We start from the raw sequence: 288,358 nt of genomic DNA, 5'->3' as shown, positions 1-288,358 counted from the left end.
AATCAAAACAAAATATTTAAAAAATTATAAATTTGTAGCATCTATTCCCTTCTTTAAGAACATAAGAATTGCCGCTGCTGGGTCTGACCAGTGGTCCATCATGCCCAGCAGTTCGCTCACATGGCGGCCCTTAGGTCAAAGACCAGTGCCCTAACTGAGACTAGCCTTACCTGCGTACGTTCCAGTTCAGCAGGAACTTGTCTAACTTTGTCTTGAATCCCTGGAGGGTGTTTTCCCCTATAACAGCCTCCGGAAGAGCGTTCCAGTTTTCTACCACTCTCTGAGTGAAGAACTTCCTAACGTTTGTACAAAATCTATCGCCTTTTAACTTTAGAGAGTGTCCTCTTGTTCTCTCTACCTTGGAGAGGGTGAATAACCTGTCTTTATCTACTAAGTCTATTCCCTTCATTATCTTGAATGTTTCTATCATGTCCCCTCTAAGTCTTCTATTTTCAAGGGAGAAGAGGCCCAGTTTCGCTCTTCTCTGGACCCTTTCGAGTAGTACTGTGTCTTTAAGTTAGTACGGTGACCAGTGCTGGATGCAGTATTCTAGATGAGTTTTTAGTGCAATACCAGTGTTTTTTATTTTTGTCTAATTCCAACCTTCCTTAGGTAATAATAGAGATAAATATGGTTGGATATCCAAAGAGTAAATGAATTCCTCTAAAACACCTCAGCCCCACCACTCCACCGCTATGTTCACTTCAAAACAGCGGGAGATTTATGTGGTAGCTCATCATCGGTATTTTTTCTATCTTAATGCTGTGATAGTTTTAAACAATTTTTTCATTTTTTTATCCTTATAATATCTTTTTTCATATATATTATCTTTTTTATAAAACAAATTATGGGTATACTTAGCTCTTAACCCACACAGCTGGACCTGGGAGCCAGACCCGACATGTTTCGTACAAACGTACTGTCTCAAGGGTCTCCCGAGGCCGCCGTTGTCATCCGACTCACAATCAAAACTTTTCTGTTTTAGAGGAATTCATTTACTCTTTGGATATCCAACCATATTTATCTCTTGTATTCTAGATGAGGGCATACCATGGCCCAGTACAGCAGCATGATAACCTTCTCCAATCTGTTCGTGATCCCCTTCTTAATCATTCCTAGCATTCTGTTCACCCTTTATGCCGCCGCCTACAAAGTTCTCAATCAGGCAAATAAACCCCCTCCCTTTTACTAAACCGCGATAACGTTTTTTTAGCGCAGGGAACTGCGCTGAATGCCCTGCGCTGCTCTCGATGGTCATAGGTTCCATGTGCTAAAAACCACTTTTGCGGTTTAGTAAAAGGGGGCCAAAGTGCAAAATATAGACAGCAGATATAAATTCTCAAAATGGACACATTTTGATCACTAAATTGAAAATAAAATCATTTTTCCTACCTTTGTTGTCTGGTGATTTCATGAGTCTCTGGTTGCACTTTCTTCTTCTGACTGTGCATCCAATATTTCTTCCCTTCTTTCAGCCTTCTGTATGCTTCCTCTCTTCCAGACCTCATTCCCTCCCCCAACTTTTTCTTCCTCTATCCTTGCCCTCCTCCCCTTTCTTTCTGTCTGTCTTTCTCTCTCCATATCCCCTCTCTGTCTGTCTCCCTGTCTGTCTTTCTGTCTCCCTGCCCCCCCCCCCCCTTTCTTTCTTTCTCCCTGCCACCGGGGAACAGGCCGTCGCCGTAATGAGGACGCTGAAGCGCTGGGACAACCAACCTTCCCCACCCAACATCAATTCTAACGTCGGAGAGGAAGTTCCAGGCTGGCCAGGCAGCAATTGGCTGGCCCGGAACTTCCTCTCCGACATCAGAATTGACATCGGATGAGGAAGGTTGGTCGGCCTGGCGCTTCAGCATCCTCTTTACAGGGTCAGGAAGCAGGTAGAACGGAAGGCAACGTAAGTCTATCATGGAGCCCAGGATGGGCTCCGTGATCGACTTGCATTGCCTTCGCGATTGACCTTTTGGGCACCCCTGCAATAGAGTGTTCCTTGTATGTTCAGTTAACACTGGTGCGCTACTGCATAGACCCTAAGGTTGGGAACTTACAGCACATGTGCAAGTCCATGTATGCATGTGTTTGTGCTTATGTAAATTAGTGGCATAGTTGCAGAGGGGAGTCTGGGGCCCATTCCCCCTATAAAGTTAGCTCAACCTATGGGCCAGGTGAAGCCCTGGCCCAGGGCACTGGAGATAAAGAGTGCCAAAATTCCATTCCAGTCTATTTTCAGACTTCTAAAGGGCTAGATGTCAAACTGAGAATTTGGCACCCTTTATCAGCAGTGCCTTGAGCCAATGCCTTACTTGGCCTAACAGGAGGGGGAGATTTGAGAGCGAGGCAAATATTGGAAGGGTGGGGGTAGGAGATGCCAAAGCAAAGGTTGGCTCAGGGCTCAAACCCAAACCTCTCCACCCCCCATATTTCTGTACCATCTAGCAGCAGACCTGAAGCTCCTGGGCTGGCTGTTGCTGGATGTGCTTGGGGATCTCCATCAGCTCACTTGGTTGGGGATTGTGAGGAGGAAGCAGAGAGCATGGCAACATTTTTGTGCCCCTCTCCCCCACTTTGAAAGTCAGCTATGCAATACACAAAGTGAGTCCAGGAGACGCTTTAGAGCAGTGGTCTCAAACTCGCAGCCCGCCAGGTCCTATTTTGAGGCCCTCGGTATGTTTATCATAATCAAGTTTCAAGTTTATTAGGTGACTTGATTAATCGCTTAATCAAACATTCTAAGCAATGTACACTATAAAATTTACAATTATTAGAAAACAATACAATACATACAAATACTTAAATAATGGTAAATTGCTCTTAATTTTAACATTACTAAACATAGGGTAAGGAGGGATGAAATACAATTCATAAAGTAAAGAAGAAACATTGAGGGAAAATACAAAAGGGAAATAGGTAACACAGGTATAACAAAGTAAAATATAATACTCCAATAATAAAATTATGTTGTAAAGGCATCTTTAAAAAGGAAGGTTTTTAAGTCGGTTTTAAATTTTCCAAACTCTTTCTCCTCCCGTAAAAAAATAGGGAGGGCGTTCCAAGTCTGCGGTGCTGTACATGAAAAAATAATTTGTCTCCGTATTAATAATTTTTAATGAAGGAATAGATAGCAGATTTTGTTCGCTAGATCGTAGAATTCTCTTTGCAGAATATGGAATAAGTAACCTAAATAAAAATGCAGGGGTCTTATTGTTTAGAGTTTTAAAAATAATCACAAAAGTAAAATGAAACAGTTTGTTGCTCATATGTCTCTTTAGCTATAAATGACAAGATTATTATTAAGACTTAGCCAAAAGGAAAGAGTTTTGCCTCATTTCTTTCATAAGACATTAACTCTTTTTTTTTTCTGAGGCCTTCCAAGTACCTGCAAATCCCAAATGTGGCCCTGCGAAGGGTTTGACAAACTCAACCGGGTCCAAATGAGCCGCGAGGCAAAGCGGCTGAAACAGGCGCTCAGCCTCCGCCGCCGCCTCCTCCTCCCCCCGGGGTTGTGTTGGGGGGTTTTCCTCTCGCCCACCCCCTTCCCCGGCATCGCTCCCTCCCCGTCAGCCCCGAAGCGTCCAGCGGTTCACCCGAGCGGCCGGGGACCTTCCTGCTGGCGCGCGCTCCCCTCTGACGCAACTTCCTGTTTCCGGCGGCAGCTCGCGGGCTGCCTGGATGAATCGCCGGCGCCGTCAAAGACCTAGTTAAAGGGTAGGGTGGGGGAGGGGAACGTGCTGGACCGGGGGAGGGGAAGGAGAGCGCTATAATCCCTAAATGCTTATGGCTTGGCATCGTGCAGCCAGAGATGCGGTGCTTAGGAATGGGGGGGGGGGGGGGGGCTGACATTTGCCTGTGCGTGGTGGGACTTTCCTCATTCTTCATCCACCTTTGCTTGTGACACAGAGTCGTTATTTTGATGCCACAACTCTGCACTGCCCTGGGGCGGGGGAGGAGCCTGTCAGAATTCGATCGTCAGCTCTTTGGAGCAGGGACCGTCTCTTGCATCTTTAACGATAAGTAGTAGTACTGTAGTTAGTGCCCGGGGGACTGAGTTCAACGTTCGCTGTAGCTCCCCCCCCCTCCTCCTCCTCCTTCTGACCCTCACTTAACCCTCCACCCACCCCGGGTACCAGATAAGTACCGAGATTTCATTTGCAAATGCTTTGATTGTAGCCACAGACAAGTGGGCTCTCGAATCGTACCCCATTTCCATGTACTTTCTGCCTCTCTTATGCTCTTTTTAGCCATTCTCTGGTATTTCTCCCCCCACCTTAGTCTGAAGGTTCTTTCCGGGGCCATCTAATGTTCCTCCTAGGGCTGTACTGAGTGTTCAGATTTGATTCGATTCACCTCCAAATAGTGTCCCAAATACATTATTAGTATTCAGCCAAAGAGTGATTTAAATTTGAATACGAATAATCCTCTCTATCATGCTAAATCCGACTGAAATAAACACACTTGATCTATGATTTCACATTGTTTATCTTTATTATTTGTTTTGTTAAAGCTCTGTCCTTTTTCATTGTTCACATTTAGCCAAATCGTAAAATATATTATTCTATACATTTATTTCTTTAGCACTCCTCTAAGTCTTTTAAGACTATTTTTATGCTACTTATGCCTACATCAACTTCACCATACCAAAGATTTTACCAGAAATCCAGCTCCAACTTTCACCTGTTTCTCTAACTTTATGTCCTTGGATGCTCCATCAGCATCTCATATTTAACATGGCAAAGATGAACCAGCTAATCTGTCAGCCTGAATCCACTTTTTCTTGTCCCTATTTTCTGCCTCTATGAACAGCACAGCACGTTTGCCCTCTTTTTCTCCTCCATGCACCTCTAAAACACTGCTAAAAGTTGTCTTTTTCTTTTTATCACTGTTTCACAAGTGTTTTATTCTTTCTATGGGTTCCTTTTACTAAACAGCAGTAGAGGTTTCTACAGCAGGCCAGCGAATTAAATGCTGTGACGCTCATAGGAATTCTGTGAGTATTGGGGCATTAAACTCGCAGACCCACACCTCTACTACTGTTTAGTAAAACCCAGTATGTTAGCAAAATGTTCATTTTGCTTTGCCTGCTGCAAACTGCTCTTCATGGTTTTTCCACTGAACCATCATTCTCTACAGTTTAGTCAAAGTTCAACTACATGATACTTCTTTTCTCAGGCCACTATGAATCTATAATCTTTTTTCCTCAAGATGGTACCTTGTTTCCTCATCTGCTTCTACATACAATTCAAGCTTGTTATGCAAAAGTAAAAGGTAATGGATTTGATATACTGTCTTTCTGTAGTACAACCAAAGTGGTTTACAGAGTATATTCAGGTACTTTCTCTGTCCCTGTTTGGCTTACAGTCAGGTACGTTACTTCTACAGCTCCTTGCAACCTTACCTCTCACTCTTTATACCGTCCTAGGTGGATTTCCATTTATCAAGCAATTTATTCTTTATAAGGGCCTTTTTCTGTTTTTAATTCTTGGCTCTAGCTTTCCTGTTAGTATGCCTGGAATAGACTTTTTGAGTCAATTATGTTTCATCTCTAGTTTCCGTATTCCAGTTTAGTCTGATTACCTACCTTTTATTCTTTGTAACCCAGCGGAAGATGAAAAGAATTGTACATAAGGGACTGAGAATGTGTGGGGGCAAGATAACTCTTCAAAAAAATGTAATTGCGCTGGATCAATTTTAGGCTAAGGGAAAAAAGGTGAAAAGCATTGTTTTAAAATGGGCCAGATTAGACTGAGGATTCTACATAAATATCCCCCCCCCCCCAATAAATGGCCCAAAGCATTTCTGTGGGAGAAACAATTCCGGTTTCTGCGGCATAGAAACTTAATCACAATGAAATGTAGCAGAGAATTCCTCCTTTCAAACTGTCTTTCGTCTCTCTTCTACTCTCCTTCCCATCTTTCACCTCCTACATTGGCCTTTCCTGAGTGCCTTTCCAGCTGCCCAACCCCATGACTCATTAGAGAGGGCTTCCTTTCTGCCCTGCTTTCCCCTATCCTTGATCCCTAAGTCTGTCTCTTTTTTTGCTACAATTCCTCTTTTATTTGCCTCTTGCTCTTCCCCCAGAACCCCTTCTTGAATGTCATTCCTCTTCCCATTTCTTTTTGCCCTCTCCCCCAGGAACTTCTTCATTAGCGCTTTCCCTTCTGCCTTCTCCATGGCTCTTTCCTAAGTGCTGATAGTCCTTGGCCACTTATCTTCCTTCTTGCCCTCAATCCCCACATGGCTACTTCTGTTCTCCCTCAGGGCTTATTCCTAAGCACCTGTCCTTTCCCCTCTACAAACTTTTCTCCAGTTCTCTGCTCCCTTCATTTAGCCCATGGCCCTTTCCTTAATTCTTTCCTTTCCCTGTCTTCTAACCTCTTGTTTCCTTTCCTGTCTTCTCCCCTACCATGACCATAAGTGCAACCTTTCGACCTCGTCAGATAAACAGGGTAGCCAGAACCCATGCAGCAGCATCTAGAAATGCACATCCTGAGATGCAGTGGGTAATTCCTTTCAAGAAACAGTGCTGTCAACAGGAATTGCAGTTCCACAGGATTGCAGGCTAATTTTAAGAGGGAAATTACTTGAGGAGTTCTGTTACATCTCAATCTGTTGCCTTTAGAACTCTCACAAAAGAACAGGGGAAACAAAACTCAAAAGAGCAAAACCAAAGTGGAATTGTCCGATCAGAATGGTGCACAAAAAAGTGTCTTTCAACTCATCTGATAAATCCAAATGCCTTTATTCATCCAAAGTTCCGTGAATTCATACAATGACTCAATGACTCGACATGTACATGTTTCGGCCTACCCGGCCTGCATTAGGAGTCTTAGGAGTCTTTGGGTGTGCAATGAAGTGACCGAGATCATGTACAAATCAACCTAAACGTTGCTTCTGCACGAATCTTTTGAAGCACTGCAAAACGCAGAGATGAATAAAGGCATTTGGGTTTATCAGATGAGCTGAAAGACACTTTTTTTGTGCACCATTCTGATCGGACAATTCCACTTTGGTTTTGCGCCTTTAGAACTCTCACCATAGCCCCTGGCTGTTAGAACCAGTTCTCAGGACCTGCCAGTTAAGTTTTCAGGATTTTATATAATGGGCCAATTTTTTTAAATTGCCCACAGTGCTGCAGAGTCTGTGGATGCTTTTATATCCAGAGTTTGTGCACCAATTTTCCAAAGTGAAGGAATGCAAGGATTTTCAGGTTTTCTTTTACTTCTTCTGTGGATACTTTGTCCATGAAAATTACACATAATGGATTTGAAAATGCTGTCCTCAGACCCAAATCTCCCACGAGCAACATCACATAATGTGGCTAAAAGCATGCTGGTCATGGAACCCCCCCTCCCCCCGTGTACATTTAGCTGGGCAATTTTTTGACAACAATTTCACCATGGTAAATATTTTCCTCTATTGGGAAAAACTCTCCTTATGTACCTTAGGGCTCCTTTTACTAAGCTGTGCTAGCGATTTGCAGCATGTGCTAGACGCTAGTGCCTCCATTGAGCTGGCGTTAGTTTTTCCGTGTAGCGCAGGGGCAGCCCTTAGTATTTCTCTAACTCACCTCTGCCTTGATGTACTGTTCTGCAATATTGAGATCCTCTGTTCCAATCAGATCAAAATAATCTTTGTTAGAATTCTAATACATTTTTAACAGATGAGTAAGATATTTGCCACTTTTTTCTGTAGCTGTTATTTGAGAAAGGTATGCTGACCTGAGACAAATGATAGAGAACAGTTAGTTTAAAAGGACAGAAAAGTGAAAAAATGGTACCCAGGAAGCTTGCCTATATCTGCCCCATGTTTGAAAATGACTTATTCTTTGTTGCTTAGTTAATGGTAGTGAATTTCCTCCTAGATTCCTTCAGACTCCCAAAAGGATCAGTCACTGAAATGCTTCTCTCTGCAGCTTTACTATGGATCCTGGTAGCTGCCATAGTCAGCGGCACACTTCAGACGAGTTGCGAAAGCAGAAACGTAAAGAGCTAGACGCAAGGCGTGGTAAGTGCCGAATCCGAATTGGAGCTCACCTAGATCAGTGGTGTGAATTAAAGGAGAAGCTGGGATTCTCATTGCACTCGCAGTTGGCAAAGTTCCTTCTGGACAGGTATGTACCTCACCACCATCTCTAACTCTCTAATGTGCACCTCAACCCTCTAGTTTCAATATGGAGGCAGTTGCAGTATTTTGGTTGCAGGCCTGTAGATGTGGAATTCCATGCCACAAGAGTTGCGAGCTGAAGTTACCGTATATACTCGAATATGAATCGAGATTTTTTTTTTTTTTTCATACATTTATTTATTTGTTACAACTCATAACAAGTTCAAGCAAAATCATAAAAGAACATCCAGGAAAAATAAAAACAAACCAATTCTTCAATTCTAGTCCACATTGTTGGGGCTATTTAGTTCCATAGAAGGCTTAAGAAAAATCTTAAGAAACTACATTTACTTCAACAAACAGGCTATATCTCTATCACTTGTTTCCAACCTCTGTATTAATTTCTAAAACATTATCAAGTAAAGGTTTATCTTGAAGAAAAATTTCCAACTGAGATGGATCTACAAATACAAACTTATTATTTCCATAAGACATTAAACATTTGCATGGGAATATAAGAAAAAAAGTAGCTCTCACAGCCAAGACCTTAGTCTTAAGCTGTAGAAACAGTCTCCTCCTAAATTGTGTTTGGAAATATCTGGAAAATATACTGAGATTTTTGGGCCAAAAAACTGCCTAAAGATGGGGGTCTCGGTTTATATTTGAGCTAACCCCATCCCGTACCCACCGTGGGCCTTCCCAGTACTGAAGTGGTATAGAGAGCCAGAGCTGCCATCAATCCCTCCTTTCCGACGACTTTGTGCAACTGGCCTGCTCTTCCTGCAGGTCTACCTTAGGTTCCTGGTGGTCCAGTGGTGAGGCGGGGCAAGAGCAATCTCTTTATGCTCCTGCCTGGCAGTCTCCATAGTGAAAAAAATAACTGCCGTGAGATCCTACGGAAAACTTTGTGAGACTGGAGTACTGGAGGCCAACAATGGGTCCAGGAAGGTGGGCAGACTGATGACTGTGCCTCTGGACTCCAGGGCAGTACTGCAGGCCTACGGTGGGTCTGGGAGGGGGAGCCGTTCTGGGAAGTGGGGGGGGTGTGGATTGACTGGCTGTTTGGTTGCAGAGCTGGTAGACAGGACACCAGGGAAGAGAGGAGGAGTCATTTCTGATTACTTAATAATCCATTACTTGATAATCTATTGGTTTGTGTTTGAAACAAACTTTTTTCCTCCATTTGGGGGGGGGGAAATGGTACCTCAGTTTATATTCGGATTGGTTTATATTCAAGTATATATGTTAATTTGCTTAGATTTAGGAAGTTGTGGGAGAAATATTTGTTCTTAATTACCTTTGGTTGGAACTCTAGATTTTTATCCTGTTCTATTCTTTTATTGGCTGCATTTTTTTTTTATTATTATTTGTTTTGTTTTCGTTATCAAAAGTTTGGTGGACTGTTTATTTATTTATTTCCAGCACTTGATACACTGCAAAATGTCTCTCCATAGTGAGTATGTAATATATTTTACAAAAAATAAAGATACGCACCAAATGTTGTGGCTTTATTCTCTGTTTGTAATGATAGATTATGACCCATTCCTGTTTTTCACTGTAGCGCTTGTCCAAGTTTAAGGACAGAGACAGACTCTGAACATCTGTCTTCCTACTTGAACACGTTTTGATATTTGGGTCTGTTGATGGTTAAGGAGGTCTGGAGGCCTATAATAGTAGCACTGTAATGCTCATCTTTCTCAGCTCTTGGAATGTATACTTTTTAATACTTCTTAGAGATTACCTTTTGGGCATGGAGGAGTTTTCTTTTTCTTTCATTCAAATTTTTGTGCATTACAGATGAAAGGCTAGGAGCAGGACCACAGAAAGCACACATGGAAATGGAAATAAGGTAGACTTCAAGTGATTTTCAGAAGACTGTTCAGGAGCAGCTCACTAAGTTACAAGTAGACGAAGTGAAGCTGGATGGGAAACATTCAAGAGTGAGAAATGAACTTAGGGAAGTTCTGGTGGCCCTGTTTTCTGACCATTTCAGTGCTTCTTTAGAGTTTGAAATGGTTCCGGAGGACCGGAGAAGAGCAGATATTGGCCCTTTCCAAAGTGAAAGTAAGAAGGAGGTTGAGAACTACAGGTGTGGATGGAGAAACTGGATAGACCATGTAGTCTTTATCTGCACCATTTTTTCTATTTTTATGAGACAAGCTTACAGATCCAAAGCTACATTAGAGTGTAGGAATAATAGCTTATTCTGCACTGCTACCAATTTTGAATATCAGTTTTAATCTCCTATAATACTCTTTGCTATTCTTTTCTCTCAGTAATTTATGCTGCATTGTTGCTTCTTCCTCTATTCCTAGATATTTACTGAATGTAGACATTCTTGTTCAAGTTCCTTTATGTCATAGTGATAGGAAGATGTTTCCATTTTGCTCAAATTTTCCTCTGAGGAAAGTTGTGTTGGCACATTTATTGAATCCAATCCCAGTTTCCAACTCTTCTGTTGTTTAGGCCATTCCATAGCTTTCATGTTTCCTTTTCCCAAGTTCTGCTGTATGCTAGGTAGCCATTCTGGGTGTGATATTCAAAACATTTTAAATGGCCAGGAAAAGATAGTACTGAAGAGGAACCTGACAGCACTACTCAGTAGAAAGTCAAATTCGGTCTTGGAGGCTATCTTGGTGACCACTGAGGTCATTCCATTCTGGCATCTCTGGGCCGGATAGTGAATCGACTTGTGGGTCATCTTGTTCCTACTTAAATCCTGGAGTATCTGAGGGTCTGTTTTGTCTTGGCCCGGGAGGGTTGGTTTCTCTTCTAGAGGACCAAACGGACAAGCTACAAGCCCAAATGTTCAAGCCATGCAATCCTGGTGGCACTTTCCCAGCCATTTTCTTCTGGAATCACAAGAGTAGGTGGTGATAACTACCAATGCGATTCTCCTTGGGTGGGAAGCCCATTACCTGGGTCAGGTGGTGCAAGTGACTTTGTCTACCTTTTGGTGGCTTTCTGATCCATGAACCACTTGGAACCTCTAGCGGTACATTTGACCATGCTGGAGTTCTTTCCCCTGTTTTGAGGAAGCCTGTTCAGGTGATATAGGCAATAAGCAAGGCAGCATGAGAAGTCAGGTGGTGATCCTCTGCTATTGGGCAGAGGTACATCTGCAAGTTCTTTCATCAGTTCATGTGGTGGGCAAGGACAACATTTAGGCAGACTTTCTCAGTACTTCATTTTGGATCCAAGGGAGTGGGAACTGGGGCTGGAGGCCTTTTATCTATTTCAGGTTGGGGGAGGGGCCCAGTATTCAACCTTATGGCAATGAACACCAATGCCAAGGTATAGCATTTTTTCATCTGTAGAAAGGAGACCTTTTATGGGATAGATGTCCTAGTGTAGCTCTGGCCACTGGAAAAGTCTCTTTATGATTTTCTGCCTATCGTCCTTGATAGGCTGGTTCTTGTACAGGATTGCGTGACATCCTCACCTAGAGGCTCTGGATTGGCCTTGTCAACCAAGGTACGCAGACCTAGTGTGGCTGTTGGTGGCTGATCCGCTTCCCTTGCCCAGAAACTGCAGCTTCCTATGACAGAGACCAGTAGAAATGGAAGACCTGGATCCCTTCTGACTTATGGTTTGGTCCTTGAGAGGAGGTGCTTAGCAAGGCAAGGTATTTTGCCTATTATTTCTACATTGCTCCAGTACCACAAGTCCTTTCCTGTGTGAAAGGGGTGAAATTACTCAGACTGCCTAGACATCTGGTGGTGCCTCCTTGGGATCTCAATTTCACATTTCACAGGGCCTCAAATAGGATTTGTTGTTGTTAGGAATGGAGGTTCCAAGTAGGAGAGTTGGATGCCTTCTGGGAAGAGGGCAATGATGGGGTGGGGGAGGGGGAGAGATAGGTACTGCAGGATCAGGAATGGGAGCAATGATTTCAAAAAGCTGCTTCCATGGAAATTTGTGTGTTTTGGTGGTGGGGGTGGGGGGGTTGTGCATTTGTTTTCCTCACGTGTAAATTTTTGAAATCGCTGCTTCTGATGGTCGTGAGGAATCATCAATATGCAGCCCTGCACCTGTTTTATAAAAGAATTCTGGATGTTTGAGTTCCCTTTTCATGTCCTTTCTAAGATGGGATCCACATTTGCTAAATAGAAGTTACAATCAAGTTTTGGGGTTTTTGTTATTTTTTAATTATTTAGTGAAAATATATAAATACAAAAAAAATGGCCAAGATCTGGAGACCTGGAGAAAGTTGAGCGCAGAGGGAATTGTCTTAGCGTAGTTGCCAACATTTGTATCAGAGAACAGTTGATATTTATTTTTCTGGACCTCATAATGGCTCTTCTCTGCATATCGTGTGTGACTTTCAGTATTTGTGATTTATCCCCTTGGATTCAGCATTGTAGTTAATGTGATAATGATGCCAGTCTGGTATAGATCTTATCCTACAGCATCAGATTTTTTGGAGGAGGCAATAGTTGGTGTTTCTCCCTAGAGCCCCTTCTCTGATTTTTCTACTATATACCTAATTGCTTTGTCTCTGTCTATTTTATTTGTTTTATTTATTATGTGAACTGACTTGTATTGATGCAAAAATGGTATATCAACCTCAATAAACTAAATTCTAATATACAGTAATTTCTGCAAATTAACAAGTACTTAAAGCCAAACAGAATTATCTGTAATATGTAATTTCACCTAAATCTCTCTCATTGTCTCCACAGGTACAGCTCTTCAGCTGGAATCACATATACAGGTAACTTACGAGTCGGTATTGATTATGTAATTGCATTATTCTTTTGATTGAGTGAATTGAGATCAGCTGGCTTATGCTAATTCTCTTTTTGGTATCTCTACATGGAAATCCAGAGGAAGGCAAAAAAATATATTTTGCGGTTCAGTGTATACTTAATGCAATTGTATGAATTTTTATGATACACTTGTTGTTATATGAAAAATGAATAAAAATAATTAAAAAAGAGGTAAATAATGAAGTATCTCAGGGATCTGTGTTAGGCCCAATGTGTAACTTATTCATTAATGATCTGGAAAATAGAACAACAGATTTGCAGTTGATATTTAAACCATTCAAAGTAGTTCAAACCCAAGCAAACTGTTAGAAGGACTCTAACACTCTTTATTAGAGAAAACTGAACAAAAACAAAAGTCCTGGATAGTCCCAGAGGTAGAAGAACCGCAGGGTTGAGAGAGAGAGAGGTTTTCTTCCTTCTCTTTAAATTTCTATCTTTATCTTTCTATGTAGGCCTTCTCATTCATGTTTTGAAATTTGCTCTTGAATTTGTACAGTCAAAGCTTGGTTTGCTAGCATAATTCGTTTTTAAACCATGCATGTAATCCAAAGCACTCGTATATCAAAGCGAATTTCCCCATAGGAAATAATGGAAACTCAGACGATTCGTTCCACAACCCCAAAACTTTAATACAAAGTACTATACGTACTTGTATTGCAAGACCTCGCTCGTTTAGAACAGTCACTACATTCCTGCAGCATCAGAGAGAGAAGAACCATTGGCTGAGTTGTGATGATCTAATGCGTGTATAGTGTATGTACTCGTATTGCAAGACTTTGCTTGTTTAGAACAGTCACTACACTCCCGCAGCGTCAGAGAGAGAAGAACCATTGGCTGAGTTGTGATGATGTGGCACGTATATAGTGTATGTACTCGTATTGCAAGACATTGTTTGTATATCAAGTTAAAATTTAATCAAATGTTTTGCTTGTCTTGCAAACCAAGTTACTTGCAATCCAAGGTTTTACTTTTTTGTTTCCATCTCATTTCAGAACACCTGGATACAGGTCTGTGTGTTTCTAGTGATGCCTTGCAACAGCTTGCTGTCCTCTGCCATGATCACAGCCAGGAGTGTGGGTTCATTCCAAACCTGATCCAGACAATGTCTGTCGGAGATAAGAGAGAGGCTGACACTCTGCTCTGGGAATGCCTGGCTGGACATTCCTTCTCCTGGTCTTTTTCACTTCAGAGGGATCTGGACGAGGTTTCCTCATCCCATCTGAGAGAGACAGAAACTGCTAAGAGAACAGGAAGTGACATCAGTGCTGCACATTTAAAACATCCATGTTCCTCACAATCCTTACCAGGACAGTGTACAAACACAAAGCAGAAGGAAGGCATGCAAGGGACCTGGAATGACAAAAAGAAAAGAGAAGGCGATATTAATCAAATAGGCAACGGTGCAATCAGAGAGATTGCCTGTACGTCAGAAGTTTTTGCGAAGGGTCCAAGAGAGACGGTGTGCAAGAAGGTTATTGATGGAGCTGGTATAAGGCGGTCTAAGGCGAGGGAAGAATCGGATTCATCTAGCGTGGTACCACTCACAGATTGTAGGCGCTCTCTAAGGAGAGTGCCAGCTAAGCTTAAAAGAGCTGCCCAAAGTACCCCAGATGTGCGTGTGGCAATAAAACAGACGAAGGTGCCTTTGCAGAACTCCAGATGGATGCCAGATTCTGGCAATAAGCCTGTTTGCACAGAGCTATCAAAAGAAGGTGGTTTGCAGAGCAGTCTGAATGTGGAAATCGCAGCCGAGAAAATGGTCCCAGGGATCACAAATATTAATGCTGAAGAGCAAATAAGATCAGAAGTAATGGAAACTGATGACCAGGAGCAAGCAGGGCCAGCGGTCAACAAGAATGATGAGGCACGAGAAGCAGTAAGGACTGAAGAGAGTAATAGTGAAAATCAAGCAGAACCTGCAAATACAGAGACTGAGGAAGGTGAGTGTTTTTTCAAATGAACATCATTTAAAAAAATGGATGATCTTCAGAACTAAGTTTTCGTACTTGTAACGCAGTGTTTCTCAACTCGGCCGATATTCAAATGAGGAAATGAGGAAAATAATTATGTAACAATCATTTTAAATGAGGAAAAATTTTTTTTAACAATCTACACAGATTTCAGGGCTACTTTGCTTTTGAAAATTATTTTTCTAAAGCTACTCACACATGATTGCACCAGCTAGTTTGTATAAAGTTGGAATATATATATCTGTTCATTTTCAAAGCAGATGGACATCATAAAATGCCTAAAAAAAGGTCCATCTGCTAAAAATGTTCAAATTCTGATTTTGGAAAGTCTGAATTTGGATGTTTCACACGGTAGTTTTTCCAGATAGCAAGAGGGCATGTTTTGGGCAAGATTTAAGAGAGGTCCCAGAAGTAGGACGTTCAACAAGGATTTTCAAATGGGAAGAAACATCCATGTCTAAAAAAAGGACTTTTTCTTCTAGACCTGTTTCAATCACGTCCAAGTTACAAAAAGTTGCCCTAATTGAGCAGCTAATTGGAGGGATTAAGGTTTGACCATTCATGACTCTCCCAGTGGTTGCTGTCACTCTCCCCCCTCCCCTGAAAGTGAAATTGGAAAGAAAAACCAGGCTGTATGCCAGCTGCAGGTATAGTGGCCATTCTGAACAAAGCAACAAACAGGTTAGACAAGTAGCCTAGTGATTAGAGCGGTGTATTTTGAATCAAGGGACTCAAGTTCAAGTTCCACTTAAGCTCTTTGGAGGTTTATGTTTATTTGGGGGGGGGAAGGGAGGAGTTATAATACTGAGCCTTTCAGAAGCAGATCCTGGAGGGATCACAATTACCAACAAGGCGTTACAGTGGTGTTTAAACCTGTCCCTTGGTTTACTTTTCACTGCACTAACTACTACACTACTATTCTGTTCTGCAGAGATGTCTTTGTGGCCATATTTTGAAAATGGGGGAGAGTGTGGCGCAGTGGTTAAAGCCCCAAACACCTTTCAAATATTGTATGTAAAGTACAAAAGTACCAAAAATAGAAGATACCTTGTTTAAGAGTGGAAACCAACAATATTCAATCCACAGAGATAACCAATCTCAAGTGTCTGCAGTCAGACCTCGGAGCAAATCATGAGGAAAAACGTTTTTTATCTCAATTTTTATCACGATTTTATCAAGTGCTATATATTACATTACATTACATTAATGGCTTATATTCCACCTGTACCTTGCAGTTCTAAGCGGATTACATCAAAAAGATAACTGGACATTTCCAGGAAGAGAAATACAATTAAAGACGTTGGACCTAATACATCAAAAAGATAGCTGGACTTTTCCAGGAAGAGGAATACAATTAAAGGCGTAAGGTCTAAAACAATTTTGAAGTGAGGATGCTAAGAGGGGGCGAGAGGGGAAAAGGAAGGGGTTAGGACATTTGGGTGAAGTTCTTGAATAGTAGGGTCTTGATTTCTTTGCGGAAAGCCTTGAGGTCAGCTGAAGCTGTCAGTAGGTTGGTGATGGTGGGGTCCAATTTAGCTGCATGTGTTGCTAGTAAGTTGTCGTACATCTTTTTGCGTTTAGTTCCTTTAAAAGGGGGGTAAGAGAAAGGGGATTGGGTTCTCCTCTATATTCTACCACAAATATGAATATATAGCACTTGATAAAATCGTGATAAAAATTGAGATAAAAAACGATCAATGATAGTCTGCGCTAAGGTTTTTCCTCATGATTTGCTCCGAGGTCTGACTGCAGACACTTGAGATTGGTTATCGCAGTGGTTAAAGCTACAGCCTCAGCACCCTGAGGTTGTGGGTTCAAACCCACGCTGCTCCTTGTGACCCTGGGCAAGTCACTTAATCCCCCCATTGCCCCAGGTACATTAGACAGATTGTGAGCCCGCCAGGACAGACAGGGGAAAATGCTTGAATACCTGAATAAACTCATGTAAACCATTCTGAGCTCCTCTGGGAGATCAGTATAAAAAAATGAATAAATAGTATGAAAAGTTTCTGGTAAGCAGAGCTGATACTGTGATGTCACAATGCCTCATTCCTCCAATAAGAGCCAACCTCATCAGTGATGTCACAATGGCTTGATTGTCCTTTACTCGGCTCATTTCTAATACATTTTGATTTCCAGAGTGGCGCAATGGTTAAAGCTACAGCCTCAGCACCCTGAGGTTGTGGGTTCAAATCCCACGCTGCTCTTTGTGATCCTGGGCAAGTCACTTAATCCCCCCATTGCCTCAGGTACATTAGACAGATTGTGAGCCCGCCGGGACAGACAGGGGAAAATGTAAACCGTTCTGAGCTCCCCTGGGAGAATGGTATAGAAAATTGAATGAATAAATAAATAAAAATGATACCATTCATGTCCTGGTTTTTTGATGCTCAAAAGTGGGACGTTTCACTTTGGAAAATGGCTATTCATTTTTGACGTTTTCAGTCTAAAATTGTCCATCTCACAGCCAGCATCAAATAGGAAATTTAGCCACTTTTTTCCTGTTTGATTACGGCTTTGAGATGGACGGGGTTTTTGGATATTATGAGCTGGATAGCCATTTTCAAAAAAAATTCTCCTCGTATTCACATGCTTTAGAAAATCCAAAAGTATGTGGATAAATTCAAACTGCTCCCCCAACCCTGTGAATACCTCTACAACCTGCAGGTAAAAGTACATGGAAAACAGCATTATGCTGAATCGTTACTTCAATGTCAATGTTACCTTTGAAAATTATCTTCCCTATTTGAGGAATATCATCAGCGTTTGGGATAGGGTGCCCACAAAACCACTCCTTGATTTTAAATGGTTACAAAATCAAAACTTATTGGAATATGTTTATAAATAAGATGACTATCAAATAGACAAAACCCAGAAACTAGAACAACCCAATAATTGAAAAATATATAGTTCTAAAGAGTAACGCCTGGGCTGGACGTTTCTTGTATTCATCTTTACAAGTGGAGGCTCCTGAAGGATTTACGTTCCGAAACTGAAGCCGAGTTGAACCATCAGTGATTATTTGCACTTGAAACGAATCAACTCTTTTGAAGTGTCTCTGGGAGTTTCTTGGAGATTTTGGGTCTCCGTACTGAGATAAGTTCCTTTTCAAATTATTTTTTGTCAAGGCTGTGCAGTCTTGTGTCTTTCAAATTGTGTTTGCGCATAACTTTTGCATTTATATGGGTTTTTTTTGTTAATTATCAAGCGTGTTTGCACTATTCACTTTAATTGCACACAAGAAGGCTCTATGATGGTGTGGTATACTGAGCTGTGTCTCGTACACGGGTTGAAGTATTAAATGTTTTACGTTTACCTGACTTATCAATCCACACTGAGGTCTTCTCACTAAATTTATTAATATCATTTGGTTCAAGTGTATGCGCTTCACAATTTGCTAATCAGTTCAAATACAAGTCCCAAAAAGCACGGTTAGCAAGATCTTACACAGTCGCTTGCACTTTCACCCTTATAAGCTGTAATTGGTGCAGAAGTTTCAACCTTCAGATAATGCAACATGTCAAAATGACCAGGTGTTCCTCAAGTGGCTCCCGAGATCACCGGACATTACTGTTTGTGTCTTTTTCCTTTGGGGGCACGTGAAAGACAGAGTGTACGTACCTCCATTACCTGCAACTATGGATGATCTGTAGGAACACATCACTGAAGCTATAAACGTGATCACGCCGGATAGGCTTCGGAGAGTCTGGTCCGAACTCGATTATCACATTGATGTTTGCTGAGTAACAAGTGGGGTGCACTTCGAGTCGATGTAATCAACAGATTCCATATGAAACTTTATAGTTGATGAAACTGTAGCCTCAAAGGTGAAAGAATATTCCAATCAATTTTGGTTTTGTAACCATTTAAAATCAAGGAGTGTTTTTGTGGGCACCCTGTATAGCAGTGGTCTCAAACTCAAGCCCTTTGCAGGGCCACATACTTGGAGGGCTGCAGAACAAATAGTTAATGTCTTATTAAAGAAATGACAATTTTGCATGAAATCTTTCCTTTTGGCTAAGTCTTAATAATAGTATTGTAATTTATAGCTACAGAGACATATGATCAAGAAACTGTTTGTTTTATTTTACTTTTGTGATTATGATAAACATACCGAGGGCCTCAATATAGTACCCTGGCGGCCCGCAGGTTTGAGACCACTGCTGTATAGCAAAAAAAAAAACAAAAACCCAACAACTCAATGAACAGGGCCTTGTCTTTATTGACCCAACATGAACCATGTTGGGTCACACAATGCCTGCATCAGGTGTCGGCCAATGATCAAAAATGCGATTTACCAAACTTCAGTGATCAGAATCAGTCCTAAAGCCGGAGCACCGAGAGCAATCTCTAAGTCCTGTGTTACTTCAGCAGAACAGCTGGATCAGATGCTAAAAATCCCTCAGGGATACAAGTAAACACCTATGTAACCTGGTCTTTGGTGATTGGAATGGCCTTATTGAGTAACCACTGTTTTTCTTGTGCTAGGATCATGTCCCGAGGCTGTCACTGATTTATGCGTTGATGATGGCATTAAAAAGTAAGTCCCTACTTTTTACCTGATGAAGAGAGAATGATCAGACCTTTGATATGAACTTACCATATATACTCAAATATAAATCGACCCGAATATAAATTGAGGTAACCTTTTTACCCCCAAAACAGGAAAACAGGTTGACTCGAATATAAACCAGGGGGCTTTAATATTCGTGTATTTCCTTGCCTTGCCCTGCCCTGCCAGGCTCTGCACCTTGTTGCCCCTCCCTCACTGCTCTGCATCCAGCCCCCTCACTCACTTACTCCCTCCCCTGCCCCTCCAGTCTCTGCACTCAACTCCCCTCCTTCCCTGCTAGGTTCTGTTCCTTTTCCTCCCTCCTACCCGATGCCTTGCAGGTCTCCACCGGGCCTACTGTGAGACCTGATGGTCCAGCAGTGTCCGCAGCAGGAGTGATCCCATCCTGCCTCCTGTCCCAACCGATTCTAATTATTATTATCTCCCTCCCACCTCTCTCATGCACCTTAAGTATCCCTGGTGGTCCAGCGGTGAATCGCAGCAGGAGCGACCTTCCTTTGCTCCTGCCCATGCAAAACCGCTGGTGAATTGGCTGCCGCGAGTTCTCGCGGCCACAGCAGGCGCCTATAAAATGTGCGCCAGTCTCGGACAGGCACCGCTTTTAGAATCACGGTGAGCAGGGATAGGCAGAGCATATCCTAGGCACCGGAAATGTAGGCCATGAACCAGGCAGCATCCATTTTCTTTTATTTAACAGTATCTTCCCTCTATCCCTAATACCCTCCAATGTTCAGCATTTCTTCTCTCTGTGTCCTTACCCTCCCTTCCAAGTCCAGAGTGGCTCCTCTGTATCTCTATCTTCTCCAAGTCCAGCACTACCCTTTTGTAACCCTATCCCTATGCTCTGTCGTGCCCAGGATATCCCTTCTATGTCCTGTCCCTTCCTGTGTCTTGCTTTTCCCCTCTCTTTGCCTTCCCTGCACATCTCTTTCAGCATCTTTCCCAAGTAGTCCATCAGCTCCATCCATCTCCTCTCTACCCTCCTTCCACCAACCAGCAAACTCCTCTCCATCCATGGGCCCAGTATGTCTTCCCCCCTCTTCTCTCCATCCACAGGGAGGCATCTTTTTCTCCCCTCTTTCTCTTTCTTCTGTCCCTCTAGCATTTCTCCCTCTTTTTTCCCTCCTCCCATAGTCTCATCTCTCTCCACCGTGATCCCTGTCTCAGCATTTTCCTGTCTCTCCCCAATCCTCCAGCATCACTCTTGTCATCCTTCTCTCTGCAGGTCCAGTATCTCTCTTGCGTCTCCCCCTGAGAGTCCAGCATCTAGTCCAGTATCTCTTCTGCCCCTTTCACATCTCCCACCCCCTAGCCCCCTCCCTCCTAAAGATTCTGCACTTTTCCTAAACCTTCTTCTCCTTCTTTCCCGTGAAATCACTTTTTCTGTTCCTTCCTCTACCCCGCAATGGGTCCAGCAGCTTTCCCTGACCTCCCCCTCCCTCTCACAATCCTTCAAACCTGTCTTTTGTCAGCTGCTGTAGCAATAAAGACACACTGTCTGCAACTCACCCTGAAGTCTTCCCTTTTCCCAGTCCTACCACCTCTAATGCAACTTCCTGTTTGCACATGGGCGGGACTAGGCAAAGGAAAGCATTCAAGGCAAGCTACAGACAGCATGACTTAATTACTGCTGCAGCTGGTGAGGAAAATACGTTTGAAGGACCATGAGAGGGAGAACTGGGAAAGGTGTAGGACCTGTAAAGAGAAGTGGGGGGACCCTGAGCAGGGAGGAGGAGCAGGAAAGGCACTAAACTTCCGAGGAGGTGGGGACAGTAGAGCTTCTGGACTCGGAAGCGTAAGTGCGAGGAAGGGACAGGAGTGTTGCTGCACCTGCCAGAAGAAAAGAGAAGCACGAGACACCACTTCAAAGTTTATTAAACAAATTTAAAAGTGAAAAAACCCCCCAACAGATTGTCATTAGCTCACCTGCCCGCCCTCTTCACCCTACCCACAGGCCCTGCTCTACACCTTGAGTTCTCAAGCAAGGTCCTTGGCATCACTATCGACTCCTCCCTTTCCCTCAACGATCACCTGAATCAAGTGCTTTATCATTACGCATTCTTACACTTGAATAGTCGGATGACACGGGCGGTCATGGGAGACCCTTGATAAAGCACTTTTTAGTGCGAAACATGGCATGTCGGGTTTGACTCCCGGACGTTGGCTCAGCAGTAAAAAAAAGCTAAGTACATTAGTATAGTAAAATATTTATTTAGAAATTAAGAAAGTTTTTTAAAAAACAAGCCAATTTCATTAAAATAGTAGTACAATCAGCCAATGATGAGCTCTCCCGTAATTCTTCCCGCAATGGTCAATTAACATAGCGGCGGAGTGGTGGGGCTGAGGCTATTGCTTAAGATACAGCTTGGGTCTTGGATTTATACCAATCTGATAGTCGGCAGGATAGTGATCTTGGAGTGCCTTGGCTGGAAAACAAAAATGAATGTCCTTCAGTGGCCATGTTCAAATCAAGACCTAAATCCAACAGAAAATTTCTGGGGTCAAGGGGTGTGAAAGCTTATGCACTTGAGGCTTTGGTTTCTTCTTACCCCCTCCCCCCTTTTATGAAGCCACGTTATCCTTTTTTTTTTATCATCGGCCACAACAGTAAAAGCTCCAATGCTCATAGACTTCCTAGGAGCGTCAGAGCTAATACCGCCGCCAATAAAAAAAGCCTAACGTGGCTTCATAAAAGGGGGGGGTTAATTTTTTGAATATTTCTACAATTGCTCTTTCATTGAAAATGTTGAGTATGTCGTGTAGATCAATGAAATGAATTTTTGAATGTATACGTCTCCCTCCATATTCGCGGGGCTTAGGGGCAGATCAGACCCGCGAATACGGACAAATTGCGAATAACTTCAAGGCAACAGTGCGTCCCCCCCTCCCCCAAGCTTTGTCCCTTACGGTCTGCTTCAAAGCGCAAGCTCCTCTGTCACCATGCGCCTTTTCAAAAGACGTCTGCAGCCATCAGAGCGATAGCGAGGGGTGGTTCCACATTCTCCCTTCCGGTCGTTGTTGAGTGCAGGCGCTAGGAGGGAGAGGAGGGTAAACTGTGGTTCGTTGTCCTTAGCAACAAGGTAAGAAAGACATACTGTAAGTGAAACTTCACGGGGAAAAGTGCCCACTCGGCAATGCTGAAGAAGGTGCTGGGATGACGTAATGGAAGGCCAGCATGCTAAAAACCGTGAATAATCGAAATCGCGAGTGCTGAAACCGCGAATATGGAGGGAGGGCTGTATTTTGTAGACTATAGTATGTGAAAAATGTACACAAATTTAAAGACTTTTGCAAGGCATAGTAACTTGCCAGTACTGGGCAGACGCACAGTCTGTGTCCGTATAAGGCTGTTTGGCTGAGGAGGGCTTCGACAGCTGGGATGGTTTAGATGGGCTGGAATGAGCTTTGATGGAGACTTCCGTAGATGGAACCTAAGCACAGTACCGGGCAGAGCTTGGGATCTGGCCCAGAAATAGCTAAGAAGAAGGAAAATTTAAATTAAATCAGTAATTTAAAGAGAGGGTAAGGTTGGGCAGACTGGATGGACTGTTCGTGTCTTTATCTGCTGTCATCTACTATGTTACTATGCTTTTTGTCTTTTCTCCCAAATATTTCTCTGGTCTCTCACAGTAGGAAAACATGCTTCAAACAGAATGATGAGGATATTGCACAGATTGGGAAAAAGAGAATTCGGTAAGTACATCAAGCATCTCAATATCAGTCAGCAAAACTGAAAACAATAATTAAATAGCTGGATGAATGTATGCTTTCCAGAGATAAAATCAGGTGCAGTATCTGTGAGAGTAAGGAATTGGGCAGGGAATTCAAGACTTCACTGTAGAGAGAGGCAGAGGAAAGAGTGGAGTTGATGTGGTTTTGGAATACATTGCTGAATAGTTTTTTTTTTATTAGGTTATACATAAAGAATAATAATGTGTTCCAAATTGAAAAAATAAGTGTACAGTACTCCCCTGAAATTCACAGGGGTTCCTTTCCAGGAACCCCCGTGAATTTCGAAAAACCGCAAATGCGGTTTTTCACCTGTCAAAAGGCAGGGGATGGCAGCTGGAGCGCCGGCGGGTGAAGAAAATCACTCGTGGTCTGCTCCGACCGCTTCTTCCTGTAGTAAAGTCAGGTTACACCAATCAGAAGCTGCTTTGACACACAGGAAGAGGTGGTCGGAGCAGACCGCGAATGAGCGAGTCCACGATTCACGAACCGCGAATTTGCGGGGGAACATTGTACTGTTAGCAGAAGATCACAGAATGTGCAGACACAAAATCAAACTAGAAATTTTAACATAACATAAAAAGTGCTTCTGCTGGGTCAGACCAGAGGTCCATCGTGCCCAGCAGTCCGCTTGCGCGGTGGCCCAACAGGTCCAGGACCTGTGCAGTAATCCTCTATCTATACCCCTCTATCCCCTTTTCCTTCAGAAAATTGTCCAATCCCTTCTTAAACCCTAATACCGTACTCTGTCCTATCACACCCTGTGGTAGCGCATTCCAGGTGTCCACCACCCGTTGGGTGAAGAAAATCTTCCTAGCATTTGTTTTGAAACTGTCCCCTTTCAACTTTTCCGAATGCCCTCTCGTTCTCGAAAGTTTGAAGAAAGTTTTTGAAAGTTTGAAGAATCTGTCCCTCTCCACTTTCTCTATGCCCTTCATGATCTTGTAAGTCTCTATCATATCCCCTCTAATTCTCCTCTTCTCCAGGGAAAAGAGCCCCAGTTTCTCCAGTCTTCTCCATACCTTTTATCAAACGTGTTGCTCTCCTCTGAACCCTCTCGAGTATCGCCAACAGTTGCTTTCACATAAATGAAATCTCTTGAGGCTGAGTAACATTGCTCAGAGTTAGAAAGTAAAATGATTTTCAGTTGATCTCTCTCAATATTAGAAAGATATTTAATTTTTCATCCACATGGATAATACAATATAAATGTTGCTCCTAAAGCAAACCCTTTAGACCTAAAATTGGCATCTGCAGGATTGAGTTTTAAAGGAAACTTTCTAATAATATAACCTAAAACTTTCTGATTCAAGTGCCATAGTAACCAGTAAAGTTGCTTTTGTCAACAGATTAAAGCAATAATTCAACAGAAAGATCATCAGACAATGTATTTGACTGTTACCTTGAAATGAAGATTCTAAGTCTAACACTCTTCTCTCTAACATTATTGTCTTTACTAGACAAATAGTAAGCAGATGATGTTGGAGGACGGAAAAACTCTGGCTATCCAGTCTTTTGCACTGAATATTAGTGCTGCCCGATTCAGGAAAAATGATTTCGATTCAAATCAGCCTATTGAATCGATGATTCGATTCGATTTTCCTGCACAATTGGATGTTTTTTTCAAACATCGTGGTGGGTTTATTTTATAGCCTCTTCACCGCCTTTGCCCTCTCCTTCCCACACTGATCCTGTGATGTAAACAAAATAAACAAACAAAAAAGACTTTTCCTCTCTCTGTTAAATCCTAGCTCATGTTTGTGGTCTAACGCCAGCTCTAGAAGGATACACATTTCAAATCTGACATATTGTAATCACAAAACAGAAAATAAAATTATTTTTCCTACCTTTTGTCTGGTCATTTTTCAAATCATGTTGGTCCCATGTTGGTCTGGTTGTCTTCTGATCAGGCTCTCCTTTCTTCCTTCTCCATGCTAACCATCCATCTTCCATATCTGTCCTCCCCTTCTGTTTCCCTTTCCTCCCCCGGAGGTATGGCATCTTTCCTTTTGTTCATCTCCATCCCCCCCGCAGCTGCAGCAATGGACCCCACCATCCACAGATCCACCATATCTCCTTTTCTCAACTACCCTTTCATCCAGCATCTCTCTCCTGTGTCCCTGTCCCTATTCTCCTCTCCAGTACTGTTCCCCTTTTGTTCCTGTTCCTGTGCTCCCTCCATGCCCAGCATCTTATCTCTCCCCATATCCAGCTTCTTCTTTCTCTCTTCCTTACCTCCTGTATCCCCTTCCCCAGGTACAGGCTTTCTCCTACTATCTCTCTTGCACCCTGCCCACCTAATTTGGAGCAGTATCTGTCCCTCTTCTACCCTTCCCCTTGTGGTCTTGCATTTCTCTCTCCCTCTCTCCATTAGTCCAGCACCTCTCCTCTGCTTTCTTCCCCCTCTTTTTGGTTTGGTCTCTCTCTTCCCTTCACTTCACAGGTCTGGCATCTCTCCTCCCCTCTCTTACTCCTTCCTCCTCCTCCCTCTGCACAGGTCTGCCTCCCCGCCGAAGGCCTGCTTTCCCCGCCACAAAGGCACTCTTCCTCCTCCTCCCCGCCATGAAGGCCTGCTCCCCCGCAAACCTGCATGTTCCCCCAGCTTCCCCACTCTTACTTTAAGCAGCTAATGCAGCAGCCTGTAGGATCGCTGGTGCTATAGCGATCCCTACAGCTGCGTCAGCTGGCAGTTCTGGAAGGAAGCAGCGGGAACCAGGCCAGCCTTGGATGCGAACAGAAGTAAAAATGAAAAGGTACATGCGGGGGGCGGCAGGGAGGAGGAAGAGGGCCAGGGCCTGCTTGTCGCCTGCCAGCCAGCTGAGGGCACCGCTTCCAGTGAGAGAGGGCAGCTGCATTAAAAATAGGTAACCGGGGGGGGGGGGGAGGGGGCTTTGGGTATTTGCTCCATAAGACGCACCCTAATTTCTACCCACTTTTGGGGTGAGGAAAAAGTGCGTCTAATGGAGCAAAAAATACAGTAACGGTGTTCTTGGGTTCCACGGATGATGTCACCCACATGTGCAAATATATACCTGCTGTCCTCTGAGAACATCTGCTACAAGTAAGTATTTTTGCTGTATTTGCAGTATCTATTGTTCTAAAGCTCACTCTTTCCCTCTTCTGTCTTGTGTCTCTGCAGGAGGACAGCAAAGCGCGAAATTCTTTTATGTGACTTTGGAGGGTGCAGTAAAATCTTCTCTAATCGTCAGTACCTGAATGTAAGTGTATTATCCAGAATAGGGTAAAAGACTCTAGGATAGAGGAGAGCAAATAGATTGCCCTATGTAATGAGTGGCTCAGCTGTTTGGGGAGGCTAAAGTGGGGTGGGGTGGGGCTAGGATGGGATCTGAGGCATGATGGAATAGATTTTTTCATGCTACATGTCTAGAAAACTGAAATAACAATCAAATAATGGAATCCAAAACAGTTTCAAACATGAGCTGTGAAGATCTCTACACCGTCAGAAAAACAATGTCCAGACTTAACCTACTTGCTTACCATCACTTGTTTCAACTGAATGTATCACCACTTCACCCAATGTAAACTTAAATGATTCATTGTATATTTTTTAAGAAAATTGACTCACAAATTTATGTGAGTAATTAAATATAAGGTGCTAAGCAAACTCATGACAATCTGCAACCAAACAGTTCATTCTTAATGGAAGCATTGTTTCAACAGAGGCGTTGTGATTTTTGAAACAAGTCAGCAATTGGGTATATCTCGACCTTATAACTTGGAGGACTATTATGGGTGCATCCTTACATCAGAAACTGTTGCACCACCAAAGAGAACTACAGTGTTCCCCCACAAATTCACGATTCGCGGACTCAGTTATTTGCGGTATTTTCTGACTGCCTCTTCCGGTCAGAAAATACATGAAATGAGTCTGCGAATCAGCCTTCTGCACAGCTGATTCGTCCTCCTCTCCCCCCCCCCCCCCCCCCCGGTCAGCCAATCAGCCTTCTGCATAGCTAATTCCTCCTCCTCTCTCCCCCCCTTCCCGGTCAGCCAATCAGCGTTCTGCACAGCCGATTCCTTCTCTCCACCCCGGTCAGCCAATCCTCTCCCCCAGGTCAGCCTTCTGCACAGCCGATTCCTCCTCATCTCTTCCCCCCCCCCCCCCCCCCGGAGCATACCAGATTTGATTTACTGCACCTGCCGGCGTCCCAGCTGCCCTCTCATGGTTTTTCAAAATACACGGATGTTTCTAGAACGAAATCAATGAATGAATTTAGGGGGAGTACTGTACTGCTTTTGATCGATGAATCGTTGTTTTGAGTACCCTTCTTGTAAAGAGCAGCTTACTTATTATGTTTTACGTTTTAAATGTATTTTATACCCTATTCTTTGTAAAATGCATGGTATATATAGTATTTTGGTATAACAATTTTCAAGCACAGCTCTATGAATATCTTCATCCTCAAGGGAACATGCTCTGCATGGCCATGGATAAGCGAAAATGGGTTATTTTGCGTGAATAAACTAATCCATGAATACAGGACACCAGGATAGTGAGAATTCCACTGTATATTTAAAGTTTTCAGGTCTCCATTGCTACCGTTCAATAAAATTGCTTCCTTGGACCATAGTTTGTACTATTTAGTCTTTTTTCTGGTCTGCTCACTTTTAAAATGTTTTAAATATCAGGATCCCAATGGTTAGACCAAGGTTTCCCAAGTCAGTCCCCTTGCCAGTCAGGTTTTCAGGATATCCACAGTGAATATGCATGAAAGAAATGTGCATATAATAGAGGCAGTATCTGCAAATAGCATAACATCATTCTTTATTTATATACCGTGCCAATGCCTTTCGGTTCAAGGCGGTGTACAAAAGAATATAAGGGGAAATTAATAACATAGAAATTGGTTAAACCATGTGGAAGTACGGCACGTAGAACAGCCCTAACTGTCCCAGATAGGGATCACAATCTTTGCTAAGGTACCTGGAAAGTAATGATGAGAAATATGTATAATATTAAGATCAAATTGAGAAAGAGAGTTAGAACGTAAAAGAATGAAATAAAAATAAAACTGTTCTCATTAATCTGTCAAATCAATCGCATTTTAGTGTGGGCCATAAATACAATTGTAAATATGAAATATAAAATAAAATAAATAATAACAAAAACAAATGTAAGAAGAAGAAAAGAAATAAAACAGGTGGAAAAAATAAATACCTGAGAGGAAAGAGGGATAATAGATTAACACAGAGGAAAGTAATGCAAAACTTCAACATAAATTAACAAATATATTATATAAACTCAAAAATAAAATATAGTTTAGACAAGGAGCAAAAGTAAAGACTTAGGGCTCCTTTTACTAAGGTGCGCTAGCGTTTTTTCGCACGCAGGAAATTACCGCGTGCTACGCTTCTAGAACTAACCCCAGCTCAATGCTGGCGTTAAGGTGTAGCGCGCGCTATTCCACGTGTTAAATCCCTAATGCGGCTTAGTAAAAGGAGCCCTTAGTTTAGTCCAGAAGAGAGACAATCATCCAATCTCCGAAGACGGGAGATCAGGCCAGCCAAAGATGATCTCCTGATGCCAAGCCATAGACTCCAGTGAACCGTCTTCGCTCCCACCGGACAGAATGGCGCACATCGGACTCCATGGGCTCAAGTTGACATAAGAGGGCGTCGTGTCAAAATTGCTGTCGCCGATGGAAGAACAGCCGCTCCAACAGAGCAGATTAGCTGGGGTGTCTGCCACCTCATTTAAGGCTCCATCCGGCGGTTCTTCACCACCGGGCAGGGAGTGAATCCAGCGGCCATCATCCCGATCCCTGTCAAACCACACCATCATGCAGAGATAGAGAGAATCTGAGCACAGCAGGAGAGGAAAGCTGAAAGGTCTCTCCGATCGCTGCAGAGTCCTCCAACCCAGAGGGCTGGATCTGCGGCAGAATGCCTACTCCCTCTATGGCAGGTAAAGTGTCATCAAGGGCTGCCTCCTCCGTCGTCGCACATCCTCTACATCTTTCACAATGCACCGCGCTCACCCTGGCAAACAGCACGAAGAGAATATCGATCTCCCTGCTTTCCATCGCCATGGCACACCACCAAACACCAGAAGACGGATGAGAAAAATCACCCAACAAAAGTAGGTAGAATGCCGATAAAGCCGTTAGGCCTTAGAACGAAGGGTTACACCCGGTGGAATAAGAAAAATTAAAACACTGTTACGGCTAAAAAGAAAAAAAATACAAATCGTACTAGAAATAAAAGGAAAAGTTAAGGATTAAAAGTTAGTAAAATTTGGGTTTATTATGGTTATATTCTTTAAAGGACTGGTGGGTGGGTGGGAGGGGTTATAATTTTTACATTAATGGATTATATGTATAAGAATGTCAAGAGTTGTATATCTTATTAGTAATGTAATGTTATAATATTAATCACTTGTTTGTCAGTTTTAAAATGAATAAAGAATTATCAAAAAAAAAAAGTTAGTAAAAGATCTCTGCCTTGACTCCAGCCCCAAATTGCTTAGTACATGCCAGATAGTGCTGGAGCTTTTGCCCTTATGAGTTGCATTTATCCAGGTAGAAACAGCTCCTTCTGCATAAGTACCATTGAATATCAGTCCATTAGATCCTAGGCGTATGCCAGATTTGCGTTTGCTTTAATCTGCTTATCTTTATCATGTCTATCGTCATTTTCTGAGGATGAATGTTTGATTCCCTCTTTTTTTTTTTTTTTGTATCTATAAAATAAAATTCTCTGGAAAAAAAAAAAAAGACATCATTCTGATGTCACAGTAGAATGGGGGAAGGGGGGCAAGTTGAATTGTGATAATGAGTATACAAGGTGCCCACAAAAACACTCCTTGATTTTAAATGGTTACAAAATCAAAAAAACTTATTGGAATATGTTTACAACATAAGAATTGCCGCTGCAGGGTCAGACCAATGGTCCATCGTGCCCAGCAGTCCGCTCACGCAGCAGCCCCCAGGTCAAAGACCAGAGCCCAGCCCTACCTGCATACGTTCTAGTTCAGCAGGAACTTGTCTAACTTTGTCTTGAATCCCTGGAGGGTGTTTTCCCCTATAACAGCCTCCGGAAGAGCGCTCCAGATTTCTACCACTCTCTGGGTGAAGAAGAACTTCCTTACGTTTGTATGGAATCTATCCCCTTTTAACTTTAGAGAGTGCCCTCTCATTCTCTCTACCTTGGAGAGGTGAACAATCTGTCTTTATCTACTAAGTCTATTCCCTTCATTATCTTGAATGTTTCGATCATGTCCCCTCTCAGTCTCCTCTTTTCAAGGGAGAAGAAGCCCAGTTTCTCTAACCTCTCACCCTCCAGCCCCTTAACCATTTTAGTCGCTCTTTGGACCCTTTCGAGTAGTACCGTGTCCTTCTTCATGTACGGCGACCAGTGCTGGACGCAGTATTCCAGGTGACAGCAAATACAAGTCCCAAAAAGCATGGTTAGCAAGATCTTACACAATCTCTTGTACTTTCACTCTTATAAGCTGCAATTGGTACAGAAGGTACAACCTCCAGACAATGCAACGTGACAAAATGGCCACATGTTCAAGTGGCTCCCGAGATCACCGGACATTACTGTTTGTGACTTTTTTCTTTGGGGGTACGTGAAAGACAGAGTGTACGTACCTATGGATTATCTGCAGGAACGCATCACTGAAGCTATAAATGTGATCACGCCGGATATGCTTCGGAGAGTCTGGTCTGAGCTCGATTATCACATTGATGTTTGCCGAGTAACAGGTGGGGCGCACGTCGAATGTATGTAATCATCAGATACCATATGAAATTATGAGTTGACGAAACTGTAGCCTCAAAGGTGAAAGAATATTCCAATAAATGTTGGTTTTATAACCATTTAAAATCAAGGAGTGTTTTTGTGGGCACCCTGTACATGCACTGTACAGTGTTCTCCCGGTGGTTCGCGGTCCCGGTCATTCGCGGTATTTTCTGACCACAAACTGCCAACAAGGAGAGGGCAGCCGGAGCGCCGCGAGTGCAGGAAATCACTCGCGGTATGCTCCGGCCGCCTCTTCCTGCACTAAGTTGGGCCTTAGCCAATCAGGAGCTGTGTGTCAAAGCAGCTCCTAATTGGATAAGGCCCGACTTAGTGCAGGAAGAGACAGTCGGAGCGTACCGTGAGTGATTTCCTGCACTCATGGCGTTCTGGCTGCTGCCCTCTCCCGCCGCCTTCTTAAGGCTCCCCCATGAAAAACCGTATTCGCGAGGGTTCCTGGAACAGAACCCTTGCGAATCTCGGGGGAGTACTGTATTTGTATCCTGTGACTCTGGATCAACCTGACTACTTGTTTAAATCATTAAAACCTTCAAAATGTTACATTTTTTTATAGTCATGATATGGCCTTACTCATATCTTTAAGAGTAGGTAACTCTAGTTGGACTCGTTCTCTGGAAAAGCCTATGAGGCATGTTTCTATGAGGCATTTTAGCTAAACTAAAGTACCGTTTTTGCCTTGGCATCTGCAGCACCACAAGAAGTATCAGCACGAACAACAGAAAACCTTCACATGCTCTGAGCCCAGCTGTGGGAAATCCTTCAACTTCAAAAAGCACCTGAAGGAGCATGAGAAGCGTCATAGCGGTAAGATACTGTGACTACAGTTACCGGTATGTTCTTTGATGGGTTGAAACAATAACGATGGGGAAGTAAAGAACATTGTTAAAAGAGGCAGAGATTTCCTATTGACCATACTAGGAGAGCTGCCCCTCTGTGGCAGTGATAAAGTTGCTCATACTGATTTCGAGGTTGAAATTCTAATACCAGTCAAAGAAGGCTCGCAATCCCACAGCATAATTTAGAGCAGTGGTTCCCAACCCTGTCCTGGAGGACCACCAGGCCAATCGGGTTTTCAGGCTAGCCCTAATGAATATGCATGAAGCAAATTTGCATGCCTATCACTTCCATCATATGCAAATCTCTCTCATGCATATTCATTAGGGCTAGCCTGAAAACCCGATTGGCCTGGTGGTCCTCCAGGACAGGGTTGGGCATCACTGATGTAGAGAGCAGTTTACTATATCCTAGCTCAGGGGTAGGCCATTCCAGTCCTCAAGAGCCAGAGCCAGGTCAGGTTTTCAGGATATCCACAATGAATATGTATGAGATGGATTTGCATGCTCTGCCTCCTTGAGAGACATCCTAAAGCCCATTTTACTGTAATTCTTCACCATATTCTCAACCAACTTTATGTAGTTGTGATTGCCCAGGAAACCTCGAACCACTGCAACAAAGATGTTCCAAGCCATTTTCTCCTTCCTAATTAGCTTCTTGGGAAGTTCCTTGCACTCCAGGATCATCTTTATCTGTGGTCCGACAAAGACACCAGCTTTGACATTTGCCTCAGACATATTTGGGAAGATGTCTTGAAGGTACATGAAGGCTCCCAACTCCTTATCTAGAGCTCTGACAAATCGTTTCATAAGGCCCAGTTTGATGTGGAGTGGTGGCATCAGCACCTTCCACAGGTCCACCAGTGGCACACATAACAAAGTGCATATGCCAGATGTTTGTGCCTTAGTAAAAGGGCCCCTAAGTTTACTCAGCTTGGAATCAATCTGGAATATTCTGAAAAAAAAAAAAAAAAAGGAAATATCAATGTCCTGGTCACAAAAGAAAAATTTGAGGGAAATGATAGCTATTTTCGGAATACTTTTGTGACATAGGCAATTTAAAAGGAACACTTATTATCCAGGAACAAAAAATTAAATAAATATAGTGTAATACAATTTAGAGCGATTGACATCTTTTACAGTTTTTGCTTCTGAGAGTTCTGGGAAATGAATGTCCAGTATTAGACATTAAACATTTATTTTAAACCCTGGTAGCAGTGTTTAAAAAATCCACATATTTTCAGCCCTGCTATCCAGACAGACGGTGCTGCTGAATATATTTGGATTGCATCTCTCACATTCATTATACAGGCAGTGGCAACAGCCACTCGTATCCACATAACTGAGCAGTGTTAATTTAAACCAGTGGTCTCAAACTCAAACCCTTTGCAGGGCCACATTTTGGATCTGTAGGTACTTGGAGGGTCTCAGAAAAAAAATAGTTAATATCTTATTAAAGAAATGACAATTTTGCATGAGGTAAAACTCTTTATAGTTTATAAATCTTTCTTTTTGGCTAAGTCTTAATAATAATATTGACATTTATAGCTAAAGAGACACGTGATCAAGAAACTTGTTTTACGTTTGTGATTATGATAAATAGTACCTGGCGGGCTGCAAGTTTGAGACCACTGATTTAAATAGATAGTGGCTGAGTGTTATCGGAAAGACTTGCCTTAACTCCTACAGGTCACTTCATCCAAATAGTGCCAGGGTGGTCAGGGAAGGTTTTCAGCACCACTTTCCATATAGTACTGCTGAAAGTTCACAGAGAGAGGACTTATCCCTATAGCAGACCCCGTTGTACAAATAAGTCTTTTTTTATATATATATATCTGGCCTAATATTTTTTATTTTTCTTATATAACCTTTTTTGTGTTGCCGGCTAATAACTGTTCAAATGAAATTATATATTCAGCAGATGGAGATAGAAAATACTAAACTGAGATGCACCTTATAAGCCTTCCAGGCCCGGCCTCTCTTTAGTATTTCCTTTCTTCTCATTGCCCCAGTTCCCTGTGCCGGCTCTGTGCTGCTGGTTGTCGGATAACTTGAAAGTTCCTTAAAGTCTCCTCTTTGCCCTGCGAGTCTCCCCTCCACTCTGTTGAATTGTTATATTCAGAAAGCACATATGACAGGAAAGCAACTTTATTTTCTCATCCCTTTACTCCCTACAGATAAGCGTGATTTCATTTGTGAGTTCTGTGCCCGAGCCTTCCGCACCAGCAGTAACTTAATTATCCACAGGCGAATTCACACAGGAGAGAAACCCCTACAGTAAGTATTTCGTTCATTATATTGTTTCCAAAAGTGGCCAATACAGGTGACAAGTATCTGGTGGAATCCCAAATAGTAGCACAATTGCAATAATGTAATAACAAAAAAAGTATTTTACTTAAAAAAAAAAAAATCTGAGCATTTCATTTATTGAGTCAGTATTCAAAGATTTTAGGAAACAATTTTCAGATATTTTTTTTTATTATAACCTCTCAGCTTCTTGTGAACCTGTAACAATTGTTAGCAGGCCTATAACCTATAGCAGTAAATCATTTCTCCTGACAACTGCCTCAGCTATCTGGATATAATAACGAGGGTTCTCTGGTTTTCACTTTACTTTGCAGTTCAACATTTTTAGTTGCAGACTGAAAACAAGCCCCTACAGGAAAATGTGTGAAACTCTCTCACAAAAGTCTGGATTAAAGCAACAGAAAGTTATATCTACAGTAATTCTAAAGTAACAAGATAACGGTTCATAGGCAACGGAGCGAAAGACAAAAGCGCGCACCGCCCTAAATTACAGTTTTTAGGGGCTTTGATGAGGGGTTTTGTTGGGGAACCCCCCCCCAGTTTACTTAATAGACATCGCGCCGGCGTTATGGGGGGGTTTGGGGGGTTGTAACCCTCCACATTTTACTGTAAACTGAACTTTTTCCCTAAAAACAGGGAAAAAGTGAAGTTTTCAGTAAAATGTGGGGGGTTAGAACCCCCCACAATGCAGCGCGATGTCTATTAAGTAAAGTGGGGGGTTTCCCCCCATACCTCTCCCCCCCCCCCCGTCGGAGCGCTAAAAACAGTAATTTAGAGTGGCATGGCCTTTGTCCCGGCGCGCTTTTGACCTGACACCCAAGATAATATATACCTTACACCTGCCTCTTTCAGACCTAAAGAAAATTTCAATTATTCAAATGATGCTGTTTGATTTTTTTTTAAATGCTAACCACAGTGTTCATATATATTCAGAGCTGACTGGCACAAGCTCTATGGATGGCAACAATATTCAGCTACTGTCTGGGATATGAATAGGTGTGTGGTTCAAGTATGGCAGCTTTTTTGCTGTCCTAAATTAAAATGCACAGCTATCTAGCAGATATCATCACTACTACTACGACTTACATAGCGCTGAAAGGCGTATGCAGCACCGTACATTTTGACATTTACAGACAGTCCCTGCTCAGAAGAGCTTACAATCTATATCACCAACTATCTGTGGAGTTTGGCATAATACCTGCACTCCGCCCTGGCACTATCCAGAGAGTTTGAGGGTGATTTGTAATAATTTTTGAATAGCACGATCTGGATAGGTCCACTGAACATTTATAGGGCCTTTCCCTGGATAGTGGTTTCCAGTATCTGCATATGTGCTTTTGAATATCGGTCCAAGTGTTTTTTGTTTTTTTGACTAGGTTCAATTTAGTCCATCTGTACTATACTTCAGAGAATTTGTTCTAGTTTATTCTTCTCTCGGTTTCATCATTCAATGTGATTTTTGTTTTCCAGTACGCATTCTTTTATAAATGTCATGGAGTGTATGAAATATGTGTATTTAATCTCCCTCGCTCTTTGCTTCAGGTGTGAGATATGTGGTTTCACGTGTCGTCAGAAGGCTTCTTTAAATTGGCACATGAAGAAACATGACGTTGACTCCCTCTACCAGTTCTCCTGCGATATATGCGGCAAGAAGTTTGAGAAGAAAGACAATGTTTTAGCCCATAGAACCAAGAAACACGCCAGGAGTGCTGGGGACACGGCTCTGTCCCAAGACAGTCGCGAGGCACCGCCACCTATGGAAACCACAACAGTAGCGATTGCATCTGAAGCAAGGACTTCACAGCAGATGTAGAAGTTGGGTTGAATTTGGGAATAAAAAAATGCCGAACTTTGTCACGTTCAGAGGGGAGAGAATACGGCCCAAGTACAGCAGTTAACGACATACCCCTTTATCAGGAGCTTTTTCATCCCATATACTGTTTATGTTGATAAAATATTTGATATACTCCCTTTCTGTGGCTCAGCCAAAGCCAGTAAGTCATCATTATGTTTTACAAACTTTTCTGTTTCCGACACAGGAATGGAGATGTTTCAGAGCCAGGTAATGGATGTGTTCTATCTCTGAATGAGAAGAAATACTTGGGAAGACTCCGGTTAATGGGTTGCATGTGTCATAAGGACCATCTTAGGACAGAAAGTACCATTGTATGGAATTGACCATACAGTGATAACATAAGAATTGCCGCTGCTGGGTCAGACCAGTGGTCCATTGTGCCCAGAAGTCCGCTCACGTGGCGGCCCTCTGGTCAAAAACCAGTGCCCTAACTGAGACTAACCCTACCTGTGTAACACTGAAGATTCCATCCCCCCCCCAAACTCTGATCTACAGCCTCGGCACCCTGAGGTTGTGGGTTCAAATCCCGCACTGCTCCTTGTGACCCTGGGCAAGTCACTTAATCCCCATTATCCCAGGTACATTAGTTAGAGTGGGAGCCCACAGGGACAGTTAGGGAATGATTGAGTACCTGAATAATTAGTAATCCGCATAGAATTGTAAGATATGCGGAATATAAAAACAGCATACATTTTCCCTCTGATCTGGTGAGATATCAATTAATGCTGCTGGGTTTATTCTTTCCTGAATAATGCCGATGGCCTCGCTCTCTCCAGTAGCTGGCCAGATGCTAAATAATGCTAAGGGTCCAGTTCTTCCGGAGCTGGTACGGTTCTGATAAAGATGACGGTCCAGCTGTCCCCCAAGGCTGATATCAACACTGAGGATCCCACGCTATTAAGAACAAACTTTTGTTACATGAAAAGAATGTAGAACTGCATTCAAAGGAACCTTCATTTCAGATTTGAGGCTCATTTGTAATAAACTGTGTTTTTCAGTAGACTCGGTTATCAAATTTATTTTATAAATGTTCTGATAGCAACACAGAGGAAGAGAAGCTTTTCTAGATATTGGCCAGATATAGGTTTTGAGCAACAAAATGCAAAAACAACTTGTAAGTCGCCTGTTGAAATAGCAGATCTTTTACCGATGGAATTAATTTTTGTGCGTATTTCAGTAAGTTAAAAAAAACTCAGAAATGTGATAATGCTTGTGTGGAGACAGCTATGTAAATTATCCTCTTTTTCTAATTTTTAATTGAAATTTTAAAGAATTAGACCAGCAATCATGTTAGACTCAGTGAGATAACACAGAAAAACAATCAGATTATTGAACAAGATTCATAAAAAAAAAAAAAATCTTCATAATGATGGCAGATAAAGGCCACATGTCCCATCCGCAGCATCCACTATCATCTCTCCCTATGAGATCCTGCATGCTTGTTCTATGCTTTCTTGAATTCAGACACAGTTTTTGTCTCCACCGCCTCTACCAAGAGTCTATTCAATGCATCTACCACCCTTTTATGTAAAAAAGTATTTTTTTTAGGTTACTCCTGAGCCGATCACCTCTTAACTTCATCCTATGCCCTCTCATTCCAGAGTTTCCTTTCAAATGAAAGACTTGACTCATGCGCATTTACATTACGTAGGTATTTAAACGTCTCTATCATATCTCCCCTCTCTCGTGTTTCTTCCAGAGTGAGATCTTTAAGTCTGTCCCCATACACCTTATGATGAAGACCAAACACCATTTTAGTAGTCTTCCTCTGGACCGACTCCATCCTTTTTATATCTTTTTGAAGGTGTGGCCTCCAGAATTGTACACAATATTCTAAATGAGGTCTCACCAGAGTCTTATACAGGGGCATCAATATCTCCTTTTTCCTACTGGCCATACCTCTCCTTATGCAACCTAGCATCCTTCTAGCTTTCGTCGTCACCTTTTCAACCTGTTTGGCCACCTTAAGATCATCACATACAATCACATCCAAGTCACAATCTTCTGTCGTGCACATAAGTTCTTCACCCCCTAAACTGTACCTTTCCTTCAGGTTGTTGCAGCCCAAATGCATGACCTTGCATTTCTTAACATTAAATTTTAGCTGCCAAATTTCAGACCATTTTTCATCTTCACTAGGTATTTCTTCGTGTTATTCACACCATCCGGGGTTTCTACTCTATTGCAGATACACAAAGGTATCATACACAAAGAGGCAAATATCGTTTATAAAAATGTTAAAAAGTACAGGCCCAAGAACAGAACTTTGAGGCACACCACTGGTAACATCCCTTCCCTCAGAGCGATCTCCATTGACCACTATCCTCTGTCGTCTTCCACTTAACCAGTTCCTGGCTCAGCCCGTCACTTTGGGGCCCATCCCAAGAGCACTGTTTATTTATTAGATGTCTGTGTGAAACACTGTCAAAGGCTTTGCTAAAATCTAAATGTACCACATCGAGCACACTCCCTCTACCCAATTCTCTAGTCACCCACTCAAAGAAATTTATCAGATTTGTCTGACAAGATCTACCTTTAGTGACTCCATGTTGCCTCTAGTAAGTAATCCATCAGATTCCAGAAACAACAATTCTCTGTTCTAAAAGCGTTTCCATTAATTTGTTTACCACTGACATCAGACTTACTGGCAGATTCCCTAAGTCTTCCTTCCACTTTTGTGTAGAGGGACTACATTCGCCCTTCTCCAGTCTAGTAATTAATTGTATGTTTTGGTATTCTTGGTATAGCGCTTCAATTAGGGTTTCCACGTACTCTTTCTTACAATCGCTATATAACACATATGCATGCCTAAGGTATTCTGCATCCCTTGCAGTTTTCAAAATGAGGTCGAGACCAGAGGAGACAGATTGGCATTGGAAATGCAGAGCAATCATGGCCATCACAGGTTGTCCACTCCAGAGCTGAATGGTTTCCAGAAGTAACTGTGTCTATGATGAGCTTCAAGAGCCAGGCAAAGAGGAGGATTTGCCAGGAAGAGGAAAACCCAAGGGTACAACTCCATTCCAATACTGTTGATACCAACTCTGAGGAGCCCTTTCCGGAAATGGCTATTATTTCAAGTGGTACAGAGGCTCTGAAAAGAAATAAAAACCCACAGTGAAGATTCCCTGGTCCGTTGTACTTAACCACTACTTGAATAAAACAATCGGCTCTATTCAGGATGAAGCAGGAATTCAGTAGATCCTGCAGACTTTCATAACACTGATGGAGCATTTTCTGTAGTGGCTATTTCCACATGAGTCTTTGCTTCCTTCGTTTCCCTGTGTACTTGTCCTCCTTTTTTCTGTCCATCTTCTGCCACTCTTAAGGCTGCCTAGAACAGGATAAGAGATGAGAGGTTTGTTTTCCAGACTTTACTCAGACAAGATTTTTGCATTTGTGCTTCATAAGTAAGAAATCACCAAGACCAGATGGCATTTACTCAAGATTTCTAAAAGAACTTAATTCTGAAACTACAGACCTACTTCTATAAAATAAGCTGAACACAACACAAATCGGGAATGCGTTAGCACATTTTCCTTAAATGTGAGCAACAGAACCACGTCAAGGTCCATTCCCATGTCTGTCGGCATTCATACACATTCATACCTGGAGGCACCTATTCTCCTTCCTCTGCCTTACTTGGCTAGAAGAAAAAACAGTGGCACTGAAAGTGCCTTCTATACTGAGACACCACTGTGGGAGAAGCAGGTGTCTTCACTCTTTTACACACACTTGCACACTCACATGCACACACTTTCATACTCAGTCATACAAACAGGCATACTCTAGAGGTGTATTGAGGCCAGCAGGGCCGAAATACAGCTCCAGGTTTATAAAATATGATAAAAGCAAAATAAAGGTGATTTTTCAAAGTAGTGCTCAATGAACATGGATGCTAAAGCTCAAGCTGTATTTTCCCTACTCACGAGATCATGAAGCAATGGGCCAGAAATTGCCTGATGATGTCACAAGCAGGGAAAACACAGCCTGAGCTTTACCATCAATCTTCAATATGCAGCCACTGGAAGGCCAAAAAAGAATATTTGCAACCTTTGGAAAGAACATGGATGCTAAAGCTCTTTTTCAAAATTATTTATTTGAAAATATTGTACAAGTAATACACTTGTTCCATGGAAAGCGAAAAGAAATAAATCACAGGAAAACATACGAATCAAAAAACATCAATTGTTTCTTCTTAGACCCCATAACTTAGGGCTCCTTGTACAAAGGTGCACTAGTGTTTTTAGCGTGTGCAAAACCGCGCGATAGATGAAATTCCTAACGCAATCTCTATGGAGGCGTTAGCGTCTAGCGCACACACTACTCCGCGTGATAATGTCCTAGCACACCTTAGTAAAAGGAGCCCATAGTTAAGGGGGAGCAGCCATAAGAACCACTTGGAACCTAATTTATCTAATAAACATAATATTTGTAGATAAGCTGGTCTGGAACGTAAAAGATATATTTCACTCCAGCATATCTAGTGAAACATTTGCACGGGTATGCAAGCAGGAATGTGGCACCGAAATCCTTGGTCTCTTGCCTCATGGCCAGAAAGAGTTTCTTCGTTCCTGCGTCTCCTTATTGACATCAGGGTATATCCAAACCCGTTGCCCCAAAAAAGGGGTCTGAGCATTTTGAAAGTAAAATTTCATCACAGCATTTAAGTTCTGTTGAAAAACAAAAGAAATAAGCAAAGTAGCTCTCTTCTCAATAATACACACTGTTTCCTCAAGTAGAGCTGATACATTCTCCAAGTCCATAGAAACTTGTTTCTGAGATTCTTGATTTGCTACTCCTGATTCACCCCCTGATTTTTTAACAGCAGTAGATTTTATTTATCGGAGGAATAAGTTCACAGGCGAATTTCAGGACTTGTATCAAATATTTCCAAAACAATTCCACAGAATAAATATCCGATGATCTTGGAAAGTTCAAAATGCTTAAGTTAAGTCTTCTATTAAAATTTTCCAACTGTTCTATTTTTCTATGAACAGACACTTTATCCTTAATTATTTTCAGTTACTGATTTTAAAGTAATAATTTCTTGATTAACCATTGCAAACTTTACTTCATTATCTCACCTAATTTCTTCAATAGTTTTTGCAAGTCTACTTTTCCTACCAGAGTGGAGGTTTCTTCAACAGATTTCGGTACCGTTCCATCCAGTCTTTGGAGAATTCTCCAGACATCCGTCAGGATTACCTCCGAGAGGGTTTGCGGCCAAGTCCTGAGCCGCCGACACCAACAAGTCCTGCATCCTGGATTGTAGAGGATTTCTGGGCGAACTCAAGAGTAGTTTGGTGCAAAGGTGTTAAGTCCAACGGCGAGGATCCGATTCGAACTGCACCTTTGCATTTGGAATGTGGAATCTTAGAAAAAAAAAACCCAAGCAGCGTTCTTGGTTCCAGCATAGCCAGTCAAGCCGACATTTTGCCCACTGAGGCTAAAGTTCAAGCTGCATTTTCCCTGCTCACGAGATCATGAAGCAATGGGCCAGAAATTGCCTGATGATGTCACAAGAAGGAAAACCACTACCTGAACTTTGTCATTCATCTTCAATAAGCAGCTACTGGAAGGGTAAAAAAAAAAATATTTGCACCCTTGGCTCCTTTGGAAATAACATGGATGCTGAAGCTCAAGCTGTATTTTCCCTGCTCATGAAATCATGAAGCAATGGGCCAGAAATTGCCTGATGATGTCACAAGAAGAAAAACCACAACCTGAACTTTGCCATTCATCTTCAATAGGCAGCCACTGGAAGGGTAAAAGAAAATATCTGTACCTTTGGTTCCTTTGGATAGAACATGGATGCTGAAGCTCAAGCTGTATTTTCCCTGCTCATGAGATCATGAAACAATGGGCCAGAAATTGCCTGATGATGTCACAAAAAGGAAAACCACAACCTGAACTTTGCCATTCATCTTCAATAAGCAGCCACTGGAAAGATAAAAATAAAAAATATTTGCACCCTTGGCTCCTTTGGAAAGAACACGGATGCTAAAGCTCAAGATGTATTTTCCCTGCTCATGAGATCATGAAGCAATAGGTCAGAAATTGCCTGATGATGTCACAAGCAGGGAAGACACAACCTGAATTTTCCCATCCATCTTCTATAAGCAACCACTGGAAGGGTAAAAACAAAACAAGATATTTGCACCCTTGGCTCCTTTGGAAAGAACATGGAGACTAAAGCTCAAGTTGTATTTTCCCTGCTCATGAGATCATGTAGCAATGGGCCAGAAATTGCCTGATGATGTCACAAGAAGGAAAACCACAACCTGAACTTTGCCATTCATCTTCAATAGGCAGCCACTGGAAGGGTGAAAGCAAATATCTGTACCTTTGGTTCCTTTGGATAGAACATGGATGCTGAAGCTCAAGTTGAAATTTCCCTGCTCATGAGATCATGAAGCAATGGGCCAGAAATTGCCTGATGATGTCACAAGAAGGAAAACCACTACCTGAACTTTGCCATTCATCTTCAATAAGCAGCTACTGGAAGTGTAAAAAAAAAATATTTGCACCCTGGCTCCTTTGGAAAGAGCATGGATGCTAAAGCAGAAGCTGTATTTTCGCTGCTCATGAGATCATGAAGCAATAGGCCAGAAATTGCATGATGATGTCACAAGAAGGAACACCACAACCTGAACTTTGCCATTCATCTTCAATAAGCAGCCACTGGAAAGATAAAAATAAAAAATATTTGCACCCTTGGTTCCTTTGGAAAGAACACGGATGCTAAAGCTCAAGATGTATTTTCCCTGCTCATGAGATCATGAAGCAATAGGTCAGAAATTGCCTGATGATGTCACAAGCAGGGAAGACACAACCTGAATTTTCCCATCCATCTTCTATAAGCAACCACTGGAAGGGTAAAAACAAAACAATATTTGCACCCTTGGCTCCTTTGGAAAGAACATGGAGACTAAAGCTCAAGCTGTATTTTCCCTGCTCATGAGATCATGAAGCAATAGGCCAGAAATTGCCTGATGATGTCACAAGAAGGAAAACCACAACCTCAACTTTGCCATTCATCTTCAATAATCATGCACTGGAAAGATAAAAATAAAAAATATTTGCACCCTTGGCTCCTTTGGAAATAACATGGATGCTGAAGCTCAAGCTGTATTTTCCCTGCTCATGAAATCATGAAGCAATGGGCCAGAAATTGCCTGATGATGTCACAAGAAGAAAAACCACAACCTGAACTTTGCCATTCATCTTCAATAGGCAGCCACTGGAAGGGTAAAAGAAAATATCTGTACCTTTGGTTCCTTTGGATAGAACATGGATGCTGAAGCTCAAGCTGTATTTTCCTTGCTCATGAGATCATGAAACAATGGGCCAGAAATTACCTGATGATGTCACAAAAAGGAAAACCACAACCTGAACTTTGCCATTCATCTTCAATAAGCAGCCACTGGAAAGATAAAAAAAAAAAATATTTGCACCCTTGGTTCCTTTGGAAAGAACACGGATGCTAAAGCTCAAGATGTATTTTCCCTGCTCATGAGATCATGAAGCAATAGGTCAGAAATTGCCTGATGATGTCACAAGCAGGGAAGACACAACCTGAATTTTCCCATCCATCTTCTATAAGCAACCACTGGAAGGGTAAAAACAAAACAAGATATTTGCACCCTTGGCTCCTTTGGAAAGAACATGGAGACTAAAGCTCAAGTTGTATTTTCCCTGCTCATGAGATCATGTAGCAATGGGCCAGAAATTGCCTGATGATGTCACAAGAAGGAAAACCACAACCTGAACTTTGCCATTCATCTTCAATAGGCAGCCACTGGAAGGGTAAAAGAAAATATCTGTACCTTTGGTTCCTTTGGATAGAACATGGATGCTGAAGCTCAAGCTGTATTTTCCCTGCTCATGAGATCATGAAACAATGGGCCAGAAATTGCCTGATGATGTCACAAGAAGGAAAACCATTACCTGAACTTTGCCATTCATCTTCAATAAGCAGCCACTGGAAGGGAAAAATAAAAAATATTTGCATCTTTTGCTCCTTGGATAGAACATGGATGCTAAAGCTCAAGTTGTATTTTCCCTGCTCATGAGATCATGAAGCAATGGGCCAGAAATTGCCTGATGATGTCACAAGAAGGAAAACCACTACCTGAACTTTGCCATTCATCTTCAATAAGCAGCTACTGGAAGGGTAAAAAAAAAAATATTTGCACCCTGGCTCCTTTGGAAAGAGCATGGATGCTAAAGCAGAAGCTGTATTTTCGCTGCTCATGAGATCATAAAGCAATAGGCCAGAAATTGCCTGATGATGTCACAAGAAGGAAAACCACAACCTGAACTTTGCCATTCATCTTCAATAAGCAGCCACTGGAAGGGTAAAAGAAAATATTTGCACCCTTGACTCCTTTGGAAAGAGCAATGATGCTAAATCGGAAGCTGTATTTTCCATGCTCATGAGATCATGAAGCAATAGGCCAGAAATTGCATGATGATGTCACAAGAAGGAAAACCACAACCTGAACTTTGCCATTCATCTTCAATAAGCAGCCACTGGGAGGGTAAAAGAAAATATTTGTATCTTTGGTTCCTTTGAAAGAACACGGATGCTAAAGCTCAAGCTGTATTTTCCATGCTCATGAGATCATGAAGCAATAGGTCAGAAATTGCCTGATGATGTCACAAACAGGGAAGACACAACCTGAATTTTCCCATCCATCTTCTATAAGCAACCACTGGAAGGGTAAAAACAAAACAATATTTGCACCCTTGGCTCCTTTGGAAAGAGCATGGATGCTAAAGCAGAAGCTGTATTTTCGCTGCTCATGAGATCATGAAGCAATGGGCTAGAAATTGCCTGATGATGTCACAAGAAGGAAAACCACAACCTGAACTTTGCCATTCATCTTTAATAAGCAGCCACTGGAAGGGTAAAAGAAAATATTTGCACCCTTGACTCCTTTGGAAAGAGCAATGATGCTAAATCGGAAGCTGTATTTTCCATGCTCATGAGATCATGAAGCAATAGGCCAGAAATTGCCTGATGATGTCACAAGAAGAAAAACCACAACCTGAACTTTGCCATTCATCTTCAATAGGCAGCCACTGGAAGGGTAAAATAAAATATCTGTATCTTTGGTTCCTTTGGATAGAACATGGATGCTGAAGCTCAAGCTGTATTTTCCCTGCTCATGAGATCATGAAACAATGGGCCAGAAATTGCCTGATGATGTCACAAAAAGGAAAACCACAACCTGAACTTTGCCATTCATCTTCAATAATCATGCACTGGAAAGATAAAAATAAAAAATATTTGCACCCTTGGCTCCTTTGGAAAGAACACGGATGCTAAAGCTCAAGATGTATTTTCCCTGCTCATGAGATCATGAAGCAATAGGTCAGAAATTGCCTGATGATGTCACAAGCAGGGAAGACACAACCTGAATTTTCCCATCCATCTTCTATAAGCAACCACTGGAAGGGTAAAAACAAAACAAGATATTTGCACCCTTGGCTCCTTTGGAAAGAACATGGAGACTAAAGCTCAAGTTGTATTTTCCCTGCTCATGAGATCATGTAGCAATGGGCCAGAAATTGCCTGATGATGTCACAAGAAGGAAAACCACAACCTGAACTTTGCCATTCATCTTCAATAGGCAGCCACTGGAAGGGTAAAAGAAAATATCTGTACCTTTGGTTCCTTTGGATAGAACATGGATGCTGAAGCTCAAGTTGAAATTTCCCTGCTCATGAGATCATGAAGCAATGGGCCAGAAATTGCCTGATGATGTCACAAGAAGGAAAACCACTACCTGAACTTTGCCATTCATCTTCAATATTTGCACCCTGGCTCCTTTGGAAAGAGCATGGATGCTAAAGCAGAAGCTGTATTTTCGCTGCTCATGAGATCATGAAGCAATAGGCCAGAAATTGCATGATGATGTCACAAGAAGGAACACCACAACCTGAACTTTGCCATTCATCTTCAATAAGCAGCCACTGGGAGGGTAAAAGAAAATATTTGTATCTTTGGTTCCTTTGAAAGAACACGGATGCTAAAGCTCAAGCTGTATTTTCCATGCTCATGAGATCATGAAGCAATAGGCCAGAAATTGCCTGATGATGTCACAAGAAGGAAAACCACAACCTCAACTTTGCCATTCATCTTCAATAATCATGCACTGGAAAGATAAAAATAAAAAATATTTGCACCCTTGGCTCCTTTGGAAATAACATGGATGCTGAAGCTCAAGCTGTATTTTCCCTGCTCATGAAATCATGAAGCAATGGGCCAGAAATTGCCTGATGATGTCACAAGAAGAAAAACCACAACCTGAACTTTGCCATTCATCTTCAATAGGCAGCCACTGGAAGGGTAAAAGAAAATATCTGTACCTTTGGTTCCTTTGGATAGAACATGGATGCTGAAGCTCAAGCTGTATTTTCCTTGCTCATGAGATCATGAAACAATGGGCCAGAAATTACCTGATGATGTCACAAAAAGGAAAACCACAACCTGAACTTTGCCATTCATCTTCAATAAGCAGCCACTGGAAAGATAAAAATAAAAAATATTTGCACCCTTGGTTCCTTTGGAAAGAACACGGATGCTAAAGCTCAAGATGTATTTTCCCTGCTCATGAGATCATGAAGCAATAGGTCAGAAATTGCCTGATGATGTCACAAGCAGGGAAGACACAACCTGAATTTTCCCATCCATCTTCTATAAGCAACCACTGGAAGGGTAAAAACAAAACAAGATATTTGCACCCTTGGCTCCTTTGGAAAGAACATGGAGACTAAAGCTCAAGTTGTATTTTCCCTGCTCATGAGATCATGTAGCAATGGGCCAGAAATTGCCTGATGATGTCACAAGAAGGAAAACCACAACCTGAACTTTGCCATTCATCTTCAATAGGCAGCCACTGGAAGGGTAAAAGAAAATATCTGTACCTTTGGTTCCTTTGGATAGAACATGGATGCTGAAGCTCAAGCTGTATTTTCCCTGCTCATGAGATCATGAAACAATGGGCCAGAAATTGCCTGATGATGTCACAAGAAGGAAAACCATTACCTGAACTTTGCCATTCATCTTCAATAAGCAGCCACTGGAAGGGAAAAATAAAAAATATTTGCATCTTTTGCTCCTTGGATAGAACATGGATGCTAAAGCTCAAGTTGTATTTTCCCTGCTCATGAGATCATGAAGCAATGGGCCAGAAATTGCCTGATGATGTCACAAGAAGGAAAACCACTACCTGAACTTTGCCATTCATCTTCAATAAGCAGCTACTGGAAGGGTAAAAAAAAAAATATTTGCACCCTGGCTCCTTTGGAAAGAGCATGGATGCTAAAGCAGAAGCTGTATTTTCGCTGCTCATGAGATCATAAAGCAATAGGCCAGAAATTGCCTGATGATGTCACAAGAAGGAAAACCACAACCTGAACTTTGCCATTCATCTTCAATAAGCAGCCACTGGAAGGGTAAAAGAAAATATTTGCACCCTTGACTCCTTTGGAAAGAGCAATGATGCTAAATCGGAAGCTGTATTTTCCATGCTCATGAGATCATGAAGCAATAGGCCAGAAATTGCATGATGATGTCACAAGAAGGAAAACCACAACCTGAACTTTGCCATTCATCTTCAATAAGCAGCCACTGGGAGGGTAAAAGAAAATATTTGTATCTTTGGTTCCTTTGAAAGAACACGGATGCTAAAGCTCAAGCTGTATTTTCCATGCTCATGAGATCATGAAGCAATAGTCCAGAAATTGCCTGATGATGTCACAAGAAGGAAAACCACAACCTCAACTTTGCCATTCATCTTCAATAATCATGCACTGGAAAGATAAAAATAAAAAATATTTGCACCCTTGGCTCCTTTGGAAATAACATGGATGCTGAAGCTCAAGCTGTATTTTCCCTGCTCATGAAATCATGAAGCAATGGGCCAGAAATTGCCTGATGATGTCACAAGAAGAAAAACCACAACCTGAACTTTGCCATTCATCTTCAATAGGCAGCCACTGGAAGGGTAAAAGAAAATATCTGTACCTTTGGTTCCTTTGGATAGAACATGGATGCTGAAGCTCAAGCTGTATTTTCCTTGCTCATGAGATCATGAAACAATGGGCCAGAAATTACCTGATGATGTCACAAAAAGGAAAACCACAACCTGAACTTTGCCATTCATCTTCAATAAGCAGCCACTGGAAAGATAAAAATAAAAAATATTTGCACCCTTGGTTCCTTTGGAAAGAACACGGATGCTAAAGCTCAAGATGTATTTTCCCTGCTCATGAGATCATGAAGCAATAGGTCAGAAATTGCCTGATGATGTCACAAGCAGGGAAGACACAACCTGAATTTTCCCATCCATCTTCTATAAGCAACCACTGGAAGGGTAAAAACAAAACAAGATATTTGCACCCTTGGCTCCTTTGGAAAGAACATGGAGACTAAAGCTCAAGTTGTATTTTCCCTGCTCATGAGATCATGTAGCAATGGGCCAGAAATTACCTGATGATGTCACAAGAAGGAAAACCACAACCTGAACTTTGCCATTCATCTTCAATAGGCAGCCACTGGAAGGGTAAAAGAAAATATCTGTACCTTTGGTTCCTTTGGATAGAACATGGATGCTGAAGCTCAAGCTGTATTTTCCCTGCTCATGAGATCATGAAACAATGGGCCAGAAATTGCCTGATGATGTCACAAGAAGGAAAACCATTACCTGAACTTTGCCATTCATCTTCAATAAGCAGCCACTGGAAGGGAAAAATAAAAAAATATTTGCTCCTGTAGTTTCTGCAACATGGATGCTGAAGGTCATTTTGCTGTGAAGTTTTAGCTGTAGAATTAATAGATGCAGAGTCCGTCCATAGAACTGTGTAGGGGAACATTTCAGCACAGCAAAACGTGTAATTTAGTTATAGACCTATCCATGAAATGGAATTTATGTAAATTATACCCTTTTTCCTCTATAGAGGGAGGCACTAATACCTAGCAGATATGCAACTGTACTTGTATATATAGAAAGCATTTGTGTTTGATCTAAGGTTAATGTCAATGGTTTTTCAATACTTAATTGGATCTTCTTAGCAGTTATCGGTGCAACAGATAAACCTGAAACCTGCTACAGTTACTGCAATTATTAACACAAAAAATTAAGCCAAAGTGATTAACAATAAAAGCAAAGGTGTCATTTCAAAAATAAATATGCACATACTAGGAAAAGCCATAAAAACAAAACAAACAACAGGCACAGATTGACTAGAGAGGAAGGGACAATTTACAATATATTATGTGGGAAATGGGGAGGAAAACAACAAAAGGTAAGGAGAAAAATAAAATATTATCCAAAGCAAATCAAAAGCCAATTTAAAATAATAAACCTTTAGTTGTGAGTTAAATTTTTTGAATGATTTTTCAGCCCTTAAATATAATGGAAGAGAATTCCACAAATTAGGGGCGATTAACGAGAAACTAGAGTCCCAAAAACATTTGCCTGAAAGAGGGGACGGTCAATACATTTTGGTGAGAAGAGTGAAGATTCCTTTGAGGTGAGTAAGGAATCAATTAACGCCAAAGAAGAAGGAACAATCTGAAAAGAGAGGACATTGTACTTAAAAGGAATTCTATAAGCAACTGGAAGTATATGTTCAGACTTAAGTGAAGGAGGAATATGATCATATTTGGATCGACAATAAAGCTGAAGACGACGAAGCTGATATTGAGGAAGACCAATTAATCAGTATCTTGGTGCGTTAATCTTTATCAATATAGTGGTAAATCCCTCATTCTAAATAAAGTATCAAGACTTACTGTAGTGTAATAGTTATCCTGCTAATCACCAAATCTACTGATTTGACTTTAAATGTATTAATTCCCTGGTGAGTTCTCTACAGAAACAGTAATAAGCCAAATAGATCAGTAGAGAATATTGAAGTGTAGAAAAGAAAAGGTTAACAAAATTGGGCTGTAATTAAAGTACAGACAAACTCTGCTAATAATCATCCTGACGAATGAAACTGCCTAGATTTAAATAATTAAATCTGGTACTTTACCTGGATCCTCATTAGTCTTGTTCTTCCACCAGCACGGCAGTGTATTAGTTAATCCTCTTTAGTATAATGGTAAGTATCACACTTTAAATGAAGTACCCAGTGTTTCCATAGTTTGCTTATTTATTTCTCACCTGCCCTTATCCAGGGCGAGTTACATATTAACTTACAAAATAAGACATTAACATTTGCCATACAAATCAATACATAATAAATACACTTGAACAAATTACATACTTACATATTAAATCAAATTGCAAATGACATACACGTCGCATCAACGAGGAATATCATTTAAGGCAGAAACAGGCGAAACCCTAACATACATCAAAATATAAAATTCCATAAGGCGTAGAAGCCTCAATGACAGATATCATTATGTCAGAAGAAACAGACCAGACCATCGAACACCTCCGTGACCAGCACTCAATCTTCATCACTCCTTCTCCCTCAGCCAAACTCAGATCCTATATTTCATCTTACAGAACAGGTGTCATTTCAGCATTTTCCTAGTTCTGTAAATTTTGCTGTTGGCGAATGTATCCTGGAAGGTTGTTCCAGTCAAAGACACTGTTTCTGGAAGAGGAAAGCCTTCAGTCCCGCACAGATGAAACAGACAGATCACAATGCTCAATTGAGTGAAGCATCGAGCCAGCTCACGTGGCAATTTGCTCTGGACTAGGTGTTTAGGGGCCAACTTCTGTAAGCACATGAAAACATTTACCAAAAGCTTGTAACGTATCTTGCCCCTTATTTTCAACCAATACAACCTAATAAAATATTCCGTTACATGTTCACGTCTGTCCAATTTAAATAGAGAGCGTACCACTGAATTCTGGGCCACCTGAAGCACACCCAAAACTGATTCTGGTACTCTTAAGAGCACCAAACAAAACCATCGACTGCAACACCATCCTAAACAATGAGACCTCCAAATAAAGTCTAAGACCATTGACTAACCGAAGATGAAAATACACTTTCCGACCTACTGCAAGCACCTGCCCTCTCATAGTGAGTCCTGAGTCCAAAAGCACTCCGAGATACTTCACGGTTATCACATTCTACAATCAATCGAAAGATATAAATTGAAATCAAGCACTTACCTGGCTCCTGATGCAAAAAATGACCTGGAAACCTTCTGCTCTTCCACCAGTATTCGGATGCTATGGTTTATTCTTCTTAGCAGAGTGGTAAATATTCCACTCCAGATTGAGTGCCAAATTCCACAGTGTAGTGGTTAGCACTCTGGACAATGAATCTGATGATATAAGCTCACATCATTTAACACTTACCTGGCTGTTCTGCTGGAATAATCATTAGTACAGTGGTAAGTATCTTACTCTAAAACAAATCCCTGCTAGTCTAATGGCTAGGATTCAACCCAGAATCAGTTAATGGCCAGTGAAACCTGGTTTGAAAGGAAATCTAAATTTGTTATGATGAAGTACATCTCAAAGAGCCATTAGCTGAAAATTGAAGACTAGAGGGTAGAATGTAAAGTTAGAGATTGTAAGGTCAATAAGCCTTTTTGTTATTAAAGTAAATAAAAATATGACTATGGAACGGATAACACATCTAACTACTAGGGATCGGAAGATTCTAGGTTCAACTCCTGCCCGACTGATGCTTTCTTTTACTTTAATATACTCTAAGATCCTTGAAATAGAAGATAGTAAAGTAAAAGATTTTAATACATTTATATACTATCACTCTATAACTTGCAGCGCTTACAAAAACTACATACATACAGCAGCGTAACTAGGGAGGATGGTGCCCGGGGCAGTGCAAGAAGCTATTTATGCACCTGCCCCCACGTACGTGAGCAGCATCTTCCACCTGCTGCTGGAGCCGGCCTCAGCTCCCTTCTGATCTCACCTCCTAGTTCCGTGCCCAGGAAATGATGTCAGAAAGGGGCCGAGGCTGGCGCGAGCAGCAACTGGAAGATGCTACTTGAACACCTGTCCCCACGGTGGGACAGGATCCCAGCTAGGCCTACTTGCCCCTGTGAATCCCTGTCCCAGAGCTGAATGAAAGGCAGCTCTCAGTACCTCCCAGAAATTGCACACTGAGACTTCTCCGTTGTAACACAAAACACTTTAATGAAAAACCCAAAATCTCCAATAGGATGGTCAGCATAGCACAAGCAAATAAGGATTCTTGAATCATCCACTTATTCCTTATTGAAAAAAAAAAATAAAGTTTCAACAGTTCCACACACTTAAGCTTTAAGTCCAATGTTCATCTTTAGCTCCAGGTAAGTCTCTTGAGTTCAAACTCAGCACACAATCTCTTGAATACAAAAATAAACTTCCAAATACAACCAGTGCAATGGATTGAGTCCAATGTTAAGAAAAATCAACCAAAACTTTTCTTCTGGCCCAACAAGAACAGTTCATTCCACAGTTCCTAACAATCCAGACCAACACTTGTCTCTTCAAGGCATAAACTCTGGCTCTGTTCCCCAAACAGGCTGGGAGGAGATAGGCTTGTACACCACTGGTGTTGCCACCCTCATCCAAAAGACAGGCACAGGTTTTATACTTCACCTCCACAGCACAACTCAGAGCAGTGCACGGCTGCTCCAAAAAACAAAAACCCAAAATGCAGCTTCTGCTTCACAGTTCCTTGGATGGCTGGTTACACCCCACAATATAACCAGCACGAACACTTAGCCAGTCTTGAATATAAATATCAAAATGAAAACTTCAGTGAACAATAAATTGTCTGGGTTTGCAGCCTACTCACAGACCATTTGTTCCTCACTAATATCAGGAAAAGCTAAGTCCTGGTAATCCATTGGATAGTCCTCTTGCTGGGTTTCTGTAGCTGGTTCAGCAAGGCTTTCAGCTAGTTCCTCTATCTCCCAGTCAGTAGTCTCCATGGGGGAATTGGCTTGTGCTGGCTCATGCTCAGCTAGAAGGACTGGCCTCCTTCCCAGCCTACGGTCAGCTGCTTATTCCAACTGTCTTCTTCCTCTGTCTGAAGATGGAAGCTCAGGAAATGGAAACCTCAGCAATTGACTGTGCATTGGCAGTCATCTTTTGTTGTGTTCTCCACATCGGATCTTCCAGATTGGGAAATCGACTCCACAATATCAACATCTTATTAACAACCAGACCCTTGAGAAAAGCTTTGTTAGCCGAAATACAGCCCATGTCGGGTCCGTTAGTTTCTCATACAGTTGATGTGGATATACATTTTTTAGCATTGGCTGAAGATATTTTGAAGAAATAAAGGAAAGTCAAGAACATTGTGTTTCGTCCAGTTTCTTTCTTTGCTGGATTGATCCTTTTTCTGTGGAACACTGGGTCTTCTTGTTTTGCTTTTCACATCCTCAGCACCCAGCCACGCCCCGTCCTAGCAGGGACAGGCAAGTTCTTGAAGGGCCCTGCACTCTGACTGTCAGCCTGAGCTCTAGACATTCTTAAAGGGGCAGGCTCCTGCCTAAAGCTGTGCACAGGATTTTTATAAACTGCAGGATATTTCACAGACCTGCTGACAGGGTTTCTAATGGGGCTTACAGGATTTTTCTCCCTGTTTCTTGCAGGGCTAGCGGGATTCCTGTCACACCACGTACCTCTTGAAGGATTCGCCTATGTGACCCTGCATCATTCACCTGCTGCTGGAGCCGGCCTCAGCTCCCTTCTGATCTCACCTCCTAGTTCCGTGCCCAGGAAATGATGTCAGAAAGGGGCCGAGGCTGGTGCAAGCAGCAAATAGAAGATGCTATTTGAGCGCCTATCCCCACGTACCTCTTGAAAGATTCGCCTGCGTAAGCAGCATCATCCACCTGCTGCTGGAGCCTGCCTCAGCTCCCTTCTGATCTCACCTCCTAGTTCCGTGCCCAGGAAATGATGTCAGAAAGGGGCCGAGGCTGGCGCAAGTATCAAGTGGAAAATGCTACTTGAACGCCTAACCCACGTACATCTTGAAAGATTCGCCTGTGTGAGCAGAAGCATCCACCTGCTGCTCGCGCCAGCCTCAGCTCCCTTCTGATCTCACCTCCTAGTTCCGTGCCCAGGAAATGATGTCAGAAAGGGGCCGAGGTTGGCGCAAGAAGCACGTAGAAGATGCTAATCACGCCAGCATCCCCTTGAAGATGGCATTCGGGGCGGTCCACTCCCCCTTACTATGCCACTGCATATATAATTAAAACTATTACAAAGATGATAGGGACTTGCATGGCCAAAGAATCGTCAGTTCAGGTTGGATTTTTTGTGATATTTGAGTTGGTTTTTTTCAGTTATTTCACATATCCATTTGAAGTATTTTTATGTACTTTTTAATGAATGCAAATTGATTGTTCATGCAATGATTTATAGATTTATGTGTGTGTCATTTATTGAATTCCTAAAAGTGTTAAGGTTCCCAAATGAACTGAATGTACTCCAAGAAATGCACATCCCCAGAAGCTGCAAGTAGAAGAAAAAGTGTGAGGGTGAATCAAAAATTAAAGGCAATTGTTAAGTTACACGATAACCAGAATAGAGCAGGTGAAATGCATCATATGTACTTGTACATTGACTTTTGGATAGTTCGTCCACACATAGTGCAGCACTCAGCCTTTAATCATATGGCAGCCATGAGGTCAGAAACATGGACGCTCCGTTGTAAGATTGTACCAACGAAGAACAATCTGCAGTAGTGTGCTTTCTCTGGGCAGAGGGAGTGAAACCTGTGGAAATTCACCTTCTAATATTGACAGTATGGACATATGAAAGGTTTATGAGGGGGTAAAAAAGGTTTAAAGCGAGAAGAACAGGTGTAACCCAAGAAGGTCGTTCTGGTCACCCATCAACATAGCGCATGCAATAAAACATTAACAGGCTGCAAATTTGGATATCAGTTATGAATCTGCATGATGATTTGAGAAACAGGAAAGTCTGCCCATGATGGGTTCCCAAACAGATTACTGATCTGTAAAGCAACATTGTGTGGAGTTTGTGACCCAGTTCCTGAGATAGTATGAAGAAGATTTGAGTATATTGGAGAGAATTGTCACCGGCAATGAGACATGAGTGCATCACTGTGACCCGGAGTGCAAAAGACAAAGCAACCGAAAAACATCTCTGCAGAAATGCAGAAGCTAGTTGAACGATACAATTGCATGGGGACTATGTGGGAGAGTGATATGTTCAATTGTTCACAGTTACTTTTATTAAAACCGTTAAATATATTTTGCCTTTACTTTTTGATTTATCCTCACACTTAATATGATCATAGAAGCAGATGATAGAGCTAAGAGGAAGGCCAAAGAAGGTGTTCCAAGACTCAGAGATGAAGGAGAATGTGCAGAGCTTGAGGAGGAAAAATTTGTATGATTTAAAGATTAAATCCTGATTCGCTAAATTGGTATCTACAGGGTTGCTTGGTGAAGCTGTTTCTACTTGTGGGGAGTTGTTGTGTGGCAGATGGGCAAGTCTATGCATAAAGGAACCAGGAGTAGAATGATGTAGAGGAATATCTGGACAACTACCTTGATGAGGCTTCCATTTCTCATGAATTTCTATGAGTTGAGGACGGCTTCTGTTGGTTGTGAGTTATTTGAGGAACTGCGCAAAGAAGAACACTTGTCTTGTGCCTTAGGTGACATGCCGAGTGATGGCACACCTCTAGGAGAACTGCCTTACATGGTGGCACGTAGTGGGGGACACAAGGGGGGTTAGATTTACTCTCCTATGTCTGCTCTAACTGCTCCGTTCCACCGATGTAGATAAATCACACTGGGGCAGCTCCCGAAGGCAGTGGATAAAGGATAGAAGGGCTTCTCCTTCAGCTCTGACGTTATGAGGGAATAAGGGGAAAGCAAAGTTTTCAAAGTCCTACCTTTGGTGGGTGGTCTTTCCACCATTTGCCATTCCATTCACTCTGAAAAGTGCAGTCTGGATGAATAAAAATTAAAGCAACTATAAAACCTATATTGAGGACCAGGGTTCACAAACTAAAATATTGTGAAATAAACAAACATCAAACTTGACCCCTAGGACCCGAGGAAAAAGTGCAAATTACATTAAAATCACAAATTACAGGAGGTTTTCTTGACCAACGATTAACTTGAAGTTGGGTTTTGATTTTTCATGGGTGTAGCCTCTCCCATTCTGAGGTCTTTTTTCCTCCTTGTAGGTTTTGAAAGTTGGGTCATGTTTGATGTTTGAATAAAAACGAAACCTTTTACTTTGACTTATATCTTTCAAAGTTTCTTATTTAACCTTCTCATTCAAAATTTATTGATTGATTTGGTTAGTTTTATCTCCCGTCTTCCCCAACGAGCTCAGAACAAGTAAATTCTGTTCTACTACCCCTCCTCATTCACATGGCTTTTTTATTTCTTTTTTACTATCCTTTCACTCTAAGACTTCTTCATCTCAGTTTGTTTCTATCTGACCATCATCTAATAACATTCACAGTCCATCAGGACCACACATAGCGTGCATGAAGTATGTCTCCCCTGCTTCTTTGCTGGGCCATTGTATAGGATTACTTGCTCTTTTGCATCTTGTGCTGCTGTTTGTCTAATTTTCAGCTTCCTTTTGCTTTCTTATATTCCTGTATGCCTTGCATTTCTCTTTATGGACAGTTGCAAGTGTGAGCACTGCTTCAATTTCCCTTTTAAGCTAAAGACTTGAAGACCCATTTTAGACGGAACTTAGGAAGTGGAATTGACACGTCTAGGTGTGGACTTGTACAATTTCTGTAGTATTTTAGAAAAGGTTCTTCCAACGTAGCAGCCTTGTGATTCACAAAGTTGGTTTGCAGAAACAAAAAAAAACGAATCACACATTTTTCCTGGGAGCATCCATATCGCATTATACATTACAAAGGAAACTCGGTAGCTTAAACATGTAAGTGGTGACATATATAATATGGTATTTTTCACAACCTACACATGTGAATGCTCTTAATTCACCACAGGGGCTACAATATTTGATTGATTTCAGTCTGGAGGGGGGGGGGGTGGAATTAAACAATGAGTTTTACTTAAGGAGGATATATCCCTTAATCCCTCTGTAGAGGGCTGACCTAAATGGGCACTTTTAAAAAACATTCAAGTGCCTGGAAACATCAGTAATTACCCAGGTTGATATATATGTATTTCCTTTCTGAAATGAGGATTGTGTGTGGACATTTTGGTTCTGCCCAATCCCCACCCAAACCACATCCGTTTGCAATGTACATGTAGTAAATATTTACACATATGGGTAATTCCATGTCATCTGGTCTAGTTTCAAGGAGGGACCCCACTCAACATCTTCCACGGAAGTGGCCTAAATAAAGGGGCCCCTAATTTTGGGACCTAGTTGAGACCATGTCCCCAGACTCTGGATATCTTCATTAGAGATGGTCGTAGGGAGCTTTGGACCACTTGACGTGGAATGACCATATGTGACCTGCTGAGAGGAAAGGTGGGATATGTCGCTTATTTAGAGGGATAAATCTGCAATGTTAGCCTCAGGTATGGACAAATTATGTCTTTTAACATATTTATCAATAAAAAAGTAATGAAGTACCTTTAAGGCACTTGTGGGTTTTTTAGGCTGTAGAACATGAAATACATCTTAGTTGTGGAAAAAACTTGCATTACAGTACACCAAACTTTCAAAATGTAAGCGGCCCAAATTTACCCCTCCAAACTTTTATAGCCTTTATCTCTGTTATTTGTAACCTCACTTCTGGTCACTTTTACCAGTTTGCTAAAATCAGGCTTTAAATTGCGAATAGGACTTCTAAAATATGGGCCTAGGAGTTGTTTAAACTTTATTGCTTATGAAATGTTAAGTGCTATTAAACCTTACCTTTAAACTGCACTTTGGTTTGTGTTCATCTGTAGCTCCTTACGTCCCAGTCAGGGTTCCCTGGCGTGCCACGCCTTTTGTCTGCCATGTTTTGGGGTGCAACCACCAGTGCTGGTGCTGCTTTATCCCTCTCCTGGTGTTTCTCCAAGACTGGCACCTCTTTGTAGCTCTCGTAGTGACTTGGAGACTTCATGTCAGTGTTGAGGCCCTTTGACCCTCTTTTGCTGCTGTGAGGTCGTCATGGAATACTATTGCCTCTGTGGCCGATGCCTGCTAACAAGTTAAGAAAATTCAGTAGAAATGGATGGAAAGTCCTACCGTTAGGGTGAACAATTGCTTCCCTCATTGATTTTAATGGACCCTGAATGAAATGAAGGAAGCAAAGTTTTCCAAATCTAAAATCGCATCACAAGACTGATTGACACAAATAGAAACTAAACCATACATTTTTCCTGTGCACATCTCAATCAATTATCTATAATGCTACCGGGCATACACAGGGCTGTACACCACACATGAATGAAACTTGAAAAAGCGTACAATCTAGTTATGACTGACAAACTGGACAAAAAAGGTGCATCTATACACAGTGCTCAGGTGGGGAATAACAGGGGAAATGATAAGACAGATGAGGGCGTTTAGCAGGTGGGTTGGAGTTGGGAATTGAAAGCAGCTTCAAAGAATTGGGATTTCAGCATGGATCTGAATACTGCCAGAGATGGAGCTTGATGTACCGAGTCAGGCAGTTTGTTCCAGGCATACGATGTAGCACAGTAGAAGGGACAAAGTCAGGAGTTGGCCATAGAGAAGGCTACAGATAAGAGAGACTTAACCAATGAGTGGAGTTCCTGGGGAGGAGTATAGGGAGAGATGAGAGAGGAGAGATATTGAGGAGTTGTGAATATACTTGTATATGCGGAAACGGATAGGCAGCCAATGAAGTGACTTGAGGAGAGGGCTAGTGTGGACATGGCAACATTGGCCTAGTATATGGCATGCAGCAGAGGTCTGAACAGATTGAAGGGGAGAGAGATGGTTTAGCAGAAGACCTGTGAAAAGCAGGTTGCAATAGGATACCATCTCATCTCATCAAATCTTAAATGGGAACAGCATTTAAATACAGGTGCAAGATCCTTTATCCGAAATTCCAAAAACTGAAATATGCCTGGTTGCAAGGACTTTGGGTAAGGGTTCTTGTACCAGGTACCATCGATGGTCACTGAGGCAGTAGGGCTCTCATGTCTCCCTGTTAAAGGAGCACATTCCTCTGGCTTCAAGAGGTGTTCTGGTGTCTCCCCTAGGCTCACTCTTAAAGAGTGAGGGGAAAGCCTGATTTTGTTTCACTTTTTTCTACCTCCACAGTGGGTCCAAGGCCTTTCCCTTCCACTGCGGAGTGGAAATCGGGTCCCTGCCACATTTCCCCAATGAAGGTCCAGTGCACAACAACCCTAGAAGGCAGCAGTCACTGGCAATGGTTCCTGCTATGCCACTTCTGGCCGGGAGACAATCTGTGGCCACCTGGTTGACACTGTCAGTAGTATATGCTTGTCTCAAAGATTAAGCCATGCATTTGTAGGTACACAAAGCCAGTACCACACACACAGCAACTGTGCCCATTAAAAAAAAGAAAAAGTTTCCTGCCCCACATAGCTGAGTGGTGGGAGGCTGCTTTGGGCTCCCAAAAGAGAACCTCCAGATCCATCCACCTGTGGAAGCCCTCTCCTGGACCCAAACCCACCCCTCTTTCAACAGCCTCCCTACTGAACCCATTCCCCTCCCCGTGATAGCCCTTTTCTAGGCCTACCCATTGGTGGGTGGTGGCTACCGCAGCATCCTCACATGCTCCTGCGCATGTCCAATTCCAGGTCAAAATGGCCTCTGGGACTTCCGACATCAGTCTCGTAAGACTGCCATTGCAGGTCCCATCAGAAATTTTGAGACTGGAACCAGCATGGGTAAAAACAATCCCAAAGGGCTACCCAAAAAGTACAATTCATAAACATACCATTCAGTAAATTATAAAATAAAAAGTTAAATTGCAATACTTCAACAAAGGCTTTAGTATAGTGAAGCAATTTTTTTTATATTTAGAAGAAGTAAATAAACACACACATAAGATAAGAAAGTAGGGACCCTCAGGAAGATCTCGAGATTTCCTTTTAACTAGAGAAAAACTGCTCCATGAAGAGACAAAGTTAAGTACATCTATATTTAGGTTATGCTGCATTTTGGAGCCGTTTTCCTATTATATATTGATCCATAATCCCCACATTCTTGTTGCAGTCTTTATCCCAGTTCTCAACATTGAACGTACACTTTGAAACTTGCCTCTTTCAGCGGTTAGCATTTCGCAAAGATTTAAAAATTCTATCTGTGCCTATCTCTGAAAATGGCTCCTCTCAATATGACTAAAATTATGCACATTTTGGAAAAAAATTATACTTTTAGTTGCATTTAGAGGGAAAATTTTCAGACAACCAATCATCAACAGAGAACAAGTACAGATGTATAATGGGGAAAAAACCTTCATCCCCAAGCACGTGGTTTTAAAAACTGCCTCCTCTATATTCTTAGGATTGTTCCACTGTGTAAGAACTGGAAAACTCTTACCTTCATCAGCTGCCTCTGCCACAGCCATTTCTTGTCACAAAGGTTTCAGCGCCTACTGGCAGCAATACACCAGAACTGATACTGCAGACATTAAATAGGGTCCCCACTGGCTCCAGGATGGTCCTTCTCTCTTTGGGGGATCAGAGAATAAATAAAGCCAGCTGGTGCCACAGTGCCATTGTCCCCCAGTTGGTCCAACTCAGAAATAAGTGACTGACACTGTGTGTGATTTCTGGTCTCCAAGCAACAACCTCTGTCATAAAGGACAGGATTGATCAGGGACACCAACTCCCTCACTATGACATCGTCACATAGAAACCTTTAAAAAATACATATGCGCATCGTTTGGTTTTTTTTTTTTATGCATGGTAACAGCAAAACAAAGGGCTGAATTAACATAAATTAAAAACTTCTGATCAATAGAGTCAATTGGAAATTTTTAGACCATGGTTAATCTCTATTTTGCACATCTTTCAAATCCATTCATAATACGAAGTAGATTAAAGGGGCTCATTGTCAAAAAAAGAGGCAGAGAGGTGTTTTTCTCACCAAACCCTTCCAATGTTTTATATTTGAAACCCATTTTCTGGACAGATTCTATGCTGTTCTTCTGCAGTGCGTCTAAATATCAAGGCGTGGTTTGGGTGGGACTAAGAAGGACTTATGATTTGGACTTTTTCTGCAATAATTAAACATTTTAGAATATGTCTGAGCACAGTTTGGTCATTTGGGGCTAGATCGGTTTTAATAACGGAAACGTACTGACCAGATAACCACTGGAGGGATGTAACCATGATCCCCCTACCACACACTCTCCCATTGGTCACTGATCTCCTCCTCCAATTTCCAGGATTTTGGAACAACATTGGTTGAGAGACTTTGTGTGATAATTTTAAGGAGGAAAGGACCAAATAAAATGGAAGGTGGAATAATCTCTGTGGGATTATTAGAGGTATTCATAGATTGAGATCCTACAGTCTGCCCCAGTATGACAACTCTTATGTTCTTGGTAGAATAAGCATTAGTGAACAGAAAAGTCTTTAGCGTGGCCTTAAATTTTTCAAAAGATCTCACCATCCTTAAATCAATAGGAAAAGAACAAGCCTATAAAGAGCTTTGGGCAAATGAAATCAAAGCAAAATTATAACCTATAACCATCAAACAAAAACAGGCAAGGCTCAGTGTCTCAAAGGAATCCTATTGTGATTTGGGGAGGTCAAATATCTTTTTGCATATGTAGTCAATGGCCATTCCGTTTGTGTTTGTTGTGGTCATATCCATATTTTGCAAGCATGAGACTTCTATGTAGACATCCCAGCTTGGTTTTTTACCAACACGAGGCATGTTCTGATTCTAAGGACTGACTTTTCATAGACTCAGTGGCCAGTTGCAAAGGGGGTGGCTATTATGGAGACAAGTCCCTCAGTGCTCACCTTACCCCTTAAGGGGCACACGGCACATTAGTACAGCTAGAAAAATGCACTGCCAGGAAGCAATATCCAGGACTGGTGGTAGACATGCTGGAGATCAGGACAAAAACTAGGGGGAGGGGGCAAAGATCACCAGCAAGCTAAACCTTGTTCAACTTCAGGCAGGCATGGAGACCCATGACAATTTCCCTGCTTGCACCCCCTACCCCCCATAACTTAGCAATACCACAGTATGAGGGTGGTTTGAAAAGTTTGGTAAAAAAGCAAGTTAAACAACGCAGTCTCCATTATGGGCTTAAAACATGGAGGGCCCTAATCAAAACATATGTCTCTAAGTTCAATTTGGACGTAAGGCGCGAGTTGTCCAAAGTTGGCAGTGGGAAAATGTCCATTCTCAAAAAGTATGTCTAAATTTATTTATTTTTCTTCAAAAATCATCTATCTGGACGTCTAGGCGTTTGATCGTCCAGACTGCGATTCCCCCCCCCCTCCCCACATACGGGGCATGTGTACCACATTCTCACCCAAGAATTTGTCCAACTTCCAAACGCCCAGAACAAGACCATTTGGACATGGGAGGGGCCAGCATTGTGATGGAGTGGCCACCCAGACGTGGCAACAGAGCAGTGGGGTACCTTAGAGGGCACTGCTGTGAACGTCACAAAAAAGGTGCCACATAAACATTTCACCAGAACTCCCTTATAGGTTATGGTGTGCCCCTCAAAACACCCCTAAAACCCACAATACCCACCTATCTATAACCCCAATAGCTCTTATGGCTTCAGGTGGCACCTATGTGGCAGTACAGTAGGGTTTGGGGGGGTTTTGGTGGGTGCACATGTTCCACCATAAATATAGTGGTTAGAGTGGCTTATGGGACTGGGTCCTCCTTTATATGGTTCATTAGCCCACTCCCAGGCTATTTATGAGACCTGTGTAGGCTTTCCTATGCTAGGTGCTCATGTTCCAGAGACAGGTATGTACGTTTTTATTCCGATCTTTGTGGGGGGGGTGAGGGGATCAATGAACACTGAAGGAGTGTCTCTGCAGTGATTATCTGGTCATTTTGGATATCTTTTGGGCATTTATATCTGTTTTTACATCATCTAAGTCACAACGTATAAGTTCCGTCCAGAAAGTTTTATAAAAGCTTCGATTGTCTCTGCAGGATGACTAAGTCTAGGTCAGCCCACATCCCACCCTAACCACTCCTCCAGCTACGCCCCTTTTAGCTCTGGGCATACAGTGGCATTCAGAGGCCTAAAAAAGTCCCTGGATATGTCCAAAAGATAGGTCTGATTATTGGCACTTGGACGACCTGTCTTTTGCGTCGTCCATGTGCCAACTTGGGCGGGTTTTTAGACGTCTTTACGTTTTGATTATGAGCTCCTTAGTCCAGCAAATGTCCAGGTTTTTTTTTCGTAAGCTATTTTTCCTACGATACGAAAAAACTGGAAACTCGCTGGACTAAGAGTTCCTTTTACTAAGCCGCGTTAGGGCTTTAACACGCGGAATAGCGTATGCTACACTGCCGTGCGCGCTAGATCTTAGCATTGAGCTGGCGTTAGTTCTAGAAGCGTAGCGCGCGGTAATTTCCTGAGTGCACTAAAAACGCTAGCGCACCTTAGTAAAAGGAGCCCTAAGTGTATAGCTCTCGATAGAGCAGGGGTGTCAAAGTCCCTCCTCGAGGGCCGGAATCCAGTCGGGTTTTCTGGATTTCCCCAATGAATATGCATTGAAGGCAGTGCATGCAAATAGATCTCATGCAGATTCATTGGGGAAATCCTGAAAACCCGACTGGATTCTGGCCCTCGAGGACCGACTTTGACACCTGTGCGATAGAGACTACATTGTTTAACTCAGTGATTCCCAACCCTGTCCTGGAGGAACACCAGGCCAATCGGGTTTTCAGGCTAGCCCTAATGAATATGCATGAGAGAGATTTGCATATGATGGAAGTGATAGGCATGCAAATTTGCTTCATGCATATTCATTAGGGCTAGCCTGAAAACCCGATTGGCCTGGTGTTCCTCCAGGACAGGGTTGGGAACCACTGGTTTAACTTGCTTTTTTACTAAACATTTCAAACCACCCTCATATTGTGATCTACAGGGTATTTCTCCGCTCACTAAATCACTTTACCTGTTCTACAAACAGCTGAGTTATGATGACAGATTTGGGAAGTAATGCATTATTAACATGGTTAGGGTGGCTTCCAGTACACTTGGATTGGATTCTCAGCCTTCCTTAGTTTTCCTTGTATTCTTTTTCACTTGGAAATGTTGATCATGTGCATGACATACAAATCAAGTGTTTTGATTGGTTTAAGCTTGTCTCTTTCTGCCAATAGTGAGAAGGAATGCTACTACTTATCATTTCTATAGCACTGCCTTTGGGGGTTTAGCTTTTTTTTTTTTTTCCAAAGCAGCTCTGTATTAATCTGCAGCACAATTAAGAGGCTTTTTGTGCAGGAGAAGTTTTCACTCAGCTGTTGTCTAAGGCGAAGTGCGGTAGGTCTGTGGACTTTGATTTCTAAACTGCTTAAATCCTTGAGGCAGAAAAGTGCTGACTTTCTGAAACAGTTGTTATGCAGTGTGGGTGCATGTGTTTTCTTTATGCTTGAAAAAAATAGTCACTTTGCAAAATCATTCATGTAATGGTGATTATTCAAACTGAAAATGAAAAACTGGTGTTGCTTCTCTGGGTAGAAAAAAAATTCCCATGAATCTGTTACCCCAAAAGAGGCATATTGAACATTGTCTCTTAAGATTTAAGAGATGGGAAGGCAGTTAATGACTACATAAGAACACAAAATCTTCTAAACTGGGTCAGAACAAAGGTATTATCAAACCCAGCGTATTTTTCAGATAGTGGTCATTGTAGGTCATTCTGCAGGAAGTCCCCTCCCCTTTTGCTGGCATCATTGTCCTCTGCCAAGCCCACCCACAGAAGAATAGAACTGCATCATAGGGGGGCGGGACTTTACAGAGAAGGGTGAAAGAGCATGGGGATTCCCCACTGAAAGACAGCCTGCTGCTGTCATTAAAAAAGAGCTTTCCATTCTTAAGGTGGTCTGCCCTACACCCCAAAGATCCTGAGAATCCTGCAAATCCTGTTTTTTTTACCATGTTCCCACACATATCTAGCACAGGGGTGGGGAACTCCTGTCCTCGAGGGCCGTAATCCAGTCGGGTTTTCAGGATTTCAACAATGAATATGCATGAGGTCTATTTGCATGCACTGCTTTCAATGCATATTCATTGGGGAAATCCTGAAAACCCGACTGGATAACGGCCCTCGAGGACTGGAGTGCCCCACCCCTGATCTAGCAAGATACCAAGAAGTAGAGCAGTGGTCTCAAACTCAAACCCCTTTGCAGGACCACATTTTGGAATTGTAGGTACTTGGAGGGCCTCAGAAAAAATAGTTAATGTCTTATGAAAAAATGACAATTTTGCATGAGGTAAAACTCTTTATAATTTATAAATCTTTCCTTTTAGCTAAATCTTAATAATAATATTGTAATTTATAGCTAAAGAGACATAGGATCAAGAAACTGTTTTATTTTACTTTTGTGATTATGATAAACATACCGAGAGTCGGGCCGCGAGTTTGAGACCACTGAAGTAGAGCAAAGCTGCGCTATCACTGCTCACGTCCAGAGAAAAGCAGCCGGTTTTCCAAGGCTACCTGCACACTGAGGGCTCCTTTTACTAAGTTGGGCTAGCGGTTTTAGCGGGTGCTGGAATGCCACGCGCGCTAGATGCTAACGCTTCCATTGAGCTGGCGTTAGTTTATCCGCATAGCGCGGGGGTTAGCGTGCGTTAAAAACGCTACCGCAGCTTCGTAAAAGGAGCCCTAAGGGTTTATGAACTTTTATTCCAAGAACTTCTCTAACCCTTTTTAAATGCTTTTGTAACCTTGTAGCCCGTTCTGAGCTTCTCCTGGGAGGATGGGATATAAAACAAAAGAAATAAATCCTGCTACATTATCTTGACCACATCTTTCTGCAAGAAATTCCACCCTTACTTTAATTTAACCAGGTAATAATATCAGGACTGACCAAGTTGAATGCAGCTGAGAAATATAACTGCTTTACAAATGTGTGCTGTCCTCTGCCTAATACTAATTTCTGATCATGATGATAATGCCACTAATACTGTCTCTTTGCTAAATGTAAATTAAAAACCTAATTGTATTAGGTCCAGTATTTGATAATATAAAATGAAGCAACTTAATTTTTTTTATTTTCAGTTCAAAACTTTATTGAATTTTATGATAATACAAACAGCAAAACAGCACAATGTGAACATGCTTCAAGAAGCATAAAAATACTGAGAAAAAGAAAACAACGCTCGTCTGGTATATCAAATCACATAATAAAGAAAAGGTTGTGCTCATAAGAGGCGGAAGGGGAAGTGCAATACAGCAAGTTGAAGGATATGGTGCAGGGGAAGTGAATCTGCTTGAGTATCTGATTGTAAACCGCTTAGATAACTTTGATAGGCGGTATATAAACACCTAAAAAAAAAAAAAAAAAAAAATAGTATGGAGGAAGGCAAGTATACCATGTTCAGATAGGAACAATGCATAACCTAGGAAATACATCATAATATGAAACCTTGTAGGTAAATAGGACAAATAATCAAAGAATCCTTTTTAATGACGCCTTCACAATTTAACTCCAAGATTTTTCTCTCAACAAATTTTTAAAATAAATAAAAAAAAAAGTCTCAGAATTAATCTTTTCTTCTTTAAATAATCTAATATTTAATCATCTTCATTTTTATCCCTTCCCTAAGTGTTTTCCTTTTTTGTCTCTCACTTTTATATTATAAATTGTAATTTCTTCCCCTACCTATCCCTATGTTTCCAGTTCTTGTCAAAATTGTTTTTGGCCCGTTAGTCTCTATTTATTTTAATATTTCTTTTATATTGTAATTTTAATTACTTGTACATCGCTTTGAATAACGACAAAGCGATTAATCAAATACATATTAAACTTGAAACTTGAAGTCAATTAGTCATAAGCAGGTAAGCATATCCTGAACCACTTTAATAGCGTCCCATAAATCCATCATGAATGGAGCTTCTGGCTTATCCGATTTCTCTGATGCCGCCGATTTCGCCGGTGATTGAGGCTCGGGCTTGTGTCTTTTGCCAGTTTGGGCTGTAGCCATTGTTTATGGAGTCGATTAAGCAGAGTTAAAGATTCGATGTCAGGTGAAATGCAGCAGAGGAGGAAGAAGAAGAGTAAGGGCTGCCAGAGCTGAGTGTTCAAGCGACCATCTTAGTTGGGCTCCATAGCGCCCCCTACTGTTAACAACTTAATTTTTTAAATTTTCTGTGCCGTTCTCCCAGGGGAGCTCAGAACGGTTTTGCATGAATTCATTCAGGTATTCAAGCATTTTTCCCTGTCTGTCCCGGTGGGCTCACACTCTCACCTAATGTACCTGGGGCAATGGGGGGATTAAGTGACTTGCCCAGGGTCACAAGGACCAGCGTGGGTTTGAACCCACAACCTCAGGGTGCTGAGGCTGTAGCTTTAACCACTGCGCCACACGTTCTATGTGATCCAAATTCTCTTGAAATTGAATAGTCTCCATCGTCTCTAAGGTCACTGGTATGTTAATGCAAATGAACACAAAGGTTTGGTATCAATAGAGTGGCTGAAGTGTATCCAATAATCAAACCCCAAGAAGTGCAGGAACAGTGGTGGTCAGCAGCCCCAGTGTGGGCCTGTTCAGTCTTCTAGTGCCAGAAACACTTTACTGCCTCACTGAGATTGGCACCCCACCCCACAGTTACAACAGATGTTGCTAATTGGGATGTCTTTATTAGCAGGGGCAGAGGAAAAATGGAGAGAACCTGGAAAATGCATGTAAAGACTGAGCTTGGAAGAAGAGACCGAACTGAAAAGTATGGGTATCAGAAACTTCTGGAAACATGTAAATAACGTATTTGCTCTTGTAGTAGTAGCGTTTCTGGGGGAGGGGAGGACAACAGAGATCTAAGTATGGCGGCAGCAAGCCATGGGGCGCCACTTTACACGGGACGTAGAGATCAGAAATGAGACGTCCAGATTGGGATGAGCTGAAATCCCAGGGGCAGTTTAGAAAACGATGGCAGAGCCTTTTGTTAAAATACCTTCATGTGGTGTTGCTGGCATGTGCAGCGCGAGAAATTGCTAGGCAAGTGTTTCAACAATTTTTATAGATGACAGTACAGTAACCCCTCCGAATCCGTGGCTTCTGTACCCGCGGATTCAGTTATTCGTGGTTTGTTTGATTTTAAACAAAACTCTGCATTGGACCTTCCCCAGACCTTACCTGGTGGTCTAGCAGCAACGCGGGGCAGGATCGATCATCCTACTCTGCTTCCCTGTGCAGAGCCGTCATCAAAATGGCTGCCGTGAATTCCCGCTGTAGTATTGCTATTTTCTATTTCTTTGACTTCTGATCCTAGAAAGGTATTACATATTTTTATTTTAATCAGGTACTTTAGCTAGATGGTGAGCCTTTGGGACAGATAGGGAAGTTTTTCTCAAGTACCTAATTTCATTTTAGTTTGATACATTGTAAACCGCTTAGGTCAGTAAAATGCAGGAGTGGTATATCAAATCTTAAATAAATATAAACTACAACGGGAATTCATGGTAGCCATTATGATGATGGCTCTGCACGGGGCAGGAGCGTAGGACGATTGATCCCGCCCCGCTTCGCCGCTAGACCACCAGATAAGGTCTGGGGAAGGTCCGGGACGCAGGGTGGGTCAGAGCCGGCCCTGAAAGTTATCTGTGATTTTTCAATATTCGCAGGCCGGCTCTGCCCCTAACCCCTCCGAATATTGAGGGTCTGCTGTACTTCAAACCGCAAAAAAAAAAAAAAAGTACAGTGTACATCTCTTGTCATCCAATTTTATACAATAAACCACTTTCCCCCCCCTCACAGCAGTTCCAACATGACTATAGTCCACAGCATAACTAAAACAGAACAAGCAGAATGGCTTCAAATAGTATTTATATAGTGCAGAAACATGAAAAAAGAGCTGCGTTTCAAACTATAATAAATCAATCTGCTATAGACTAAATGTATGCAATTCTTTTCTGGGCCTATCACCAGTGGTGTAGTGAGGGTGAGAGGCGCCAGGTAGCACCCCGTGCGTGCGCCCCCGCTTCCCCTGTACCTCTAGTTAGTCACCACCGCAAGCAATAACTTCAACGTGCACCTCGCAACCTCGGCTCTCCCTCTAACGTCACGTCCTACGTGCGGCACCCAGAAGTCAACGGGAGCCGACACGAGGAGCACGTTGACGTTGATGCTCATGGCAGTGAGCAACTAGAGGTATGGGGGAAGGGGCGCACATGTAGTGGGAAGAGATGGGGGGAGGGGACAGAGGAGGTGGGGTGCCGGCACCCCCATAATGATAGTGTACCAAGGCGGACTGCCCCCCCCCTTACTATTACTATTTATTATTTCTATAGCGCTAAAAGGCGTACGCAGCATTGTACATTCTAGCACACAATAGACAGTCCCTGCTCAGAAGAGCTTACAATCTAACCCTAACCCTCACCCTCCACCATCTAAACTATCCCTCCTCACCGCTACCCAGAGAGAAGACCAAAAATCTCCCTCCAACAAGCTCAGGATAAACAGCATAAGACAGAGTCTGAATGACCCAAACCACATACAACAAAACCAAGTAAACCTCCTAACTTTGCAGCATTGAACTCCTTCCCTCCCCCCTCCCCCAACAATAAAAGAGCTCAAGCAGCAATGACAGATGACACAAATAGAGATCCCACCAAAAGCAATGCCTGGGCATTTACACTAAAAATGGAGAGGGGGTACATGGAAGCAGGTCATTTCAGGTAGTCACCCCCAGCAAAAGCAAAGGTGCTATAGCAGTGAAAAAAATTATTTAAACAATCAACTTCGTAATGTACTTCTTAATAATACAGAAGATGGGGAGACTAAGTAAAAAAAAAAAAAATACAAAACCCAAAAACATACAAAAGATGAGACTGCCATAAAAATGTAGCTGGAAAGCCATGACCACAGAAGCTCACAGTCTAAGAAACAAATTTCATGATTTGCAAATCTTAATGTTAGCAATAATATTTAAGTCTGCCTCTGTCATGGATAAATTGGTCCAATATTGCCCATGAATGTGGTGGAACTATAATCGGGCTATAATCTATTTAAGAAGGATGGACACGATCAAAAAGGTGGAGGTTATAGCTCGGTATGTGAGACACATTATTAAAAAAATTTGAAGTCAGGGGGCCTAGGGAAAGGAAGAAGCAATACGGATCGCCTTGAAAAAAAGATGATGAAACCTCTGTCAACAGACACAGACCACCTGACAAAGATCTGATCGTAGATGTCCCAAAACTGGGAAAGGGGAGATGCTGCTGTAGGTAGATTTCTTTTCAACCTGCTAGATGCAGATTGGAAAATCCCATCCACTGAATCTGAAAAAAAGAGAAGAGATTGTGGATGTCTTTCACACTATTCCTTTTTAAAGGTTTTTGAATTTGCGAGATTAGAGTGAGTGATGGAGCGTAGGAGTAGAGAATGACACGGACTATGTTTTGCCAAAGCTGTTTCAAGGAAGTTCCTCTTAATCTGACCGGTTAATCTTAATCTGACCGGTTCCATTATTCCCGCATCTCAATACCAAATCAAGTGGGAATAATGGAACCGGAAGATTAAGGGGAACTTCCTTGAAACAGCTTTGGCGAAACATAGTCCTATGTCAGAACATGATCCTCTAGCCATATTGATACTAAGATGAGTACTAATTTAAAATAATAATAATAATAATTTATTAAGAGATTAGAAAATATATTGATAATTATAAGACCGATGATGATTTTGGTGCAAGTAGTCTGTGTGTGAAAGTGAAATACGCACAGCGGCACCGCCGAGGTCTATGAGTGATTTACTTAAGGTACTGTGATTCAAAGAGTGTATTGTTGATATAGACCTTAAGAAAGCTGTATGAGAAGTATAGTGCCTGAAATATAAGTGACTTATGCATACTTTCCAAGTGCTTATTCTCATCTCTGTTTTCTTTACCTAGATCCGCTTTCCATTCTTTGAAAGCTTTCCTTTTAAGCTCTAATCACCTTTCATGTCTTGCTTTAGTAATGTTGATAGTCCTTTTATTTTTCTGTGACTTTTTCTAATGCAAGGAATACATCTACTGTACAGAATGGAGGGGCAGCCTGAGAACCAGGGGAACCGAAGTACAAAACAAAAGCACCTGCATATAATATGTGAATCACTTTGATTGTAAACACAGAAAAGCAATATATCAAATCTCATCCCCTTGCTGTAGTCTGGGCTTCCAAAATGGCCATCTTAAACTGTTCTCACCTTGTGTAAAAACATTTTAAATATTTTCTTAATGCTCTCGTTCAATTATTCAGAGCCCATCTTATTTTTCATACAGATACTAAACTTGTGGAGAGACTGGATCTGCAGACATTTCTGGCAGACAAACTGAAGTTGGAAAACATCAAAACAGAGTCTAGGTAGGTAAAGTAGATAAGTGTATTTCTTATTTGATATACAACCCATCAACACAGCCATCTGAGCAGTTCACAATGTATTGGTAGTATTTTCCCTATCTGTCCCTGAGGGCTCACAATCTAACCAAGGAACTTTAAAGAGGATAATCTTATAACATAGCATATTTATAAAGTGCAGATTTGTAAAGGCACTGGCGTAGTAAAGGAATGCGGGGGGTGCAGTCCACCCCGGGTGTGGTCTTCCTAAGGGCGCGGTAGCACCCCTCCTCCTCACCCCCCCCCTCCCGCTCGATCCTCTCCTGGCCACGTGCGCCCCTTGCCTTCCCCTGTACCTTTGTTGCCCTCTCTGATATCACTTCCGGGACCCATGCCTAGGAAGGGACATCAGAGGGAGCACCAAAAAACTGTGAGGGAAGGCAAGGGGGGCCCCCATGCAGCAGGGGAGGGGCACTACCGCCCCAGGTGCACCTCACCCTTATTACGCCACTGAAAGCAATTGCTGATCATGAGCCAATCACGTGACAGTGCCATTTAAAGAATTGTAACTTTGGTAAAGGTAGGCATCAGAGATGTAGGCCAGGGTTTTCAGGGCCTATATTTCTGGCGCCTACCTTTGACATGAATGGTGCCAAATGACACTTCCAGCGATAGACACGCCTACAGTGGTGCTAGGTGCTGTAAAGCACTTACAGTGTCGCAATTCAAGCACCGTTTTTTTAGGCGTCTTGAAAATCTGTTTAAAACTTCATTTAAATGGGGGGGTTTTCACTTACCGGTGCCTAAAAAATCTGCACCATTTATAGCAGGGGTGTCCTCGATGGCCGCAATCCAGTCAGGTTTTCAGGATTTCCCCAATGAATATGCAAGAGATCTATTAGCATACAAATAGATCTCAGGCATATTCATTGGGGAAATCCTGAAAACCCGACTGGATTGCGGCCCTCAAGGAGGGACTTTGACACCCCTGATTTTTGACACCCTTGATTTATAGCATATGGGTCCTGAAATATTTCTTGTAGCCCACACAAGCTCTTGCACAAATCTATATCTGCTCCAAAGCAGGTCCAACTGTTTATATGTGTAATGTGCACCTGCACACTGCAATGGGGGTGTCTGTCTGTCCAACCTTGTGGTAACACCGCCATTTCCTGAATTCTTTCTGGTCTTTCATAGGCTTTAGTGTGCAGGGGTAGGGAACTCCGGTCCTCGAGAGCCGTATTCCAGTCGGGTTTTCAGGATTTCCCCAATGAATATGCATTGAAAGCAGTGCATGCAAATAGATCTCATGCCTATTCATTGGGGAAATCCTGAAAACCCGACTGGAATACGGCTCTCGAGGACCGGAGTTCCCTACCTCTGCTTTAGTGAGTAGTCTCTCCCCATCTCAGCCCACCCCCCCCCTACACACACACATACAATGATTGTGAGTCCTCTCTTTCACGTTGATGCAGTTCATTTGACATCCCCTTAAAATGTTCACTTATTGAGCCCTTCCTTAGAGTTCCCTCAGTCCATCAAAAACCACAGTTCCGTGGCCTCAATGGTCCTCCATATGAGACTTCTAAGTTCTTCCCTCTTAGGATTTTTGACAGCATCGTTGAATGGTTACTGTTTCAGCAAGTCGGTGTCTATTTACAAGTAGTTTCATTCGAATGTCTTTTACCAAATGAAAATGAATTATTACGTGGAAACGTCAAATTTTTTTCACAAACAGACGCAAAGCAATCGTAGGCGCCTTGTATTAGAGGCTTGGGGAGAACAGTAATCACAACCTAGGGTTACCATATTTGCTAAGTCATAGTAACATAGTAAATGACGGCAGATAAAGACCTGAACGGTCCATCTAATCTGCCCATTATTGATAATCATTTTTTAAAAACATGATTTGATTAACATATCTCTTTTTTTGATACTTGTAGGCCATAAACTGTAAAGTCTGGTATTGTCCTAGGTTCCAAATGCTGAAGTTATTGTCCAAGCTCACTCCAGCCTGTCCAACCATCCCATTGTTTGCAGGGTATCTACCGTAAAGTGGCCAGCAACATGTTCCATATTAGTGGAGTTCCCATTGATGCTCACCCTATACCGAATCACCATATACATCCTTTTTTTCCCAATTAGAGAGGGAAAAAAAAAAAGGATAGCTGCTTGAAGTCTTTGTGGGAAGGTGGCTTTATCGCTTTTCTCCTAAATGCTGCAGTTCAGGGATATTCAAAGGGATTTTCAGAGTTGGGGATGAAGATTCTTAGGAGGTAATGTATTTTGAAAAAAGTTGCCATTGCTTAATTTTATTTTCTGATAGAAATGAGCTTTGAAGTATTATATATTGGAGAATGACACGGAGACAAATTTTTCGCCATCCCCGCGGGAACTCATTTTCCCGTCCCGGCGAGTTCTTTTCCTGTCCCTGCCCCATTCCTGCAAGCTCTGTCCTCATCTGCACAAGCCTCAAAACACTTTAAAATCATAAGTGTTCGAGGCTTGTGCGGTTAAGGCAGAGCTTACAGGAACGGGACAGCGACAAAACTTGTGGGGATGGGATGGAGAAATTGAGTTCCTATGGGGACAAATTTGTCCCTGTGTCATTCTCCATTATATATGAATGTAATTAAACAAAAACATTCTATAATCTCTGTGAGTTTTTGCACAGGTAAATATTTCTTTTTAACAGGCTCCCTGTTGCCTCCGCAGTGCTTCTCCACCCCTGGAAAGAAGGCCGCTGAATGCTGCCGCCCTGCACATTCAGTATGAGTTGGAGTTAGCAGAGCTGCGTAAGGCTCAGACAGAGGTGAGCTTGGAGATGAATCTTCTTTTCTCTGACATTTTTGCGAAGTAACGCCAACACTAAAAGCTCTCTTGTTTCCATTGATGAAGCTATCTCAGATTGTGCTTGATCTAAACAAAACTCTCCAGCTAAAGGAAACTGAAATACAGGAATATCAAGCCAGGTGAGAATCAGGTGGTTGTTTTTTTTGTCTGGTTTCATGCTCTGATATTTTTTAAATAATACACTCAATTGTTCTAATGATTTAAAGTAATGTCTAGGCTATACTTCTGGGCTACATCCTGGACTTTAGAAAAATCCCAGTATTTGTATTTATATCTTTTTGTTGTACATAGATCTTTTTTGACGTATTAAACAAATCAGATATATTTTTCAAACTTAAACTTGCAAGTCTATAAATTGACACCTGATTTTAGGCTAAACAGCCTATCCACATTAGTGATGAACTAGCTGGTCAGTTCAGGATTACTGTATGAGCTCTTAGGCCCAGATTCTGGAAACAGCAGGTCGATCATGTGTAGGCTCCATTACCAGAATCACGGCTTATGTCAAACTTAAGCGCTGTTAATGTAGGCCAAGGTTTTAAAGGCCTACGTTACTGATGCTTAAGTTTGATTGAAAATCACGCTGTGAATGGGCCGAGCGGTCATTGCCCTTCACCTCCTTGCCTCCAGGCTCTTCTGGCATTCCTCCATACTGTTCTTACACCTCTGTTCATCACCACATAACATCACCACATAACTTTCCTGGTCTCTCGGGCCTCCAAAGATCATTCCAGCTATTGCCGCTCCCTCTAGTCGCCACCAGTCACTCACTCTGGTCACCTCCGAACATTCTGATAGCCAGTCCCTCCGGGCCCTACTGGTCACTCTAGTTACTGGCCTCTCGGGTCCCCACCAGTCCTGGGCACCACCGGTCGCTCTGGTTGCTAGCCTCTTGGCTCCAGCCAGTCACTCTAATTCCTCCGCTGGTCACTACCAGTCTTTCCCTGATACACTGGTCTCTCCACAAATCCTCTGGTCGCTCTCCGATGACTCCCCTGGTCCTTCAAGCATTCCACTAAGGACTCTCCCTGGTCCCTCAAGCACTCTCTCTCTCTGAGCACTCTCCAGGGCACTCAAAATGCCCTCCCCTAGTCATCGAGGACAGTCCCTCCAAGCTCTACCAGGTAGATTCTCATTCTAAGCTACCACTAGTCTCTCTGGTTGCTGGCCTCTCAGTACCCCTCTCTCTGAGGACTTTCCAGGTCCCTCAGATGTGCTCTCTCTGGGCCTTCTACTGGTCATCAAGCTTGAGGGCTCTCCAGTCCCTCCAAGCTCTACCAGGTAGGCGATTCAGGTCTCTCTCTCTCTCTCCCATGCACCGTCTCCGCCCCCACCAGTATTGGGCTTACCGGGCATTAGGTCAAACGCCCAGCTCCTGAAGAAGCTCCTGATTTCTGCACCCAATCTCACTCAGGGTGAATAGACAGCTCCCAGCGGTCTTTGCAAGATCTTAGGCAAATTAGCATTTTCAACTGCTCAGGCTCCTTCTGCTGGCCCTGGGAGAGGAACTTCACCCTGTCACACATGCCTAAGGTCATTTTTGGCCATAACTGTTTCCAGAAATCACCTTAGGCACCATAACGTAGCTGCGATTCTGATACCTACCAAAGTAGGCGTTTGCTGGCACCTACTATTTTTTAATGGAATTTTAATTAGTTTTTAAACAGCACAGTCAATGACTGCACTGATTACCGCCTCCTAATTTAATTGTTTTATAGTGCCTACTACCGCCTTATGGCACCGTTTTAAGAATCTGGGCCTACAAAATGGGAGGTGATGAGTGCTCATGCAGTAATATTTATTTTTTTATTAGCCAGACATTAATGGCAATATTAGTGCATGGCAGTTAATATAAAAAATTGGCCATTTTACAGCTGCAGTAGAAATGGCATTGGCGCATGGGGAAAACCTGCACAACATGCGAGGCTACTTTTTTGCCACAACTTAATGAAAGGGCCCCTTAATTTTTCTGCTATAGTCTTGGCCTTCCTGTTTTTGCTTGTTTCATTGTGTTTTTCCGAGATAACTCTGCAAATGCTGGAATGCTCTTAGCTTTCATCACCTGATAAGATATAGTTGTGTCAGCTCTGCATTGCCTAACAGACAGATACCAATTGAACTCTTCTATCAGTCGGGGTGTACAGATTGAAGCCAGAAATCTAGTGGACCAGAATGCACAAAGGCATTCCTTAATGCCCAAGACATAAAGGAGAAGATATTTAAAGAGAAAGGACATAGAGAACTAAAGCTCTGCCTGTTAAACTGTGCAGACAAACAAAGGAGCTGGGCAGAAAAATGTGATCACCAAAGACGGCTAAAGGAGAGGCAAGGGTTACGAGATGTCTGGGAAAAAACAGACATGCCTTCTTTTTAGAGGACTGTCTGGGAGGTTTTTTTTAAATGGGGAGACTGTCCAGGTTTAGCCGGTTCTCCTTATCTCCTCCCTGGGCCCGGCCGCTGTATTTTAATCTTTGGGCAGCTGTCAGCAGTAACAAGGTGAGCTTGCTGCTGCTGGCCTATTCTGGAAGCTGCCTCTCTGCAGCGACTTCTGTTCCTGTGTAGGCAGGACCTGCAGAGAGGTGGCTTCTGGGGCAGACCAGCGGCAGCAAGCTCACCTCATTGCTGCTTCTGGCTGCCTGAAAATTAAATTACTATAGTCAGGTCCAGGGAGGAGGTAGGTGGGGGGGGGGGGGGGTTGAGAGCTAGAGAGGTCATGAGGGGAAGCAGCATTGGAAGGGGGGGGGGCTGGAGAAACAGCATGGAAGGAGGGCTGGAGAAGCATTATGAAAAAGAGTGCTGGGAAAAAAAAGCATGGAGTTGGGTAGTGCTGGATGGGAGGGGAAGACAGAAACAGCAGGAGAGAAGGTTGGAAGGAGAGGGGCACCTGCAAGGGGGTTGTTGGGGGTTGGAAGGAGAGAGAAAGAAAGAAAGAAGCGCCTACAGGAGAGGGGGGGGGTTGGAAGGAGAGAGAGAGAGAGAGAGAAGCACCTTTTGGGGAAGGGGGGTTGTGAGAAGGGAGGGAGAGAGAGAGAGAGAATCACAAAGGCTACATAGGATGGGAAGGGGAACCAAGGAAATGGGTGGAGTGTGGGTAGAGTCATGGGTCCTTTTCTTTTTTTTTGTCTTCACAAATATGGTAACACTAGGAGAGGCAGACACCAACAATGAGAAGCTGCAAGACAAGACATGTTTTCCCCAATTCTGGAAGCCTCTACAGCAAACAAGACACATAAGAATTAACAACAGGGAACAGAAGACTAAGACAATCGGGTACCCTGAGGAACGTATAGTTCAATTGTTCTGGATTAGCAAACACTTAGAGCCTGAAGCATGCACAGGGAGAGAGTCAGTTGGATATCTATTAAGAATACAGTGGTTTAGGAGTAACAGTCTGAATGCTAGCTTGGTCTGAGGAGTCAGGTGTAGAGGTCTGCACGGGAATCCCCCCTAACCCATGGGACTCCCACGGGGATCCCCCTCTGGCCCACAGGACTCCCATAGGGATGGAAGGCTTTGGAAGCAGGGTTCATCCATATAATATAAAGGACACCTCAGCCTTAGTAAAAGAGGGGGTTTATAAGTTAATTACCTGAACAGAAAACAAAAAAAGGGTTTCACCAAAGAGATTCCACAAGGAAAACAGCAGCACAAACACAAAAGAAACTGTGGAATTGATGATCCTGTCAGAAGTAATTGCTGCTTTTTATGGGGACGGGTGGGGATGGAGGTAATTCCTTGCGGGGATGGGTGGGGACGGAGAGGATCCTGGCGGGGACAGGTGGAGACGGAGAGGATCCGGGCGGGAACGGAGAGGATTCTGGCGGGAATGGGTGGGATTTCTGTCCCTGCGCAACTCTCTAGTCAGGTGTAGGTTTTTATTGCTTTCCTAAAGCTCAAAAGTCCATTAAGGGATTTGATGTTAGGAGGTAGCTGGTACCCGTACTTCGGTAAGAAATGAGAGTATGACTTTTGTCTGGCACTTTCTGTTTGGAGGCTCCGACCAGGGGGATTTGAAGATGCGATTTCTCCTGGGAGCAGAGAGGTCTGTTTGGGACATAAGGCAGGAATTTGGCTGATATATAGGTGGCTGATATATAGGTGTCGTGTAAGGACTTGAACGCAAGTACTAAGCTTTTGAAGATGCAACGTTTGGCTACGGGGAGCCAGCAGGCTGACACTAGCACTTGGGATACTGAATCGCGGGCGCGTAGGTTCCCCCTTGGCCGTCCCTCTGATCACCATGGCATTGTCCTGTTAATGCTGGGAGATATTCAGTAGTACTGCCTGGTTATTCCCTGTCAGGTGCTCAAATATGTTGATCATCGGTCCCTTCCAGGTTTTCCAGGAGGGCTTTGAAATCTGTCTCTTGCTATAGTGCCCCCTCCCACCCTTGTCAATCCATACAGAAATACCTCATAAACGCTAGAGAATGACACGGGGACAAATTTTTTCCCCGTCCCCGCAAGTTCTTTTCCGGTCCCTGCTCCATTCCTGCAAGCTCCGTCCTCTATCTGCACAAGCCTCACACACTTTAATATCATAAGTAGCAACATTCTAGAGCTCCGATTGTGATGTCATAATGCCTCATAAGTAGCAACATTCTAGAGCTCCGATTGTGATGTCATAATGCCTCATTCCACCAATGCCTAAGCTCCGTCCTCATCTGCACAAGCCTCAAACGCTTTAAAATCCTAAGTAGCAGCATTCTAGAGCTCAGATTGTGATGTCATAATGCTTCATTCCACCAATGCCTAAGCTCCGTCCTCATCTGCACAAGCCTCAAATGCTTTAAAATCATGTGTTCGAAGCTTGTGAGGTTAAGGCAGAGCTTACAGGAAAGGGGATGGGGAAATTGAGTTCCTGTGGAGACGGTGAAAAATTTGTCCCCATGTCATTCTCTAATAAATACCCTCAGTCTCTTCCATAAAAAGTGTGGTATCTAGTTCATTCCTATATGTGCTTGTGCCAGTCATCTGGTGGTTTTTATTTACTATGGCCATGCAATAACAGTACTAAAGTGGTTACCAAATCCAGATTCTTAACAAGCATCTCTGTCCCAGAGAAATACAGTTGCCATGCTAAAAAAAAATTTTTAAAAAATGTCTAGAATCTCCAGCTCTGCGCAAGAAATCCGTTTCCTGGTGAAGAGATGTTCAGAGCACGAGAGCTCCCTGGATGAGCTGGAGCAAAGCCATCAGGTATTGGGAGATGAGCATGATATCCTACAGCTGATAAATAGATCTCTGGAGGAGCAACTGCAAAAGACTGAAAACGAGAACCAGAAACTTGTAGCACGCTGGATGGAGGAGAAAGCTCTGGAAGCAGACAGAGTGAATTGCAACATTGAACAAGAGGAAAGGTAAGAAACAGACATGAAAGTCAAAAAATAAACCTATAGTACCCTAAACTCTTATCACACTAGTCTAGTAGGTCTTGTTAAGTAACATTGTTCTTGTTAAAATTAAAACAGGAGGTATGAGTATTTTAAAAGGGATAGAAATGTGTATGAAAGAAGAAAAGACATGGCGAGTTTCACCAAGCCAAGCCTCCTGTCTCCCACAGTGGTCAGACAAAACAACAAGGCAAATGGTTTGCAATATCCAATGTGGAAAACAAAGAAGAGCAGACCAGTCTTACAGGATAGTAAACTTGTATTCACTAACTATGCTCTAAGGCAGGGGTGTCCAACCTTTTGGCTTCCCTGGGCCGCATTAACCGAAAAGTTCTGCCGGTCCACGGGTGTAAAAAAGGTTGAAAAACACCGATTTAGATGTTCAGAGTTGGTGTTTTAAAAGCAAATAAAGGCCAAAAAAGGTACCCAAACTGACCAGATAACCACTGGAAAGATAAAAGTATAGACCCCCATACTTTCCCAGTGTACATTGTCCCCATCCCCCCCAAAAAAAAGATGTAAATGACAGTACATACCTGTCTCTAGAATAGAGAATTGCGCGGGGACAGAAATCCCACCCATCCCCGCCCGTATCCTCTCCGTCTCCCCGTCCCCGCCAGGATCCTCTCTGTCCCCACCCATCCCCGCAAGGAATTACCTCCATCCCCATAAAAAGTAGCAATTATTTCTGACAGGATCATCATTTCCACAGTTTCTTTTGTGTTTGCGCTGCTGTTTTCCTTGTGGAATCTCTTTGGTGGAACCCTTTTTTTGTTTTGTTCAGGTAATTAACTTATAAACCCCCTCTTTTACTAAGGCTGACGTGTCCATTATATTATATGGAAGAACCCTGCTTCCAAAGCCTTCCATCCCCGTGGGAGTCCCGTTGGCTAGAGGGGGGTCCCCGTGGGAGTCCTGTGGGCCAGAGGGGGGGCCCTGTAGGAGTCCCGTGGGTTAGGGGGGGTATTCCCGTGGGACCCCTGCGGGATTCCTGTGATCTCCGTTCCCGTGCAGACCTCTACTCTAGAACAGCAGCATCTGGTAAGGGAAATCCTAGTACAGCAGCACACCGATATCTTAAGTAGCTTGGTTGGTGAATAGTGAACCATGGAGAGGAGGACCCAGGCCCGTAAGCTACTCTAACCACTACATTTATAGTAGAAAGTGTGAGGTCACCAAAACTTACTGTACTGTTATATCGATGACACCTGCAGCTATAAGGGCTATTGGGGTGGTAGGTGGGTATGGTAGGTTTTGTGGGTGTTTTTGGAGGGCTCACCATACACTAAAAAGGGGGTTCTGAAATATGTATCTGCCACTCTTTATGTGAATTTTACAACAGTGCATCACTGCCCTGTTGGGATGTTGGGTGACCAGTCCATTAAGATGCTGGTCCCTCCCACATCCAAATGGGCTTGATTTGGACTTTTGAGCCTAGACGTTTTTGAAAATGTCCAAAAGAGTTAGACGTCCTAAGGGCCAAGATGTCCAAATAGGTCATTTAAAAAAAAAAAAAAAAAATGGACATGTAGTGGTTTTGAAAATGGGTGTTTCCATGCCCTGACTTATGGACACCTTGTAAGAAATGTCCGATGTCAGACTTAGATGCACTAATCGAAAATACCCCTCTACATGAAACAAATTTTTGGCCTGCATACATCTCATTTTTTCTGCTGTCACGGGATATTTAAAGAATCACTAAAACATTTCTTATAGGGAATCCTCTAAGCACCTGCTTTTGTTGCTTTTGAAGGCAACATACTAGGTTCGATACACTTGAGCCAGTCTAGTCTGATAGTTGAATTTCCCACCTTCTTATGTTCTTCCTTTTTTCCTGCTTTTTCACAGATTCCTCAGACTAATAGTGAAGCTGAAACGGAAACTGGTGCTTCTGAGAGAAAGATCTTCTGACAAATTACAGGTGTGACTTCATCTCTTCTCTAGACAGAGGTTACTTCATGTATCTCCGGTTCAACCAGAACATATGCATTGATATGATACATTCTGTAGAATTATCAGTAAACACATAGTTGTCAAATTATGGCTCTTCGCCTATCTTCCTTGCAACTGACATCTTCAAACTCATGGGGTTCCCAGCTGAATGGGGACATGATTTGGGATCTGTTCCCCTTGTGAAGATCCTACTGCTGGAGCCTGAATATGAAGGAGTGGAAGCCTTGGAGGGACCTCTGCAAGGAGGATTGTTTAAGAAGAGTTTCCTAGGCTAAGGAGAGGTTCTTGTGAGGAAGAAGGAGTTGATACTCCTTGGGGAAGGGGTAGAAAGGGGATGAGGTTTTGTGCAGTAGATTTGGAGAAAGAAGAAATACCCCCTACTACCTGCTAATGATAAAAGGTCTATTAGCAGAGGGGTTACATAGTAACACAGTATATGACGTCAAAAGTCTGCAAGGTCAATCTAATTCTGCTCATTAAGGTGGCCAGAGCTGCACCTGCAACTCTGTGCATATTACACTTCATCGAGATCATGAAGAGGGCAGTCACACAAAGAATGGAAGTGGTTTTATAGTTTTGGTTGCAGTATAATCACATTCATAAGAACATAAGAAATGCCTTCACCGGATCAGACCTTAGGTCCATCTAGACCGGCGACCCGCACACGCGGAGGCTAAGCTAGGTGTTCCTTGATGAAGACCTTGTTAACCCGTATCCCTCATTGTGATTTGCAAGAAGGTGTGCATCCAATTTACCTTTCCAAAACTTAATTAAACCTGCGATCCTCTTCTCCTTTAAGACCTACTCATAGCAGGCATGAATGTGATGCAAAAACACAGAAGTCTGCCTAGTACTGGTCTTCCCAATCTCTGGAGTTGCTATCAAAGCCCACTCCTGTTCATCCAAATGTTTTTCCTCAATTGGGACGTGGTTTCTACCTAGCACGATTGCTATACTGTGGCAAAAAAATGAACAGGGTTGATCATCAGAATGGTATAAACAAATAGGAAAAACTCCTGCCTGGTTAAACCTAACAGAGCTGGTCATTCCTAAATGTTCAGTAGCACCTAATCAGAGAGTGCCTCTGAATATTCTTTCTGACCGACAAAGTGCTAACTGGATAGGTTAGGGGCAGAGTGTGGACAGAGCCACTTAACCATTAGTGGCAATATTCAATCCAAAAACCAGTTGAGTGAATAGAGTTAAGGATGGGCTGGAGAGGGCTTCAATGGCTGGGAGGGTGTAGATAATAATAATAATTTTATTCTTATATACCGCCAAAGCCGTGGTAGTTCGAGGCGGTTTACAATATAGAAGAGCTGGACAAACAGCGAATACAGGTACAATGTAAGATCATCAAAATACAGGAGAGCATGATACAGAGGTGAGGCATAAGAGATTTTGGGAACAATTTGGTTAGGGTTGGAGAGGAGAGGCTTGAGAGGACTTGGTTACAAATTGGTTAAACAAGTTTGTTTTTACAAGTTTTCTGAAACTTAGATAGGATGAGGAATGTGTGATAATGTTACCCAGCCAATCGTTTAGTTGGCCTGCTTTTGTAACAGCAGGCCTTTAGTGTTAGGTGGTTAAATAGGTGTAGTCTGCCTGTGGGTCTGGATGGATATTCTAAGTTGAAATGGGGAACCAAGTATAGATGGGCTGGAGTAGGTTTTGACGGAGATTTCGGCATTTGGAACCCAAGCGCAGTACAGGGTAGCGCTTTAGATTTTGCCCAGAAATAGCTAAGAAGAAAAAATTTAAATTGAATCAGGTTGGGCAGACTGGATGGACCATTCGGGTCTTTATCTGCCGTCATCTACTATGTTACTATGTTAATGTTATTTACCAATCTAACCACACGCCAGTCTGAGTACCAGCTGCAGTGGCATAGCTATAGATAGGCCCATCAAAAACGTTCGCCTTGCTCTGTTCTCTGCCACCCTCAGATCTAGCAGCTCCCTCTCCGATCTACCGCTGATGTACCTCGACATTTTTGCTGGTGCTGGTGCAGCTGCGACTCACCTCCGCTGTCTTTGTTGGCCCCACCCTCACTGGTATCACTTCCTGTTCCTTTCTGGCTGGATGCAGTAAAGAGAAGCCTGCAAACTCTGGCAAAGCTGCTCGGATAGACCGGCAGGGGGAAAGTTGCTGAGCCACAGGCAAGTGGCAAATGCTAGATTCCATCGTAACTGTGGGCTCACCCAAAATGATAGGTCTGGTTACAATGGTATAGTGAGGGTGGCATCCTCCCACCCTCTTTATCGCCCCCTGCTACCCCAAACTTCATTGGCGCAAGCAGCATCTCCAACCTGCTGCCCGCGCTAGCTTCAGCTCTCCTTCTGATATCAAGCAGAGCCGAGGCTGGCGCAAACAGCATGAGGCAGGGAAGGATTGGGGGAGTGAAGAGGTGCCAGCACTACCAAGACAGTGCCCAGTGAAGTCTGCCTCCCCTCCCCCTCCCTTTACTTCGCCACTGATCAGCTGGTACATAGATTAGCATCTGGGTTGCCTCACTGACCTGAATATCCGGTGCCAGAAGACAGACATGCCCCGGTATTAAATATCCAGGGTTGCTTACTGCTTACAAATCTTTGTAGAGCATGCAAGGCTCCAAGCTTTGACTATTTGGGTCTTGGTGATACCCACAAAATTAGCCAGGCACTGGCCTATATTATGACTGGTGCTAAATTAACTATCTGCGTCTTAACTTTACGCGGTTGCTTAGCTGGTTAACAGACAGGAAATTGCCACCAGCTAAGTAAGCACTCTGCCCACTTCCTACCCCTGGCCTAACCTAACAAGGTAGAAGATGGCCAGTTAGTGACGAAATTTGGCAGCTCTAACCAGTTAAATGCTGCTGCATATGAGATGCCGAGTTGCTCAGCGAGGTTGTACTGGGCAGAAGTGTCTCCTGCCCAGTTAAAACCTTTTGAAAATCAAGTGGATACTGACTTGCAGATGAAACTTCTTTTAGTTTGAGATTTATATAGTAATATTATTTATAATTTTCAGTATTTTTGTTCTTAATCACCCTTTCTGTAAACTTTTGTAATCCACTTTGAATCCAGTAGGAGATAGGGCTGATATATGACACCTTTAGCATTAGTATAATCCCACTCTTAATTTTCTGTGTATAGTAATAAGAGATTGACTAGACCCATATCCTATGGCTATCACTATATTAAAGAAAAAGGTATTATGAACCCACAATTATTTAGTGTATGGTGACATCTAGTGGCTGGAAACTCATACCTAGAGCATAAATGACGATTTATTTATTTCTCTCTCCCCTCTTACCTCTCTTTACAGTCGCCTTGAGCCTGTATAGGTATGAGCAAATTACAAATAGAAGATTAGATTAGATTTAGCAACTGGTCTTTATGAAGAGATTCACCCAAAGCTGTGCAGAGCAGGTACATAGGTATAAAGGACTGTTTGAAAATTGCCCAGCCTGTTGTGTGGTAAAAGTGCACAGCTGGGGTCACTCAGAGAAGAGTTAAGCGCTGGAATATGTTGCTATGTGTTAAGAGTGGTTAATGTAGCTGGTTTTAAAAAAAGTGTGGACAAGTTCCTGTAGGAAAAAACCATGGTCCTGATTCCAAATAAACTGTCAGTGTATCCTTGCAGGGACAGTTTTGGCATCATTGTAGCATGCAATCTTTGGAATTCATAAGCACTTTGTAGTTGTCTTTGATATTTGCACCTTGTAACATTAGCTTGATGTAGTGCAAACGCAGATAGAATGAGTGCCTGAAGCACCAACAGTTATATACCTCTCAATGAAGTTACAGAGTAATACTTTCAAAACCAATAGGAGGAAATATATTTTTTTACTCAGAATAGTTAAGCACTGAAATGTGATGCCAGATGTGACTGGTTTTAAAAAAGGTTTGGACAAGTTCCTGGAGGAAAAGTCCATAGTCTGCTGTTGAGATAGACTTGGGAGAAGCCACTGCTTGTGCTGGATCGGTGACATTGAATGCTGCTACGCTTTGGGTTTTTGCCAGGTACTTGTGACTTGGATTAGCCTCCGTGAAGTTGGGATACTGGGCTAGATGGACCATAGGTCTGATCCAGTAAGCCTATTTCACTTGCAACATTATCATGTGCACTGTTGCCATGGGATTTTCCTCCTTCAGTTTCTCTAAAACCACTGAATGTGAATTGCAAACTAAGGAACCACACATTTATTTATTTCTGGCACAATTCACCATCCGTCTGAGGCGTTCAGTAGTGCAATGACCAAAGTCATCATCTTGAACTCTCATTCTGAACTTGCTCGGATGAGCAAGGTCTTTATAGACGGGGTATACCCAAACCCACCGGGTACAAAGAGAGGCCACCACCACAACCTTAGAGAAGGTCCAAAATGCCTTGGCCGGGCCAAAGCGAATTGCTGAATTGAAAATAGGTGCCCAACAGGAAGAACCAGAGGAAATGCTTGTGCAGTTACAGAATGGAATTATGCACACAAGCCTCTGCAAGGTACAAGGGGAGAAACATGTCATAACCACTGTGGTTTCCATGCAAAAAAGAGGTACTTATAAGGGCTAAATTGACTCTCGAGGTCTAGAATCGGGCAGGAGCAGCCTGAGACCATGTACTAAATAGAGTACTAGCCTTCCCCTTTCTCAGGAGGGGACCAGCTCCACAACACCTAGCATGAAAATGGTGGCTTGGATCACCTCCCTCTTTGTAGGGGACCAGCAAGTGGAAACTAAGAAAGTATCAGGTAGAGAATGACACGGTGACAAAATTCATCACCGTTCCCGTCCCTGCGGATAACCGCGGGAAACCATCTTCATGTCATTCTTTAAGGAGAGAGGGAAGAATCAGAGTATGAATGGCCACAACCACTGACCCGCAAGCTTTGCTTTGAAGAATGCTGGTGTAAAAGGACTGAGGTCGAAATAGACACTAGAAAATGACATGGGATTATTTCCCGCGGTTATCCTGCGGGAACGGTGACAAATTTTGTCACCGTGTTATAGTATCAGGGCTTCAATGGCTGGGAGGGTGGAGATGGGCTGGAGTGAGTTTTGACGGAGATTTCGGCAGTTGGACCCCAAGCACAGATTCTTGGCCAGAAATAGGCTGGGCAGACCGGATGGACCATTCGTGTCTTTCTTATCTGCCGTCATCTACTGTTACTTTTGTGATTATGCGAAACATGCTCAGGCCCTCAAAGAAGCTGCTTTAGGACGTTATAGTCAAAGTGGTTAAAAACCCCCAAATGACAAAAGCTGCAGGAGCCCAGCAGCCGCTCTCGTCTCTGCGCCCTTTCCACCCGCCGTCCAGTTTGCTTCGCGCTCTCTCCGGACGCCCTGCCCTCCTCTGACATCACTTCCTCCCGCCCTCCTCTGACGCCACTTCCGGAGGGAAAGCCGAGGAGGAGGGGGAAATCGGAGGGGGCCGGTGGCGGGCGACCTCAGGCATGACTTTGAAGGTAGGCTGACTGGGGGGGTGTCGGATCGCGCGGGAAAGAGGGCAGACCGAGGGGGAGGGGGCAGGAGGCTTTCTCTCCCTCCCCCCCCGGCCCGGTCCGCTGCTATCCCCTAAGGGGCCCAGGGTTGAAAGCTGGCCTTCAGACAGTGGAGGGGGGGGGGGGGTTAAGGTAATGGCCGCTCCCCGAATACGTGTACTTTCTCTCATGGGTGACACCCTTCGCAGCTTGCACGCGCACAACGTATGCTGGCTTGGCTTTAAAAGGAAGGTCTAAGAGGCTGCCACTGGGTTGGTTAGGTTGTCATGGGCTGCTTTAAAGTTTAAACATTAAAAAAAAAATGCATTTGACGTTTTGCTATTTTCCCTGGCTCTTTTCTTTCAAATTAACGATTTATATTGAATTCTAAAGATTTTGTAGTGCTGTAAAACAGAATTTTAAGTATTTTTTTTTAAATTTCCCTCACAACTCATCTTCTAGGCAGGGGTAGGGAACTCAGTCCTGGAGAGCTGTATTCCAGTTGGATTTTCAGGCTTCCCTATGAATATGCATGAGATCTATTTGCATGCACTGTTTTCAATGCATATTCATTGGGGAAAGCCTGAAAACCCGACTGGCATAAGGCTCTCCAGGACCGGAGTTCCCTACCCCTGTTCTAAGGCAAGTCATCAACTGGCAATTCCTGCTCACTGCAGATTCTGCCTTGGAGGTCTAGTACAGTGGTTCCCAACCCTGTCCTGGTGGACCACCAGGCCAATCGGGTTTTCAAGCTAGCCCTAGTAAATATGCATGAGAGAGATTTGCATATAATGGAAGTGACAGGCAAGCAAATCTGCTCCATGCATATTCATTAGGGCTATCCTGAAAACCCGATTGGCCTGGTGGTCCACCAGGATAGGGTTGGGAATTACTGGTCTAGTACACACCACTTGCTCATGCTCATCCAAGGTTGGCAGAGTTAAGGTTGCTTATTGGGCCCAGTTTTGTTTTACTCCATGCGTGCCCAATTTTTTGTATTTTAGGCTTGGTGCTTACTTAGTTATACCATGTATGGCCTGCCAAAAGGTGTCCCTTGCCCTATTTAAAAGGATAGCAGGCCCCACATCTCACTGGGTGACAATGCTGAGCAACTGGTGATCGCTATCATATATTATTCAAAGGCCCCTATAGCTGGAAAAAATATCTTCCTAGATAAAGAAAATAAAGGACTTATCTCAAAGTTACAGTATATAATGTCTTAATAGATTAGGGTCCAATCCAGCAATTTAAGTATCAGATTTTTTTTTAGATACAGTTCCAAGAGCAGATTCCTTTTAAATTGGATCTACATGTCTAAACTTGCTACATCTTTAAATCTGGTTGCAGTTCAAACTAAGGGCCCCTTTTATAAAATTGCAGTAGCGATTCCCCCAGTGCAAATGCACCAAAGCCCATTCAGTTTCTATGGACTTCAATGCATCTACCACAGGAAACTCGCTACCATGGCTTTGTAAAATAAAAGGGCCCTAAAAATTTAATGAAATATTTATTTTATCTTACTTGGTCCCATAAATAGGATCATAATTCTCCTCTTTGCTAAGTTTGTGTATATAATACAATGTTTGCCATGCTATGTTTGTCATAAAGGGCTCATCATGCTATGTCACACCATACCATGTTTTGTCATGTTACATTTTTACCATGCTTTATGAGGTATGTAAACTTGTAACCCCTTTCGGAGCTCTTCTGGGAAGATGGGACATAAAACCAAATAAATAAAATTGTGAACAATCAGGAGATTTTGATCATGTAGAATTGTCCTAAGATTAAATTATTTTGGAAATAAATTCAAATAAATATTTTCATTTATTTGAATTTTTTTTTTTTTTTTTTTTAGCCCATCCTCCCCAAGGAGCTCAGAACCGGTTACAATAATATTCATCTCCTATTACTATATGAAGCATTGTTGTTGGGAAGAGAAAATTATAGGGGAGTTAAAGAGCACATGCTTATATTTAAGTATTTGACATTGTTTATTAGCTTCAAGTTGTGTTGTAGCCAAAAGATGGAAAAGTAAATCTTCTTTCATAGATGAATGGCAATGTAACCACTCTGAAATTTATATAATGGAATAAAATCATAATCAAATGAGAGAGAAATTCTGTTCTATACGGCTATCCTATGAAAAATACTTGGGGAAAATGAGCATTTGATATCTGACCTTGTTTAGAAATACAGTACAGTAACTGTCCAACTCATAAGCATATTAACATTTATTTCAAGTTTGAGTAGCAAAAAAATATTAAACTGGCTTCGCATGAAGAAACAGATGTAACACAAAACAAGGCTAAGAAAGCAATTAGAACATTAGGAATTATCAGGAAAGGAATGGAAAATAAGGATGAAAATGTTATAATGCCCTTGTATCACTCTATGGTATGGTCACGCCTCGAATACTGTGTGCAATTCTGGTTGCCGTATCTCAAAAATGATATAGTGGAATTAGAAAAGGTTCAGAGAAGGGCGTTGAAAATGATAAAAGAAATGGGATGACTCATATTAAGATATGAAGAAAGAATAAAAGCGGCTTGAGCTCTTCAGCTATGGAGAAGAGATGACTCGGAGGTGATATGATAGAGGTCTATAAAATGCTGAGTGGAGTGGAAAGGGTAGCTGTAAATTGTTTGTTTACTATTTACAAAAATACTTGGACTAGATGGCATGCGATGAAGCTACTAAGTAATAGATTTTAAACAAACCAGAGAAAATATTTGTGCACACAATGTGTGATTAAACTCTGGAATTTGTTGCTGGAAAAATGTGGTGAAATCGGTTAGCTTAGCAGTGTTTAAAAAAAGGTTTGGATAATTTCCTAAAAGAGAAATCCATAGGCCATTATTGAGATGGCTTGAGGAAATCCACTGCTTATTCCTAGGATAAGCAGCATAAAATCTGTTTTACTACTTAGGATGTAGCTAGGTACTTGAGATCTTGGTTGGCCACTGTTGAAAATATTTATATATTATACATTTAATGTGTCGGTGCCAAAATCCCCATATGACATATAATACCTAAGGCGAGCCCTTCCCTGCACTTTTGTGTCTTTCAAGTAACGAGGGACCTTTGGGGCTTTTCTTCTAGTTTATTGGGCTGCCCCCATGGAGTTGCCAGAGTGGCAGTGCACCTTTTGTTTCTCGGCCGATCATGTATCTACATGTAGTACCAGAAAATCTTTATTTAAAGAGAGTGGCAACACTGGTTCTCCTGACTTTATAACTCAGAAGAACGATTGGATCAATTATGCAACGAGACCTTATTAAAATGGAACTCCATAGTATGTCTTTGGTAGAGTATGTTAAAACATCACTTCATACCCTGAGAATTAAGAATACAAAAAACCTCCTGGGATGTTAATAATCAGGAACAGTTTTTGTATAAATGGGCTGCAATATTTATTTATTTAAAGAAATTTATAAACCGCTTAAAACTAAATGGTTTACATGGTTTACAAACACAATGTTAAAATGACGACAAAATATAAGCAACTACATGATAAAATAATCATATAATAAAAAGAAATACATAGCTCATAGATAATTCTATCATAGATATCAATTTTAGCTGAAATAACTAAAAAAAAAAAGGCATCAACGAATAGCTGCATCTTTAGTAATTTTCTGAACCTACCTATCACAACAGTTTCGTATCTAGACCCACTAAGGAGTTCCATAACTTAAGCCCCGCACATTGGACCTCATGGTGCTGCTGTCCAATACTATGCAGAAAGAATCTACAGAGATTAAATCCAGAGCTGATCCATTATATTAAACAATTAGTTTAGATATGAGTTTCTCTAAACCATGTTTGGATAATTTGCCACAAATTCAACAGTCACTAGAAGTACACCAGAGTAAAATTAAACAAGGTCAATAAATTTCATCGAGACTCTAATGACTATGCCATAGGTAAGGTATATGGTTGGATGCAAAAATGAGATATCAGCATAACAGGAGCTCCGGAGTCTCAGCCTCCTCTTACCTGTAGCATGACAAGGCATTTTGGAGCAAGACCATAGGAAGGTGTGTGAAAATGACAGCTGAGGCTGCTGGCCATGTGTATTATATTATATTAGGGGTTAGATCAGTGGTTCCCAAACCTGTCCTGGGGGACCGGTATAATGGAAGTGACAGGTATGCAAATCTCTCTCATGCATATTCATTAGGGATATCTTGAAAACCTGACTGGCTGGGGGTCCCCCAGGACACGGTTTGGGAACCACTGGGTTAGATGGTCATGAGCCGAAACAGAAGCAAGCAAGATACGGGCCTCTTCGCTGTTAAATGACATTAATGAAACTGCATAAATGACATTTTGAAGACAATTATATTGCTACAGATTTAGTTTAGACTATTTAATAATAATATAACAGTTTATATACCGCAGGACTGTGAAGTTCTATGCGGTTTACAATAATTAAAAGATGCTACAAATTGAGTGGATTTAACAAAGTTAGAAACTAGTGATTAACAGCTCTAGGGATCAGTTATTGTGGGATGAGGTTAGTTGCCCAAGTACTTTAGGAACAGATATGTTTTAAGGCGTTTCCTAAATTCCCCATAAGTAGTAGACGTAAGCAATTGTTCTAGATCTTTACTCCATCATGCTGCCTGATGTGAGAGGAGATGTTGATGATGTCTTTTAAATTTGTATGTTCAGATAAATATGACTTGGGGGTCCTTTAATCGAGCCGCGGTAGGGGTTTAACGCGTGTAAGCAGTTTGTGAAGCTAGATTTAGATTCAGCATCCCACACTCCATAATAAAGTGTTTCCTTAGAGTTCTTCGTATCTGTTCCCCTTCACTCTATTCAAGAGCTTCCCCTCAATTGAAAGAGGCCCACCTCATGTGCATTTGTAGACATTTAAAGACCTCCATGGCATATACCGCACTAGATTTCTATCATTGTCCTACTAGGTTAGCCATATTTGTATACTACGGGTTTCCTTTTATCAGGCTGGTAATAGCGCACGTTAAACCGCCGGCCACGCTAGCCACTAACGCCTGCCTTGAGCAGGCGGTAGATTTTTTGGCCAGCGCAGGGTTAGCGCGTGATGAAAACTCAAGCGGCTTGATAAAAGGAGCCCTATGTTTGCCAGGCTATGTTTATATCTATAACTACTGTATATAGTTTTTTATAAATATATATATTTTTATATATATATACATGATATAATGTCTGCCATGCTACACTTATGTATATATATAATACTATGTTTGCCATGCTTATAATACTATGTTTATCATGCTAAGCTGCCATCCTTTGTTTTGTCATGCCTCGTCATGCTGTGTCACACTGTGCCATGTTTGCCATGTTATATTTTCCCATGCTTTATGTATGTAAACTTGTAACCCATTCTGAGTTCTCCTGGGAGGACGGGATATAAAACCAACCAACCAAATAGATAAGTTTGTACCTGATTGTAAAAACTGCTTAGATAACCTTGATAGGCGGTATATAATAACCTAATAAACTTGAACTTGAAACTTGATTTGATTTGGATTTATTTACTGTCCCTTGAAGAAATTCGCCCAAGGTGGTGCACCACAAGAAGAGGTAGACCAAAGACAATTTTAACAGAAATATATTTAAATAATAGTTTTCCTTAGCAAAGCAGCAGATGAATCCAGAGACAAGTGGGAATAGCTCACATCGACCAGCAGGTGGAGATAGAGAAACTGATTAACAGTTGGCTTTATAGCCTGGTATTCCTCCTGTCCATTCAGTTTTGCTCTATCTCCCAGCAGGGGTTGGAAGCTATTCCAAATAGCTCCTGGATTCTGGCTGTGGCTGGAATTTCGAATTCTCCTGTTGAGGTTTCTCTTCAGTGAACTCATAATTGATTCTATTTCTTCCTGTTGAGATTTTTTCTCTTCAGTGAGACAGGGGTGTCCGGCTGTACGGTGCCGGCTTTAGAGGTTACACTTGGGCCCTCCCTTGTCCCTGCCTCACCCTCCCTCCTCTGATAGAGGGTCTATCTGGGTCTCTCCGTTTTTTCTTCTTTCTCTTAAAAAATAAAAAAAATAAAAAAAATAAAAAAAAAAACACAAGAAAAGAGATCTGCGGTGGCTTTCCATGCTTCAGTACTCTCAGGGGTGCTCAAGCTGTTCCTGCTGAGGTCTGGCAACCTTGTCTGCTGGGTTGTGAGTATGGCAATGGCAGGGTAATAATTTCTGGTTGTTGGTTGTCTCCTTTATTTACAGCCGCTGAGCTTTGGTGAGTGGTTCGTTGGTGCGGCTCATCTCTTGGTTTTTTGCCTATGTTTGAGTGCACTGAACCCCTGCGTTGGGCTCAGTTGGAGTAGCTGCTGCCTTCCCGCGCACTAGGAGACGCATGGTGGTTTCCTGTGTGGGCGGGGGGTGGGGGGAGTGCCCTCGCATATACACCATGGTTTGCTGAGGCTACCCGTCGATCGGGCAGGGGCGCGCGGCTGTGGTCAGGGTTCTAAAGGGTTGAAAGCCCGGGCCTTTTCCATGGACTGTTAGGGTCACATGGGTGCTCCGATGCTGGCAGACGCGCTGATGGCGTTCTCGTGGTCTGTTCGGCGGGTTTTTTTGTGGTTTCTCTCTTCGCCTTCCCTTGGCTCTCGGGGTTTCCCTCCCAGTTGCAAGAGGCCGGCAAAACGGGGCCGAACGTTGTTTGTCTGGCCGGTGGAGCAAGTCACATGGTGGCTTCAGTTTTCCGCTTGCCGCGGCGGTGGTTTGCTTCTTCGACTGAGAGGCCGTGGTCTTTTCTAGAGCAAATGACTGACGGCTCCTGCACTGGGGGGGAGGGGGAGGGCGCCGCGGCGTTCAGTAGTTCTCTGGGAGCCGGCTGAGTTGGGCTCATCCGTCGCTACGCTGCGGCGGGGTAAGTTGCGGGCGGTTTTACCGGCCTGCATGTTTTTTTTGGGGGGGGCCCAGGGTGGGGGCTCTGATTTGTAGAACAGGCTCATAGCCTAATGGTTAGTACAGCAATCCTGAGAGCCATAGGAAGCCAAGTTCAATGCTAGCTGCAGCTTCCTTTGACTCTGGGCAAGTCTCCATTGCCCCAGGTACAAAATACATAACTGTATATAATATGTAAACTGCTGTAATTGCAACCACAGAAAGACAACTCTAGCACAGCCATAGTCTGTTCACCACCATATGAGAGCTACTAATACCAAGCGTGCTATGACACTGCTTTAAATCTGAGTTGTGGCTTTTCCGGTTAGAGCAGCTGCCTCGTCTCCCTGAGGGTATGAGTTCAGTTTACCCATTGCAGCTTCGGGTGCATCGGGACTTGTTAATTAACCAGAAAAAGCTGTTAAATCCATTTATATGGAATTGGAATATGTTCAACACCTTACGAAGTTTTGCCGCGCTTGCGTTATACCCTAGGGGACTCTCTGCAGCCCCGTTTGCTTGCGGTTTTGACTCTATACTTCTCCCGATTTCGGCTGCCCTCCGTACTGAGTTGGATGAAGCCGTGTCACACTGTGTTGGGTTCAGGTGCAGGAGAGTGTCCAGATTTTTCGCTTTGACTATCTCTCGAAGTCTCCCATGGGTGACACTGTGTAATTTGGCAATTTTTTACATTGATACTGCCCTGACTGTGTCTGGGGACGCCATTTCCGATTTCCTTCGAGCATACCTCTCTTTTTCTGTAGAGCGTTCCTAGGACTACGTCCAGGGTGTCCCATCGTTGGCCTTCCCTGGGCCACTTTAAACTACACGCCCGCTGGCAGCTCTTTCAGCTGTCTCACGGACAGGATTCGGTCATATGGGCAGGTTACAACGCATTTGTCTAATTCCTGTTAAATTGCTATGGTTGTTCTGAGGGCGGTAGATGCAGCATCTTGATTGCATCTCTTGCGTATTCCCTCTATGGGCATCCGGCTTGTCGCTCCCGTTCCATAGAGTTAATCCTGTTTTCATGGGTTACTTTACGAACCTTGAATATTTTTCTAAGAGAATTTAATTTCTTCTTCCTGTTCCTGCAGTGATCGTACTGCTGTTTACTGGCCTCTTGCGCTTCATCTGAAGGGGTCTTGACTTCTCCATGGCCTCATACAGCTTTCACTTGAGGGAGTAGTCACTATGCTATCGGATCAGGGAGAGGTGAGGTTGGTTCCTTTTGCATTCTCCCTCAGGTTTCAGTTAATTCTTGGAGTCTCTCTGTTTGCTGTTTTCCTTGCACGGGGTTGTGGTCTTCAGGACGGTGCTTGTAGTTCTTGGGGTACCACTGAATGTATGGGGGGCCAAGACTGGGGCATTGGGCAGGCCCATTCTAACCGATCAAGAGCCTTCTCTGCATCTAAGGACACAGAGAAGGACGGGTCATGTAAGTCCTTTGTTAGATATAACATGTGAAAAGCCTATCTAGTATTATTGGAAGAGTGCCTCTGAGCAACAAAAACCATTTGATGCATACCAATTATATAAAGAAGTGCCTTTGCCACACATAAGGCCATGAGATTAGCAGGCTGCATCCCATTCTGTGGCTTAGTTCTCGGGGTCACACATTTCTGCTCGCATCATGGAAGAGGATCTTCATAGTCTCGTTGGACTTGGACTCGGCACTAGGTTGGCCTGCCTCCCTTGGAGTGGCGCTTTTGGATTTGGCGCATACCCTGAAATTCACAGGCATTTTAGAATCTGTGAACGTTTGACAATTGTTGCGCTGCCAGGAGATACATCCAGATTACTGACTCACTAGGAGCTTCGGCTCGCTTTCCCTTCGGCTGCTTCAGCTGTCGTTTTAGTGTCAGTGGTTCCCAGTATCTCAGGACTACATTTATTAGTATGATCCTAATGCACCGCTATGAGTGATTTGATGGCTCAGTGTGATTTCTCTTTTCGAGACATGACTCGGTCTTTACTGGACTTGCTCATGTCCACTGACCTTTCTAGGCGGTCGGTTTGGGGGGGGGCTCGCTGGCTTCCTTCCTCAGATCCTGATGTCTGGTCTTCAGGGGCACCTCTGTCCCTTGGACATTCTTCTGCTCTTGAGCATGGTCAGGCTGCCTGTCTGGAGCTGCTAATTATTCTTCTGGAATGCCACTGAGGTTCCTTTTGGTCAGTATGAGGATGGGAGTGTTTCTCTACAGCTTGGGCAGTAGGTGTTGTTTTCGGTTGGAAGGTGAAGTTATTCTGCTTCACTGGGTGTACGCTCATCTTCATCTTCTGTTGGTAAATCCTTTTATGGATCAGGATATGAGTTTAGACAGACTTGATCTTCACGGACTCTCAGCATGGCACATTTATCGTCTGTTTCATTTTCTGCAGCCTGGATATTGAGAATTGTGGCTCGGGCGTTCTAACTCTTTTTATAAACATGAGATCTCCTGAGCCTGTCCTCATGGCTCGTCTCTCAATTCTAGACTTCCTAGCTTTCTCAGCGGGCCTAGGAAGTGTGCGTTAGAGGGGGTTGCTGTGTGGAGACTTTTTCGCCTCTGCATTCTCCTTTTCAGTGTTTTCCGCTGGCTGATGTCAGCTTGGTTCTGACATCTCGAGCTCACTTTCCGAGCACTGTATTTGCGGAAGCTCTGGCTTGGCGGCGCCGTCCTTCCTTACGGTATTGATGGGTTTCTCGCCAGCCGGATGACGAAGTTCCTGGTATCTCGGGCTTGGCTCGCCTAGGGTCCGATATCCTGGAATTTTTTTATGTACCTCCTTAGTTATTACGACCCTTGCTTTTTGGAGAGGTCGTGACTGACGTGTAAAAGTGGTGAAAAGCAGATTTTTTCTTCTTTAGTCCAGGTGTTAAGGAAGTCTTCTCCTGTGGCTTCTGCTTCCGTTTGGATGTTTTTCCCTTTCTGGGGTACTTCTTAGCGTCTGCACCACGCCAGAATTCCTTTTTGGGCACGAGTGTATGGCCGAGCGCTTAGCGTGTAATTTCCTTTTACTTCTAGGGCCAGGCTTGGCTTGTTACATAAGCTTGTTACGTGGGCTCGGTATTTTGCTCATCGCGTAATGTCAGCTTCATTTCATCCTGGTCTTTTGGCTCGCCGAGGGGCTGTGCCGTTGCTCATGTTGCTTCTCGTAGCCATGGTTTCAGCTCTGCAGTTTTCTTTTTGGGTGCAGGCTGTTTTCGGCGGGGATTCCTATTTCTGATTTCCGTTATATAGGGTGTCAGTTCGGATGGTACCACTATTCCTTCTGTAGGGGAGTCATCCTTTCTTTCTGTCACACTTAGTTTTCCTTCCCACTTCCTAGGAGGTAACCTGGGGAGCAGTGTTATTCTTCACTGCATTTTTTGATCAGTAAGTAGCTTTCTCCAAGGGCTCGGTTTCTGATAACTTTTAGTTATCTATTTCTCCTTTTTTGTAGTATTCCAGGGACGCCATTCATATGTATGGCGACATCCGCAGCCTCCATCACGCTATGGGTACAGAAGGACATTCTTTATGCCTGCTGGCTGGCAGGGAAGCGGTTGGCGAAAGATCTGCATGTCCATTCCGCTGGAGCAAGGTCTACCTCTTCAGCTTGGCCCGGAGGTTTTTATCTTGGGGGAGATTTGTCTCACGACTATTTGGTCTACCGAACGTGCTTTCTCTACGCATTGCTGCTTGGATGTGGGGGCGCCTGCAATAGTGGCATTTTGGGCTTCGGTTGTTGCGGAGGCGGCGTTTGCTTCCCACCCGGATTAAGGTTTGCTTTGCTACATCCCACTTGTCTCTGGATTCATCTGCTGCTTTGCTAAGGAAGGTAAAATTATGTTCTCACCTGTTAATTTTCTTTCCTTTAGAAGCAGCAGATGAATCCAGAGCCCCACCCCCTTCTGTGGCTATCTGTCTGTGTCTTATGTGGCATTTTCAGTTCGGTTCTTGTTGGTTGTTAGATTTGTGAATTTATGGTTTAGCATTCGCTACTGGAAAGAAGTTTTTTTGATGCTCATTATCCTATCTCGGGATGCTTGGGCAAGGAGCATAACTGAATGGACAGGAGGAATACCATGGCTATAAAGCCAACTGTTAATCAGTTTCTCTATCTCCACCTGCTGGTCGATGTGAGCTATTCCCACTTGTCTCTGGATTCATCTGCTGCTTCTAAAGGAAAGAAAATTAACAGGTGAGAACATAATTTTACCATACATTAAGGCAGTGTTTTTCAACCGCTGTTCCGCGGCACACTAGTGTGCCGCGAGATGTTGCCTGGTGTGCCGCAGGGCCGCCGGGCCCGGAGCTGACAGGGGGCCCGAGAGCAGGGGCGCCAGTAGCTCGCCAAGTGCAAAGTGAGTCGATCACCCAGGACTCACTTTGTCTTGGCGTATCTAATCTATCGGACCTATCAGTCTTCCTCTCCCCGACGTCAATTCTGCAGTCGGAGAGGAAGTTCGGGCCAGCCAATCGCTGCCTTGCTGGGCGGAACTTCCTCTCCGATTGTAGAATTGACGTCAGGGAGAGCATGCGTCGGCGTCGGCTTTGGGGCCTGTTATCCATTGGTGGGTCCTGTTCCCCGATGGCAGCGGCAGTGGCAGTGGCTTGGGGAACGGCAGGGAGAAAGAAAGAAAGGGGGCAGGCAGGGAAACAGAAGGAAAGAAGAGTAAACAGAAAAAAAGAAAGAAAGGTCAGGGAGAGAGGAAGAAAAAGTTGGGGGAGGGAATGAGGTGTGGAGGAGAGAAAGCATACAGGCTGATAGAAGGGAAGAAAGATTGGATGCACAGTCAGAAGAAGAAAGTGCAACCAGAAATCACCAGACAAGGTAGGAAAAATGATTTTATTTTAAATTTAGCAAAGTGGAGGCAGTATTACCACAGTTTTCAAAGGAATTTGCCCAAATAACTTAATAGTTAACTGGGTAAATTCCCAGAGATGAAAACTTCCCTTCACTTACTATGCACAGTTCTGAATTTATATCTGCTGTCTATATTTTACAATATGGTCCCCTTTTACTAAACCGCAATAGTGGTTTTTAGCGCAGGGAGCCTATGAGCGTCAAGAGCAGTGCTGGGCATTCAGCGCAGCTCCCTGCGCTAAAAACTGCTATTGTGGTTTAATAAAAAGGATGGAGGGTATATTTGTCTGTTTATTGTATGCTATAAAAACCAAATACAGAGAGAGACTGAGAGCTGTTGACGAAGAGCTACGTGTGTGTCTTTCTTCGATTCCAGCCAGAATATCAGCTTTGTGTTCAGCCAAACAGGGCCCAGGTTTCGCACTGAATAAAGTATTTTATAATTTTTATTTCGTAATAAAGTAATTATAAAATACTTTCTTTGTGTTTTATTTGATTCCTATTCAAGAGAATTACTTTATATATAGTCAATATAGGCAGAGAGTTAAATTTTTTAACATTTTCTAATGGGTGCCTCGTGATTTTTCATGAAACAAGTGTGCCTTTGCCCAAAAAAGGTTGAAAAACACTGCATTAAGGCATGGTATGCTACTTATAATGTCATCACAATCCAAAAGGGTGCAAGCACAACTTTAACATATAAAATAATATAGATTAACAGGAGTTAAATAATAATAATAAAGGGACTAACTTGAAGGAAATTGCATGTGAAGTCATACAGGGACGTGAACATGATCTCAGCTAGGCCAGGACTGCAGCTGGTGTTTCCTTGTGTGTGACTAGCTAGAGAGTAGCTTCTTCTGTTAAAGGCTTGGGGAAACCTTCTCCCACATTTCTTCCAAATTATATATATTGCGATCTTTAAGTCTGTCCCCATACACTTTTCGATGAAGATCACTGCCCATTTTAGTAGCCAACCTCTTTATGTACTCGATCCTGTTTATATCTTTTGGAAGGTGTGGCCTAAAAATGCAGGTCCCGGTTTATATTCGGGCGAGTGTTCCCCTCCCAGGATTATTGCAGGCCGCTGCCAGGCTCTGCACTATGTCTCCCCTCCCTGCCCTGTCCTTGTACCTCCTCGGCTGATCCCTGGTGGTCCAGAGATGCAGCGGGCAGGAGTGAGCTTTCCGTGCTCCTGCCCCGCTGCTAACCCGGTAGTGGCTGCCACGAGATTGGGTTTCTTCAGCCGCTGAGCGGCACTGAGCAGGAACGTGCTTTGGCACTGCTGCTCGGCACTGAGTGGCTTCCTGACTGGCTCCCGCAAATTCTCGGTGCTGCTCAGTGGCTGAAGAAACCCAATCTCATGGGAGCCAGTCAAGAAGCCGCTCAGCGCTGAGCAGCAGTGCCAAAGCACGCACTTGCTCGGTGTTGCTCAGCTGAAGAAACCCAATCTCGTGGCAGGTACCACCAACCGGGTTAGCAGCGGGGCAGGAGCGTGGGAAGCTCGCTCCTGCCCACTTCACCTCTGGACCACCAGGGATCAGCAGGGGAGGTACGAGGACAGGACAGAGTGCAGAGCCTGACAGGGGAGGGAGGGGGGCTGGATGCAGAGCCTGACAGGGGTTAGGAAGGAAGGGGGGCTGTGTGCAGAGCCTGGCAGGGCACTTGTATATTAACCCACCCGACTTATATTGACCATTTTTCCTCCTTTGGCCGGAAATGGGGGTCTCGACTTATATTCAAATCGACTTATATTCAAGTATATACAGTAATAAATAAGAAAACTGCACAAACACAGTGAGCTTCAAAATCATTATCGATATATCAACCAGTCATTATTACTTCCTAAGAAATTTTTGAAACAGATAAGTCTTCAGTAACTTTGTAAAATGAAAATATAAAACAAGAGTTAAGTATTGATGGGTGAATAGAGTATGTTGGCATTTGTGCATTGTTAGAGCTGTGCACTGGAGCCTGTTTTATAAAACAGGCTTAAAATTTTTGCACTTCTCATAGGTGTTTTTATATATAGGGCTAGATTCACTAAGAGCATGGATTGGATCCAATCCATGTCCGGGAGGCTGAGTCACGAATCGCCCTCATGCAATTGAGGGCGATTGGAATCACGCCCCCAACAGCCTGTCTAGATTGCTCTATAGCGATCCCAACGCATGCGCAGACCATCTGTAGATGGTCTGCGCATGTGCTGGCCTCCGAGCCTGGAAGAGATTTTTTTTTAATTTTTTTTTTTTAACTGTTTTAACATTTTTGCGAGCCTGTGGTTTTAACCCGCTTTAAGCCCGCGGGTTAAAACCAGAGGCTTGCACTGTGGGGAAGGGTGGGGAAGGCGAGAGAGTCGGGGCAGATGGGAGTTTGGGGCAGGCGGGAGATTAACATAGAAACATAGAATATGACGGCAGAAAAGGGCTATAGCCCATCAAGTCTGCCCACTCTAATGACCCACCCCCCTGACTTTACTTCCTTAGAGATCCCACGGGAATGTCCCATTTGCTCTTAAAATCTGACACACTGCTGGCCTCAATCACCTGCAGAGGTAGACTGTTCCAATGATCAACCACCCCTTTCTGTGAAGAAGTATTTCCTGGAATCACCACGAAATTGGTGCTGAAAGCAGGAGTTCGGGGCAGAAGGCAGGCAGTCGGAAAGGACCTAAGCGACTGGTCCTCAGCAGTCGCTGGTTTGTGATCGGCCAGCCCAGTTGGTGTTGCATGGTTTTTGTTTGTGAATCACTGCCTGCCATCATTTGAATGCCATTCCCCCCCCTCGTTTGTATGCACGGATCGGAGGATAATCGGGACACAGGTTAGTGAATCGGGTCGGAGGCAAATTGGGTCGCAAACGGATCGGTACACAATCAGTTTGCTTAGCGAATCTAGCCCATAATCAGGCCCATTGTGACTGAGCAGCTGACAGCTCCAGAGGTGAAAGGTATTCTGTGTTTCTTTTAATAATGAACATTGGACAGCAGTATTTTCTTTTTTCTGTTGAATATTCCTATTGGTTAGCGCCCCTTGATGAATTCCTCCCTTAGTGTGTTTATTTATCTTTCTATATTTTTATAGTAGCACTTTTTAGTGCAGTTTTTCTAAGGCTTATATTTTTGCATTTATATTTAATAGGTTTGGTTTTTTTTTATTCAAGACTTTTTGTATGACCTTTTTTATTAAAAGAAGTGTACTACTGTATATAATATAGGCTTATTTAGGTACTGTACTGTGGCGACCTGTGATCTGAAATAACTTTTTATTATTTTTTATTTCTGAAATTATTTCTTTTTTTATATATATATATATATATTTAGATTTTTATTCATTTTAACAACAAATTTTTCAAGTATCCAACTTGTTCTGGTAATACAGAGAAAATAAACATAATATAAAAAGCAAAGGGAGTAAACAAATCCCATCATATAAACAAATGTTATCTCTTCCTTAGACCTCAAAACAAACAGCTAGAGGGGAATATAACATGATAAGGAGATCTCCTATTAAGAAATGTTAACCATGAGAAATAAGCTTAACGGGTTACATTTCATCTATCTTTCTTTCAATCATCCCTTAATTTCCTGGGCAAGCTTCTTAGTATCCAAAAATTCCTTAAGCTGTTCTGGAGCAAAAAAAGACATATTTTATACCAACATATTTAACTAAACATTTGCATGGATAGCTCAACAAAAAAGTAGCTCCCAATGCCTTAACTTCTTGTCTCGTATTCAGGAACAATTTCCTGCGTTCTTGGGTGGATTTAGTCGCATCAGGAAAGACCCAAATTCTCTGTCCAAAAAATACAGCTTGGGAAAACCGAAAATACATTCGCATTATAGAATTCAAATCAAATGATACAAGAAGAGTAGTGCGGGATTGAATTTCCAAGGATTTTTCCAGCAAATCAGATAGGTTATTCAAATCAGGAATTTGTATATTTTCAGCTTCAGGGAGTTTTGCTAGCTTCTTTTTCTCTGGAAGGTAATAGATACGATTTATGGGCGGCAAAGCTTCAGATGGTAATGTTAGAATTTCAGTCATATATTTTTTAAACATATCGCCCAGTGTCATCCTTGTTGCTTTAGGAAAATTGAGAAACCGCAAATTTAGCCTTCTGTTATAATTCTCAATCTGTTCGATTTTCCTTAATGTATAAAGTTTGTCCTTTGCCATATTCCCAGTTAATTGTTGAAGGGAAGATACTTCTTTGTTAATCAAATCAATTTTATCAGTTGTATCTTTCTTTACAAATTCTAAAGATTTTGTTAAGTCATCGATTTTACTCGCATCTATTGTAAATTCAGAAGAAGATTTGGTCACAGCAGCTTCCAGCCTTTGTAGCATATACCAGATGCCGTCCAGGGTTACCACCGCAGGAGGGGAGGGGAGAAGCCTCTCACCCTCTCCATGAATGACTCGGGGCTCAGTGACAGGCAGCAGTCGGCTCTCTCTGCGCGCGTCTGCAACAATCCGCCCAGGATTGGAGATGCCACGATGTCGCTGAAGTCTGACGCTGGTCATGGTGGAGGCAGGATGAACAGAGGAGACGGAAATACCTCGGGCCCAGAGGTTCCGGAGGCTCCTTCCTCCGAGACCAAAGCAGGCGGCTCCACTCCGCTAACAGATGGGGTGCTTGTCGTGAAAGAGTCCATGTTCAACTGTCCCGGCGTAGAGAGATTCGGCCGGACAGAAGTCTTCCTTTTCGAATGAGGTATAGAACGCCAATAACAGCAAGCAGTTCTATAGAAGAAACAGGGAGGTAAGAGTGTGACGCTCACGGCAGCATCTAACCCGCCGCCATCTTGGTTCCCCTCTTCTGATCGGCAGGCGTATAATTAGACGATTTCGAAAGGGAAAAAAATTTGGACATATTTTTTAAAAAATGTGTCCTACTTAGACGAAAACAGACTTAGACATTCCTTTCGATTATGCCATCATGATCTCTTCCAAATGGATGTAAAAGTTTCCTAATCCTACTGCAAAAACATATTTCACCACTTGAATCTGCATAACAGTTTTTATCCAAAAATGTTTGAAAATTTTTTTTCTCATATAGCATCCCAAAGAAACCACACAAGTGTATTTATACGTGGTACCAATGAAGGAAAGAAACATCAGAATTTGAATTGGAACGGGATCATGGAGCCTCTTATAGCACACAGCTATTCCAGTACCCACTTCACCGATCTCAAGAAGATATACAATTCTCCCTCCGTATTCGCAGTTTCGGTACTCGCGGTTTCACATATTCGCGATTTTTTTGTCGGCTGACTCCGCCCCTAAAATTACATCATGATTAAAGTTCCTTTACTTTTGCTGTATTGTAAAAAAAAGTATAACGCTTACCAACATTCACTCTGCTTCCATGCGTTTTCCTACAAAATCGAAGTTTCAAAACTTTCACCCTGAAAATCACTGGTTCACAGCGTGCACAGTGAAAAACGCTGCTTCCCAGCATCCATAGAGTGAAATGCTGCTTCCCAGCATGCATGGAGAAAATCGTTTGCCTGCTTAAAGCTTTCTGAATCGCTGCTTGCATGCTTAAAGCTCTAAAAGCTGCCAAAAGCATTCTGAATTTGCGGTTTTAATAACAAAAACGCTGTCTTTTACAAACAAACGTGAATAACGTATACAATAGTTATTCGCGTTTTTTCCATATTTGCGAATACGGAGGGAGAAGTGTAATCATTTGTTTCTCCCCCCCCCACCCTCCTTAATCTGTTGAATACCTTAATAAAAGCAATATTGGAGTTTTAACTCAATCATAATCAACTTCAAAAGATAACAACATGTGAAACTCTACTTAACTGTCCGTTAAGACTGCAGTGCTGTACGAATTACACTCCCGACGCCTGGGACAGCTACTATACTGACCCTCCATCCACCTACCTTGAGGGATTCACTAGCACACACGTTTGTAAGACGGTATCTCGCTGAAAAGAAATTTCACTTCCAAACACTGCCACAAGGCTGCATAAAAACTGTTTTGCAGGTTTAAGTGATGAAATGGTTTTGTAGTAGGATTGGGAGACTTTTACATCCATTTGGAAGAGAGATAGTGTTTTGATGCTACCCTTTATTCTTTGATGGCAGGAGGATGTGGGTATTCCTCAGATAAAGGTATGGGGGGTGGTGGGGGATCTTGGGGTGTCGGGGGGGGGGGCGTTCAGAGTATCAGGGGGATCTTGGATTGTCAGGGATGGAGTCGGGGAGTGTTTGGGGGCTTCGGAGGAGGGCGGGGCCAGTGGCAGAAGGAAGTGGGCATCCCTCCTGCCGGGGATTGTCTCGGGGTGGCGGCAGGAGGAATTGGGCACTTCACCTGCCGCAGACATTTGGGGAGGGGCTTTGGGAGTTCTAGCAGGAGGGAGTGGGCATCCCTCCTGCCAGCTGACTTCGCAAGGGAGATGGGTGCCCTGCTTCGGCCGCTAAACTGATCACAGCAGGGAGATTCCCTTGCCGCGATAGGCTCAGCGGCCACATCTATTTGACATGTAGACCAGGGCCGCCTAAGGCCACTTCCGGGTGAAACCACGCTGCCTAGCCTTGGGTGAATTTCCTGGTCTTGCAAAAACTCCTACAATGTAGGATGCCTGCCTTGGGGGATTTTTTTAATGTGCAGCCCAATTGTCTGATTAGACAGCAGTAGGATGCCAACCGCTGCCTACAATCAGGACGCTGTTTATAGAATTTGCCCCTAAACGCACAGTAATAATGTTAGGAATTTATGAATATTGGCTTATGGCCATTAATGCAAAAAATAGAAAATATGGGGTTTTATGGCCAGGGTAAAACTGGCCTTAGCATATGGGAAAGACTCGTATAAGAGTGAACTAAAACCTATTTTTACTGCAGCTTTAAAGGAACTCTTAGTGAGTTATGTTACTTTTATGTTTATAATGAATTGTTTTGTGTTGCAAAGTGAATTTTAGTTTGTGTAATTTATTATAAAGCGCTTTAATGCTATGTTGTGAAAAGTGACATATACATTAAATAAATCTAATCATATCCATTATTGACAGTTTTTTTTTTTATTTTTGACTTGAGAAAACTGCAGCCAAAAACTTCATACAGCGCCAAAACATTATGTTTCTGTGCAGAATTTTATTTAAACTGTATTCATTTTTTTTTATCCACAGAAAATATATTCGGAGGGTATAACATATCTGTCTTCAGAAGAAGCACTGACCTAAAGCAAGTGCTTTCAAGCAGACTTGTTACCAGAACCACACAATAATTATATATGGTTCTTGGCAGGAGGATTTTAGCCCTTTATGAAGGAGTATGTGGGCGGAACAGGTCTCATTTTTGGCATTCCAGTCCTTACCTCTTGTTGTAAAGCTGCAAGTCTGGACCTCTGGCTTTGGAGCTGCCCAGCAACTTCAGAGGGGACCACCACACCCATGAGCCAGGCCACAAATTCTAGCCCAAATCTAGGTGACAGCGAGGTGCTTGGTGCAGTGATGGCACAAGATGACAACTGTCTTAATCAGGTTCCACCTGCTTTTTACCATGGTGCCAACCAGGAGCTAGACCTGTCTTCTAAAATATACAAAAGGGAAATCGGAGGCCATTATACGGTACTAAGTGATACTAAACTGAGTGTGTGCCCAGAAGTGCAGCCTTATTTTAGAGAGAGTAAACCAGCATCGGAAGTACCAACTTTGAAGGGAGGCCGAGAAAATTGTGAAGAATCGGAGGAAGAGGAGGATGTTACTTTTAAAAGAGAGCAGATTATAGTGGAGGTAAATCTTAATAATCAAACGCTAAATGTCTCCAAAGGGGAGAAAGGTGTCCCCTCCCAGGCAAAGGATAGCACTGTCCGAAAGAGCAGCAACGAGGAAGGGGGGAACAGTGGCAGTGATGGTGAGAAAAATAAGAAGCAGACGGAGGACAAAAAAGTAGAGGTCAATATTACCCAGAGGAGAACAAGGAGAATGACGGCAGCTGCAGCTATGTCCCCTGTTCCTAGGGGCACCAGGAGCCAGAAAAATAGCGCCGAGCTCCCTCCAAGGAAGAAAAATACCGTGAAGGAAACTAAAACTCCCATGCCGAAACTTAAGTGTGAGGAGAAAGAGACTCTGACATGTGAGAAGTGCCCTCGCGTATTCAACACACGGTGGTATTTGGAAAAGCACATGAATGTGACACATCGGCGCATGCAGATCTGTGACAAATGCGGCAAGAAATTTGTATTGGAGAGTGAGCTGGCTCTACACCAACAAACAGATTGTGAAAAAAGTATTCAGGTAGGTGACTTTTGTACAGCTTTCCAAATACAGATCAGGGTCCATCAAATTTATTTATCACACTTGATATACCACTATAGTCCCACACAAGGGCATCAAAGCTGTTTATACATACTGTAGTAGTATTATGAGTCCCGCTGCAGTTAAAAGCTGTCGTCAAAATTTCAGTGTTTTACTCATCAGCTTTAAAATTTTGCACGTGTCTAATTTTAGTTTTTGTGCATGTAGAATCAGCTGCTAGCACATCATCTTGCCTTATATTCCTAATTTTCATAGTGCCAGTTTATTGGAGGCTACTGTAGGGAGCAGCCCATGCAGAAAGTAATTGCGGGCTTTTGTCGCAGGATTCCCATGAGCTGAACTTGGGGGTCGTATTCACTGAGGGCCGGATTCTGTAGCTGGTGGCTGTCGATTCTGTTGGTGGCTGCCGATCATGCGTCGATCACACAACAGCGCCAGTTACAGAATTGCGCTTAAAATCAGCCAAGGTAGGCGGCTGAAATGTAGGCCCGGAAAACCCGGGCCTCCATTTCAGCCACCTATCAATGCTGCCGTGGGATGCTAAAGTCAGACCGCAGCAGCCATCAACTGATCGCAGCACCCTGCCTCGAGGTTGTTTTTTTAAAACACCTACTGCTCCTTACAGTCGGGTTTATAGAATCAGCCCCTGTGTGTGTATGTCTGGCTTACTCCTCCCACATTTGCCTCATAAAGTTTGCATTCAGTTAGCTTCTTGGAAGTCACTGTATTAAACTCGTGGCAGAAGCCTTGTGCTCGGACAATTGTACACAGCTGTACCATGAGCTTTTCTGCATTGGCCTCAGAGTGTTAAAGAGTAGCACTGTACTGTATTTAAAATAATTTTTAGAAACACTGACTTAATTCTCTCTCTGTGTGCATGACCATCATTCTACACATTTAACCCAAAGCTGCTCAGCAAACATTAACTCTGCTTGGGAGGGGAGGTTGGAAACTTTCACAAAGAAACACAGATTGTACCTCTATTACATTACATTACATTGGTGTCTTCTATCCCGCCAATATCTTTCAGTTCTAGGCGGTTTACACCAAGAGTTGGCCTGGGCATTCCCAGGGAGATTACATGTGCTTTTCTCTTTCTCATCCCCTGCTGATAAAGTTAAGTTCCTTTATATCTGTCCTAAGTGTTCTTGAATTGTGCCTTTGGTACTATATAGAAGGGTTGCAGTTGCAAGATGGGCCTTGTTTTAAAAGCTCATTTTAGAAAGCTATATGAAATTTGCACATGTAAGTAGATATTTTAAAGAAAACTATTTACACGTGTAGATTTGCAGCATGCACAGTTTTTAAAGGGACATGTTTGGGGGGCAGGCCAGGATTTGTCAACTTCAGGAAAGCAATAAAAGCATACTTTTTCACCCAGCTTCCCTGCCTGTGATCAAAGGAATACAAAGAAATGTGCATTGGTACTAGGCCCCCTGTATGTGTCATTGTAAGTATGGCAAATTTAACCTGTAAACCGCTAAAAGGCATTTCCCACACAGGAAAGCTAGGGACCTCCCTCCACTTCAAAATCACTGAGCTCTGGAACAACCTTACCTCCCCTCTTCGGAACTTGAGCTCTCTCCAAGTTTTCCACAAACATCTGAAAACCTGGCTTTTCTCAAAAAATGTAAGTCTCCCTCCAACTTAGGAATCAAGCAAACTCTTATATTTTGGCATCCCAAGTCCTCTAAATTTTCTTCACACTTCTACCTCTAACCCTCTGTTGTAGTTCCTTCCTATTTCTCCTACTGTAAACCGCGTTGAGCTCTACGAACGTGGAGATGATGCGGTATACAAACCTAAGGATTAGATTAGATTAGATATTATGTATATTGGTATTAGACGGACAAACCAGGAGTAAGACCCCTCGTATGTGTTGTTAGGATAAAAACTTGTATCGTAAAAATTGTACTGAATCTGTCACATTGTAACCTGTTAACTGTAACTGTACATTCTGCATGTTTAAACTGTTTAAATTGTGAGCTCTTTGGGGAAAATGGGAAAGAAAATGAATTAAATAAAATTTATTTCCAATTTGACTAAAGCAATACTTAAAAAAAATAAACCTGGGTATTTGCATGATTCCACTGTGCCAAATATTTTAATTTATTTTAATTTCATATATACCACCTGCAAGCCCAAAAGCTATTGAAGCAGCGTGCATTCGTGCATGTTAGTTATTTTTCTGTTCCTGGAGAGCCTACAATCTACGGCGGGCTTTTATAAAAGTGGCGAACCTTCTATAGAAATAGAATGAGCAACTTGGCATTTAGCATGCGCTTTCTGGCAGTGCACCTTTGTAAAAGGACCCTTAAGTTTGTACCCAAGGCAACGGAGTGTTAAATCCGTTGTTTAATTTCCTTTGGGATTCTGGTATAAGCAGGACTTGCAGGCTATGCAACTTTAAATAAAATGCCATTGGGTGTAACTCCTGATAGTGAAATTACAATAGGTCCGAATTAGAGCCTTTTTCTGTGATGACATTATGGACTTTTTAAAGCCTAGAATGCATGCATGGAGGAACATTTTTGATAGGATGTCTAAGTCCTACTTTGGTTGCTTCCACAAGGACGTTTAAAAGTTGGGTTGGAAAAATGACAATTTTCAAAAATGGCTCTTCTAGACGTTTTGACCCTTAGAATGTGTATCTTTTTGGGCCATTTTCAAAGATCAAAAACATCCAAATGCAAAACGTCCAAAACAGGCTCATTTGGACTTGGGAAGGGCCAGCATTTTAATGGATTGACCCACACAGATATGCCAAAAGGGCAGTGGGGTACCTTAGGGGGCACTTTTGTGAACTTCACATAAAGGGTGCCAGGTACACATTTCACAATAACCCCTCCAAAACTCACCCAAAACCTACTATACCTACCTGTCTACCAACCCAGTAGCCCTTATGGTTCCAGAGGTGATCCGGGAAATTATAGACTGGTGAGTCTCACATTGGTGCCAGGTAAAATAATACAGACTATTATAAAGAACAAAATGACAGAACATATATGTAAGCGTGGATTAATGAAAGAAAGCCAACATGGATTTAGTAAAGGAAGATACTATCCTGGAAGCCCAGACTAGACATATTCCATGTGTTAAAGGAAGGAAGACCAAACAGCAGCCAGCGTGGTTAACGAGTGAGGTGAAGGAAGTTATTAGAGCTAAAAGAGAATCCTTCAGAAAGTGGAAGAAGGATCCGACTGAAAATGATTGTAAATAGCACAAGGAATGTCACGTCAAATGCAAGGCGCTAATAAGGAAGATAAAGAGAGACCTTGAAAAGATCACGCTGGAAGCAAAAACACAGTAAAAACTTTTTTAGGTATATTAAAAGCAAGAACCCGGGTTGAGAATCAGTTAGACCGCTAGACGACTGAGGGATAAAAAGGGACTCTCAGGGAATACAAGGCCATAGCAGAGATATTAAATGAATTCTTTGCATCGATCTTCACCGAGGAAGACGTGGGGGAGTTACCACTGCCATAAATGGTATTCAGTTCTGATGAAGTCAACAAGCAAAAAAGAAAACCCAACGAGTCCATAGTGAAAATGGTGAAGGCCAAAAATCATCATCACCCCAATCCAAAAAGACCCAAAAGGTCCACCAGATCAACCATCCAACTTCAGACCTATTGCCTCAATACCACTATATGTCAAAATCACAGAAGGCCTAGTAGCCAAACTCCTCACCAACTATCTGGATGACCATAACCTACTCCATCCTAAGCACAGGAAAAAAAATACTTCTCATACAACTGGACCTAACTGCAGCATTCGATCTAGTAGACCGCAATATTCTTCTGCAAATATTAGATACAATAGGTATCTCAGACAAAGTATACTCTTGGTTTGAAGGTTTCCTAAAATCCAGAACCTACAGTGTAAAATCTAATAAAGAAAAATCAAAACCATGGTCAAACCCCTGCGGAGTACCACAGGGATCCCCACTATCCCCTACCCTCTTCAACCTATACACTGCCTCTCTCGGAACACATCTGGACAATATGGGCATAACCACCTACAGTTACGCAGATGACATTACCATTCTATTACCATATGACCAATCAACGTCCTCCCTGACCAAAACACTACAACTAACACTAGACTCCATTACGACCTGGATGAAAGATCACAAACTTAAACTGAATCCAGATAAAACCAAATTCATTCTCTTCGAAAATGACAAAATCCAAACCATAGCCAACCTAGAACTCAACTCAATCAACTACCCCATCCACACCACCATAAAACTACTAGGAATAACCATAGACAGATGCTGTACCATGCAACCGCAAATAAACAACACAATACAGAAATCCTTCGCTATCATGAGAAACCTCAGACAAATTCGGAAATTCTTTGAAAGAACACAATTCCAGCTTATAGTACAATCCCTAATCCTAGGACTACTAGACTATTGCAACATCCTCTACCTCCCATGCCCAACCTTTATGACCAAACAACTACAAACAATCCAAAATACAGCTTTAAGACTCATCTACTCATTGAGAAAACATGACCATATCACAGAAGCCTACATCAACTCACATTGGCTACCAATCCAAGAAAGAATACAATTCAAATTCTACTGCATGTTATTTAAAACTCTTAACGGAGACAGCCCGTCTTACCTGAACAACCGCCTCATCCCAGCATCCACAACCAGACATAGAAAAACACACTCCCCATTCATTCCCCCCCCCCCGACCAAAGAAGTAAAACGATCAAAACTACACGACGGCCTCCTGGCCACTCAAACAGCAAGACTGGACGGCCAGATCTCCAACCTTCTGGTGTCCACCCCAGACTACAGGACATTCAGAAAAAAACTAAAAACCATACTCTTCAAGAAATTCCTGAAACAGCCCTAACCTCACGCTCTCTCAACAACACTAATAATAGACAAAGGATCTACCCTTTACTTTCATAGCAAGGACAATTGTAGTTTATAAATCTTCTGTTAAACCTCCCTGTTCTTAACTACCAAAGAAATGTCAAAAGATCTACTCTCTACCACTCTAGCAATTCTATTGTTATCTCATTGTAACCCTGTTTATAAATCTTTTGTAAGCCGCCTTGAACCGCAAGGTAATGGCGGAATAGAAATCCCTAATGTAATGTAATGTAAAACTGTGGAAAATAGGTACGTGATGCAGGCCTTTATTCAATCAGTATGTCAAACATTAGCTTAAATCATAAATAGGGACCCGATATGGTCCACGTTTCGACTAAAACATCTTCATCAGGGTCCAAGGCAATAGAACCAAAGATGAATACAAAACACATATACAATAAGTTCATTGATTATTCTTCTGTATGGTCTTTTCTCAGCCTGAATGTGTGTTGTTGGTGACGCATGCAGAACAAGCCTTTAGTTAAAAAAGGACTCTCTTTGCATTCTTCAAAGCTCACACTATTAGTGTTTGGCTGCCTACATCATCAACATTACACATTCATACTGATTGAATAAAGGCCTGCATCACGTACATCTTTTCTGCAGTTTCCTCTTTGTCCTTGGCATTCAATTCTGATGAATTAGAGCAGGGGTGTCAAATGTCGGTCCTCAAGGGCTAATAGATCTCATGCATATTCATTGGGGAAATCCTGAAAACCCGACTGGATTGCGGCCCTCGAGGACCGACATTTGACACCCCTGAATTAGAGAAACAATTGAATACGAGGTCCCAGGTATCTCCTCTTCCAGCTGCAACTGTTGAAAGAAAAGTGTGAAGAGGTAAGGAAGATAGTCATGTCTACAGTGAGAAGATTAGCTTGGTATGGAAACAGCAAGTCTGTTCTGCAAGCTGTGTTGTGTAGTGAAGAGGAGAGATGAGATGCAGTGGAGAAGATAATGAAGATCAAAGGTGAAGGAGATGAGAAGACACAGCTTGGAAACAGCAGGGTGAAACCCAGGAAAACACCATCCATCAACACTGAGGCAACTACACTCGCTCAATTACTTGACTGGAGCTTTGGAGTCTGAGCCTCTTTCTGAGCAAGCTCAGGTTGGTTCCAGACTGGCCATCACACATCCAGTCCATAAAAAGATGTATAAAAATGACAACAGAGGCTGCTGGTTATGTATACAGTCAGGAGAGGAGGGAATATTATATTAGGGGTCAGATGGTCAGCAGGGAGCTCATAAGATTTTGATAATGACATTAGATTAGAATTTAATCAGGATTTCTTAATCACACTTATCCAGTCAGGTTCTAGGCAATTTACAAGCTATGAGGCCCATGCAGCAACATAGGGAAGTAGTTACATCACATTGTAGTGGAAGGTTACAAGAGGGGGAAAAATTACAACTGTATAAATGACATTTTAAAGACAATTATGTGACTACAGATGTAGTTCATATTACTGTATTTATACGCTCAAATATGACTTAATTTCTCCATATTTTAATTGTAATTTGATGTAGATAAGACTTATATTAAACAGTTTCTGAAGACAGCTTTAGATTCAACATGCAACTTCATAATTTGAACACTAGTAGTTTGTAAAGTTTGAAAAAATCTAATCTGGTATTTCTGAGTTGTGACCTACAATGTTTTGAGTTGCACAATGAATATACTATGGTTAGGGTAATAGAGAAGAGAATGGAGGTTCTTTGATTGTACTGGCAGAGCTTTTGAGTAGAGGGTGCGATTTAGTGATATTAATTATTTTGAGTTAGTTGTCTACGATGTGTATGCTTTCAAAGAAGAGTGTTTGAATTGTTTTCAGAATCTGTTATAGAATGTTTCCATCTTGATGTCGGTCAGGAGATTATGTTCCAGGTCTTGGTGCTAAGATATGTGAAAAGCGAGTCAAATACGTTTGTATTTATCCCCTTTGGGAGACGGGAGTAGCAGTTGAAGTGATATCAGTTTTCTGGTTGATGTAGAGCAGGAGTTGACAAATAAATTTATGAGTGGTTCAGCAGTTTTTGCAGATAGGGTTTGAAACATTATGCATGATAGTTTGAAGGCGATGCGAGTTTTGACAGCCAGCCAGTGTAAGTTCTTTTAGTAGGGTGAGACGGAGTCAAATTTTTTTAGTTTGAATAATAATAATCTACTCCTAAAATGGACACACCCTAATATACCAAGGCAAATTAAATGTTTCTTTGTTTTTCACATTTTAAAAGGGCTATGGAGTCTGTGATCCAGGATAAGTCTTTATTCCATAAAAATGGCATTTTTTGAACATTAAAATCAGAAATCTAATACACTAAAAACCTGTTTGAAGTATAAAAGTGACTTTATTCTTACCCATTTTCTTTTATTAAAAAGTAGATTATTTTCCTCTTAAATGAAGAGTAAATTCTAATTTTTTAATGATCTGAAGAAAGAAGTGGAGTTGAAAGCAAATTATTGACAAGGGGGCCAAAATTTTGCATCTGGTGCATGTCCTGCATATTCATGGGAACCTGAATGAGAAAACTTGAAGGAAGCCAGAATTACGTGGAAAACATCAACAGTTACTCGAAAAATACATTTTAAGAGCAACCAAGAAAACAAAAAGGGAATCTAAGGCAAAGCTGCCAAAAATAGGAAGAAGATGAGCTGGAGATTGGAGAAGCAAATCGGAGCTTAGGACAAATTGCAAGCTACAGGGAACAGCTTATAGTGAGATGTCGGACCATAACAGATTTAGGAAGAAATCAGAGCAAATTCTGACCAAAGAAAGCAGGATTTCTACATCCATTGTGGACAAATTGTATCAAGTGGAAGCATAAAGAAATTAAGGCCGACTTTAGCTCAAGTGATAGACAAAGTCCTAATAGCTCAGGGTGAGCTAGAGTAGAAGAATTGGTAGTGGAGGATGGAGACGGAGAACGTCATGAAACAGGAGCTACAAGTAGCAAAAAAAGGAAAGAAACTGAAGGAAGTAGAAAAACAGATTTAGTTTTAGCTTCACTTTTTTGGTCAAATCACAGGAATTAGAGTAGGGAAGGAAGTGCTAAGATTCTGTTGTGCCAGCAAGAAAGTTGGCTTTTAATGCTCTGCTCAATCAAGGATGGCTCCAGTAGGAGACCTGCTCTTTTTTTAACCCTCAGCCCCTGTTACTGATAGAGTTTCTACAGTATCTGGGCGTATGATGGCCTGCTGGTTAAGTGCCTTAGTTCTGAGTCTGAGCCCGATACATAAGTTGCGTTTGTTTATGTAATTCATATTTGTTTAATTTTTTATAAATGCCCTGTAAGCCGGAAAGCTATTAAAGAGGTATACATTTAGATAAAGTAGGCATTTTTTCTCTTCCTGGAGGACTCACAATCACAATCTTTCTACCTGAGGCAAAGGAGGTTTAAGTGACTTGCACCAGATCACAAAGAGCGGCAGTGGGATTTGAACCGGGCTGCACTCCTCCACGCCACCTTGTATTGTGAATTGTGGGTGTCAGCTATTGTGTGAGACCAGGATGCTTAGTTTAAGGAACTGAGCATGCAAAAAAGTACTTTGCAAATTACTACTGAAAATATACTTCAACTAACCTGAAGTGCTACTCGGAAATTAAAATAATATATAGAAATAAAACAAAAAGAATAAAGCTAATCCAACGATGCACTAACCCTCCCTTTTACAAAACCATAGCGCGGTTTTAAGCGCCAGCCGCGGTGGTAACAGCTATGACACTCATCGAATTCCTATGAGCATCTGAGCTGTTACCACCGTGGCCGGCGCTAAAAACCGCGCTACGGTTTTGTAAAAGGGGGTTAAGTTAGTCTTATTTATTCCTTTTCTTTTATTTCTATATGTTGCTGTAAAAAGTGGATTATCACAGCTGTCGTATCACTCAGAAATTCAAGTCAAACATTCTTTTGTAGAGTGGTTCCATTAAGTGATTATTTTTCACTTGTCCCCTTGTTTTGTTCCTACAGTGTGTTTCCTGTAATAAATCTTTTAAGAAGCTTTGGTCTCTTCATGAACATATAAAGATTGTCCATGGATATGCAGAAAAGAAATTCTCTTGTGAGATTTGTGAAAAGAAGTTTTACACAATGGCACATGTTCGAAAACATATGGTTGGTGAGTTTTTCCTGTCGTCTTTTTTATGGTATGCCATAGGCAGGAAATTGATGTATTAAAATAGCCCAATGTTATTTATGACGTTGTCTATGTAATATACACCATCAATCCACAACGGCATATAATAAACTTCAAAGTGCCTAATTTCTAAGTGATCTTTTTTTCAGATAATACCTTTCTAAGTACCTCTATGGTCTTCAGTTCCAGCCAACCACTAGCCAAATTATTTGAAGGCTTGTTTCTCTTTCTGGCTTTTATTCGTCATCAGACCTTGGTTTTTTTAAAAGTGCTTGTGCTCTATATTCTATGCTTTGTGCAAATCGATAAACTTTTATTATACAACTTTAAAACTTTTGTACTTAACTTTAGCTATTTCTTCATTCTTTTTTTAAACCTCGGGAAGGACCTTAAGGTTCAACCAGTTTCGCCCAAAGGCTTTTTCAAGAACGGGACCCTCCTTTTGTTTTGCTCCACAGCATCCTAGGCAGGAAATCGTCATCTTACAGTAGATGTCCATGCAAATAATATGGTGATGTCAGATTTATAATCTTCATAAACAATCTCACTAGATAAACACAGTAATTTTTTTTTGTTGGACCATCAGAGGTGAAAAATCTTTCACTGAGGATTTCATACCAAGGGCTCCTTTTACTAAGCTGCGATAGCATTTTTAGCGCGTGCAGAATTTCCCCGCGCGCTAAACCCGCACTACGCGGCTAGAACTAACGCCAGCTCAATGCTGGCGTTAGCGTCTAGTGCGCGGGGCAATTTAGCTATCGCAGCTTAGTAAAAGGAGCCCCATGTTTGTCTCAAGTCCAAAGGAGTAGAGGCGTGGCCTAGGAGTAAGAGCAGCTGCCACAGTATCCTGACGTTGTGAATTCAGTTCCCATTGCAGCTCCTTGTGAGTCTGGGCTAGTCACTTTTGTTGCAGATACACAGGAGTCCGTACCATTTCCCGCGAACTGCAGAAGGGTATCACTTTAAGAACTTCTCCCCTTCTGTAACGGAGCACAGCACACTCCTCATTTATTCCTTCTGCAAGCGAACTCAGAAGGTGTGTCTATACTAAAGCTCGATGCCCAGCAGTGCTCTGTCATGTACGGCACTAATGCACAGATAAACTTTTTCCCTGCTCATCTGGAGCCGGCTGCCTGAGATCTTCGCTTTCGAGCTGGAGTCAGTGGCACTGGAGCCGCGGTGGTGGCGTGGCAGGACCATGGTCATCCGCCTCCCATTGAGAGCAGTACGGCCCGGCGCTGGATTGTCTACCTCTGTCGAAGAGCTTGAGCAAGCGCTTCCGATTCTCCCTGATGATTCTTTTTTTTTTTTTTGTAATAATTTTTATTGAGAAAGCAGTCAAAGACAAACAACAAGGCCCAAACTGAGGACCAAAATACTAGTACAGAAGAAAAGTAAATCGCTGGTAAATACAAAGCCGTACAACAGGAGAGATGCAATCGAAACAATCGCAAGGAAGAAATACAAAATCAGCTAGAGAGATAAGGAGAACCCTGCCAATTCGGGTTCAGGTATGTGCACCAAAAGACCCTCCTAAAGATACCAAAGACTGCAAAATCATTTTTCAAAAGTAACAATCCCTCTCGCAACCATCCCCCACTCATCCAGCAAACAAAAGCATCCCTCTCAAGCAATCCATACAAGCCACACCAGTCATACACCAAGCACACCTCAAACAAACAACAAGCATCCGGTTTCGAGAGTCACCGACCAGACCTGCGGGGCGAAATCCCATGAAGGTATGCCTCCAAATCCAAAAAGGGGACCAGATCAAGGCAAGGAAGCAGGTACTGCAGAGTCAGACGCAACCCGAAACGCCTTCCATAAGGAAACATACAGTTTTTTATCACTACTAGTAGGGGCTGCATAGGTCTGAAGTTCAAATGTAGCTAGTTCCCGCATTTTGTTGAGCCACTGACTAAAGGAAGCCGGCGCCACCTCCACCCAATGTAAAAGCAGAATCTTTTTCACCACCAGGAGTGCAGTATATAAAAACTTCTGGGATGGTGGGGAAAACCCCGCAGCAGACACCTCCCCCATGTCTCCCAGGAGTAAGAGGCCATAAGATCTGGGTACCGTCCGGTCAAGAAGGCCATCAAGAAAAGGGAGAACCTGGAGCCACAGAACCGAATGGGGACACTCCAAAAACATATGTACTAGTGTGCCCGTCGCCCTCCGACAATGAGAGCAAGTAGCATCGATCCACAATCCCATAGCCTGCCCTCTAGCCCTAGAAACATAAGCCCGATGCAAGATCCTATATTGCATCTCCCGGAGGTCCATAGAGCTCGTGAATTGAATAAGGTTAGTAAAAAGGGCCAAAAATTGGGTCTCATTATATTCAAGGGCCAGATCACGAGTCCATTGGGCCGAAACCCTATGCAGATAAGAGGTGGGAAGAGCAGTTTTTAAGAGCCTATACCAGGTAGCTAGGGTATTTACGTGAGAAGGGAAGAGGGCCAAACAGGCGTCCAATTTGCCAAAAGCCCACTGCTCACCCCACTTTCGTGTTAGGGAAAAATAGTAGTGTCTGGCTTGCAAATAAGCCCAAAAATGCGAGGCCGGAAGGTCCCAACGGGACTGTAGTTGTTGAAAAGTGGGGAAAGTCCCCTCACCCTCAGCAGAGAGATGCCGCACGTGCTTGGGTATTAACTGTAGGTGAAGCTAGAGAGCACATTGAAGTCCCAGAAAAATTCTGGATTGGATTCCTTCTGCATATGGCACGCGGCCATTAGCATACTACCCACTTGTCTAGAATGTATCCCCTATTTACTGAAAAAGAGTTTACCAAGGTAAGTACATAATCTCTCTTTATTCAAAGAATCATAAAAATTTAAAGTGTAAAGGGGTATTGTACATAAACACTACTTGACTGATCTTATTTCAGTGACAAGTGATAAGTATAATTATTTTCCCCAAATAAAGTGTCAAAGCAGTGAAACATAATTGTGATCTTAAAATCAAGTTCTGATGTTAACATTTCATCATCCACAATACCTTTGTCAAGGGAACTAGTGAGTTATGAGTCGATCAGCAGTTTTGTTTTGTTTTTTCTAAAGTTTTGAAAACCTGGGAACACACAGTACTTAGGGGAAAATGAAATAAACAGTCTGCACCAAAATTGTAAGAAATGTGCTACTATTTCAAGCAGATGGGCAGACTAGATGGGCCATTTGGCTTTTATCTACTGTCATGTTTCTATGTTTCTAAGCATGGCCACACCAAACTTCAGAACACCATGGAACAGGAGCAGATGTACAAGATGGAAATTTAAATCAAAACAGATCATGTTCTCAACATACAGTCAATTTCATTACTTATGCCAAAAAGAGCAATGGTATTCAAACAATAAAACCATCGTTATTTATGTCAAAGCAGAGCATTGAAGTCAACCTTTCCCTGCTTCCAATACAATGAAATGTAGATCCTTAAATGTTTAGCAGTAAGAAACCAAGGGCACTTTTATTCTTCCTTTATGAGTGCAACTTTTATTTTTGACCAAATGTGTCCATGCAGAGCATCTTTTCTCAAAGATGGACATCATGAAAGGACAAAAAAAACCCCAACTCAAATAAATAACCCTGCAGATAGTAGAAACCTTCACTAATGTATGTCGACCATTCACAGTAAACATTGTATTAGTGAAAGGCTGAGGACAAACAGTTCATTGGCCACTTGGGCGTTGCCATGTCTGTTTTAAAATATCTAGAATTTGCAGCGCCTCTTCTTTTTGCTCATTAAAGAGCTCAAATTTAAAATATATTTGAGATATATTTTGGTTTACTCTATTTTGTCATCAACTGTCTACTGAGTCAACCATATGGCCAGTGTGGTGGTTGTTCACTGTTTTGGATCAACCTGAAGTTTCCAAGCAGGGATGTGGTAGGAGTATGTGATTTCAGCACCCTTCTGCTTCATTGTGAACAATGGATTTATCATTTGAGTACCATTGCTCTTTTTGGCTTAAATGATTGGTCTGTCTGTTGAGAACTTGATCTTTTTTTGATTGGAGGTCTGAATGATTTAATTTCCATCTCGTATGCATATTCCATTTTCATGGTGTTGTTGAAATTTGGTGCAGCCTTGATTGAAATGGTAGCTGATTTCTTGCAATTTTGATGCAGACTGTTTATTTCATTTTTTTTTCTTCTAATTATTTTTTGTGTGTTCCCAGGTTTTCATAACTCTGTTAAAGAACTCTTGATGGACTCTTAGCCACAAGTTCCCCAGACAAAGTCATTGTGGATGCCAAAATGCTAACGTCGAGACTTGGTTTATTTCAAGAACTCAGATAAGTGTACGTGATTATATTTCATTGTTTTGACACTTACAGTATTTGGGGTAAGGAGGCAATACTATAAAGGGGCACCCAGATGTAGGCATCTGAAATCAGTACAGGGAGCACCTACTCTTTAACAGCATCTGGGCACCTATATTCCATTATAGAAACTAGTGTAAACCCACATTCATGCGCTTAAAATGTAGTAGGCATGCCGACTTATGGCAAGCGTAAATGGGTGTGTCAAAGCATGGCAAGTAGTGTGCACAGTAATGTGTGAGAAACACATCCAGGCTGTGCCCACTCAGAGGCCCCCTTACATTATGCCACTTATGCATCCCTTTAAGGAATAGTGCCTACGGTAAATGCACATTTGAATGGCACTTTTCTCATGTTTACATATGGAAATGATTATACATACTACTTGACCAAATGGTTTTTAAGCATGCCCTTTAGACTCTAAATTGGGTATGATCTTTTGAATAATATTTGTGTTTTTTGCTAGTTACATGAATGATTTGCTTTTAGATCATATTTAATCGTTATGATATTTTGATTTGATATACTATACCTGTTCAATAGGCTGTATGCATAGTATATCATTTCAATAGACATATGTTAAACTTAGCATGTCTATCAATTTAATTTTAATTTAATTTAATTCTTATATACCGCTAATAACCGTGAGGTTTCTAAGCGGTTTACAATACAGAATACATTGAAGATAGAATAAAATAAAAATTATTAAAAGTTAGGTACTTGGAAATTCCCTAACTGTCCCGAAGGCTCACAATCTTGCTAAAGTACCTGAGGAATAATTAATGAATAGTAAACAAATGTAATGTAAAAGATAGAAATAGAGATAGAGATAGAGACGAGAATATAAATATTCTAACAAGAATTCAGTAAGTATATTAAATTAGGAATTAAATAGTAAAGATAGAAATAAAAATGATACAGATACAAATTAAAAATAAAAATAAAAATATATATAAGATAAATAAATTCCAATCCCTTTTAAATTTCCAATATGTGATCTTTCCTGGAAGAATTTCTCTTTCTTTGTCTCCTCCCTCTCTTATTGAGGACTACATTTAAAAAAGTATGGGTTACTTCTTTTTTGTTATATTATATTGATCCAATAGGAAAATGGATTTATTTTTGTATTACCTTTTTGAATTATCATGATCACTAATAGGAATATTGGATGTATTAATATCGTATGTTGCCTGTTAAGCACAATTGTTGTTTATTTTAAAAAATCCAAATAAAGAATTAAAAAAAATAAAATAAAAAAAAATAAATTCCAATCAGCCAATATGATCTAATGAGAATGATCATAAAGATTTCATAACAATAATTAAAATGGTAAAGATAAAAATAAAGCAGAGATAAAGACAAGAATCAACATCCCAATATGAAATTAGTGAATAAATTAAATTAGGATTAAAAAACAAATAAATGTATAAAAATTAAATAAGTTCCAGTCAGGCACTAGGACATGTCATGAAGTGACTCCTTGAGTCCAGAAGTGTTACGCTCAGTCACCAAACAGTATTTCAGCCATAAGGATGTATTAAAAGAGTGTCAAAGCAAACTAGATATTTGGCTCAGATGACCTCTGCAACAGCCGGACCATCGCCACTTTCATCTCGATGCATCAGCTGTTTAAACGGCCACTGCCAACTGCCACCATCATCGGGTCCAACGGCTGCTTCTAACGATCTTCCAAAGGATCCCTCCAACGCACCAGCGACTTTCCAGGCAGGCCAAACCGCTCCTTCAGATGTACATCCTGGGATCTCCCTGGGGCTGTCCTCTCCTCAGAAGCACCGCCCCCGATCTCACTCGACGCGCCGTCCTCCTCCCACCATTACGGCTTCAAAGCAGAGAAGCGGGAGAAACGCAGCTGTCGGCATGCAGATGACAAAGGAGCCAAAATCAGACATCTCACTCCCTCAAAGAAGGACGAGGACCCAGTCCAGCACCTCCTAGTCGCAATCAAGGAACACGCTGAGCAACAACAAGAAGCCACCTCAAACCACTGAACCGTACAAACTGACAAACCGGAAAATCAAATAAGTGAGTCAAAATAAACTTAAACAGCAGTGGAGGTCACGGATGAAAGAAACAGAGATCAAAACAAAACCAGTAAATTGTAAAATCAAAATAAAAACCAAATAAGGCAAAATACAAACAAAAACAAAAATAGGGTGAGGGAGACAGCCCAGTTGATGACCTATCTGGCCGCCATCTTGTTAGAAATCAAATATGGGACCATCATGCCACTTTTCAGTCCCATCAAACGTTCATACTACATTGGTTACTTCTATTGTTCAATGCAATGTGTTAAAATCAGCTGGCTGGTGTGTGGAAAGCTCCCTCTCATTCTGAGCCTTGCTCTCCCTCTATTGCACAATAGAAGTAACCAATGTAGTATGAACGTTTGATGGGACTGAAAAGTGGCATGATGGTCCCATATTTGATCTCCTAGCGGCACCACCTTGCAGGAGACAAAGGGCACTGAGCACTTTGCACAATAATTTATTTCATTTTTATTGTTTAAGTTGTTTATTTATCATAACAAAAGGCTGATGTATCGATAAACATATTTTGATTACGAGCATATTAGAAATTATATATACTCCTATTGGTATTGTGTAAACTTAGCATGTCTACATAGAATGTCTAGTAATGAGACAGTATGGATTATAGTTGTCAAGTATGTACTTGTTAACTACAGATACTACAACAATGACCATTGGTTCAACCTAAATAGTACCCAGGACAGTGTCCCCAATGCATACCGTTTCAATTTTTATTTATTTAGTTAGTTAGTTTTATAGTCTGTACTCCCGAGGAACCCAGAACAGGTTACAAGGATACATACACAGAAGTCAACAGGATCCACAACACAAATGTTACAGATAATTTAAGACTGATATCAATAACACACATGCTAAGGAGAAACTAAGAACATGTATGCTATAGTAAATCTAAGAACACACATACTATATATAGACTCTAAGAATGGTACCAGCGTGGCTGCGGTAGATGAGAGAACAAGTATGGTTGACAGAAAGTCTCGGGTGTTACGGGTGCGCCATGTCTTGGTCGGTTAAAGTTTGAGAACAGGAGCATGGTGGTTCGTGAATAGTAGTGTCTTCACTGCCTTTCCAGAAGGGCAGTAGATTGTCAGTTGCCCTGATGGCAGGGAGGAATTGGTTTCATAGTTTAGGCATGCTGTAGGAGTAGGATCGCTTCCGGGCCATTTCCAGGTGTAGGTAATTTTCAGGAGGGTTACACAACCTGAGTTCAAGTTAAGATCGGAGGGGCTGCCGAGAGTGGTAGATTGGAAGTTTCCTCACTATGTAGTTGGGGATCATGCCGTGGAGACGCTTAAAGGCTAACATTAGTTGTTTGAAGATGGTGCGCATATGTATTGGAAGCCAATGGGCCTGATTCAATGGGAGTGAGACATGGTCGAAGGGCTGAGGTTTTTTAGTAGTCTCACCATTGCATTTTGGACTCTCTGTAGCCAATGTTGCTCCTTAGCCTGTAGACCAGTGTATAAGCCATTGCAGTAGTCCAAGCGGGACAGTACAAAGGCATATAACAGCTGGATGAAGTCATTGTCGTAGAATTAGCGTCAGATGGGCTTAAGTTGTCATAGGTAGTAGAAGGAGGTGGATACTACTTTGGAAATGTGTGCTGATATTCAAGCTGGCATCCAATGTGATGCCCAAGCTGGACACTTGGTCTTTGGGTTCCAAAATGGTGTTGTCCCAGGAGATGTATGAGCAAAAGGCGAGGCAAGGCTCTTGACAAATCCATCATAGTTCAGTCTTAGATGGGTTCAGTTGGAGCTTGTTGGCTGTCATCCATGCTTTAATATCCTCAAAGCAGGTCTGCAAAGTCTCAAGTTGTGTAACCCGTGCCGCACCCAGTGGGATGTAGAGTTGTATATCATCCATGAAGGAATGGATGTGAATTCTGTGTCTCTTTGCAATGTTGAGGGCTGGTCTGATGTAGATGCTGAATAATAGTGGGGACAGTAGCGCTCCTTGGGGTACTCCTTTAATGCAAGGCTTGAAGATCAGTGATTGTGCCCCTTCATACTCTGATTCTTCTCTTTCTCCTTAAAGAGTGACATGAGGATGGTTTCCCGTGGTTTTCTGTGGGGACGGGAATGGTGATGAATTCTGTCACCACGTGATTTTCTAGCTCAGCTTCATTTGCATTTTTTTTGCTCCTCCTCCCTTACCTCTGGGCTGTCCTTCAATTTCTCAGTTGTCTTCCTACAAGTGAGACAGTAGGAGCTTGCCTTTTCTGCTCGTGTTTATTTTAATTTTAAACTCAGTCTTTTTTGCATCTCTTCATAGGTGTTTCTAATGATGAACACTGGCCTTTAAAGCTATGGGGCAAGTGGTCAACCAACTGATTGAAACTTCAGGCCCTCTTCCTGGTGCTCCAGGAGTTAGGAACACCTTACAGAACAAAGCAGTTCAAATTTTCTCGGACAAAACGACGGCAGTGGCCTATATCAGTCGCTAAGGGGGCACCAAAAGTACCTCTCTATGCTTGGAAACCCAAAGGCTGTTTCGATGGGTGGAGGCCTATCTTCTGGTTCTCTCAGTGGTGCATGTGGCAGGAGTGGAAATGTGCAAGAGAATTTCCTCAGCTGGAAGACCCTGGATCCTGGGGAAGAATCCTTGTAAATATCTCAAACACAACCCCACACAGAACAAACGAACCTGCTCAGCAACTCTACAAGGCTTAAACATACATATACCCAACCATCCACAGCAGGAGAAACACGCAATCAAACAGAAAAAACAAAAAAAGAAGTGGAGAAAAAGCCTCAGTTCAGCTTCATTTGGCAAAAAACTCCACTTCACATACACTCCTACACAAACAAACCGGTAGGGTGAAGAAAGCACTGTAATAGCTTGCAAAGTCAATGTTCAAAAGCACCAGGGGTACATAACCCCACACGTGAAAAAAATGTGGCAACAGGGCCCAAAGGCACAGTGATCCGAAATCATAGCATTAGGCCAAAAAAACCACTTAGCTGCCAAAGTCCATCAGATATGTCGCAATCCATCAGATATGTCTCAACCCAACGGGGAATCTCCTGTTTCGCCAGTTCTTGCTGCGTCAGGGGTATCCACACGGCTTCATCTGCCAGTCCACGGATCCTTCGGTGCTCCTCTAGTACACCCACCACGTCATGAATCACAAAAAGGTGCAGGAAAAACAGTAAAGCACACACGCTGAAAAAGCAGCACAAACTCCTCCCCTTGCTAACATCCACCAATCCAGTAACCTTCAGGACCCAAAGAAAGCCGCCCACTCAATCCGGGCATTCAATCCATCAGGCTGCACCGATTTTAACAGATAGATCCACCTTTGCTCCTTCTGCCACAGGAGACGTCTCCAGTTACCACAGCGAGTGGAATAAACCACCTGCTCAATCACAGTACATTGTAAAGATCCAAAATCATGACAGAACTCCAGACAGTGTGCTACCAGAGGCTCCTCTATACGCCGAGTGTTCAAGCAAGATCTATGCTCAATCAATCTGATCTTCAGCTGTCGATATGTGTGTCCCACGTAGCACACTGTCTGGAGTTCTGTCATGATTTTGGATCTTTACAATGTACTGTGATTGAGCTCATACAGTCCTGACGGGCAGTATATCAAATTTTCATTGAACTTGAAACATGAACTTGAATGTCTTATATTGATACACGTGTCACGTTAAGATAAAAACTTGTATTGAAAAATCTTGCACTGTAACTATGACTAATTTAACCTGTAAACTGTATATTATGGATATTGGTATTAGATCCCTAGTATGTGTCAGGATAAAAATTTGTACCTTAAAAACTTGTACTGTAACTATGAAAATAAACAAAAAACACGCTAGTGTAATTGCGGTAACTTCTTAAAAGTCCTCTTGAAACTCCATATTCCTTATACTTTAATCAGTGGATAGATTGTGCTCAGAGACATGGAGGAAAAAGGGGACAGAAAGCCCCCCAAAAAACCTCACCACCCAATCATTGCAAAACTTCCACCTTAGCACACTTTTATATGTGCATGACTTGAAAGATTGTGTTATTAAAAAGCACTATCTTTTATGTATAATTCTTTGGCCTCGACGTGCCACGTTTCAAAATTTCTTCAGGAAGCCAAATGGTTAACAGCGAAAGACTCTTAAGTCTTCCAAAATGGGTGTCAGTCTCCACTTTAGCTTGCAATTCAGCTTTCAGTGAACTTCCGATATCTGCTGGCAACTATGGCAAATTGTAACCTGTTCCTCTATCTCTATTTTTCACTTCTTTGTTATTCTCCAGGTACTTTAGTTAGATTGTGAGCCTTCGGGACAGTAAGGGAATTTCTAAGTACCTATCTTACTTTTTAATTTTAATTGTTACTGGTTACTTTACCCTGGTTAATCAGACTCTGCATTTTCGCTGTAAATGTACAGTCTCTTCTCCTGTAAACCGCTCTGAACTGTTTTGTGGTATTGCGGTATACAAAAATAAAGTTATTATTATTATTATTAACTGTATATTGTGTATGTTGACCTGTAACCCATCCTGGGCTCTTTGGGGAGGATGGGATAGAAAACAAAATAAATAAAAACAGAGACTTTTATAGTCAGAATGCAAGCAGATAATAAAGAAAACACGGATCATCAGAGTTATGATGTGCCAGCTTCAACTCTTGCCACCCTATTGGGTAAACTGGATGGAGCATGCAAGTCTTCATCTGCTGACATTTCCTGTGTTACACATATAGAACACAGATATACAGAGACTCTTAAATAAAATTAGACATCTGTCCACAGATACACAAAGTAAACACAGACTCACACAAATCAAGAGACATACTTCCAACGAAAATCTAGCAATACACACAAAGGGAGTTCCATAGCACTTAATGCATTAATATCTTGTTATGGATTGCAGAGGGTTTCTAAGATTGTAACATAACATAAGTCTTTATTTATATTGTACATTTTTTTTCATTATTATTTTTTTGTCTTTTGTTTAGGATTTAGCTCACACCATTCTCGGTAGTAGTTCAAGGCAAGTTATATTCAGATAGAGTAGGTATTCCCTGTCCAAAGTTTGGTATTTTACAATAAATTTAACCCCTGTTATAAAGAGCTTACAAGTAAACATTTCTTGGCAGAGGCAGGATTTAAACCCAGGCCTTCTGGTTTCCTATCGGTTATTCTGACCTCTAGAGTGCTTCCTTTCTCCCATACTAACTGTATAGGTCCCAGAGAAAACTGAAGTTTTTACTAGTCGATAACTACCTAGAATAGCAACCAAATAAAATGTAGTTTATAGAACGAGGTACAAGATTTATTTCATGCCAAAAAAGTTTATTTTCTGATTTCCTGCTTGTTAACAGTTTCTATATGATGGCGGTTCTGAGTTGAATGTATTATGTTGCAGCACATACAAAGGACATGCCATTTACATGTGAAACCTGTGGAAAATCATTCAAACGCAGCATGTCGCTGAAGGTGCATTCCCTGCAACATTCTGGAGAGAAGCCATTCAGATGTGAGGTGAGAAGCCATATGTGGTGGTGACTTTTGCAGTCACAGTGAGTAGAGCACATGATATTTTTTTACACTAGATCATATGTGTTATGTTGGAGCTCATTAATTTTACAGAGGCACCTTAGAAAAGTATTTTGTTAAGCCATTGTAAAGATAATGCAAAATCACCTTAGAAATGCTCTGAAGCCCTCTCAAGAAAGCCTGATATAAAATCAATTGGAAGAGGGATAGACAAAATATCTTCTCCTCACCAAGGACTCTCTCCTTTGACCTGTCTTGAGATATGAGCTGCATAAATAACTGTTTCTCTAACCCTCATCAAACCCTATCTCCTCTTCTCATATTTTTGTACTTGGTCTTATGGCCTTACCTGCATCCTCACCAAACCATCTAATAAGAGCAGACATACTGGGTCAGGCCAATGGTCCATCTAGCCCAGTTTAAATCCAGGTCACAGTACCTGGCAGAAACCCAAATAGTAGCAACATTCCATGTTACCTATCAAGGGCAAGCAGTGGCTTTCTCCCACATCTGTCTCAATAGCACACTATGAACTTTTTCTCCAGAAACTTGTCCAAACCTTTTTTAAACCTAGCTATGCTAACCACTGTAACTATATGATTTGGATTATTCTTCCTCTGTGTTTCATTTTGTAAGTCCACATTAAAAACATAATATAAAGATTTCCATACTGGATCAGACCAAAGGTCCATCAAGTCCAGTATCCTGTGGCCAACCCAGGTCCTAAATACCTAGCAAGAGTAAAACAGACTTTATGCTACTTATGTTCTTATCCTAGGAATAAGCAGTGGATCTCAATAATGGCCTATGGACTTCTCTTTTAGGAAATTAGAAGTAGAAGGGACGCTGGGAAGCAGTGATCACTCTATGATCCGTTTCAACCTGGACACAGGGGCAAAACATCGATCCAGAACGACGGCCACGACACTGAACTTCCGAAAAGGGAATTACGAAGGAATGAGACTCATGGTGGGGAAGAAGATAAGCACTGTAAAAACACTAGAGCAAGCATGGTCCCTTTTTAAGGATACAGTCACCGAGGCACAAAATCTATATATACCGCATATCAACAAGGGATCCAAGAGGAAAAAGAACAAGGAACTGGCCTGGCTCACTGTAGCGGTGAAGAGGGCGATCAGAGACAAGAAGACTTTGTTTAAGGAATGGAAAAGGTCAAAAACAGATGAAAACTGGAAAAAGAACAAACATCAAAGCAGGTGCCATAAGGCGGTAAGAGGGGCCAAAAGAGACTACAAGGAAAAAATAGCCAAGGAGGCAAAAAACTTCAAGCCGTTCTTTCGATATGTTAAGGGGAAACCTACCCGCGAAGGAAGCGGTGGGGCCGTTGGATGACCATGGAATAAAGGGAGTGCTAAAGGAGGACAAAGCCATCGCTGACAAACTGAACACATTTTTTGTGTCTGTATTTACCAAAGAGGATATATACAACATATCGGAAGCCGACAGGCTATACTCAGGAAACGAAGATGGGAAACTGACAGGGTTGACGGTTAGTCTAGAAGAGGTATGCAGGCAGATTGATAGGCTTAAAAATGATAAATCCCCAGGACCAGATGGCATCCATCCGAGGGTAATCAAGGAACTGAAAGGGGCTATAACTGAACTTCTTCAACTAATAGCCAATCTGTCAATCAAATCAGGAAGGATTCTGGAAGACTGGAAAGTGGCGAATGTTATGCCGATTTTCAAGAAAGGTTCGATGGGGAGATCTGGGAAACTACAGACTGGTGAGTTTGACCTCGGTACCGGGAAAGAAGGTAGAGGTGCTGATAAAGGACCGCATCATTGATCACCTTGACGGACACAATATAATGAGGACCAGCCAGCATGGCTTCAGCAAAGGAAGATCTTGCTTGAAGAACTTGCTGCACTTCTTTGCGGGAATAAACAGGCAGATAGACAAGGGTGACCCGGTCGACATCGTATATCTGGATTTTCAGAAGGTGTTCGACAAATTGCGAGCCATAGAATCGAGGGTGAAATACCTACATGGATTAAAAACTGGCTGGCGGATAGGAAACAGAGAGTGGGGGGTAAATGGACAATACTCAGACTGGAAAAGCATCACGAGTGGGGTGCCGCAGGGTTCGGTGCTTGGACCCGTGCTCTTCAACATATTTATAAACGACCTGAAAATTGGTACAACGAGTGAGGTGATTAAATTTGCAGACGATACGAAGTTATTCAGAGTAGTAAAGACACAGGAGGATTACGAAGACCTGCAAAGGGACATAAACACGCTCGAGAAATGGGTTGCGACATGGCAAATGAGGTTTAACGTGGATAAGTGTAAGGTGATGCATGTTGATAACAAAAATCTTATACACGAATACAGGTATAGTACTTGGAGAGACCCTCCAGGGTCGACAAGTCAATGAAGCCGTATGCTCAATGTGCGGTGGCGGCAAAAAGGGTGAACAGAATGCTAGGAATGATTAAGAAGGGGATCACAAACAGATCAGAGAAGGTTATCATGCCGCAGTACCGGGCCATGGTAAGCCCTCACCTGGAATATTGCGTCTAGCACTGGTCGCCATACATAAAGAAGGACAAGGTAATACTCGAAAGGGCCCAGAGAAGAGCGATTAAAATGTTTAAGAGGCTGGAGGAGTTGCTGTACAGTGAGAGATTAGAGAAACTGGGCCTCTTCTCCTTTGAAAAGAGGAGACTGTGAAGGGGACATGATCGAAACATTCAAGATAATGAAAGGAATAGACTTAGTAGATAAAAGACAGGTTGTTCACTCTCTCCAAGGTAGAGAGAACGAGAGGGCACTCTCTGAAGTGAAAAGGGGATCGATTCCGTACAAACGTAAGGAAGTTCTTCTTCACCCAGAGAATGGTAAAAACTGGAATGCTCTTACGGAGGCTGTTATAGGGGAAAACACCCTCCAGGGATTCAAGTTAGACAAGTTCCTGCTGAACCAGAACGTACGCAGATAAGTTTAGTCTCAGTTAGGGTACTGGTCTTTGACCTAAGGGCCGCCGCGTGAGCAGACTGCTGGGCCCGATGGACCACTGGTCTGACCCAGCAGCGGCAATTCTTATGTTCTAACCCCTTCTAAGCTAACTTGATTTCAGAATTTAATTACATGTTGGGTGAAGAAATATTTTTCTCTGGTTTCTTTTAAATCTACTACTTAGTAGCTTCATCGCATGCCCCTAGTCCTAGTATTTTTGGAAAGAGTAAACAAGCGATTCACATCTACCCTTTCCACTCCACTCACAAAAATTATCCATAGTACCTGAAAATTAGAGGGTGGCCAGTTTTAACGCTGATTTTTTAAAAGGATTCCAGGGGTAATCTTGGAAATTACAGACTGGTAAGCCTGACTTCAGTGCTGGGAAAGATAATGGAAACTATTATAAAGAATAAAATTATGGAACATGTAAACAAACATGGTTTTTTGTCATGGGTTTGGCCAAGGGAAGTCTTACCTCACCAATTTGCTTCATTTCTTTGAAGGTATAAATAAACGTGGATAAAGTTGAGCCAGTTAATGTAGTGAAAATACTAAAACGTCATGGGATAGGAGGCAATGTTCCATTGTGGATTTGGAATTGGTTATTGAATAAAAAAAATAGAGGTAGTGTTAAATGGTCATTTTTCTCAGTGGAGTAGGGTGAATAGTGAAAGGCCGTAAGGATCTGTACTAGGGCCTAGATTCACTTAACTCACCTTTCCGATCTGAACCGTGAGAGATCCGTGGCCGAGTCTTACTGGGCGACTGATTCACTAAAAGTCCTCATGCAAATTATTTGATCGGAGGCACATCCCACACCGACTGCATGGATTGCTGCAGAACAATCCAGATGCATGCACAGACCGCACAAGCGAGGTCAAAACAAAGGGGGGATTACAGAAAATGCTGCAGCCAGCTAGAACAGAACATGCATTTAACCCATGGGTTAAAACCACGGGCTCGCATTGCAGGGACAGGTCGGCAGAGAGCAGGACAATTGGCAAGGACGTGAGCGACCGGTCCTCAGCCGTCGCTTCTTTTTGGATTGGCCAGCCCAATCGGTGTTCCCTCTTCTGTTTAGTGAATCGTTGCTGGGTGGGAGGTGGATCGGCCAGGAGGTTAGTGAATCAGGTCGGGGTCGGAGAAGGCTCGCAAAGCTTAGTGAATCTAGTCCTAGGACTGGTGCTATTTAACGCATTTATAAATGATCTGGAAATCAGAATGTAGAGTGAAGTGATTAAATTTGCAGATGACACAAAGCGATTCAGAGTAGTTAGCATAACTGTGAAAAATTGCAGGAAGACCTTAGGAAATTAGAAAACGGGGGATCCAAATAGCAGATTAACTTTAATGTGAAGAAATACAAAGTGATGCACCTTTTGGAAGAATAATCCAAATTATAATTGTCAGATGCTAGGGTCCAACTTAGGAGTCTGTACCTAGTTATGGCTATTCTTGTGTTCTTATGCCAGATAGGAGCATGGAAAGGAACATTTTCATTAGCAAATGATTAGCCTTTGACCGTAGACTGTTTATAGGTCCTTTGCATTGAGAAGCAAACATAAAATAGCTTAAATATACCCAAGAAATTTGAATGGATATTTGCTAGTTTTTGCATTTCTACTCTGTTAGCAGCTTTAAATAACTAAACAACTTATGAATACTAAGATTAAAACAGGAGTCCAGCAGCATCTAGTTTTTCCGTTAAATGCCACATGTATGATTTTTTTTGCAGTTTATGAGAGGTCTTATGTGTACACTTATTACAAAGGCATTGGAGTCCAAACACTGGAGCTAAAGTAGCAGACTGGGAGGACCTCAAGTATATAAAGAGATATACAGGCAGTCCCTGGGTTAAGAGCAAGTTACGTTTTTAAAGCTGTTCTTAAGTCGGATTTGTATGTAACTCAGAACTTGTAGATTTTAAGATTCTTGCTGCTTACTTCTGCTCCCAGCTGACAAAAGGGCCACCTGTCCCTACCAATGTTCCCTCTAAGGTACAGAATGCACAACCACCATTGTGCCCATGCATCATTCCTGAATCTGCTACAGGAGACGTGTAGGAAGGAATCTATACCACTGGAAATATGCTCAGTGAAATCAAATGAAACTGCAACCCCGTTCTTAAGTATGAGTCGAATTTAAGTCGGGTGTCTGTAACTTGGGGACTGCCTGTATAGCAAAGACCTTCAGGCATGTTGTAGAAAAGTCCAACTTTTAGTTTGAGAGCTGCTGTGCCATCTTGAAGGAGAAAGGACACCTGGAAGTAGAGTTTCACCATGATATGACGGTGGGTAATCTTGTAGCCAGGACCTGTATCCAGTAATACAATATTCTCTCACGATGAGGATATGTCTCCAGGAAAGAGTATGAAGCAGAAAAAGGTTCAGATGACCATTATAACACACACTTCAGTTATAGGAATGTATGTGGCTAGGTGGTTGGGGCATGAGGATCACTTGGCAATGAAGTCACTGCCAAATTTGTCTGCCTGATGTGAAGGTAGCAGACCTCATGTTTCACCTAGATAAGATTTTAGAAAGTACTGGGGAGGAGCCAGCCATTATTGATACCAACAACATAGAAAAGTATGGGAGGGAAGTTCTAGAAACCAAATCTAGATTCTTAGGTAGAAAGTTGAAATCCAGAGCCTCAAGGACAGTATGCTAAGTTTCACATTCAGGACCAAAAAGGTAGGTTTGAAGTTTGCAGTAATCACCTCTGACCAGTAGATGTCAGTAATAGGACAAAGACCTATAAATAATGGTTCTAGCTCTGGAAAACAAAATATGTCTTATAAGTGACCTAGAGTTCAAAAATCCCTCTTATTACATGTTGTTGTCAACTTACGACCTATGTGACCGAGTTTACAGTGCGTTTCTCCAGCCCATACTAATTACTGTTTTTACCCCATCCCGCCTACCTTTTCATTGGTGGTCCAGCGGTGTATCCTGCCTGAGCCCCTCCTGCCGATGTCGGAAGCCAGCAGCACACCCGGGCTGGGTTGGCATGCGCAGGAACGATCTTTTAGAACTCCCGACCCGTGCCACTGACTGCCACACTGCCGTAAGTTCTCACGGGACTTGTGGTTCTCGCGGCACTGCCACACTGTGGCGAGAACCACAAATCCCGTGAGAACTTACAGCAGTGTGTCAGTCAGCGGTGCAGGGTGGGGCGGGAGTTCTAAAAGCTCGCTCCTGCGCGTGCAGGCCCGGGTGTGCTGCTGGCTTCCGACATCGGCAGGAGGGGCTCAGGCAGGATACACCGCTGGACCACCAATGAAAAGGTAGGCGGGATGGGTAAAAACCGTAATTAGTATGGGCTGGAAAAACACATTGTAATGTCATCGGCATAGCTGTAGGAGGTTATGCCTTGTTTGTCCAGGTGAGAGCTGAGGGAGGCTGTATAGAGATTGAAGAGAGTCGGGGATAGAGGGGATCCTTGGGGAATTTCGCAGGGGTTTGTCCAAGGTTCAGATTTTTGTTTGTCTGATTTTACTCTATAGGTTCTTGATTTAAGGAATCCTTCAAACCATGTGTATACTTTATCTGTGATACCTATTGTATCCAGGATTTGTAGTAGAATGTTATGGTCCACCAAGTCAATGCAGCGGTAAGGTCTAGTTGTATGAGCATCATTTTTTTTCCTGTGCTGAGATGTTGTCTGGCTGTGTCCAGGAGGGATCCTAGTAGTGTTTCCGTGCTGAAGTTGTTTCTGAAGCTGGATTGTGTGGGATGGAGTATGTTACGGTTTTCTAGGTAATTGGAGAGGAATTTGGCAACTAGTCCTTCTATTATTTTGACGTAAAGTGGAATAGAGGCAATAGGTCTGTAGTTGGTTGTTTGGTCTATCGGTCCTTTGGGGTCTTTGAGGATCGGGGTGATGATGATTTCGCTGAGGTTGGAAGGGTAGTGGCCGTTTATTAGCGAGATTTGTATCCAGTTTAGAAGAAGAGCGTGGAATTTTGTGCTGGATGTTTTTAGGAGATACAGGTTGCTTAATTGTGCCATCCTCATTCTTGCCAGTGTGTGCTTTTCTCTTATTCCCTGTTCTGGGTTGTGTCAACAGAATGCTAGGAATGATAAAGAAGGGGATCACGAACAGATCGGAGAAGGTTATCATGCCGCTGTACCTGGCCATGGTGCGCCCTCACCTGGAGTACTGTGAGTTTGACCTCGGTACCAGGAAAGATGGTAAAGTCACTGATAAAGGACAGCATCATTGATCACCTTGACGGACATGGGCTGATGAGGACCAGTCAGCACGGTTTTAGCAAAGGTAGATCGTATTTGACGAACTTACTGCACTTCTTTGAGGGAGTAAACAGACAGATATACAAGGGTGATCCGGTCGACATTGTATATCTGGATTTTCAGAAGGCGTTCGACAAGGTTCTGCATGAACGACTACTTTGGAAAATTGCAAGCCATGGAATTGAGGGTGAAATACTCACGTGGATTAAAAACTGGCTGGAGCATAGGAAACAGAGAGTGGGGGTAAATGGACAATACTCGGACTGGAAGAGCGTCACCAGTGGGGTGCCGCAGGGCTCGGTGCTTGGAACCGTGCTCTTTAACATCTTTATAAATGATCTGGACATAGGTACAACGAGCGAGGTGATTAAATTTGTGGATGATATGAAGTTATTCAGAGTAGTAAAGACGCAGGGGGATTGCGAAGATCTGCAACGTGACATAATCAAACTCGAGGAATGGGCATCGACATGGCAGATGAGGGTCAATGTGGATAAGTATAAAGTGATGCATGTCGGTAACAAAAATCTCATGCACAAATACAGGATGTCCGGGGCGGTACTTGGAGAGACCTCCAAGGAAAGGGACTTGGGAGTTCTGATCGACAAGTCGATGAAGCCGTCCACACAATGTGCGGCGGCAGCAAAAAGGGCAAACAGAATGCTAGGAATGATAAAGAAGGGGATCACGAACAGATCGGAGAAGGTTATCATGCCGCTGTACCGGGCCATGGTACGCCCTCACCTGGAGTACGGCGTCCAGCACTGGTCGCCGTACCTGAAGAAGGACACGGTACTACTCGAAAGGGTCTAGAGAAGAGCGACTAAGACGGTTAAGGGGCTGGAGGAGCTGCTGTACAGCGAAAGATTAGAGAAACTGGGCCTCTTCTCTCTTCAACAGAGGAGATTGAGAGGGGACATGATCGAAACATTCAAAGTACTGAAGGGGATAGACTTAGTAGATAAGGACAGGTTGTTCACCCTCTCCAAGGTAGGGAGAACAAGAGGGCACTCTCTAAAGTTGAAAGGGGATAGATTCCGTACAAACGTAAGGAAGTTCTTCACCCAGAGAGTGGTGGAAAGCTGGAACGCCCTTCCAGAGGCTGTTATAGGGGAAAACACCCTCCAAGGATTCAAGACAAAGTTAGACAAGTTTCTGTTGAACAAGAACGTGCGCTGGTAGGGCTAGTCTCAGTTCGGGTGCTGGTCTTAGACCAGAGGGCCGCCGTGTGAGCGGACTGCTGGACATGATGGACCACTGGTCTGACTCAGCACTGGCAATTCTTCTTTTTTTTTTTTTTTAATTTATTTATAAATTTGCTCATTATTTAACAAGCATATCATCTTGTACAGAAAGTGCAATTAAGAAAACATAATATTTAAGTTTACTTTCAATCCAGAAGATAAACCAAACTGTAAAGAAAAGGAAAATATTTCTCAACTTAATCACACACTTGGGATCCAAGACTTGAGAATAGGAATATAAAATAAGATATAACTACCAAACCAAATCACATTATCTGTTGCTGAAAGAGAGCTAAATTGTTACTTGGACACAGATGTTTCTCCATTTTCAAGGCGCTTCATAGAAAGGAAAGCCGCCAGATGAGCTGGTTCAAAAAATACATATTTTAAAGTACGATATCTGATTACACATTTACAAGGGTATCTAAGAAAAAAGCAACCCCCTATCTGATAAACTGGTTCAAACAGTATCCTAGACTTAATATTTTTGGGGATTTATTTTCCTACTAGGGAGGATAATTGAAGAAATGTATAGATACCACATTCGGCCTGCTTAGAAGGTAAAATGTGTTTTCCTTATACTAAATTGATTTTGGTAAAGGAAAGGTACTTCCGGCCAGATAATGTGGACTAGATCGTTGAATGATTTTATTCTCCTCTTTGTAATGTTTATATTGATAGTTGTAATTGGATATTCCTGAGTTTGTTATATAATTTGTAACGAATGAATGAATGAATGAATAAATAAATAAAAGGAAAAGGGGAGGAAAAGAAACAGAAGGAGGGGGGTTGCTTCTTAAAAGCTGTTCACTTTCATCATTGATCTGGGGAGGAGTGGTAGGAATATTCTTCTCTCATATTAGATATGCGTCCCGGAATAAGAATGTTTTGAGTTTGCTCTTAAATTTGTCGAGGGATTCTTCTGATCGATTGTCAGGTGGGAGAGAATTCCAGAGTGTAGATCATCTCCTCGAGTAGATCATTTCCTTGAGTACCTTTTACAAGCCCGTGTTATCTTTAAATTGGGATGCTTATGTTACAAAGTTACATTTGGATTAGCCCCATTATACTTAGTCGATGGATTTCTCTTAGCTTCCTATAAGAATAGTAGAAAGTCACATGCCCTTTTTGTTTTCCCATCAGTCAAGGGATGCAAAAGTGAAAATTATCTTGAACACTTAATCATATCAAGCAGCTTATTGTGATAGAGATTTTTGACATCTATTGCTTACAGCTGGTTCTTATGAACAATGTAGAAAACAACTGAAAACCTTCCTCTTTTCAAAATTCTTGATCTAATAGTCTTTACTGTATTATTTTAATAAGCTTTTGTAAACCGCATTGAACTTATGGTTATGCGGTCTAGAAACCCGGTGTTATGTTATGTTATAACAGATGCTAATGATTGGCTGCCACAAGTTCTCGCAGGCCTCATGAGAACTCGCGGCAGCCAATCACTAGCGGCTTTTTATGGGGCAGGAGCATGAGAAAGACATGGGAGAAGCCACTGCTTTCCCTGGATCAGTAGCATGGAATATTGCTACTCCTTGGGTTGTGGCCACTAGTGGCCTGGATTGGCCACTGTGAAAACGGGATACTGGGCTTGATGGACCATTGGTCTGATCCAGTAAGGCTATTCTTATGTTCTTAAGGCCATTCCTACTCCGGTTCACCGCTGGACCACCGGGAATGGTAAAAGGTATGTGTAGGAGGGAGGTAAAAGGAAGGCACAGTTGGCCGGGACAGAAGGCATCACTCCTGTCCCAGCCCACCGTTTGACCACCGGGGATTTTAAAGGTAGGCGGGAGGGTGGGTAAACGTTTTTCGAGTTGGTCAGGACAGGAGGTGAGAGGGATTCCTCATGTCCTGGCCCACCAGGTCTTGTGGCAGGCCCTGCAAGGCATCTGGAGGGAGGGAGAGGGTACAGGGCAGGGAGGGGGGCTGGGTGCAGAGCCTAATAGGGCAGGAAGGGAGGGGGGGACCCCGGTGCAGAGCCAGATAGGGAAGGGGGATAAGTGCAGAGCCTGCCTGAAATTGAATGTGAATTTGGATTCAAATGGCATTGAATTTAAATACAAATTTACTGTGGCTATAGTATTCTTAGAACCTTCCAAAATCGCATACAGCAAACAACAAATACAGAAGGTCTCAAAACTTTTCAATATAAGCTTTTTCAGCTAGACATAAGTTCATATCTCATGGACCTCAGTAGTACCAACTACATGCTATTATACTTTAAAGCATGCAGAATCATTGGCACCCCTGATCGTCATTGGTCCCATGTAAATTTAGTCATTTTTAAGATAATTTTGTTTTAGGTTTATATTATATTAGAAAGCATATAACTTATCTTTAGCTACGCGGGTGGGGGTACGCACTCCGACGTAGACTACGTTTCGCCCTTTCGGGCTGTATCAAGGAATCCCCCTGCAAGATATTAAAAATGTAATTGTAATATCATTCTACTATAATAAATTACACTTCAATAGTTAAACTATGTTAAAACTATGTTAAAACTATTGAAGTGTAATTTATTATAGTAGAATGATATTACAATTACATTTTTAATATCTTGCAGGGGGATTCCTTGATACAGCCCGAAAGGGCGAAACGTAGTCTACGTCGGAGTGCGTACCCCCACCCGCGTAGCTAAAGATAAGTTATATGCTTTCTAATATAATATAAACCTAAAACAAAATTATCTTAAAAATGACTAAATTTACATGGGACCAATGACGATCAGGGGTGCCAATGATTCTGCATGCTTTAAAGTATAATAGCATGTAGTTGGTACTACTGAGGTCCATGAGATATGAACTTATGTCTAGCTGAAAAAGCTTATATTTGAAAAGTTTTGAGACCTTCTGTATTTGTTGTTTGCTGTATTGAATTTAAATATGCATTTAATTTTTTGTACTCTTTTATATTATTTATTTCACTTCATTGCTATAGCATAAATCAGTCACAATGGTACCTTTGAAAATGGTATAAACAAAAATCAAAAGAATCCATTGACACAAAAACAATGTTATCAGCCTGTCTGAAAAATGGACAGATTACATAAGCATTGCTTTAACTGGGACAGAGCAAAGGTCCCTCAAGTACAGTAGCTAATCCAGGTCACAAGTACCTGGCAGGATTCCAAGAGTGTAAAACAGTTTTTATACTGATTATCCTAGAAATAAGCAGTGGCTTTTTCCCAAGTCCATTTTTAATAATGGCTTATGGAAACTATTCACAATAAAAAGATGTGCATAATTCAATCTATGACAGGAAAATAAAAATACAAGAAGAATTCAAAAAGATGTTCATGAACAAAATGAAACATGAAAAAATGGATAATGTGAAAGATAAATTGTTAGTAATGGACATATTAGTGATTATGCCATAAATAACTGTTAAAGGTAAACAAATTACAAATAAAGATATGTCAGTTACAATATTTTGCAAAAAGTGTTAAAAGTAACTCTTTTAAACACAAAGTATTACATATTCTCATGTGGTCACTGAAGTATTAAACACATCACAAAGAACGATGTTGACACAAGCATAATGCTAAGAGAAGTCACCATGGAATATCCTTATCGCCTAAACTAGGAAATCATGAGTGAGTCATTCAGTAATATAAACAGAACCCTCTGTAAATGAAAAGGAAATTTATGAATACAAAATAGGCCTGCTTGTATTGATGCAGCAAGCTCCTCTCCAGGGAAAAATGTAGATTAAATTCTGTGAACAAAAGGCAGAATTAGTAATTATTATTAAACATTAGTGGAGCCGCACACTGCACGGGAGAAGGCACTGGCAAACCGCTCCTATACTCTGCCGTGAATCATCACAGGATGGATTCCTCACTGTGCGTGTTGCCGTGATGTAGCCGACTTGGTTGCATGATCCGTCCATCCATTAACCGATTTGTAACCAAGAACTCTTAAAGCCTTATCTCTGTATTCTACTTACATGTTCTCGATGTCCCTACATTGTGTCTATTATTCTGACTTTCTCCCTTTCTCTGATTCCTCTAACCTACCTACATGTATTCGACTTTCATTGTAATTATTTTGCTGATTGTCCAGCTCTTTTTATTGTAAACCGCCTAGAACTACTATGGCTTTGACAGTATATAAGAATAAAATTATTATTTTTATTAAATATTAGACTGTGGATCCTTAATTTCTTGTAGTTCTATGGCTGTAAGGCAGGGCTGCCCAAGTCCGGTCCTCAAGATTTTCAGGCCAGGTTTTCAGGATATCCACAATGAATATGCATGAGAGAGATTTGCCTACACTGCCTTCTTGGTATGCAAATCTCTCTTCTCATGCATATTCATTGAGGATATCCACAATGAATATGCATGAGAGAGATTTGCCTACACTGCCTTCTTGGTATGCAAATTTCTCTCTCATGCATATTCATTGAGGATATCCACAATGAATATGCATGAGAGAGATTTGCCTACACTGCCTTCTTGGTATGCAAATCTCTCTCTCATGCATATTCATTAGGATATCCACAATGAATATGCATGAGAGATTTGCCTACACTGCCTTCTTGGTAAGCAAATCTCTCTCTCATGCATATTCATTGAGGATATCCACAATGAATATGCATGAGAGAGATTTGCCTACACTGCCTTCTTGGTATGCAAATCTCTCTTCTCATGCATATTCATTGAGGATATCCACAATGAATATGCATGAGAGAGATTTGCCTACACTGCCTTCTTGGTATGCAAATTTCTCTCTCATGCATATTCATTGAGGATATCCACAATGAATATGCATGAGAGAGATTTGCCTACACTGCCTTCTTGGTATGCAAATCTCTCTCATGCATATTCATTGTGGATATCCTGAAAACCTGGCCTGCCAGTAGATCTCGAGGACCGGACTTGGGCAACCCTGCAGTAAGGCATGATATAGTGTAGAAATCTGATGCCTCTCGTATGCTGCTATTACAAACAGAATGGTCCAGAAGCTACCTAGGAGTTCCTAATCCACATGCATGATAATGGTAGCCTATAGTTAGTACCTCCTTCTGGCTGACTGATACTTAAGGATGTGGAAATCTTTGTTGTCCAAGAGGTAGTGCAGTTCTTGGGTAAAATTAAATCTTCTTCATATCATCTCATGCACTGGGTCACTACCTTCACACACTGTTGCTTGTTCAGATCAGTAAGCTTTTGGGAACCCATCGTGCACAGACATTCCTCTATCCCAAGTCGTCATGCATTATAGCAAATGCAGAACCATAGCTGATATCCAGATTTGCAGCCAATTGAGACACCGTTATCCGTCAGTCAATGTGCTCTTGTGTGTGCAGTGTTGATGGGCAAACAGAACGACCTTCGGCGGTTACACCTGTCTTTTCTGCTTTAAACCCTTTTTACCCACTCATAAACCTTTCATTGCTTCATGGTGCTATGTCCATATTGAGTCAATATATGACGGTGAATTTCACTCCCTCTGCTGAAGGGGATAGACTTAGTAAATAAGGACAGGTTGTTCACCCTCTCCAAGGTAGGGAGACCGAGAGGGCACTCTTTAAAATTGAAAGGGGATAGATTCCGTATGAACGTGCGGAAGTTCTTCTGGTGTCAGGTCAAAAGCGCGCCGGGACATTGAGTGCAACGCGGAGCCGAAGAAAATGACTGTTTTAAAGGGCTCCGACAGAGGGTGTGGGGGATCGCGCCACGTTGTGGGGGGTTTGGGGGGGTTGTAACCCCCCCACATTTTACTGAAAACTTCACTTTTTCCCTAAAAAACAGGGAAACAGTTAAGTTTCCAGTATAATGAGGGGGGTTACAACCCCCCACAACGCCGCCGCGATCTGTATTAAGTAAAGTGGGGGAGTTACCCAACAAAACCCCCCATCGGAGCCCCTAAAAACACTCTTTTTCTTCGGCGCACACTTCCGTCTTGCGCTCAGTTGTCGGCGCGCACTTTTTTCTTCGGCGGTTTTGTCTATGAACCGTTCTTCTTCACCCAGAGAGTGGTAGAGAACTGGAATGCTCTTCCGGAGTCTGTCATAGGGGAAAACATCCTCCAGGGATTCAAGACAAAGTTAGACAAGTTCCTGCTGAACAGGAACGTACACAGGTAGGGCTTGTCTCAGTTAGGGCGCTGGTCTTTGACCAGAGGGCCGCCGCGTGCTGCTGGGCATGATGGACCAGTAGCGGCAATTCTTATGTTCTTAAAGAAAGTGCACTAATGCATGTTCTTCAATGGTGCAGTCTTGCAATGGAGCATCCATGTTTCTGACCTCATGGCTGCCACACAACTAAAAGGCCAAGCACTGCATTGTGAGTGGATGAACTATCCAACAGGCAATGTACAAGTATATATGTTGCATTTCGTTAGCTCTGTTTCGATTATCGCGTAATTTAACAACTGCCTTTAATTTTTAATTCACCTTCATTCTTGTGCATTGCCACATATCCAAATTAGGCACAAGGTATTGGTGTGGGTTGTCATGATGGCATGTTCACACAGGCATACAAATTCTTATTCCAACTCCCCAATTTAATTACCCGTTTTAATTCGTAAACATTTTCAGGCAAAATAAATGGTAAATTCAGAATAAATGCAAACGCCCTACAGTGCAGATTTACATCCAAAGGAATAGCTGAGCCTAGATGAAAAGCAAATTGATTTGAAGAGGCTCAAGTGATTTTAATCAATTTGTCAAAAGCTTCGTTATTGACATCTGGTGATACTAAATAAGTGACTTACTGACATCTCATCAGATTAACCTTTTAGATTATTACGTTCAACAACTTTAAATAAGTTGGACGTGCCATCTTTTCATTCAGCGTGACTAGATGAATATAGGAATTCAATCTTCTATATCAAAGGTCCCCAATTACGGCATGCTCTTTCAGATGACATGCAGCTGTTACAGAATCTGAAGGGAATTTAAGGCTGTATTAAAAGACCATTTTATTTAAAGAGGCTTACGGAATTTAATATAGGATAGAAAATGATGGAACAGTATCCCAGTATTATGGGGTATTCATGAAGGCTACGGAAATAACAGAGGCAATTTTCCTCTTAGAATCTAATGATTGAAAACGAGATACAAAGACAAATATTATTGCGTTAATCATTTTACTGTTTGCTATGTTTTTATAAATTGTGAATGTGACTTTGTAATCCACCTAAAATTCAATCTATGACAGGAAATAAATAAATCTAATTCACTCAACAGGTCATTGGCATGTTCTTTCACAAATTGCATAAAGGTGTGTTTTTCATTTGATAAATCTTTAACGATAGTGAAATCATAAGTATTCTGAGTAATTTGATAGGCACGTAAATTGCAGTGGTGATGATGCCATGTAAGTCTTTCCTTGGGAGATCAGTTGCTCCTGCTATACCTGCATCCAGTATTTAATATATTTCATATCTACCTCTAGATTGATTTATTTTATTTTTTATACCGTTCTCCCAGGAGAGCTAAGAATGGGTTTATTCAGGTACTCAAGCATTTTTCCATGTCTGTCCTGGTGGGTTCACAATTTACCTAATGTACCTGGGGCAATGGGGGGATTAAGTGACTTGCCCAGGGTCACAAGGAGCTGCATGGGTTTGAACCCACAACCCCAGGGTGCTGAGGCTGTAGCTTTAACCGCTGTGCCGCACTCTCCCCCTTTTAAGTTCTGGATTGATAAAGTATTTGCGACTGACCCAGCTGAGCTAAACAGTGACCCTAGTGCAATGAACAGAAGTGCCCTGTGGCAAATCCTACAAAGCATTTGGACCTTGTGCTCCTGTTCTGCATGAGCTCTATCATGATATTTTCCACATTGGCTGTAGGGTATTTGAAATGGTCCCTCACCCACCACTATCTAATAGAGGTAAACCTATTAGTATTATTAAAATGCTTCAAAATAATATGTGAGTTTAAGGACATAAAAACCTGTGTGACTCTCTGAGACTGAGAGATAAGAAATCCAGGCATCTCTTGCAGCACAACTTCAGATGGAGGACCAGGTACAACCAGCTCCAGAGTACGGGAAAAGGACATTTCTCTGGGTAAGTGAACATTATTTTGCTCTGTGCTCTGATGATTTAAAAGATTGCAATAAAATGCTATCTACCTCAGCATCACTAAAATTTGTCTCCAAAGATTACAGCTAATTCAAAATACTGCTGCGAAGCTGATCTTTGGAAAAAAGCAAATTTGACCATGCTCCTTTGCTTCCGGTTTATGTTAGGGTTCAATTTAAAAGTGCTTGCATTGCTTTTAAAATTCTACACTGTATTTTTATTCCCCTCATTCCTTTATTATGGAATATTTATAGATTTTCCTTTGCAGGAGGCACCCAACAATTAAAACGCTCCCTTCCTTCTAGAAAAGGGATTAAAGGAATTAAGATCTTCAGCCAGTCCTTGGTCTTTAAAATTTCTCAACTCTGGAATGATCTCCCCTTTAGTCTGAGGAGCTCCAGTTCGTTTCAGTCTTACCGTAAATCTTTAAAAACTACTCTATTCGCTAAACATTTTGAAAGTTAATTCCCTTGAAAGTTTATATTCTTTTCAATTTCTATTTATCATTGTAAATTTTTCTTAGTTTCTAAACTGTTGTAAACCGAGTCGAGCTTTCTTTGAATGATGACTCGGTATATAAAGTCAAGCTTTAGTTAGTTAGTTAGGTTCATTGATAAAAGACAGTTTGAATTAGAAAGGAGACAACTTTATTTATTAACTAGTTTCCATATCTAAAAGTTGAACTTTTTGCCAGAGGTAGAAAGTTAATTGAAACAGCATTAACAAACAGCCTCTAGAGCAGGGGTAGGGAACTGTAGGGAACTCCGGTCCTCGAGAGCCATATTCCAGTCAGGATTTCCCCAATGAATATGCATGCACTGCTTTCCATGCATATTCATTGGGGAAATCCTGAAAACCCGACTGGAATACGGCTCTCAAGGACCGGAGTTCCCTACCCCTGCAAGAAGGCAAAGCAGGGCCTAGATCAGTCTTCATTCCCACTCCCACCCACTCCTAGCACATCTCTTCATTTATAGTCTTAATTTATAGTCAATTATTATAATTAGGATAACAAGAAAGGAGTTTTCATTACAGAGTTTTAATTACATTTCATTACTTGCTGAGAAGCAAACACTAAATAAAACACACAGTATACCATATAATCTTAAGGCTCTTTATATTGGTCTAATATCCCTAGTACCTTAAGTTTTAATTAATTAAACAACCTGGTAATACTAGGATGCAGACAGCAGTCGGCACGAGGGGTGCTGTCCAGTCTCTTGCAATAAGTGTCGCATGTAAAATTATCTCCCAGTTAGCAAGAGGTTATGGAAGTGATTCTATAAATGGCGCTTAACTTGTAGGCACTGGTCAGTACAGATGTCAACCATAAAGCACTGTTTATAGAATCAGGCCTAGCAGCGCCTAAGCAGGCTTAGGTGTTCTAGTGGTAGGTGCCGTTACATTAGGCCAGGGTTTTCCTGGCCTAATATACTGGCGCCTAACACAGACGCTTAGAGGGGCATAATCAAAATAAACGTCTGTCCATTTTGGGCCTAGGGCGCTAGTTGCTCAAAGTCGGCAGCGTCCAAAATCCATTCTCGAAAAATATGTCCAAAACGCCTAGAACAAGACCTTTTGGACGTGGGAGGGGCCAGCAAAGTGATGGACTGGCCACCCAGCAATGGTGACAGAGTAGTGACTTCGCAAAAAGGGTGCCACTGTCACAAGGTTTACTTATCAGATTGTCTCAAGGTTAGGTCATGTTGTTCTACATTTACATACTTTCATCTCATAGTTTTCCATACAGATGACACGGCACAACTCATTTACCTACACTGCCACATGTCACGCTTTCTAATCACTCCCTTCCTACACATTGGTTTTCCTCCCATTCATGCCCTAATTCTGCACATGAGGATACAATTTTTCACTGATGTTCTCTTATGTCATCTTGCCGTCATGACACGACACTTTTGCCATTCTTTGATCAGTCTTATGTCTGGTTTTCCCGCAACGTCTTCCAGTCGAATCAGAGTATGCTAGTTTGATAAGTCATCTGCTTGGGCTTTTTAAATTCAAATATGAATTTCATAGTATGATCACCTTACACCACATTGGGAAATCACCTCCACGATTATTATCATTTACTTTTCATTCCCATCACGTTTATATGACACTGTAATTACAAAATTGGCTTAGGAGGTTTTGTTTTCATATGGTACACACAGTATTGCTATTTTCCTTTTTTCCTCGGCAATAGCAGTTTCTTGTATTTATATTTTCACGTATAACGTAATGCATTGGTTTCACAGCTTCCTCACGAATACTGTTTTAATGATTCCTCACGTATACCGCCTCATTTTTGGTCCGTTTTTCCCTCCTGCCGGGTTGTTCTTACATCACTATTTCTCATTATTATTATTTTTTGCAGTGCACAGTATTGTATTGCGGGTTTGGCAAGTTTGAAGTTTTGTGGTTTATAGCAGTAACTTCTACGATTTCCCATTTCTTTCCTCACAGCTATTATTATACCACATTGTTTTGGTGCAATTATTTTGGTCTAATTCTTTTTTTTCTTTTTCTACTGCCTCTCCTGTGTGGTTTGCACTTTACTTTCCTCTTAATTATGCCTTATTCATCACATCGGACTTAAACCGGTCAGCGCTTATACACTCATAGCAGAATGGTTCTGTTTCTCCTGTCCGTCACGTTTAAGCTTTTATGGGTATAATTTGAGGGTCTCTCCTTTTATCTACTTAGTTTTTCTTATCTTTCCTCCTTTTTTTTTATAAGAACATAAGAACATAAGCAGTGCCTCCGCCGGGTCAGACCATAGGTCCATCATGCCCAGCAGTCCGCTCCCGCGGCGGCCCAAACAGGTCACCTGTCTGAATCATCAGAAGGGGCCCCCTTGCCACCCTGGTTTCCCATTGAAGTCCTATCTTCCCATCGAAGTCCTAACCCTCCGGTTTTGCACATGCACGACCTGGTCGGGTTTCTATACTTATTTCCTGGATACTTCTCTCAGTATCCCACGATCCCTTTATCCCTCAGGAATCCGTCCAATCCCTGTTTGAATTATTTTTATTTTCATTCATCATTATTAATTTATGTTTTTCTTCATTCATTTATTATTTCATTTACTCTCCATTTATTATTTTTTATTTTATTGTCTTAGGACCCCGGAAGAAGGTGGTTTCACAACCGAAACACGATCCGTGTCGAGTCTATACCACAATTCATATACAGTGTTCTTTTGTATTATTGAACAATTTATTTTGTCAATTTCTGCACCTTATTCAAATAAAAGTTCTTATCAAGACCACATAAACACCTCACCAGAACTCCCTTGCAGGTCCCTGGTCTTCAAAACCCTCTTTATTCTTAACAGTTGATAAAAACCATATGCAAAGCAGTCATAATCCATCATTGCCCCAGGTACATTAGATAGATTGTGAGCCCGCCGGGACAAATATGGAAAAATGCTTGAGTACCTGAATAAATTAATGTAAACCATTCTGAGCTCCCTTGGGAGAACGGTATAGAAAATCGAATAGATAAAAACATGGCAATTCATGTAGCAAAATATGGACTTGACACGGACCGTGTTTCGGCTAAGTTGCCTGCATGAGGAGTCGCAAAATGGCACATTTGTATAATCTAGTTTTCATACTCGCGGATTTGGATCTCAATGCTGGTTTGTTATTTATCATTTTGGGACTCCTGGTGCAGGCAATTTAGCCAAAACACGGTCTGTGTCGAGTTCATGTTTTCCTACATGAATTGCCATGTTTTTATGATTAATCATGACTACTTTCCATATGTTTTTTTATCAATTGTTACTAATAAAGAGGGTTTTGAAGATCAGGCACGCTCTGCTCTTTTCCTTTAAGAATCTACGAAGGAAAAGAGCAGAGAGTGCCTAGTCTTTACTTCTCCATATAGAGGGGAACTTCCTCCTTCCCACCGGGGGTGGGGGGTGGCAAAAGCAAGATGAAGTCCAATTCCCTTGAGTTCAGAAACAGTATATCATTCCTCCCGGGGAAAACTATACCAGAGCTCTGCCTATTGGCCTTTTCCTCACCTGGGGGTGGAGGAGAATTGTGAGGGGCTGTGGAGTATATAGAATGGACTGGATCAGAAGCAAGAGGGCCGACCGAACCTCAAGCCGTGGACTGTTACTTCCTAGACAGTCAATAAAAAGAAAGTTTATAAGCACAATATAGCCTGTTGCACAATATATATTGTAAGAATTAGAAGGATATGTTGTAAGAATTAGGAGAAACAGCAGCAACCCAATCGGTGACCACAGTGACTAATAAACTGCTGTGTGAGGGGTGAGGAGAAAGGGGAAGTTTGGGGTGGGAAGGTGGTATTGCTGGTAGACTACACAGACTGCTTATGAATCATTAGTGGAATACAAGGACTGCTTATGAATTATAATCTGTGCTAGGATTGTTATGAATTGCTAGAGGAATGCAATAACTGCTTATGAAGTACAATCCTTGCTGGGGGATTCCAAAGCAGTGGCGTACCAAGCATATGTGACACCCGGGGCCCATCATTTTTTGACACCCCCTCATCTATATGAAAAATATGATTTTTAGTAACAATCCACATATCGTACAAGAGTATACCTAGGAAAAGGCAGCATCTTAAACACTGCAGTGAGCACTAGAACATCAACACATACATTGTAAAACTAAACAAACCAGATCTTGCACAGTCAATTGATCCTGTACAGTCAATGCCAACTGAAAACTATGTCCTTTTCATACACACAGAACAGAAATATACCCTCATCCAATATGGTATAATCACAAACTAAAAATAGAAATATGTAGATAAAAGTTAAACTGAACCACCAAGAAACCAGACTCTGCATACAATGCAACACCACAGAAACATTGACACATGTCCCCTAATACTGTGCAAAATATAAAGCTAGTAGATGTAAATAGAAATAAAACAAATAATGAGAAATAAGAAAGTAAAGCAACAAAAAAATATTTCTACCTTTTGTCATTTCTACTTTAATCATCTTCTCTTCGCTTTCTTCTTTCTATACAGCATTTGTCCTCTCTTCCTTCCGTGCAACATCTGCACCCCCCTTTGCCCCTTTCACCCAGCTTCTGCCCTCTCTCTCTACCCCCTTCAATCCACTGTCCACTCTCTCTTCCATATGGCATCTTCCCTCTTTCTATGTTCCTTCAATATCCTGTGCCCCTTCTCTCCTTTGTATATGATTCATTTCAGCTTCACCTCCTCTCCATTTTTCTATCTCCACCCCCTTCCCTATGGTTTGGCATCTCTCTCTCTCTTCTCCTTTCCACGCCACACCATGGTCTGGCATCTCTCTCCTCTCCTTCCAACTCCCCCTCTCCTCCATTATCTGACATCTCCTCTTCTTCCTTTCTCTCCCTCCCTTCTTCTTTCCTTTCCCCTGGTCTTGCATCTGTCTCCTTCCCTCCCCTCCCATGCCCTGGCATCTCTCCCTCCCCTGCCATGGTCTGGTATCTCCTTTCCCTCCTTCCCATGGACTTGACATCTCTGGTTCCTCTCCCATGGCTTCCTTCTCCCTCCTTCTCTCTCTCCCCAATTGGGTGCTACAGCAACATTTCTCTCTCCCCCTTTCCTTCCCTGTGCAGCAGCAGCATTTCTCCCCCCACCACTTCCCTGTGCAGCAGCAGCATTTCCCTAACCCCCTCCCTTCCCTGTGCAGCAGCAACAGCGTTTCTGGCCGGTTCCTTGCTGCGGCCGGTTTTCAATTCAAAGCCATGGGTGTTGACATCTCGCGTGATTCGCGGTAGCATCGGAAGCCTTCTCTCTGACATCAGAGGGAATGCTTACGACGCAGCCGCGGATCACATGAGGAGCCGACGGCTGCGGCTTTAAACGGAAAAACCACTGCTGCAGGGGAGCTGGCCAGAAGCTAAACATCCGCCGGAGGGAGCACAAGTTGGGCCGCAGACGCCTCTGAGTTAACGTTTACTGCCGCTGCTGCTGGTTAAGGAAGGCAGCAGAGGCAGAATAGGGAGGGAGGCCAGCTGTGCTCCCTCTTGGGGCATGCACTCGGGACGGAAGCCCCCCCCACCCCTTGGTACGCCACTGTTCCAAAGGATTGTTTATGAACTCCTAGGGGGAATACAATAACTGTTTAGGAATTACAATACTTGCTAAAGCATTTATTCTCAAGTTGGTCCTGGTCAGGTTTTCAGGATTTCCACAATGAATAGGCATGAGATTGGTATGCATACATTGTCTCCATTGTATGCAAATCTTTTCCATGCATATTCATTGTGGATTTCCTGAAAACCTGACTGGCAAGAGGGAACTCCAGGACCAATTTAAGAAATACTGCTAGAGGATTCCCATGTTTGTTTCTGGATTATAATACTTGCTGGTGGATTACTGAACTCAGAGAAGAAGTGTGTTGGAATCGTCTTTAATCAGCAGGAAAATTTAAAAGCAGAAGCCCAGACCAGCTGAATTTAGAGCCTTGGAATAGACTCCCCTTTGTGGAAATAGGTATCAAGGAGGATGTTGCAAGCTGGAGGAGGAGCTGCTATCCTGAGGGATTTTACAGCTCACAGACACAAACCAGGCCACCACACCTTGCTATAGGCTAAGGGTGCCCATTCCCATTAACACCTTTGCACCTATGGGATGTGAATAGACCCTGAAGATAACATTTCACACTGACGAGACAAGCAAAGGCAAACATATTTTCCTTGGTTCCTATTTATTTTTCCAGTTAATACATTTTGAACATTTGTCTTTCTGTTCACATCCAAGAAAAGGGGCTTACCAAATCAACTGACCTCCTTCATTCGAGATTTATTTGTTCTCTGACTAGATCATCAGCTTGGTTGCCACTGATGCTCACCTCCTGAGGTTAAGTAAACCAGTTATTTTATGGGTGTGTTCAGCTGACTTGACAGATTCCTGGTTGTTTCTCCTGGAAGCACTCATTCCAAATGGCAGGAATACCTCACCTATGAGATGGGAATAGAAAGGGTTAAGCTATTTTATTTCAGTGATGGGTTTATGCAAGATGCCGACAGTCATCTCGGAACTTTCCCTGTTTTTCTGCATGATTTCTCTGATGCGCTTAATCTTCTGTGCTGACTTTTCTTTGAGCGATCCGTTGCCTGGAACTGAAAAGGCTGATCAGTTTTGCTGTGAACTTTGTACTGATATCTGGTAGGTTTGGGTTTCTGCTTCCTCCTTCTGAGTGGGGAAGCACAATTATTGAGAGAACTTGGGAAACACAGTTAATGTTCTGTTTGCATTACTGGTACCTGTGAGTAATGGGCAAAAATAAGACTTTTACCCTCTCATTAAATGAATTATGCTGACATCTGATTCCAGAATGCTTTTGTACAAGGGATTCAGCGTCTAGTCCCTGTGATGCTTTTATTATTGATCTCTGTTGATTAGACATTGCACCACAAGAACTATCTTCTGTAACTTTCAAATACCGTGTTTCCCCGAAAATAAGACACTGTCATATTAATTTTGGGCCCAAAAAAGACACTAGGTCTTATTTTCGGGGAGGTCTTATTTTTTTCACGTATAATGATTCTCTTCCTCCCTCTCCTCAGTTCTCCATCCCAGTTCTTCCTATTTCCTTTCTCTTCCTCACATGTGCAGCAGAACCCTTGCAGCCTATATCCCTCTCTCCCATCCCCCCCTACCGCCACCACGCACCCCCCTCTCCCTGTTGACCCTTTCATCTCTGCCACCCATCCGAACCCCGACCACGAGACCGAAATACAGTACCTTATAACAACCTGCATCGTTGGCAGCACAGGCCCCATCACGGCTTTCTCACGCCCGGGCGTTCCTCTGCCATGTTGCTGATGACATCATAAGCAACACAGCAGAGGAACGCCGGGCATGACAAAGCCGCAATGGGGCCTGTGCTGCCGACAATGTGGTTTGTTATAAGGTACTGTATTTCGGTCTCATGGTCGGGGTTCGGATGAGTGGCAGAGATGAAAGGGTTGCGGGGGGAGCACTGCTGCCGCTGGTGACAACTAGGGCTTATTTTTGGGGGTAGGGCTTATATTAAGACCTACTCCAAAAATCATGCTAGGGCTTATTTTTGGGGTAGGTCTTATTTTCGGGGAAACACGATATTTAGGCAAAAACAAGTGCTTTCTAAGGCCTCCTCATTCACTGAATCATGCTGTCTTATGATCTTGGTGTGTTTGTGTGGAGAAATCAGCAGCATGTATTATTTTTACATCTGAGGGCAAAACTGTGATATATAGAGATATATTTTTGTTCTGATTCACTTTTGGTTTCAGAGATTGTGGGCAGAGAAAGAAAATCTGGGGTTAACAGTGCACAATTAGTTTCCTGATCTGAAGAGCTGTCACTTTGATCAGATACTGAACAAAAAGATTGTTCCTCTTCCTCTTTTATTTCCACGCTCTGGAGCGGCTCTCTGATTAAATAAGGAGCTTTCTCCACTATCCACTGAAATATGAGGGGCTGCCATAGTTACTTCATATTCTGGCCGCAAGCTCATGGCTCACAGTTAGGTACTAGTCCCTGAGATGTAATCCAGACAGGAATTTTGCACAAGCCTGATCATATAATTTTCACCATATACTTTAAGTATTTAGTGGGTTGTCTGACTATAAGCATGTCTGTGTAAAACTTCAAATAAACTAATTAATAGGGAAATAAATATCAATATCCTGTGATGACGATCTTGTACAATTTAAATGATCACAGCTCTAATAAATTTATAAACCACATCCTAAAATCCTTTTCAAATTAAAGTGAAGTGCTCAGACCTTATAACCAGTGCTTTAGTGTTGTCACTAAAATGAGGTTAACAAGGGGACCTTCATCGCCTTCACTGTCCCCTGGTAAGGTGGTTAGGGGACAGTGAAGGTGATGAAGGTCCCCTTGTTAACCTCATTTTAGTGACAACACTAAAGCACTGGTTATAAGGTCTGAGCACTTCACTTTAATTTGAAAAGGATTTTAGGATGTGGTTTATAAATTTATTAGAGCTGTGATCATTTAAATTGTGTAAAACTTCAAGACCTGATCTATTAATTCTCCTTTCTTGATTGACAGTTTATTTCTTAGCCTGAAAAACATGTTTCTCTACAACTGGGATAAATTGCTGTCTTGAGAATATTGGGTTGGTAATGAGTTACTATCCATGGAGAAGGTGAGGTTAATCCTCTTTTTTCCATAGTTACGAGATCTAGGAATACCCTGGGCAATTCTATAAATGACGCCTTAATCGCGGCCGCCTAGCAATGCTTAAGTTTGGGATCCGCACCAAACTTAATTTTTTAATTGGATTAATTGTTGTGGTCATTGACCACGCCAGTTTTCAGACAATCAAAAAAAAAAAAAAAGAAATTAAGCAATTTAAGAATTCAACGCCAAACCTTTAGTACGCCTAAGTGGAGGCACCGTCCCAACGCCTAGGGACGCCTAACAATGCCTATGTTAAAAAGTAGGTGTGGTTATGGGTAGAGAATAGGAATGGTTGAGTTAGGTGTCATTATGCGTACGACATAGGCACCTCTGAAATTAGGCGAGTGAAAAGCTGGCCTAATAGAGTGGTGTCTGTGTCTTGGACGCCTAGCAATGCCCAAATGATACTCAAGGCCCCCACTTACCTCGGCTTCAGAAAATCACTCAAAATTTACCTATTCAGCAAACAAGACCCCTAATGGTCCCCCCCCCCCCCCCGCTTACATTAACACTTCGCCCCCCTGCTCTTCTCCTCCCCCACGATAGCTTCTCTCTTCCCTATCTTCCACAATCTCCCTTCATCCTCTGTCAAGTTCGGTTAAAATTTATTATATATCTGATAAATTGTTGTAAATCTGCTTGTCAATGCGGATCCTAATCTAACTGATGTAAACCGCCTAGAACTCGCCGGGTATGGCGGTATATAAGAATAAAATTATTATTATTATTATTATATCCGTTTAGTTGCTGCTAGGTGTGATTCTATAAATGGCATTGATTTTTTTGATTGGCAACCGCACCGACCAGCATCTACTTGGCGCCATTTATAGAATCTGGCCCACAGTGTCTGCTTGCATTTAAGCTTAAGCAAAGCCATCTGCAGCTCAAAGCAATACTGTGGAGATAATATTAGACTGCAATCTGATGGAATTTGTTAATTGCAGTGTGCAGCACACATAAAACAAGGAATAACATGGCTGTACAAGTCATTCAAAGATAAGTGTGGGCAAAGGTATTTAAAACAGTGGCACAGTCTGTGTTTCAGCTTTACAACTCAAACTGTGTATAAAAGTACCAGAAGAAAAAAAGAGAGAGAACTTCTCTTCATCCCATTCCTAGCCAAAGGCTCTCTGACTACAATTACTGATAAATGTCTATGCCAAGATTTTCTCTTATGGAACAGCACAAACAGAGGAGAAGGCTTAATTAGCACACAGAAATCACTCCCAAACTGTGCCAGAGTAATGGCACAGTCTATATGGTAAGGAGAACCTGTAAACATGCTGTGGTTCATCCAGTATTAAAGAAATCACTTTTAAATCCCTCTCAACTAAAGCTGTCCGATTCAGAAAAATTTTTCGATTCGATTTGGTCTATTGAATTGATTTTTCAATTTGATTCCCAATCACATGGGGATTATTTTGTTTGTTTTTTTCAAACGTCCTGGTGGGTTTATTTTGTAGCCTCTTCACCTATCCCCACCCACCCCTTTGCCTTCTCCCACCCCACGCCAGCGCTAGGGTGTAAACAAAATAAACAAAAAAAGATGTTTCCTCTCTGTTTGGTCCTAATTCTTGCTCAATGTCTAACATCAGCTCTGGCAGGATACAGATTTCAAATCTGACATGTTGTAATCGCAAAATAGAAAATAGCATTATTTTTTCTACCTTTTGTTGTCTGGTCATTTTATTATTCAAATCATGTTGGTCCCAGCCTCTGTCTTCTGTTAACTCGTTTGCCAGGGTCTCCTACCCATTTAATGTTTTCTTCTTTCTCTGTGCTCACTATCCATCTTCCATCTCTGTACCTTCCCTTCTACTGCCATATCCAGCATTTCTGTTTCGTTCCCACTGTCTATCATCTGTCTCTCTCACTCACCCACCTTCCTTGTGCCATGGGTCAAACCGTTCTATTCCCCTCCATTCAACATCTATCTCTTCTCCCCCCCCCCCCCCCCCATTATCATGGGCAACATTTCTTTCTTCCCATGCACCATCTCTTCTTGCCCTCCACTCTATGTCCAACATTTCTCCCTCTCTCTTCTCCATGCATGTCTTCCTCCCCTCCACCATATGTAAGATTTCTACCTCTGTTGCATCTCTCCCTTCCTCTCTCCACTCCCCTGTGCAACAGCTTTCCTTCCCTCTGATCAGCTTTCCATCCGTCTGAGCAGCATCTCTCCATCCCTCCCATCTCCCTGAGCAGCAGCTTTCCATTCCTCCTGTTCCCCTGTACAGCAGCTCCAGACCAAACTCTCCCTTTCAAACCTCCTAAAGCAGCAGCAGAACAACAGCAGTGGCCGTCCAACAAAAGCAACACTCTGAACAGACTGCTCGCAACCTGCCCCGCCTGGGCTTCCCTCTGCTGCATCATCAGTGATGTCATCAGTGACAGGTCAGGAGCAACCTGTTCAGAGCGCTGCTTCTGCTGGCCGACCTTCCGTTGCTGCTTTAGGAGGCCTGGAGGTATTCAGGATTCAATCAGTGAGTCCAATTTTTTTTTTTTTTTTAATGAATTGATTTGAATTGGTTCACTGAAGTGAATTGGTGAATCGGGCAGCACTATTCTCAGCCTGAAAATTACTGACCAGTCTGAAATCTAGCATTCCTTTCTATATTGATAGAAAAAGCGGTCTCTTACAATTGAAAGATTATATTGACGAGAAGAACCTAATTCACCCTTGAGAATCAGGATTCCAAGAGTTCAGAAATCCTTCCTTTTGCTGGTAGGCTACAAGGACCATGTGGAACTAATAAAAAAATAAAAAGTTTTGTTTACAAAAACAAAATATAAACAAAAGAAATTAAAAAGTTCCCAAAACAAATTTGTGGAATGATGCAATATATGGATTTCAGATGGATTGAGACACACTCTGTATTAATAGTGATAACAGGCTTTTAGAATGAAATAAAGACATTATTGGGTTATTTCTATACACAGGCAGATGACTGGCCCTTGTGATGTAATGATATTCTTCTTGCTACTCTGTACATCTTTTATCCACAGTCTTATCAGAAATGTCCTTCAAGCCATGATAACATCATGATCAGGATCGTCACGAGCTGGAAACACACCCTAGAACTCCTATCCCGCCCAGTGCATTGCAGCCAAACAGGGAAGGCAATGGATAGGAGATAATTTTGGAGCTTGTGTTTCCCTTGGATATTTCTGAGGCACCAAGCAGTCTGGTGCCAACTTGGCACAGTGTCCTTGCCCAAGGTTATTGCATGCCTCTGACTTGGTCCAGATGTCTCTCTGGGTGAACAGTGTCAGGGTCACAGCCAGAGTCTATCTTTAAGATGCAGAGTAAGAATAGAGTTCAGTACAGTATGATGACGCCATAAAGCCAGCATTGCAGATGGATTCAAGTTAAAAATCTGTGATACACAGAATATATTATTGCATAAGGGAGGTCTACCAGAGCTCCAGAGTCTTAGTGAGTGGATGAAATTGTGGTGAATTGAGGAGGAATTTAGTCTTGGTAAGAACTAGGCAGCATTTTGGGGAAAGGGTGGCCTGTTGTGAAAGGATGGGTTCTGCCTTAACCGGGGTGGAATCAAACTGCTGGCACTAAACTTTAAAAAGAAGGTAGAGCCTGAGAGAAAGTTATCTGTACAATATAGTGGAAAAATGCAGAAGTTAGAATATTACAATAGAGAGGTTTTGATGATATGTGAAGTAGTTCAGGAATAGATGATTCCCAGTTACGGGAGAGTTAGAATGTAGGTCAATAAATGAAGAGTTAGATATAATAAGCATTTCAGAAACCTAAAGGAAACAGGGCAACAAACAGGACATTGTAATACCAAGCTACAAATTAAATTAGTGGATGGTTGACACTTTGGCATAGAGTTCAACAAGATAAAAGTTCTGCTGGAAAGAAAATGTAATTTAGAATCTTTATGGATAGAAATCTCATGTGTGATGGGGATGGAAGTAGTGGTGAGGTATATTACTATGCACTTGGACTGGATTGAGCAACAGTGAACTGCTGGCAAAAACGAAGAAGGTTATCAAATTTGATAATGCAATAGTGGGAGATTCAATCTAAGGTTCCAATCCTACATCAGCTGTTTTGTAATGTTTTTTGTTTTTTTTTTAATTGTGAGCCCTCCAGGGACAGAAGTACTATACCTAAGAACATAAGAATTGCCACTGCTGGGTCAGACCAGTGGTCCATTGCGGCAGTCCTCTGGTCAAAGACCAGCACCCCACCTGCGTACGTTCTGGTTCAGCAGGAACTTGTCTAACTTTGTCTTGAATCCCTGAAGGGTGTTTTCCCCTATAACAGACTCCGGAAGAGCGTTCCAGTTTTCTACCACTCTCTGGGTGAAGAAGAACTTCCTTACCTTTGTACGGAATCTATCCCCTTTCAACTTTAGAGAGTGCCCTCTCGTTCTCCCTTCCTTGGAGAGGGTGAACAACCTGTCCTTATCTACTAAGTCTATCCCCTTCAGTACCTTGAATGTTTCGATCATGTCCCCTCTCAATCTCCTCTGTTCGAGGGAGAAGAGGCCCAGTTTCTCTAATCTTTTGATGTACGACAGCTCCTCCAACCCCTTAACCATCTTAGTCGCTCTTCTCTGGACCCTTTTGAGTAGTGCCGTGTTCTTCTTCATGTACGGCGACCAGTGCTGGACGCAGTACTCTAGGTGAGGGTGCACCATGACCCGGTACAGTGACATGATAATTTTCTCTGATCTGTTCGTATACCTGAATGTATACCACTTCTATAGCCTTCTGGCTTGCACGTGTCTTATACTGGATATTAAGATACAGTAAGTATTTTTCTGCCCCTGGAGGGCTTACAATTAAAAATGATGATAACAGCTGAAGTGGGATTTGCATCTGGGCTTTGGATCTCCGTTCACTGCACTAACCATTAGGGTATTCCTGAAATCTTCCTGATGCTCTGTTAAGAATGTCCATAGTACCTGAAGCTGCAACAGATCCTGGTATCCTTTGCTAGTTTCACTTTCAGGGCAGTGGAGAGCTGCTCAAGCAGAGCACCTTTCCATAGCCTGGATGTGTCAAGTCCCAGATTCAAAATAACATCCATCTTTTCAGATCACTCCTCCTTGCTATATAGATAGGGTTACCAGACATCCAAGCAAACCCGGACATGTCCTCTTTTAGACTGGTGAGATGATGAAGGCTGGGAGATGGGCACAGAGGAATACTAGAAAGGGACGTATAGGAGATATAGAGAAGGAAGATGGTGAACAACAGAGATAGAAGATGGATGGTGAGCATGGAGAAAGAAGAAATGTCAAATGGTCAGGAGACCCTGGCAAGTGAAATTTTGAACATAGTGGAGGAAGGTAGGAAAGAGAGAATGTGAGAGACACAGTGGTGTAAGAGGGGAGAAGCTGGACACAGGGAGATGTACAAAAAGAGAGAAGATGGTGGGCATGAATGGAAGCATAAGAATAGGGACAAAAAGGGGAATGCTGCATCTGCAAGGGGTGGTATATGGACATAAAGGGGAGACATGGGAGGGTATATGGACACACAGAGAAGATGGCTAGGCATGGGGGAGAATAAGAATGCAGAAGGAAGATGTTGGACAGGAGGGGCATAGGGATATAGAGGAGTGACACTGTACATAGGTGGAGGGGATCATAGACTGGTGAGATGATGAAGGCTGGGAGATGGGCACAGAGGAAATACTAGATATAGAGAAGGAAGATGGTGAACAACAGAGATAGAAGATGGATGGTGAGCATGGAGAAAGAAGAAATGTCAAATGGTCAGGAGACCCTGGCAAGTGAGTTAAGAGAAGACAAAAGAAAACAGAGACCAGCACCTGAAACCATCATGATTTGAAGAATAAAATGACGAGACAACAAAAAGTAGAAAAAAAAATATTTTTTTAATTTTGTGATTAGAATATATCAGATTTGAAATATGTATCCAGCTAGAGCTGGTGTTAGACATAACTGGGGACCACAAAGACCAGGCTGTGCTTCTTTAGTTTCCAGCTGGCTGAGGGCTCTCTCTGACCAGGGGGCAGTTGCCCTAGTTGCACTACCCTAACACTATTCCTGTCATATGTGACTGTGGTGGTATTCTGCTAGCGTGATTTTCCTGTGTAGCATTCTGTAATAATTTAGCTTATTCCGTTTTCTCGATAGTGAAGGGGATATTTGTGAAGGCGAGAGGAAACGGGTTTTGTTGATCCTTGCTGGTTACTATTTGTGTTTATAAAATGGCAATTGTACAGAATATTGTTTCTTTTTAGACTTTAATCAAATAAGTTCTGTATAAAATCATAACTATTTGAGGTTTGTGCGGATGGGATAAGATGACTTGCGGGAAGGGGACAGGGTTGAGTTCAAGGGAATGGGGTTGGGATAGGGACAAAACTTCCCTGTGTCATTCTCTAGTCCAGAGGAAGGCTACTAAAATGGTTGATGGTCTGTCATAAGGTATACGAGGTCAGACTTAAAGATCTCAATATGTATTCTTTGGAGGAAAGGTGGAAGGGAAGATAATGATAGAGACATTTAAATACCTACATGACATAAATGCACATGACTTTCATTTGAAAGGAAGCTCTGGACTGAAGGATAAAGTTATGAGGTGATAGACTCAGGAGTAATGTAAGGAAATACTTTTTTTTTTTACAAAATTTACAAAAGGTGGTAGGTGCCTAGAATAGTCTCCCAGTAGAGGTAGTGGAGACAGATTGTCTAAATTCAAGAAAGCATGGGACAGACGTGGGATCGCTTAGAGGGAGGAGGAATAGTGGATGGGATGGGAAGACTAGATGGGCCATTTGGCCTTTATCTGCTGTCAAGTTTCTATGTTTCTTTGGATGCAGTGTGACTGTGTTCTGGTGTCCTGCTATGTTAAAATGCTTGGCTCCACATTCCACATTTACGAGTATTCTTTCAAGCAGCATCCATGTATGTGTCAATTCCAAAAAAGATTCCAAGCCTTAGTAGCTGCTTCATTTAGAAACAAGCCCTAAAACTTGATTGTGTGTGTGTGTGGGGGGGGGGGGGGAGTAATTTGACCTAAAACATTTGCTTACTAAAAATTGTAATATCTCTAATATATGATGTGTTAGCAAGATGTGGTCTGCTGCATATGAATCTTCATGAACTCAACTTTTTGGTAGACATAATTTCTAAGACTCGGTACCTTTCTTGGATTGTGACACATTGTGTCATGTACATTACAGCATCTGAAAAATACACCAAGGTCCATGTTTACAATTTCAGTAAGTAGTGGGAGGTAAATCCCTTGGGATGACTCAAAGATTCAGCAACCACATATCTCTGGTACACAAATACCTACATCGTCATTGACATCAATAATCTCCCAGTTCGAATAAAAGGGCCAATCACAGTTGCCAGGTACCATTCTGTTGTGTTAGTCTTTATGATAGTGATGGAATTGAAAAACATGTGGGATTAACACAGATGATCCCTATTTAGAAAGAGGATGAAACAGTGGGTACAACTTGACCCCCTTATTGGGCAGAGTGGATAGACTATAAAGGTCTTTATCTGCTATCATTTACTGTGTTGCTTAGCTACTATGACAATACATCTGAAGTGAGCAAAACAGGTGGACTACCTCCCTGGGTTATAGCCTTATTGGCTACCTGTTCATAAATGTATAAAATAGCTGGGCATAGGAGTATAAAAAGTAGTGGTGCCAGCCTGACAGATAAATAGTGATGGTATGCTGTTCTATGAGTGGCATTGGATTTTGCCATGTACCATAGTGTTTGCAAGCAGATTAATGGGGTGGCACATGATGCTTGCATAACATTCTGCTCTAGGGCACATAGAGAATGGCAATGAGGCACAAACAGTCTTGGCTGACTGCTCTCATCTTAGCTTCTATTGCTATCAAAACCTTGTAGGAGAAGGCACTATAATAAGATATGATAATCATATAAATATGTACTGTGAGATGTACGCAGTAGTGAGCCTTATACCATCCATCTACTTTGCTTGTCTACAGGGAAACCACAGCCAGGGACATCCAGGCAGCAGGACACAGCAACACCTGAGAAGCATCCAGAGAAGCAGCAAACAGAATAATGTTTCCTACCTCACTGAACATGAAAGACCCAACTAGCAGACAGCCAGCAAAAGGAATCCCCATCCTCTAGTCAGCAGCAGGAGAAGCCTGTGCCAGCTGAGGGCCAGCTAGAGGTACCAAAGCCTCTGAACTCTCCTTCATACCATCTAGGTGAGGAAGGGAAGAGTGTCTACGGATGGAGCAGGGGGTGATGGTCTCCCACATCCAACAGATGACCTCTGATATGAGGGCTTTCGGAAAGTACCTGACTGGGCAGCTGGTGTTGCAATAGGAACATATAGGCCCGCAATGCAAACAGCTGAACCTTCAATGTAAACATATGGAGCTGCAGCTGGAACTGGCTTATCATATCACCATTGCTGCCTCTTTGCAGCTATTGTATACCCATCTGGCACTCAAGGCTTCTCTGTTCCTTGCTGGGGGATACCAGACCAACTCCACTAATTGTCTCTCAGGTTACTAAGTCCCTGCCTAGATAGTCAGAGGTGGAGAAGGACGATGGTGATGAGGAAGGACATGAGGGGACCATCACCTCAGAGACCGTACTGCAAACAGAAAGCGCATGAGTGGAGAAGCAACAACACTGGAGGAAGGGACATTTAGGGGGTTTTGGCTTTGCACTAATCTTTGTACCTTCTCTTCATTTGTTATTTTATGTGCAAAGGTGAGAATTTGATATTTATTGTATCAATCTATTCTTGGCAGCTAGAGCAGCAGCAATTGGTGCTTGCCTTGGGAGGGCTTCAGCTTAGGCAAAGCCTCTGGCCAGGTTCTCAGTTACGTCTACCTGAGAACTCAGTTATGTCTACCTCAGAAAGATTGGGTGGTGAAGTTGTATAGGCTGTAACATTCTGTAAATATGTGGCACGCCTTCTGAGGGCTATATAGGAGCTTTTCTCTGGTCTTCAGGATGTTGAAAGTACACTCTACTGTGGATCTTGTGTGCTGATGGACCCTATTGTAATGTTCTTCCTGTGGTATGTGCTGGACTATCTTATAGGCGTCAGGAGCCAGGTGTTGAGGGGATAGCCATAAAGTTGTTAGTTTTCTCCCTCTTCTCTTGGCTATGTGAAAAGATGATTATAATCTTGCAGCCTTCTGAGCAGAGTGTTCAGGAGGAATTCTGCAATGGCAGGTGGCGGATTGCTTCGTACCCAAGCTTGCCCAATAACATGCTAAAAACTTCCTGAAGCAAGGAAAGGCAGCACTTTGGTAACCTTCATATGCAAAGGCAAGGCATGCCTTCTTAGGGTCAGATGATCTTTTAGAAGCTTACAGAGGTCAGCGATGGTGGCCTTTTTAAAGCAGTGCCTCAGGAATACTACTTCCTCTAGAAGCTGTAAAAAAAAAAAATTAATAAAAAATCCCAAAAAACAAAAGTAACTCTTGGCCTTTAAACCCTATTGGCCTTATACTTACATCTCCTGTGTTGGCTCAGAGGCTGTTGTTGGGTCTGCTGCTGTCTCCTCTGCTATATAGCCACATTGCTTCTGTGAACGACAGGTACTGGTACTTGTCATGCCAACAATATTTATTTATTTAACATTCTTATATCCTGCCTAAGACCTAAGTGGGTTACAAACTGCACATACAAAATATAATGACATATAATATTAAACAATAGAGCATAAAAATTATTCATCCTGTATCCATATTTCCCCAATAGATACTGCTCTTCATCTATTTAAAAAAGCTTCTACAAATAATGATGGAAGCTGTGCTTCATAATGCCAAAGTTATCCCTAGGCATTCAAGCACAGTGAGATTCCAACCAAAAACCTCAGTTCTATATAGAACTAATTAATTGTCATCACTTGTCTACTACTGCAGTGCTAAATTTTGATGTTATCCAATGAACTTATTATGGTCACCCCAAAATGTTCCCAACAGTTGCCCTGATGTTCTAATGGGCAGTGCTAATCTCCAGATATCCAGTGGCAACTGAATATCACTTGTAGCTGAAAATGACACAGTTAAATGGGTAAATGTCTATTTATCCACATAATTGCTTCCTGATTTTCTTATATCAATCACTGAGTTTCTCCTGCCATGGAAATAAAAGAAAGTTGTTCATCTGATCCATTTGATCTTTCATGCTTTTGGGATGTAATATAGAGTCTATAGGTGGATATTTCTTGGGATGACCTTAAGATCTATTTACATGACAGACGAGATCAGTTGGATACTAGAACTTTACAATTCTTCAAGATCCAGGAGATAGCAAAAAGAATATTGTTTCCTACCTCATTGAACACGAAGGACCCAACCACCTTCTCCAAGAGAAGGTTAGAAGCCAGACAAGCAAAAGATGTCTTCCTAAATTTTTATTTATTTATTATACCACTTATAGTCTATCTGGGGACAGAAGATTTGTATTCTTTTTATTTAGTACCTGTAACTAATACAGTAGATTCTCTGTTAACCGGAACTCATTTAACCAGAACTCTCAAGCAACCAGAAAAAAAAAATCAAAGAAATATTGTAATACTTTAAATAAAAATGAAAATAAAATCAATTTCTGGTGGAAATTTAAGTGTAAACTTGGCCCGCCACACCTGAGTATGCCCACGCTTTGCCACCGCATGTCCGGTAGTTTGTCTGGAGCAGTCTGTGGCCTATTTTTAATAGTAACTCTCAAGCAAGCAGAAACTACATTTTTCTGGCATCTACCAATCCCCATGGGTGCCGGTTAACTGAGAGTCTACTATAGTACTTTTCCTCTGGTGGGGCTCTCCCTAGACATTACGATCCTGTGTCTCTTTTTCACAGTTAAGAAAATAGAGTACTCCCCCGACATTCGCGGGGGTTCCGTTCCAGGAACCCTCGCGAATGTTGAAAAACCATGAATACGGTTTTTAGCAGGGGAGACAGGAGAGGACAACTGGAGAGGGCAGCCAGAGCGCCGGATAGTGAAGGAAATCACTCGCGGTATGCTCCAACCGCCTCTTCCTGTACTAAAGTTGGGCCTCACCAATCAGGAACTGTGTCAAAGCAGCTCCTGATTGGTGAGGGCTGACTTTAGTACAGGAAGAGGCGGTCGGAGCATACAGCGAGTGATTTCCTTCACTCACCAGTGCTCCAGCTGCCCTCTACTGCCTCTCTAGCTGTCCTCTCCTGCCTGGTCATTTGCAGTCGGAAAATACCACGAATGACCAGGACTGCGAATCGCGGACCACAAATTCGCAGGGGAGCACTGTATATTGTTTTGTACAAGCTTTTTTGTTTACTTGATAGGAATAAGTCAATGTTTATAATTTTATTGATGAAGCTAAGATGATTTTATATCAGTACCGTATATATTGTCTATCATGATTACTTTTATATGTTATTTTTTTTGTAAACTATTTAGTGGGGTATAAATTTTAAACATTAAATAAATCATAGAAAATAATTTTTCTACTTAGCATACAGTTAAGCTCCAGAACTCGTTATTAGGGCATGTGATAAAATTTAGCATAACTAGGTTTTAAAATAAGGATCCTGGGAGAACGGTATAGAAAAATGAATGAAGAAATTTGAAGAAATTCTTTGAAGAAAAGTCCACAAACTGTTGTTCAAATAGACCTGGACATAAGTAATATGGACTCTTCCTATTTTATGGGATCTTTCCAGGTACTTATGATATGGATTGGGCTAATTTCTTATGTTAACATACTGTATGAATTAGAACAGTGTATTAATCTAATGCATATGATTTTTAAAAAACCACATGGTTCTCAGCTTTAAGCTCTCAGCTATTTCTGCATATAAAGCCTTGTTTACTCACTGAAGTGCCTTTGATGCATGAAAGGCACTGATTTTGGGTCACTTGGGATTTCTGTGAATACAGCATTTACAACCCTACCAGGAGGGAATTGTGTTCATTGTTTAATATCACTTCAAACCAAAATATTCCTTGAGGAGAATCTCAATAACTACAGATATCAACACTCTGAATAAATCAGGCACAAGGAATACTGACAAACAATGTTGATTTATAAAGAAAGAAAGGTTCTGTAACCGTAGGCAGTATGCCTTGATGGCAAAAGATGACGTGCAAAGCTTAGGAATTACTCTCGACTCAAACCTATCACTCTCCAAACACATCTCACAAGTAGTCTCTTCATCCTTCTTCTGCCTCCTCCAGCTCCAAAAGATAAGAAACTACTTCACGGAATAAGACATCATCCAACCACTCTATACTTTTGTCCTGACACCCCTAGATTATTGCAATACTTTATTCAACAGTCTTACAGCAAAAAACACCAAACGACTACAGCGAGTTCAAAATATAGCAATAAGACTCCTGAAAAACCTTCAAGCCCATGACCCAGTCTCTCCAGCACTAATATCAGCCCACTGGCTGCCCATAACCAAACGCTGAATTTTCAGAGGCCTAGTGTTGGCATATAAATCCCTCTACACGACACCCAAATACTTCTCAGACAAACTTCCTCTCTACACCCCAAAGAGAACACTACGCTCCCAAGATAAATACGCCTACATACACCATCTGGACACTCCCTCCAACTCCAGACAGTCTGGAAACGATCCTCATCTCATTTCTTACCAAACCTCTGGAACAGCCTACCTCCTCGTATCGGAGCCCTTAAAGGACTTCTTAGCTTTGCCTAGTCACTCCCTCAACCCTTCATTAGCATCACTAAGTAATCCTATATGAAGATATATGGCAACATAATGTATATTAACCCTCTATTGTAACACTGTGAATGTAAACTGTAACCCGTTCTGAGCTCGTTGGAGAGGACGGGATATAAATCTAACTAAATAAATATATGCTGCTCCATAACGCTATATAGCAGAGTTAAGAGACTCTGACCAGCGATAGCATTTGTTACATAACAAACAATCTCTCTTATTTTTAATACAGTGGTACCTTGGTTTACGAGCATAATTCGTTCCAGAAGCATGCTCGTAAACCAAAATACTCGTATATCAAAGCGATTTTCCCCAGAGGAAATAATGAAAACTTGCTTTGATACATTCCCACCCCCCGAGGCCAGTGGCGCTGCTCTATCCCCCCCCCCCCCCCATGAGAACCGGCATTGCTCCCCCTGAAGGACCCCCTGTGATCCGGCACCCTCCCCCCCGCGATCCAGCAACCCCCCCCGCGTGATTCGGCACCCCCCCCCGCCGCTTCTTACTGTCATCTAGGCCTCGGCACCGGCATGTCCTGTGCGTTGGTGCCAGTGCCCAAAGATCGTCCTCCTCTTCTTGCTGGGCCTTGAGCATCTGCGAATGCTCAAGGCATGTGAGTTCACGTTCTCTCTGAGATTTCCGAGATTCTCTAGGAATTCTACGAGGCGTCGAAGCAGTTACCTCCGCTGCCGGTGCTAAAACCCGCACTATGCGTTAGTAAAAGAGGGGGTAGGTCAGCCATTTAGTCCATCTATAGCAGGGGTGGGCAACTCCGGTCCTTGAGGCCTGGAATCCAATCGGGTTTTCAGGATTTCACCAGTGAATATGCATTGAAAGCAGTGCATGCAAATAGATCTTGTGCATATTCATTGGGGAAATCCTGAAAACCCAAATGGATTCCGGCCCTTGAGGACCGGAGTTGCCTATGTTTGATCTATAGTCGTACACAAACGAGGAGCAGGCAAGGCTCAGACTTCCTGGAATCTGCCTCAGGCTCATGGAACAGACCTTGTGCCTCTGACCTTTCATGTAGCCTCTTTCTTTAACGACTATAATGTGTCTTTTAAATCCCTTCCCTTGTAGGTCATTTCCCTTTTTTTGCCATCACTTTGTTGCTCTCCTTCTTTTATTGTATATATTACTCTTTAATGTAAACTTAGCAGTTCGCAAATCGCAGACTCAATAATTTGCGGTATTTTCTGGCCACCTCTTCCTGGTACTAAAGTCATGGTTACACGAATTTCAGGGGAGTACTGTATATGATTTTAACTTGTTTGTAAACCACTTAGACATTCTTGATATGCAGTATATCAAATATAAATAAACTTGAAACTTCCCTTATACCTTCTGGCCCAAAGGCTTATCTTGGGAGATGAGATATCTCCCCACCCCCTGTTCAACCTCCTGAGCATCTCTAGAAATATCTCCTTAATGTCACCTCGGGTAGAATTCCAAGAACTTCAGAGAGTTCTGGCACCATGGTGGCTGGAGGATCATCTTGCACATGCCCTGGACTGTAGGGCTATGATGAAATAAGGCCAAGTCGCATCAGCTCAGCCACAGACAATGCCTGTTAAGGAGCAAATATGGACCAGGCATAGTCTTTGAATTCTGCAGGAGATGTATTCAGCTCTGTGTAAAATCTATATGCAGGGATTTAACCCCCCTACAAGTCCACCTTAATAATGGTTTATGGACTTTTCTTCCAGGAACTTATACAAACCTTTTTAAACTCTGCTACACTAATGGCTTTTGCCACATTTTGTGACAGTGAATTCCAGAGCTTAATTATACTTGTAGATTGAGTGAAGAAATATTTCTTCCAATGGGTTTTAAATGTACTTAGTAATTTCATTGCATACTCCCTAGTCCTTGAAATTTTGGAAAGAGTAATCAAGGGATTCACATCCCTCCCTTCCCCTCTGCTCATTATTTTACAGGCATCTATCCTATCTCCCTTCAGCTGTCTCTTCTGTAAGCTGTAGAACCCCAACCGCTTTAGACTTTCCTCATAGGTAAATTGTTCCATCCTCTTAATAATCACCCTTCTTTGTACCTTTTCTAACTTAGCAATATCTTTTTGGAGATGCAGTGACTAGAATTGTGTATGATATTTGAGGTACAGTTGCATCATGGATTAATAAAGAGGTATTATGATATTCTCTGTTTAAATTCTCCATTTTTTTCCTAATAATTCATAATATCCTATTTACTTTCTTGGCTGCCACTGTACACTAAATAGAGAGGGTGGTGACTCCTAATGGGGAGATCTGCATCAAGTAGCTATAGTTTTGTATGCCCTTTCCTATGTGCATCACTTTGCACTTTCTCACATTAAAATCCATCTGCCATTTTGGTGCTGAGTAGCCCAGGCTTGTAAGGCATCCACAGTCATTCAAAGCAACGTGGTCGCTCACTATAGCATGTTGCTTTGAATGGAGCTTTTCACTTGGGTTCCATGAAACGGGACCCACAACCTTTTACTGACACTTTTGGGTGCTCTGCACATTTAAGGTTTGAAAATTTGTATCATTTCACAGAGATTTATGGCCATATGATAATACTAAGGGCTCCTTTTACAAAGCTGCGCTGGACGCTAACACCACCATCGAGCTGGCGTTAGTTCTAGCCGCGTAGCGCAGGTTTAGCGCGTGCTAAAATTCGGCACGTGCTAAAAACGCTATCGCAGCTTAGTAAAAGGAACCCTAAGTCTGCAGTAATTGATGATAGATTCTTAGGATCTAAGGATCCCTACTGGTCTTTCTTTCTCTGGTCGCCATACCTCAAGAAGGACATGGCAGTACTTGAGGGGGTCCAGAGAAGAGCAACGAAACTGATAAATGGTATGGAAAACTTTTCATACGCTGACAGGTTGAAAATGCTGGGGCTGTTCTCCCTGGAAAAGCGGAGACTTAGAGGAGACATGATAGAAACCTTCAATATCCTGAGGGGCATAGAAAAGGTGGACAGGGACAGATTCTTCAGACTGTGGGGAACCACAAGTACAATGGGTCACTCGGAGAAATTGAAAGGGGACAGGTTTAAAACAAATGCTAGGAAGTTCTTTTTTACCCAGAGGGTGGTGGACACATGGAACGCGCTTCCAGAGGTTGTGATAGGCCAGAGCACGCTACAGGGGTTCAAGGAAGGTTTAGATAGGTTCCTAAAGGATAAGGGGATTGAGGGGTACAGATAGAAGCAGAGGTAGGTTATAGGAATAGTCCGGTACCACTTCACAGGTCATAAACCTGATGGGCCGCCGCGGGAGCAGACCGCTGAGCGCGAGGGACCTCTGGTATGACCCCGTGGAGGCAACTTTTATGTTCTTATGAGTACATAAAATTTTTTTTTTTTCAAATAATATTGTTTTAAGTTCAGTTATAAATACTTTTCATAGGATTGATTATGCTGCGGGTGTCTCGAAAAGTGGCACAGATTCAGTTTGGTGAGCCTGTGACCAGGAAGGTGACATAGTGAGAAGAAACTATAATATTGTTCCCAGAGCAGAAATACTTGCTTAATTGTCTCCATAGTATCTAGCTGGCATCAAGGAGAGCAGATACAGAAGTCTTATGGTTTTGTAGCAAAATGGATGCTAAACCCTTTCTTCCTGGCATATTTAATATTCTTTTGCTGTGAGACTGTGTTGTACAAAATCGAGACTGTGTGTACCACTGTGGAAAAGCCATGAGTTGCTCTTCTCTTTTTGCAGAACTGCGATGAAAGATTTCAGTACAAGTACCAGCTGCGATCTCATATGAGTATCCATATTGGACACAAGCAGTTCATGTGCCAGTGGTGTGGCAAGGACTTCAACATGAAGCAATACTTTGATGAGCATATGAAGACACACACTGGTAAGGAAATGCTGGTAGAAATTATGTGGGTAAACCATGTATTGTCAGAATGGAAGCTACAGACATTTTTGAGAAAATGGATGCTTTACACTGAAGGGGGAGGAGTGTGGCGCAGTGGTTAGAGTTACAGCCTCAGCACCCTGAGGTTGTGGGTTCAGATCCCGTGCTGCTCCTTGTGTCCTTGGGTAAGTCACTTAATCCCCCTATTGCCCCAGGTGCATTAGATAGATTGTGAGCCCACCGGGACAGATTGGGGAAAATGTTTGAAGTACCTGTATGTAAACCGCTTTGAGTGTGGTTGTAAAACCACAAAAGGCGATATACAAATCCCTAACCCTATCTGTATGCACTGAGGTGAGTGAGTTGTAGAGTTACTGGTATTCAAGTTTCAAGTTTTAATAAAATTTGATGGATCGCTTAATCATAATACAAAGCCATAAACAGGTTTAAAAACATGTAATACATTTCTCAATACAGGGAGTCATAGAAATTTAGAGTATGACGGCAGATAAGGGCCAGCGGCTCAACAAGTCTGCCCACTCAAGACTAGCCCTCCCTCCCTGGGGTATCCATTTTTTAAGCATAACTCTGTGGTACCCCTACCTGTTTGTTCCATTGATTCTTGAAGTTGATCACGCTACTGGCCTCGACCACCTGGCGTGGAAGACCATTCCATTGATCAATCACCCACTCGGTGAAGAAGTATTTCCTGGTGTCTCCATGAAATCTTCCCCCCATGAGTTTCAGCGGATGCCCTCTTGTCGTTGTGGGACCCTTTAGAAAAAAGATTTCTTCCTCCACTTCAGTTCGTCCCGTGACGTATTTGAATGTTTCTATCATGTCCCCCCTTTCTCTGCGCTTCTCGAAAGAATATAAGCACAGCCTGGACAGACGTTCTTCATATGGGATGTCTTTAAGTCCTGATACCATCCTAGTGGGAGACGACCTCATTAACGTAGGCCAACCAACAAACAAAATGGACCCTAAGGGAAAATGAGGGAAGAAATACAATATTTTAACAGTAAAGGAGACAAGTAAGGAGAAAAATGATAGGAGGGGAAAGACAATGCTAAAAATCTGGAGAAAATTAATTAAAATAGCGATGGAGTTCTAAAAAAAAAAAAAAGTTAGCAGTTGGGGAATTTAGGAAACACCTAAAAACATACCTGTTCTCGAAATACCTAGGTAACGAATCAGGACAATAGCCCCTTCGTAATCCCCCCAAATCTGATCTTGTAAACTGTCAACCCCTAATCACTAACTATGAATGCTCCAATCAATTTATGGAATTTTTCTAATTCATTGCAAACCGCATGGAACTTCACGGTCCTGCAGTATATAAACTGTTGTTACTATTACTAATGCTGTTAATATCAGATGTACACTGCTATACTCTGTAAGTCGCTGCCTGCACAGTTTCTCTTTATTGTAAACCGCCTAGAAGTCGCAAGATTGTTGGCGGTATATAAGAATAAAGTTATTATTATTATTATTATTAAAAGCATCTTTAAAAAGAAAGCATTTCAACTTGCTTTTGAATTTGTCTATAAGACGCTCTTCCCTTATATATATTGGGAGGGAATTCCACAATTGTGGAGCAACGACAGAGAAAATATATTGCCTCCGGGTATTAATAGATTTCAGAGAAGGGATGACCAACAAGTGTTGGCTATTCGATCTAAGTGATCGAGCGAGAGTATACAGTATTAAGACGCACTCAATAAAAGCCGGGGTTTTATATAAAATTGACTTAAGTTATTCGATGTGCTACCGGGAGCCAATGAGATTTCTCAAGAAGTGGGGTAACGTGATCAAATTTCTTTGCTTTCCATATAAGTTTGATTGAAGCATTTTAAATGAGCTGTAACCGTCTGATTTCTTTCTGGGGGATTCCTATGAACAAGGCATTGCAGTAATCAATTCTTGATATGACCAAAGAGTGAATTAATATATTAAGAGATTTGGGCTCCAACCCAAACAAATTTGTCTCAGCACTGCTAATGTGTTCATGAAAGGATAGTTTCTGGTCGAAGATGACCCCCAATATCTCTGTCAATGAACAAGATCAGCCATAAAAGTAGGTGATGTTATCTGATGGAGCAAAGTAAAGCTCTCCAAGAATGTAGAAAGCTTTTCTGCACAGACATTCATGCTCTACTACTGCAGTATTGACTTCAGCAATCTTTTCTTTTATTGACAATAAATGTGCAATACCTCTATCAAGTTTCCCTCATTCTTATAAAATAGTTTGCTGTGGACCTCCTCAGTCAGTCTCTTGTTGAGTAACTTACAAACAAAGCACATGTGTATAAAGTATGCATGTGTTGTTTACCTGCAGATTTTACATCTGTTATCATTGGGAAAAATTTTCCTTTGAAAAATTGACTCAGAAAAAGTAATTGCACAAATTTACACCTCTGTTTATTTGGGAGCTTTTTTCTGAAAACTTTCAACTTTCATAGAAGCAGAGAAAAGTAATAACAAGTAAATGCCAAGCAATCTCTCCAGTATGTCTGTCCACACCAGATACTAAGCTTTAAATCACTTTCTTTCCTATAATGATCTTTGTATTTCCTGAATTCAGATACTGTCCTTGACTTTACCACCTCTGCTGGTAAGCTGTTCCTTGCATTCACCACCCGGCAGAAAACAAACATACAGAAAACAAAATGGAAATGAGGTAGACGAACAAATTTTGGGAAAAATGAGGAGCTAGGTAAGCTAAAAGACAAAGCAATGGAGCCAGATAGGATACATTCAGGGTTATTGTCAAAATTTAGGGAAGTTCTAGCATCTCCATTCTCTGACCTATTCGATACTTCTTTAGAGTCAGAAGTGATCCCAGAGAACTGGAGATCTATAAATGTGGTCTCTCTCATAAAAGAGAAAGTAAGAAAGAGGGTTGGGAAGTACAGGTCAGTACACTAGAAGATGTGATGGGTCAGTTTCACAAATTGAACAGTATCAAATCGCCTGGACCGGATGGTATAGTCACAGAATGCTGATAGAATTTAAAAAATGAACTTGCAGAGCTTATTATCAGCAATTAGTCATTTTTCTTTAAAATCCAACATAGTACCAGAAGACTGGAGGGTGGCTAACGTGACGCTTATTTTTAAAAAGGATTCCAGGGGTGATCTGGGAAATTATAAACCGATGAGTTCTGACATTGGTGCTGGGCAAAATGATCGAGACTATTATAAAGAGCTTAATGGCAGAACATATATATAAGCATGGATTAATGAGAGAAAGCCAACATGAATTTAGTCAAGGCAAATCTTGTTTCAGCAGTCTACTGCATTTCTTTGAAGGGGGTGAATGAACATGTGGATAAAAGTGAGCCGTATGATATTGTGTATTTGGATTTTCAAAAGGCATTTGACAAAGTGCTTCATGAAAGACTTCTAAGGAAATTAGAAAGACATGGGATAGGAGGTAATATCCTATTATGGATTAAGAACTGATTGAAAGACAGAAAACAGAGAGTAGGTTTAAATGATCAATATTCTCAATGGAGAAGGTTAAATAATGGAGTTCCCCAGGGTCTGTGCTAGGACTGCTGTTTTTAATATATTTATCAATGATCCAGAGATGGGAATAACTAGTGAAATAATTAAATTTGTTCAAAGTTGTTAAATTGCAAGATGATTGTGAAAAATTGGAAGAGGACCTTATGAGACTGGAAGACTGGGCATCAAAATGGCAGTTGACGTTTAATGTGGGCAAGTGCAAAGTGATGCATTTGGGAAAGAGGAACCCAAACTATAGCTACTTGTTTCTGGGTTCTGTGTTAGGAGTCACTGCCCAGGTAAAGGATCTAGGTGTCATTGTTGAGAATACATTGAAACCCTCAGCTCAATGTGCGGCGACAGCTAAGAAAGCAAAAGTTATAGCGGAATTAGAAAAGGTACAGAGAAGGACGACAAAAATGTTAAAAGGTTTGAGACGACTTCCCTAAGAAGAGAGATTAAATTAGCTAGGGCTCTTCAGCGTGGAGAAGAGACAGCTCAGGGGTGATATGATAGAGATCTAAAAAAATACTGAGTGGAATGGAAAGGGTAGATGTAAATCACTTGTTCACTCTTTCCAAAAATATTAGGATTAGAGGGCATGCGTGAAGCTACTAAATAGTAGATTTAAAACAAACCAGAGAAAATACTTCTTCACACAATGTGTAATTAAACTCTAGAATTCATTGCTAGAGAATATGGTGAAATCGTTTAGCTTAGCGGGTTTAAAAAAGGCTTGGATAATTTTCTGAAAAAGAAGTCCACAGGCCATTATTGAGATGGCTTGGAGAAATTCCTAGGATAAGCAGCATAAAATCTGTTTTACTACTTGGGATCTAGCTATGTACATGGCACCTGGGTTGACCTTCAGTCTATCCCAGTAAGGCAGTTCTTTTGTTCTTATGGTAAAATAACCTCAAGAAAAAGCTGGAGTTATTTTACCTTGACTTTTGGGCTCTAACATGACTTGCAGTGCATTACCACAAGTTGCACTAGAGTATTTGCATCGTAATGAAATGCAACACATGTATTTGCATATTTTGCATCTCATAACTTTGTAACCCGCAACAACTTCAATATTGCTGTGGTATTTTTAGCCAAGCAGTGTTAGGGCCATTTAAGTCACATTAAGGCCCAATTAATGCAACTTAAAGACCTAATACCGCACGATGAATTTCCCCCTGATCTATAAGGAAAAATTTTTATTGTGCTTTTATTCATGCATTTGGGTTCACTACATAATATAAACCTGTCTTCTTTCTCAGTCAGGCAAGTCAGTTCAACATAAGTAATCCTTCAATGCAACTACCACAAAGGCCTGGTGTCTAACAGGCCAGACAACCAATTAATCTCTGCCCATCAGATATAACTACTAAATAAATGAATGTGAAAGCCTATTTGTACATTCCCTCAATTCTCCCCCACCCTCCCAAATCCCAGGGCCTCTCTGAATCTCCCATGTCCAACAGCTTTATTCTCCTTATCTGAGCCATACCTTTCTGATTAGGCTTCCAAGGTTTGGATCTGTTAAAGTGACCTAGGGAGGATATGCCTTAAGGAGAACTATTTGCCCAAGTATTTCTCACACTTTTAGTGGGGTTAAAATCTTAATGTTTCTGTTCATCTGTGTGAGCTTTTTCCTGGGGGTTATTTTACCATCCAGAAATTATTTTAGAAATTATATTGCTCTCTCTGAGCCATGGGCCAAAAAATATCCCTGCTTCAGTATTTGCATTTGCAGGCACTTGACCGCTTTCAACAGGATGTGGAGCCTCATGACTTGTAAATAATGTTTGGGAATCCAGGCCTTTAGCTATTTATTTTTAAGCGCTACTTTAATTATGAAACCTAAACCATACTACACAAGGAAAGTAGCTCTACATGTAAGTAAACGTTAGAACAAAGGGTTGATTTTGGAAGAGACTTAGTGACATAGAAAGTAATATCTCATTTAACAGTGACCATACTGTTGATGGTTATTATGTCTCTGTCGTAGGAGAGAAACCTTTTATCTGTGAAATTTGCGGGAAGAGCTTCACCAGCCGTCCCAACATGAAGAGGCATCGTCGAACTCACACAGGGGAGAAACCATATCCATGTGATATATGCGGTCAGCGTTTCCGTTTCTCTAACATGCTGAAGGCACATAAGGAGAAGTGCTTTCGGGTCACTAGTCCTGTTGATTTGCCACCGTCCCTACAGATTCCCCTCACTATGACACCCCCACCCAACACTGGCCCAACTCTGGTGAATACAGCCACAAGCTCAGTACCTATCAGTATGAACCCTATCAGTACATTGCCTCCAAGGCCCATCCCACACCCCTTTTCACACCTCCATCTTCACCCTCATCCTCTTCACCCTCATCACCTTCCTGTCTCTCCTGTTCCTCACCTTCCTCCACCCCCTGCTCTGTTTAAGAGCGAGCCTTTGAACCACAGAGGCCAAAACGAAGAAAACTTTCTACGGCATTTGGCAGAGAAAAACTCTTCCACACATCATCATTAACAACTGTGTTGCCATCTTTGCCTTTTCTCGTTTATTCTGATGAAAATAAGAAGGAAAGACTATGAGAACATCCTGATTGCTGACCAAGAGCCTAGCAATCCAGCATCACCAAGTTTATCACTCAGCATTAATCACCGGTGGAAGTTCTGGAGGCCATGATTTGTATGAAGACTCGATGCTGTGGTCCTCAACCTTACCTGGCTTCTGTGTAGCTAACTTCCATTATGTGTTCTGTTTTTAGGTGACATTTTTTAAATGTAAGCTACCAAGATTTCTGGAATTTTATAAATTTCATATCAGCTGATAAGGTATGCCTGCTTTTCTATCTTACACGATTCCCCTCAAAGAGGGAACAGGCCTTGTTTCTCTTTATACTAACCCCGAGTTGCTTCCCAGTGTGTGATGAGGACTTTTGCTTTCCAGTTTTTGGTGTCACACTTGTCACAGTATATCAAAGCATTATACAGGATGACAAAAATGCTGTCCTCTGTGTACGTTCTCCTAACACACATTTTATTTTATTACAGAAATTATTTTAGAATTTTTGTATAGACTTCTATAGTACTGTTTTTAAAATGAAATGTATGTTGACGAGTGTGTAAGTTTTTCAGTGTAGTCGGACCTATGTTGTATACCAGGCACATTATTTTTTTATAAATAACAATTTGATTTATAATAATCCAAATCTCTTCTTTAGGTGACGCTATCTTTCTAACCACCATCATAAAGATGCAGATACCTGGAAGCTCACTAGCCCGTGATCTCATTTTAAGATTGCCCAGCTCTCCTCATACAATGCAAAAAGTCCTTTACTGGCACCAAGACTATGTTTGGATTGTAATTGAAATATGTCAGGTGCCATTTTTTTAATTGTTTTTGAGCTCCATTTTATCTTTTCCCATTCTAGGTTGTTGGAAAGTAAAATAAAAATGTTGTATTTCATTCCACGGCCAAGGTTTGGGATACAGAGTTGATTGCAGAACTGATCTTAGGGGGGGAAAGTAGGGCAGTGAGTAGCAAAGAGCAGATATATTGTAGTCAAAGGAAAACCATAGGTCCTGGTAGCCACATAAGCTAAAAGAAAGGGAAATGGAATGGGACTTGTATACCGCCTTTTTACAGGTATTTATTTTGTACCCGGAGCAATAGAGGATTAAGTGACGCCCAGGGTCATAAGAATTATCAGCACATATCCAAAGGAAGGGTAGACAGTTTTCAAATAGCTCATTTATCCTAGTAAAGGCCTTTTGGAAATTGCCCTATAATGTGCATGTTTAATTTTAAACAAGACTGGCTCAAAGGACTATGGTGCCCTGAGCCAACTTTTGCACTGGCACCTCCCACCCACGCAGTCTGACATCTCTTTTGTTCCCCCCCCCCCACCCCTGTGATCCTGTATCTCCCCCTCTTTCTCTCCCCTTCTGCTGAGCCAGATGAGGCATTGGCTCAGGCCACTGATGATAAAGGGTGTCAAAATCTGTCTGGCATCTATCTCTCTCAGTTTGAAGGTGGACCAGACTGGGATTTTTGTGCCTTTTATCATCAGCACCCTGGACCTGGGTTTCACTTGATCCATAGGTTAAGTCGGCCCTGATTCTGTCAATGAAGTGTTACTTAAGAGATCAAATTCTAAGAATGGAACAGAGCTCTCTTATAGTAAAGACATAATGGATTTTTCCCACAGTTTGTCTTTGAAACTGGGGAAAATATGCATGTCCAGCAGGGGGGGGGACACAGTTATTGGTAGCACTTATGTTACATTTTTATGATGTAATTAAGGTTTATTTTTAGCATGTGTAGTTACTGTAATGGTATGAAACTTTGAAAGCGGTTAATCAGTTATACTTCCTTGTGCTGCTTAGTGAACTATTTTAGTTAAAGTGGGTCGAAGTATAGAAATAAGTAAAAAAAAATTAGAGAGGACATTTTTATTGGACTAACCTAATATATATTTGATTAGCTTTTAAATAGTTCCACTCTCTTCTTCAGTTCATTGTAGTGCATCTTTCTTGAAAGCTATTCAAAAATGTATTACGTCTAATAAAAAAAAATACTCTTTGCAGCTATTGGGTTGACCTCCATTTTTTTTACATTCAGGTGGACTAACAGGAATGGCTAATTAAATATGGGTGTTCTTTGGTGGCTAACAAGCCATGTTTAGGCACATCAGAGGAAATACAGTGGTACCTTGGAATCCGAACGCCCCAGAACTCAAACAACTTGGAATCCAAACTATTTTTTAAATTAAATTTTGCCCCGGAATCTGAACGTACGGGAACTGCAAGCGTTGCTCAGCCCAAAGCTTCCCCTCTGACGCAGCTTTCTGTTTCCGCCTGGGAGGGAAGCTTTGGGCTGAGCAGTGCTTGCAGTTGCTGTTGCCAATCTTGCTGTCTATGCCGGTGGGGGCCTGACCTTGCTGTCTATGTTGGTTGGGGAGCCCTGATCTTGCTGTCTATGCCAGTTGGGGGTGCCCGATCTCGCTTTCTATGCTGTGGGGGCCTGATCATGCTGTCTATGCTGTGGGGGCCCGATCTTGCTGTCTATGCTGTGGGGGCCCGATTTTGCTGTCTCTGCCAGGGGGGCCAGATCTTGCTGAGTTTGTGAGACCAAGGAACGGTTAAATCCAGTTTCTATTATTTTCAATGGGAAAAATTGTCTCGGAATGCGAACGGGGTTCTGGAACAGATTAAGTTTGGATTCAGAGCTATCTTACTGTGAAATGGTCAGTTCTAAATACACAACAAATCAGAACGCAATTAGCAAGCCTCAACTATTTCTCTTTTTTGGTCAAAAAATGTAAGGGCCAGAAATGGTACCTGCAAGAATTTTGCTCTAAAAATGACATTCCCTCCCCATACCCTCACAGACTTCTTACTCCTCCTCCAGCATCCTACATCCCCTTTCTGACCTTTTTTCTCCTTCTCCAGCCATAAACAACACTGCTTTATTGAACTCTTTTTGCTCTTCCGTGCCTCCCACACTGACACATTAACCTCTTTTCCTCCTCCATCCCCAGGTCCCTCAATGACTACTTTTTTCTCCTTCAGCCCCTATACATTCTTTAACTGACTTCGACCACCTTCTGTAGAACCTTACAGTTTTATTGTCACACAAAATCGGTTCCTTAGTATGACTTCTTGTAGCCCACTGGGATAGAAAGGGAAAAATGCTTGAGTACCTGAATGTAAACCACTTAAGCCAGGGATCTCAAAGTCCCTCCTTGAGGGCCGCAATCCAGACGGGTTTTCAGGATTTCCCTAATGAATATGCATTGAAAACAGTGCATGCACATAGATCTCATGCATATTCATTGGGGAAATCCTGAAAACCCGACTGGATTGCGTCCCTCAAAGACGGACTTTGAGACCCCTGACTTAGGGGTCCTTTTATCAAGCCGCGCTAGCGGGGTTAGCGCATCGGACATTTTATCATGCGCTAACCCCCACGGCCGGCTAAAAAACTAACGCCTGCTCAATGCAGGCGTTAGTGGCTAGCGTGGTAGGCGGTTTAACGCACGGTATTACGCGCGTTAAACCCCTACCGCGGCTTGATAAAAGGTCCCTTTAGGCTATAAGTGGCATATGAATACTATAAATAAATAATTGTGACAGGTCTTGCCTAACATTTTTATGGAGTTTCTTTCTTTTAAAGATTTGTATGTATTTAATTTACTTTTGTAAACTGCTGTGATCTTACCCAGCCTGGTAGTATATCAAATTCTAAATAAACATTAACATTCTGTTCTCTTTTTTATTAAAATTAAATTTTAAATTATGTATATGGCCAGTACATCCAAGATGAAAAGATTATTCAAGAAATCCATAAATAATAATCATTCATAAAGCAATACTATAGCAAGAAGAAGGATCAATACCAGTCTTATGTCTGTTTGAAAAAGACAATCAGCATCTAGGAAACAAGAATTATAATCACATTTTTAAAACCTTATATTTTATCAAAACCTAATGAAATAAAATAAAATCTATTTATTAATCAGCTCTTTATCCAAAATAAATGTTTCTAATTGAGAAGAATCCTCAAAATCATATCATTACCAATCAAGCATACCATCACCAGCATAATTGACCAAACATTTGTAAGAAGATACCACCCAATGCTAAACTTCAGCTGTAGCAATGCCTTCCTCCTTTTTTTTGAGTTGGTCTAGATACGAGAAGGGACTTGCTTCTTTGGAAAATACAACTTCAAAATCTTCCTTTTATGTTCCTCTGAATGGAAGGAGACTAACAGTGACTCTTCTAGAAATAACTTCCTGAGATGTCTCTAAAATTTTTGAAATATCTAAACTATCAGAAGTCACAATGTCTTCCTCATGAACAGCCTTTTTACTTGATGGAATATACATTATACAGTAGTACCTATATTTATAGAATCTAAAGAAGGACACAGTAATGGGAAAATTAAGTATTTGCAAGTTCTTAGCTCTGAGTCTTATTTTCCATATTCTACAATTTAAGATTTAAACTCAAATTGTCCTTGAAGCCATTGAAGTCACATTGTTTATTTGGGAAACAGTAGATTCTAATTTAACAATGGTAGCTTCTGGCACTTTCACAGCTGAAACCTCCATGAAGTTGCAGAGTTGAGATAATATACCAGTTAACAATTTTTCCATGCAGTTGATTACAGACAACATTTCTTTCAAAGATGGTTCAATTAAAGTTGGAGCTATATGTATAGAGTCAGAGGGACGCCTAACTGGATTAGGTAAAGGCAATAAAGGAGTTAATGGCTGATTAAGAGAGTTAGGAAAAGCCTCAATAGCAGTAAAAGTACTTGCAGCTGATTCAGGACACCGTTCCTCAGAAGTAGGCCATATCTTTGCATTGGAGTTTTAATTTGCTGAAGGTGAGGTATGGACTGAAGGTATGGCTGTGGGAGTTGCATGGGAGTTTTTACTGCGCCTTATTCTGTTCATGTGATGCATTCTCTTCCTGTTTTATAGTTACAAGTCCAACCATAAGCAAAAGTCGACGAATCTAAACTATATTTCTATTGCACTGTTTCAGTCCCAAAAGACCACCAAGGACAAAGACATTCTGACCCAGATTCTATAAATGGAGATGTTAGCGGCGGCCGCCTTAAAAATGATTGTCAATTGTGTGTCAATCGCACAGTGGCGCCATTTCTAGAATCGCAGCTTCGGAAAAGGTAGGCGCCGGAAATGTAGGCCAGGGTTTTCAAGGCCTACATTTCCGTCGCCTACCTTTGACGTGAATTGCACCTAGTATAGTAACACAGTAGATGACTGCAGATAAAGACCCGAATGGTCCATCCAGTCTGCCCAACCTGATTCAATTTCAATTTTTTAAATAAATTTTTCCTTCTTAGCTATTTCTGGGCAAGAATCCAAAGCTCTGCGCAGTACTGTTCTTAGGTTCCAACTTCTGAAGTCTTAGTCAAAACCTACTCCAGCCCATCTACACCCTCCCAGCCATTGAAGCCCTCCCCAGCCCATCCTCCACCAAACGGCCATATACAGACACAGACCGTGCAAGTCTGCCCATTACTGGCCTTAGTTCAATATTTAATCTTATTTTCTGATTCTAGATCCTCTGTGTTCATACCACACACTTCTCTGAACTCTCACACTGTCTCTGAACTCCGTCGCTGTCTCCGTCCTCTCCACCACCTCTCTCGGGAGCGCATTCCAGGCATCCAACACCCTCTCCGTAAAGTAGAATTTCCTAACATTGCCTTTGAATCTACCACCCCTCAACCTCAGATTATGTCCTCTGGTTTTACCATTTTCCTTTCTCTGGAAAAGATTTTGTTCTACGTTAATACCCTTCAAGTATTTGAACGTCTGAATCATATCTCCCCTGTCCCTCCTTTCCTCTAGGGCAGTGGTTCCCAACCCTGTCCTGGAGGACCATCAAGCCAGTCGGGTTTTTGGGATAGCCATAATGAATATGCAGGAGAGAGATTTGCATATAATTGAGGTGACAGCATGCAAATCTGCGCCATGCATATTCATTAGGGCTATCCCAAAAACCCGACTGGCCTGGTGATCCTCCAGGACAGGGTTGGGAACCACTGCTCTAGGGTATACATATTCAGGGCTTCCAGTCTCTCCTCATACATCTTCTGGCGCAAGCCTCCTTTCATTTTTGTCGCCCTCCTCTTGACCGCTTCAAGTCTTCTTACGTCCTTCACCTACAGTGGCATTAGGCATAATAAAGTTCCTCCGTAAGCATACATTTTTCCTTTTAAAATGCTTTTTTATGTTTTCAACTTAAGTTAGACGCCAGTAATGCGCCTACCAGCACCTAACTTAAGGCGCCTCTTTGGAGGCCCAGGTGCAACGAATGACGCATTTGGAACCTTTTCTTAAGCCTTTTGCAGAAAAGTATTTTTGAGGGCCAGGCATTTAACAGCCTGAAACTGCAAGACAGCAAAAGTAAATTGAACTAAGACAGTGCTTTAGTTATTGATGTTACTAGCTTTGCTCTGGGACCCACAAAAGTCTGAAAATTATATACTGTAAATATGCAGCTGCAGAAAAGTTTACAAAGATCACAAACACACCCTGCAGTTTACCTAAAATTACAGAGCACATAATGTTGCAAGCTAAAAATAAAGAGGTACAGTCTGACTCTGTTTTCGCAGTGAGAGGGAGGAAAGACAGGGGCCAGAGCAGCATTATTGACTTTGCAAAGTGAGCTTCTCTCTTTCACTTCAGGGTTCTGACACATTTGAAGAAAGAACATTTATTTATTTGCTTACTAACATCAGGATTTATTAACTGCCTTGTTGAATAAAGTCACCCAATACATTGTACAGTAAGAACAATCTAGACATATCTAGGTAATACACAATAATATTCAAATAACCGCATCCAGGAAGGCAGGGTATGCTTCTTACAATATCAGAACAAGCACAGGGTGTAAGCAGAGGTGGAACATATGGGCAGATAAGATAGAATAGCAGGAGTTGGACAGAAAATGAGGGGACTAACTTGAAGAAAATTGAATGTGAAGTCAGAAAAGTGCATTAAAATGGTATCAGCTAAGATAGGAGTCCTGTTACAATACATGTGTAGGTGTGTGAGACTAGCTAGTTAATTGCAGATAAAGACCCGAATAGTCTATCCAGTCTGCCTAACCATACACGCTTTATAAATTAATCATTTAATTTAAATGGTCCTTTTCTTTAGATATTTCTGGGCCAGAAACCCAGAGCTCGGCCCGGGAGTGTGCTTAGGTTCTATCTACTGGAGTCTCCATCAAAGCTCACTTCAGCCCATAAAACATCCCAGCCATCAAAGCCTTCCCCAGCCCATCCTCAACTGAATGATCATATACAGCACACAGACCGTGAAAGTCTGCCCAGTACTGGCCTTAGTTCTTTGATAAGAATAGCTTTACTGGGTCAGACCAATGGTCCATCAAGTCCAGTAGCCCGTTTTCATGGTGGCCAATCCAGGTCACTAGTACCTGGCCAAAACCCAAGGAGTAGCAACATTCCATGCTACCGATCCAGGGCAAGCAGTGGCTTCTCCCATGTCTTTCTCAATAACAGACTAAGGACTTTTCCTCCAGGAACTTGTCCAACCCTTTCTTAAAACCAGAAACGCTATCCGCTGTTACCACATCCTCTGGCAACATGTTCCAGAGCTTAATCTAATCTAATCTTCTATTTCTGCGTCGCTTATACCTAGGTAGGCTGAAGGTGACTTAAAGAGGGGGAGGAGGGGAGGGAGAAGAGAAGAGGAGGGGGGAGGGGGAGGAGAGGATATAGGTGATTTAAGTGTCAACTAGATGAGTTTTCAGTTTCTTCTGGAATATAGTGTAGTTAGGTTCTGTCCTGGTCATTCCAAGTTTTTATGCCTAGAAAGGTGAGCATGGAGTGGAAAACATGTTTGTATTTCAGATTTTTTGTGGAAGGGAGATTTAGAAGTATTCTGTTGAGGGTTCTGCGGGAAGTAGATCATGCCTTGGAGAAGAATTGGATGAGAGGAGTCGCGGAGTTTTAACTATTCTCTGAGTGAAAAAAAAATTTCCTCCTATTGGTTTTAAAAGTATTTCCCTGTAACTTCATCGACTCTCCCCTAGTCTTGATAATTTTTGACGGAGCGAAAAATCGATCCACTTGTACCCGTCCTAATCAGAGATCCTCTGTGTTCATCCCACACTTGTTTGAACTGTCACCGTTTTCCTCTCCACCACCCCTCCCTCAGGAGCATATTCCCTGCATCAACCACCCTCTCTGTAAAGAATTTCCTAACATTACTCTTGAGTCTACCACCCCTCAACCTCAAATTATGCCCTCTGGTTTTACCATTTTCCTTCCTTTGGAAAAGATTTTGCTCTACGTTAATACCTTTGGTAATTTTGTTGGTCTAATAAAAGGTATCAGTGGAAAAATATTATTTTTTCCAGGACCAATATGACTACTAATATGCCATCCTATATAAAAGGAAGGTAAATGGATGGGTGGGAATGAACCGAGAAAGATGGAAACAAGTTAGAAATATAATATGACTATCACAAGATATAATTTGAGACTAAGATAATGAAGGGACATAGCCAGATGGCTGATTTGGAGTGGGCCTGAGCACAAGGTGAGTGGGCATAGAATTTGTACCCTCAACTCTCTCCTCCCTGGTTCCACTTTCTGCCCCTTCCCTCCCCCCCCTACCCCCCCAATCCAAATATTAAATAACTGAGCTAGTGGGAATCTCCAAGCCCTACCAGCTGAAGATTTCTTCCTCGAGCAGCTAATGTGCTTCCAAATGGCAGCCAGCGACATGTACCTCAAGCTAACGCTGCTGCCAGCAAGCTGTGCATGCTCAGTGCTTGCCCATGTGTGAAAACTGAGCATGTGCAGAGGGGCCACTATCGGTGTCAGTTCAACGCAAGTTCTGCCAGCTGCTGTTTGGAAGCGTGCTGGCGCTCGAGGAGTAGTCCAAAAACACAGAGAGGGTCAAAGCACATCAGATTATAACCAACCAAAAAAACACACTCAGATTCAGGATTGTTTTGGGATTATTTGCATACTCTGGCAATTACATAGTTTTTACTGTATCTAATGACTCCTGATGAAGACGCTGTGCCCCAAAACACAGCTTAGGTTGGGGTCAATAAAGACTAGTCCCAATTCATTGAAGCACTCGGTGTTTGTTTGTTTTTTGTCTGGTTATTGCTTGAAGAGGAACAAATCTTCAGTCGTCGGGGGTTTAGGGATCCCTGCCAGTAAGAGTGCCACAATTTTGGGAAGGGTCTGAGTCCAAGCTGGGCGGGCCCCAGGCCAATGTGGCTCCGCCATTGGGATAATGTAGCAGATGGACATGGAAATAGCTCCCGTTATCTGAGGTACCACCAATACTTTAAAAAAGAACTTCAAACCACATTTCAGTATACACCTACCTGGTTTTAAAAAAAGGTTTGGACAAGTTCCTGGAGGAAAGGTCCATAGTCTTCTATTGAGACAGACATGGGGGAAGCCAATTCTTGCCCTGGGATTGGTAGCATAGAATGTTGCTCCTCTGAGATTCCAGAATCTTGTGACTCTTTGGGATTCTAGAATGTTGCTACTATTTGGGTTTTGGCCAGGTACTAGCGACCTGAATTGGCCACTGTGGAAACAGGATACTGGCCTAGATGGATCATTAGTCTGACCCAGTATGGCTCTTATGTTCTTAAAAATACCAGTAGGAAGACCATAATGCAGGTGTTAAGAGCACTAGCAGTACTTTTGAGAGAACAAGGTCACACCCATTGAGCTGTCATGGTGAGGTTAATTTTATAACTGGACGCAAAGATGCATATGTGACATGTATGTTATAAAGATAACCTGTGCTCCTTATATAAAGCAGAAGTAAAGATGTCTATGCCCATAAGAATCAGTATGTATGCATGTATTTGTTTATAGGCAAAAAACAAAAGGAATTGACCCCCAAATATCCCCAAAGAAGAAAATCCAGAGAAAACCAAAAAACTCTGTGGAGTGATGATGTTCCCAAATGGACTTTATTTGAAAGTATCAAAGTTCCAAAAGTACACTAAAATTATCCACATAAAATAATTCCATCCACATAAAAGTAAATCATCCACATAAGAGCCTTAAAGGACCTAGTCCGCTAGAGATACAGGACCCAACACGGTCTGCGTTTTGACAAAAAGTCTTCTTCAGGGGTCCCTGGGGGTCCTATAAAGGTGAGTACGTGGGAAACAATTGTGTGGTGAACCGGAAGTGAGACACTGCTAGCATTTGCAATGGAACATCGTCACTCCACAGAGTTTTTTTAGTTTTCTCTGTATTTGTTTATATACACACAGAAGTGCCAATCTTGCTATGCCCATTCTCTGACCCTGGAAATAATACTTTTATAGCACATAAAAATGGATGCTATGTAATTTATCAGTTCTACCTATGTGTCATAAACTGTAAAGTCCACCTGATATTGTCCTAGGTTCCAAATGCTGAAGTTGTCATCCAAGCTCACTCCAGCCTATCCAACCATTTTGTTTGCAGGGTATCTAACATAAAGTCTGGCCAGTTAACATCCTCATGTTCCAAGTTACTGGAATTCCCATTGATGCCCTCCCCAGCCCATCCTACACCTAAACATCACGTTTGGGACACAATCCTTGCAAGTCTGTCCAGTACCGGCCTTAGCTCTTTAATTTACATTCTTCGTTTTCTAATTAGAGATCCTCTATGTTTATCCCACACTTTTTTGAATTCCATCACCATTTTCCTCTCCAACACTTCCTTTGGGAGGGCATTCCAGGCATCTGTAAACAAAATAATCTAGTAAATGGCTTCAGATAAAGACCAAAATTAATCATCTAAAGTCCACTCTCTTCTGGAGACTGGGAGATAGTAAAAACTCAAAGCACAGACCAACAAACAAAATAGGTGGAGAAAAAGGCCTCAGTTAAAGCCCAGAAGGACTAGGGAATGCTACTATTCAAGTACAGATGGCAAATGGCATCAGATAAAGACCGGCAACGTCCATCCAGTTGACTGGCACTCTGCACAGGCTCCTTCCTCTTCATGATTAAACACCGAGGGCTAGATTCTCAAAACGTTGCAGTAAAAACCAATGGGCCGCTATCACAGCCGTTATTGTAGTGATTTTGAAAAAGCGAGTCATTCTCAAAAAACCACGCGTGCAGTTGAGGTTGGCGGAGAGTAGTGAAGGTTCGCTAAACTTACATGAGATGAGTCGTATATGCGCAGAATATACTATGAAAGAGACGTAAATGTGCTGTGAAAAGCAACGCTATAAGCGGTGTGTCAATCATAGGTGTGCCAGAGCTACTGGATGAAGGGATGGGAGGGGAGATGCAATGTCTGCTTTCAACAAGCGCGCATAAGACATGCCTTTTCTTCCCCCCAAACTGCTATATTTCATGTAAATCTTGTAATTTGTTTTTAATGTCAAATTTTATCATGAACCACATCCAGAAACACATAAGACACGGTTATAATACACACGCTCAAGAAGCGTGCTTTTGTGTCCCTCCCCCCCAAAAAAAACAAACTATAATTTTTGTGAATCATGAAGGGGTTGTTTTTTTTCATGAGCCACAGTCAAAATGTATGCCAGAGATGCACTTTTCACAGTACCAGAACCCCCGGACCAGTCGCTGATTTTTGGTCATCAAAAGCCAACATCACACTTGGATACCGCGTAGACAATTTATATATCAAATTTATATAAACTTAAACTTCGAGAATCACTCGGCAATGTTGAAGAATCCACCGGAGTGCATGTTTAAATATTGATGAGGCCATTTGCAAGTCAGAATCAGAGACTGCTAGGAAGTTTAACATAAGAAGTGCCTTCTCCGGATCAGACCCTCGGTCCATCAAGTCCGGCGATCCACACACCTGGCGTAATTTTAGTCACTCATATCCCTCTATGCCTCTCGAAAGGAGATGTGCATCTAGTTTGCTTTTAAATCCTAGAACGGTGGATTCCGCAATAACCTCCTCTGGGAGAGCATTCCAGGTGTCAACCACTCTCTGCGTGAAGCAGAACCTCCTGATATTTGTCCTGAACTTGTCCCCCCTTAGCTTCATTCCATGTCCTCTTGTCCGTGTCGAATTGAACAATGTAAATAATTTTTTCTGCTCTATTTTGTTGATTCCTTTCAGTATTTTGAAGGTCTCGATCATATCCCCTCGCAGTCTCCTTTTCTTAAGGAAGAACAATCCCAGTTTCTTAAGTCGATCCTCGTATTCCAGTTTCTCCATACCTTTTACTAGCTTCATTGCTCATCTCTGCACCCTCTCCGGCAGTTTTATATCTTTCTTTAGGTTGGGGGACCAATGTTGGACCCAGTATTCCAAGTGGGGTCTGACTATTGCTCTATAAAGCGGCATTATGACCCTCTCCGATCTACTCGTGATTTCCTTCTTTATCATGCCCAACATTCTATTTGCTTTCTTTGCCGCTGCCGCCGGCTGTTTTGTAATTTGCCACTGTAACCGGTTTAGCGACCACGTTAAAGGCAGCCTTTGAGAATCTGGCCCTGATAAACTTAATCTCTGTCTCTCCCTGCTAATTTGGGGGCAGAGACCATAGAAGTCTGCCCAGCACTGGTCCTACTTCTCAACTACTGGAATTGCCATTGAAACCCACTCCAGCCTTGATTCTGATATGGGTTGGGTTGGGTTTTTTTTTTTTTTAAAGGGGAGGGTTGCCATTTAAAGGACCTAGACTAGAAATCTGCCCGATGTTGGTCTTTCTTTCCAAAGGCAAGACAAAAAAGAACCAACAAAAACTGCAGAAAAAGTGCGAAGCAGAAAACAAAACAAAACCAAAACTGCAGTGGAACATACAAGGAGCAGGAATTTATACCAAGTAATCTGCTTTTATGTCTATCTAGTGGAGGTGTTGGAGATAACAATGTCCCACAGATTACCGCTTCATATGACAGGGGAACTGCAGTCTCCAGAATCAAATTAATATGTCCCCATATAGATTTCCAAAAATTGAGTATCAAAGGACAATAGAACAACAGATTATCCAGTGTCCCTATGTCTAGATGACAGTGCCAGCATCTATTAGATTTTGAACTATCTAACTTTTGTAATCTAACAGGGGTACAAAAACTTCTGTGCAACAAAAAAAACATGTTTGTCTCATAGATGCTGACGCTGTACATCTCATCCTCCAAGTCCAAATCCGTTGCCATGAGTAGCAGAAATTTGTTGCTTTATTTCAATGCTTCAAATGTCTCTTAGACTAGTTTTAGATTTTTTATTCAGATATTAATTTATACCACTTGGCTGCCTGATGCCCTAGCAAATCTGTCTGGAAGCATAGGCCCAGCAAACTATACTGATTTTTTAAGTTGTGCCAATCAGGGAACCCCTTTTTTATATTATACGTACCACCATCCGGGACCCCTGAAGAAGAAGTGTTTTTTGAAACACGGACCGTGTCAGGTCCAGTCCACAAGAACATTAGGACCAGTTTTGGATTTTTTCTTGTATACAGGTAAAAAAATTCCTGCTACTTGTACGTGGTTTTGTTTTGGTCTTTCTTTCCAACCTCTGAAGCTACCGTCAGAGTTCACTCAAGCTGTAAGGTCATTTAAGGTTTGCTTCAGTTGGATTCTATCCTCTTCCTATATAGAGATCCTCTGTGCATATCCTATGCATTCCTGAATTCTGTTGCCAAGGTGGTAATAGATGGCATAAGAGCGAATGAAAGTGGATAACAACTGCAGGTAAAGATTAAACAATAGGGCAGAGAATGCAGAACCCTGTGGAACTCTTCTTTCCAACTAGTACCATGACAATGCTGAACATTTCCCTCTGGACTGTTTACTATCAGACAGGACCATAACCACTCTGATATGATGAAACCTATTGCAACCAAGGGAGAAGCGCTGCAGCTTCACAGAACCAAAAGCAGTTGATTATTCAGAAATAGGATTACAAATCCACTGCCCACCTTCAGGCCACAAATTAGCCTGTTGAAGAGGCATCTCGTAAGGGTTTCGTCTAGAACCAGTACTGCTGTGCATCGAGAGGATGGCTTTCTAACTGGGACAGCACTATCCACTCAGTACAAAACAAACTGGGACACTGACCCAGAAAGAGAAGTAAAGCTACCTCTCACTCATATTTACCTTTCTGGCTCCTTCATTTCACATTCAAGCTGCTTTCTAATCTAATCTAATCTAAACCTTAAGTTTATATACCGCATCATCTCCATGAGAATGGAGCTCGACACAGTTTACAAGAACTTAAAATAGTGGGTAGAGAAGAAGAAAAAGGATTACATGAACTTATGTATTGAAACTGAGCTGGTCAGTTTTCTTTTTAGTTTGGTTTAGAGCAAATATTTACAATCAGCTAATTTATATTTTTTGCTTTTTGATTTTTCCTAATACATAGAAACATATACAGTAAAACCTTGGTTTGCGAGCATAATTCGTTCCAGAAGCATGCTTGGGATCCAAAGCACTCGTATATCAAAGCAAATTTCCCCATAGGAAATAATGGAAACTTTAACCCAACAACCCAAAAACTTTAATACAAATACTATAAGTACTTGTATTGCAAGACCTTGCTCATTTAGAACAATCATTACATTCCCGCAGCGTCAGAGAGAGAAGAACCATCGGCCCAGTTGTGATGTGTGTATACTGTATGTACTTGTATTGCAAGACATTGCTTGTATATCAAGTTAAAATCTGATCAAATGTTTTGCAAAACACTTGCAAACCAAGTTACTTGCAATCCAAGGTTTTACTGTACATGCATATCAGGAAGTGGAGATTTGAGTAACAGAGATATGAAAATTGTAAGCAGTAGTACCAATTATCAAGGCTTCAAAGCTAGATATTGGGCTTTTTTCTCACTTTAAATTAATGGGATGGACACAGTGCTAGAAAACCAAATTTGATTTATAAGGCTGGCTGCAGATGAGCACATCATACAATATGTGCTCAGTCCTAGAGAAGAATAAAAGATGTCAAGCTACTACAGTTACTCCTGCTGGCCACAGAGAAGAGCTTGAGGGTAAGCTGTGGAGGAGATGTACCGTCAACTCCCTTGGATGGTGAAGGGTATAAAAAGGGGAAAATTGACAGCTTAAAAATACAGAACTGAAGCTTCATATTCATCTATGCTCTTCCTGTGAAAAGATAGATAAAGGTAAAGAAAATCAGTAAAAGGTTGAAGCTGAATATTACACCCCCCCCCCCAAACACACACAACTTTCAATCAGCATGCTTACCTTCTTCTGTATTGATAAGATAGTTGAACTTCAGGCTTGATGCCCGAGTATTAATCTGTGTCTGACGAGTGTTAGTGGGAATAACCAAGTCGCTCTGTCCAATTTGAACTCTGTTCCTCATCTTTCTTCTGCGTCTCCTTTGTTTCTCTCGCAATCCCGGCCTTTCTTCTTCCCTAGTCATCTCTCTTCCACCTTTGCCTTCTACTCCCCACCAACATTCGTTCCATGCCTCTCTTGCTTTTGCTCTATTTTTCTTTGACCTAATGTTGGTGGTGATCAGTGCTAGGACTGGATTTCCTAGTTAACTTCTGAACGGGCTCATTTAATTGATGGCAGCATGAGTGAAGGTAAGTCATTGTCCATTGGTTTTATTGGTTATTGCATCCAGAGAGCCCTGAGCCAAAAACACTCTCAAAATAGCAGAATGAACCAGTCCAAATTAACTTTCCAAAGTAACTAAAGGAAGAATAGCACATCTGTTTCTGGTTAAAAATAAATGTGGAAAAATACAGATGGAAAAGCAGGAAGATTACAGATCATAAAGAAGGAAGCCCTAATTATGCTAAAAATAACCACACTTTGGTACATCTCGGTTAAAACATATATTTATATTCTCCTTACTAGCCTTTGCTCCCTCACCAGATAAAAGTTAAAAGTTTCTTTAATGTTTCTATTTCCGTGAGGTATGTATACTCTAGAATCCAAGCTGCTTAATCTTGTTTTGAAATCTCTTGTATATGTATGTATTTATTGAGAAATATTAAATGCTTTTATGAAGAGATTTACCCAAGGTAGTGTATAGCAGGTAATAAAATGGCCAAATATAAGTGTAAATGAATCTTGAGATGGCAAATTAAAACCTAGTATTAGGAATAACTTGATATAATATCAGAAAGGTAAGCATTTAACAGCACTCTAAACTGTGTAACAGAAATATGTCAGCAGAATCTGAATGATACCATAATAGGCAGCGTGGATGAAAATTCAAATAACAGATATGATACAGGGCCTTTCCTCTGACGGGTCGCTTCCGATGCATCAGAGGAAAGGCTCTGCCAGGGCTGGCCGCGAGCAGCCTGTTTTGAGGCTGCCTTCTGCTGATCGGGTAAGGAAGGGAGAGAAGGAAGGAGGGAGTGAGGGAGTTTGCAACTCTGAACCACCGCCTGCTTCTGCCACTTTGGGGCTTCAGGGAGGGAAGGAGGGAGGAGGAGGAGGAGGGCTGATCGGGTAAGGATGGGAGAGAAGGAAGGAGGGAGTGAGGAGGGCTTTGTGGCTCAGGACTACTGCTGCGCTTGTGCTTTGGGACGGAGGCGGTGGGGGGGGGGGGGGGGGGGGAGGTGGAATTGAGAGTGTGTTAAAAAAGGTTTCTAACACACTCTCAGGCAGAAAAACAGTTATCCAGTATCCACTAATCCCTGTGGGTGCCAGATAACAGATTCTACTGTACAATGCACGATACAAATGGGGCTACATTACAGCATTCAAATAAAACATAGATATGATGCTAATGCAGACTTGTACAATGCAATGAAATATCTCAATAGATAGCCGAGCAAGGCAAGATATATACATAGGACACTATGGGTAGTTCAAAATCATTGGGATAGATAGATGAGAGGCAACCACAGAAAAGATGTCTTGACGTGAGGACCCCCAGGCCAGTCGGGTTTTCAGGATAGCTGTAATGAACATGCATGAGAGAGATCTGGATATAATGGAGGTGCCAGGCACGCAAATCTGCTCCATGCAAATTCATTAGGGCTATCCTGAAAACCTGACTGGCCTGGGGGTCCTCTAAGACAAGGTTGGGAACCACTGCTCTAAAGGGACATAGTTTGCAGTTCATACTTCTTATGCCAGTCTTTATGGGGGCTGGAAGAAATTTTTAGGTTCTAGTCACCACCTTCATCCTTTTCCCAAGCTTTGGATTTTCCTAAGTCAGTGGTTCCCAACCCTGTCCTGGAGGACCACCAGGCCACTCGGGTTTTCAGGCTAGCCCTAATAAATATGCATGAGAGAGATTTGCATTTAATGGACGTAGCAGGCATGCAAATCTGCTCCATGCATATTCATTAGGGCTAGCCTGAAAACCCGATTGGCCTGGTGGTCCTCCAGGACAGGGTTGGGAACTACTGCCCTAAGTGATGGAACGTAGACACTGTCACAACCCCCAAGTCTGAACACAATTTCCCAGCAAGTAAACATTCACCAGTGCAGGCTTCCTCCGCTCAACAGCAACTCCATCTCAGGTTCAAGTACAGGTGCAGCAGCTGCTAGACAGAGCATGTGCTGAAACAGGTGCCAGGGAACACACTGCTTTCAGTAAACAAGAGGTTGCCAATGCCTTGAAGCACAAAATAATCAGAGTAGAAGGTGAGGAAGCATGTAAAGAGGCTGAACCAGATGCTGCTCTATAAATACCGCAGCAAGAAAAGGAGGTCACTGCTAAGGCCCAAGCCAAGGCCCTCAAAGCAGCTACAGTACAGGATGGCGAGGAGAGCCAGATTAACCACATAGCCTCAGAAGGTCCAGCTTAGTACATTCAAATCTATGTTTTAGCTCATGTCATAGTGTGTGTTTGTGCACGTACACAGTTTGACTCCACAGTTTCCAGTGTCTGAAGAAACAGTCCCTCTTCAACAGTGATTTGGCTAAAATGCCAATCACCATGACATTGATTCACATGCTTGTACGCATCCTCTAACTGGCTCATGCTCCAGGTACATGCACCAAAGAAGTCATCTTTGCATAAGTTGTTTCAAGCCTTGGTCCTGAGCAGATTGGATTACAGAAATTCCATTTTCATTGGATTTCCAGGATACTCCATTGGCTGAATACATATGGTACAGAATAGGACTATCAAACTTATTGGTACACCACCTAATACGCACAAGATAAACGCGCACCGACAAATGACTTTTAAAAGGAGAGAGCATTTTAAGGTAACTTATTTCCCATTGTGTTTTCCAAGCTCCTCTCGCAGCCTTTGCCAGCGTTTAGCCTTCACCTTCTATTCAGAAATATTCTTCGCTGTCCTCCTGTCTCCTTTCTTGTGGGGCTGGGTCACCTGTTCTCTGCAACGGGATTGGTTCGCGACCTTCTAATTTCTGGATCCACCCTAAAGGCAAGGAAGGGGAGGGGCATATATAAAATGCATCACAACTCCCGTTCTTTGCATCCCCTCTGTGACTATGGAGGAGCAGCCAGAGGAGCGTGGGCATAAGCCCAACTTCACTGAGCATGAGGTGTTATGGCTCACAGGAGCTTATCAATACATTAGTGTTATAATAGCTACATGTCATAAGAGATCTTTCATCTTGTTCATTTTGGATCTATATTTTTCATAAAGAGTTCCTTGGCTTTTTATTTCAGAGGCTAAAGTAAATTGCCAGGCAACTGAAAGTAAGGAGTCAGTAGGTGTATAATTATTTATTGGTAGATAACCGTGCCGTCACACAAAGTAACATGGTATACAGTTAATACCATCCCACTGAACACATGCAATGGCCAAACCATGTCCCCAGGACAAAGTTAAACCCCATATAACAAAAGAGATAGTAAAATGAACACAATTAAACATGAAGTAAACTCAAAATCCTCACATTGAACCTTAATAATAGGACTACCATGAAACAGTTTTAAAAATATACTGGTTAAATGTACGTACTTAATCATTACAAAATATAGCAATTTGACTTCTGGAGGGTTTCCTGCCGCGGCCGCTGAGCTGATCGGGGCAGAGATTCCCTTGCCATCATCAGCTCAGCAGCAACGTGACTCTCTAACCAGCACCTATGACATGGACACCGGTTAGAGAATCGGGGTGGTTAGTCGTCTGTCCGTTTAGGCGGCTGCTGAGAATGGCGTCCTATACAAAGAGGCCATAAAATCTACAGGAAAATACAAAAACACTCAATAAATACAAAAAACAATAATTGAAATATCCTCATAACATGAACGTTACAAGCCATACAAAAAAGTTTTGGAATTTTTGCAAATCCTTTAAGTAATTGAGATCCGTCCTAATGTAAACAGGTACATTATTCCAAATTGTAATAGCAGTGTAATGGACTGGTTTCTTGATCCAACTGACATCTTAAAGCAAATGCAGAAGCATCAGGAGCTTGTTACTGCTCACCACTTCTTTTCCCCTTATGCCACTATGGCTAAGTTTTGATCCCTTCTAGAATTTAGTCAGTGTATCAGATCCCAAGATTCTTCCCCTTATTCTGCAGTACAGTGGAGTCAAAGTCAAACAGGGCCTGGGATTTTATACCAATCATATATTCCCACCCAAAGATTCATCCCCCTCCATTACTTCAGGAGAGCTCTTCCCTTATTTTGTAAATGGTGGGTGGTTTATGTATTATTACAAAATACAGCAATTAGACTGCTAGGTCATTTAAGAAAATATGATCACATAACACCTCTCTACATTCCATTTCACCTGTACATAACTGAGTAATTTTGAATATGGTGGGGGCTAGCATTGGGGAGGGGGGCTGTTGAGGTCACCAAACTTATTATTGGTGCCTGGTGATTTAATCATGTAACACCATACTTAAAAGACACCCACGTTTATTTATTGAGGTTTAGTAACTACCTTCGGTCTTTATGGAAAAAGATGTAAGAAATCTTCCTGAACCAGAAATGGCAGAGGAATTGAAAGAAATCTCAGTGAACCTGGAAGACATACTAAGTCAAATTGACAAGTTAAAGACCGATAAATCGCCTGGACTGGATGGTATACATCTCAGGGTACTGAAAGAACTCACACATGAAATTGCTGATCTGTAACCTGTTGCTAACATCGTCTGTAGGACCTGAAGATTGGAGGGTGGCCAATGTTACGACAATTTTTTAAAAGGGTTCCAGGGGAGATCTGGGGAATTACAGACTGGTAAGCCTTACCTTGCTGCCGAGCAAAATAGTAGAAACAATTATAAAAATAAAATTGTGGAACATGTAGACAAACATGATTTAATAAGACAGAGTCAGCATTGGTTCAGTCAAGGGAGGTCTTGCCTCATCATCTGCTTGACTTCTTTGAAGGTGTGAATAAATTTGTGGATAAAGGTGAGCCAGTTGATGTAGTGTATCTAGATTTCCAGAAAGCTTTTGACAAAGTTCCTCATGAGAAGCTCCTGAGAAAATTAAAAAGTCATGGAATAGGAGACAATGTTCAATTGTGAACTAGGAATTGGTTATCGGACAGAAAAAGGGTTAAATAGCCATTTTTCTCAATGGAGGAGGGTAAACAGTGGTGTGCCACAGGGATCTGTACTGAGACCGGTCTATTTAACTTATTTACAAATTATCCGAAAATTGGAACTACGAGTGAAGTGATTAAATTTGCAGATGACACTAAACTATTCAAAGTTGTTAAAACGCATGTGGACTGTGAAAAACTGCAAGAAGACCTTAGGAAATTGGAAGACGGGGGCATCCAAATGGCAAATGAAATTTGGACAACTGCAAAGTGATGCTCATTGGAAAGAATAATCCAAATCATAGTTACCGGATGCTAGGATCCACCTTGGGGGTCAGCGCTCAAGAAAATGATCTGGGTGTCATCGTGGACAATACACTGAAAGCTTCTGCTCAATGACGCCACAGAACCGGGTTCAACCAAGCCTGGTTTCGGGAGCACGTCCCTTCCTCAGGAATCCATAATCCAAAGAATCAATCAATGGTAAATCTCCGGGAGAGCTGGAATTCCACTTGAAGCAGAAAGTTAAAAGCTTGGGAGAACAGCCTTGTCTTAACAGCTTACACCTTTCTTTATGGAAGATTCCGCACAGGGCCTCTTTGCCTTTTCCCTGTTGAATTTTTACCAATGCAAGCAAAAGCTGTGGAGCGAGAGGTCATATCCATAAAAGAGGGGAATCACAAAACAAGTTAGTATTCACTGACCATGAACAAGGGAGAATGAATGCCCTATAGCTCAACAAAGCAAAATACAAGTAAGTCCCATAGGAATGACCAAAAGGAAAGGAAGCCAGGTATAACAAGGCATCATTTATTGAAAATAAAGCAAAAAATTGGACATAAGATTCTAAAGGACTCAACATGGGCTGTATTTCAATATGACTGCCTACATCAGAAGTCCATAGACTAAAAGAAACTTATAGTCATAAAATGATAGATAATAGATTAAAATGCAAAGCAATCCTAAAGTTTTAAATTATAAGTGATGACAAAATCACTTAAGGAGAGTCTTGCAATTAAGAAGAGATGCCAAACTTGAATGGGTCCTTGCTCAAATAGAAAAAAAACCCAACAACCCAAGGGTTTGGCGTCTCTTCTTAATTGTTGTAAGACTATCCTTAAATTAGTAGCTATTTTGCCATCAGTTGTAATCTAATCTAATCAGTAATCTTATATTCTGCTGCTTTTCAATTCAGATTCAGAGCGGATTACAAAAGAAAATATACTTAAAAAATTATTACACAAAAAGTTAAAATCAAGAGTAAAATTTGTCAAAAAGTAGGTCTTTAAGACTTTACAAAAAATAATATAAGAATCTAAGATTTTTCTTTGTAATGGAAGACTGTTCCATTTCCGAACAGCCTGATAAGAAAATGATGGTACCTACCAGATAACTCTTCCTAATTACTCTAAAAACTGTTGGAAACTGAAGTTTAAAACTACAGATGTTAATTATTTTGGAGCATTACTATGTAAATCCTTATGTACTAGACAAGATACCTTAAACTTAAACCTGTATTTAATCAGAAGCCAGTGCAATTTACGTGAGAGTGGTGAAACCCTTTCAAATTTTCTAGCCGAAAAGATTAGTCTTAACAACTGTACTTTGAAACAACTGTAATTTAGTAAGAACCTTTTTGGGCTCCACAGTAACAGAATTCCAGTACTCCAAATATGGAAGCAATATTGATCGACAAAGTACTCAAAAACTAGATTGTGACAAGATAGATCTTATAGCTCTCAGTTGTCGAAGACAGAAAAATAATTTTTTAGAAAGCAGTCTCATATGATGATTTAATTTGAAATCAGATTCTAGGACTACATCTAAAATTCTAGATACATTATTCGCAAAACTTCATCAGATATTAACTTTACATCATTCATACAGATACTCTCATAATCTCCAAAACCAGTAAGTTTTGTCTTAGCTTTATTCAATTTTTAAAAAGTTTTTCCTAACCCTTAAAACTTTAGGATCACTTTGTATTTTAATCTACATCTGCCATTTTATGACTATAAGTTTCTTTTAGTCTATGGTCTGCTGATGCAGGTAGTCATATCAAAATACAGACCGTGTTGAGTCCTTTAGAATTTTATGTCCTATTTTTTGCTTTATCTATCTATATATATATATATATATAAAATTGGATGTATGTATGTTCCATCATAACTCTGAAACGCATAGACAGATTTCAACCAAACTTGGTATACATATTACTTACTATCTGGGGAAAAATACTGTGGGGGTAGGAAGGGGGTCACACACACACAGATACATATAATTTTAAATATATAGATGAACCAATGGTTTGAAGCTTGGGGAATGATGTCACACAGTCAGAATGATGTCACAGTCAGCAGTATATAAGGAAGTGCAGCTGTGGTGTGGTGAAGCCTAAACAGAAAGTGAAAATTGAAAATTTGTGTGATGTTAATCCTCAAGTGAATGTAAACCAAAACCCAAGGGAATTTATATCCAAGCAATGTCTCGAACAACTTCAACTAGAGGTATGAGGGAAGGGAAGGGGGGGACAGGCACGTGGAGGGGAGGAATGGGAAGAGGTAGGGGGGGCAGAGAGGAGGAAAGGTGCCAGCTTCATGAATGATGTATATAAGGAAGTGCAGCTTTGATGTGGTGTGGTGTGGTGAAGCCTAAACAAAAAGTGAAAACTGAAAATTTGTGTGATGTTAACCCTCAAATGAATGTTCCTCAAGGGAATTTATATCCGGGCAATGCCAGGTGATCTGCTTGTCATCAATAAAGGATGCCTTGTTATACCTGACTTCCTATCCTTTGAGCAAAGAGACAGCACAAAGGGCCTCACAGAATGGGATAGTAGAGTTCTCTTTATTTAAAGGCCTGACAAGGATCGTGTTTCGGCACAAACTGCATCAGGGGTCCAATCCTCTTTATTCCTTCAATCAGACAAGTTCAGTGAACTCTCAGAAAAGTGGGTGATAACACTTTATAGTGCTAACTGGGTTTTACCGGACTTTTTTTATCAGTTCCCATTGAGAATTTTTTTCTGAGAGTTCACTGAACTTGTCTGATTGAAGGAATAAAGAGGTCTGGACCCCTGGTGCATGCAGTTTGTGCCAAAACACGGCCTGTGTAGGGTCTCTGAATAAAGTGAACTCTACTATCCCATTCTGTGAGGCCCATTGTGCTGTTTCTTTGCCCATTGGTTTTGGTGTATACTTTTGAGTCCCTCTTTTCGATTATTCATTCCTATCCTTTGGGTCATCCCTACAAGATTTATTTTGCTTAGTATTCAATTATCACAATGAGCAAGATGGGGAATATGGAACAATTTAACAGAGACAGAAAATGTAGCAAGTTGTATAGTGCCAATGTGAGAAGTTTGAAGTAAATCTGATACTTAACTAGGAGCCGTTGTTTGGCGAACAAAAGTGGGGTAACATAGTCAAGCATTTTGGCTCCATAAATCAATATGACAGCTATGTTTTGTATTAACTGAAGGTATTTAATTGAGCATAATCAAAGTGATTCTAAACCAGAGCATGTTTGTCTATATGTTCAGTTATTTGCACAATAAATGATGCCAGATACTATTACTACTGCTTAATATTCTATAGCTGTACGTTAAACCATTCAAGAGACAGTCCCTGCTCAGTAGAGCTTACAATCTAATCAAACGGACAAGTAGGATGTCAGGGAGTTTCTCAGGCACGGGTGCTTTACAAGCGAATGGGGGCTAGGGGTTAAAAGCAACCTCAAAAAGTGGGCTTTTAGCCTGGATATGAATACTGCCAGGGACGGAGCTTGACACACTGACTCAGGCATATGGCTCAGCAAGAGAGAAGGAACATAGTCTGGAGTTGGCAGTAGAGGAGAAGGGTACAGCTACGAGAGACTTGCCTGATGAGCAGAGTTCCCGGGGAGGAATAGAGGGATAAGAGAGGAGAGATATTGAGGAGATGCAGAGTGACTGCATTTGTAAGTCAATAAGAGGAATTTGAACTGTATGCAGAAATGGATAGGGAGTAGAGAATGACACGGGGACAAATTTTCCCCCGTCCCCGCGGGAACTCATTTTCCCATCCCATCCCTGGGAGTTCTTTTCCTGTAAATTATGTAAAGTAAGGAAAGAAGGGCGATTTAAATCTCATAAATATCTCAAACACAACCCCACACAGAACAAACGAACCTGCTCAGCAACGCTACAAGGCTTAAACATACATACACCCAACCATCCACAGCAGGAGAAACACGCAATCAAACAGAAAAAACAAAAAAAGAAGTGGAGGAGAAAAGCCTCAGTTCAGCTTCATTTGGCAAAAAACTCCACTTCACATACACTCCTACACAAACAAACCGGTAGGGTGAAGAAAGCACTGTAATAGCTTGCAAAGTCAATGTTCAAAAGCACCAGGGGTACATAACCCCACACGTGAAAAAAATGTGGCAACAGGGCCCAAAGGCACAGTGATCCGAAATCCTAGCATTAGGCCAAAAAAACCACTTAGCTGCCAAAGTCCATCAGATATGTCGCATCCATCAGATATGTCTCAACCCAACGGGGAATCTCCCGTTTCGCCAGTTCTTGCTGCGTCAGGGGTATCCACACGGCTTCATCTGCCAGTCCACGGATCCTTCGGTGCTCCTCTAGTACACCCACCACGTCATGAATCACAAAAAAGGTGCAGGAAAAACAGTAAAGCACACGCGCTGAAAAATAATATCACAAAAATCCAACTCGTCCTCTCTGAGCACACTACCAAAATCCTTATCCATACCCTTATCACCGCTCACCTAGATTATTGCAATTTGCTTCTCACAGGTCTTCCACATAATCATGACGCGTTTGTAGTCGCGACTGTGGGAAGATAAAGGGGGTAGAGGAAACGCTAATGCTGCAGCACAGGGAACTGGAGGAAGGGAGTCAGAAAAACAAGGGAAGGTGCACAGGGAACTGGTGTGGTGGCAGGGAAATGGAGGGGGAGGGGATGCTGCTTTGGACAGACAGAGGGAGGAAGGGAGATAGAAAGACAAGAAGAAAGACACAGGGGCAGGTGCACAGGGAACTGGTGTGGGGGGAGGGAAATGGAGGGTGGAGGGAATGCTGCTTCGGACAGACAGACAGAGGGAGGAAGGGAGACAGAAAGAAAAGAAGAAAGACACAGGGGCAGGGAGATATACAGAAAGACAAACAGACAAAGGGGGCCAGGGACAGAGACAGACAGAAAGAAAGACAGCGGGAGTCGCGTCAGGAGGGGTGCGGGATGCCGCAGAGGGAACTTTTCCAATCGGTGCAACTGGGCAGCTGTCGGGAGCCTCTGATCAGAGGCAGAGCAAGGTAAGTGTTTCATAGGGATAAGAAGGAGGAGGGTGGGAGAAAAAGGAAGGGACGCCTACTGCTGGACAGGGGGAGAAGGAAAGAGGTGCTGATGGATAGGGTGTGTGTGAAGAAAAAGGAACGGAGGGCCTAATGTTGGACAGGGGGAGAAGGAAGGTGCTGCTGGACAGGGGGGAGGTAAAACAAAGGGAGAAGGGCTGCTGCTGCATAAGGAGAGCTGTGAAGGGGTGGTGGTGGACACAGGGGAGGTAAAAGGAAGGGAGAATGGACAGGGGGAGCAGGCAAGGGGTGGTGATGGACAGCCAAGGAAAAAAAAAGAAAGAAAGCGGCTAAGGAGAGAGAGAGAGAGAAAGAAATAGAGAGACACACACACACATATTCTAGCACCCGTTAATGTAACGGGCTATAAGACTAGTTAATTTATAAATGTTAATGTATTTATTTATCAAAACTCAAAATCATGTGTGATTAATTCATTAATTTATTCTACCAATTTTCTCTTTCATTCCCACCCCACACAATCCACTTTATTTATTTTTGTGTTGGTTTAGTCTTTAGGGGATGTATGTTGTTTGTATGCCTTCATTCCCCTTTTTCCTGAGTGCTAAGTCTGGAATTTTTCATTTGGGAGTATCATTATTTTCACAGGTGATGAATTTGTTATGGACTATATGATGTATGAGGCAACTCTCATGTAGACTGATGTCTGGTGCTGGTCACCTTTGAGATTTTGCCTGAGCCAGAGGTTTACGCTATCCATGATGGGCTCATACTGATGTCCGCTACTTTAAATCCTGTTTTCTCCCATTGAATAATTGTTTTGTCAGACTTCTCTCCTCAGGTTTAAGGTGTTCTAGCCAATTTCTTAGTAGTATCTAGAAATAATCAAGCCATTGTGACATCACTGATGAAGTTGGCTCTTAGGCATTGGTGGAATGAGGCATTATGACATCACAATCTCTGCTCCGGAATGTTGCTACTTAAGAACGCGGTTGTGGCTTCATTTGATTTCACTGAGCATATTTCTAGTGGCAAAGACTCCTTCCTACACGTCTCCTGTAGCAGATTCAGGAATGATGCATGGGCACAATAAGAACAGTGTGTGGTTGTGCATGCTGAATCCGTAGGGATAGGTGGCTCTTTTGTCAGCTGGGAGCAGAGGTAAGCAGTAAGAATCTTAAAATGTACAAGTTCTGAGTTACTTTCAAATCCGACTTAAGAACAGCTTTAAAAATGTAACTCGTTCTTAAGCTTAGCGTGGCAGACAAAGAGATTATGTTCTTATCTTGATAGTATCTTTTCCAGTAGATAGGTGATAGGTTAAAGATTCCTAACAGTAGTTCTTCAATTTAATTTGTAGGTTCTTTCAGTACTCTGGAGGGTGTTTTATACCTTCCAGTATCTATCATTGCCTTGAAGTAGCATTTCTGGCATCCTCTTCAGTAAACACCAAAGCAAATTCATTCAATCTCTGCACCAGGCCTTTGTCCTCCCCGAGTGCTCCTTTTACCCCTTGGTGATCTAACGCTGTCCGAGGTGTGCGTTGGGAGTGTGTACGTACAGTATAGTGTATAAATGTGGCCATTTAATTGCTTTCTGCCCACTACTCTTGTGCTCCATTCTCCGGCCCTATGAGGAAAGACTAAAGAGGTTAGGGCTCTTCAGCTTGGGAAAAGAGACGGCTGAGGGGGGGGGGGAGATACGATTAAAGTCTACAAAATCCTGAGTGGTGTGGAACGGGTACAAGTGGATCGATTTTTTTTTTTTTTTTACAGCATCAAGATTTACAAAGATTAGGGGAGACACTCGAAGTTACAGGGAAATACTTTTAAAACCAATAGGAGGAAATATTTTTTTCAGTCAGTCTGGAACGCGTTGCCAGAGGATGTGGTAAGAGCGGTTAATGTAGCTGGTTTTAAACAAAGGTTTGGACAAGTTCCTGGAGGAAAAGTCCATAGTCTGCTGTTGAGACAAACATGGAGGAAGCCACTTCTTGCCCTGGATCAGGGGCCTGGAATGCTGCTACTATTTGGTTTTTTGTCAGGTACTTGTGACTTGGATTGGCCTCTGTGAAGACGGGATACTGGGCTAGATGGACCTGTGGTCTGACTCAGTATATTCTTCAGCAGTCTCCCTCTTTCCCTGCTACCCACCACCTATGCACTCTCCTTCTGCCGCCAAGGCTTCCTCCCTTTTCTTCCTAATTTCCCTCTCCCTGTACTGGCCTCTCTTTCTTTGCCTTTGCTCTAATTTGAATCCCTCTCTTCTTTCTCTCTGGAGCTGGTAAAAGATTCCTTAATAGAACTCTCTCATTCCAAGCTGGCAGATGGACAGATTGCCTGACCACCCTCATCTCATCTGCCCCATCGTACTCTTCCTTCAGGAAATCTCTCAAATCTTACCTCTTTGATATTTTTCTCGAACCCCTCCCCTCCAAATAACCAAACTCTACCACCTCTCCTTGCATAGTAAATCCACTTCAAACCGCATTATACAGTCTCTTTGCATCATATCTTGTTCTTAAGTTGCTCGCACTGTATTTTCACAGAATAAATATCTCCGCTGTTAAATGTACAGGCTCTTGCCATCGTAAAATCTGCATTGTTCTTCGCTGTAATAAACACCCATGCTGAATAATGTACAGTCCCCCTGCATTGTAAACTGCGCTCAACTGCATATTACATTCCCTGGCATTGTATCTTCGCTGTGTATGTACAAGTCTCTCTTACATTGTAAACCGCTCTGAACTGTTTGTGGTATTGCGGTATACAAAAATAAAGTTATTATTATTAGTTATTATTCTTATTTGTGTTCTACCCTAATTCTTGTTAACCGTGTCGAGCTTTACGAATGTAGAGATGATGCGGTATACAAACCTAAGGTTTAGATTAGATTAGATTATCTAACCAGTCAGAAATCCCTAAGGGCATCCATAGTGTGCACTAGTGGGTATGAACCACCAAAGTCAAGAAGTGTGGTATACTCTTGATATATTTAGCTGCATGCCAAGAGTAAATTTTGTGGTGCAGCACCCAGTTCAAGAGCCCCCCCCCCCCCATTCCTCTACCTAAGGAGAAAAAGGGCATTTACACATTCCTTTCTTTTTTAGTCAGCAAAGGAAAAAGAACTCAAGAGCATGATCTAAGAGGGAATCAGGCTCTCTCCGTGGAAGAAAAACCCCAAGACATCCCACCCAGACATTACATTACAGATTTCTATTCCGCTTGTGCCTTGCGGTTCTAAGCGGATTACAAATTAGGAGACTGGACAATTTCAGGAATATTACAGTACATAGAATCAGGAATGTATCAAGTTACAATTGTTAGTCTGGACGTTTCCAGGAGAAATTTAGAGCACATAGTAGATAAATAGTAGGTTGATGAAGTGAGTTGTACAATGTTTAGGTATAGTTATGGTGGGGTGGTCGTGTGTATATTTTCTAGTGCTATGTTGAGGTTAAGATGATGGAAAGTGTTTTTTGAAGAGATGAGTTTTGATTTCTTTTCGGAATTCTTTTATGTCTATTGATTTGATCAGTAGATTGGAAATGGTAGTGTCAATTTTTGCTGCCTGTGTAGCTAAAAGGGCTGTCGTATAGACGTCATGGCAAGTGTTGTGTGTAGTTCAATGAGGTCCAGTGCTGGGGATTCATCTAAAGATGGTGCAGAAAGAAGCCTAGGCTGGAGCAGGCGCTAGAGGGAGCTCAAGTGACAGACTGATGGGCACCGGCTGATGCAACAAGGCGACGCAGATGCCGCCGCCGGCTCAGCAGCCCCAGAGCGCGTGCCCGCCCGAATTTCGCCACGGCCAGAGCCGCTCCCCTTGACCGCGTTCCTTGTGACGTCAGCGAGGGGCGGGACCCCCGCAGCCGGCGCCGCACTGGCTTTTTAAAGAGGGGAGCGCGAGGAAAACGGGGGAGCGGGGACGAGGATCCGGGGGTGCGAGCGGCTGCGGAGACGAGCCGGACAGGTCAGTGCGTGCGGCGGCGGCCTCCCTCCACGTGTCCCTCCCCGTCCAGCGATGGGCAAGAGCTGCTCGCAGTGTCCTCAGCCTAAGGTCACCTCAGTCGTTCCCCCCCCCCTCTTTTGCTATTTGGACCCGCTCGGGAAGTCGCTCACTTGCATTGGTCGGGCTGCTTTGCCTTGGAGTTGGAGGGGGGGCTTTGTTGCATGATCGGGGCTGCAGCTGTCAGAGGGGCTTCAGGAGTCCGGGGTGGGGCTGCTGCATCAGGCACTGTAATTCTGCAGAAGTAAAAGTTGGGGGGGGGGGGGGGGATACCATTTGCTGCCTTCTGATCATCTCTTAATGCATTCTGCTTCATTTTGTCAATCGAGGTCCTTAGATTCCACTTGATGGATTGGACTTCTTTCCCTGCCATTCGATTGTAAATGCTTTCTGTCTTTATCTGGTTTTAAGTCCATTATTCTCATTTGTATTTTATCTGGATCCTATGTATTAGCTCACCTTGTTGTGAACCGCCTAGAACTTTTCTGGTATGGCGGTATATAAGAATAAAATTATTATTATTATCTTGCACCATATTTAAAAAGAACAAAGTGTCAAATAGCTTCCCCTCCCCCCCCCCCCCCACATGATCTACAGGCAGTCCCCGGGTTAATAATGAGATCCGTTTTTAAAAACTGTTCTTAAGCTGAATTTGTATGTCAGAATCTGTGTGTATTTCTTTTCCTGTACACATTAAAAAAACAGTCCTCAAAATAAATAGAAATAAAAGATAGGAGGTATACATTTATACACTCTGCCCGCGGCTGATCCAGAAGCACAGAGCAGTGGGAAGCTTTCTTTTTTCCTCCCAAAGTCTGAAACTACTATTCTTCCCACTTTCTCCATCTCCTTCAGGCCCCTCTTGCTTCCCTTTCCATCCATCACCTCTCCACCACCACATCCAACATTTCTCCTGGACCTGATGGGCCACCACATGAACGGACGGCTGGGCATGATGAACCTCTGGTCTGACTCAGCAGAGGCACGGCTTATGTTCATCTCTCTCCTCCCTATGCCTCACTCCTCTCCCACCACTGTGTCCAATAATTCTCTCTCTCTCTCTATGCCCAACAATTCTCCTCTTTCGTTCACTCAGACACCCAAGCTGAACAATTCTACCTTTCTATTCCCTCCTCACCACAGCTTCTCTTTTCCTCACTCCATCCTATATCCCAAGTTCATGCTCCCCGGCTTCCCTCCATTCTCTGACCCAAGTTTGTACCTCCCTCCCAAGGGTATGTACCTGTGTACTGGCTGCTTCCCTCTTCCAGCTGCATGTGTTTCTCTTCGCAAAGCAACAGGCAGTAGCTTCTACATGTGGCTGGCCCGGAAGCCTTCATTGTGAAGCCACTGGCTGCTGCCCACAGTTTTCCAAAGAGAAACAAGTGCGGCTGAACGGCAGCAGGAGGAGAGAGATGGCCAGTACACACCCATAGGAGGGGAGCAAAAACTTGGGACAGAGAATAGAGGGAGGAAGAGGGGCATGTTGGCACGTAATTAAGTCAGGCGTTTGTAATTCGTAAATCAGACAGATCTCTGGTGTTGCCAGTGTTTTCCAGCATAGATCTAAGGAAGGAGTAATGTGGATAGGGCCTGTGGCAGACGTTTAGGGGAGTGTATTGTATGTGAGCTGGGTTTGTGTATGTTGGGTGTGAGGAATTGGGAGGCTCAGTGGAAGTGTAAAAATGATGGTGATTTCAGGCCATAAGAATGTTTGTTTAGTTGATGTATGTCTCATTATTTAAAATGTTTGTCTCCCTGCTATTTTAAATTACTATGTACAACGCTTTGTACCTTTGGATAAGCGTTTAATCAAAATTTAAATAAACTATTAAACTAGGTGAGTGTGTAGATCAGGGGTCTCAAAATCCCTCCTTGAGGGCCGCAATCCAGTCGGGTTTTCAGGATTTCCCCAAAGAATATGCATCTCTGTGCCTGCACTGCTTTCAATGCATATTCATTGGGGAAATCCTGAAAACCCGACTAGATTGCGGCCCTCAAGGAGGGACTTTGAGATCCCTGGTGTAGATGGATGTGTCTGCAATTTTAATTACCGTTTACAATCCATTGTAAGAATCAAAAGTTGTGTTAAGTGGGAATGTAGCATAAAATAAAACCTTAAGACTCGTATATCTACATCAGGGGTGTCAAAGTCAGTCCTCGAGGGCCGCAATCCAGTCGAGTTTTCAAAATTTCCCCAATGATTATGCATGAGATCTATTTGCATGCACTTGCTTTCATTGTATGCTAATAGATCTCAAGCATATTCATTGGAGAAATCCTGAAAACCCGACTGGATTACGGCCCTCGAGGACCGACTTTGACACCTGTGATCTACATAATCAAACTAAAACAAAGTCAAAACCAATTACAAACTAACCAGTATTTGGTGGAAAGAGTAAAGGGGGGGTGTATGATTGTAGGCATTTGTATTGGTTTGAGTATGGGGGGGGGGGGTTGGGGTGGATATTTGAGAAACTGAGCCTCTTCTCCTTTGAAAAGAGGAGACTGAGAGGGGACTTGATCGAAATGTTCAAGATATTGAAGGGAATAGACTTAGTAGATAAATACAGGTTGTTCACCCTCTCCAAGGTAGAGAGAATGAGAGAGCACTCTCTAAAGTTAAAAGGGGATAGATTCCGTACAAACATAAGGAAGTTCTTCTTCACCCAGAGAGTGGGAGAAAACTGGAACGCTCTTCCGGAGACAGTCATAGGGGAAAGCGCCCTCCAGGGATTCAAGACAAAGTTGGATAAGTTCCTGCTAAACTGGTGAGACTGGACTCATTTGGAGCACTGGTCTTTGACCTGGGGGCCGCCACATGAGCGGACCGCTGGGCAGGATGGACCACTGGTGTGTGTGTGTGCTGTGAACTGTTTCTGTGTGGCTTTGCAAGTGAAGGTGAGGTGTTTTGGAAGTGTCCCTTGGCACCTCCCCCTCCCTCAAACTCCTAAAAAGCTTTCTGCGCTGCAAGTGTTATATTGCTGGCTAAGTCATTTGTTCCAAAGTGGATAACATCCAATCAACATTCATCCAAACTTTATAGGTCCAACGCAGCAAATTAGAAAAATGCTTACCATTCAATCGCCACATTTACTCCACAAGGTCCCACATTGTTGCTTTTGCTGCCTGAGAGATTTTTTTTTAATGTCACTGCCTCTCATATTGCCAGACAACTGGTTACTAACCATGCAACTCAACTCTTGAAATTTATGTCCATATTTCAAGCAACACTGCGCCATTGGAGCGTCAACTTTATTATTAAGAACATAAGAATAGCCTTACTGGGTCAGACCAATGGTCCATCATGTCCAGTAGCCCGTTCTCACGGTGGCCAATCCAGGTCACTAGTACCTGGTCAAAACCCAAGAAGTAGCAACATTCCATGCTACTGATACAGGGCAAGCAGAGGCTTCCCCCATGTCTTTCTCAATAACAGATTATGGACTTTTCCTCCAGGAACTTGTCCAAACCTTTCTTAAAACTAGCTACGCTATCCGCTCTTACCAAATCCTCTGGTATTGGGTATACAAAGACAATGTTCTATCATCCTTGTTTTGATTTGGTTTTTTTTGGAAAGTGGGGATATGCTTAATGAGATGTAATTTGGAACTGCAGTTTAAATAATTTTGAATATTTTTCTTTCATTTTGGGAAGGACTACAACTAGTTTAGCTATGTGCACCAGTATCTGTTTGTTTGTTTTTTTTAGAACGGGATGTTTTTTTTTCTCCACATAGAGCCTGTTTTACAAATCCGTGCTAGCAGCTGCTGCGCGGTAACGGCCCTGAAGCCCATAGAGATTTAGGGCTCCTTTTATGGGGGTTAGCGCGTCGGACATTTCATCACGCGCTATGGGGGTTAGCACGTTGGACATTTCATCACTCGCTAACCCCCGTGGCAAGCCAAAAAACTAATGCCTCGTCAATGGAGGCGTTAGCGACTAGCGCGGTAGGTGGTTTAACGCATGTTAAACCCCTACCACGCCTTAATAAAAGGACCCCTTAAAGGGCTTCGGGGCTGTTGCCACGTGGCTTTGTAAAACAGGCCCATAGTGGAGTTCTTTTTTACTCTGTTCTTTTTTTTTTTTTCCTGGTGATTATTGTCAAGCCAATGATCATATTTTGGGACTCCACTAAAGGCAGTATTCTGTGGTAGCTTTGTTGCCTGCTTTTGGCGCTTTTAAGGCTTTGTTTAATTTTTTTATGTTTTAGTGCTTTGTGGTCTTATCCCAATTCAAAGGTATAGCAAACATAGGTTTGGTGAAAATTGAATATTTAAATGTTTGCTTCTCTCAATAAGGGCTCCTTTTACAAAGCTGTGTGTTTAGCCACCATTGAACTGGCGTTAGGTTTTGACGCATAGAGCAGGGTTAGCGCGTGCTAAAAATGCTAATGCAGCTTTGTAAAAGGAGCCCTAAGTGTTTGAATTGAAAATAAGTAATGATTAAAAACAGCAGTTTGTAGCTCCAGTTTCTAGATCATTTATAAAAGTTAAATTGCACTGGTCCCAGCACAGATACCTGTGGCACACTACTATTTACCCTTCACCAGAGACAAATGACCATTCAACCCTACCCTCTGTTTTCTGTTCAATAATAGTTCTTAATCCACAATTCAACATTGCCTCCTATCCCATGACTCTCTTAATTTTCTCAGGAGCCTCTCAGAAACTCTTGAGACCAGGGCGAAATTGATTAAAATTGTGGTTTTCTACAGATTCATTCTTGCTGATATAATCTTAATATTTACAACCAGATGTCTTCCGACTAGGCCAGTTCTTGATGCACTGCTCAAAACAGTCCACTACAGAGTTCCATCCAACATCTTGTGGGGGGCGTTAGCGTAGTTCCACCTATCCTTTTTCAGAGTTGCTGCAGCAAAATGATTGTTACAAAAGTCTTTATTTCTGGGACACTGAAGTCTTTGGGTAGGAGGTGCAGCAAATGAACACTGCAACCATATGTTATTAGCTTGGTATTCTCTTCACGCGCTTCTAAATTTCTTCTCATCTTGGATACATTTGCAGCATTGTCTGTGACTAAACTGCGTACTAGACATTTGAATTTTTGTTCACATTTCATGATAGCTTTTGTTGTTACTTTCTGTAAGTATTCTGTTGTATTATCATTTCCTGAAGCATCAATTGTTTCTGCAAAAAACACATTTCCTTCTTCTGTTATACAAGCACTTACAACAGGATCATTGTGGACAATAATCCACCCATCAAGATTTGCCCAAAAAATTAAACATTGCATGAATATACAACCTCTTGTTACATAATTAAAAGGAGAAGTGCCAACGGCAGAACACCGCACCAGCAGGATATAGTAGGATTAATAGAGTACAAAATTCCATTCAAATATATACTTGTCTCTATTTCTTTCTTCTTGCAAGGAATAGCATTGATTGAGAGAGTGATGAATCTTTTGGAATTGCAATAGTAATCTCATCAGCGTAACCTATGTCCCAGAGATGACAAGTAAGGGGTGGCAAGTGAAAAACAAATGGCTCGTCTCCCCTTTCCCACTCCAATCTCGTGCATTACATCAGGCCTACGAGAGCTAAAATCGATGCCCAATCCAGTGCTCGCCTCTTCTGCCCTCTGCTTTTCTTTCTGTGATCCCTGGGCTGGTAGCTAAAGACACGTATGATCCAGCGTCATCTCCCGTTGACACAAGATCAGTGTTGGAATAAGAATGGCAAGATTTTGACACCATGGCTGCAAGAGAGATCATCAGATAAAATGCATCTCCTGCTGCTGGCTCAGGGATCCTCAAACATGCTGAAACAGAAAATTAGGACTAGGGGCTGGGCTGGCTCGCTCATCCTTAGTTGGACCACATGATAGTAACTGGTTGGCTTTTATGCAATAAGAGGCTTATTGAGAGTATGGACTCTAGAATTATAATGTGGTGTGAAGTGACAGGAAGAAAACTCATTGAGATTTTGATTTACAACTAATTGATTTCCAGGCTTTGGAAATAGAAAATAGTATTAAAATGTTGCCAATAAGAAGGTTTCTAAGCAGTCTGTAAAGATAATTGTTGGAAAGCATCAACCTGATTGGTTTAATCCAAGTTTTGGGTTTTGGTTGTTGGTTTTTTTTGGGAAAAGGCAGGGCCATCGATTGAAGAGACACTGCAAGAAAATTCATTTTCAGGAGGGTCCCTAACTCTGTTTCAGGAGCATTTTATGAATTTATAGGAATAAGATCACGGTAGCAAAGAAATGAATTATCTCTGAACAGTTATGTAATGAGGGTGATAGATCTCGATGCCTTTTTGAGCTATTATGGTAATTTACATAGGCATCAAGTTTAGAACTGGTAGGTTAACCTCAACCTAGTTTGGTATGGTTCCTCCCCCCCCCCCCCAAAAAAAAAAAAAAATAAGAGCCCTTGTTCAGCTTAGAAATACCATAGGTTGGGTTAACAGTAAATCTCAGGAGGAGGGATCTATGGATGATGGTGTTTTATTCAGAATCAGATGTAAACACTGGGGTGTAAGAAAGGTGAGGGTGATCAGGATAAATTTAGATTTTGGAAGTGAAGCCTTTGTGTAGTGTGGAAAGGAAATTAGGCCAATGCAAGGCCGAGTCCTTCTCATTAGACCCTGTTCTGACTGGTTCTCTGAAGGAGACATTTTCTTGCATAATAGAGCAGTGGTCCCCAACCCTGTCCTGGAGGACCACCAGGCCAGTCGGGTTTTCAGGCTAGCCCTAATGAATATGCATGGAGCAGATTTGCATGCGTGTCACCTCCATTATATGTAACTCTCTCTCATGCATATTCATTAGGCTATCGGGAAAATTGACTGGGTTGGACAGGGTTGGGGAACCCTTCCTCCAGGAGAGTTTCTTACCTCACACTCGTTGTCTAATCTCTTGTTTTAGGGTGGCAATAGGGACAGAAGATCGTTTGCCCAATCTCGAAATTACCATTTATAGACATATATTGAGAGATTCCAGTTTGATTGGTTACTAGATTGTATGAAAGCAGTGGGCACTGAAGGAGACAATCAAGGTTTCAAAAATGCTATAATACGGCCGAGTGCATCCTGTGGTATGCCCACAGGAGAGTGTGGCGTACTGGTTAGTGCTACAGCCTCAGTACCCTGAAGGTGCGGGTTCGACCCCGCACTGTTCCTCCTGGTGACTCTGGACAAGTCACTTCATCCTCCACTGCCTCGGGGACAATAGATTGTGAGCCCACCGGGACAGATGGGGGAAAGTGCTTGAAATACATTAAGCGCTTTGAATGTGATTGTAAACGACAAAAAAGGCAGTAACAGTGTTCCCCCTGTGAACTCGCAGTTCGCGAATCGCAGACTCGCTCATTCGCGGTCTGCTCCGACCGCCTCTTCCTGTAGTAAAGTTGGGCTACGCCAATCAGGAGCTGCGTGTCACAGCAGCTCCGGATTGGTGTAGCCAAACTTTACTACAGGAAGAGGCGAATCGGAGGAGACCGCGAGTGATTTTCTTCACCTGCCGGCACTCCAGCTGCCCTCTCCTGCCTTTTGACAGGCGAAAAACCGCATTTGCGGTTTTTCAAAATTTGCAGGGGTTCCTAGAACGGAACCCCCGTGAATTTCAGGGGAGTACTGTATAGAAGTCCCAAACCCTTCCCCTTTCCTTTGTAAGCTGCATTAGTGCCTAACACAGCTTAGTCAAAGGGCCCCTACATTTATCTCCAAAAATTCTTGTTACTCTGGTGGATGTTAATTCTCCCATTGCTTTGCTGCTGCTATTACTGCTAATTTAAATAGTGCTTCCAGATGTAAAACAAGTAAGACAATCCCTACTCGATAGAGCTTACAATCTAATTAAAACAGACAAATAGGGGTTAGGGGATTTCACACAGAGGGAATGATGAAACAGACGTGGGTCCTTTACAAACGAGTGGGAGTAAGGAGTTAAAAGCAGCCTCAAAAAAGTGGGCTTTGAGCCTAGTTTTGAACTCTTGTAAGAGACAAAGCTTGACGTACTGACTCAGGCAATCTGTTCCAGGCATTTGGCGCAGCAAGACAGAAGGGACAGAGTCTGGAGTTGGCAGTAGAGGAAAAGGGTACAGATAAGAGACGAATGGAGTTCTGGGGAAGTTATATAAGGAGAGAGAAGAGAGGAAAGATACTGAGGAGCTGCAGAGTGAATGCACTTGTACGGTATGTCAATAAGAGGAGTTTGAATTGTATGCGGAAGTGGATATGGAGCCAATGAAGTGACTTGAGGAGAAGAGTAATGTGAGCATAACAACACTGGCTGAATATAAGTTGTGCAGCAGAATTTGTAACGGAGGTGAGAGATGGTTTAGTGGAAGACCTGTGAAAAGCAAGTTGCCATAATCTAGGCGAGAGGTGATAAGAGTGTGGATAAGGAGTTTGTGCTCAGACAGGAAGGGTCTGATTTTGGTGATATTACAGAGAAAGAAGTGACAGAAGCGACAGGTATGGGCGGTCTGTTGTATTTATGCAGAGAGAAAGAGAGGTTGCGAGTGAGGCGACGGAGAGGATGAGAAGGTTGTCCACAGAAAGAGGAGAAGTGGGTTTAGGTGGAAAGATTGGCCATGTTCAGTTTTAAGTGGTGGTAGCGATGTTGGACAGGCGGCTGAGACTTGGGCCTGGATTTCTGTAGAAATTTCTGGTGTCGTCAGCATAGAGGTGATGCTGAAAACCGTGGAGGAGATCGGAGCACCAAGGGAATGCGCTTGCTCACGGCGTGATCCTGCATATGCTGCTGAATTGCGAGTATTCCAGTCATGCGGTTTCCTTATTTCTTGCTTTAAACCAGTGTTTGTTTTTCCTATGTCTTGTTGAGAACTTTAAATTGCTTATAACATTAAAATTTTTTAAAACCAGACAGGGTTTTATTAGTTTGCCTAGGTGGCTCCCTAGTATGTGACTGTGTAAGAGCGTTCCTATACATGAATGGTAATTGATTGGTTTGGGACCAGTGCCTGGTACTGGCATTCACCAGTAGGCCAAGCCAAAATCTTAGTCCGAGGATGAAATGCGACATAGTAACAAAACTATTGACAAAGTGTCTTTTCTCCTTCGGTTGCATATTCCTCCTCTCAATGTAACTCTTTCAAAAAGGGAATCATTTAGTTTCAAGCAGATGTTACAGGGAATAGTAACACCCTGGATTCTGTAACCAGCGCCCATGCCGGCGGCCACCTTCAAAGCTTGTCCGTCACGCTACAGCGCTGGTTACAGAATCGCACCTGATTCAGCTAAGATAGGTGGCTGAAGTGTAGGCCCGGAAAACCCTGGCCTACATTTCAGCCACCTATCGATGTCGCAGTGGGAATCTAACGCCAGCCCGCAGCTGCGTAAGATGATTGCAGCAGGGGAATTTATCCCCGATCAACTTAGTTGGCAAGACTCCCCGAAGCTGTGGCTTTGGGGAGTCCTGAAGGCTTAGCTGATTGGGGGGTGGGGCAGGGGGGAATTCCTCTTTCGTGATCAGTTGAGTCGGCTGTGGTGGACAAGAGCACCCCCCTCCCCAATCGGCAGGAGGGATTCCCACTCCCTTCTACCTGACACCCGCCCCTGAAATTGGTAGGAAGGATGCCCACTCCCTCCTGACTGACACCCCTGATATCCTACCTCAAAGCCCCCTGAACCTCCAACCCCCTCCCCCCTACAACCCCATACCTGAAATGAAAAACCAGCAGGAGGGATGCCCCCTCCCTCCTGCTGGCAGGCCCACCTTTTCAAAATGGCAGGCCTTCCTCTTCTCAGTTCATCCTGGGATGCACCGGGGAGGAGCGTAAAGCTCCGATTGGCCCAGCTGCCTAAGGCCCCTCCCATAGGCTCAGCTAATCGGGGATAAAATCCCCTGCTACGATCAGCTTATGGCAGCTGCGGGCTGGCTTTAAGATCCCACAGTGGCATAGATAGGTAGCTGAAATATAGCCCAGGTCTACACTTCAACCACCTATCTTGGCGTGAATTGCAACTAGATATCTGCTTTAGCCCACCTAACACCATTTCTGGCATTGGCAATGCCTACTGTGGCGTTCCACGACCTAAAGCAGCTACCTAGATGTGATTCCGGCACTTCATATATAGATATCGGTAGGCACTTAAACCTTGCCATTTTTAACAGCATCTTTCAATTAACTTAGCTGCAAGCAGGACCCCTATCAACGCCTAAGTTTAGGCGCTGGTTTTAAAAATTTCCCCTTTAGTCTTTGAGATTAGCAGGGTTAGAGTAGGGGTTCATGAGGCCCTGAATCAAATTCACTGTTTTTATTTGTTTTAGATCTTAGTGACTTAAATAAATAAATAGCATTTTACATCTTTTTTTTTTCTTTTTGCACATTGTGTTTTTTCACATTTAGGACCCCTTTTACAAAGTCCACTGCAAATGCACCAAAGCTCAAAGGAACTGAATGGGCTTTGGTGCTTTTACAGGGGGGGGGGGGAGAGATCACTACTGCAGCTTTTGTCTTTTATTTTGCAGTTCATTATTCATCATCCATCTTTGTGTTATATTTAACAAAGCTTGTATGCAACAAATCACCATTAATATAATAAGTGGGGTTCCTCATTTTTATCTACATTCTTTCAACCTTAAGAAAATAAGTGTGTACCAGACTGTTCTCCAATATTTTTTATTAGTTTTATTGTTGTTGTACACTTGATTGCAATCTTTCTATTGACATCAGAAATATCACATTCTTTAGACCCCACCCACACCCCTCCCTCCCTCCCAGTCATCTTTACCAGGAGCGATATAAAAACATAAGAATAGCCTTACTGGGTCAGAACAATGGTCCATCAAGCCCAGTAGCCCGTTCTCACGGTGGCCAATCCAGGACCCTAGTACCTGGCCAAAACCCAAGGAGTAGCAACATTCCATGCTACCAATCCAGGGCTTCCCCTATGTCTTTCTCAATAACAGACTATGGATTTTTTCCTTCAGGAAATTGTCCAAACCTTTCTTAAAACTAGCTGAGCTATCCACTCTTACCACAACCTCTGGCAATGCATGCCAGAGCTTAACTAGTCTCCGAGTGAAAAAATATTTCCTCCTATTGATTTTAAAAGTATTTTCCTATAACTTTGAGTGTCCCCTAGTCTTTGTAATTTTTGACGGAGTAAAAAATCGATCTACTTGTACCCGTTCTACTCCACTCAGGATCTTGTAGCCTTCAATCGTATCCCCCCTCAGCCATCTCTTTTCCAAGCTGAAGAGCCCTAATCGTTTTAGTCTTTACTCATACGAGAGGAGTTCCATCCCCTTTATCATCTTGGTCGCTCTTTGAGCGAGGGCATCTGTATGCCCTAAGTGCAATGCACTGAGGGCATCTGTATGCCCTAAGTGCAATGCACTCTTATCTGTGTAAATCAATGAATACCATACAAGACAGAATTAAAACCATGTCTGTACTCAACACCTGATCAGACCCTTGTCTGCAGTCATGCCAAACAACTAAGTAAATGCTGGAGTGATGCACCTGGGTAAGAAAAACAAGGAACATGAATACAAAATGTTAGGTGCAGCATTGGGAAAGAGCGAGCAAGAAAGGGATCTGGGGGTACTGATAGACAAGACCCTGAAGCTGTCGGCTCAATGTGCAGCGGCAGCAAACAGGATGTTGGGCATGATAAAGAAGGGAATCACGAGTAGATCAGCGGATGTCATAATGCCGCTTTACAGAGCAATGGTCAGACCACACTTGGAGTACTGTATCCAACATTGGTCTCCCTACCTGAAGAAGGATATAACCCTGTTGGAGAGGGAGCAGAGGCGAGCCACGAAGCTAGTAAAAGGCATCGAGAATTTGAGCTACAATGAACGCCTCGGAAAACTGGGATTGTTCACCCTCGAGAAGAGAAGGCTGCGAGGGGATATGATAGAGACTTTCAAAATAATAAAAGGATTCGACAAAATAGAGCAAGAATCATTGTTATTCATATTGTCAAATGTGACTTGGACAAGGGGTCATGGACTGAAACTGAGGCCCAGGACAAATATCAAAAAGTTTTGTTTCACACAGCGAGTGGTGGACGCTTGGAATGCTCTCCCGGAGGAGGTTGTGTCGGAGACCACCATTTCAGGATTCAAGAGCAAGTTGGATGCACACCTTCTTGCAAAATACATTGAGGGATACGGGTAAACAAGGTCTTCAGCAGGGAATACCTGGATTGATCTCCGCGCGTGTGGGTCACCGGACTGGATGGACCTAGGGTCTGATCCGGTGAAGGCATTTCTTATGTTATGTTCTTATGACTTTTCACATATCATTCCACCACTCTCACTTCCCTTTCCCTACGGACCCATCAACAAAAAGGTACAAATATATGCATTCATATAAAGAAATACCTAAGTCTAATGGCAGTTTAATCATTTTGTTCAACAGGATCCAGCATTCCTTGTGAGGCTGAGCCAACCAAAACAGCTCCTAAATAATCTGGAACATCTGTCAGCCCGGGTTGTCCCCATGACCAGCAAAGCACTGCTCCATAACCACCCTATCAAACAAAAGAAGATGCCATTTGTCAAACTGTGGGGCATATTTTTCTCTCCAATTGAAGAATGACTTTCTTCCCCCATCCCTGATGCGTTATATAGAAATTATTGCTGACTTTCCTACAGTGAAAGGTCCTCCTGGACACCCTGAAAAAGTATACATGCTGGTCCGAATGGAAAATGGTGACTCGGGAACCTCAGGACACCCCCAAAACATGTGACCTAAAGTAGTCCTGGGTGCTGCACATTTTGGACAACTTCCATGCATTGTCAATTTAGCTCCAAAAGCTCGTCACAGGGTTGTATATATACATAACAGATATTTATACTCCAACTCTCGAGTTCCCTTCCCTATATATTCTTCCCCCTCCCCTCCTTACCTGCCTTTAATTTTTTTTTAACTTCAATGTCATTTTGAATCTTTCCCTCCTGTTTTAATATTGTCTTGTCTGTGTCTTGTCCACATATTGCCCCATTTTTTTTAAACTTAAATTTTAGCATTGTAAACTGACCAGATACTTGTTGATGGTCGGTATATCAAATTGTGAATACATTTGAATTTGGTACTCGTATCTAATCCCACCACCCCTGTGAACATTTAGATAATATGGTCAATTCATAAATTCAAAACTGGCCAAATTCCTCATTGATCCATTGACTTCTTATGTTCTCCAATTTTTTTAAATTTTTATTCACACAATTTATCTTAGTCATTCTTCACCATATGGCCACCTCTCCCAACTCTTGAGTAAGCATGTTGATAAATAGCCTAGACATAGCTTTCCAGATTCTTTGAAGTACAGTAAATCTGTTATCATTTTGCCCACTTCTCTCCAGACTGCTGCCAATCCACGTGTAGAACTATGATGAAATCTAGCAGGAAACCATCAAAAATATCTCCTCAATAATTTTCTGTCCTCAGTCCAAGGCACTGGTCTACCTTCATGGGGAGTCCATCCCCTGAAATGTTAGTTGTTTTCCTTGCAAGAAGGCATACTTATCTGGCTGTGAAAGATCGAATAAAGGGTGAAGCGCTTCAAAAGGAAGAACTTTGCCCTTATCTAGCATCTCGTATCCGCCTCCAATCCCTTAGCCCTCCATCATTTAAAAACCACATTATCAATACTGGGAATAAAATCCAGATTCCCCACGAAGGGAACTAGAAGGGCTGCCAAAGATCTGCAGCCTAACCTATGACAAGAGCCTCTCGTGCGTTGAGAAATACTAACTTGCAATGAAGCGCAAATGCTTCGCAGGGTTGTGGGTGAAAGTAATCTGATTCATTGAACCAACCCCTGAGAGGTCTCGCGGCACATACCAGGTTGTGTACACTTCCCTCTCCATATTCGCGGTGATAGAACAGCATGGCAGCGAATACAGAAAAACCCTGTAAAAAAAAAATCCTAGAAAAGACACAAAACCGCGAATAACCTGATTTTCTCTGTGCATCGCTTGGAGCAGCGATTTCCTGCTCCCTGAGAGATCTGACGACGAGCCCTCACCATTATCAACAGATGAAAATCAATTCACTTTGCTCTTCCTGACCCGATTTAGTGGCCGACATTGATGGCCAATGCATGTATCATTCGGTAACAAGCGACTGTTTGCCCACCAGCTTTCTTCACCAACACACAAGAAAACCTTTTAGAAAAGCAGGGCCAGAAAGGCAAGTACGAGGGAGCTCAAGCTCACCGACATTGTCAGTTTACATACCTGAGCCAGTAGCTGCCACGAGTAATGCCTTTTACTAGACCTAAAATCATTTGTGAAGCCTCAAGGCAACCCTACAGAACGCTGGGAGGATCGATTTTTCTCTGTGCAATGCTTGGAGCAGCGATTTCCTGTGATATAAATTTGGGGGCAGAACCTGCGTACGAAAAACCGTGAATGACCCAAACCGCGGTTAATGAAACCGCGAATATGGAGGAGGAAGTGTAATTTCAGATCTAGCAGGCACCTTCCTCACTTGTTTCTAGGACACATTAAAGTGTACTTCCCCCATAAAGATTTGCCAAGTGCCCTAAATGGAATCTGGAGATTTCAGAAATGAACATGCAAAGGCAGAGACTGATGTATGTATAGTCAATGGGAGTCCAATCAGCATGTTAAACAAGAACATTTTTCCAGTGCTATTGCTAGTTTCTCTCACATCTACAAACATTTCATTGAGGATAAAAAAACACTTGATTCAGCTCTGACATTAACCCCTAAGTACCGGACTGAATTCTTCTCTTCCTTCAGAGGAAAGAGAGGCCCACTGATAATATCCACTCAAATTTTAATTGTATTTATTTATTTAAAAAATTTTTATATCGCCAAAGACTCGGTGGTTTACAGAATTTACATACATAAAAATATATAACACAAATACAGTAAACAAAACTCTATCAACATACATATAACTAACCTCATCAAATAGTCTATGGGCTCCCTTTACAAAGGTGCGCTAGCGTTTTTAGGGTACGCTACAATGCCGTGCATGCTAACCCCATGCTACATGGAAAATACTAATGCCAGCTCTAGTGTATGGGGCATTGTTACGCGCGCTAAAACTGCTAACGTATTTTCGTAAAAGGAGTACTATATGTTGCATTCTTATGTTTTTGATGTACAGTTTTTAATCCATTCATGTACACACATACAATAATTTACTATTTGTATTCATAAAGGCAGTTAATAAAGCTCAAATAAATAAGTTAATACAAATCTCTTTCTTAAGACATATTTAATACCCATATATATAAAACAGATGGAGATGCCTCAATGTTTCAGTACAATTCTGACATCTAGTGGCTAGTTTTGGTATTCACTGTTTCTCTAAATTGAACATAGAGTACGTTTTTTTAACATACGTTTTTAAGACAAATATTTAATACCACTTTTTTTTATTTATGCTATATATACAGTTGGATTATTCATTTCTTTCTGTTCTTTTTTTGTGTTTGGTTTTTTTTTAATTTGGAGACTCTTCCACTAATATGTGAACAGCCACATTCTGGATTTTGTGCAATCTATGCAAATTTGACTGAAGACCTTCCAAATGAACTGAATTACAGTAGTTCAGTATACTAAGTACCAGAGATTGGACCAGTATTCTGAATACAATGGGACTAAAAAAAAGACTTAATGCATGGATGGGAGAACATCTCAGGGGAGGAGACATAGGCATCCTGGGACTGTCGGCCAAGTCTCTTCCCTGAAGAAGCCCTTTCTGGAAACGTCAATCGCTCCTCCTACACTTACTTGCTCCACTTCATCACTTCATCATGCTTCTATTCCTTTCTCTCCTCTCTTCTACCTTCCAAAGTATTTAGATCAATGCTATCTTGTTAAAATGTTTATTTTCTTTTTATTTTTCCTCTAACTCTACTTTTCACTTCTCTATTACCCTCCAGGTACTTTAGTTAGATTGTGAGCCTTCGGGACAGTAAGGGAATTTTTCAAGTACCTTTCTTATTTCTAATCTTAATGTATATTTTCTGTAAACCGCTTAGAACCTAACGGATGTAGCGGTATATAAGAAATAAATTACATTACATTACATTACATAACTTCCAAAGAGTGAAGAAAGATTATTTTTTTTAACCAAGGCATTTGTAAATGGTTTTTCATAGTTAATTCTTATCCAGGTAAACACCCAAAATTTTAATTTCTGGATCGATAGTGTAGTCTGTCCCATCTACAATCAGTTCTTTTTTCTATCATTTTATTAGAAGGGGAGGCATAAAAAAGATTCATTTTATCAGCATTAAGTTTTAATTTATACTCCCTCATCCAATTATTCACTGTAAAAATAGTCTCCTGAATAATATTCCTGGAAGCTGAGCGACAAGAACTGATAGGAGCAACAATAGTAATGTCATCAGCATAGCTGAATATTTTCAAGCTAAATAAAGATAATCTCCGAGCTAAAGAGGCCAGATAAATATTAAGAGTGCAGGAGACAATGGTGAGCCCTGTGGAACCCCACACGGGTTACTCCATCTATTTGAGTATGAACCATTAACATATACCTAAGATATCATGATCTACAAGATCAAAAGCTGAACTAAGATCAAATTGCAGTAAGAGCATTGCAGTACCTTTACTAAACCAATTATATCAATAATTCAAGTGCGAGATGATTAAAGCCTCAGTACTATGCAAAGGTCGAAAACCTGATTGTGAGACATGTAGGAAAGGAAACAAATTCAAACAGTCCAATAATTGATGGTCTACTATTCCCTCCATTAATTTCACGAAGAAAGGTATTGAAGCTACTGGCATATAATTGCTAACATCTGACAAGGGAATTTTTAACAAGTGGAGTAATCACACTATGCCCTTTACTTTTTGGAAAGCTACCTGTCACCAGACTATGGTTTAACCAATTGAAAAGATCTTTTTGAAAAGTAAGGCTAGAGACTCTCTTAACCGAAGAAGAGCAAGAATCTAATGAACAAGATGATTTGGAATATTTTGCATATAGAGTTTTAAACTGAAACCAATCCAGTACTTTAAAAGAACCCCAATGCAAATCTGCAAAATATTCTGATACAGGAAAATCAAAATGAGTAGTAGAGCAGGAATCTCTAGATGACTTTATTTTCTGCTTGAAATGCAATGCAATCTCTGTAGATGAAGGGGCCGAAGCTTGAGGTGCTTGTGACAGGTTGGAAACATCAAAGATGGAAGCGACTCATTTGGAAAGTTCTTTTGTATCCGGTTTGGTTGGGTTAACCTTCACTAAATAAATTGCTTACGTTTTTCTTTTATTTTCATTTTATACTCCTTTACACTCGTACGCCAAGATAATTTGTCCTCCACTGATTTTGTTTTTTGCCAACAACGCTCTAGTTGTCTTAACGAGCGTTTACAATTTAATAATTCAAGATCGTACCAAGGCTCATTTTTTCTTTTTAGTAAAAGATAGCCAGATTTTTGGGTTCCAAACTTCATCTGAAATGTTAATACTGGGAGATGAAAAATTCAGCTTAGTTGAGAAACTAACAAGATCCAATTGGTGACCCAACTGATGGGTCACCATAAGTGTTAGAAGTGAATAATTCAAAGAAGCTAACAATTCCTTTAATTCACCAACTAAATTGTCATTCTCCTATTCTAAATGTAAAGTAATTTCCCCCAATAAAAGATCATAAGATGAAACTAAAGAATTTGTGCAATAAAAAAACCTTGAAAATCTCATTTTGCCCTAGACTAGGGGTAGGCAATTCTAGTCCTCGAGAGCCGGAGGCAGGTCAGGTTATCAGGATATCCATAATAAATATGCACGAAATAGATTTGCATCTCAAGGAGGCAGTGCATGCAAATCCATCTCATACATATTCATTGTGGATATCCTGGAAACCTGACCTGGCTCCGGCTCTCGAGGACCGGAATTGCCTACCCCTGCCCTAGACCAACTCTGAGGTGGGATGTAAAAAAGTAGACAAAACAAAAAATCCTTTAATGTGGGGCTAATGGAGCTATCGGTGGTCATTTTAGTGCTGGAACTGCTAGGGGCAGAAGTGAGTGGGGAACACTCCTACCTGGGAAACCCAAGCTCTGCAAGGTGACATTTTGTTTCAGATGGTCACAGAGAAAAAAAATTGACTAGAAAGCAGTCTGCCATGAAAGAGGTATTATTTTAGTACTGCTCTGGAATTTTTCGTAAGTTGGAGAATTGATTGCCTGTGTGAATCCTATTTAGGAGTTTAGGTCTTTATCTGTTGTCATGTATTATTTCTGGGTTTAAACTCTCTGACCAACCAACCTAATATTCGGAAAATAGTGCATCATTCCCTTCCGGTGAGAATGCTCTTTATTCTGTTTGTATTCTCTCAAATGTGCCCACCGGATGTCCTTGAACTGTGCTGTTAGGAATAAACGATGTGTTTGGCATCTGATTTACCAGATCCTTAGCAGACTCAGCTCAGGAGTCATGCCAGTCTGGATTTCCACTCTCTCGCCCCTTTATCTACCTCTTTTCCCTCTATCATGTTTATTTCTATACCACTTATATTCCAAGTGGTTTACATTCAGGTACTTTTATCATATTTCTCTATCTGTCCAGGCGGGCTCAAACTCTTATCTAGTGTACCTGGGACAATGGGGGGATTAAGTGACTTGCCCAGGGTCACAAGGAACAGTTCTGGGCTCTCAGCTGTCCAGCCATTTTTCTTTTGTACCCCACCTCTCCTCTCCAGTTATCTCTATTTCTTTCCCCCTCATCCATTCTCTGCCCCTCTCTCACATATTTCATCTCTTATTCTATCTATGTAATCCCTTTGTCCCGCCTTTCAATCCTCTCTCTTGGTCATGTCTCCTCTTTTATCCCCCCCCCCCTTGCTGGCTTATATGTGTCCCTCCAGAAGTTGCTGCTATGTACAAACATGACTTGTGTAATGGTTATGATCACGCTAGTCCTGTTAGCCTTCTTTTCTCAGGAAGCATTCCATTCATGCCCACTCTCTTAGTTTGACAGCTTGGTGTGTTTTTAGTAGGGACCGCTTCGCTGCATGCGCAACTAATCGATGTAGAGAGAGAGCGAGTGAGATGGTGCTTGAGCAGGATTTGAGTTGGACGCCACTGTGCGAGCGGGCAAAATGGTAACCTTTTCCTATGTTGAATGTGTAGAAGAGAAGCAAGCAACCTATCCACCCTGGCTGTTTGAAAGAATGGATGCGAAGCGGTGCTACATTAATTAAGAGCAGAAAGATCAGGGAGATGAAAACAAGTTAAAAATTAAACTATCCTGTTGGATATCCAGAAGCTAAAGTTGTCTTTAAAGATTTATAGCAGCAGAGTTTTGGTTTCAGAGGTGAAAAGTCAAATTATGGAAACTGCCTAGTGTGGACCTCACTGGCATTATAGCTTCATGCGTACCAGGATTCTGGCTAGGGTCTAGAGATGCGTTTTGATTTATTGTTCTACTTCTCTTGCAGGAACTAGAGATGACTACTTCCACATCCCAGAAATATCTTCTCATCTTTGACTTTGATGAGACCATTGTGAATGAGAACAGCGACGAGTCTGTCATCCATGCCGCACCCTCGGGGGAGTTACCGGAATGGTTACGCCGGACTCTTCAGGAAGGATTTTACAACCAGTACATGCAACGAGTCTTTGAATACTTAGGTGACAGTGGAGTGCACATGCATGACCTCAAAGCGGTGTACGAGGCACTCACGTTCTCTCCATATATGCAGCAGCTGCTACATTTCCTCTCCCTGAACCCTGAGCCTTTTGAGATCATCCTCATGTCTGATGCCAACACCTTTGGCATTGAGAGCACCCTGAGGGCAACTGGCTTCTTTTCTCTCTTCCATAGAGTCTTCAGTAACCCTTCTGGCCCTGACAAGAGAGGATACCTCACTCTTGCCCCCTATCATTCGCACAGCTGCCCACACTGTCCCGCCAACATGTGCAAGCATAAAATCCTAAGTGAATACCTGTTGGAAAGAGCTCAGCAGGGTATTAGCTTTCAGAAGCTCTTATACGTCGGGGATGGTGCTAATGACTTTTGTCCATCCACCCTCTTAAGCCCGATGGATGTTGCCTTTCCCCGCAAGACCTACCCCATGCACCAGAAGATTCAAGAGATGGAGAAAAACCAGCCTGGGGCCTTCAAAGCCCAAGTAGTCCCCTGGGAGTCAGCAGAGGTCATTCTGCAGTATCTGCAGTCACTGTTGAAGAGATCTTGATTGGTGGGACACAGGAAGCTCCTCATACCCTCCTCTGAGTAAGGGGAACTTTTATTCTATATAAGCATAAAGCATGAAGATTTTAATAAGAAGTTTTATCCCTTCTATTTTAACATAGCTGCATCTCCAGACTATACATCCAACATTTTCTTCATCAGAAATTACAGAATAAACTGGCAGAAGCTAAAAGTAGAGCCATGAAAATAGTCTGAAGGGTTATATATCTCATCACTTGAACTGTGCAAGTACCTATATAATTCTGTGCAGTTTACAAAAGAAGGCTATATCGATCCTAGCAAGTACAACTAGATTTTTTATACATCTTAGGTTTCCAGTTTAAAAGATTACAGAAAAAAATTACAAAAAAAAACCCTATAAATTAAGTTCTGGATAACATACATATTTAAAATAAAATAAAAATTCATTGCTTTTCTAAATTTGAAATAATTTTTCAACAACTTTTAGTGAGGGGAGGCAAAGTATTCCAGTCCAATCTACAGCAGGAAAATAGAAAAATCATCTAGTTTTGTAACGTTCATCATATATGATGATGCGTTCCTTACCAAAGAGAATTCTAAAAGCTAGCGTACACAATTTAAATTGAACTCTAGCCTCAATCAGAAGCCAATGAAGCTTAAGAAAAAATTGGAGAGAAATTCTGTCAAACTTATGAACAGAATATATCAGTCTTAACAGCAGCATTCTGAACTGTTTGTAATTTCCTGATTAAAGATTTCCTGAACCTGCCAGAATTGACAACATTACAGAAAACAACAGAAATTGAATTCTCAACGTGTGACCGTTTTCCTTTCTTATTTGGCTGATTACAGAATCTGGAGTCTCTTTTACCACCTTCTGCTCTTTCACTGAAATGCCAGTCTATACGCTTTCACCTCACTGTGTTGGAGCTGAAAGACTCGCTTTCTCTTCACTAATAAACGAGGCACCCATTCCTCACAAAGAAAGCTTATCATGACCTTCGCATAATACTGTGCAGCCTTTCAAAAGACCAAAACACTAAAGTTCATTCCTGGGAGGTTCTGCAGGAATCATGTTGGGTCATCTTTTACAAGAGCTGCCCAAAATTCAGACTGATGTTGCTGATCTTATCTCATTTAATACAACTGGCAGAAGCTAATGGAACAGTGGTCCTAACTGCCCCAGTGATAATCCTTAAAGGGCTATAACATTAAACCGGATCATTATGTTTTGGGGCTAAATCTAGCTTATTTTTATCCTGCTATGTCACCCCCTAGTGCAGGGGTGGGCAACTCCGGTCCTCGAGGGCCAGAATCCAGTCGGGTTTTCAGGATTTCCCCAATGAATATGCATTGAAAGTGGTGCATGCAAATAGATCTCATGGTTAAGGGGCTGGAGGAGCTGCCGTACAGCGAAAGATTAGAGAAACTGGGCCTCTTCTCCCTCGAACAGAGGAGATTGAGAGGGGACATGATCGAAACATTCAAGGTACTTAGTAGATAAGGACAGGTAGTTCACCCTCCAAGGTAGGGAGAACGAGAGGGCACTCTGTAAAACTGAAAGGGGATAGATTCCGTACAAACTTAAGAAAGTTCTTCTTCACCCAGAGAGTGGTAGAAATCTGGATCGCTCTTCTGGAGTCTGTCATAGGGGAAAACACCGTCCAGGAATTCAAGACAAAGTTAGACAAGTTCCTGCTGAACTGGAACGTAAGCAGGTAGGGCTAGTCTCAGTTAGGGTGCTGGGCTTTGACCAGAGGGTCGCCGCGTGAGCGAACTGCTGGGCACGATGGACCACTGGTCTGACATAGCAGCAGCAATTCTTATGTTCTTATGACTGAGAGGGGACATGATCGAAACATTCAAGGTACTGAAGGGAATAGACTTAGTAGATAAGGACAGGTTGTTCACCCTCTCCAAGGTAGGGAGAACGAGAGGACACTCTCTAAAGTTGAAAGGGGATAGATTCCGTACAAACGCAAGGAAGTTCTTCTTCACCCAGAGAGTGGTAGAAAGCTGGAATGCTCTTCCAGAGGATGTTATAGGGGAAAACACCCTCCAGGGATTCAAGACAAAGTTAGACAAGTTTCTGCTGAACAAGAACGTGCGCTGGTAGGGCTAGTCTCAGTTAGGGTGCTGGTCTTAGACCAGAGGGCCGCCGTGTGAGCGGACTGCTGGGCATGATGGACCACTGGTCTGACTCAGCAGTGGCAATTCTTATGTTCTTATATTCATTGGGGAAATCCTGAAAACCCAACTGGATTCTGGCCCTCGAAGACCGGAGTTGCCTTCCCGTGCCCCTAGAGCTAATGAAACTTAAGGGACCTCATGAGCTCAGCTTAAAGATGGTAGGCTGCTAATGGTCATCTATAGGGATTCCCCTGTTGCTTAAATGTTCCTACATTAAAACTTGCAGCTGAGCTGGTGTGAAGTTATTGGGCTAAAACCAGTTGGAGCTCCAGGAGTGTCCTGTTAATAATTTCCTGTGTCCAAAAGAGGAACAAGAAGATGGCAATTACGTCCCCAGCACCGATTACGCAGGCAGTGGCATAGTAAGGAGTGTGCTGTCTTGGTGGGGGTGCCAGCATCTCTCTGTCCATCGTGCCACGCTTATGCCCACCCTCCCTTCAGTACCTTTTAAAAATCTTTGCCAGCACGAGCAACGACTCTTAGTCTGCTGCTCGTGCAGGCTTGGCTTTTTCTGAAATCACTTCTGGGTTGCGGGAAATGATGGAGGAAAAGCCAGGGCTAGCGAGAGCAGGCCAGAGTGCTGGCGAAGGTTTAGAGAGGTACGGGGGAGGGGAGGGTACGAGTGTGGCTTGGGGGCACAGAAGGAATGGGGGGCAAAGAGCAGGACACACCACCGCCCCAGGTTCCTCCCACACTCGCTACGCCACTGTATTCAGGCTGAGTATCTGTCCTTCGCCAAGTTGCAGTATTGAATCTTAGACTCCAAACATTTCAGACTGTTGTCTGCTAATGACATTACATAGCATTATTAGACTCATTCAGAACACAGTTATTACGCTACCAGCTCTGTGGGTCTGATGACATGAGTTTGTTCATTATAGCAAAAACAGCACAAAGAGCCTCGATGAACAAGGACGTGTCTTTGACTCAACACCAGTTGTGCTTTGGCGTACAACACCTGCATCAGGGGGTCCAGCCAAAGAGCAAAATGCAATTAACTCATGAATCAGTCCTTAAGCCAGAGCACAGAAAGGAATCTCAACGTCCTGTTCTAGCTGAAAAGCAAAAGGATTTAAATGATCCAGCTAGAAATTACATTTGAATCAGAATTAGATTGTAGTGTATGGTTAGACTGATTTCATTTCTTTTTCATATACTCACTCCTGGGTAAACAAAACTGCCCAGTGCAGTTTCCAAAAATACCCTGCACCAGTTTTGTTTTTCCCCATCTGGTGGTTGTAGAGTGCAGCTGTGTAACTTGAAATAGTGTTCAGCTCCTAAGATGTTATTTAAACTTATGGACATAAAAGCCATTAATTGTATTAAAAAGTAGTTTATTACAGGGAACAGAGATCTCTGTATAATTCCAGGGATCCTTTTTGCATGTATCACTTTCTTACAGAAATAAAGATTTCATTTTTTAAATAAATATTCGGAGTCTGCCTCACTCTTCCAAGCTCGAGGTGGGGCAGGGATGGTCTGAAGTAGAGAAAGACATGGAGAAAAAATCTGTCCCCATCCCCGCAAACCATCTGATCCCTTCCACACAAGCCTTGAATAGTTTTATACTGAACTTATTTTATTAAAGTATAAAAAGGAACAATACTCTACAATTGTCATTTTATAAATCAAAGTTCTGGCTGCCAAACTAGAGAAAGATCTTCAGCTTGCAGGGCTTTGTTTATAAATATTTGTCAGCACACCTACTAGACTACTTTATCCTAAAGCAATGGTTCCCAACCCTGTCCTGGAGGACCACCAGCCAGTAAGGTTTTCAGGATAGCCCTAATGAATATGCATGGAGTAGATTTAAGAACATAAGAAGTTGCCTCCGCTGAGGCAGACCAGAGGTCCATCTCGCCCAGCGGTCCGCTCCCGCGGCGGCCCATCAGGCCTATTGCCTCAGCAGTGGTCCCTATTTCTATAACCTACCTCTACTCCTATCCTTATAACCTACCTCTACTCCTATCTGTACCCCTCAATCCCTTTGTCTTCCAGGTACCTATCTAAACCTTCTTTGAAGCCCTGTAACGTGCTCCTGCCTATCACAATCTCCGGAAGCGCATTCCATGTATCCACCACCCTCTGGGTGAAAAAGAACTTCCTAGCGTTTGTCCTAAACCTGTCCCCTTTCAATTTCTCCGAGTGCCCCCTTGTACTTGTGGTTCCCCATAATTTGCATGCCTGTTACCTCCAAAAGCCTTAAGTTATTTTTCCTAAGTGAATTTTCAAAATTCTCCAACTTGCAGGAAATAAAAGATCTTTCCTTAACCATTTCTAATTGGACAGATTTACTTCCTTTAAGCTTTCTTCTCGTTTCTCCATTTTTTCACTTAAGTTAGTTAGTCGCATTCCTTGCTGCTCCACCTTGGAATAGATAGTCCCATAGTCAGTTTTGATAGTTGAAAGACTCAATTTAAGGTTGGCGTCCATGATAGACATGGCCTGCCAAAGCGCTTCCATATCAATTTTCTCAGGTCATTTCAGCTCATCAAAACTGATGTTATTCCCTCCAGAAACTCCTCTCACCTCTCCTTCAATGGTGTTAGGGGCTAGCTGGCCAACGTCTCCAACACTGTCCTGCCGAGGCTCCAGTGCTGGCGTCCCTCCTCTGCTGGATTCCAGTCCTCCCACACCGGGCAGCTGAGCTCCTGCACCTCCCTGCATCAATACACTTCTGGGTTGGGGAGGAATTGACCTCTGCTCTGGGCTCACTCCCAAAGTAGAATGGCTCTCCACATCTGAGGGGGTAAAAGCACTCAGTATTGTCGACTGGATCAAGCGCTGCGGGGTCCCAGGTGCCGGAGGGTTAGGGCGGTTGGTTCCCTTTCTCTTTCCCATTCGGGTCAGAGTTGCGCTACAACGGTAAGGTTGAAATGAAAGAAAAAAAACCTCTTCCGGCTCGCTGCGACCCGCTCAGATGTCTGTCCTCGACGCCATCTTGATTCCGGATCTGTAAATGAGTTTCTTGTAACATGGTAATGTCCCATTTGAATCTCGCTAATTCCCCGATGAACCTACATTTTTTTCCAGAGTCATTAAGACCATTAGCCAACCCTCAGCATTTGAACTCCCAATACTTACCCACAATCCCCAGGTTTCTTTACACCAATGCATTCCAACCTGACCCCCCTCCAATTTTCCCAAATTTAGTATTAAGGGCTGATCACGCCCCTCCCAGATCAGCTACTCCTGTAGGAAGAGTATTTCACGTTGAAGCGACACTACCCATTATTAACAAAAGATTAGTTTCTTACCTTTGTTAATCTTCTTTCTTGTAAATCCACACTCTATTCCTGGATAAGTGGGTTATTTTCCTAGGGTTGCCACACAGCTTGTAGGAAGCCTCAATTATACATTTTTTAGTCTCTCCCCTCTTACTTCCCCCCCCCTTCAGGAATCCAGTTCGTGACAAAGCAGACAGTGACACCTATAGAGGACAAAGGCAAAAGATAGTGGTACGGGGATACTACCCGACAAATAAGTTCAATCTTTTCACAACATGCAATATTATGACAATCACAAACAATTGAAACAGGTTATTACACAACATAAAACCTCAAAGAAACTGTGCTTAAAGGAGACACAGCCTGCACTAATGGAAGGGGGTTGCTAGAACTAGAGACCTCCAAAGCAAAGTGCTAAACATATTAGAATGGTCTGCTTAGAAAGGTAGGTCAATAAATCAGCTTACTAGTACCCACTAAGGCAGGCAAATTGATGAATCAGCAGTTCCCAAGGTGGGTTCCAGGAACAGAACATGGATTTACAAGAAAGATTAGCAAAGGTAAGAACCTAATCTTTCATTCTTGTATAATCCCACTCTATTCCTGGACAAGTAGGATGGAACAGAGCAGTCCCAGAGAGTCAGGGTGGGACCTATGAGCTTGCTGCCAAACTGAAGGCACCAAAAGCAGCAGCCTGCTTAGTTGTCACAGCAATCCAGTAAAACTTGGAGAAAGTATGCAAAGAGGACCTGCAAATCTCTTCCAAAGAGATTGCCGACGACTGCCCAAGAGGAAAAGATGCCTCTGATAGAATGATCCCCCACCAAAAGAGAGGGCTTCCTACCGGCCACTATGTAAGCAGAGGAAATAGCCATCTGGAAATGGTGGCCTTGGAAGCCAGATTGCCCTGGCAGGCAAGACCTACCAGTGCAAAATGAAGCTTGTTGAGGAAAAAATAACTTTAAAATTAAATCGGGAAAATCCAATATGGCTGCCACAAGTGCTATTTTTTTTTTAGATGAAAATAGCCCAGGAAAAGCACAAACCCATAAAACACAGCGATTTGGGGATTTTAGGGGTGGGGGTGGGGGACTAGGGCACAACCCCAAACCTCTGAAGTCACTTCTGGAGACCACCCCCCAAAATCGCTGATCCAGGCTGTCAGCTCTGTACTCACTGTGCAATGTGGAGCTGTGTACTACTGCAATGGAAGCTGAAATAGCTTACAGGGAGATCTTTTGTCTCAACAAGCATGCAAACTGGACTGCTGGTCTTCTGTCTGTCCCATGGACCCAAAACCAATGGCCAGGGGCCTCAGACACACTGCACACATGACCTGGCAAAAGAATGCAGTTGGTCCTGATCCCGGAACACCTGCACAGAGCCACGGAGTCTACGCAAAGTCTGCAATCTCCCACAGCCAGAGCTGTCTCCACCGGGAACCTTTGCAGCGCAAGGTTGAAATTCGTGAGCAAAAAGACAGTTTAAATAAAAATAAACACTCGCAGAAAAGACAAGCTCCTACAGTCTGGCTTGTAGGAAAGAAACTGGATTCCTGGGGGTGGGGGCAGTCCTGAGGTAAGAAGGGAGGGGCTCAAAAACATTGTATAATTGAGACGTCCTACAAGCTGTCTGGAGACCATAGGAAAATAACCCACTTGTCCAGAAATAGAGTAGGATTGTTTAAGAAACTAGCAATTACACATTCGCAATCACATGCTGCCCCCAAATCATCCTCATCTATTCAGGCACACCATGTCCTCCTCACATTAGCGGGGAAAAGCAGGGAGTCAAAAAGCCAAATCTTTTAAAAGCCCTAGTTCCAACAAAAGTCCCAGTATGCTCCCCCACTCATACTTCTAGCCATTAGCACCAAATCAACAAATGAAAATTCTGCCATGTGGACAATACAGAAAAATTATAACATAGTCTAAACCAAATAACAGACAATTATTAGATTACAGATTAGGTGGGTTTCTTACAGCCTCCAATAACCAATTGTTAAACTGAATCTCTAGATGGTTCCATTGTTTATGTGTTTTGGGTTTTTTTTAAATTGTGTTTTTGATATTATAGAGACTAGATATAATTTTGTTCCAGCACATATGGCTATAGGATTTAACATATCTATTCCTAGTAAAAGGTATGGAGAAACTGGAATACGAGGATCGACTTAAGAGGCTAGGATTGTTCTCCCTTTAGAAAAGGAGACTGCGAGGGGATATGATCGAGACCTTCAAAATACTGAAAGGAATCGACAAAATAGAGCAGAAAAAATTATTTACATTGACCAATTTGACACGGACAAGAGGACACGGAATGAAGCTAAGGGGGGACAAATTCAGGACAAATATCAGGAGGTTCTGCTTCACGCAGAGAGTGGTTGACACCTGGAATGCTCTCCCCGAGGAGGTTATTGTGGAATCGACCATCCTAGGATTCAAAAGCAAACTAGATGCACATCTCCTTACGAGAGGCATAGAAAGATATGGGTGACTCAAAATTACGCCAGGTGTACACCTAGCAGGGCCTCCGCATGTGTGGATCACCGGACTAGATGGACCAAAGGTCCGATCCGGAGAAGGCGCTTCTTATGTTCTTATATTATGATATCATTGGAATGTGGAAGTAAAGTCGTGCTTACATTGGGACCTTTTTCCCCCTTTTTAAAGCTATGTATTTTGACTTTATTTTTAATAGTTTGCCAGAGACTTTATAACAAGAGATTCTATTTGCAAATGAAAGTGGTTTTAATCACAATTTTACATGTTTTAGTATTACAGCTCCCCCTCCCGATTCACGGTTTCCCCAATTACACATTCGGTTATTCACGATTTTTTTGCCCCTTGAATTTTTAATTCTAAAACGTTGCCCCGGACATCTCCCCCTGGTCTTCCCTGGTGGTCTAGCGGCGACGCAGGGCAGAAGCAATCTTCCTACATTCCTGCCCCGTGCAGAGCCGTCATCAAAATGGCTGCCGTGAGTTCTCGTTGTAGTCTTGAGACCACCAGGTAAGATTGGGGATGCAGGAGGGAGGCAGGGGTGGGTCAGAGCCGACCCAAAAAATTATTCACAATTTTCCCTATTCGCGAGTTAGCTATGCCCCTAACCCCCACGAATATTGAGGGTCTGCTGTATAGTCATTTTTAGCATCAAATTGTTTTCCGAGTTTGTTGGTTTATGAGGAGCCTCTTATTTAAAAGAACAAGTCTATTTGAATATGACTTTTAACCCCTTTGATGCTTGTATAATAGACCAGAGCTCACAGGAGCTCTTTTTGATTCCCTACATAGCATGCTCTACTCTAGATCTGACTAGCGACAATTTAGTGAGTTACATGTTATTTTACTCCTGTTTAAGCTGAGATTTTGCTCTCTGAACTGATTCCGTGGTAGTTTAATTTTTTTTTTTTTTTTTAAACAATTGTATTATTTGTCTTGCTTTGCATTTGTTTTTACTAACTGCCAGATAAATCAGACCTTGGATTAGCATTTTGTGGGTGTGTAAAAGTTTTTATACTGACCAGTCTAATTGTCAACAATGGATTAGGTGTATCAAAGACAGAAACAAAGAATCATGATGGTAGATAAAGGCCAAATGGCCCATCCAGTCTGCCTATTCACAGTAACCATTATCTTTCTCTCTCTGAGATCCTGTGTGCCTATCCCAGGCTTTCTTGAAATCAGACACAGTCTCTGTCTCCACCACCTCTATCAGGAGACTGTTCCATGCATCTACTACCCTTTCTATAAAAAAGTATTTCCTTAGATTACTCATGAGCCAGTGGTCTCAAACTCAAACCCTTTGCAGGGGCACATTTTGGATTTGACGGTACTTGGAAGGCCTCAGAAAAAGTTAATGTCTTATTAAAGAAATTCCAATTTTGCATGAAGTAAAACTCTTTATAGTTTATAAATTTTTCCTTTTGGCTAAGGGCCTGTTTTACAAAGCTGCACTACCGGCTGCTGCGTGGGTAACGGCCCCGAAGCCCATAGAGATTTAAAGGGCTTTGGGACCGTTGCTGCGTGGCTTTGTAAAACAGGCTGTAAGTCTTAATAACAATATTGTAATTTATAGCTAAAGAGACATATGATCAAGAAACTGTTTTATTTTACTTTTGTGATTATGATAAACATACCGAGGGCCTCAAAAATAGTACCTGGCGGGCTGCATGTGGCCCCCCGGGACGCGAGTTTGAGACCACTCTCCTGAGCCTATCACCTCTTAACTTCATCCTATGCCCTCTCATTCCAGAGTTTCCTTTCAAATGAAAGACTTGACTCATGCGCATTTACATTACGTAGGTATTTAAACGTCTCTATCATATCTCCCCTCTCTCATGTTTCTTCCAGAGTGAGATCTTTAAGTCTGTCCCCATACACCTTATGATGAAGACCAAACACCATTTTAGTAGCCTTACTCTGGATCGACTCCTTCCTTTTTATATCTTTTTGAAGGTGCGGCCACCAGAATTGTACACAATATTCTAAAAGAGGTCTCACCAGGATCTTATACAGGGGCATCAATACCTCCTGTTTCCTACTGGCCATACCTCTCCCTATGCAACCTAGCATCCTTCTAGCTTTCGTCGTCACCTTTTCAACCTGTTTGGCCACCTTAAGATCATCACATACAATCACATCCAAGTCACAATCTTCTGTCATGCACATAAGTTCTTCACCCCCCTAAACTGTACCTTTCCTTCAGGTTTTTGCAGCCCAAATGCATGAACTTGCATTTCTTAGCATTAAATTTTAGCTGCCAAATTTCAGACCATTCTTCAAGCTTCATGAGTTCTTTCTTCATTTTATTCACACCATCCTCGGTGTCTACTCTATTACAGATTTTGGTTTCATGTGCAAAGAGGCAAATCTTTCCTGACAGCCCTTCAGCAATATCACTTACAAAAATGTTAAAAAGAACAGACCCAAGAACAGAACCTTGAGGCACACCACTGATAACATCCCTTTCTTCAGAGCAATCTCCATTGATTACTACCCTCTGTCGTCTTCCACTCAACCAGTTCTTAACCCAGTCCGTCACTTTGGAACCCATCACGAGGGCACTCAGTTTGTTTATTAGACCCCTGTGTGGAACATTGTCAAAGGCTTTGCTAAAATCTAAATACACCCCATCTAGTGCACTCCCTCTATCCAATTCTCTGGTCACCCAGTCAAAGAAATTGGTCAGATTTATCCGACAAGACCTACTTCTAGTGAATCCATGTTGCCTCTGGTCCTGCAATCCACTGGATTCCAGAAACGTCACCATTCTCTGTTTTAAAAATGTTTCCATTAATTTGCTTATCACAAAAGTCTGACTTACTGGTCTTCAATTCCCTACTTCTTCCTTACTTCCACTTTTGTGGAGAGGGATCACACAAGAGGAAGAAAAATGTAATGGTTTATATTATAATTGGTATTTTAGACAAGAGCCTTTGTGGCTTTGTTATCCATAGTAATATGGTTTCTATTTATTTATTTTACAGTGTAATTTCGCCCCTGCTGCAGCTCCAAGTGGGGGTGAAACATGGCCATGTCAAGCAACAGAAGTGTTTAAATATTGTTTATATTTTCATCACAGTGATGTGCTGTGTTTTTGTTCAGATTGAGCCTTACTAAGATTCAGGCAGACGTGCCTCATCAGCGATCCTGTCTGTCAGCAATGTTGTTTAACATATATTTGTTACCATTCTGCAGACTGAGCTGCAGACCCTGTGAGAGGCGATTGAGGACAGGGCCAGCGAGGTAGGTGTAGACAGATTGGACAACCATCCTTGCTCAGGCTGCATAGTGAAGGCATATATATGGTATATTTATGGTATGAGACACTGATCCACTGCGAGTAAGAAGAAATACTTTTTCAATGATCCCTGATGCAGGATTCGGCCAAAACACAGGCTGTGTTGGGGTCAATAAAAACATATCACATTCCTGTCCTTGAAGCCTCTTTGGGCTTTTGTCCTTGTGGTATTTGCACATCTTGTTCCCTTTTCTTTGGACAGTTGCATGGTGCTAGTGTATGGTGAGAAGAATTTGCATATAGTTTTGGAGCCTGAAGTTAAAGTTAAAGTAGAAAGGGACAGACTTTTATAGTCCATAACTGGAAATGCAGTTCAAAGAGATGCTATACCAGCCAGAAGAAACCTTAAACCTCACTCGGATAGAATTCTTTATAGAAGTAGGGAAATTTAGAAAAAGCAGGTCCTAGCCAAAATTGCTCACAACAAAAGCATTACATCAAAATAAAATAAATAAATTAGGGACCTATCTGGATTGGGTCTGAACCCTGCTGCACGATCTGGTTAATGCCGAGGCAGACCAAAGACAGAGCCAGAAATTATTTGCACATTGTCCATATTCACTGTCAGTGCCTGCATAACCATCCATGCCAAATACCAGTAAGGAAACAGTAGTTCTGCCTTCCTGGTTAGTGACCTAGTTACTGGCTCTGAACGTCAGTACTATCTAGATAACTGACAGCCCAACCCAATCGAAGCCCTCAATATTTCATGCAGGTAACCTGATATAAGCCAGCACTGAATATCCAGGTTTTAATCAGCCTGTGGTAACAGCATTTCAAAGACCGACAACTACTCAGGTTGAATAAAGGTGGAGGAATAGCCCAATGGCAAGTACAGGGGCCTAAGAACCAGGTTTGACTTCTACTGCAGCTCTGTGCGACTCTGGGTAAGTCACTTAACCCCTTTCATTATCCCCCCCAAAAAGGTTGCGAGCCTAAGGATATAAAAAGTACTGTACCTGTATATCAAATCCCCTTAAATGTATGCTTTTTTGTTTTAATCAAAATGCAGTAAATAAGACCCAAAGTTTCATTATGATAGTAAATATAAATCATTACTACCAATTAAAACAGAAAAATTTATTTACAGGAGGTTGGATACCCTGGCACTTTGCGTGCAGAGCTAAATATTAACCTTTGCACCATCTCAGCCTGGGATTCTCTTCAAACTCAGTACACCTATGCATGCTGTCAAAATTTTTATTAGCCCAACATAATTATACAAAGAATTTATATGGGAACTTACAACTGCACAGGCCTCTTCTTCACATCTTTTTAATTTGCCAGACAAATCAGTAAATGAGTCGTGCAAGGACATTTGTTTCTCCTTAATGTCACATTCCTGACACAAGCAACGCACCCTGCTGGTCTCTGAAGTACTCTGCACACTCCCAGGACATGAGAACTGAAGATAGTCCACTTCTGTACACAGCGAGAAGCACAGATTTTCAAAAGCAGCTCTAACAGATCAGTTCACAAGCCAAGACCCACCCTGGTGGTACCGCAATACCTTCATCTATATTATCTCTATTGTACAGAGTACTTCCAGATAAACTGAGTGTGTGCACTGGGCAATCTACACTGAGTCGGACTGTTTTAAGAGTTCACTGTACAGACAAGGGTAATTTAATTATTTTTATGCATTCTGGGCAGCCACATCCCAAAATTCATGAATTTTAAAAGATAAAAAAAATGTGGTTCTCTCTCTTAATTTTGCATCGCACATATTTCCAACATGGTTACTGTGGAAGCTGTAGCAATGTTGTTTGTCCAGAGGGCAAGTAGGTGATGTTACGAGACCGAGATAACTGGTATGCGATGTCCTCTGCTGCCTCCAGTTTACGCAGTTCTATCAGCCCATCGCCAGCACTAGCTAGAGAAATGGCAATTAGTTCAGCTGCTTTGGAGTCACCCTCTGCCGAGATAACTGCAGCGTTTTTTTGGTGTTCAGCCTGCAGAAAGAAAAGAAAAAGAAGAATGAAGGACAGTAGTGGCCCGATTAGGGTTCCTCAGGCTAGAAAAGTGAGGAAGGCAAGGTTTCTTTCATGCCAACAGAGCAGATATTCAATAACCCAGAAACATTCCAGAATTGTTTAAAACTAACATGTTCATTACGTCCTGAAAATCTAGCTTTACTGAAGACGAAGGTGAACCCAAGGCTTGTTGAGACTGGTAAAATGACTTTCTGCTGCGCAGGAGCTAAAATATGGAACTCCCTCGTGGACCAAATACGAAATTGTCGGGAAAAGGGCACGATTAGGAAATTACTCAAGACTCAACTATTTGTAGATGCCTTTTTCTAGTCAATAATTGCCGTCTCTGGCAAAGCTGATGAACTGTTCACGATCTTTTTTAACATGGTTTAGTTTGTAAATATGATTAAGGATTATTTGAATGTCTATGTTATGATGATTTTCTTTTAAATTTTTAAAATAAATAAAATTATTTATACTTGTATTGTACTGCACATTAGTTTAAAAAAACAAAAACAAAAAAAGCACAGAAATTTCTAAGGAATTTGACTCATACCCTCTAAATTAGTGGTTCTTAACTGAGGTCCTCATGATATACCTGGCCAGTTAGGTTTTCAGGATATCTACAATCCATAGCATACAAAGGAGCTAGTGTATGTATATTTCTCCTTTTTTGTTTGTAATTTATGGCAATATTGAATTTTACAATCAAAAACACAAATCTTATAAGTTGCAAAAATTAACACATTATTCCAAAGGGAAAAAAACACCACAAGATTAAGCTGAACTCCACAGTGCAGGAGGCAGAGCATTTTGAAAACCAAAGAATCCATTTAATAAAGAAACAAAAACAATCATATAATTTAGAAAAAGATTCTTATAATAACCTAACCATCGCTTGCTTTTACAAAGCTGTGATAAGGTTTCTACTGCGTGCTGGCAAGGTAAATGCTCCAATGCTCACAAAATTTATGAGTGTCAGAGCCATTTACCTCACTGGCCTGCAGTAGAAACCTCTACCATGGCTTTGTAAAAGGGGGCATATGAGATCAATCACCAACATCCACACCCATTGTGGAAGATGGTACCAGCACCAACAAGGTCAGATGACTTGGTTGAAAAAAAATAGGTAAAGCAGACTGATATAGAATTACACATTTAAATTTCAGGTTTATTAAAATCTTAATATACTGCTCAAATCGGAGAACCTTCTAGGCAGTTTTAAAAATGTAAAAAGGAAAGAACTCCAATTAATGACAGAAGAGACAGACATTAAAGAGGATAACCCCCCACCAAAACACACATAAATACTTGAAGCACAGCCTGTCCCCCCCATCCAAAGGTGGGAACAGATGGGATTCACCAAGAATCAAAAAAGTGACCACAATATATATGTCCTAAAGTTATCTTGAAATAAAAAGTTTTCAACTGTTCCTTAAAATTTGGCAAAAATTGCTCCCGATGAAGGGGTAGTGGCAAGGCATTCCAAAGGAGAGTCCTAGAATGCTAAATATCTTGGATCAGATAATGTTTAAATCCAAGAAGGCAAAGCATTGAAAATTTGAGAAAAATATGTAACCAATTACTACTCTTAGTCGCAACAAGACAAATAGTTTCCTTCTTTATCCAGTGTCTGTGTAAACAGTCTAATTTAAGAAACAGTTTATGTCGATGTAAAAAAAACAAAAAAATCCCACCATCTGAAGAATCCTGTGCTTATCGAATATAAGGACAAATATAAATCAGCATAGTTCAGGAAGTTATCGTCTCAGAATGTTCCAGAATATCTGAGACATCCAATGTATCCATCTCAACTGGAATATCCCTTGGACTTGCAGACTGTTTCTTACTCAATGTAGATAAACTTGTATGGCAGGGGGCATCACATAGAAAAACATGACAGCAGATAAAAGCCAAATGGCCTATCCAGTCTGCCCATCCACAGTAGCCACCATCTCCTCCTCTCCCTAAGAGATCCCACGTGCCTGTCTCATGCTTTCTCGACTTCACACACACACAGTGTCTCCACCACCTCTACTACGAGACTACTGCATGCAAAAACAATTCCTGCTCAATAGAGCTTACAATCTAATTAAAACAAACAGGACACAAGACAGATTAGGTTCTCTTACCTCAATAATCTTTCGTGTAGATGTGTCTAGTCGTCCCAACGTTAGGTAAATGCATCTGAACCTGTAAATTGCTTGCAGAATGCTGTCAATCATCTTTTCTGCTCCACCTCCTTCCCAGACAGCTGCTCCTACCTCCTCAGTTTGTACAAAAGCAATCAAGTCGCTCTGTAATGGAAGACATAACTGGAAGGAGGGAAATGGGGAAAGTCCCCAACACTACAATTCTGTTCTGCTCTGTAAGAAACATACCAACTAATATTATAACCTTCAAGTAACTGATCAAAAACAGATACAAAAACATATGCAACCAGCACTAATATATAGGGCTAATAGCTACTCACATATCCTGCTATCAAGCGAAGACAAACCAGACTTTATATTCTTGAGTGTTGTTCCTTTTTAATAACCCCTTCAGTTTATCTGAGAGAGAGAATTCTCCAAATACAGACTGATCTGAATGCAGGCGAAGCCCACTTACAGGGCAGGGCTTAGACACATCTACAAGAAAGAAGATTATCAAGGCAAGAACCTAATCTTTCTTTCTAGTGCAATGTGTTTTAGTAGTCCTGGCTCTAGGGATGTACCAAAGCAGTCTCCTGAGTCTAGGGAGGGCCCACTGAGCCTGCCTTCAATACAGAGGATCCGAAAGTGGTGTCTTTTCTGGCTGCTAAATCTACTCTATAGAACTTGGTAAAAAATAGCTCGAAGAGATCTGTAAGTAGCTACATGGTCTTTCTGAGTAGCGATGACCACATCCAGTAACCATTGCTCATCAGGGCCGCCACTCAAGAGCCATGCCACAAGCCCATTGTTTCCTGGATTCTCTCTAGGGACCAATTCCTGAGCGAGAAGATCCACATGGACTGGCAGTCTGAAGTCTTCGATTCTCTGGAAGCGAACAAAGTCTGCATGCCATTATCTGCCAATTGGGCACCACTAGGACTAAAAGCCTCGGATGACTTGCCATCCTGCGAATGTGGCAAACATAGACCACAGAGGAAACAAGCCCCTTTTTTGGCCAAACCTGGCTTAACGCATCCAACCCCGCACTTTTGGGCTCGAGTCTATGGTTGTAAAGGCGAGTTGCCTTTGTGTTTGCTGCTGAGGTCATCAGATCTGTGGGCACCCTCATCACCGAATAATGGTGTTGAACACTTGGAGAGACAGTGACCATTCCCCCGGGTCAAATCTGCTAAATGAAAAAATCTGCCTGCACATTTTCCACTCCTGCTATGTGCGCAGCTGAGAGAGCATGCAAATGAATTTCTGCCCATCAAAAGAGAAGTTGAGCTTCTAGGTGTAATGGGGTGTTTCAGGTGCCTCTTTGCCTGCTGATGTAGGCCACCACTGTCACATTGTCTGAGAAAACTTGACTGCCTTACCTTCCAGAGTCTTCTCCGGGGCCTGAAGCACTACCTGAAAGGTTCTCAGTTCTAGGTGATTTATGGACCACTTTTGCTGAGCCAATAATTCAACAACCCTGAACTGGGTGTCCGTTGCAATGACCTCCCCAATCGAAAAGGCTGGCATCGGTCGATAGTATCTCCCAGAAGGAAATGCAGAGAGGCACGTCTCTTGATAAAGAGAGGCGTAGTCAGTAGAAGGAAGAAGATGTTGATGCCCCTATACAGGTCATTGGTAAGGCCCCACTTGGAGTATTGTGTTCAGTTTTGGAGACCGTATCTGGTGAAAGACGTAAGAAGACTTGAGGTGGTCCAGAGGAGGGCGACGAAAATGATAGGAGGCTTGCGCTAGAAGATGTATGAGGAGAGACTGGAAGCCCTGAATATGTATACCCTAGAGGAAAGGAGAGACAGGGGAGATATGATTCAGATGTTCAAATACTTGAAGGGTATTAACGTAGAACAAAATCTTTTTCAGAGAAAGGAAAATGGTAAAACCAGAGGACATAATTTGAGGTTGAGGGGTGGTAGATTCAAAGGCAATGTTAGGAAATTCTACTTTACGGAGAGGGTGGTGGATGCCTGGAATGCGCTCCCGAGAGAGGTGGTGGAGAGTAAAACTGACTGAGTTCAAAGAAGCGTGGGATGAACACAAAGGATTTAGAATCAGAAAATAATATAAAAAATTGAACTAAGGCCAGTTCTGGGCAGACTTGCACGGTCTATGTCTGTGTATGGCCGTTTGGTGGAGGATGGGCTGGGGAGGGCTTCAATGGCTGGGAGGGTGTAGATGGGCTGGAGTAAGTCTTAACAGAGATTTTGGCAGTTGGAACCCAAGCACAGTACCGGGTAAAGCTTTGGATTCTTGCCCAGAAATAGCTAAGAAAAAAAATTAAAAAAAAAAAATTTTAAATTGAATCAGGTTGGGCAGACTGGATGGACCATTCGGGTCTTTATCTGCCGTCATCTACTATGTTACTATGTTGTCTGCAGCCACCACCACAGGATGTTCCTTGCTTCCGGAAACTAAGGAAACATCTGCTGTAGTGAGTTTGTCCTAGACCAGCAAGAAAGGAGAAAGCCTTGAAGGAGTCTTATATGTGCTTTTGCCCAAGGGATCACCTCTATGGGTGCCACCATTGATCCCAGGAACTGCAGTTACTGCCACACTGTGGAGGTTGAACTCAGTAGAAAATCTGAAATCTGCATGACTCTGGAAAATAAACCCTGGTCCAGGCCTATCGAACAAAACTCCAGGTATTCCAGATGCTGGGTTGGTTCCAGTTGACTTTTCTTGAAGCTTATTATCCATCCCACGTCCTGAAAGAGTTGGACCACTCTTGAAACTGCAAGCTTGCCTTCTTCCCTGGACAGGGCCCTGATCAGCCATCTACTCCACATACTCCTCCTAGCCTAAGTTCCCTCCTCCCTCCCACTGAGCTAGCCCTTGCTATTGAGCACTTACAGTCCCACCCCCCTCATTTAACTAGCTACACTCCCTTTCCCAGCAAGCCCTCACCACCCATGAAGACAGGCAGCTTGAAAAGCCCACTATCACACAGGATACTGGGCTTGATAAGACTTGTTTTGTGACTAGAATGATCTATCTTGAGAAGGAAAAAATAAAATAAGAAATCTCCAATTGATTTTCAGTGAGGATTCTCACTTCTGGGACAAATGAAAGAGGGGAACAAAACCCTGAGTCCCATGATCGCCACTTACTACATTTGTCCAAAAAGATACTTTTTTCATAGCAACATGAAAGAAGTATCTTTTTGGACAATTGTCAGAGACTCTTTGAACATCTGAGAAAAAGGCACTTCTACAAGATACCTCTCACCTTTTCAACAATGAACCGGGCTCGTTCTGCTTCCTGCTGGGCCACCTGCTTGGCTTCCACGGCCTCTGTGAACTCTTTACCAAAGGTCAGATGGGTCTATGAAAGGAAAGAACTATTAAAAACAAGCTTGAAACAGAGACAAGTGTAACATACCACATGGATCACAAAGCCTCCCACATGATGCAGGGAATTAAATTATGTTTAAAGTATGGCAACTTCTGTTCCATTACCCCCTAAAGATGTACATAAAAGAGGTGAAGTGTATTCAGTAAGGGGATTTTAGTAGACCAACCTAACAATGGAATACATGTTCACTTCTCTTGCTTGTGGGTATGGAAAGATGTTATCTTGTTTAGGTAAGTTATTTAATAAATAGCAAGGCACAGGCGGAATAGAAATCACTAATGTAATGTCACTAATGTAATGTAAATCATTTAAGAATGTTATAAATCAAATTATAATACAGTATAAGGAAGTTTTGGTAAACCTAAGTCCTCTTGATAGCATGTATATTGAAAGTTTTCCTCATCGTGAAGAAGAATTTTCATACTGTACGTGCTCTGTAGACTGGTTGCCCAAGTCAAAAAGAAAGTTTCCCAAATCTAAAATGTAATGCTTTCCCATAGCTGTGTGGAGTGGAGAACAGCCTAAATGCTAGAGTGATGGCTGGGAAGTAGAGGGCATAGGCTCAAATCCTATGGCTCCTTGTGGCTTAGAGCAAATCACTTAACCCTCCACTGCCTTGAATGACTGGAGATGGCGCTAGCAGCCCACATTGCTCATAGCCTGCCATACAAAGTGTTTCACTTGTCACAGCCCCCATAAATTGTTTGCAGCTTAGTGTTTGTGTGCAGGGACCATAGTGACTGGACCATGCAGGGTAGATAAAAATCAATGAATTTTTATTTTGGATTTAAAATCAGATTTTTTTTTTTTTTTTTTAATAAAATGCTTTGAGAAGAAAATCTATCTAGATTTCTATTTAACATACATTATAATTTAGAGGTCATCATGAAATAAGTACTCAAAAATAAGACCTACCCCAAAAATAAGCCCTAGCAGGATTTTCAGGGTAGGTCTTAATATAAGCCCTAGTCCCGGGATTCGCTGGCAGTTTCCCTTCCCTCCTTCCTGTCATCAGTAACGCAGCAGAGTTCACGGGTGGACAAGGCCGAAGCAGCCTGTTAAGAGTGCTGCCGGCTCGATGCTGATTAGGGAGATAAGTAGGGCTCGCGGCAGGGTTTCGATGGGAGGGAGGGAAGGATGGGGATTCATCTGCGTGGCAGGTGCTCGCTTAATGGTCCTGCTGCACGAGGGATGGGAGGGTAGGATAGAAGCTGGGCAAGGGTCCTGTTGCACGAGGGATGGGAGGTGACGAAAGATGCTGCAAATGTGGGGGAGAGAAAGGAAAGAGGAAGAATTGGGGTGAAGGAGAGGAAAGGAGAGATGATCATGTACATACCCCGAAAATAAGACAGTGTCTTATATTAAATTTAGGCCCAAAAAACGCACTAGGTCTTATTTTCAGGGAAACACGGTATTCGTTTTAATTATCTATCATGAGGCTGTATATTCATGCAATGTTTACATTTTTTGGTAAGTCTCAATGGGTGGACTAATGTCCACAATGATCCTGTTGGTATGTGCTTGTATAACAGAAGAAGGGAATGTCTTTCTTGCAGAAACAATTGATATCTCAGGAAATGCACATAATCGACTGATATTGAAATTACTAAATACTTCCATAGCAATCATTTTGTAGCAGCAGCTCTGAAAAGAATGGGTGGAACCAAGCTAATGCTCCCACAAGATGCTAAATGAATTCTGTAGTGCAGTGGTTCCCAACCCTGTCCTGGAGGAACACCAGGCCAATTGGGTTTTCAGGCTAGCCCTAATGAATATGCATGAAGCAAATTTGCATGCCTATCACTTCCATCATATGCAAATCTCTCTCATGCATATTCATTAGGGCTAGCCTGAAAACCCGATTGGCCTGGTGTTCCTCCAGGACAGGGTTGGGAATCACTGCTGTAGTAGATGATTTTGCACAGTATATCAAGAATTAGCCTATTCTGACATCTGTTGTAAATATTAAAATTATGCTAGCACGAATAAGTCTGTAGAAAACAAGATTTATATCAAGTCTTTCTGACTAGCAATTTAAAATTGATTTGATTTAACAAATCCACTCTGCTACCAGAAGTTCAACAAGGTATGTGGAAGTCCTCCAGTAGAGGGTAGTGTTTCAAAATTGTTTTTTCAGTCACTAAGGATTGTCAAGTTCCTCACTATTAAAAATGTCATAGTGAAAGAGGTATCTCCCACTGACAGGACTTTAGAAGAAGGACTCCTGCTCAGCTTAAGAGGGAACAGTGACATCTTTGTAAATAAAATGCTTTAAAATAAAATTCTGTATAAATGGGGGCATTTACATTAGATTATGGCACTGAACATCTCTCCCACTGTTGGGGGGTTTTTCTGCGCATGTGCCCATCAATATCACCAGCGATGGGCACATGCAAATTTAGCGAATCTTTGCTACTGTCCGCCGACCTCATTTGCATGCGTGAGTTTTTTGAGAATGACTCACTTTTTTAAATTCTTTATTAATTTTCAAATCAAGTACAAATTGCAAAGAATATACAATCAATTAATACACCAAACAGCACTTGTATCCTAACAGATACATAGTACATTCCCCCTCCTCCCTCCCCCACTGGATGTGTGTAAAAATCAATTAGGAATTAAAGGCCTATTCGATTAATCAGTTTTAACAAATTCCGCTAATGGACCCCATGTTTCTTTAAATTTTTTATTATGTCCTAGTTGTCCAGAATTCATTCTTTCAAATCTATAATACTGACAAAGTTTCCCACCAAAAGTTAAAGTTCAGTCTGTCCCAGTTCTTCCAATTTCGTGTTATTAACTGCCTATTAACCCCGTCATGAAAAGAAGAAGTCTGCTTTTGTTTGCATCAACTGGACTCTTATGTTGCAATAAAGTCCCAAATAAAACAATGTCATACGACAGTGGAATAGAAGCCTCTAATATTCTATTAATTTTACCCCAGACTTACAAAAACTGAGTATCAAGTGACAATAAAACAACAAATGATCCCTACTTCAAGATGACAGCACCAGCATCTATTAGACTTAGAACTATCCAACTATCAAACAAACTGGGGTCCAAAAAATTCTATGTAACAAGAAAAACCAAGTTTGTCTCATAGATGCTGACGCTGTACATCTCATCCTTCAAGTCCAAATCCATGGCCATTGTGTAGAAGAAATATGCTGCTTTGTTTCAATACTCAAAATGGCAGCTTGTTAACGCGTTTTTTGGAGAATCCTGGCCTAAGTGAGAAGATGGTGGTGGTGTGTTACTAGAAAGCTATGTGCGAGATATTGCTATATATATATAGACTTAACTATTGTGAAGAAATAAACAAAGAAATGGAGGATGCTCACCAGAGAAACATCATCTAGAATGAGCCCAAAAGTAGCTGCTCGTTCTGTCAGATCCTCACTGACTTGCCTTGACACCAGCTCTCTCTGAGTGATTAGTTCTCCTGCATCAAATCGAGCCTAGAAAAAAAAAAGAAAGGGAGCTAAAAGTTAAGAGGTGTGAGAATAAAACACACACATGCAGGGCTATTATATACATAACATACATATAACATGGCTTTCAGCTGGCTTTATACTGACCAGAAACGGAGCCTCATTTGCGCCAGGGAACAACTAACCTTAAATACTCTTACAAACACCATCAAAACACAATGTTAGAGTCCATCATTCATAAGAACATAAGAATTGCCGCTGCTGGGTCAGACCAGTGATCCATCGTGCCCAGCAGCCCTTAGGTCAAAGGCCAGTGCTCTAAATGAGTCCAGCCTCACCTGCATACGTTCCAGTTTAGCAGGAACTTGTCCAACTTTGTCTTGAATCCCTGGAGGTGTTTCCCCTGTAACAGCCTCCGAAAGAGCATTCCAGTTTTCCACCACTCTCTGGGTGAAGAAGAACTTCCTTATGTTTGCACAGAATCTATCCCCTTTCAAATTTAGAGAGTGCCCTCTTGTTCTCCCTACCTTGGAGAGAGCGAACAATCTGTCTTTATCTGTGAATGTTTTGATTCCTTGTTCACTTGTCTCAAATTTTCATATGCTATGCTGTACTATTAATCTTACTGGTCAATATTCAGCCAGAAGTAGTGTTTTTTAAAAAAACACTGACCACAATGGGCAAAATTAGACCACTGAATATCAAGGGCTGTGACAGCAAGTGCTGACCACAAGAGCTTCAGCAGAGACCTATATAAAAGACTGTTACTGTTTAGTAGATCTCTGAAGGGACCAAGGCAGTGAAACATAGGGTTATTATTTTCTTGATACAGATGGCACAAGTTCTGATCCCAAGAGAAAGAACATGTGCAACAACTAATGTTTGGAAGAAAAATAAATCTTACTGGGGCCCGGCTGCCTAATATCAGCTGGATACAAATTGATTTTTTTCTTACCACGACAGACTTTAGGATCTCCGTAGTGATGGAAGGAAGGACCCTTTCATCATAGTCCTCTCCTATGCTGGTGAAAATTCGTGGTAACTGGTTGGCAACAGGTCTAAAGAGGATTCGCAAAGTTATGTTCACGTTCTGTAAATCTGCACAAAAAATAACAGAAATAGAGAATGCATCATAAAATGAAAACCCAATGAATAACCAGAACCTACTCTACTGGCAAATCAAAAGTTGTAATTCAAGTCTTCCTTCACTATGTTTTTGTGTTTAAACATGTCATGTCAATCAGGTTTTCTATTTCACCTTTACCTATTCAGTTCAAGGTCAGATTACATTATAAGAGGTTGGGTAAGTTACAATGGACAGTTTGACAAGGACATTCAATATGGTTGCAAGTATAGGTAGATCAGTACAAATATTAAAGTAAAATTTAAGTTGCAGTTACAAATATAAAGTAGGTCATCATTGGCTCTTCATTTTGTCCCAGGAGTTGCATTAGATAGCTTAGAAATGGGCTTTTACAATTGCCATTCAGTTAATTCAGGGTTGGCTCTTTGTCTTGGTAGAGAAATGCTTTTAAAAGTTTTCTGAACCTAAGATAGTGGTCACAAGACCGCAGTGTAAGCAGTAGTTGGTTACATTTTGTTCTAGAGCAGAATGAACACACTCCTGCAGGCATACGTGCAGAAGGGAAAAACTGTAGGTGGAGCTAAGGAGCTCCGTGAAGTACACAAGAGGCATAGAGAAAAATCCAAACTGGATTCCTTCTGCAGATAGCCATGGTGACATTACCCACTTGACTAGAATGTCTCACCTATTGCACTAGAATATGCCTTGTGCTTTAAGCATGCAGCCCTTTCCACTTTTTGGCCTGGGCAGAGAGGCCCAGTAAGCAGGAAAAACCCCCAAACCAAATAAAAATAGAAACAGGAAGACAATGTGGCCACCATTGGCTCTCAGGCCTTGCACTGAACTCTGCACTAGACCTCGATTACTGTCATCTTGCATGCTCTTTTCCAGGAAAAAGATACAGAAATAAACATTTCCACATTGGCACTTTAAGGACAATATTCCAGACTAGGCCTTGACAAATTTTCTTTGAATTTAGAAGCTAGCCCAAAACCTTTTCAATTCTTATCCCCCTCCCTCAGGCTTCTACATAAATGGGCATATTACTTAAATGATGCGGTAGTAATGAACAGGCTGAATACAAAGAAATTAGAAAGAATGTTAACAAATGTCCCAATTTCCCATTACTTGTGTACCAGTCTTCAGCAAGCACCGAGTCACATCGTCCCACCTGTTAGAGACAACTTTCACTCTGCTGTTGAGGGGCTCACCTTTACTGCCTGTGATGACTGGAATGTTACGAGGACGGGAGCGGCAGTCGAAGATAATGGGTTTTTGCACCCAGGGGATGAGAAAGTGAGTTCCCTCATCAACCACCAATTCTTGAACGCCACGAAACCGATCGAAGATAACAGCTCTGTGACCAGCATCCACTGTAAAGCAAGAAAGTTGCATTACAACGAGGAAGAGGGAGACAAAGAGGAACACCACATATAGAGAAGAGATGGGGGTGAGAAGGGGCATTTTTCAAACACACATCTAAAGTCCAAGTCCTGTTCATAATGTCCACAAAGAATAGTCATCTTACAGCAACAAGAAAAAATGTCTAGATTTCTTTTCAGTTATAGCTGAGAGATTGCTGGTTGTGCACTGAAAATGTCCCTGAAGTACAAAAAATGCAGGGAAAGGGGTTTTTGAGGGGGGGGGGGGGAGACCTTGGCTCTGGCAGCAGAAACCTTTAAATTTCACTTCTGGAAACACCTCTTCCCCCAATAGGCTATAATTGCCTCACTATGCCATGTGCCTGCCTATTTCAGCATAGGAATGCAGCTGGGAGAAATGGAGAAGAACTCTGCCTCACAGGTTTGCTAGATGAACTTGATCTTCGGTTTGCCAGTCAGATTGAGTCTCAAGCCCTGGAAAACCTTGCGCCGCAAAGGGGAAAGAGGATCACATAGCCGGTCAACTATAAAGCCTGGCCAAGTTGGGGAAGAATTGCAGACTTCTGCAGCATGAGTCTCCGTCTTTTCCCAGATAGAGGTCCCAACAAGTGGGCACCTCTGGACATCAAGCCTCTAACCAAACACTGCCCTGCCAGGATCTGTGCCCTGTCCCCCTCCCTCTGCTGCCAAGCTTTGCACCCAGCCCCCACCCTACCAGGCTCTCCACCCTGTCCCCCCTCCCTATCAGGCTCTCCAGCCTGCCAAGCTCTGCACCTCCTTTCTGCTCTTTACCCTGCCCCCCCCAATGTCCTGCAGGCCTCCACTGGGCCTGTCGTATGACATAGTGGGCCAGAACAGGAGGGATCTCTCCTGTTTCCTCTGCCAATATTTTTTTAACCTCTCTTCCGCGTACCTTTTTGAATCCTTGGTGGTCCAGCAGTGTACCGGGCAGGAGCTAGCTTTCCACACTCCTGCCCTGAGCCCCTCCCTGAATGGACGCCTCGAGTTTTCACAGCCCAGTAGTATACCTTGCTCCTGCCCAGCGCTGAGCTGCTCGTTGAATGGCTGCTGCAAGTTCTCAAGGGTCCCGCAAGAACTCGAGGCAGCCATTCAGATATGAATAAAGTCTACAAATTCCTGAGTGGTGTAGAACGGATACAAATGGATTGATTTTTTGCGCCATCAAAAATTACAAAGACTAGGGGACACTCGATTAAGTTACAGAGAAATACTTTTAAACACGAACAGTCCCTTCTCAAACTCCACCTACCACACACTCCACCCATATCTAATCTAAAATGTTTCTAATTACCCAACATGTATATCCTTAACTTCTCAACAATTCTTATGTAATTCTTACGACAATTCTTATGTAATGTTACAATTCTTGTAACCTGACAACTCTTGTGTAATCCTCCTTGAACCGCAAGGTAATCGCGGAATAGAAATCAGTAATGTAATGTAATAATAGTATGTGGTAAGAGCAGTAGTCCTAGATTGGTTTACTGATTTGTTGTTACGTTCTTATACCGTAAATATGGAAGGTAAATTGTCAACTTCATGGAGATCTAAGTGTGGGGTCCCACAGGGATCCCCACTGTCACCAATACTCTTTAATATCTATAGGAGTACTTTGAAGAATTTCAATACATCAGCCTTGGAAACTCTTTTTACATATGTTGATATTTTCATTCTATTTCCAATATAAACCATTGCATCTCAACTTCAAACTTGGATGCTGTCTAACTCCAAACAAATGAAACTTAATGAAGCTAAAACCGAAATTGGATTATCTCCCTTCTACTTTAACATTGGCTTCAGATAGGTCAAACTTTCTTCCAAGATTCTGGGAACTCTCATAGATTCCCCGCTCACATTTAAAGATCAAATAAATTGTTTGGTTAAGAAATGCTTCTTTGGTCTTCGTATGTTAAAAAAAGTTAGAGCCTTCTTTTCATCAACAACATTTTTCTGTCTTGGTTCAGTCTGGTCATACTTGCTCGGCAGGACTATTGCAATTCAGTCTATTTGGGACTAACCAAAGGTAATCTACAAAGACCACAACTGATACAAAATACCGCGGCTAAACTGTTTTTTGGGAAGAGAAAGTTTGATCATGTATCCCCATTGTTGGAAAAGCTTCATTGGCTTCCTGTTTGCTGAGAAAGAGAGAGAGTTGCAAAGAGGAGGCTTTTATAGGTTGGAGTCTTATTCTAAAAATAGAAACTATTGTACGTCCCAGTATCTTTCTGTTTATAATGTGTAAACTGTTTGAAACAATGGTAAGTGGGGTGGGAGAGACTGGAGAAGAAAAGAGGGAGAAACTGTCCCTCACAGACTAGAGCTGAATGTAATTTCCAGTATCACTCTGATAATGGTTTCTGATTAGCCCTATCTGCGTTAGACCATGCAGCTGGACCAACATTAACACCGCTTTGCACCTCAAGATTGTATCAAAGTCTTTTGTCACTTTATTCTGAGGCTGCTAGCCCATCTGCACTGACATGCCCCAAGATCAGATATGAATGATATAATCTCCTATAGGCCTTTGCAAACATTGGTTAGGCCACCAGAAAATGCTGACTGCTAGCAATGCTAGGCTAACACCATGGTCTGACCTAGTATGGTTATTGTTATGTAAATCACAGGAGCAAGCAAATAAGGCCAGACTTCAGCAAAAGCATCATTAAATAAAAAAAAGGTTGCTTTGTCAATGTAGTCATACTTCACATTTCAAAAGTGAACAGAGTGTTTTAGAGGGAAAATGTTCTAGAGTTAGGACAATTTTACTCTTACAAAACCAATTCAGAAACTTATACAGATCAGAAAGTACCGTTTCACTATTGCAAAACTGGTTCACCACAAAGAACTAATAGCAATTTTTTTTGAAGGTCTAAAGTAAGAAGAGCTGCCTTAGTGTTTTAAACAGGTCTCACCATTGTACAATGCAGAGTTGAGAACTCCTCCTGCCACAGCCAGTCCTAGGCCAAGTTTGCCAATGCTTTCAAACAGTCTGGCTGCCATTTGTCAGTCCGTTCGGGGATCTCCGCCACACCTGAAAAACCCAAATAAAGCTCAGGAAAGAAAGACAAACACACATCCAAGTAGAGCACATCCTTTCTAACCCAGAATCGAATAATAGATTTTACCTCCCGGCTAAATCACTTAGAAAAAAAATACCTCTATAAAAAAAATAATGTTTCAAAAACTGTAAAGCTTGTTATAAACACACCCAGGGCATTCTGAAACCCTATATAGCTCAGTGGTCTCATGCAAAATTGTCATTTCTTTAATAAGACATTAACTATTTTTTTCTGAGGCTCTCCAAGTACCTCCAAACCCCAAATGTGGCCCTGCAAAGGGCTTGAGTTGGAGACCACTGCTATACGGATTTTGCTACATGCAATCGACTTAGTGGCGAACCGAAATAAGAATAGGGGAGATTTATTGATTTTCCAAACTATCAAAGTGCAATAAACAATTGTACATAGAATAATAATAGTTTTCCAGCATGTTTACGACTGTGAAATTCGTAGGATTTTATAGCCAAGAAACCAAGTGACATGCATTCGGCTGTGCTCACGTGCATTCGGGGACCGGTCTGCCGACTCCCCAGCTCCCCCTCTTTAGCATATTTCCACCTAGACCGCGAGCCGGCGCCCCTCCCTCAAGCACTAAACCCCCCCCCCCCCCCCCCAGTCAAAAGCTCCTACCTAAGGTTTTCCAGCAGCTTCCCTATCCCCGAGGACACAGCTTCTCTCCTTCTGAGGCGTCCCGCCTTGCCGGAAACAGGAAGGAGCGTCAGAAGAGGGCGGGACACCGTGAGGAAATCGACCGTCGAGCGCAACCGCATTTGCTCTCTGCCCGGCTGACATTGACATGCGCGGGCCAGCAGCCGCGCCTTCTACTGACGCATGCGTATGGGGAGCTCCACGTGTGGGGTTGAGGTGTCCGCAAGCGCGCGCTGACTGATCGCGTGTTGATTTCTGAGGGTCGCTGCTCCGTGCCTGTGTGTTTTGGGGGGGGGGGGTGGATAAGCACTTCAAGTTCAGCTTTCACGCCAGACAGCTTTAAACATTATTCTTCATTGCTAGGGTTACCAGATTTCCTCTTCAAAAGAAGAGGACGCTTGGCCCTGCCCCAGTCACCCCCCACATGAACCTCGTACCTCCTGGAGGATGCAATGACATCAGGCCAGTGGCATGGGAAGGGGGTGGGGGTGGGGCTCCCCGGCGCCAGGTTGCTGCCGCATCAGTCATCGGCGTTCTCTCTGATGTCAAAAGAGCGAGCCAACACCGATGGCATGCTGCTCACTCTTGGAACGCCGCTGCATCAGGCACATGCACGCAGGCGTATGACATCATCACGCCAACGTCCCTGCATGCGCCTAGGCCAGGGGTGGGCAACGAGGATCGGAATCCAGTCGGGTTTTTAGGATTTACTCAATGAATATGTTATGAGATTCATTTGCATACAATGGGAGACAGTGAAAACCCGACTGGATTCAGGCCCTCGTTGCCCACCCCTGGCATAGGCCCTCCAGACGCAGCTCTGAGCTTGGGGGTCTTCCAAAATAGATAAACTAATGGGTTTCGGAAATCCCCCTTGCACCTGGACAGTCCTCTAAAACAGTGTTCTTCAACCACCGGTCCACGGACCGATGCCGGTCCACAGAATAATTCTTTTATTTCTGCCGGTCCATAGGTGTAAAAAGGTTGAAAAACACTGCTCTAAAAATAGGACATGACCAGGTTTTCCCAGACATAGGTATCACTGAAAAAGTATTGAATTGGTTTATTGTATTTCCTTCCTTTGTGATAGAAATTTCAGAGCAGCAACTTCTCCAACATCCTTTTCTTCACTAATGCCATTACACCGTGGTGTACATCAAAGTTCAGTTCTATCCCCACTATGTTTCAACATTTTCCTCAACCCCCTTCCACCTAATATGCTCTGTTCCCCCCCTCTCCTAAACTCAATTGTATTCTACTACAGCGCACACTGTATGTACCCTGTATTTAGCCCTTCCCTCACCTAAATTGTTAATGTAAACGAGTTTGACCCTACGATTGCCTTGTTATGCTCCTCTTTTTTTTTCTAATCGCACTGTATGTAATTCATCTATCTGTTGTGAACCGCCTTGAACTCCCTGGGTATGGTGGTATACAAAATAAATTATTATTATTATATAAAGAACAAAACATGAAATCATTTATTTACCCAGTCCCAATGATACTGTTATGTTCTCTTAATCAGGTTTTCTATTCCGCCTTTTCTTATTCAGTTCAAGGTCAGATTACATTACAAGAAGTTGGGTCAGTCCCAGGAAGTTACAATGGACAGTTTGACATGACATTCAATAGAGTTGCTAGTACAGGTAGATTAGTACAGTTATTAATACAATTAGATTATAGTTATAAATACATAGTTACACTACGCAACGCAGCAGTAAGACTTCTCTAAGGCCAAACGTCACAATCACATCACTCCTTTATTAATTAATTTGCATTGGCTATAAGTTAAGTTTTGCTGTCAATTCAAAATTTTATGTTTAACCTTTAAACCCCCTTACCTATCCAATGTCACAATTCCTTATATTCCATCTCATTCTTTACGTTTTCTTGATTCCCGCAGGCTAGTCTATCTAAGCTTCCTTGTACTGTTCTAAATTGTTCTCCATAAACTGTACTGTAAATCGCCTTGAACTTCTGTAGGCATAGCGCGACTCACAAATCCAAGATTAAATTAAATTCTTCTCTCTCCTCGTTTAGCTCACTACACATTCAGCTGCTTTATTTTTTATCTCTCTTTTCCTTTGGAATAGTCTTCCACCTTATATCATAACAAGCTGAATTAGATAAGAATGCCACTACTGCTCTGTAGAGGGATCAGGATAGACCCATGTAGGCAGTGGCGTACCTAGGGGGGGGGGCGGGCCGCCCCGGGTACCAGCCCTGAGGGGGTGTTCCCGGCCTTGCCGCTCAGTCCCCCCCCACGCCCGAAGGACCGCTCGCCCCACTGACCTTCCAGCACACCTATGAAGCAGCCCGCAGCAGGATCGCGACGTCAGCAATCCCTCAGCTGCTTGGGCGCTGCTTCCTGCGCCGCGGTACCGTCCCTCCTCTGACGTCAGAGGAGGGGGCGGGACCGCGGCGCAGGAAGCAGCGCCCAAGCAGCTGAGGGATTGCTGACGTCGCGATCCTGCTGCGGGCTGCTTCATAGGTGTGCTGGAAGGTCAGTGGGGCGAGCGGTCCTTCGGGCGTGGGGGGGGCAGTAGCTTAAGGTAGCCCGGCGCAGGAAGCAGCTCCTAAGCAGCGCAAAGATAGCTGACGTCGCGATCCTGCTGCGGCTGCTTCATAGGTAGTGCGGGGAGGCCAGGGGGGCGAATGGTCCTTCGGGGTGGGTCGGGGCATCAGGCCTTCAGGGTGGGGTGGGCGGGCGGGCAGGCAGACTTTCAAGGGGGAGGGGGGTGACAGGCAGGCAGGCCTTCAAGGGGGGGTGCAGGTCTTCGGGGGGGGGTGCAGACCTTCAAGGGGGTGCAGGCCTTCAAGGGGGGGACAGGCCTACAAGGGGGGGGGGGGGACAGGCCTACAAGGGGGTGCAGGCCTACAAGGGGGGGGGGACAGGCCTTCAAGGGGGGACAGGCCTTCAGGGGGGGTGCATGCCTTCAGGGGGGGGGTACCGACCTTCAAGGGGGTGCAGGCCTTCAAGGGGGGGACAGGCAGGCAGGCCTTCAAGTGGGGGGACAGGCCTTCGGGGGGGTGCAGGCCTTCGGGGGGGGTGTGCAGACCTTCAAGGGGGTGCAGGCCTTCAAGGGGGGGACAGGCAGGCAGGCCTTCAAGGGGGGGACAGGCCTACAAGGGGGTGGGACAGGCCTTCAAGGGGGTGGGACAGGCCTTCAAGGGGGTGCAGGCCTTTGGGGGGGTGCCAACCTTCAAGGGGGGGGACAGGCCTTCAAGGGGGGACAAGCAGGCAGGCCTTCAAGGGGGGGTCAGGCCTACAAGGGGGTGGGACAGGCAGACCTTTAAGGGGGGACAGGCCTACAAGGGGGTGGGACAGGCAGACCTTTAAGGGGGGATAGGCCTTCAAGGGGGGACAAGCAGGCAGGCCTTCAAGGGGGGGTCAGGCCTTCAAGGGGGGGGACAGGCCTTCGGGGGTGTAGGCCTTCGGGGTGGGTGCAGGCCTTTGGGGTGGGTGCAGGCATTCGGGGTGGGTGCAGGCCTTCGGGATGGGTGCAGGCCTTCAGGGGGGGGACAGACCTTCGGGTGGGGGGTACAATCCTTCGGGGAGGGTGCAGGCCTTCAGGGGTGGGGTTTAGGCGTTCAGAGGGGGACAGACCTTCGGGTGGGAGGTAAAGTCCTTCGGGGGGTGCAAGTCTTCAGGGGTGGGGTGTAGCCCTTCTGAGGGGGGACAGACCTTCGGGGGAGGGGGGTCCTGGTGTAAAAGTACACAGAGGGAGAGAGGGAAGGGGGGTTCAAAGATACGTGCATATGCCAGACTTTGGGGGTTAGAAATAATGGGTCTAAAAACAGAGGAGTGGGAGAGAGATGGTGCATAATGGGATTTAGGGAGGGAAGGAACAGAAAGGGAGAGAACTTGGAAACAGGGGATGGTGTGGAGGGGGGATAGAGATACTGGATAGGAGGATAGTTGGGAACAGAAAGGGAGAGATGGTGGATCCTGGGGTGGTGGGGAGTTGAGAAAAGGTGAATCTGTGGATGGAGACAAAAAAAAGGAAAGATGCCAGATCTCCGGGAGAGGGAAGGGAAACGGAAGGGGAGAACAGAGATGGCAGACGGATGGTTAGCACGGAGAAAGGAGACCCTGGCAAGCAAGACAACAAGAGCCTGGGACCAACAAGATTTGAATATTGATCAGAGAACAAAAGGTAGAAAAATAATTTTATTTTCTGTTTTGTGATTACAATATGTTAGATTTGAAAAGTGTACATGAGACAGCTTGAAATGGGAACTTTTCTATTTTGTGAATGGCAAGGCTGAGTTCAGTTAAAATATATGCTTTATAAGAAAATATAATAATGTGTTTTATAAAGTTTATAAGCATTGCTGGCATACTCGGTGAGGTGTTCCTAGTGTTGGTGGTGGTGGTAGCATGTCAGTGTGTTGAGAGGAAGAGGTAGTCTGGGAAATTCTGCTGAGCAAACTCTGGGCCCATTTCCACCCCCAGTTAGTCCACTCCACTCAACTGGTTCACACACTGAGTGGGTCTTTGGGTGTTATTTCTGGGTAGTTGTTTTAGAATCTCTTCCAGTGGTTTGTCAGTATCTCCTTCTGGTCCAAGGAAGGAAACTTTGTCAACCTTAGCATTGACCTTCAGAATATGTTTGTAACAGCGCTGCTTGTGTGGCATTAGGCTATGTAGTGATCGAAAGAAAAAAACAGACCTTTGCACATTTTTGCACTATATGGTGGGTGTATGAGGAGATTCATTTCCTGCACAGTTAAGTCCATGTGAAGTTACCTTGTGCTGTATTTGACATCTAGCAAGGTCTCTGTTTGGAAGGAAAGATCTAAGCTTAAAATGAAGTGGCCAGAAGTTATGTTAAAAGTAGATAGCGTAGCTGGTTTTAAGAAAGGTTTGGACAAATTCCTGGAGGAAAAGTCCATTGTCTGTTATTAAGACATGGGGGAAGCGTCTGCTTGCCCTGGATTGGTGCACTCAGCAGCAACAAATACTAGTTTTGGCTGGCTCTTTCCCCGCATTTCTCCTCTCTTCCCCACGATTTAATATCCAGTTCAGGCAGTAAGTAAATGCATCGGCAGGGGGGGTCTGGTAAGTCTTGGGGGCTGGGGATGGAAGATGAGAATCAGTTCTGTAGGCTATCAGAAATTTGCTTAATTATCTACTCACACAGAAAAGCAGTAAAGTCAATAGGTTCTCTGAGTGGGAACAACCTGTTTGATCTTGCACTCTTGTGATTGACCAATTGTTTATCACTGTTTAATTTATCACATTGATTAATTTGAGCACACCTGAGGTGTCCTATGATGGTGTGCACTGCAGGCAGAGGAGCCTTATTGTGTAAAGCACTGGAGAATTCTCTCCTCTCGCTTACCTCTCACGCTGAGGACACCCTGCTTCAGTATAATCATTTATATGATTTATCTTATAAACATTATTACGTGGTCTTTTCCTCAAGTGCTGAGACATCAGGTTGTTCCCACTTGGAGAACCTATTGACTTTTACTGCTTTTCTGTGTGGCATTAACATTTTTGCTATTCAGTATACCTAAACTATTATTCAGTAGAAAAAATATGGTTTGTTCAATCAAATCCTGTGTGGACATTGGACTTCTATGAGTGAATGTTCTGCTTGATTGAACAAACTAAATTTTTTCTACTGAATAATAGTCTAGGTACAATGAAAGTAAATAGCAAAAATGTTTGAGTAGATAATTAAGGAAATCTTTTTCATATTGCTTGCTTATGGACTGGGAAAAAAGACTGTTCAAGCAAATGTCTCCAGAACTGCTTTAATGGAAAAATGTGATTTTTTTTTTTTTAAGTACTTTGTGAAATTTATTGTTGTTGTGAAATTTATTGTTATACTTTGTTTAAACTTAAAAAGCGGTGTCATTAACAGTGAATCTAATCGAAAAATCGATTCAACAGGGTGAATCGAATCAAATGAAATATTTTTCTCTGAATCGGGCAGCACTATTGGCTACCATGAGAATGGGCTACTGGGCATGATGGACCATTGGTGTGACCCAGTTAGGCTATTCTTATGTTATGTTCTCATCTGTAGGGGCCTTTGTTTTCACTTCTTATTTTAATGTATTTTTTTTCCTGGGAACTTATCAGTGTTTTTTTATAATGGGAACAAAAATGGAAGAGAATTAATGTGTGTGGAATGGGGGGGTAACTAATTTCTTCAGCTAAATAATTCAATCCACTTCAAACAGACATAGGAGAACTCACGCACCATTCACACACCCTCCAACCAAAAACGTCAAAAGAAAAAAACTGTTCGACAACCTCCTAGCCATTCGAGCTGCAACACTTGACCCCCAACTCTACAACCTATTGACCTCGACCACATACTACAAAACCTTAAAAAAAGAAATAAAAACCCTTCTATTCAAAAAACACATAAAACCAAACTAACATAATCAGAACTGTCCCAAGCATCACCTGCAACTACTCCATATGTACTTCTGATGTCATGACAATTCCGACATAATTTATGTTATGTTATGTTTGGAATAATGGTTACATAAATGAGGTTCAATAAAAGAAAATTTTCACTGCCTGTTTCTATTCTGACCATTTATTCCATTTCATGGTTATTGCAAAAAAAAAAAAAAAAAAAATTTTTCCATGAGGGGGGGGGGGGGGTGTCAAAAAATGATGGGCCCGGGTGCCACATACCCTAGGTACGCCACTGCATGTAGGGACGCCATTCTGAAACAGGGCGAGATCGGCACTCTGATTTCACCGCCCCTGTGAAAGAATTATGAATTATTCCCATTCCCTCTCCCCTCATTAAGGAAGGAAAGTGTTAGCACTTTGTGACAGAATGCTGAGGCATTCCCCCCTCCTTTCTTGTCACAAGACCCCTGTCCCATATTAACCCTTATCTTAATCAAGCAGTCCTTATTTGGAAAGGACATCAGCTGACAGGCAATGAGGACGTGCAAAGACTCAGGTGCTGTCCACGTGTTAATCAGGCCCTTGTCTAAGTGCTGAGTTGGAGGATGATCATGAGGTAAAAGCACGAGGTAAAGGGAGGGTGATCACAATGTATAAGCATGTATCTTTCTTTGTATCCACCAATGTAAAAGCATGTACCTTTGTACCTACCAATCATGAGATGTGTAAACGAGGGAGTTACTATGATGTCATTAGCTTAGAAGCATAATAAAAAGGGACTTGAAGCTAGCCCCTGGCAGCGCCTCCTTCCCGAATCTAAGACTGCGTGTGTGTGTTTCCTGTGGGGAATTCCTACAAACCCATTGTCACAAAATACTATGAAGCGCCATGAGCACAGTCCATCTGAGAAATTGCATCAGGCCCCTTTTCCCAGGATGGGGTCTTGGCAAAATGCCAAATAGCATGGAGACTGAAAGTGCCGTTGAGATCTGGAATATTTTGGAGACAAATTGCAAAACTTTCTTCCAAAATAATACAATTTTGCTACATGTCCAAAACATGTGGCCCATGGATGCCTCTAGGCAGCCATACTTCGGACAGGCCGCCGTAGCAACTATTTGAAAGTGAAAAGCCTTGTTAGGAGCAACTTATAGTCTCCAAATGATTTTATATTTTAAGAACATAAGAATTGCCGCTGCTGGGTCAGACCAGTGGTCCATCGTACCCAGCAGTCAGCTCACGTGGCGGCCCTTAGTTCAAAGACCAGTGCCCTGATTCTAGCCTTACCCGTGTATGTTCTGGTTCAGCAGGAACTTGTCTAACTTTGTTTTGAATCCCTGAAGGGTGTTTTCTTTAAGTCCGTGTCCTTCTTTATGTACGGTAACCAGTGCTGAACGCAGTATTCCAGGTGGGGGCGTACCATGGCCCGGTACAGCGGCATAATAACCTTTTCTGATCTGTTCGTGATCCCCTTAATCATTCCTAGCATTCTGTTCACCCTTATTGCCGCCGCCGCACATTGCACAGACGGCTTCATCGACTTGTCGGCCAGTACTCCCAAGTCTCTTTTCTGGGGGGGTCTCTCCGAGTACTGCACCAGACATCCTGTATTCGTGTATAAGATTCTTGTTACCAACATGCATCACCTTACACTTATCCACGTTAAACCTCATTTGCCATGACACAGCCCATTTCTCAAGCGTATTTATGTCACTTTGCAGGTCTTCGCAATCCTTCTGTGTCTTCACTACTCTGAATAACTTCGTATCGCCTGTAAAGTTAGTCCGTCTACTTCACAAACACTGTGTGACGATCAGCTCTTCCCTTCTAGCATGGTGAGTGCCTTCCAACCTAGGGGACCATCTTCTAGCACTATACATCAATTTTTTTTTAATCTCATCATCATCATCAAGTTTTCATGACAGAATACAGAAGTAGATTGCTGAGCCTTTTGCGCAGTCTAAATTTGATTGTTGTCATCCTCTGCCTCCAACACTGCCCATCTGCTGCTGCTGCCCAGACGGGTGGTTCATCGTTAGTCTGACATCTCTGATGAAACTTGTCCACCCTGGGAGGTCCTACTGATAAGAAAACTACTGATGGCATAGCTTTCAGCTTCCCAGATGCCTATGTACCATTACGTGAGGCCAATTCAATTAAAAGCATTCAAACAGAAAGCAGCCAACACATTGATTTTTGTTTTTAAATAACATGTATTACTAATGGCATACAAACGGAAATGTTTCCACATTCATTGCATTTCATCATTCATCCACAAGTGAATGCACATAAATAGCAATTTTAGAAAATCTTCTACAGAGAAGTGAACGCGCCAACAGAACTGGGACGAATAATTCTTTATTCTGTAAGAAAGCTAGGGCTCCTTTTACTAAGGCTGCGATAGCGTTTTTAGCGCACGCAGGATTTTAGCGTGCGTTAAACCTGCGCTGCGCGGCTAGAACTAATGCCAGCTCAATGCTGGCGTTAGCGTCTAGCGTGTGCGGCAAGTTAGCGCATTCTAAGCGTGCGCTAAAACCGCTATCGCAGCTTAGTAAAAGGAGCCCCTAGTGTTGAATGCTGGCCGTTTGAAACGGTCTAATTCGATACTGGGACAATTATTTTAGATAAGGAAATTGTATGACAGACAGTTAAAAAGACCCCTGAGGCAGGCCAAGAGCCGAAACACTGGCAGTGTCGGGTCTCTTGCAGAATAAAGAATTATTCATCCCGATTCTGTTGGCGTGTACACTTCTTTGTGGGTGTTATTGCCTTTTTAATAATAATAATAACTTTATTTTTGTATACTGCAGTACCATAACAGTTCAGAGCGGTTAACAGAGTAAGAGACTGTACATAGACAGTGATGTTACAAATGAGTCAATCAGCTTAGCTTAGCAAGTCGGGAGTAGTCAGGAAATCCGGAGGCATGTCGGAAATACAAGGCAGGGAGGGAGTCAGAGAAATTTGTCAAAGAGATAGGTTTGGATTGATTTCCAGAAAGTTTGGTAGGAGGGTGAGCTAGAAATGAGAGTGGGTAAGACATTTATTCCATTTGCCTGCTTGGAATGCCAGGGATCTATTGAGGAATCTCTTCGTGTTGTTCTAGAAAATCTGCTGCTGTCATGTTTACAATCACAGCACACACACTTTGGAAAGGACTTTTTATGAGCAAGACTCGGATAGGCCAGCAAGATATGCATATATTTCCAATTTTGCAAAGGTATTACATATTATTAAAAAAAAAAAAATATATATATATATATATATATAAATATATATATCAATGTGTTGTTTAAACCTCTTCTTATGTCTGTTAGAAGGCAATTGTATTTACTCTCCAATGTTTAAAACCAGCTTACAATTCAACTCTGCTACTTAAATCTGCTCAATGGCTTCCAATAAAACAGATTAACTTATAAGATCCTTTTATTAGTTTTCAAGACCTGTCTGTTTCATTCCCTGCTATATCTCAATCAACGGATAACTCCATACCAACCTTTTGTTCATCACAGTAGAGCCTAATCATGGCTCCCACCTCTAGATATATAACAAATGTTGTGAGCAAGAAAGATTTTTTATAATAAACGTTGTTTACTTTAATCTTATGTATGTAAAATTTTTATCCTGTACTGTTCTGTTCAGAATTGCATGATTTGAAATATTCTTTGAAAAATAAACATATGAATCTCACTGAACTAGCATTTTTCTCTGTTCAAGGTCTTCTTCTATGGAATGCTTTTCCTATTCATATTCATCTCAAATCTTTTTTAGAAAGACTCAAAACTGCACTGAAGATATGCGTTTCTATTTACAGACGCATTCAAATAATGTTCTCTCTCCTGCTTTCAGTCTCTTTCGGGGACAGTTAGAAAGTAGCCTGACAGACCATATCTATATATTTTACCCCTTCCTCCTGCCTATTAATTAATGCTTCCCCTTTACCCGAGCACTTGTCTTCTCTCTCATTACTATTAGAATTTTTATGTAAACTGCCCAGATACTCTGATGGATGGTATATGAAACACCTAATAAGCTTGAAAATCCAGCATTAATACTTTCAAAACACCATGTGATATCACTCTTTTTTTATTGTTGGTCTCTTATTAAAATGGCTGTTCCTACTAGTTCCTATACTTATAGGTATATTTCTACATATAAGTAAAATCAGCAAGTACTTTTTATCCAGACTTTACATCAGTTTTCCAAAAAATTGTCTTTGAATACTAAAGGCCTCTTTTACAAAGCCGCAGGCAAGTGCTCTGATGCCCATTCAATCCCTGTGGGCATTGGAGCATTTACTGCATTGGCCTACAGTATCAGGCTTCGTAAGTAGGAAAAATAATGGCTTCTTTTTACCATAATGTGGTAGAAAGTGGCCTTAGCATATCCTTATGAGGGGGGGGGGGTTTCTGTGTGGCCAATTTTCCATTCTCCCTATCAATGGCCATGTACTAATTTTGCCATTAGCTCAGTCATTAAAAATAAAAAATTACCACATGAGCACTTACACCTATTTTGTAGGTGGTAAGGGCTCATGCATTAATCCCGTGCTAATCAGTTAACACACGGTAATGTAGCTGCATTAACTGAGCAGGGCAGAAATGCCCACCCGCGTGGTTTGCCTGTCAAGATTTAAGAATTTACCACAGGATGCTTGAGCGCATCCTAAGGTGGGCCCTTTTAAACTGTGGTAGGCACGCGCATGCTTACCATAGCTTAATAAAAAAGACTCCAGTGTGCAAAAATCCATTAGTTTACTCCTTTTGTGCGAGTAAACTAATGGATTTTCAGAAATCCCATTTCCCAACCCTACAGCCCTTAATGCACAGAAATGGCTTTGAAAATTGGCTTCTTAAGCGCTGTTTGGTTTCTTAAACCAGAAATGGCAAGTTCAATACAGTCAGAAGCTAATGCGTTTCAGCCCTGGAAGTTTGTTTTACACAAATCAAGGTCCCTCTGCAGTTGTTTAACTGCCAACAAAGCTTATGCTAACAGCATCTGCTATAAATTATTGCTGGTCTCTGGTGTTTGGCCGGTATATATTAAAAAAGCTCTTGCGTGCTCGTTCATGCAGTCTCTCTGGGCCCCTTTATGGTTCCAGCCTCAGCTGAGACTTGCCTCCAGCGACTTAGTCACATCCTCAGCCAATGGGTCCCAGGAGGGAGAATGGCAGGTGCAGAGTGATGCACAGACAGTACAGTTATGCTCCCTAACATCGCAGAGCACACACCCACATGAGCATGCAGGGTGCCCCTCTCCATCTCATTAGTAGCATAGGCACACAAGCTATGGTGCAGCATCTGGTGGACCGGCTAGTGGAGGTGAAAGAGATGTTACTTCCTATCCTATTTGAATCTCATAACAATGGAGTATCTGATACTGCCAGAGTCCTCTAGGAAAAACATCTATAATCTCAGTCTGTGGCAATACAGTCTCTACTTAATCACCTTCTTTCGGACACTAGTGTGAGATTGACAGTCAAGTTTTTGCTTTGGCTGAGCATAATTTTAGCCAGATGAGGCATACCCGGGATGAGTTTAGGCTGGGAAGGAACATATAGCAGTAACATAGTAAATGACGGCAGATAAAGACATGAACGGTCCATCCATGATTAAACGATCTTGTCTCTTTTTTGATATTTCTGGGCCATAGACTAAAGTCCACCTGGTATTTTCCTAGGTTCCAACTGCAGAAGTTACTTTCTAAGCTCATTCCAGCCTATCAACCATCCCGTTGTTTGCAGGATATCTATCGTAAAGTCTGACCAGTAGTCTTCATGTTCCAAGTTAGTAGAGTTCCCTTTGGTGCCCTCCCCAGCCCATCCTACACCGAATCACCATACATGGAACAACCCTTCAAGTCTGTCCAGTACTGGCCTTAGTTTTTTAATTTATACCATTTGTTTTAGAATTAGAGATCCTCTGTGGGAGGAATTTAAAGGTTGCAAAACATTAAGCACTGGGATGATGTGAACTTAAAGACCTGATTCTATTAACAGCGTCTAACTTTTAGGGACTGTTCGGCGCGTTTGTCAATCATCCGCTACGTACCATTTATAGAATCATGCCTAGCAGTAGTGGTAGGCGTTGAGTCTTTAGGAGCACTGCCATTTAGGCCAGGGTTTTTCTGGCCCCTGAATCTGCCCCTATTCATAGAAACATGATGGCAGATAAAGGCCAAATCCCATCCAGTCAGACCATCTGCAACATCCACTAACTCCTCCTCTCCCTATAGGCTAAGGGGCTCTTAATAATGAAAAAAAACCCACATCTAAATGGCCTAAATGGGTACTTGGACAATCAAAAATCCTGATCGTCCAAGTACCCAAAACCAAAGCTGGTTTTAGACGTATCTAAAACCAGCTTAGGCCTTTCCCCTGCCTCTAAACGCATAGAACGAAAAGAGATGTTTTTAGAGGAGGGGAAAGGGCGGGAGGTGGGCTGACCTAGACATAGGCGTACAGCAGGTATAACCAAAGGTTTTGACAGGTTGCCTAGTCGACACTTATACGTTTTGACTTAGACCAAGTCAAAACAGGTATAAGTGCCGAAAAAGGGACCGCGATCAGCTCAGCGGCCCTGGCAACCTGCCTAACCCCCACCGCAACGATTGCGGCAGGAGGGATGACTCATCTCCCCCGCCGCGATAACGATAACCCGAAGTGCCGCCAACCGCAGCACTTCGGATCGCTATCGCGGCACAGAGATAGCCAATATATGGGACCACTGATAGCTCATGAATTGGTTGTGTTGACAAGACAAGTTCTACAGTCAAACAACTATGAGCACTTGAGGTCACCATTCCCTATAGAAACATAAAAAGGACAGAGTTTCCTCCCTAGTAGAAACACAGAAAAATGTTGTATCTTTGACAGAAATTTATTACATTATTACTTATATAAAATTGTCACCATATCAAAATAGTTTCCGTAACATAACCTGTACAGCTAAGCAAAGAACAGAGGGGAGACAACTGGTGGTCTTAGAGAATAGCAACAGCCATGAAGTGTAACGATACTTGCTGATAGCGCTGGATTTTTGAACCGATAAGTGACTCCATCTTTTTTTTATTTTCACAAGTTTAGGCGCATGTTTTATTATTTCCTTTTTAGTGACATGGACATGTGTGTTAAATGTATATGAGCACTTGAGTGCTTGGCACCTGTAGGCACATCGGGTCTTTTGCTAAGCTGCGGTTAAATTAGTTTTAGTATGCCCGCATGCTAAGACCATATTACCGTGGCTGTAAAAATCCTGTTTTTCCCATTAAAGGCCACGTGCAAATGTTAATAATAATAATAATAATAGCTGCTAAAAGAACAAAGTTCTGGCGGCGGTGTGAAGGGGGGGCGTGGCAAGATGGCAGCAGTGTGAGAACCGCTAGTGAGAGGCTGATTGAGAACCGACGAAGCTGGTGCCTTCCTTTACGGATATTTTACCTCATATACCTTATCTGCTATGCCGCATTCAAAAAGGAAGAGGATGATTAGGGCCGTTCCTTCGCCGGCCCTATTTTCAAGGCCCACCCAGCAGACCGTCGATCGCGTCTTTGCGGTTCAGCCCTCGGTTGCTCCACAAGCCGAAGGAAGTGTCCTGGCATCGGGGGAAGACATGGGAGAACCTCTTCCCCTTACGGGGTTTGAAACATCTTTATCCCCTCCGGCTCCATCCAATCCTGCGTGTCCAGCTTCTGTCGGGGCTCAATTGCAGGAGGACTATGATCCCGGAAGGGATTCTATGGGGCTTCCTGGCGAGGGCGATGAGCCACTAATGGCAGGACCGCTGAAGATTTTGACATCTACAGAGAGAGAGAGAATTTACTCCTCTCCCATGGAGGCGTCCTTGGGAGACATTTGGTCACTCCTTCAGCGGCTGGAGACTTCATTGGGCAAAACAACTGAGAAGGTAATTAACATTAATTGGATAATCTTACTAAAACTGTTGACTCAATGAAATTGGAATTCTCAACCCAAACTAAACAAATGCAGGATGATATAAAACACTTGCAAACATTTAAGAATGCAGCTATTAAAGATAACTCCTTCATTCATAGGAAATTAGAACAAATTGAAAACTATAATCGGAGATTGAACCTCCGTATTTTGAATGTTCCATTTTCTGCTGGAACTCCACATATGGTCTTATTGAAAAGATATTTCATCGAAAATTTGAATATTTCCTCTGACAACATTCCTCCAGTAAACAAGATATATCATCTTCCAAATAAAAAGATACCTCAAAAAGAGAGAACCAGATTGATTTTGGGAATGTGACTGCATTTTTGGAACAAACTTTGAATGCAGATACAGAGAGAGCTACTCTTCTAATTTCTTTTGTGTTTGAGCAAGACTTAAATATGGTATTAAGACTATATTTTAAGAATTCTCAAAAATTATTTGGAGAACAACGGATTTGGATGTACCCAGACGTTTCTAAAGTTACTCAAGAGCGAAGAAAGGATTTCCTCTCTCTGCGTAGAGACTCTTAAATTGGGGGCTACGTTTCTTTTAGCTCATCCCTGCAAATGTTTGGTGAGGTACTTGGGAATTAAGTATACTTTTTTTTCTCCAGACCATTTGAGTGAGTTCCTGAAAGTCAAAAAGATCATCAAGGACTGATTAAGTGATGGATTATTAGCTAGATAGTAACCGATTTTACACTAAGCTTTTTCTTTTGAATTTATTACCACTTTAATATCTCCATTACAAAGGATTTCCACAGCCCCCATAATTGTGGTCTAAGAAAGGGATAAGTAATATTTCTGCATTTGTTTTTGGTTAAATTGGTAAAAAATTGTTTCTTTCCTGTGTTACAAGGAACAAGATTATTCTTGTGAATTGAAGTGAAAATTCAATTAAAAAAAAAAAAATAATAATTTATTTTCTTATATACCGCCCAACCGGAAGTTCTGGGCAGTTCACAGCAAGAGAACTGAGACATATCAGCGAAGACACAAAATACAGTAGAATTCAGTGGAATACAATACAGTGAAATACAATATGATGCAGTACAATGTAATATAATGTGAAATCATCACATAAATTTACCAAATAAATAGGTTTTTACCGATTTTCTGAACTCAAGGTAAGATTGGGATTGGCAATTAGAGGCCACAGCCAAAAGTTCATTTTCCCCGCTTGAAAAGCCAGAGTTTTGTCTAAGAAACTTTTAAAACGACAGGCTTTCAGAGCAGGGCACATAAACATACCCGAGTTTCTTATGTTCTTATTTGATGAGAATAATTTTAGTTGGGTGGATAAGTAGGATTGTAGTAGTCCGAAGAGTGCTTTATAACAAATTCCTTCCTTAATAATCGGAAGGAACCGTATATGCTGAGAGGTGAGAAGCTGATATGCACGGACGGGGAGAGGGACCTTGGGGTGATAGTGTCCAAAGATCTAAAGGCGAGAAAACAGTGTGACAAAGCAGTGGCTGCATTAAGAGAGGCGTAGCCAGTAGAAGGAAAAAGGTGTTGATGCCCCTGTACAGGTCATTGGTAAGGCCCCACTTGGAGTATTGTGTTCAGTTTTGGAGACTGTATCTGGCGAAAGACGTAAGAAGACTTGAGGCGGTCCAGAGGAGGACGACGAAAATGATAGGAGGCTTGCGCCAGAAGACGTATGAGGAGAGACTGGAAGCCCTGAATATGTATACCCTAGAGGAAAGGAGGGACAGGGGAGATATGATTCAGACTTTCAAATACTTGAAGGGTATTAACGTAGAACAAAATCTTTTCCAGAGAAAGGAAAATGGTAAAACCAGAGGACATAATTTGAGGTTGAGGGGTGGTAGATTCAAGAGCAATGTTAGATGGTGGATGCCTGGAATGCGCTCCCGAGAGAGGTGATGGAGATGAAAATGGTGACTTGAGTTGAAAGAAGCGTGGGATGAACACAGAGGATCTAGAATCAGAAAATAATATTAAATATTGAACTAAGGCCAGTACTGAGCAGACTTGCACGGTCTGTGTCTGTATATGGCCGTTTGGGGGAGGATGGGCTAAGAGGGCTTCAATGGCTGGGAGGGTTTAGATGGGCTGGAGTAGGTTTTAACGGAGATTTCGGTAGTTGGAACCCAAGCGCAGTACCGGGTAGAGCTTTGGATTCTTGCCCAGAAATAGTTAAGAAGAAAAAATTAAAAAAATTTAAATTGAATCAGGTTGGGCAGACTGGATGGATCATTCAGGTCTTTATCTGCCGTCATCTACTATGTTACTATGTAAATGCAGCCGAATTTAAAAATAGCTCTAGGTTCGAAAGGGAGCCAATGAAGTTGCACGTAAAAAGGGCTTACATGGTCAAACTTTTTAAATCCAAAGATCAGACGAACAGACGCATTTTGAACCAGGCGAAATCTTAGCAATATTTTCGTGGTTGACCCTAGGTATGTGATATTACAATAGTCTAGGGTAGATAGGATGGTGGATTGAACTAATATCCTGAAAGACTCCATGTCAAAATATTTTTTTATGGTTCTTAGTTTCCATAAAATAGTGAAGCATTTTTTAGTCAGTTGGTCAGTGTCTTTCTCGAACGTTAGGTATCAGTCTAGAGAAACACCCAAGATTTTGATGTGACATGCTATCTGGAAATTTTGACCATTGAGTTGAATGGAGGTTTCCCTGAGTTTGTCGTTGGGGCTAGCAAGAAAGATCTTAGTTTTCTCAGGGTTGAGTTTCAGTTTTGACTGCAACATCCATTGTTCTATTTTCCCCAGAATATTTGAAATTAGGATACTTAGTTCTGTGCCATAAACGTGTATCAATTATTTTTATTAAAAATTACCATGGGAGCACTTACCAACACTGATTTTCTAGGCAGTATGGACTCCTTTGTTCTTCATACAGTAGCCAGTTGGCATATGATAATGTGCTAACTGGATTGCACATCCTGGCAAACTGGGTTCAAGTCCTACTGCAGCTCCTTGCGACCCTATGCAAGTCACTTAATCTTACATTGGCCCAGGTACAAAACAGATTGTGAGCCCATTAGGCACAGAAAAAATACCTGCATTTGTTTATTATTTCTTGGAAGCTTCTATACCACTACTAATGACTGGGGAGTCAATTCTGAGCATTTTGCATGAGCTTCCGTAAAGGTGTTACAATATATAAGCTTGATAGCTAGAAAGCTTGATTAGGAGCCTCAATTGAATCCTATTTCCCAACTTTGTGAAGCACACTGCTCTCTCCCTTCCTATTGTTTTTTTTCCCATACGTGTCTTATTTACTATCAACAACTTGTATTTCTCTCCCCATCTTATCCTTTTGTTTAATATGTTTCGTCAAGTTAGTTCTATTCGTTTGTTCTGTTTCCCCCAGAAATTTGTAATTTTATCGTTTTGTACATCGCTTAGAATTTTGAATAAGCGATTAATCAAATTTATAATAAACTTGAAACTTGATTTATACCATCTATATCCATATACTATAATTATTGTTTCTGTATTGTCATATACTCGTCTTTCTTTGTATTATTTGTGAGTTCATTCTTTCGTGTTCCAAGTGGGGGGCAGCCTGCTGTTTCTTCCATGTTGCTAATCCCCCTAAATGCTTTATTTGCTAAAGTGTTCTCTAGTAGCACTATAAAAATGATAAGTAGCAGTACTACTTGCACGACACTCCGTCCTCACCCCTCAAAAACTTATTATTTAACTTGGGGTTAGCATACATATAGTCAAAAATGACTGTACAGTAGGATGCTATAGTGCATCCCATGGATTTCCATTTGTTGCTGTGTTAGGTGCAGGTTGGCACCTAACACACTTTAATAAAAGGGCTCCTTAGTTATTTGGTGCTTGAAAAGAGCTTGATGAAAGGTAGACAGAAGTCTGAGGAAACCTCTCATTATTTCATAGTAACATAGTAGATGACTGCAGATAAAGACCGGAATGGTCCATCTAGTCTACCCAACTTGATTCAATCTAAAAATTTGTTGTTGTCTTTTTTTTTTTTTTTTTCTTCTTCTCCTTAGCTCTGGGCAAGAATCTAATGCTCTGCCCGGTTCTGTTCTTAGGTTTCAACTACTGAAGTCTCTGTCAAAGCTCACTCCAGCCCATCTACACCCTCCCAGCCTTTGAAGACCTCCCCAGTCCATCCGCCACCAAACGGCCATGTACAGACACAGACCGTGCAAGTCTGCCCAGTACTGGCCTTAGTTCTTTAATATTTACTATTATTTTCTGATTCTAGATCCTCTGTATTCATCCCAAACTTATTTTTAACTCTGTCACCATTTTCCTCTCCACCATCTCTCTCGGGAGCGCATTCCAGGCATCCACTACCCTCTCCGTAAAGAAGAATTTCCTTACATTGCTCTTGAGTCTCCTCATATTTTATCAGGCGTCTTTATTGGTTGCTTCCCTATGTTTCTAGCATGTTCCTTCCAGGGTTGCACTAGCTTGTGTGTCCAGCTCTTAATTTTATTACCCTTACTGCATCCACTTAAAACTTAGATTTGGTTAGTATGTAAGAGGCCATTGATGTGCCTAAAATTCTCTAATGAACTGATTTTTCAGGCTGTCAGTTTTGTACCTTTTCAAGCCAGGGAAATCCCTGAGCATTTGTCAATGGACAAAAAGGGGCTGAAGATCTCTCTATTTTGTTTTGGTCAGGTCATGACCTCCAGGCCTTGGTGTGCAGTAGTATTCTGGACCTCCAGCAGGTCAGTAGGCTCACTGGTGGAGTGTGTTTCTGAAGTCTTCCTGCTGAGAGCCTAATTAAAGTGAACTGAAACCAGAAGGGACAGGGTATGGCCTCTCTGCGGTTCACTTCATTGCAGCTGTGATTAACGATGCTGGATGACCTTAATGGACGCAGAGCTAAAGCAAGAGTGTCATGAGTTTAGAGCTTATCCTTCCAAGTAAGTTGAGGAAATTTTAGTTGGTATTGATGGTCCTGCGGGCTCTTGGGCTCTTCCATTGCCTGTTAATAGCGTGATATTTGGTATTGTTGTTATTTATTAATTTACAGGGTTTATTTGCTGCCTTTTTGAAGAAATTCACCTAAAGGTGGAGCACAGCAAGAATAAATCAAACACAGGCAACAGACACTTAAAATATTCAATGAGCAATACCCATTATGCAATGACATGCTACCAATGTCAACACAATACACGGAGGTCTAACATATAGACACATAGAAGGAAGCTTAAAGATAGGTGTCTAAATAAATAAGCGCCTAAGTTAGGCACCCAGCTTAATTAGTAAATTAAGCTCATAATTGAAAAAAATAAAAACAAATTGAATGATAGCCATTTATCTTCTTAGATGCGATTCTACAAAAGATAGGCATCTATCTAATGGCACCTAACTCCAAAGTAGGCGTGTTTAGGGGGCGGAGAAGGACTTAGGAATGACTAAGGACTTAGGCGCTGCTAGGTGTGATTCTCTAAAGTACTTAAGTGCCTATAATGTAGGCCTTTAAAATCCTGCAGGCGCCTAAGTTTTAAGTTAGAGGCGATTCTGTACTAGGTGATTAAGTGTGATTGATAAGAGATAGGCGCCTAACTTTAGGTGACTATCTTTTTAGACGCTGAATTACAGAATCTGGCCTATAGGGCCAGATCGTACAAAAACCATTGAAAGGTAATAGTAGCCGCCCTACTGCTGCCTACCTTAATCAATTTAATTGTGTTTAAGTGGCATGATAATTGGTCAAACCATTAAAACACAATTAAACCCTCGTTAAAAAAAAAATAGCTGCCGTTAGGGCGGCTAGCAGCACATAGTGGCCGGACTTCAGCATCACTATGTGGAACTGGCTGCGATTCAGGAACGTCCCTGGGCGCTAGAAATGTAGACCTGTAAAATTCTAGCCTAGATTTCCAGCGCCTAGGGTCCTTGGGAGCCGAGATTCTGGAAATGGCGCGTGTCAGTGATTAACATGCAAGAGTTGCCCCTTTTGTAGGTGCCTAGTGTGGCAGGCGACGCTTACAGAATCAGGGCCATACAGTTTGATAGTAAACATTAATTTTTGTAGGTTTTTTTTCTGCTCATTTTTGTGACATGGAATATGTTATCGACATTTACCATAATCTTTCAAACAAATTTCCATCCCTTCTGAATACAAGATTGACCATCAGAGTTGAAAACATAGAGGTATTCAGCTGGCAGCAATCGGATTTTTGCTGACCACCACTGCCATTAAACCCAGAAATTCAATGCTGGGCCATGTCCGGGCTTTGGCATTGATTTTCCAGGTTTGCAGAATCAGCTAATGCACAGCCATTTAAGTGTGTTTCTCTGTATTTAACCGGCTATGGGTTGCCACATAGACCCCCTTTTATGAAGCCGCGTTAGTGGTTTTTATCTCCGGCCACAGTGGTAGAAGTTCTGATGCTTATAGGAATTCTTTGAGCATTGGAGCTTTTACCACCGCAGCCGGTGATAAAAAACGCTAATGCGGCTTCATAAAAGGGGGGGGGGGGTTAAGATAGGACTAACTTTTATGCAGTCCCAATTATGCAGTTAAGTCCTGAATATCAGCAGTTAACTAGTCAAGGGCCAACTCTACCTCCAAACTAGCCACTTTTCAGTCCAGCACTGACCAGTTAAATGCCACTGAAAATGAGTGGTTAGTCCCAAACAGGCAATTTAACCAGCCAGGGGCCGTTTCAGGCTGGTTAAATCTCGTTGCGTATCAACCTGAGCATATCCATTAAAAATGCTAGTTTGATTATTTGCCTGGAGACGAGTATGTCATTGCTGTGGATTTTATGCTATAGATAGCATCATCATACAATACCTGAAAGGCCCTTAATTACCGCATCAAACCCTTCTTTTACTAAGGCGCGCTAGCTGATTTAGCGTGCATTAGAGGTCTGCACGGGAACGGGGATCGCACGGAAATCCCCCCCTAACCCATGGGACTCCTATGGGGACCCCCTCTGACCCACGGGACTCCCACGGGGATGGAAGGCTTTGGAAGCAGGGTTCGTCCATATAATATAATGGACACGTCAGTCTTAGTAAAAGAGGAGGTTTATAAGTTAATTACCTGAACAGAAAACAAAAAAAGGGTTCCACCAAAGAGATTCCACAAGGAAAACAGCAAAAGAAACTGTGGAATTGATGATCCTGTCAGAAGTAATTGCTGCTTTATATGGGGACGGGCGGGGATGGAGGTAATTCCTTGCAGGGATGGGTGGGGACGGAGAGGATCCTGACGGGAACGAGTGGGGACGGAGAGGATCCTGGCGGGGACGGAGAGGATCCTGACGGGGATGGGTGGGGATGGAGAGGATCCTGACGGGAACGAGTGGGGACGGGGAGGATCCTGGCGGGGACGGAGAGGATCCTGACGGGGATGGGTGGGGATGGAGAGGATCCTGGTGGGGACAGGCAGGGATGGGTGGGATTTCTGTCCCCGCGCAACTCTCTAGCGTGCATTTCTAAGGTACCCGTTTTATTCTATGGACGCATTAGCATTTAGTGCGCCTTAGTGAAAGGATCCCCAAATGCACTAATTCTGATACAACTAATATTAGTTCTGGGGGTCTTCACACTTCAATGTACCATGGAAGAGATAAGGGCCAGTCAAGAAAGCAGCTGCAGCCAATAGTCTAATGCCTAATCACAGCTGTCGGCAATGCAAAATGAGAGCAATCAGATATATAATTATAATATTGTAATTGCAGGATTATGGAGATCAGGAGCTGCAAGCGTTAGAATAGATTAATTTAAGGGATGGCATTGCACTCATTAGCTGTGTGACCTGATCTGAATCTCTTCTGGATGTTTTCCAAATAACATACATATATTATTAATAAATTAAGAATATATAAGCCCATATACATGGGTCGGCTTGTAGTGCTGCCTTCTGTACGAGGGGCCGCTGAAAAGTTCTCAGCCCAGGCAACGAAGTTGGGGCAGTCTCCATCGAGGGCTATACACTTCATCCAGTGATTTTCCACGTTTTTCGTTCTGTCGGAAAAATGCAGAATGAAAAAAGTTGAAAATTGCGGGACTAAGGGCTCCTTTTACCCAAGGCGCGCCAGAGTTTTTAGCGCACGCAGGATATTACCGTGCGCTACACCGCACGCTGGCGTTAGCGCGTGGGGCAATGTAGCGGGCGCTATTTCGTGCGTTAGTGCCCTAACGCAGCTTCGTAAAAGGAGCTCCTGTTACAAAGCGGCGTTAGGGCATTGACGCCCGGAACGGCTTGCGCTACATTGCTGCGCACGCTAGACACTAACACCGGCATTGAGCTGGCGTTAGTTCTGGCCACGTAGCGCGCGGTAATATCCTGCGTGCGCTAAAAACGCTAGCGCGCCTTACTAAAAGGAGCCCTAAGTTTATAGCCCTGGATGGAGACTTCCCCTCTTTGGAATAATATTCCGTCTCATTTACGGGAAGAATCAATTCTTCATCATTTTAAGACGAAGCTAAAATCATTTCTTTTCCTTGACACTTTTGAGACCTAAATGTCCTTTTCACAGTTTTATTTTATTTTTTGCCACCCTTCCTTTTGTTTTCTTCCCTAAATGTCTTTCTCTCTACTTGATCATTGTAGCTCTAGCCCTTTTCCCTTTTGTTTCTGTTTGTTTTAATTGGTTTTAATAACTATTATTGTTTTTAATGATGTGCTGTTTCCCTAAATATGTTTTTTTTTTTAGTCAATCCATGTTTTTATGACATCATACACTGCCTAGAATGCTGATTGGGCGTAATATGAAATCTTAAATAAACTTGAAACTTGTAAGTAGTAAAAGGCAGTAAACAAGTCCCTTTCTCCTTTATGTGATAACCCATAGTCAGTTAAGTACTTAATATCAGACCATGCATTAGCCAGCTCCACAGAACCAGATATTTGGTGCCGAAGTGTGGACAGGGTCCAGCCTTGACTATCCAGGATTAATATCGCTGGCGGTCAGTAAAATGCTGCGCATAGATGGCTAAATATCAACTCCTATACAGAAAATGTCAAAATTCAGCTGCTCATTGTCTAACTGATGCCTTCAGTGGAATAATAATAATAATAATTTTATTCTTCTATACCGCCAATAATCGTGTGACTTTTAGGCGAAGAGAGCTGGACAAACAGCGAGTTACAGTATGCAGATAGTGAAATTACAATAAACAGTTTGTTAAGAATTTCAGAGGGGACATGTTAGAAATAATAGAATTGTATTTAGTGTTTGGTGTAGTTACTGTTTAGGTGATATATCTGTCGAAAAGGCAGTTTTTATGACTTTTCTAAAAGCGTCGTAGGTCAGTCTAGCTCCATTGATGTAATTGTCTAGCCAGTGTTGTTTGTTTGCTTGGTACATAAAAGTTCTCTCCAGGAAGATTTTGTATTTAATGCCGGTAATGCTTGGATATGCAAATAGATTGGAGTTTCTGGTTTGTCTTATGGGACTGTATAATATGAAGTGAGATAGCAAATATGTAGGAGCTAGACCCCCCAAACCAGCTTGAAACATATGCAAGAGAACCTGAATATTATTCGTGCCTCGACTGGCAGCCAGTGTAGTTAAAATGGATAAGTTATCTGCCCAATATTTGGTCCACGGTAGTCCGCATTTTTATAAATGCCATCTGCCCTGGGTAAAACCAGTGGCGTAGTGAGGGGAGTTGGCGCCTGGGATGGTGGCGTCCTGCATTGCCTTACCGTGTATCCCCCCCCTCCCCCCCCCCCACTTTTCCCTGCTGCTTGAGCGCCCCCTGTCCCCCACATACCTCTTGAAATGTTTGCCGGTGCAAGCTTCAAAATAATATTTCTAGGTCAACTAATTGATTAGTATGTCCAAAAGCCTCAAACTGTCAAGTACTAATCACAAAAAATGATTCCAAGTAATATCTAACACTCAAACTGAATTTCTAAAGGATTAGACATGGATCCTCTGATGGCTTATAGAGTATATAACTCTCTGAACGTGCAGCACAAATCCTCATTGATCCTGTATAATCGCCATCTTCTTCCAAGAGACATACTCTTCTTCCAAACATATGGTGATATTCAAAGAGTGAAACTTATCTTAAAATATAGAAAATGGGCTTATTCATTGCCCCACCCGACATGAATTCACGTTTCAATTTCTTCATCAGAGTCGAGGTGTCATGTTGCTAAAGTGTAACTGCATCAAACCTAATTCTCATTTACCCCTCCTTCCCCCTTATTTGAAGCCGCCTTAGGCTTTTTTATCGCTGGCCGCGGCAGTAAAAGCTCCCACGCTCATAGAATTTCTGTGAGAACTTTGTGAGAGTTTTTTCTGAGTTCTGGTTGGCACTATTTTGACATCAACTCTATCTCTTCCACCTGCTGCTCACGCCAACCTCAGCTTCCTTCTAATATCACATCCTGCTCCTGCAAAGATGGTGCATGGAGCGGTCTGACCTCGCCCCCCCCTCCCCTCCCCCCCCACACACACTATGCCACAGAGTAAAACTGTCCAGATTTTTAGCATCAGGGTCTGGCTAGTGGCTAGTGTTGATTATCTGAACCTGCAGGAAGTATTGTATTGTATTGTGTGTGTTATGTATTATTCGTCTTATACAAAGCGAAGCACAAGTAAACATACAGAATATATATACTAACGAAGATAAAATCATTCATAAAACCAATCTGAAGCAAAACATAAAGCAGAAGTCATTTAACTACGACCATAGCCAATGTTAACAGCAATCACCCTCACTGCCCAGCATGATGCCGATAGCTCATGCGGGTACATTTAGGAAAGTTTTTTTTTTTTGCTGTTTAGAGTTATTTGGGTAGTGGTGCTGAAAACTGGTTGCCATATAGAAAACTCTGATCTGAACCCCTGGACTGTGCTGGCATTATGGGAGAATTCTATAAAGAATCTACTATAATAAATTGCTAAGCGCGCATGCGCGCTCCTACCTGCGTGTTCCCTGCTCCGTATGTCTGTGGTCGGCAGGAGTGTGCATGCGCTAGCTGTGACAGTGCTCCCTACTCTTCAGCTCCTCCAGGCAGCGGCAGACCTCTTCACAGTAAACAGGACCCGCTACTGCTGGATCAGAGACCAGAACCTACACACCTGAAGCCGTACGCTCACTGCTCACCAATGCCTCTAAACTCCCACGCAGCCGATCATGGAATCGCGCACAGGAGCCCCGCCCCGACCGGCTCCTCCAGGCCGACGACGTGCACGGGCCTAAGTCGGCCAGCCAAAGCAAAGGATCCGACGCTGCAAAAACGACCGATCACCCACTGCGCACGGGAGCACCGCCCCGACCGGCTCCTCCAGGCCGACGACGCGCACAGGCCTAAGTCGGCCAGCCAAAGCAAAGGATCAGACGCTGCAAAAACGACCGATCCCGAAAGTAGCCCTGCATGCCGCTCCACCTCCGATAGCCCCGATCACCTCCCATGGCGCCCAATGTACAAAATTGGCCCCGGAGGGAATAGAGAGCTGACTAGATCTTTTGTGCACACTGCTGACAAGAACGAGCGTGCTGAGGCTGAACAGGTTGAATGAGGCAAGAAGGAGTGTGCCTATACCTTTAATAAAGGGGGAGGGAATGCTGCTGCATAGGGAAGTGGGGTGGGGTTAGGTAAATGTTGCTTCACAAGGAAGTGGAGTTGGAGGACATGATACTGCTGCACAGGGAGGGGGGGAAGACAAAGGGGGCCAGGGAGCAAACGTGCTTTGCTTTGGGGGAGGGGTATGCTGGGGGGCCAGGGAGCAATCTTGGATTGCTTTGGGGAGGATAAAGAAGGGGGCCATAGAGAAAGACAAAGAAAGGCAGGCAGGCAAGGGGCCACAGAGAGATAGAAAGAAAGAAAGACAGACAGACAAACAGGGGGCCAGAGGGAGAGAGACAGACAGAAAGAAAGACAGACAGTGGGAGGGAGAGAGAAATAAAGAAAGATAGACAGCGGGAAGGAGAGAGACAGAAATAAAAAAAGAAAGAGACGGGCAGGGAGAAGCACAGACAGAAACACGGACATACATATATTCTAGCACCCGTTAATGTAACGGGCTTAAACACTAGTGTGCTAATATTTATGCCAACTATAAAACAATCAATGCTGAAAAAAATCCACTCTAAGTGCTAGTCTGTAAACTGTATCTGGAGTTAGGCGCGGTTTATAGAACATTTTCCTGCAGCGGCAGCTTGTCCAAAGAGAACAGAGTGGAAATAATATGCGGTGACATCACAGGCGAGTCTCACGAGCAGAGTGAAATTTCGCGGGCTCCAAGCACGACAACCGCTGCGCTGCCTAGAGACCAACTGTGCTGCGCTGGGACAGAACGATAGAAAGGCGAGCGGAGACTGACGTAGCAATGGGGAGGAGTGGGAACATTATGTTTGCCCTGTTGGGGGGACTTGCAGCCCACATTAGAGTGACAAAATCAGAAAGCAGCCCAAAAAACCCGCAACCCACACCTACTCAAAATTTCCCGCAATCAACTTTTGAAAGCAGCCAAATTAGGTAAGAAAACTGCAGACCTGGCAACTATGATTGTCTTCCTCTACACTGTTCTCAGGCATAAAAAAAAAAATCCTCTGAATCTTTCAAAACAGCCAATAGTTCTCTGCTCTTGGCAGTGGGAAGAGTCTATGTAATGTACAATGGGTTCAAATCCCACGCTGCTCCTTGTGACCCTGGGTAAGTCACTTAATTCCCCATTGTCCCAGTGACATAAGACAGAGTGTGAGCCCACTGGGACAGACAGGGAAAAATGCTCAAGTACCTGAATGTAAACCACTTAGGCTATAAGTGGTATATAATTACTAAAATAAATACAGTTTCCCTGTTGCTATGACATCAGAGACTTGTTTGCTGAATTTCTGCAGTCTGAAAGATTCAGTGAACATGGGGAAACCCCCCCTCCTCACATTTGATAATGCCCCTCCACATGTCTCAACATATAGGAAAATACCAAGATGTAAGCTGCAGTGAGTTTAGGAAACCACACTTTCCGATCCTAACGTCGGCATCAGTGGTTTGCAGTTTATAAGGCAAAATTTCTTCCACACACATATCGGTAAAAACGTTTAAATGCAAAGTGTCAGCAGCTCTAGGCTGTAGCTGAGAAAGTTCAGGGGGGGAAAAAACCCTATTAATCGTGTATTCTCTCCTTGACCTTGGGCCTAATAAAAACCACTATTTTCTGTACTCCCACTTTTACCAGGAAACATCACACAAACTAAATAAAAAAGAGATGGTTACAACTGGTATGTCTCAAAGCTTATCTGACAGGGTGAGGCCCTACTCCCAAGGGACCTAAATCTCTAACAGCTATGCAAGGATTGAGATAGAAGAAGAAAAGGCCAGAAATTTCCATGCTTCTGTCACATTTGTTGGAGTCATGGTACTTAAAAATCACAGTTGCTTTCTCTGGTAAAGTTTTGAAATTCTGGGCTCTTCCTTTTCCTTGGCACAAAACACACTATTTACCTTTAGGCCAGGGGGGTCCAACCTTTTGGCTTCCCCCCAAAATTTTCTGGGGCCGCACAAACATGCAAACGCTGCAACGAGACAGAGGAGGGAGCCGGCAAGACGGTAAACACCCGGGGGGCAGCAGAGGAAAACACTGCATCGCCTTCGACCGGGGCCGCACAAAATAATTCACGGGGCCGCAGGTTGGACACCCCTGATTTAGGCTTTGTCAGATTTCCAGCACTTGGGGCCAGTGTTCTTAGTAGGAGTAACCCATCACTAAAATACGTATTATTTATACAGGTAACAAACTTCACCTTGTCATTTCTGCAGTTACTTTCCTATGAGTTGCTATAAGACTGGGGACTGACACTACTCCAAAATGGTTTTGAATAAACTGATAAGAGGCCCTAAAATATATTTTAAACTGCAAATAATTCTTCTCTAGGATCAATAGGATTCTTCCATCTCTGCCTTTCGGAGGAACTAAAGAATAATGCTGATGTTTAGTCATGTAGCGGCATTGATCTGGAGGACAATGGGTCCGTATTGTGAAAATGGAAGAGGGCTCGTATTTGATTGCACTCATTTTGGTGCCTCAAATATTAGACCTGTTTCTGGGTATATTTGACCTGCCGATTCCAAAAAATGGTACCAGTTTTCTCATATCAGCTCTAGTTTTTGAGATACAGAACATGTGCCATATACCACTCTTCACTCTGCTCGCCCATTAAAAAAAAAAATCAGGATATTTTAATGTAGTGCTTAAATTAATCTCTTTTAATCATGAAGGAAACATATTAAAAATTATAAGAAAAGTGTACAACTTGAAAATCTACTTATTTCATAGCAAAAGCACAAGTTTATGATAGAAACTTTCCAGTCATTCGACACACAAGAAGCTCCTTTCGTAAGACTTCCGAGGACAATCCCGCATAAGATTCCAACAATAGTCTGCCATCATGTGTGCATCCCATCTTCCTTGGTATCTGGCTTCCATTGTTTATGTCTTGATGAAATCTTTCACCTTGCTCTTCACTTAGGTCACCAAGACTTCGCTTAAGTCTGGAAAGTTTGACACCAAAAATAGCCTACATATGCCCTTTTTACAAACGTAGAAATAGGTTGCTTTCAATGTGTACACCCTAGAAATATAGTAAAATATGTCAGGATGATTCAAGTAGCTCCGTCTTGAAGTAGCCATAACCCCTGTGGTGTTCGATCTGCAAAAATGAAGTGATATGAATGGGACTATACACACATCTCCTCTACGATCATAACGATTATACAGTTGTTACTAAAACTACAGTTAGAAATATGTATACACTCTCACTATATCTGCTAACTTGTACGCAAAAACACAAATCAGGAAAAAGAAGACAAAGTTGATAAACCTGTTAGGATTTACATCTATGTGCAACTGTTTTAAACAGATCAGGCTTGAGAATCCTTTCAAATATATATTTATGTAGTCTAAGAAAGCCATGTTTACCATCTAAATCAGTGGTCTCAAACTCGTGGCCCAGGGGCCACATGCGGCCTGCCAGGTACTGTTTTGAGGCCCTCGGTATGTTTATCATAATCACAAAAGTAAAATAAAACAGTTTCCTGATCATTTGTCTCTTTAGCTATAAACGACAATATTATTATTAAGACTTAGCCAAAAGGAAAGAGTTATAAACTATAAAGATTTTTACCTCATGCAAAATTGTCATTTCTTTAATAAGACATTAACTATTTTTTTCTGAGGCCCTCCAAGTACCTACAAATCCAAAATGTGGCCCTGCGAAGGGTTGGAGTTTGGGTTTGTGCATAAAAATGTCTAAAAAAAAGGACCATTTAAACTAAATTAATTTATGGAGCATGTATGGTTGGGCAGACTGGATGGACCACTCGGGACTTTATCTGCCGTCATTTACTATGTTACTATGTATTATAGGAAGGGAAGTAGACAAATAGTTGTGAAACAAAGGTCATTATTACATTACATTACATTACAGATTTCTATTCCGCCATTACCTTTCGGTTCAAAGCGGATTACAAAAAGAGTTATGGAAGAAGGGTTACAACGTTAGATCAGAGAAGGTTTCCAAGAGAGGGAAAAGTAGGATCTGGGGTTAGGGAGGGGATGGTAAGAGGGGGGTTAAGCTTTATCATGGTATTAAGCTTTATTAAGGGATTTCTTGAAGAGTAAAGTTTTTATTTCCTTTCTGAACATCTTGTAGTCTGGGGTTGTTGTCAATAGGTTGGAGACTTGGTTGTCTATCTTCGCTGCCTGAGTGGCCAATAGTCCGTTGTATAGTTTTTTTCCGTTTTACTTCTTTGACTGGGGGGTAAGTGAATGGGGGGAGGGTGTTTTTCTATGCCTGGTAGAGGTGGTTTGGATGAGGCGTTCGTTTAGGTAGGTTGGGCTGTCTCCATTTATAGTTCTAAATAGTATACAGTAGAATTTAAATTGTATTCTTTCCTGGATTGGAAGCCAATGAGAATTGATGAATGCCTCAGTAATGTGATCATGTTTTTTCAATGAATGAATGCACAAAAAAAGTGGATAATTTAAGTACATAGATTTCCCATTCAAAAAAGAAAGCTTGTTATGTCATCCCAGTTCTGCAGAAGGGATCTTTTAAATAGCGGTAAAGAAATTAATAAATTCAGCCATATCTAAGAAACTAGAACTGATACGGTCTGTCCAATGTAATTTTCAGAATCAGCACCATGAATAACCCCAGGAACAGGTCAAAAAAACCCAAGGCACCAAGAAAATGTGTTTTTTTGGTTTTTTTTTTGTTCGCTTGTGGTAATTCAACAATCGTGCTGCTGGCTGGGCCAGTTAGGATAGAGGCCTGTGGTCTTGGACGTACAGTGGCTGCTGAAAAAGCTGAGGAACTTGAATTAAGATCAGTAATTGGAACAGGAGCTCAGGAAATGCTAAAATCCTGAAAATGTGACCCCCCCCTACAAATTCTGCATCAATATAGGCTTTTGGAAGCTAAGTTACTTCATTAAAATCCTGGTTAATGCAGTCTCTAACTCATTTTCGTAGAGCTGTGACCCCCATGTGTTCCAGATATTGACAGTTTGGGGTAAATTAATGTCCCACCTTACCTCTTTAATGCCTAGTTTCGGATGAACATTTATCAACCAAGCTTTTCATTCAGGCCCAAGCATCTCACAGCTGAGTCGTTTTCCCTGGGAGGAAACCGACGTCCGTCCCCAAAGAGAAGGAGATGGGCAGAGTAACAAGTAGTTGCTCATGTGGAAACAGCTAGTTTGGGCCTGGAACATTATTGAGAAGGGAGGGTTCAAAGCTGTGCTTAATTAGATGCAATACACATTTGAATGAGCCCTAATAGGGGATCACAGAGACAGGGGATCAGGGCTGCCTCAAACACAAAGGGAACCAATTACTGCATGTCTGCATTATGTATTAATCCATCTGGGCTGGGAATATTAACTCTGAAATGGAGCGAAAGGAGGGGGGGGGGGGATAGGGCAAGGATAATATACCAGGATATCCTACTTCTATCCTTTTGTTGCAAAGTACAGCAATGGATGACCAGGCTGGCAGAATGTATAGGCAGTCCCTGATCTCCCCAAAGTCCTTCCCAAAAAAAGGGTAGCCATATAACCAGCGTGCTCAAACAAAGGCAGCAGTTCCCCATTCACTTAATATTCTTCAGTTTAACTACAGGATTAGTTGTCCTGCAAAGAATGCCGATTGTTTCCACTGAGCACACGACCTCGGAGCCCCTGTTAGCGAGAAGGAAGGGGCTTCTATCACTTTTTTAAAATTGGAATTGAATACATTTTTATAAGAATTGACTTGAAAGAAAAGCACAATTTAAAATAATAAAATAAGGAGAAAAAGAATCACAAAGCAATAATTCAGTGTTAATACACCTCAAAACTGGAGAGAACCAAGAAAAGAAATACCCTTGAGGCTACAGGGGATCTGTTAGAGGGAAGACAAAAATTAATCTGTGTGCTACACGTCTCCCTCCGTATTTGCGGTTTCAGCAATCGCGGTTTCGATTATTCGCGGTTTTTAGCTTGCTGGCTCCTCCCCCACATAACATCAGCTTGCATAGAGAAATTGCTGATTCCAAGCGTTGACAGAGAAAATCGCTGATTCCCAGCACTTTCTTCACCATGTTTTGCCTCTCCTTCAGGTACAGGCCAGGTCTCCAACCATGTTATTCGCGGTTTCACCATATTCATGATAGAAAACAGCGAATAGCATATGAAAAAGTTATTCATGTTTTTTCTGTATTCGAAGTTCTGTTAATCCCCTATCACAGCGAATACGGAGGGAGAAGTGTATGTCCCAAATAACCTCTCAGAATTGAAAAATGAACTTGTAGAGCTATTGTCAGTATTTATTCATTTCATGCATTTATATACAGTATTTATTTATTTTATGCATTTATATACCAAGTATCAAAGTTATCTAAGAGGTTTACAATCAGGTACTCAAGCATTTTGCCTTATCTGTTCCGGTGGGCTCGCAATTAGAGAATGACACGGTGACAAAATTCATCACTGTTCCCGTCCCCGCGGATAACCGTGGGAAATAATCCCATGTCATTTTCTAGTGTCTATTTGAACCTCAATCCTTCTACACCAGCATTCTTCAAAGTAAAGTTTGTGGGTCAGTGGTTGTGGCCATTCATACTCTGATTCTTCCCTCTCTCCTTACAGAATGACATGAAGATGGTTATCCGCGGGGATGGGAACGGTGATGAATTTTGTCACCGTGTCATTCTCTACTCGCAATCTATCTAATGTAGCTGGGGCAAAGGAGGATTGAGTGATTTGCCCAAGGTCACAAGGATCAATACAGGATTTGAACCCACAACCTCAGGGTGCTGAGGCTGTAGCTCTAGCCACTACACCACTATCTTTAAAATCCAACATGGTACTGGAAGACTGAAGGATAGCCAACGTAATACCAATTTTAAAAAAAAGTGTTCCAGAGGTGATCTGGGAAATTATAGACCAGTGAATCTGATATCGGTGCCAGCAAAATGGCAGAGACTATTATAAAGAACAAGATTATAGCGCATTTACATAAGCACTGATTAATGAGACATATATTATATCTTTTTTGAGATGCGGTGACCAGAAATGCAGACAGTATTTGAGGCGTGATTGCACAATGGAGTGATACAAAGGCATTATAACGTGCTCATATTGCATCCAGCTCAAACAATCCACCCACTCATACCACCCCTGCAAATAATAATAATAATAACTTTATTTTTATATACTGCCATATCATAAACAGTTCTACGTGGATTACAAGGGAAGAGACTGTATGCAGACAGCGACATTACAGAGAACTTTCGAAATTACATTGGCATGTTAAGTTTAGTCAGGATGCCTTTGAAAACTAATTTTAATATCCTATAACCTTAATAAATTTTATCTTATTATATTTTATTGTTATTTTGTTTACCTTCTGTATTTTTCCCTTAATGTTTCTTCTTTACTTTATTGATTTGTATTTCATTCCCCCTTACCCCAATGTTATGAGTATGTTAAAAATTTGATTTCAATCCCGTGTTGTTTTTAAATATTGTCGTTTATTGTATTGTTACCCATCAAATGTAATTTTTAAACTGTTCATCGCTTAGAAATATGATTAAGCGATTAATCAAAAAAACTATTAAACTTGAAAAACTTGAAAGTGTTTTGAAAGTACATCAGGTTGAAGTGGTGTCAGAGAAATTTGTCAAAGAAGTGTCAAAGCAGTGTAACAGCTTTGAACAATTTTGTGTCATCAGCAAATTTAATGATCTCACGAGTTGTTCCCATCTTTAGATCATTGATAAATATGTTTAAAAGCAGCGGTCCCAGCACAGACCCCTGGAGAACCCCACTATCTACCCTGAGGTTGTGGGTTCAAACCCACGCTGCTCTTTGTGACCCTGGGCAAGTCACTCAATTGCCCCAGGTACATTAAATAGATTGTGAATAAATTAATGCCATTCTGAGCTTCCTTGGGAGAACAGTATGGAAGACTAAAGAAATAAATAGTATAAGAGTTGCAAAGTACCTCATTCATGTGAAAGGAACTATTACATTATAAATATGTATCTTTCCTTTACAAGTGTATGAGCAGGGGGAATTCAGTGACAGGGACTACTCTGGTATAACCTCCTACCTCACAGCTTAGCATTAAGCCTTTCTTCCAATAACACATGGGACTGTGGCCTCGTCAGATCAAAAAGATGTGACATTTATGCCGGAAACTATTAATGGTTCATTGCCACAAGCAGT

General features: G+C 42.2%; 5 protein-coding genes across 14 annotated transcripts; 4 read left to right on the top strand and 1 right to left on the bottom strand.

Annotated features, from left to right (window-relative positions):
- The first annotated feature begins 3,588 nt into the window (after positions 1-3,588).
- LOC117347231 (E3 ubiquitin-protein ligase ZFP91-like) lies at positions 3,589-36,372 on the top strand. Of its 5 annotated transcripts, none has more exons than XM_033917866.1 (10): positions 3,589-3,702; positions 7,856-8,104; positions 12,780-12,811; positions 13,859-14,806; positions 19,325-19,376; positions 23,040-23,102; positions 26,278-26,356; positions 31,610-31,724; positions 33,931-34,030; positions 35,603-36,372. In XM_033917866.1, the coding sequence occupies exons 2-10, from the start codon at positions 7,914-7,916 to the stop codon at positions 35,871-35,873; spliced, it is 1,851 nt and encodes a 616-aa protein (XP_033773757.1). In that variant the 5' UTR covers positions 3,589-3,702; positions 7,856-7,913; the 3' UTR covers positions 35,874-36,372. The 5 variants fall into 5 exon arrangements, with proteins under 5 accessions (XP_033773757.1, XP_033773756.1, XP_033773755.1 ...); XM_033917865.1 differs by having other exon boundaries at positions 3,624-3,702; positions 7,907-8,104; XM_033917864.1 differs by lacking the exon at positions 3,589-3,702 and adding an exon at positions 3,841-6,494 and having other exon boundaries at positions 7,907-8,104.
- Positions 36,373-64,196: 27,824 nt separating this feature from the next.
- On the top strand, positions 64,197-105,941 carry LOC117347076 (autophagy-related protein 16-like). Its single transcript, XM_033917430.1, has 8 exons — positions 64,197-64,304; positions 67,636-67,742; positions 71,251-71,332; positions 74,021-74,117; positions 74,204-74,277; positions 79,266-79,517; positions 81,399-81,471; positions 105,823-105,941. Exons 2-8 carry the CDS (start codon positions 67,652-67,654, stop codon positions 105,874-105,876), a joined length of 723 nt encoding a protein of 240 aa, XP_033773321.1. The 5' UTR covers positions 64,197-64,304; positions 67,636-67,651; the 3' UTR covers positions 105,877-105,941.
- Positions 105,935-179,396, top strand: ZNF652 (zinc finger protein 652). Its single transcript, XM_033917424.1, has 5 exons — positions 105,935-106,932; positions 115,820-115,967; positions 127,737-127,852; positions 169,975-170,119; positions 175,625-179,396. The coding sequence occupies exons 1-5, from the start codon at positions 105,958-105,960 to the stop codon at positions 176,134-176,136; spliced, it is 1,896 nt and encodes a 631-aa protein (XP_033773315.1). The 5' UTR covers positions 105,935-105,957; the 3' UTR covers positions 176,137-179,396.
- Positions 161,656-227,416, top strand: PHOSPHO1 (phosphoethanolamine/phosphocholine phosphatase 1). Of its 5 annotated transcripts, XM_033917428.1 has the most exons (3): positions 161,656-162,288; positions 169,975-170,119; positions 225,292-227,416. In XM_033917428.1, the coding sequence occupies exon 3, from the start codon at positions 225,301-225,303 to the stop codon at positions 226,048-226,050; it is 750 nt and encodes a 249-aa protein (XP_033773319.1). In that variant the 5' UTR covers positions 161,656-162,288; positions 169,975-170,119; positions 225,292-225,300; the 3' UTR covers positions 226,051-227,416. The 5 variants fall into 5 exon arrangements, 4 of the variants coding, with proteins under 4 accessions (XP_033773319.1, XP_033773318.1, XP_033773316.1 ...); XR_004536714.1 differs by lacking the exons at positions 161,656-162,288; positions 169,975-170,119; positions 225,292-227,416 and adding exons at positions 205,751-205,857; positions 218,259-221,596; XM_033917427.1 differs by lacking the exons at positions 161,656-162,288; positions 169,975-170,119 and adding an exon at positions 205,758-205,857.
- An 11,015-nt stretch (positions 227,417-238,431) lies between these two features.
- Positions 238,432-254,946, bottom strand: PHB (prohibitin). 2 transcript variants are annotated; one of them, XM_033918866.1, is made up of 7 exons: positions 254,787-254,946; positions 253,555-253,673; positions 250,448-250,609; positions 249,108-249,250; positions 248,063-248,179; positions 244,596-244,691; positions 238,432-239,199 (listed from the first exon to the last, which is right to left on the bottom strand). In XM_033918866.1, exons 2-7 carry the CDS (start codon positions 253,640-253,642, stop codon positions 238,987-238,989), a joined length of 819 nt encoding a protein of 272 aa, XP_033774757.1. In that variant the 5' UTR covers positions 253,643-253,673; positions 254,787-254,946; the 3' UTR covers positions 238,432-238,986. The 2 variants fall into 2 exon arrangements, with proteins under 2 accessions (XP_033774757.1, XP_033774756.1); XM_033918865.1 differs by lacking the exon at positions 254,787-254,946 and adding an exon at positions 254,332-254,643.
- Between the last annotated feature and the right edge of the window lie 33,412 nt (positions 254,947-288,358).

The sequence above is a fragment of the Geotrypetes seraphini genome, chromosome 13, assembly GCF_902459505.1.
Source record: "Geotrypetes seraphini chromosome 13, aGeoSer1.1, whole genome shotgun sequence".
Classification (NCBI taxonomy): Eukaryota; Metazoa; Chordata; class Amphibia; order Gymnophiona; family Dermophiidae; genus Geotrypetes; species Geotrypetes seraphini.
Note: the sequence above shows the minus strand (reverse complement) of the source record. Positions and strands in the feature narration are given on the sequence as shown.

Coding starts and splice junctions, on each gene's coding strand:
- PHOSPHO1 (XM_033917425.1), top strand. CDS start 205,909: ATGGGCAAGAGCTGCTCGCAGTGTCCTCAGCCTAAG. Junction 205,945..225,291: donor CGCAGTGTCCTCAGCCTAAG/GTCACCTCAGTC, acceptor CTTCTCTTGCAG/GAACTAGAGATGACTACTTC.
- LOC117347076 (XM_033917430.1), top strand. CDS start 67,652: ATGGAGAGAACCTGGAAAATGCATGTAAAGACTGAGCTTGGAAGAAGA. Junction 71,333..74,020: donor AACATCAAAACAGAGTCTAG/GTAGGTAAAGTA, acceptor TTGCCTCCGCAG/TGCTTCTCCACCCCTGGAAA. Junction 81,472..105,822: donor GATCTTCTGACAAATTACAG/GTGTGACTTCAT, acceptor TTTTATCCACAG/AAAATATATTCGGAGGGTAT.
- ZNF652 (XM_033917424.1), top strand. CDS start 105,958: ATGAAGGAGTATGTGGGCGGAACAGGTCTCATTTTTGGCATTCCAGTC. Junction 115,968..127,736: donor TGTTCGAAAACATATGGTTG/GTGAGTTTTTCC, acceptor ATTATGTTGCAG/CACATACAAAGGACATGCCA. Junction 170,120..175,624: donor GCATATGAAGACACACACTG/GTAAGGAAATGC, acceptor TCTCTGTCGTAG/GAGAGAAACCTTTTATCTGT.
- LOC117347231 (XM_033917864.1), top strand. CDS start 6,454: ATGCAGCAGCATCTAGAAATGCACATCCTGAGATGCAGTGG. Junction 8,105..12,779: donor GCAAAGTTCCTTCTGGACAG/GTATGTACCTCA, acceptor TTGTCTCCACAG/GTACAGCTCTTCAGCTGGAA. Junction 34,031..35,602: donor ACAGGAGAGAAACCCCTACA/GTAAGTATTTCG, acceptor TCTTTGCTTCAG/GTGTGAGATATGTGGTTTCA.
- PHB (XM_033918866.1), bottom strand. CDS start 253,642: ATGGCAGCCAGACTGTTTGAAAGCATTGGCAAACTTGGCCTAGGACTG. Junction 249,251..250,447: donor AGTCATCACAGGCAGTAAAG/GTGAGCCCCTCA, acceptor TTTTTTGTGCAG/ATTTACAGAACGTGAACATA. Junction 248,180..249,107: donor AGATCCTAAAGTCTGTCGTG/GTAAGAAAAAAA, acceptor TTTTTTTTCTAG/GCTCGATTTGATGCAGGAGA.